We start from the raw sequence: 243,793 nt of genomic DNA on the forward strand, positions 1-243,793 counted from the left end.
TTATTCGTGGTATTTGATTTATTAAATTTCAATAACACATACCCAACACTTTTATTCATTATAGAACTGTAGACATGAAAATAAGGAATGACTTCTTCTGAAAGATAAATTCTTAACTCGAATAAGAATTGATAAAGCTTGTACATTGCAATGATTATTCATGAGTGGGGGGTTTAGATGTATTTTTTAAAGACCAGGTAGATGGTCGGTTACCGTGAAACGCGACCTTAGTGGGTCACACAGCAGGTCCATGTGTAAATGTGACACTTGGTATTTTAAATAACCCTCTCCCATTCTTATTGTCCGCCTCTTCATAATATTTCTCGTGCGTTTCACTGTACTTTAGTGCATCATGTATGTCTATATATAAATCTCTTGGGACCATATGCGTACATACAAGTCACCTTTCTCTCTTGCTCATTCTTCATTTCCTCTATGTTTACCCTACCAGCTAGTGTTCTGTTCCTTTACTACGCGGCAGTACTTGGCGTTAATTACGAGTGACTTCCGGCGATCTAGATTTCATTCTTTACCTTGCTTAGAGGCCTCTTGAGGGAAATGATAATAGGTACGTGACCCATGTGGTCAGTTCACACGAGAAATGAGACTTCGGGTACGGTGAGCGCGAACGTAACGTTCTCTAACTCGCCACAATGCGCCTTGTACTCTCCCACACTCGAGGACTCTCACGCCCTCACATCCTCTTTCGTTTCCAACACTCCTCGTCATTTGCTACGCAGTCTCTCTTCAAAATTTAATCACTATTACTCATCTTACGTCTATCAATTAATTGCTCCCAAAAACATCTCTAATATCATCTTACAATTTTACTTCTTCATGAGCTCCATATCGTTTAGGGGAAAGTTACTTAATCCAAGCCATCACTTGAATTAAATTACCTCGAAAAACGAGTAAATTATGACAAATATCGCATTAGATTGCATTTCATATTAACCCTTGTACATTCTTTATTACATCTATTATCAAATAAATGCTAGCTAATGTAGATGCTGCATTTCTATTGTTACTCTTTTTTTACATTTTGCAACTTACAAAGTTGAAACATTTTTTTAAATAACCTGTTTTATAACAAGTCAATTATATGTTTAATCTGAATCGAGAAAGTTACAACAAGCTGACAAGTACTGACATAAAATAAGAAATTATTAATAAATATTTTGTTTCTGGATTACTATATATATTTTAACTATTTTTTTCTCAATTATGTAAGAATAAATAAGAAAAAAGTATACAACAGTGAATTTATATTTATCTTTACATTCAATTAATTATAAAAAAAAGTAAATGACAATCTAGATGTCGAAAAAATAATTTTTAATTCATTAAAGTAAATTAAATTCATCAAAGAATGAACATTTTTATCCATGTTTTCTCACTGATGATTAATACATAATTCAACAACTACTTCACACGGAAAAAAAATGATATTTCTAATAATATAATTGGCAAAAATTTCCCTTAAACCACACTTTAACTAGATTCTCTTCGATTGCAGTGCTATTCAGTCTTCAGTTAAAATGTAATCGTATTACAGAGATGATGATCAAAATCCACTCGAACTCGTTTCTCTCAACATTCTTATCTAACTCTGCATCTTTCATCGATACTTTGAATTCTAAAACACAGGGCTATAGGTGTACTCTATTTCATTAACGTTAATTATCAAGCAAATTGCATGGATTCTATTCATGCCGGGTATTACTACTCGGAACAGTTATATTGTATTAAAGTCTCAATAGAGCTTTTTTTTTAAATTTCATTTACTAAAGTTTATTTTTAGTACAACAGCTTTTTATTTATTTTTTTCAAGCTCAATCTATTGAATAATTATCAAGTATTAAATCGATACCAAATTTGGTATTATTCAATTCGGGTGATTTCTCAGAATCCGGTAGAATTAAATGGAGAGCGCATACAAGCGATGAGAAATAAAGAGAGAAAAGTGCACCATTGAATCCTGCTCACATGATGACTCTAACGAGCTAAGACTAGAGCGTGGCTACGCGATTCCGTCGGCTCGGTTACTTTATTAAGGGCATTCCTGACCTCGTGGCACGACCTATACGAATACGAGCTCAGAGAAAAATATCTGCGACGTATAGAGAAAGTTGTGATGCCTCCTTGTGAGAAACACATGCTGGTCCTGATGCTTCTATTGCGGCCATGTTTCGCCTCATTACTAGAAGCGTCTCCTCCGCTTTCGACTCGTCTTCTCAATTTATTGGACAATACCATCATACATCTCTTTCTCTACTGCACAGAACACTTTGCAATCTAATACACTCGAATAAATTTTTTTAATTCGCTTTATGGCTGCTGGACTAGTCTTTTATCCTTTCAAGTTAATCGCTGCGTGTCATCGGTCTGGCGTGGACAGCCCTCATTTCACCCCGACCCGTCCGGTCTCTCGAGAGTATTGAAAAACCGCTCATCTGATAGCCTGGCTTTGTTTTAAAGTGGACCCGTTTATTGTCGAAAGCACGCGCAAGCTGACTAGCTCCTCTTGTCCCTCACTATTGTCACACTATACTACTAACTCATCCTATCCCTATATAATAGGGCGTGTGTAAGTACACAATACTTATTGTTAACCACCAACTGGTGTGACCAAATTTCAACCCAACCGATGGTGAGACTAATTTCGTACGTAAAAAAAATTTTATGTTGGAAATAAAACAAAATAAATGATACTAATACACATGTTATTCTACCTTTTTTTTAACTGTAAAAAATTAATTCATCATAAAAAAAAATTATTTTATCATTCAATTTTTTTCTTTTACTTTAAACAACACTTTTTTCTCTTCTTAATTCTCTGAAAAAGTGCATTTTTGTTATTTAAAATTCTTGAATAATTTTTTCATGTCACTACAAACGAAGCGGTTGGGAATAAAATCCCTGGTTGTGTATGCCATGAGATAGTGCTCGCAAATATCATAGAGATAAGAGCATCGAGGTCATCACACGTTAAGATGAGAGACGCAAGAAAACTGTAAACGGTGATTTTTCGCTTCCTTTCCCTTTTTTTATTCTATTCTTTCTTAAGCTTCGTCGTTCTCCTATAAGCTTTTTTATTCTTTAACCGCACATACGCACACACTCTGGACACCCTACCATCATCCCTCAGACTTAATACTTCCCCTTTCCCCTCAGATTCCGTTAGAACAGCGGCAGCCACCAGAAATTTTTTTTTTACCTTTCATTTTTACTTTAGACCCCGAAAAATTTTGTCTTGCTTGCACTCATTGATCGCATTTCTTTTCCTTCTTGATCTTTACGTACTCTTACTTGGGTAGGTATTCTCTGTACCGTTGATTCTCCTGGATTGAAACGAGATCTCTCTCGTCAAATACCGCGAGACCCGAACGTGTATCGAACAGTTAGGTTCATGGGAACTAGAAGAGTATATGGAACAACTCTCCACTCTTCTCCACTTTTCTCTTCTTGCTTGATTCTATCGGCTTATCCAGGTGTCAATCGCGTTGAATATCTAGAGCTGATTGACAATTCGCAAAACTTTACCTTTCTGTATAATATCCAATTAATATTCTCCCCTACTTTTTCTATTCAGCTTCATTAAAAATGACAGGAAATTCATCTTTCAATAGATAATGTATCCTCAACATGAATATGTTGTTATGAAAAATATAAAAATTGATTCTTCGACAATAAAGTTGGAGATTCTATTTCCTATTCATTTCCTCCGAGTTTTTAATATGTAAAAAATATAATAATAATGATTTTTGTTGTTGAATAGCTTATAATAGGCAAACTATGTTACTAAATTTCATGCAGATGATTTTTTAATAAATAAACCAATTTTTTTGCTAATACTCGACTTTTTTGTGTCAAGTATATCTCGTTATTTTTGAAGAATTAACTTATTTATAATAAACTCATTCCAATCCAAGATAACAATTATTTTATAAATTCCAATTATTGATGAAATGTATTTCTAATCGAATTTCTGATAACTTTAATTTTCTGTAAAAAATTGATAAAAATCATAAATATACATTTTAAAAAAGAAACCACTACTTTTGGGATTTAATTAACAGAATAGATCAGCATTTAATTAAATTTTTGAACATTAAAAAATCATGTGAATAATCTTCTTAGAACTTTCTAAAAATGTTATTTCATTTTACATTAAATTACAAACTTTATAAAAATATCCTAAAACCATCAGTATATTTGGCTTTACTATCCTTTATCCCAAGAGACTAGATATTAATACAATCGATCATCATCGTAAAATTAATCGAACATTTTCTGAAAAGGAATTTCCAAAATAAAAAAATTAACTTCGGTTTCTATTGAAATACTTCACAAAGATATTTTTACTGAATATATTACAATGATAATATGCATTTAATACATGATTCTTTGGGTGGTCCAGCTTGGGTGCGACCTAATCCTGAGTTGCATTATTTGTACCACGACTGTCTGGACTTAAGGTCCTCTTACTGTTTGACCATGTGTGTTTTGAGCCTATGTTACCTCTTCCAAGTTTTTCCTGAACGTGATGAGGCATATTATAGGCGTGAAACGACCCGTAATTCGTCAGGGTCCAGCTTAAAGATGTTTTCCGACACTTTTGAAGCGAATCTTCAAAAAGATCCAGCACCTTTGGCCTGATCATCTTCTTCTCCATCTACTTCTTTTTTCCTCACTCGTACCTCTGCTTTCGTATGTCTTATTGAGCAATTTTATTATGTATGTGCACTCAGTAGATTGATCGTCAGATGTGGATAATGCACAAGGTGTTTGGTGTAATCATTTTAAAGTGAGTAAGAATAATAGAGGCATTTTATTATTTATATCCAACGACTAACATTTGGTTTAAAAAGTATGTATGACATATCGGACTCCGAACGGATATGTCTTGTTTGTCCAGATAAGGGTACAGGTGGGGCCAGTGGACAGTGCAGTATTTCATCTTCCGCCAGAACGTCCGTTTTTACTTGAGTTTATTTTATGATAAAAGTGTCGAGACTACTAAAGACTCTACTGTTACAAAAAAAAATTATTTTTTGTTGTTTATTATCTACTTTCCTTTCGTTTTTGTTTGAGTTTGTAGTTTTCTTTAATATTTCGTAGCTTTTTAGATGATTATTTTGACGATAGAATAAATCGTCTGTCATTTTTAGGATCGTAATAATAAAGAACTGACCATGCCACTGGTTTCAGTGTCATCGTCGTGATAAGACGACGATCATTTGTTAGTCTGTCGAAGTATTGTTTCCCTGGGGAATACGATCGATACGTTCTCTTGTTTTCCACCCTTAAAAAAAGAGCACAAAGGGAAATAAGTATTATATAGATTTACTTGCATTCATCATTTCAGTCCTTTTATTCGGATGGCTATTCTACTAGTAATTAATTAGGACATCTTTGTTGATGGAATATTTGCGAGAAAATTTTAGAAATATATTTTTAGATTGAATCGTTAATAAAAAAAAGAGTTGTCATTACTAATGACAATGATTGATGAAGAATTATTCAAACCTAAAAAATTATGATGTATACATTTTTAAGTATTCCGTCATTTAATGGTTTCTTATTGTGGGTTTTTTTTTATTCCATGTAATTTTTTAATTTAAATAGACTTTGCAATATTGACTGTAGCTTTCAAGAACAAAGAGAAAAAATTCTATTACTAGAAAAAATATGATTTACCCGGAAATGGGTGTGTAAAAAAATATTTATGTAATTTGCGCGTTCATTACTTTACAATGAAACAAAAAGATTTTTTTTTTCTTCTTAGATTTTTACATTATTATTTATTACGAATAATTTTAATGTTAATTTAATAATTCAAATAAAGAAACGATTTTTAATTCTTGTTATAACAAAAAACAACATTGTTCTTATTAGAAAAAAGAAATTTTTGCATCAAAAGTGCAACAATAAATTTTGGATCAAGTCTAAGTTTATAAGAGTAAGATACGTGGCTTCGATTCCATATCATGGTCGAATCGAGTCGACTCTCCAGGTCCGTGTACACGACACGTCAGAGGCACAAAGTCGATAAGTCACGGAGCCAGGCCACGGGAGTACACAGCTAAACGTCGCGGTCTCTATATACTAGTGTGTACAAAGATGCAGCACAGAGAGCGTGGCACAGTGAAGCCTCGTGATCGGTGTGCCGGCCATATAGGCTAGAGAAGTACATGGGAAACATTCGCAAGAAAAAAAAAATCGCAGTGAGGCCAAAAAAATGAATTCGTGCGCATCCCGTGCCCACACATCTAACTTTCACTTCGCTAGATCGGGCAGCAAGCGCCGCACTAGCATAAGCCTAGCTCCTTCTTCAACTTGTATACCTCCTATATCTGGTCTTTCTTTTCCCTTTAATCTTCCTATGTGTCTATCCCAACATCAAACACTACTGGCATCGTTGCTTTATGGTACCACAGTAGCTTATTGTTTCATTTTCAATTCAGTCATCATCATAACCATTACGTTACTATTTTTTCTTTTTCAATTATTTCCCAACTTTTTTACTTTCTTTTTTATCTCATCCTTTTTCGTACCTATAAGAGTAGAGTTGTAGCAGAGTTACAAAGATTGAAAGTAATAATGGATCACCCGGATCTCTACTGCAGGAAGAGTTTCTGAAACGTCTAGCCGCGTGAAGAAAAGAAAATCGATACAATCGAAAATCCTGAGGTATTGGGTACAGGTATTGAGTGTATATATCAGTACTGAGATTAGCCGGTGAGAGTGAGAGCCGATCAGGCGAAGCACTCTGTAGACGGCAAAACGTTTTATCGCTCTGCACGTTAACAACACGAAAAATACGCGTATATATAATGTATACAAGCATGTATATGTTTGACTATTCTTTAGTAAGTACACACGCGAAACCGAGACATTTTCAAACACTCGTGATGTGTATTATACATTCATATTGAGATATGAATCTTGTCGGTTTCCTACTAGAAATCTATTCCTGCAGGCGAGAAGGACTCGAAATTTTTCACACCTTATTACGGATTTACAGTCAGTTATTAATGCTAATTTTCTTTTTATCTCTTTAAATTTTATTTTAAATAGTAAAAAGTGATTATCTAACTTACTTCTCAAACATTTTATCTTGACTATTGTAAAAAAATTTTAACGTCTAGTGCACTTCAGAGTCGATCAATTGTTCATATTTTATCACAACAATTTGCAGATACATCTTTGATAATATTAAAATCAGAAAAATTTTATCAAGGAAAATCGTCTAGACTTTTATCTTTGAAATCATGATTTATTATAAATAACATTATAATTATAAATAAAGAAATTATGATAAATTATTTTCAATGATGACTTATTTTTGTTCAACAGAATTAAATTTATTTAATTGATTGACACATTTAATTCTTCTCATTAAGCTCTAATTCAATTCAATTGATATAATTTAATATTTATCAATCCGAAACAAACTGAATTAATATCAATTTTAAACCATCAATAAGCATATTAAGATTAAATTCTCTAGAATTAAAAAAAAATCAAATTTTAAATCTAAGAATCAAAACAAATATAAATAAATAATAAAAGATGTTCCAGATTTTTTTCTAGAAACAGGTACCGAGTGTCTTTCAGAAAATATATACTCTTTTGTGTCGCCTAGAAGAAAGGAAAAATTGGTGGAAACCGCTAAGAGCGCAATCTGAATACCGCTTCGCCGCGTCACGATTTAGCAAGGCTCCGTCACACGAGTCCGAGGATTGAGATACGTCTGTGCTGCTTTCGTGCATCACTGTAGAACAAAATAGTAAACCTCAGGTGACGTTGGTTTACCGACTAGTTTCATTAAACATTGTCATTTCGACGTAATGTCCCTTCCGTAAATTTTTTCAGCCGACCACTCGATGACATTTTCCATTCTACTTATATATTTATTCCCGCCCAGCTAATGTCCGACAATCCACTGATCAAACCACAAAATTGTAAATTTTTTTAAAAAAATCATTTCTTATTTTTTCTGTGAGTCAATAATGATGGAATATCCTCCTAATTATATGTCTATAGATAGAAAATGGTAAGAGCCTCAATTCTGATAAATTTAAATACGAGTGTAATCACTTGAGTAATAAAGTTTCAAATACTTACTAAAATAAGTTCATGTCATTCTTCACCTTAACTTTCAAAAATAGTGGACAAAAACGATTCAAAATTTATATTAATACTCTACGAATAAGTTTATTCAATTAGTAAAAGAACATAGTTAATTTATTTAATATAATATTAAATCATTAAAATCCTCCTGAAGCCTTCCGAGACTATATCTAAATCTATTTCGTCCTGATTTCTCTTATATTTTACGTAACAGTAGTTTTTTTTAATATTAAAAAAAATTATTAATTCATTTTTCAACTTAAACTAATATTTTATCCTTTCATACCTATTTATTTTAAATAACCGATTAATCTTAATAATTGAATTGAATCATTTCAGATTAACTCAATTGTTTAATATACTCAACGTTTGTCTATAAATCCTTTTAAATCATAATACATAAATTCAATAATGAAACTTTTGAGAAGAATAACATTAAAACATATGTCTTTGAATTCCATAAATGAAAGTTTGATCTCCATGGATAAGTAAAATAGTAGAGATAAATAGGTTCATTAATAATGTAACCTTTGAAATAATTAATTGATAAATATTTTTGACTTAATTGCCCGAGGCTAAAACTGTCCTCAGAGCTGATAAAAAGATGAATCGTTGGTGGCGGCGTCCAAGTCTTGTGTTGGCAGTTGTATGCAGATGAATAGCACGCGGAAACCGTGAGACTACAGTTGCCCTATATATCGAAGTGGCCGTGCGCGAGTTACACTCACGAGAAGAGTGTATAGATACTTATATCCAAGCCTGTACTGCTCTTTCCGTAGTGGGTATGTGTATAGATTGATATTTATATGTTGGTGCTGTCTTTTAAACTCGACTTTAAGATTTAAATCCATGGAGATTCGTCCCGCGGTCATCCCCTCTAACCACGATTTCCAGTGTAGACGACAAGCCGACGAGAGCTGCAATACCATGAAGATGATCCAACGTTGTAAAAAGTCGTCCTGGTTAACCGTACCTATGAACTTTCGGGATGCTACCTCGAGTCATCTTTATGTTTGTGTGGGTGTACTCAATAGCTTTTACTCTGACTGGACGACGTCCACCTACACTAGTCAACTGAACTACAACCTATCCTTACAGACACGTCGCCATGCAATGACCAACATTCGAGCCCTGGTGACCTCAGCACAGGAGCAAGATCGTGCGAAACTCTATTCCATTGGCATAAACTTCTACGAGAATCTGATACCACATATATTTCGATAACCCATTTAGGTTATCGAGAGAGACAACGTTCAGATATTTAATATTTTCATGTAGATGAGTTAGATCTATGATTTTTCATGCTGCAACAGCAAACTTCGTTTCATTTATTTACCAGGTGGGAATTTATTTGAGAAACTATCACTTTTGGAGGGAATTTATTCTCAAGGAGATGAGAATTATTTTTGTTTGTGGAGCAGCACAGTTTCGTTCTTACGATTATTCTACATAACATCATTAATTTTAATTACTATTATTATTATTCAACACAACTTGTTCAGTTCAATCTTATTAAACTATTGATTTTTAAAATAAAATTATTCTTTTATTTTTTTTGTTTTTTTAGTAAAATAATGCTTTATTATTGTTCTTGATTAGAAAAAGATTTGCAACAAAACTAATTCGTATAATTTAAAAAAATAAGTAGGTCACCAGAAGTTCAAGAAAATAATCTAGACTAATTGTAATGCTTAAGAATAAATGGATTACTTTGATCTTTAAGTAAACGAATTTTTATTTCAAAAAATGTGGATACTATCAATAACCATAGATTGGTGGGTAGAACAAAATGAAGTTACTGACGTTTAAAAAAATTTTTTAACATATATCATATTTCATGTAAGCATGTCAATGCAGTAAATCTTATGCTAGTTAAATTTGACCGATGTTATAACTGTTTGTTAAAGTAAGATTTTAAGAACAGTATTGTTAAGAATATTCGAAAATTTTTAGAAATAATGCAGGAGGATAAATAAATTTTTATTACTTTCTTGATTATTTCATGACCATGTAATTATTACAGAAACAAATTGATAAATAAATACATCTCAATTCAATTTTTTCAAAGTAATTTCAGCAAAAAAATTAAACAATTATTGAGTTTAATGACACATATCACTCAACAAAGATAAATCTTTTACATAAATTATTTTATACAATTATTTAATTAATTTTAAAAATTATAACTGAAAGTAGGACTTATAATTATTCATCAAGATAACACATTGAATATTGTGTGTAATCCCTTTTACCGTTAAAAAATTAATAATGAATTTTTAAAATTCAAAAACTGTACAAAAAAATTCAAGGAAATATTAAAAATATCATAATTAGAAATTAATTATCATAAAAAATAATTGGCAACATTCCAAGAACACCTTCTTGGAGAACATTGAAAATTAATTCATCACCTGGTACCAATAAAGCATAATTGATGCTTTTAAAAAAAAATGAAGCGTAATATCAAAGAAGAAAAAAAGATCAAATAGAGACGATATGATTTTTGGAGTTCTCACATATATCACATTTTGGTAAGCACTTGGAATAAGAGTCAAAGTAACTGCTGGAGGGTTATTTGGCTGCGACCAGCGTGCCTAATCAATCAGCATTGGCGGTTTTTGCGCCACCCATCTGTCATGGTTTGTGCGAGATGAGAACATGCCACAGCATATAAACCACAGCTCCGGGCAGTGTCCATTCAAAATATATATGTCGTAGAAAATTTAGTGGGTGGCTATTTTGTTGCAGTCTTCCTTCATATTTCTATTGAATTTTTTGTTGTCAGTATACTGGCGACAATTCAAATGGTGACAGAGTTCGTTTCTCAAGTGTTTAATAGCTGTAATAAAAAACAATAATTGTATTTAGTATTCGTATATGTAATATATACACATGAGTCTGTTGAAAAAATGAAAGAGTAATAAAAATGACTTGCATTGAATTTTTCACTGGTAGTGTATTGCAAATTACATCAGATGAAGAGATCGCAGACCAGGCATCGTCGTGTCATGCAACAGTTTGGAATATGAAAAAGAATTACGTGGGTGCAGCGCACACTCACTGTCATGTGTTGAGCCTAGAAAGTGTCCCAGACCAAAAGGAAAAAAAGAGTCCGGGTCAGTTTGAATAATTTTGACCACACCTCTCGTCAAAGTAATACACGAGCGTATGAATACATACATTTAAATGTCGACAATGGTCGGAGAACTATTGTCTGAATTTTTCAGACGACACCAAAAAATTTTTAAGAGACAATCATCATGAATATTTGTCACGCAGCTCCATCATTTCTTTATATAAATACATCTTAAATAGATTCTCCTTTTTTTCCTGTTCCATATTATTGATTTCCATATCTAATTGCTCCATTTCCTGTCTCACACTTTCTGAAACCTAATGTATCAAAATAACTTTTTCATACGCTTGAATACCTGCCAGGTGGTATCGCACCTCATTTCATCTCTCGTGAATCAATGTCTTCATTCTGGTTTAGAAAATATTAGACAGTAATAAATACTTCATTTCGCGGTGTTCATTTAGTTAAGTAATGAAATTTATACTTTCTTCAATACTTTCTGGTGATTAAATTAATGCTTATCTATTGATTAAATAAGTAATGATACTTTTATCATCGCATTAAGAATGAAAAGTTCATAGTTGATTCACGAGTGTGGTATTGGATCGTGAAAGATCACACTCTTGTTACAGAGTCATTTACTAAGCTATTTAAAAATGTCTGAATGACTCGCATCAGTAGTTCTAATGATAATGCTAATTAGTTAACTAGAAGAATCATCACCACCTAAGTCATCGAGGACAAATGTTGCCTTTTCTCATTGTCCTAGAATTTCCTATGTATACACATAAATAATACTTATACAAGTACGTGCTTTATTCTTTTCATTTAAACATTCACATTGTTTCAAACAAAGAAATATGACCATCAATAACAGCAATTAATGATTTAATTTTTATTTCAATCCAAAAATAAACCTGAATTTTTATGATTAATTTTTTATTATAAACCAAATTCACGCCAGAGTTAAATAATGCTTTTTTACTAAAAATAATCTATGGATAAGTAAATAAATCATTTATCATCTGTTATTCAGAATTTTCCATGGTTGATTCACCATAATCATCTTATTTTATTTTTTTTTCTCAATTTCAAGAACCGAACAAAAAAAGTGAATGGTAATTAGAGCATCTTATGACGTATTTTGACTTGTTGCTGAGGAGAAACTTATGAATAGATGGGGTCTTGTCGTCGATCGTGTGCTGGACAAAACATGTTCCGGTCCGGTAGGATGACCCTATGCCGCGCCTTTTGTCGAGCGAAAGGCACTAGTCGACCTGGTCGTGTCTTTGTCATTATATAACGCCATTGTGGCCACACTTGCCCGTCTTGGAAGTCGACTATACCTTTGCATATTATTAAAATGACGATGATTGTCATTTTTGTTTCCTCCTCTCTCTATCTCCGTCTCGTGCATTCTCTTGACTCGACCAGACGACCCGCCTTCGCCACCACCTCTTCTTATACAGAAAAGTTAATGTAAAACGCCCGTCTCTAAAAGAGAGACCAGTAAAGAATTCGTTCGTCCTGTTTGTACCACAGCATCGTCACTGTCTTTTCTCCTTTGTTCACTCTGTTGTTTCCTCTATTCTATCAACTCCTACGCCTTCTTCAACAGCATCTTGATCGAAGCTCAAGTTGGATCTATGGTTTTCTATACTTATATATTACCGTTTTATTCATAGATGACATCGCAAAACCGTAAAACTAATTTTACATACGAAATGTCCGATTTATCGGAATGTATGAGACAGGATTATGACAGCTAAGGTGACTCTATGAAGCAGCATAAGTATCAATGTGTGTATATGTGCTCAGCTGATACTCTGTGTACTTTACGTCGCCCAATTTTACCATGTAGACATGCTCCGAAATATTCTTTCAAATAATCCATGAAAATCCAATTTAACCCATCGGTCTTTCAACCGATATTTCTTATTTTCCCCCCTTTTTACTTTAAAGACTGTTTTTTATTCATATTTTAATTTTTGGAGCTGAATGTATTTTTCTACCAAATACCATCGGTCATAAAGGCTAAAAAAAATATTAAGCATATTTTCATGATGCAATCGGCGCCGATTCTTGTCACCCACGGCTTCACCACACCTGTGTATCTATTGTTTTGACATGTGCCTTATTGTTTGGGGAATCCCTCAGTGACACATGTTTAAGACGAACGGACTCGTAGTATTAATCTATCAGAAATATAGCCCACGGTTACATATACGGTCACGCCTGTGTTACTTACTCGATATGCGGGCTAAACAGTTCATTGAAGATAACAAAAAAATGGCTGGCGAGTTTGTCACATGACATCATATACAATTATCAAAACTACAAGCTCACAAGAGTTACGTACCGATCCAATTTTCTGATATGACTTGAGTTTCCAATACTCAATTGTTGTTTGTGATGATCATGCTGCTATTTATATGCAGTATTATTCCATTTTTTATTGTTAACAAAATTTTAACATTATAATGTTCGAATCTATAAATATAAGATTAAATATGTTTCATAATTTCTCCATTTTTTCAAGAACATCATTTTATTTGTATTGTATTTATGTAGAATATAAATTCATGAGAAATTCCTAAAAAATTATTCAGTGTACTTTTTTTTCGTTAAAATAAAATATTTTAGTTTCATTGATAATTCAATTTTTAAGTAAAAAGATTATTGATTCCTACATATATATAAAAAAAATGTTTTTTTTATATTTTTGCTGTGAATCTGATGACAATCTCAACTATTTCCTGAAGAAGGTGAGTGTATTTCACACAGAAAAAAGTGTTGGTTTTATTTTTTTCGTAATCATATGACATGGGGGAACATATCGATGGTCAGTTGCTCTATCCTGACCCGCATTACACTGGGCAGGTGAGAGTCAAGAAGATAAATTCGATCTGACCCTCATATTGTTAGAATATGTATACGTATACACTTGTGTGTTTCAAATTATTTGTAATTATGCAAAGCAATACTTCAGTGCATACTATTTATAAACAACTTGAATAATAAGTTTTATACTACATTCGACCAAGGATAGGATAAAAATGATGGGTTATTATTTGTCATGCAAGACCCTATTTATTATTGAGCAAATTTTTGAACTTCATTTATTCATACAAATAATTTCTAAAAATATGTAAATTTTAATTTAAAAAAAATTATCCTTCAGAAAATATTAGAGCTTAAAAGAAAATATATCGATTTTTTTTATTTGTCGAGATCTGGATGAAGAATAAAAATATAAATAATGAACACGTTTATATACAACAACTTGGAGGTGTATACGGCCGGTGGAAGAACGAAGCAAGAAGCGGGCCAAGAATAGAGATCCTAATCTTCTGTGGTAGGCCTTCGGCCGAAAATTCAATTAAACTTTTGATACGGGCACAGACATGCGGCTGTGTAAACGAAAATTTCGCAAGCTTGACGTACTTTCCTTAGCCATAGTAAAGTCCGAGAGGGAGCGTAAAACGATTAGCCGTCTCGCGTCTTGTATTCAGTGGTCTTTAAAGGTATCCGGTTCTCTTATAACTAGATCCTCACCCCTCTGCCCTTTAAAATTTTTTTTCTCCATCAGGCGCCCCCGGGAAAATCTTGAAATTTATCTCAAACGATTTGTCGACACATCCCGGACAGGATTTTATATGAAGCTCGCCTGGAGCGCCGGACAGTACACAGGATATTGTCATATCTTGACTCACACCTTTTAATATGTTTTGTGCTTCATTTTATATATATAATATTGAAATTTTTTTTTCCTTCGTCTGACAATAATCAATTGATATAAAACATGACATTTAAGAAAGATAAATCTGTATTGCGATCAATTTTGCCCTCGAATGATTTTTTTCTTTTACTTCTTTCTTCATGGAAGAAAATTTTTTTGAGCAAACGGATCGTAGTCCAGATAAAAGAAAATTACTTAAGAGTGACGGAAAAGTTTTATTCAAAGGTGTGATGGACTAAGACTTTTTTGTAGTATATAATAGCATCGTCCAACAAAGTAAAGTCCGAGACACGATTGAACATAAATCGGTCGCAGCTAACCAAGCGGTCATAATCAGGTAATGTGAAAAGGTAACACAGAAAAGACACATCAGCATTGCAAAAATATGGTGCGCACCGCTCGTCACGAATGAATCAACTTTGAGGGAGTGAGGAAGATGGAAACGATTGGATATATATAAAGTGAATGAAATGCGTTCGTCATCCTAGATGTCTGTTTGTCACTGCAGTTGCGTGTTACGTCCCTTTTCGGCAAATCGTCAATCATAGGCAAATATGACATGCGGGCATCAGACCTCCCCTCCACAATAGCCCTGGTAAAGCGTGAAAAATCTCACTGAACTGACTCGGCGGATTCGGACATTTGGGATCGACAGCTATCGTAGGACACACCGTTTCTAAAGTCTTTTCCAGAAAAAAAGGCATTTAAAGTTTACTCTTATGATCAACATTATTATGAAACCACAAGGCTAAACGGACGCTGCACATATGTTTTAACAATGTGTTAAAAAAAACGTGTGAGTCGACAGAAATGTGAATTATAAAAAATTAATGTTCGTTAATTTGCGTTTAGGGTCACTGAAAACTCAATTTTTTTTATTTACAAAAAACATTGACGATATGAAGACATTTTCTTTGTTGAGAATTTCTTTTTTTTTCTTTTAATTTTAAAATAATTCAAACCAACTAAATCACGTATTTATTGAATTATTAACCATAGTAATTAATCGTAGTGCACTAAAATTACAAGCATTTAAACAAAATCTCTTAATTTATTCTAAAAATAATATTTCTAAACATCTTGAAATAGTTTCTGTAAATTCAATTGATTTATGATAATAATAATAAGGTTAGCTTATTTTAACTAATGAAATGATTAAAGTTTTATTAAATTCTAAATTCAAACATTTCGTTTTTTATTAAAACTACTGGAAATTGAGTTAATAATGAATAATCGAATTCTAATCTTGATAATCAAAATGATTGAATAATTATTAATAATGAACATGATTAATTTAAAACCAATTTAAATCAATAAATCTATCGTTTTCGTAACTCCTATAAATAGTGATTATTATCAATCTATTTCAATGCATTAATGGTTGTTTTTTTAGACTAAAGGGTTTGTTGGTTTTATTGATTTCCTAACAAAGCATGAAAACAATATAAACAGTATATATCAAGAGCGTGGAAAATCAGCCTCGCTGACAAGCAATTCCGTATAGTCGTGGTCTCTTTTCAATGCTTGATCCTTTACTTGGTGAGCCGGCGACCTGAAGACTTTCACTGCTCTCCGCGTGAACGTGCCTGAGAATGAGTCGTGATGTGGCATCCTTCTATTTCTCCTTAACTGCATGTAAGAGAGAGAAGGTCGTCAACGTCGCATCGCGGCCGCGGGAGCTCTTTTACTCCCGCTTGCATTCCCAAGCGGCTTCTCGTCTTCCTTTTAGCTTCTTATTATATTCGCCGCGAAGAAAAATGGGTAACAGCCAAGTGGGAGAGAAGGTCGCGCGCACTACTTGGACGATATCGTACGCGCGCGTGGCTGCTAGTCGTTGAATACCACCTTTGTATATATACATAAGTATAAATACTAACTCAACATGTCTATAAGTACTTTGGAAATTACTGAAAAAAAATTTTTTAAAATTATTTTTTACTCCCAAGATCATTTAAATGCACTCACACTATTTTTGGAGCCCCGGTGACTCGCTACTTGGAGTTACTGACCTCTGGCCAGTATATACTTGGCAGGAAACTATTTTTAAATCCTCAAAAAATCTCAATTACTGATGCATCTAAAGCTTAAATAAGTTTTAAAAGAAACAAAAGCTTGATTTTTAAAAATATATATATATTTTTTTTTCATCATCAATTTAGATTTTTTTTTCTGCTTCGTATTTTTTACTTGGACTTAAACAAAGCTTTTAATCCAATGAAAGTGATACTACTAGTATTTTAACACTTTAAAAACGATTATTGTAGTAATCTTGTAATTTTAAATAAATCCCTGTTAAAATTGGACCAAACATAATACTCCAAAACTGTGTAAACTATTGTTATTTAAAAAATGATTATTCAAATAAAATGAGAATTCTTTTAATACAGAATACTTATGTAGGTTTATCAGATTGTCTAATTAATAAAATAATTAGTTAAACATTAACATAAATCATGATAATATGAATAAAAATGATAAAGCAGATAATCTTAAAAATAATTATGACAACACTTGAAAAAAAATTTCTTACATCAGTGCAAACAAGAAAAATAATCGGAATAATAATGAAGAAAATAAGTATTGCATGACTTATAAATATGAAAGTATTGCACCTCTTATTTATCTATCTCTTACTACTTGCATAGTATACTCACGTTATTCCCCCATGTAACATTTGACTGGAAGGAAACGACTTAATCGCTCAGCATATTAATGTGGGAAGAAGTCAATGGGGGAAGAGAGACAATGGGACTAATTTCACGGCTTTCCGGAAACGCAGATTCCGGACCTTTGCCTTTTCCTTGTAAAAGGCAGTCCAGTAAGTCTCCAAGCCCCTCTCTCTGCTCGCTAATTTGAAAGCAATCTTCTTTAACAACTTCTCCACGTATTTATATCTATTCTATGGTCATCATGAGGGATAAAAGCAGGAATACATTAAGTAAAATGAGATGAAAAAATGGGCACAGAATAGCCGCTTCCCACGCTTTTGGTCAGCTGGTTTGCGTCTTAGAACCGACAAATGAGGGAAGTTCTCCCTTGCCTATTTCACCATTTAGTTCTTTTTTTTTTCTCAAGTGAATTTTGATTCTTTTACCTGAAGTCGAGGGTCAACGGGATTTATGTTAACAGTTAGACGAATAGATGGTTATTTTTTTGGTGTTAAATTAAACCTCAATCGAGATTACCTTTTTATTTGCAGCATGTGAGTGAAGATGTACCTGTGGATGAATTATTTCACTTAATCGGAGATAATACAACTACCTTTGGATTGATGAGGGGTAAATGAATGTTAGGGACATCATAATATGTATGTGAGTGAAGGTATCACGGTAAAATGTAAAAAGCATGCTAAAACGGTAAATTTTTATTCAATACTCGAAATACGATCAAGGATAGATCCTTGAGTTCATCATCAAAAGAGTGTATATGCGATATTCATCTTTTCTTTACTTTCTCTCTTTGCTCTATTACTGTATAATATAATAAAGAGGGAAACGTTTAAAGGAGGAGGAGTATATATGAGAGAAGAAAACACACGTGGTCCATCGAAGCGTCACTCGTATATGGGCCTTAGTCCCACACGTCCGTTCGTTTTTCAATCGCTTTTTATAAACCCCGTCTTTTTTTCATGCTTTCACGTTTTTTTCTTACCCCTTGGCTGGCCATCTGCCGCTATAGGGAACGACTCGAAGATGCATCCAGGGATATAAGAGTGTAAGTTAGAGTGCTATAGAGAGGGAGAAATGAGCTAAAATGGGTCAGGACTAACAATCTTAGCTATAGACACTATTAGAAAAAGATCTTGAGATTTTTTAAATTGCTTTTTTGACAGTTGGTTCCTTCTTCCTTTCCTGTTGTCAACTAAATTACTGCCCATTAAACTTGTGGAGTTAGTCAAGCAATAAATTTTTCTAATTAAAGTTAATTTATTTATTTCGGAAATCTTGTGGATTATCATTTTTTTTTCTTAAAGTTTTTAAAAAATAGAAAATTATTGATAGTTAATAAGTATTTTTTTTTACTCCAAAACAGTGTAGAAAAAAAAATTTTTCAATCAAAACATTTTTTCTGGTAATTTTTCTCAATAAGTAATTTTTCAAAAAGTAGTTGAACATAAACAAAAAAAATCGCGATATTGAAAATCATACTTTTTCAATACAAAAAAATTGTTCTAACGGTTTGAAAAATTAAAAAAATTTTTTCTATAATCATTATTATGATTATGATCATTTTTGTGAATACATCAATCAAAATTTTTTATCAAAAGTCCTCCTTTTCAGCTAATTTTTAACATACACTAAATCCATATCTAAATCTGAGAGATAAAATTTTTTATCCAACAAATGTCTCAAATTCTTCGGAAAAAATTCGCGTTCCCACAGTTGTTGCAATCGATTTTCCATCCAATAAAAAACTCCAAAAGTTAAAAAACGCAAATTCTCACGAATCGAGAGAATTTTTAGACGATTATCGGGGGAAAGCAGCAAGTAAGCTACTACACACAGTAACACTACTTTCTCCATCTCGCAACCCCTCAGTTGCTAACAACCTAGCAGTATTTTAGTTTTTTACATCTGCATCGGTATTTTTTATCCTGCACCTTCCGGTCGCAAGAGAATCTGTGCCACTCAAAATACCGTAAGCTTTTTTTCTTCCATTTCCCCTCCCGCTTTCCACAAGGTGTTTCCGTCCTTACAGTTCCGGCGCGGGGTGGTTTCCCTACCCTTCGATTTTTTTTCTACAGAGAGTTCGTTTGATAAAAAAACGTATCTTTTGGTCCCCAAGATGAGAGTTTTTACCTTTCTTTGCACATTATTTTTCACTTCAGTCTGGTGCAAAGGATGGAGCAATGCAACACCTAACATAACTCTACGCATTATTGGTATAAATCGGTAGGGGTCGATATGGCTTTGGGTGAACGATTTTTTCATCTCATTTTCCCCCTTAGTTTCTCTTTATCCGCTATATGTGTATCCACTAGGTGTATCCAGACTTTTTTATTCACACTTATCGCTCTAACCAAAGACCCCCCAGCAATTCAGAGCATCATGAACTCTCCTTAGCCGTGCGAAACTTTGATGAGAACTAAAAATTTTCAAAATCCTCCCTACATAAGTTTTTTAACAAAAAAAAAACTCCATAGCTGGACATGGGAAACAATTATAAAGAATCAAACGTCTAATAAAAAAGAAACCAGTGAAGCTGATGAGCAACATCATGCGCGTGAATCTGTCGTTGTTTATTTATAAACCAAGACTTGTCAGGGGCATCTGGAAGCAGAAGACCAAGCGGAAAAGGGCTGTGGAATTCGTGTAGGTCTCTGAGACGTATCTTCTTACTAATACGTTCTTTGGTATATGTGACTTATAGTAAGAACTGATGCAGTCCTCGCGTGGAACGAGTCGAGCTCTTGGTAATTAAAAGACGTTGAGCGAAGAGAAAAAATAGAAAAGTAAAGTAACGTCCAAACCTTCAAACACCCTTAGCAAGGGGTCTGTCCCCCGCGTTATATTTGGTATCTGTCTCTTCGTGTGCACACATGCCACAGTGGCGTAGCATCTCTTAATTCAGGTTATTTGGGTATTTGATACTTTTTTTTAGCTCCGTTTTGTAATGAGATTATTTTTGCTTTGTTGATTTCGAAAAAAATATTATGACTTTTAAGACATTTCTTTAACTGCTTTACAATAATGTTTGTCACGAACAATTATGTCGTGTTTAATTAGTCTGAAATAATGTAGGAATTATAATATTTGATGATAGATAAAAAAAGATATCGCAATGAATACTACTCAAGTTATTATCTTATCAATATTTTTGATATTATTAACTAGTCGAGAATATTACAGGTGTCTTCAATACATGCTTTCGAAAATAAATGCTACTTTGAATGAGGAATGTTTTTATTGTCAGAAGGTTGTTTAGTGTGAATTCATAACTATCAAGTGAAAAAGTCTGCTTCAATGTGCTGAGTTTGGAAAAAAAAATATTGGACTAAAGTACAGATAAAAATAGATAGATCAAGTAATTTTATTTTGGATAAAAAATTTTCAAAATCATTGATTTGTTTGAGATGTATTTTTTACTCAAGTTCGATGATATCTATTTCCAAAGCTCAATCTTCAGCTGCCGGTAGAAAAAAATGATTCAGTAAAAATTATTAATTTAAAGATTTATCTCTCGAAAATCTGCTGGACCCTTTTGAAGTTAAATAAATAAAGGTATGGTAAACAATGAAAATTTTTGATTCAACTATTAGATTGTGATGTTATAAAATCACCGGAGCATATGAACTGATTCTCGTACTTCCATATAGTTCCACTCTTATTTCCCAGGGTCACAGTCTTTTTTTATTTTACTTCCGCTTCATCTATTGGTTGTATATGATAGGATATTATTAAATCACCGGACTTAAGAAATGATAATTTTCCCAATAAATCAGTTTTAAATTTAAAATAGTACTAGAATAGAAAATAAAATTATTTTCTGAAGTTTTCAATATTTTTCCATTTAATTCAAGTGATAACAATCTTTCTAGAGTTCTAATCTGGTTTAAGTACTTGAAGATAATTCTAATATTCTTGAATAGAAGTAATGTTACAAACCATCACTTCTTCGGTTTCCAATTATGTTAAAGATATTCATGTAAATCACGTTAATAAGGTTGATTCAGTTGCAAAAATCAATAAAAAAAAGTACATTTTATGAAAAATAATATTTTTAAAATAAACATTGATTGAATATTCGATGTTGCTGAAGGGAAATGTATATAAGAATATTTTTTGTTATAGGTAAAAAGGGAAAAAATTCAAACTGCATTATAAGGAATGAATCCATCTATGAGTAAATAATTAATTTAAAAAAAATTAATATCTTTCTATTGAATATTCAACCTTAGAAATGCATGTTCATAAAACAATATTCTTAAGACCAATTTGCTGCCATAAATATATGATCACTCGAATGAACAATGAATGAATCATGTTTCCATGTAAAGATAGGAATTGATGAAAACGGTTTGTTTATATGCCGCGTGGCAATAATAAAATGCTGTGGTAGATGAAATGAGTGCAGTATATTTTTTGAAAAATAGTAAGTAAGGGTCAATGACAGAAGGCAGTTGTTTTGGTTCACTCAGCGGGTTATGCTCTCCAAAATGTTCTTCTGGACGGGACTCACACGCTGTAAAACTCCCACGACGAAGACGCACGACGCAAGTATGAGAAAGGAGAGGGCCGAATATCGCTGGACTTACCAGAGTACCAAGTACGATGCGTCGCACACATGTGCTCGTTTCGTAGTCGCCAGACAGATCTTTTTTGCCCTGAAGTAAAAATAATCTTTAAAACCCCGAACAGGATGCGTAGTTGGAGATGACGAAGAGAAGTTAGAGGAGGAGGAAGATGGAGAAATAAGAAAAAGGGAGCACGGGCATGATCGTCACCAAGATCGTCCGCTTCTATGTTTTTTCACCCTTTGGACGTTTGTCTCCCTGTAACGAGTGTCCAGAATTAACGCTCTCTGAAATCTGGTAAGTCGTTACGATGTCACGTGTTTCCGTTCTTCATTTTTTGCTTTACTCCACCTCCAAGATGATAGCTCACAGCTTTCAGTCCAAAATCATTCAACGTTATATCAAAAGACCGATAGAATGGGGTAAAGTAGACGTGTCGCCAAAGCACATCACATTCCTCAACAACTAATGGAAAAATCTAATTCCCAACAGAAAGCCACGAACTGACCGCGTCTGATGAGATTTTGTTGAGAGGAAAAAAGAGCAAGAAAGAAGACAAGAAATTGAGCGGGAATATCGCGTCAGAGTCGGCGTGATGGTGACGAAGGGGAGAGGGATGACTACTACTACTCAGTACTTGTGGAAATTTCAAAGTTTCCGCGCGAGCGTCGACCGTAAAGAATACAGATTAACCTCTGACCGCGAAAGACAGCGGTTTGATATAACTTTCCTAGTACTTACGAACAACAAATCATCAGCTTTTTGTTACTTGTTTTAAGCAAAAATTTACCAAGATTAAATTTATACGACAGACAAATAGTTGAGTAAACAGAGAAATTTTTCAATAAATCACTACCTACTTGAATGTACAAACGTATCAGAAACATTTTCCAGCTGTCTCGAAGAGATGTAGATAATTTTCAAGATTTGTCCTGACTCACTTCAACTTATAATACTAGTTCTTTTAGGATTCTTTAAGAGTTTCATCTTACTTAGGGGTCATCTAAGGGCTGGGAAATATTTTTAGCACCCTCAATAGATATAAGTAACAGTTCGGCTCTTTTTACTTAATTAAAGGGTACTTGAGAAGGATTAGGAAAAAGTATTTGGTTAAAAAATAAAATAGAGTAGATTTTGTTTCTAAAATCATAGAAACATTTTGATTACAAGTCACTTCTAAATGTACTTTTGATCGGCCTTTGTTTGACGTATTAAATTGTCATCTAATCTTATCAAAAACAAATTCTAGCTCGTTCATGATTTGCAATCTATATTTAACACATATCAAGGATTATGAAAATGAGTTTGTCGCATTTACAAATTGTCAAGAGTGAAATTGGAAAATTTATTATTCAACAATAGAACAGCTGTTAAAGTTGAATCTTATCCAATAAGACATTAAACACTTTTATTATTTATTTGAAAATATCAATAAAATAATTTTTTTTTAAAAATTGAATTTTTTTTATATTATTTTCTCATAAAACAATTGACTGAATTATGATTTATTTATAGTATTTTTCAATAATAAAATATTTATCAATAATACGGAAATAAAAAAGTAAATTAAAAATATGGCGGCGATAATTAAAAACATAATCATTAACACAACATTTGACTACACTTGTCGGTATCAAAGATGAAGTACTGATAATTATCCGTCTTATCTTTAAGAGTAGAATATATTTATTTTTTCCCTTTCAATATCACGTTTATATTGATTATTATCCACTTATACTGCATGTAATAAAAAAGTATCACAAAAAACCACTCAAAAAGTTAATCAATAAATTTCTGCTTGTATTGTTTCAGTTCATTTTCATCCATAAAAGTAGTGCACATGTATCTTGTTAAAATGATCCACTTGAATCAGTTGTGACATTTCAATTACATTACTCGTTTGTCAAAAATATAACAGTCATACTTTTATTAACAAAATATTTATAAAAAGAAAAAATATTAAATGATTCAAGTAACTCAAATTTGAAATTTGGATAAAAAATGTCTATTAGTAAATGTGTTGTTAAGTTAAAAATAAATACCGGAGATGACCAAAAATTTTCAAGTTTAGAATATATAATAATAGCTGTAGCTGAAATATACGATATTTATTTTATTCCAAGTAACTAAAATAATCGAATGATTTGAAAGCTCTAAGAAAAACAAAATGATTTACGTGCAAAAAAAAAAAGATATCGTTGAAACAAATAGAGAATCATAAAGAAATACGTGTAAATAAAATTTTTCTTAAAAACCATAAAAACATCATTTAGACTACGTGTCATATCCAAGTGTTTGGTCTTGGCGGGATTTGGTGATCTCCAATCTAAAAGTTAAAACGCGTGTAGTGCTCCCCACTATGATTCGCGGTCCACGGTTCATCTTCCCCACCCTTGTGTACGTCGCGCGGTCCTCGCGGCCTCCCTCCATAAGCAGCGGACGATATCCCCGTTCCCCTCGAGGTCACCCTCTCTCCTGGTTCACAGTCACGTTAGTTATCTCACTCCTCAGCTGCTTCTTCATGTTGGCGACTTGGCCCTCTCTCTTCAACTCATGTTGTCTTTCATGTTCGGTTGTTCTCGCATCCCGCATGCCCGCCTTTCCCTCTCTCTCTCCCTCTCAGTCCTTCTCACTCTCTCGTGTCTTTTCCTTGTCTCCTTTCTACTCTCTTTTCGTCACTATTTCCACAGCATCCCTTTCTCGCTCTCACAGGAATTGCTTCCCGATGCGCGAGCCGAGTTACCCCCACTCTGGGGGTGAAAACTACCCCAGGACGCGTGGGGTGTCCGGTCTGGCGCCGAGGCGAGCCGAGCGCGTCCGAAGCAGAGCGCAGTGCCCGACACCAGCTCCTGAACGCCACGACTAGGCGCACGTCCGGCACAGTCCACTCAGAGATACGACCCATGCCGGACCATCGCCGCTGGTCCACGCCGGAGCACCAGCATCCGACGTACCAGGACCACAAGTACCAGTGACGAATCATCTGCCTTACACGAAAGATTCGCGATTCAAAAACATTATTATTTCTTTTTAAATATATATTTTACATATTCTTGGAAATGTGCGTGGTACGATAATTACACCGTCCAATATATTTTTATTGTTTACCACGATATTATTTCGTTAATCGAACGATATTTTGCTTTCAAAATAGCCCTAACGGCTTCAAAAGTCTTTTTTAAATTCCTTGACAAGACCAAGAAATTATTGAAAAAAGAAAAATGATTAAAATTGTTTGTCAGTGTGGTGTGATTTTGCTATGGATTCATAACTATTTTTAAAATAATTATCTAAGTTGAAGAGTGATTGTCATTTCCAATAGTGTTTTATTTTTCTTCATTCTTTTGTTTGTTAAGGAAGAAGTTTGTTTTCTATTTATATATAAAATCCAAGACTTGTTGCAAGTGTTTTCGTGAATGGCAAGTTGTTGATTTTTTATGCCTAATTGGTGGATGTGAAAATTTTAATAATATACATAAGACAATGGAGATATCAACGGTAATGTCAAATAATACACATGTGACAGTTAGTTTAAATTGTCACGCTGTTTGACCGCGGCCTAAAACCCGCGAAGACGGTCATAAAACAGAATAAAGGACAGGATCCCACGAGCATGTGGCGCTCCTTCATCTGATGGTTCTCCTTCAACATCATATGCTCAAGAAAAAATAAAACAAGTATTATATGAAGAGTTGAATGTCATTTCATATTAATACGTGATATAATTTAAATATAATTATGTCGTAAAAAAATACCATAGAGACATTCAGTGAATTTATTGTTAAATGAATTTTCATCTATTTATTGGCTCCGTGAATGTCAATAAACGTTCGGAGAAACGAAAATAAAAAAAAGGAAAAATAGTGATCAATTTTCTAAGGAATCCTACAATCTGTTACTTCTCATCTTTCACAAGAGAAATACAAAGTCTACGTGAAGATTATATTATTCGACAATTCTAATTGTCCTCGTTTCAAAGTGATTGTCAAAAATCCAAAACGTCAACATGAGGATCAAAATGCCTGCAGTTCGTATCGCTCAAGGTAACTAATTTTTATCATTATCATTTATACTTATCTATTATTTATTTTACTCATAACTATTTCCTATTATTTATTTATAATTATTCAATCAAAAAAATCTAATAAAAATATTTTACATACTATTTACTTTGTGTAATTAATATCGTCACAGATATCTGAATATAGAAGAAAAGTAATATTTTATTAATTAAGTGATATTTAAATAATGAAACTCGTGTAAAATATTTTTATTAGAAAATACAAACTTTTTTCACTCTAGAATATATTCTTGTTATTTTAATTCGTTTTTAATAGCACGGATTCTTCAACATAAATGTATCTGTTGAAAGTTTGTCTAATCGTTTCAATTGTCTGCTAAATGAATATCATTAAATTTTTTTCTTCATTTTTTTAACATTAATTTCAATTTGATACTTGTACAATTGCTAACATCATTTATCATTTAAATTATCCTTGTTTGTAAAATGAATAAAATTGGATAAAATAATGAATATAATTTGGAAGAATATAGTAGATAAAAATATTAAAGAGAATAATGATAACTAATTATAAATATTCCTGAATACTTAGTAAGTGTTGAATCTGGAAGCGACGGATGTTAAATGAATAACGAAAAAAAAGTATTTATAAAAGTTTACAAACGATGTAATAATATGTATAACAAAGAATAACAAAAAGAAGCTAATTTGTTTGTTGGTTGCATAAAGAGAGTTAGAAAAAGAAAAAGAATGAAAGGGGTAAGACGCAACTTGTTGAAAGTATCGACGGTAGAATTTTTAATTAGTATCTCTTGAAATGCTCTGACTATTTATAAGAAAGAGAGAAATCAGTAGACTAAAAGCTACAGCGATAAAAGATTCTGTAGCGACATGATATTGTCATGCGCACGGTTTTTAGACTTTTCCACCCCCATCAAGTTGAAAGATCCCCTTCTTTGCTGAAAATTTCTCTTTCTTCTTCATCTACTTACTACTGCTCTTGTCTTGGTTTCTCTTTTTTTCTTCTCCTTCGCCTCAACGGCGGTAGCTTCGTTTTCTTAATTACACCAACGCGGTTCTTTAGTTTGCGCGACGATGCCGTGGAGAAAAGATGCAACATCTTGCACTCATTATCACTCAACTATTCCTCTATTTACTTATTAACGATGTATGAATCAATCGAAATAAAAATACAAAAATTCATTGATTCTTTGAACAAGTGATGAACTTGAATATTTGTCGAATTTGTCATCTTAGACATTTCTGGAATTTGTTAACTGGAAAAAACAAAGCTAAAAGATTTGTTTCTGATTCACAAAAGTTAGCAAATAAATAAGATTTAATTATTTACATTAATTTGCTTGTAGTCAATTAAAAAAAGTCTGTAAATTAAGTTGTAGTATTCCTATTCGATAAAAATAGATGTTTGGGTATTTTTTAAGTATATTAAGACATTAAAGCCCTTGACGAATCAATGATGAATATCATCCACTAATAAATGAGTATAATTAATCTCACATGCAATAGTGTAAAAAAAAAATATTTATGTATCTCGCAACAGCAATTGTGTCAGAGCTTTTAATGATAAATAAACGACGCAGGTGAGTAATAAGGAACACTTTGTCAAAGAGAAAATGTGTCTGCATTAAAATCATTTAGCACTCGAGATCAATTAGCCCGATGGTCCGAATATGCCCGCGAGTGCAAGATATTCCTCGGATGTTATTTAGCAAACAAAGTGCGTTTAACGCGCCCCTGTCGGCACGTGCGCGACATATGCCTAGTGTATCCGTTAAATATTGTCTTTGAAGCATCCCGGCTTCTAAACCCTTCTCTCTCCGCTTCATCTCTTTCTTCATCCGCAGCTTCCCCACTCTGTGTCTTTTTCTTCCTTGCGATGCTCGTAAACCCGACAAAAAACTACTTTGACTTGATTTCTCAGATTAACCTTCGGGCGTCGGGCGCGTGGCGTACCCCTTTTTTGTCTCTCATCCTCTTCGCTCGAGGGTTCAGCACGCGCGCAGGTAAAATCAACCAGAAACTCATTCTCGCCTGTTTTTTTTATTTTTTCATTCCTCTTTGCGTTTATCAATTTACTTAATGTATGCTCTATATTATTTATCTAGACTATTCCGGTATTTTAAATATCAGAAGACTGGAAATAATTGATAAAAAATTTATTTTCAAGAGTGGGAAACTTCAAACCTGTTCGTTGGTTGTTGCCCAGATGGCGTCACCTATCGATGACAGACAAGTCATTGATTAATTCACTGATTTTCAAATCGATTCATTATCTCATATTGACTTTTAATTTTTATAAAAAATATTCAGAAAAACATCATCATTAACTAAATAAAAATAATTGATTTATGTAAATTAAAAGCTTTGCTGTAATTAATTAATTAATCGTTAGTAATTAATAAATTTTCACGGAATAAGTTTTTTCTGTTTTTCGTTCTGGTGGGTTTATTCCCTTGACTCGATCCGAGTCTTTTCGACAGTATCGTGGCTGTATATCGTCTACCCAATCTGGCGGCCGGCAATTGCCCCCTGAATTACGATGTCATCGAGTCGCGAATTCTGTTGGGGATGGGTTATTGGCCCTTCCAGCAGTCAACTTCTTCCCATAAAAAGTAATAATATCAAAGCATTACAAGCTAAATGAGTAATTCAATAGAAGTAAATTTTTTAGATGCATAAAAAAAATGTAGTATTGATAATATTTAAAGTAGAGTAAAAATTAAATTGCGTATTATAACACTGTGCGTGTGTGAGGTAGAATGAATATATTCATCAGAAAATATCAAGAAGTTGTGAGAATAAGGAAAGAATACATATTTATGTTGTTTAGAGTCTCGGTTTCCCAAGCCCATTGTCCGCCATTGTCCGAGGGACCCTCCTTCTAAGGTGCGAACTGCCTTTCGAGTAATGATTTGGTCGTATTATACACGCTTTGTCGGTCGTTCACTTGTTCTGTAAAAAGGGGGACACCTCTGCTGTTATGTATCTCTGAACTACCTGACCAAGGGTCACTTCATCTCAGGATTTAAATCCAGGATGTAAAGTGTTTCCCCTACTCTCTTTATGCGATTATGCTCCATTACTGGACCCATTTCTCACCTTGTACCTGTTATTCTTTTTTTTTGCTGAGTACCTGCTACTGCCTTTAAAGTTAATCTTTTATTTTCTTCAAATTATCTATTTTTATATTATTAAACATTCATTTTTCTCATTTATTGACCTTTATCCTTCAACACATAAACCGTCACCGACTCATATTTTATTCCATGACACGTTTTTATTTACTACTCTGTCGAATGAAAAGAAAAAAATGACGCCGTAAATCGATGTCATCTGTGAATTATTATTTTCGATATTAGAAAGGGATGAGTCATAAATTAAATAATAATAATTTAAATTTTTAATTAAATTCAAAACATTTATTTAGTTATAAAACAATTCATAGTTTTTAATTAGAAGTTAGTAATTTAATTTAATATTGAAAATAAATCTCTAGATGTTAAAAGAAACTGCTAAATCAATAACAGAATTAGCGATGTTGAATGAATTTGTTATACCCAATAAATGAATTGATGTACTTTATTAATTGGAAAATATTCATATTTACTTCATTAACACCAATAAGAATCTTGATCAAATAAAATAATTATTGAATAAATATTTCTATCAGCAGAAGAATTATCAATGAAGCAATTAAATCAATCTTCCTACATGAAAGATTATTGTTTATATAATAATTAACAAATAGTATTTCGATCGATTAGTGTAGATATTTAGAGATCTTGTATAGTAGGTATATAAAAAAAGAAAACAATAGATATAAATGTGATTGGAATGAATGAAAAATTGCCTAAATAATCGTAAGTAGGTTAGAAGAGAAAATGAAGAAAATAGACAATTGAAACAATCAATGACTATTCTAATTGGTAATCCCACGCGGTGTTTTTTGGCTCAGTGTACTCATTTATAGATTGAAATGGCCGTAGGTGTAGGGCGTGTATGTAAATCAACTTCTGGTGTAAATACGAACCCTCGGACATCTATAAATACATTTTACAGTTGGAGACCAAGTTCAGGGGAACTCCGAGGTTACGAAGAGATGTTTTTAGATTTTCTCCCTGCTTGGGGATATACTATCTTCCTCTTAAAAACTTTTCTCTTAGCATTCACGTGCATATGACGCGTCCGCATGCTACATAACATACACACATACATTCCGCAACTTTGTATTATAAAGTATAGAAACAGAAACTGATCGTAAAGATCTCGCGTCCGTGGAAAATCTCTCCATACGCCAACACAACTGATGGGAACTCACACCGCCACCGGAAGCTCGTTATTTTAAAAAAGTTCATAAGATACAGTAGTGTACACTTGGCTTGGGGAAAAAACACGCGATACAGATGCCTTTAAAATCTTATGCTTGATTAATTATTATTTTCAGTAAACCTCACATGCATCCTGCTACATTATGTTCTTATTTTATCATATGTTTCTTTCCTTCATTAATTTATTCTTCTCTTATCAAATAAGACATTTTTTTAATTACTCGAAACCTTGCGAAATTCATTTTTTCATCTTCTGCTCAACTTTATGAAGTTTTTTTCATTAATTAATGTTTTAATCATTGCTTTAAGGTGTATATTTAAAAAATTATTCAGGAATGAAATACACGGACAATAATTAATCAAAAATTTTCAATTAATCATTAACGATAAAAAAATGCTTTAATAAATAAAACCATTATTCAGAATTTGCCGTACTTTAAATTAATTTACTTTGTTTGTAGCTTTCAATCAATCAATTCAATCCACTTCATATTATTGCTAATTTCAATTGTTTTTCACACCTCAGTTATTTACATTACATCCTATTACGTTATTAAATTATTATGAACGTTTTTGTTTAATATTAAAGGCTTTTAATTCCATTTTTTTCAATTTTCAAATGAAACTGGTTATCCAATAAAATATATGGACAATGAAAATGCAATAAGCAAATACATTCATTGGATTTACACTTTCGGCCATTGCAATTACACGATTGGCTCATATCTATTGAATAACACTGTTGGAAATATTTTTTGAAATAGTAACTCCACGTTACTATTGTACGAAATTGGACCAATGCCAGCCGTAGTAAGATTCTACAGGGGGTAATTTTCTAGAAGTAATGCAGACCTTTAACTTAAACAAAAAATAAAAAAAAAAATGTAGCGTGAGTTCCTGTTAGTTTATCGACATATTCTTAGTACATAAATCGATATACATTTATTAATACTTGTCTAATCTTGTCAAATTAAATTTTTTCGATGAATTTTGAACATTAATTATATTAATTTAATTAAATTATTCAACAAATTATTTTTTTTAAACAATTATACTCAGAATTTTGCATAGAAAGATGTAATTTGTAAAGATTTTTTTTTGTTTTTCTTAATTATATTAATCGCTTCTAGATAATTCATTTAATGTACCTATCATTCAAAAATAGAGGTCAGACTACTCTGAAAATTTCATTAAATTTATTATATCAATTTTTTTTCTTAATCTGTCAATTTTTCTTGAAATTTATAATTATTTTAAAGTTTTTATAATTTAAAAAAAAATTATTACAACAATCCGACCTTGATGTCACTCAAAATTTCCGGTATCGATAACACAATCCAAACTTGTAAACTAGTGATCTTTTTCATTTCATTCAACAAGAACCATACGCAAGATTCTAAGGAATAAGTCAAACGTGTCCAAGCATGACTCAGGCGAGCCTGGTACGACAAGCAGGTCTTGGTCAGAAGTGTTTTGGGTCACTGAGAAAGTATTCGTGAGGGTAAACATATCATTTTACAGTATAATTAGTACTTATTTAAACAAAAAAATTAAACTTTCTTGATTATACAAAGTCTTTTTCGTTAATAATCTAAAACCATGTATAGTATATAAATGTAATTATAAAAACAATAAGTATGAAATGTAAAACAGTTTGTTTTAGTGGACAAAATATTTTAGCATTTAAAATTCGTTAATTATCCCTTGCTTACATAGTGTGATGGTTGTCAGTGTGGAGGGGTTTATTAAAAGTTTACGCTGGATGTTTTGCAAATGCGTGGTTATTGCGCGCGAATTTTGTGTAGAAGGGAATGTTTTGAATGATGTAACGAGCGCTGGGATATATAGAAGCTTCTAATTAAGCAGCGCGAGTAACGGTGCTGGACAACACAATGTCCCAGAGTTTTGCGATTCGCTGCGTTCCAACCTCATTCTAGTGTACACAACACTATAACCGCTTTTATTCTGCACTTTTCATTGTCCTCAGGCATGGTTAAAATGAAGAAACACAATAAATTTCGAAACAAATATATTCAGCCAACGTTGATGTTCTAGTATGTCTGTACATAAACACGAAAGTACATGTGGTGATACGAAAATTAATATTGCGGGTGTACGGAAGTAAAAGTAAATCCGTGAGAACTGATTTTGGAAGGATTGAGTATAAGTATATAAGGTGAAAGCATCACAGTTGGAACACCTGGAAAGACCATAACTGTACCGCACATGATTTATTTTTGATCAAAAATCACGAAAGGGGTTTTTCAAAAGGGAATAATATCGTGAAGCTGTGCTGCACCTAAACGTCTTGAAAAGATCCCAAGGGGGGACAGGTCAGTTTCTAGGACCTGTTTTTACCAAGCGTACTCAATGGACAATGTCCTGCACGTCGTTGTCATACAAAAGACTCGTTCATGGCTAGATCCTCCCACGATACGCATATGGAGCGAAAACGTCCATTCAAAATCCGTGAGAACCAGAATTTATATTTTTCATAAGTAAGAAGTGAGTGGCATTTTCTTCAACTAAATCATTCTCGCCGTCTCACTGACTTATTTTATATCCGCTTGTTCATCTACCCGGGAAATTGTCCCATGCTTATTTCTAAAATGATCTCATTTACTATTCATATAATTATTCAGTGAGGATTAATTATTCCGATAATTTTAGTTCCATTGACTGATTAAGTGGAACCTGTAAGCATATTCATTCGTATGTGGGTGTCATGAGAAGGCCAATTTCAGGAAAGCTCTTTCATTCATTTAACCCTCATTTTATTCTTTTTTTTTTTGAGTAAAATAATTTTTCATTCTTTAATTATAACTTTTTATACAATACAACATTTTTGAAAAATGATTTTTTTCTTTTTTATTATATCATTTCTAATTTGACTATGTAGATTAATTATAATTTTCTAGGTATAAAATAAAATTCATTCATTTACTCTCACATAAAATTTTTTTTTGGACTGAATCATCCATCTGGTTCTAATATAAAAAAAAACTCAGCCAATAAAAAATATATAATTTAAATTGATTTGATTATTTTAAAAAACAATATAAAAAAATTAACATTCGATAAAAATGAATGCTTAAAGTAATAAAAATATTTTAAACAACTTAAGCGATCAGTTAAATGTTAAGTTATTCAAAAATTGGACCAGAAGATCTAACCAAGTGTTAGGAAGCAGAAATAATCCTTCGATAAAAAATCTCCCAGGGTACAGGTATACTTTTTATACGAATTCGCATCCTGATTCGGCCAACGTACTGCAGTTTTTGTCGTCGTTTTTGAGCATGTCTCACGTGGAGCTTGGGAAAAACGGCTGGGCAGCCATCGCATTTCTTTTGTTCATGCACGTTTTCGCGTCATGGTCGAGAAAGAAGAAGGCCTGACAACGCAAACCAAGAGAGGGTAGAGATGAAGTTGAGAAAAGGGGAACCGACGACGACGACGTTTATCGTAGAAAAAAAACCATCACCCCTGACGGAGAAAGGTCCGAGAGGGTTGAGAAGAGACACAGAGAAAGAGAGGAGAGATATCAACAAAAAAGTTGGAGAAAGGAGGTCGGTTTTCCTATATAAAAATTCATTCTCCCCCTATGTTACGAATCAAGAACTCTCTGGCACAAATGTGCGCGCGCGCTAGAAACTAACATATGAGGGTCCTTATTCTATTCTTCTGATATCCTACTTGGGGCCCAGCCCCCTTCCACTAAGTCCTCGCCAGTCAGCTTCCAAGCATGGACCAAACAAGACCCATGCCTTCAATCTAAGCGAATTTTCGGTTACGAAGGGGTCGATAAACATTTAAAAAACACGTCATGTAGTGATCCTTGTTTCTTTTCATTTTCGATTATTTATGTTCATTAATAATCGATTGTGTGTGAAAATTATAGTGCTAACACTGTGATTTATTTAATTGTCTTCATCATGGCGGCTAACAGATCCAGATACACCGGTTGGTATTTACGTCTTAGAATTTTTTACCAACATAAATATTTTACCAACCACATCTTACCATGTTTCAGTGGAAAAATTGATGATTGGTTGCTACCAATCACTAAATCAAATTAAATTATTGGATTTTTCTCTTTTTATTTATTTTTTTTTTTTATGCTTTCTTCAACGAGTAATTTCAATGAAGTATACCTTGATGTACGTGCACATGGCTGTATACTCTCGTCTCGTGAGGGTATCCCAGTCCTTGACTTGCGTTGGATGTATGACTGAAGGGGCAGGGAAACTTGGAGGAAATTGGTGCGACTCAATACTAATGGATAATAGAATTATTGGTTTCGACCGGGACGAGCCCCGGGGATGATCGTAATTCGATTGCTCAATGTGTCCTCTGGACGTTTTGACAGGACGAACGTCCTAACAAGCTCGATGCCTCAGGACATTTTCAAGATACCAGATCTTCTCTCACTTGAGCTTTTATTACCTCACATATATTCTATCTGTTATTTCGTATAACATTTTTTAACATTTTTAGATCCAAAGTCCAATAACTCTACTACTTTAATCATCTCTATTTTTTGATAAAATATTTCATTCACTAAAAGCTCAAATTCGAGAAAAAAATCCATCAATTATTGTATTTTCAATCAAATAAAAAATTGAAATATAGTTAATTGATGGTTGGAATAAAATTTTTTAAGCAGATCAACCATTTCTCAATAGTATGGCAAAGTATCCATGAAATTACAGAAATATAACATATCGATAGAAAATGATTGAAGTATATTACGAATGTATGGGCCAATTTGTAAGCAATCCAACTTATATTCGCTTGGCAATATTGTATATTATGTTGGGTTGTTCAAGACCAGAAGGCACATATTGGCGTTCGTTTTGTCCCCGTCGCTTCACTACTTTTTTGCTCTTGCTTCTCTATCTCAACAATAACGTTCCCTCTTGTCCATAACTATTTATACTCAGGATATGATTTCCCGTCGCTTCGGTAGCAAAGTACAGCCTCCATCTTCCGGCTGATTTTTATCTCCACTCCTTTCTCATCGAAGACATTAATCCTTGATATATCTTCATAGCATAAAATGTCTTCATTCACTACCAGTTCTCTGTTATTCTCTTCTTTCGCTACTTTTCCCACCTATTGTGAATTTTACGATTTTTCTTACATTTATTTGTCATCAATAATAATTATCGTCCATCATACCTTTAGGTTCATGATATATACCTGCAGGTATAAACGCGGATGTCTCTTCATTTGGAATTCGTATCGTCGCTACTGTGAAGAGAGGGTTAAAACCACTCGCTCGCGTGTGTCGTTCTTCTTAGCTCTTACCCTGTATTACGAAACTGTGTGTGTGTGTGTGTGTGTGTCTGAGGCCAACATCTGCCCCCGAAAAAACAAAAGCCTTTTGTCGTTAACGACCGGTCGCGCGTCTCTCATTTCTAACCGAGCGCTTTTGAATCGTAGGCGAGTATAACGGACCACAAGACTTTACTATTGAGTCCATCATCATCATCATCACATATTCTTTCTCTTATTTTCACATCCTTATTCTCTTCGACGAAGTTCTTTTTTTAGGAAGAAAATAAATGCACTATTTAAATCAGAAGATCCACATTCTGGTTTGTCGTTGTGGAGGTGTATGACAAGTTTGACATGTGGGGAAAAAAATTAAATGCAAAAGGTCCAAAAAGGAGTGGCTTCAAGTCCAACTTGCGCAATGGACTTTAAAGTCAATGATAAAGGCTCCGCCCAAAACAATCTGTCGACACTTGTCTATAAAAATATATTCAAAATTATGTAAAGAGGATAATGAATAATTAAGCATAACAAGATTTTCATGCTGAACTTTTTTATTTAAACTCAATAATAATTCACTCAAACTTTTATTAGTGAGAGATATAGTCTATCTTCATAACTTTTTATACAATTGTTGTTTAACAGATTTGTTTATTCAAATTATTTCTCACCATTCAGAAATAATTAAATTCACTTTGTAAATAAAAAGAATGATATTAGATATTTTATGAAAATATATGTAAAACAAAATATTCATTACATTTACATGCATACAAATATTCTTTTTCTGTATGATATTTTTCTATTCTGCCAACTTGTTCACATGAGAATGCTTGTGATGTGGGATGGAGATCGATATATGAACTTCTGCCAATCTCTATGTTAATACGTTTCTTCCCCATATATGTTGAGGATATAACGGACCACCAGGCTATACTACAACGCGCCTAGAGGGCCCCTAAAAGTGAATTGTTACGTCTGCGGGTGACCTCGGGACCTCTCTGCGGCCAAAGAGCTTCATAGTGAATTATATACATTCAGCTGAGAATCACAGCCGCTATGAGATAGCTCTTGGCTCAATTTTTATTACCCCTATTCTGACTTTTATTGCGCTAAATTAATTCTCTACTTTTCACTAAGAAATTAATTTACTTATTTATTTAATTGATAAATTCTATTAAAATGTCTTTTTTTCAGCGGAGCCATCGCAAGGAACAATAGCTCCAGACACTGTCCAGTGTGGTGGCTGTCGTGCATCTTACCCTCTCGGCGAAATAGTTCGCTTTATCGAGCATAAAGTCAACCACTGTCGGAGTAGTCTACAAGGGTGTCATAGTCCTCCTCCGATAACAGCTCACGAGGATTCAGACCCTGAAGATGCTCTCACGCTCAAGTCTACCGATCAAGAAAAACTCAATTCAGTTCCAAGCATATCTGCGCCGATAAACAAACGAGTTGGAAGGGTGGAAAGTCCACCCACGCCGCAAGGAAGTGCACCAGATACTGGAAGTCCGATTGAACTCAGAGCGAGTGCCAGTTCAACTCCTAAGAGACGTACTGAAGGTACTGAGGAAGACAAAGAAGAACCTAAGAAACCTAAGACCGAATCGGTCGATGCTGATACCAACACTGTCAATTCCGGTAAATAATTATCCCTTTTTCTTTCTTTTTACCTAAATGTGTGTTTTAAGTAAATGTATCAGTAAATGCCGAAACCTTTTTTTTTATATTCATTTTATTTAATGAAACATTTATTATTCAATTCGATAAATATTTGAAATTGAAAGATTATTTTCATTTATTAAAAAAAGAAAAAAAAAATCAGAATTAAAAATTGCAACTGTCAAAATAATTCTTGTTAAAATGATTTGTAAACTGGTACATTTACTTCAAACATAATATTGTTTATTATCGCAATAAAATAAATGATAAAGATATTATCAATAAGAGTATACATAACGGAGATTTACATCGACAAATTTGATAGTAAGAGATTACTTTTTACAACGAGAACATGCACGACACGTGTTCTTCATCAATAGAATCGCAACAGGGTAGTCTATATCCAATGGGAGAAACGAAAAAAAAAAATCGTGGAAAGTAATACAACAGCTTTCTGCTCACATGATCGCTTGATATGTGGTCCGATGGTCACGAACAATAGTACCGCAGATTCGATTTTTTGAATTTAAAGCGCTCAGGCCCAGGGGGGTGACACACTGGCCAGCAACAATCGCCCTTCATGTTCACGGGGGTTACATATTGTCATGTTGTCCAGGAACATGTGCGGGTGTCGAAAGAAATTTTTATGCCAATCTGTTGAATTGTTTTTACCAAAAATCACCAAAATTCCTCGTTGACATAAGATCTAGATAATCCCAATGCTGATATATGATTGAAATCAAGTGTTTTTTTATTGTAAGTTTAGCAAAAGTTTTTAAAAAATTTCATGACGATCAGCTTACTAAGTCTAACGACTTGTCACTCCTCCACCCCTTTTGCGACTCCCCTTCATCTCTTTTCTAGATTGAACAAGAGGATCCGGATTTAACCCTTTAACGATGAGACAGTCTGCTGGCGTGTTTCTGTCTTGTTCAACTCGTCCAAGCACAACTGACACCCTATTCTAATTCCTCGGACGTTTTTGTCCACTTTTTTTATGACCACGAATCGCCATCCAGATTCATCAGCCCAATTAGAGTCTTCCTATTGTTAGGACACGTGGTGTGCACGAGCCAGATTCTCTCGTAGTCTATCTTTATCTCTATAAAATGGTTAAACTATCAAACTCATCGTCACATAAAAACACCAATGAATACTTCGAAAATCAATGATTTGCTAAATATTTTTTAAACTTCATATTTAAATGGAAATTAATTTTTTATCAGTTTCGTCATACATTAGCATATAAATCTACAGATCCTTTTTTTCTAAATTATCTATCATTTATATCTTTATCTTCATTCATCTTTGATTGAATAAATTAATTTTTTTAATCTACCGAACAAAAGTTAATGTGTGAAATATTAAAATTTTTTAAAAGGTCAAATGATCGATTTTTAAGAATTAGAATCTTGATGATAAACGTTTGAAGCAAGCCCACGTTTAGATTTTTAATAAAATATTAGAATATACAAATAGTGTTTTGATAGATAAAAAGAAATATTTCCCTTAGATCAAATATGATTCCTATGTCAAATTTGCAACACTGTCAACCTTTAAGAAATACAGATTTGATATGTCTGTCACTTTTGTCTAGCTAGAATATTAATTCACGCCATTCAATATGACGTGAGTTGTGCGCAAGGGAAACGGCCAAGCGGTTTTCTCCCTATGTGTGCTTTTCCGCCTCTTTATCGTCACCCAAACCCTCAACCAAGATGTCCGGACTCCCTGGTAGCTGGAGGCGCTACTGAGAATTGCTCGCGAATTGCCTGTATCTCCGGACTTGTTCGTAGTTTATTTCTTTCTATCCTTCTTATATTATTTTTTTGCTCGTTTTTCTCAGCATGCCCTTGGCTTCCTCACACTCCACAACAAGATTTACACTAGACCAAATAAAAATAACACAAACAACATGAATTTTCTAACAAAAAATCAACTTACTCATTTATTTTTATTCTTTATTAGAAAGTGAATGTTGAATAGTTACATTACAAGTAAAAATACTGATTTTTTATGGTTAATTTTTTATTGTTCTACGACTTACCATTATGGAAAATATAATAGCTTTGGTTGGTTTAGTTCTCGTGGATTTTGCGGTTGACGAGAGAGAACATTATTCTTTCGATCCTTTTTACATGGTGGTGACGACTGTGACAAAAGAAGTGGTCACTTGGCAACATGAATCACATAATATGTTGGTGTTCAAATAAAAGTTATTCAATTCTTCAAAAGTAATAACGCACTCACCGCGTTAAATGAGAAAACGAATTCATTTTTTAATTATAAAAAAAATCTTTAACCGAAGTTATGTAGTGCAATTTCATGAGCAAATTAATCAAGAAATTACGGAAAAAAATTGCAAGTTATTCCATTGAGATACAGATGATGTATATCCCTATATCATATGTGCACCCTTGTATTGTGCATGGACAAAGTGCATACGTCGCATACGTTAGTCAATCGATATTTTAATATTGTTGACGAACGTTTGACATCAAATTACCTTTTGTCCATACGTGAAAATCGCCTGAAGCCAAGATTATTGCTGCTCTCTGCTTCTACTATCAGTTACATGTTTGAGTATACTTTTAAAATCGATTTTAAATCGGTATTTATGATTGCATGAGAAAGAAAATAGGTAAAGTAAAAATACTACAAGTTTTAAAAGTTTAGAAAAAGAAGCTTTTTGCAAGATGATTTTATATAGTTAAACAATGCCATTCCAAACGATTAACTCGTAAACGTCTCTCGAGCCAATTTGTCGAGCAATTTGGAGGGAAAATCACCCGGTCACCGCGGTAAAACTTTCATGATGCTATGAATAAAAAGTCCTTGAGTTTCGATTACTGTATCTCCTTCTTTTTCTCTCTACTTTTTTTCCATTCGTATTCAACATCATTTTATTATATTTCTATGTTTATAAACAACTATAAAAAATATTCACCAGCAAAATTAAATTACTTTATTCTTCTATAAAAAAAAAAACAAATCCTTAATATATTTATTTATTTACTTTTCCATTTTTCTTGTAGATAAAAAATTTTAAATTCATTGCTGGCCGCACTCTCTGATGCGTAGAATAATAAAGTAGTTAAGGGTTGGCAAAAGAAAAGAAAAGTGACGGAGAGAGAAATAATCCTGAAGGATGGCCACCCACAAAGTTTGCATATGAAAGCCTGCGAATCGATACACCTTTATAGTACTCGGATACTTGCTTATCTTCTTGACTCCGGTACTCTTTCGACAGTATTTCTTTTTTTTTCTCGAGGGAACATTTTTCAAATGGAATATGGCATTTTTTGACTTTCCCATTGAATTAAAAATATAACAAACCAACTATAAAGCAAACGGAGAATGTGATAACTTCTAGAGGAAAACAATAGACTCTATCACTCTTCTTCTGATTTGCCAAATCAATTCGATTTATATATTCCCCCTTACCGAACCACTCGAGAAATTACAATCAATCGGGATAGACTACTTTAAGACGGTCGTTTCGAGTCTCCCTGAAGCACAAAGATTATCCGATACGTCTGAAGAAATCCAAAAGAAGAGAGGAACGTTCCAATTAGGATCTCTTTATCTCGTCACCACCCTACCTCTCTTTCTCTTTTTATTCTTTATATCGGCTTCTTCTTTACCTTTATCCTTTTCTTCAACAACGAAACATTTGGATACTCCAGAAAAAAGCTTGATTCATAGTCAAAGACTTCTCTTTTTATCTTACCAACGTCTCTATAACTTAAATTAATTCATGGAAAGTTGAGATTAATAGATAAAAGAATAACAAATATTCAAAAAAAGACTGAAAGTATTATTTGTTAACTTTTATTGTCAAATAAAAAGAAGTAAGTAAATAAAAAAAAATTTTTAATTCTTGAAATATTTGAAATAGGATATATAGTAAACAATAATGTGGTCAGACAGCTGTTCAGTTAAATAATAATGCTTGGATGAAATGTAAAAATTAAAATCACTATTCAATGATAATTTTAATATAAGCCTTGGGGGTTTATCACATATTGGGTCCATTTCGCACTATCCGAGGGGTGATTGCTTGATGACACTCGCCTCAATGCCCTACGAAATAGTTATGGATTTTTAGGGGCGTGAAAAATGGCTGAAAATCTGATATTCTCGGATTAAAAACATTGAAATTCAAAACCCGTCTCATCGTGACTGTCTTTCGATGGTGAAAAACCCCTGATCTTAGCCGCAGTGCGGAACGAAACGTCGTTAAGGGTCAGTTTCACAACCCCCGACAATTTTCTATTCTTATCTCAGCATCGTTGATATTATTTTTAAGTTCGCCCTCATCTCAAATTTTTTCTTTTGCTCATATATAACACGATGCACATGTGAAGACGCAATTTGATACAGACGCGCGTTTTCTCTTAACTTAGGAATTCAATCGGCGAACAACAATTTTCACAAGAAAATTACTGGGGAAGTTATTGGTGACTCGAAATGATATTTTATGATATATTTTAGATAAATGGATTGTCACAAGAATAATAAAACTTTTGTTTCATTCTTTTGTTACAGAGCCAAGATGTCTTCAGTGTTCTCAATGCTCACGGCGTTTGAATTCAGCTTGGGAATTGATTCAACATGCACAAAGTGTACATGGAGCACGACTTTATGGAGCATCAAGTTCATCAGCAAATTCATCATCAAATACACCAGCTCCAAGTCCACCAACGCCAACACCTAGTCACTCTCATCACTTGAGTCCACCGAACCATTTAAATCTAAGTGGAAAATCATCAAGCTCATCAGCAGCCAATTCTTCTGGTGGGACCAGTTCTAGTGGTAGCAGTAGTCGTCAACTACAATCATCAGCATCATTGGTTGCAGATCCACTCCATAGCTTTTTAAGGCTTCCTCAACACTTAGAAAGAAGTTTTCCTCCAATGTTTAGGCCAGAATTTTTAGCATTAAACCCTTTAGCTGGTTATCGGGGACTCCAAGACCTTCAAACAGCTACAAGAAATCTTCAAAACCTCGGAGATCCGTTGCGAGCAATGGATGGTCTAAATCTAGGTGACTCGTTGGTTAGAAGTTCACTCGACACATTAAACAATGCAAGAAACCTTGCCAATCTGACTGAATTATCACATGGTCGATTAACTGGTCAAGGACATGCACCTCAACTTGAAGCGAACCTGGATTTTTATTCGGCGCGTCTAAGGAGCCTCGCTAACCCGTCCTTAGGCGCGGCTCCAACAAATCCCCCCTCCAATCCAACGCCAATTGTCTCTGGTATACAACAACAACAAACTCAACAGCATTCAGTCGATGTTGTCACAAGTCCAGCATCAACGAATCCAACAAATCTTACTGCTCACAGTCTAACCCAGAAGGAAAACTCTCCACCTTGCTACAACCAGAGTCCAGTTGGTCACAACAATAATAATTCAACGGACAGTGAAAAGGCTAGTCCACCAGTTGCGTCCACTCCAATTATCGCAGATACTTCCGAGACTGTTTATACTTGTGAAGTCTGCGATAAAAAATTTAGGTTCCAATCTAACCTTATTGTTCATCGCAGGTGTCATCAGGATAAGGAAAGACAGTTTCAAGAGTCGACTCAGGATGGTTCCGGCATCGCCAGGTGTGAAGTCTGTGAAGTCGAGCTTGCGAATTATTCTGAGCTTCGGAAGCATATGAGGAAAGAACATCAGGAGTCAATGAATCCAGCAAGTCCTCAAGGAAGTGTTGAAACAGTTCCTGATGATGGCTCTAGTTGTGATGAGAACATGGATCTTGATGAGGCAGAAGAAAATGAACAGAAAGTTCGTGCAGATGTTGAGGAAAATACTCCGGAAGATTTAAGTTGTACAACACAGGGGCAAAGCAGCGAAGAGAGTAGTGGAAGAGTAGAACAAAAACCTAGCTTAGTTGGTGACCTCATGGAGAAGTTTGGCCTCAACAATATTGCACAGTATTCAGAAGCTTACAGACAAGCGCTTCAGGAGAATCATCGAGGTGGTTTTCTGAAAACCGAATCTCCCTCGAACCTTACTAACTCACTGAACAACAACAAAGAGAAAGACAGTGCCCTCTCACCAACAAACTTCAATTCTTCAGCAACCGCAAATATTTTCTCTGGTCAGGGTTTTCCACGAGCTGGGCCGGATTTTGGCGGACTATGGCTGCCCAGTCCGCACTACCTCGAAAATAGTGAATTCCGCAAAGTTTCTAAAGCAGCAACATCAAGTTTATCTCTCCAAGGTCTACCAAGTCCTCTCTTAAAAAAGGAACGAAACGGTAGGAATGACACATGTGAATTCTGTGGTAAAGTATTCAAAAACTGCTCAAACTTAACAGTCCACAGGAGATCACACACAGGCGAAAAGCCATATAAATGTGAATTATGTTCCTACGCATGTGCACAGAGTTCCAAGCTCACGAGGCATATGAAAACACATGGAAGACATGGAAAAGATACTTACAAGTGTCGCTTTTGCGAAATGCCATTTTCTGTGCCCAGTACCTTAGAGAAGCACATGAGAAAGTGTGTTGTTGTTGTTCAACAAGGACCTAAATTAGGTCTCCCTTATCCTGGCAGTCAAGATGAAGATTCTTCGCTTAGTACTAAGGACACTTGATCCTGGAATGGCAGCTTGCCGCCGCCTATACCGCCACTGTGGCCGCATCGGCCTCCCTATACAGTTTACTGAAAAAATTTTAAGGATCTGTTATCAGAGGACTTACTAATCCTTTTCAGATCCTTTGTCAGTATGATGCGATAGTCGGGGTGATACCTGAAGCGCTATCCTTCATCTGTGAATAATCAATACCACATTAGGGCGATCAATACGTCCATATGAGCTCCGAGGATTGCAATGATACTTTCCTCATTGATTCTGGAGAAGCCAACGTGCAAATATGCCTCAGGCTCTTCTTTCCAGTATCGGATGAACATAAAAAAAAGAACCAAGTCAAATAAAATAATGAAATGACTACTCAAACGAATAATCAACGAGAACTGATGGTTACCACTGGTAAAGTTTTAGCCAGCTTTTAAAGAATTATATTAATTAATAATATAAATAATTATAAATATCTGAAAAACGAAGCGTATACATGTGAATATAAATATGAATATAAATGAAATAAATAAATCTATATAAATATATAAATACAGATATAAATTATATATACACAAAGACGTAAAAAAAACACGAAATAGCAAACTTTATTATCGCATTAAAGATTATTTATTTAATAATATATAAATATATATTGTATAACGGTAATATATTGTAACGAAGTGTGAGCGAATTAGTTAATGAGAGGAAAACGTTTTTTTCTTGTATAATAAATTCAAAACCGCATCCTGTTTAAAAAAAATAATTCTGCGGAATATGTAAAATGTATTATATTATTCTTATTAAGACAACAATAATTATCATGATACATTATTGATAGTATATTTAACTTATCAGCTTTTATTACGTTGCTTCCAAATGTCAGTGTGTCTTGATAACAATGGTCACGAGGCGCAACGCTACATTTATTTTATTTTCATATATATTTGATTATTAATTAATTCTTTAATTAGTTATTAATATTATTATACGATTCGAGAGATAAAGAAAATCGTTTTGTCTGAGAAGTTAGGAAGATGCCAAAGTTGTCTAGGTTTATTATCCGATCTTTAAATGATCGTCGAAGTGATCACGAGGTTTAAAAAAAGTAAGATCTTACTATGTATTTTTGAGCAATAATCAATTATATCAAAATTGATATCAGAATAATGACGATTAATTAATTGTAATTAATAATTTCCTCGAGTTCACTCCGTACTTGAAAAAAAATGAACGTTATTATTGGTACTATTATTATTCTTATGATTATTATGTTATTATTATGTTATTATTACTATTATTATTGCTATTATAATTATTACTATTGCTATTATTACCTTGATTATTTATTATTGTACTAAGTTCGTTGATAGTATTGCTGTCGTGCAGCAACAGCGTGCGATTCGCCTCGATTTTCGTAGTATTGATATGGAGCAAAATTAAAAAAAAAATTGCATCGATTCCTCGAAAACCGATATTAAACGCGTTTTACCCCCATCGTGTGTTTGTTTAAAAATTAATTTAAAAAATGTAAAAATGATTTAAAACACATTATAACTGCACGCAAGAGCAGCCGACGCAACTCTGTTTTTTATTTTCTCGCCGAAGACTGAGGTACATTGAGATAGCTGATTTTTTGCGTTGATATAATATTATTGCGAATGGGGGAGATATTTTTTTGTCGTTGTAGACGTTTTCAAAGAAAACTGTTCCTAAAAAATTTAGGCAATAAGGTGATTATTAAAATGAAATAAAAAATAAAACCCAGTGTAAGTGTGATTTAGAAATGAAATGACTGAATGATGATTTGAGTGTATGTTATTATAAATGACTGCTGAAATGTAATAAGAAAGAAAAAAAAATCACTCATATCACATAGTTTTTTCGATGTTAGACGTGTATGGTTCTAGATTTAAAGAAAAATAATACAAAAAGATACAACTGAATTCACTTAAATAAAATACACTATTCACACAATCTCGTTATCTAGTTGAGAGAATGAGAATTTATTAGATAAAATTCTGTAATACATACAAACCAGACCCTGTTTATAAAACCTGATAATGTATTGTAAATAATAGTACTGCCCCTAGAACACTTGTAATGTCTGATATGAAGGAGCGACATTAACAATTAGTCATATACTTACATATTTGAGCTTAATAAAACAGGAAAACAAAAAATAGTCCTGCACACATAAGTCGCTCTATGTTAATATTATTTCATTTTTCCATAATTTTTGAATAAACAATAAGAAAGAGATCACTATGGCTGGCAGTTTTAGCGTGTGTACTCGGAAAATAAACGTATGAAATAATCTATTGAATTCAAATTTTATTTTTATTTATTTCTTCAAAAATACACTTTACTCATTTATCTCTATGCACTAGAAATGAACAATGTTTTTTCATTATTACTTATAAAACTATTTATGAAACCAACAGAATCCTTCCTTCTTACCTTATTGTACCTTTAAATATATTACAAATATTTACAACGTCAGTGAAGCAGTATAGAACGAGATTATTTAACTGTCCAGTTACTTAGAAAAAATATCTATAAATTTTTTTTATCATTTTTTTACTTCAAAATATACTTTTTGAAACTCAGTTTATTTTTCAAAATGTGTAATTAATAATTTTTCTCGTTCTATCGTCTCCTGCGTATATTTATACAGGGTATCAGAATGAATCCAATGATAATTACTCCGAAAAATAAAATTAAAATAAGCATAGTAAAGAACCATGAAAAATAATTGAATTAAATAATAAATATAAAAAATAAGAATAAAAAAGAATGAAGAAATAAGGGGCAAATATTATTACTGAACAAATCGATGAAATAAAAGAATAGAAAAAAAAAATAAATCAATTATTGTAGACATAAAAATGATGGTATGATTGGACAGTAATAAAAAAAAATACTCACTTCAGGGTATTATATCTTGAGCTAGGTTTTTAGTAGAATTTTTAAACCTAGACTTTACTCTATTTGGTCAATAAAGAAAATACCTACGCACTATCAGTTCATTATTAACATCAACCCGATGCATTTAAGTATGACGTTGTTTTTGAGTCGAGTCCGAACAATTGGAAATTGAATTTAAACTTCCATCAGTCGTTTGGACTTTACTCGATCGACTTACAATTATATAGCAGATACGGTGTATGTCTTGTGCGACTCAAATAAACTAAACTGTTTTTAAAAAAATTAACTTGAAATACTTTTACCTTCATTCTGTCTTTAAACTCCTATTAATTAATTCCAAGTGTTATTACCATATTTAAATTTGAATAGTCCACAACTCGAATGACTAATGCTCCCTCTAGTAGAGAATTGTCCAAGTTTTACCGATTTGTACCCCTGCGTCGATCAAAGGGAACCCGAGGACGACTAAGGGGTACGTTTATTTACCCTCGTACCCCCGTATATTTTGGTCACCCCTGTTTATGTTCCACATTCCTCAAGAGATCCAACACAATATGCTAGAAATTAAAACTCAGTGACGTATATACTTTTATCCCTCAAAGTTGAATCAACCCTTAAAAGAATTTATCGCCTACAGGCAATCTCATTTTTAATTACCCCGTGTATTCATATCACTCGTTAATATTACATCGTAGAAAAAAACAGGATAAAAAAAATAATGAAGAAAAATATAAAAGCGTTAATTACAAAAAATCTATGTGTTCTTTAATACATTTTTTTCTATTGAAAATTTATGCTAATGAAATACGTATGTTTGGAACATTGATAAAAGCATCAACACTTAAATCACGTTTGTCTTTTGTTAATCTTTTCTATCATTAGTTTCGTATTTTTTTAATTATCCGTATTTTCTTTAACTCAATGAGAAATAGGATGAATTATCAGGAGAAGAAAATTATGATGATATTCACTATTCATGTAAATAATTTTTTTTAGAACAAAGAAAAATAATGATAAATAAAAGAATAAGTTGAAAAATCACTGAGTCACTTGTAATTATTTTTGTAATTTTTTGGGATAAATAAAAACTATATTTTGTTGATAGGTTTATTGATTTTTTTTTATTTGGCAATATCTTTTGAAAAAATTATAAAAAAGTATTTTAGAGTTTTACATAATGTGTAGGCACTTAAGTTGGTGTATGTAAAGTGAGAAAGATATGCAATAATTAATCTATACTGTGCTTGACTCGTAGAACTGAAGTCAAAGTTATAACAATGCCGTTAATTTTTGGCCAACGCTATTGTTCTATCCGCACATTCATCCGTCAAGGAGCTTCCGACATACTTCTGGTGCAGATAGATTGTAGAATTAGTTAAACGGGGAATTCATTGACAAAACAACTTCGAGTTAAATGCTACCCCTTTTCTCAATCAATTACTTCGGATAATCCGCTACATTCAACAATGCTAATTGTTACAATAAAAAAATACCTATAGAGAAAAAAATATATTTATCGAATGTTTATTATAATTATCGTTAATTATGATAACGACTATTTGATTAAAGTTATTTGTTGGTTGTCTATGTGCGGCACCAGTTGTGCATTACCCTTCTGGTCTGAATGCGTGTTAGCTGTGGTGACGTCATGACAATGGTGAACACTAATCTGCACGTCAGAAACAGAGATAAAGCTTAAACCAACTCTCTGTGGCCCTGATCTGTCGACTTTCCGGACAAAATATGTCAAACAGTATTTGTTCCAGCATTCAGCTCTAACATCATCATCGTCGAGCCATATATTGCTTGCTTTAACTCCATAATTAATGCTAGTTTTTACAAACCACAAACTTGTCTTCTACATCCTGCAATTGGTAGATTAGGTTCAAAAATATTCATTATTGCTTGCAAATTTATTTTTTAGTCATTATTATTATTAATTTTTTTTTCTCAACATTAATCGTATATTTCTTTTCTAATTTCTCATCATTTTAAAATAAAAATTAGCGCTTTAATTTTTTCCAATTCATTATTTAATCGTTATCAATATTGAATTTATTTACATTAAAATTCAATGATATCTAATGAATTGATGAAAAAAAAATCAATGGAACACAGATCAAAAAATAATTACATGCCCATTTATTTTTTAAATATTCTTACTGACACAAATTACACAACTCGAGAATCATAGTTTTCATTTGGACTTCTTTTATGAAATAATCCAATGAAATTTCGATATCAATATCTAAGATACCAATTTTTGGAATTTTTTTTATTAATTCAGAGCAAATGAGCACAAAGTTTAATTCGAACTGTAAATGGAGAGGATAAGAATGGCTGGAATGTGCCAAGTTTGTTAGAACAGAGAGAATTAGTCGGCTGTTAAGCCAGATAAGCGACCGACATAAATGAGAACAATTGGCAAAAGCTCTTGTTTTCAAGCATTAAATATTTGTGTTTAATTATTTGAGTAAATCTAATACACTATAATTATGTTTTTATGCATTTACATGGTATTATTATAATTTTCGTCATCATTATAACTATTATTTTTTAATATTAATCCATATTACTAATTGTTAATCTTGTAATAGATACTGACCAACTGATATTCAAGTTCCAGGAGCGCATATACACCCCTGAAGGGTCAGCATTCGTCACGTATAAGGGTGGGTTAGACCAATCAGAGGCGTAGGATGTCCACCCTAACTTACTGACCAATCCAAGCTCGAGATATCATACTTTCTCATTCGCACAATATCCAGCATCCTCCGTACATCTTCATGTAAGTGTAAACCAGATCATTTTGTACGTGCGGACTAATTTAGATAATTAACATTAATTATTGATGATAAGTTATAGCTAAGATTACTAATCGCATTAATTGTGTTAAGTGCTTTGAAAGGATATTTGAAAAAAAACGTTTTTTTAATATTCACTTAATTTTAATCATACAGTGCGAATAAAAAAAAACTATCTCATGCATCAGTGAAATAGTAATCTCTTTTTGACTCTCTGAATGCAAATTTCACGATAAATATAAATATTTTCATAATTTATTATCCTTGGAATTAAATTATTAATCCGCCCGCGGTATGGATACACGTGATGCAAATAATTCTAATGCTGGCCTTCTGCTGCATTATTATAACGTGTATTTTATAAAATAAGAAGAAATCACCTTGAAATTTCAAAAGAAAAATCTAATAAATTATACAATTTATCTCGATGTGCCGATGACAGGTGTTTCGTAGTTATTGCATAATTAAAATGACCCACTTATGTATTAAGTAATTATTTAATTAATAGAATCGATTACTATTCAATTATTTATACAACAAAGTATTTAACAGTTTAAATAAACCGACTCGAATAAAATGAAGAAAAGTAATTTTTGATAAAATGTAAAATTAAATATCATTATTCAAATTATAGTGTAAAAAAATACAGAAAATATTTTTCAACAAGTAAGTTCTGAAATAAATTTTATGGTGTATGAAATACTTGGAATGAATAGGCATAAAAGTAGTTTTGACGTCTTTAGAAACTCTCAGCACTCAGTACCTTTGACAAAGTCACCCTTTCTGTCGAAGGGGTGCGTGTGTAGGCGGCGTGCGTGGAGAGCCCACTGCAGCTCGCCGCTTTGCTCTCACCTAGCTAGATAATAACGGGCAAGTTCGGTGTCCGTAAAGTCGAGTGGATGGCGAGGACCGAGAGGGTTGTGGAAGCTTGAGGAAGAGGAGAAAGGCAACTCGGTACCGTCGAGAGAGTAGTAGAGGGTGAGTGAGCGAAACGGGTGGAAGAGCTTCAAGAAGAGGAGATGGAGAGTACGACGGACTGAGTATAGGTATGGGTTATACATTTGAGTACATAAATGTATGTAACTTTGAGTTGGTGTTGGGCTGTGCGTCGGCCATCTTGTCCGGTGGGTATTGACCGAAACGACCGCCAACGAGAGACATTCCATAGCTGACAAACTCGACTACTATTCAACCCTTTTATTCTTTACATGCAACATCAAAGGAGCTAATTGCTCTTATTGGTTCAATCTTAATGTTGCGCATAGAAATAAATCTCCAGAATAAAAGAAAAAAAAAACCGACAATCTCGAGGTCCCTCTATTGTATTCATCACTACATTTCTGCTTAGATTTTTCACTTTATTTTTATGCATACAAAGTTTCTCTTCTTTTTCGTGTTTAAAAGTCATTCTTCAAAACTTTCTGAAAATATTTGGAATCAGTATGACGGTCAAACAAAAAGACCCTGAAAGATAGAAACTTTGCTTCTTTCCTTTTTTTTCCTCCCATAGTCATGATAGCCAAATAACTTGGCTAAAAATAAAACTCTGAACAATTTTGATAATTTTTGGCAAATGAAAAAAGTAAATAGCTCGGTCATAAGGTCGTGTGAATTTTACACGCTTTTCCGCTGATATAATCCCCGAGAACATAGCTTTTACTCTTGAGGGGTTGAAGGGAAATTCTCGGACACCTGGGGCGTAAAAATTCCAGTCAGTCCAATGCCGAGCGCAATGTTTGTGGTAGAAAGCAGAGGAAGAAAATTTCACTGCATACTTAAGAGTATGTATGTAGGAAATAGAAAGTGGATCTCAAGTACTAAACATGCGTAGTGCATGTCTAGATATAAGCAATAGTAGTAACAGCAGTCAGAGTGTAGGAGTACTTCTGTAAGCTCGAAAATACCAGTCCCTAATTCACGGCCTGGTATTCTATGCGGTGTGTATTTTAAGGCTAGTGTTCGTTCTAAAATTCCACCCTTAGCTAAGAGAGTTCTCCGCTGACTCTGCTTCATCCCCTACGACTTACGCGTGCTCTCACTCTATCACTAATGCTTTCTCTCCTCTTCTCTTACCGCACGGTCGTTCTCTGTCATCGTCTCCTTCTCAAGAGTACAACTACTCTATCTCTCGACTCCTCTTTCTCCTTCAGCCAGCTGAGTTTCCTACAGATATATTTATATATAACGTCCAAACGTACATAGCTAGTAGCCTACTGTGTATCCCTCTCACTCAACTCTCTTCATGTCTGTCCCTCGAACTCGCGAGTAACCAAGGTACTCGGGATGGTCGGTTGGTATAGTGGCAGTAGTTGTAAAGGTTGTTCAACGATGAGAGCAAGCGAGACATTGCGAGCGAAAGGAAGACATCAAGAGGGTGGAATAAACGAGAGTAAGTCGAGGGAGTGAGAAAGATGAAGAATGAGAGCGAGAAAGAGATAAAGAGAAAGAGACGTCTACGACGACCACTGTCTTGGACTCGATGTAGCATAGTATAAGGATGCCTGCGACCCTTAAGGGGTTGTGGCTAGCGCCTGCCTCCTTCTAACCCCTTCCGGCGACCCTTACTTCCGACCGACCAACCGACCTCTCTCTTTCTCGCTCCGAATAGCTTGCTTCGCTTACTTCTAACCCCTTCAACCACCCTCACATCTCTCCTGCTCAGCAAAACTACCCTTTGCCGGCGGCCATTTTACTCTCCCTTTGCTTTTGGACTCACCAAATTGTAATCCAAGACTTGGAATTCCTCTGTAAACTCAAGAGTCCATCTAGCAACTTGAACAACTGCACTCTTCGTCTTCGATGTTTTTAGACTACCCTATTATCTACGTCAATTTGCATATTGTAGATAAATATTTGGAGAATTGTGGAAATAATGTCATGTCAGATATTATGTATGCATTTCATGTCATGTGAATCTGCAGTAATTAAGAGTTTTTTTATGAATCTTTTGATGTGCATTGCAACAAGTATTTATGATAAAATTTTGTTATTACCACCGGAATCCGTGGGAAAGTAAGTTCGAGTATTCTATATATTCATTACTAAATATTGTTATTATTCAATTCTTTTGTGGTGTTTGATTTGTAATTAATACTTTCCAATTAAAGAATATAAATTGTTAAAAAAAAAAATTTTTTTCTCTCATGAAATTGCAATGAATTATGAACATATTAATTATCATTTCCATAAAAATGTATGTAAATCAAATTAAGAAGCAGAAAGAATAATTTTAACCGATTAAAAAACTAACTTCTGTCTCGAAAGTGAAACAAAGCTTTTTTTAAAGACAAGAGCAAAGTTCAAATTTCTACAAAGTACTATAAAAATAAAAGAAACTCCATTTTTCATTCATAAAAACTTCTTCTCTCAACTAAATAAAAATTGTGACTGTTATATTTCCTATGAATACTTATCTTAAATCAATTTTAAATAAATCTTCAATATTGCACTATTGATAAAATGAAATCAATCCTAAAGGATTATAGTTTTTTGTTTAGAAAACTATTATTATGATTTTTATTTACTTGGAGTGATTAATTTAAAATATGAAAAGTTACGACTGATTCTCATATCAAATAAAACTACCACTTATGAATGATTGCTACGTTTTATTAGCTAAAATACCCCAATCCACTTACCAATAATCACATAAATTTTACCACATTCTGACGATGTGAATATCCGGGAAACTGATCAGAAGATTACACTCGAGAAATCATTACAAAGTTCTAATAAAACTTAAAGGAAGTCAAACAACAGGGAATGTGCGTCAATATGTGTAGGGGAGGAATGAGAAATAGGAGGAAGGGAAAATATTGGAGCTTGCAAGCTCGTTTATTCAAAGCATATCAAAACATAGAATTCTTTCTAATCTTTTGTTTTCATTTTACAAATATTTGTTTATCCATTTGAATGATGTGCTCCCAAAATCACTCCCATAATCATGATCTATTCGTTCAACATTATTCTTTGGTTAAAATTATATCAAATGCTGAAACAACTTAAATATTTTTTCTAAAAGTAAATTTATTGTCAAGTTATGATGTTATGAATTAATAGATCTTATCGTGTATACCCTATAATTTTGTTGACGTTAGTGTATTGTAAGTGGACACAAGGCATTTATCATCTGGACTGAGCGCGCGCCTCGTGTGTTGACAGGCTCACGGCCGTTTTTAGGGCAAAGTTCACATAAAAACCGGATATTGGGTTGTATAAACTGGATCAGCAACTCGAATAAACGAGTTGAATTCGCTCAGATTGACCACAATCGCCCATGTAGACAAATTCGCAGCAGTGGTAATCAATCTTGGCTTGTTCGTTTTAATATTTACCTCACGTTAATATTCCAACCCTTGAAATATTTACTACTGCACATGTGTAGAGAGTGTTCCGTGATGCAAGGTCAACCCACTAAAGGTTACAAGAGATTATAATTCTAAACTTTCATTGGAAACAGAATTTTTTATTTTCCGCTTTAAAATTCTATTTGATTCAAAAAGATTTGATTATTTAATTACAGTTACCTTTTTATCATTCATAAATTAAGTATTCGAAATTTTTTTTTTACGTTTGTCAGCGTAATTATACATTCACATGGCGAGTATACAATTACTCAAAAGAAAAAGCTTTTAAGTCTCATAATATTCGTAATCAAAAAAATTATCAACTTAAATAAACAAATGTTCTTTCGTGGAAGTTCTTTGAATGGTTTACATTCAAAGTGTAAATTAAACGGTAAGGCACGTACAAAAAGATAAGACGGTCTTCTCGGCGGTCTGCTATAAGGGTGAGAAGGAACCCGTCACTTGCGGGTAGTTGCATTGAATTTATTACGACGCACAGATTTCTCTGCGAGGTAAAAGAAGTTATGGAAAAGCGATGAATAATTTTTTGTTTATTATTTTTTTTCTTACAATGATAATATTCATTACATCAAAATATATTAATTAAAATGATGAACACCCTCTAATTAAATTATCGAGCATCAATGGTATTGAAATTTTTTTTTTTTGTAATTGAGTGAGGAAAATAGCTTGTGAACCAAACTTTTGTGTAATGGAAGGAATTTAATGATTGACGGAAATGAAAAAAATGGTTGAAAATTCATAGTTTCCAGAGCAGTGCGTCGCTATCGATTCGAGTTCCCGTGGGCGTTGCTACGAGATGGACCCTTGTACAGCTCGAGGAGACTTGAGTGTCGCCAAGCTACCCTGCTTGCTCTCTGTCTCGCACGTGCGCGCAACCCCACATCTTTCTCGCTCACCATCCGTGTTGCCTCCTCCTCCTCCTCTCACCTTCCTCGTTTTACCCTATCCATCCATCCCCCTAGCCCCGTTATTACTTCTACAAATATACAAGATATCATATGCCACGATCGAATACCAAACTTGAGAAAAATCGCCGGCTAATACTATTTCAAAGAGTAAAACTATTCCCATCGACTTTTGTTTTCTTTTTTTGTTAAGGATTCTTTAGTTTCATACTTCTTCATTCCTTCATTCCTATCTCATTGCACGCACGCACGCAATCCATCCCTTTCAAGAAACACTCGCTTGTGCATACTTTGTCTCTTTTGTTTACTCTCCTGTTTCGCTTGGATTCACCACGACGAGTAGACTATCTCTGAGACAATAAGTCCGTCACGGATCGACGATCGAAGAAATAGAAAATCTTACCAGCTTTTATTTTTAGATTCGCAGAATTCTGGATGCTCTGAACAATAGAAGCAAAATGAGAAAGTCGATGAGAAAGTAATAATACGAGAATTCGGTAATTACATACGGAAAAGAACTTTGATCAACAGTTTTATTATTATTTATTCATGATCGATGAAAATTTTGTTGGAGAAAATATCAAGATAAAATGGAAATTATTTATTCATTGATGAATTCTTAATAACCAGTATAATTAATTTTTTTCTTTTGTTAATCTAATTCACGAATTTTTTTAGACATAAATAGTAGCTATTTTTTTATAATAAAAAAAATAAAATTGTTTATTTTTATTTAGACTTAGAATAGAATTGAAATAAGAAAAATAATCATCCGTGATTTAATGGTGAATTAATTTGCTTTTTATAAAAAAAAACATCTCTGTTCATTGAAATAGCAAACAAATTACTGTTAACGAATTTTTCTTTTATTTACCATCCGAAAGAGTTCAACATGAAAACTTTTCAACGTAACTTGATTTTCATAAAATCTCAACTGGAAAATTGCTCGATAAAATTACCACACGTGCAGTTAAAATATTTACTAAAAACTTGATTCAAATTTTTCTGCTCATATTTAATGTGAGTTTAACTATAAGAGGGGACATTTCTACACTTGTCTCTTATTGTGCTAGAGTTCAGAGGTCCAGATGCTGTCCAGCATCCCTCAGGTGGAACTGCGTTAGGTCGAGACTTCTAGTTGGCAGATCAAGTTTTGGACCGGTATTTGGATGACCTGAGCACCTGAAACAAATGTAAATGCTCATAAATCTCTGTTTTGATACTAATAAAATTAACAAAAAAAAAAGGAAAATCTTGAATGCTTAAAGTTGAAATAACTCTATGGACGCTTCCACTTGAGTTTGTCGACAGCGAAGTACTTGGTACGCTCCCATGAATACTCGTTTTTGCGTTGATTTTATTCAAGAGCTTCATGAGTTCATGGGCAGCACATAGACTGGCTTAATTGGGTCCGCCATTTTCGGTGAGTCAAGCTCGACCGCCATCCACCCCTCTGTCTCCACACCACCTCCACCTCTACTTCGAAAGGGTTGTTCCCCCCTATCGTCTGTACAGCGATCCCGAATGCGGCTTTTGTTTTCGCCCTAGAGGATCCGCCATTTTGAATTTATGATACTGCTGTCCCGTGTTTCGGACACCGAAAAACTTTGGTCGTTAGTGAAAATTAAGGATAGCCCTTTGACTTCCTTATACCAAAGTCTCTTTCGTGCATGTCATTAATCGTACGTCGCTTTCGCACTTGCTTCACGCCAACACGAGAATTATTTTACTCTGAACAAGAGAAAACTATTAATATTTAGCATACAACGATTTTATGATCAGTTTTTATATCATTATTATTTCTCTTTGACAGCTTTGTTTATTGAGTTTTTCATAATAACACTAACGACAAATTTTAATTTACAAAAAGTTTTTCAATGAATCATGCTTGTAGGTAGAAAATAATTTAATTACACCCAAAAAAAAACAAAAAAAATATTAACAAAAGTTGGATAATTTTTTATTCTATTTTCAGGAAAAATTCTCAATTAAATCAATGACATAAATTTTAATTTAACAGTTGTATAGTAGAAAATCTTCTTAAGATAAAGAGGCAATTATCGTACTTATAAAGAAAATAGGATTACAAAAAATCAGTCGTCTTCAAAAAATTTTTGCTTTCAAATTTCATTAGAAATTGCATTTTTTTAATGATCTTACATTCATTGAAATCATGTCAAGTGAAAATTGTAATCCTTGAATCACCCAATAATTCTTTTTTTCTAACTGAAAAAGTTTCGTTAAATTAACTTTTGCTCTAAATTAATTATTTCAATAATAAAACAGTTATTTTTAATGAATAAAATACTTAATTTTTCAAAAAAATTATTATCAAAAAAATTCGATTAAATTACTGTAAATGTTTTAATGGAAAAAAATATATGTATATAAATTTGCAGCAAAAAAGTCTATAAAATATATCTTCCATCACTGCAAACCAAAGTGTTTAGTAACTAAACTCTTAAAGTGTTTGAAATGTGAAACATCATAAAAGAACTATGGCAATTGTGTAATCGACTTTTAAACGCTTTTTGCCTTCCACCAAAATGCTATAGTTCGTTCACGGTGTTCAACATTATAAACACTTAGGTGTTTAATTATTAAACACTATAAGCAAATTATCACTAAACACTTTAATTTTTCCGGATTTGCAGTGATTCGACAAAAATATAATTCATCATTGTACGAGGATTAGTAATGAAAAAACGTTTTAAAATATACACGCAGAGAAATGTATAGTAACAATTACCCTGAATTTGCTCTTTATTAGTATTTCAGTCTAATAATTTTTACAATCTACACAGTAATTTTTACAATGTATGTAGTAATTTTTACCCTCACTCTGCAGTGTCACCGAATTACTATAAAATTCAAGGTAATTTTTACTATGCATTTCTCTGCGTGTAAAATAAAATGATAAAGAAAAAGATTGTCAGTAGGATGATATTTATTTATTATATATAAAGCCATAAATGTGATTCGTGCCACAATAATTGATTGAATAATTTCCTGTGTACGAAATGAGAAACGCCCCAATCGGAGGTGTACGGTTGGTACAGAAAGCGCGAGTACATATGAGCACGTTTATGTGTATATTCTACGGTTATATACAGAAAGTTATTACCGATAACTCGATACCCAACGCCCAATAGTTTAGTTCAAATTCAATGTCCGGACTTGCCTCATGTCCCGGAGATGTCGACTTAAAACAATTGAGGCTCGCAAAGGTACGCAATATCCTGACTCCTCTAATTTAATTGGTAGACACGAGGCTTCTAACCCGTAAACCGTGGGATGTGGATAGCGAATAAGTTGTGACATTCACCAAGTAAACTAGTACACAGGTGATATAGCTATAATAAATACATGTACTCACTCACTCTGCACATCTTTATGTGTACACCTTCGAACTCGAAGAACGTTTAATTTGTTAAATTAATCAGTCCCAACGCGTCGAGTACCGCCCCTGGAGTTTTCAATGCAAAATGTCTGCGGTTGTACAAGTTTAACATCCTTTCCCTAATGACGACGACTGTCGTCTCTAAATAGTCCTTCGCTCTTTACTCCAAAGTTATTCTAAGATCTGCATAAGAATTGCTTCTTCTAATTTACTCCTATTTTTTTAATTTACTTTTTATCTTTTATGAGATACTTTCATCACTATGTAAGAGACAAGTTGCATCAAAAGGATACACATTGCAACCAACAAATTGTCTTCAAAATACTTTGACTAAAATGAACCATTTTTTTTATTCCTCAATAATAGTTTCTATAAAACTCCAGTATATCCTTATCTATTCAGCTTTAAAACAAATTTTTATTTTTAAAATTTTTTTTGCATTGTTATTTGCAATATTCAGTACTTATAATTGAGTGAAAAGATTATAAAAATTAATTTAGTGATGCTATAATTTAAAAAAAAAATAATCAAAAAAAAATAAAATATCTTTGTATCTAAATGTAAATAATCATATTTAACTCTGCAAAAAATTGATAGCATTATTTTTCTTGATCGTACCAACCCCTGGGACATAAAAATAAAAGTTTAAAACGTAATAAAATTCTTTACGAGACTGTCCACTTTAGATCCACCCTTTCTGTCGAAAGGGACAAACTAGCAATTCAACCCCTATTGATGGTGGACACCCCTGTTGTAATGTTATTCGATGATACTCTGTATTATCGACTCATCCAGCATGTAAATACAAGTTTGTATAGTAGTTAGTATTATAGTCAGTTTGTATCTGTTAGATGTCTCCAGTATCAGCTTATTCACTCTCTGCTGAAGCTCATCGTAAGCCCGACTTACACGAGGTAATTAGGTGAATTACTGAGTAGACTCTACAAACAATCCCAGCGTATTATGGAGACAAAACTTGATAGAAAAAATATTCAATAATTTTATCGAAGCAAACTCAAATACGTGGGAAGAAAAAAAATAACTAAAGTATTTTCGATGAAACTGTTTATGACAACCTAGGGTTTTTCTATTAAGCGTTTCTCAGCATGCAAAAATCTATCACTCCCCTATGAGAAAGGAAAGAGTGCTATTACGATTGTTGAGTTACTATCCCGGACGGAAATGTATATAAATACATAAATCTATTTAGCAGAATATGTTGCCGACACGTATTTCATGAAGCGAGAGATTGGTTTATTTAGAAAGTTTGACGTCAATTTATACAGTCTTTACACTAAATAAATTGTGTCAAGATAAAGTCGTTATACGACTTATTGAATTTGAAGTGTGTATGCAAGTTCTTATAAGGATCAAGAAGGGCAGGTTCCAATAAGCTCGCCTAAAGGCCAACGTTGGAATGTTCCGTGCGGCTTTCTTGCGTAAATACAGATTTCGCGCGATTCCCGTATAAACAGGGCGACGATCAAATACAGATGGAGTCCTCCAAAGGTGTTTACACTGATAATAAGAACGGCTAATTTTACTCGACGCATTTACGAAATAAAGACGTCGACTACTAATATCCTTTGTTTCATTTCTCACTTCATTTTTTTCTTCTAATAGAGCAATATTTTCAACTTATCTTAAGATAGTCTAATGATAATAAGAAATATCAAACCAAAAAGTATTTTTGACATTTGTAAAACTATAAAAAAAAACATGAGTTTACATTCAAGATTGATCATTTTTTGTTCAAGTTTTTTGAATTGTATTTATTTAAAAAAATTTTCTTTCATTTAATTAATACATTTTATTACTTTATTAAAGTTTTTAAGATTTAAAAATACTAGTTAAATCAAATATCGAATGATTTTCCAACACAGAAATTATGAATAAAAGAAATACAAAATTTAAGTAGAATAAGTAAACGATATGTTGCTATAATGTATTTTAGACGAATCTTTTTTCAGCTACAATACTTTTTTTAGACCTCTAATTTTTATTTTAATATTTAATCTATTTTATATCACTATTAACAATTAGTAACAATTTTTTTTCAATATTTCATGACAATGAATACATAGCTCAAAAAAAACTAAAATCATTTTTTACATGTAATTATACTTAACTATTTATAATCTTACTTAAAAAATTTACTCGTATTTTTTGTATTTTTTTATACCTCTATTACTCTTTTTTCAACAAAAACAAAAAATTAATTTACCTTAAAAGACAGTGAGAATGAAAAGAATAGGAAATTGAGCAAATTAAATATTTGTCTCAAACAATGAATTTTAATTAAATATTTTTTTACCTTTGTATAATATTTATCTCATAAAGAGCTTCATCTAACCCACAGTTAAAATAATATTACCAATAAAAGACCAATATTTCATAAAAGTAAGAAACTTTATCCGTTCATCTTTCTGATAATAAGACATTTACATGTGAAAAAGAAGAGAAAAAACAGAGTGGGTTATATACAAAGATTCATTTTTCAAGAAATCTGCGGGAAAATGCAAATGCGCGGGGCATCTGGCAACAATGGCCGTGGTCTTGCCCCTATTTTAAGGGTCGGTTTTCGGGGGTGGTCGTCTCGCCCTCGGCACCGCCGGGAAACGAGATGAGCGACGAAGCGGGGGATGCGGTAGTCGAAGCTTTGCCGGCCATGCAAAGCAGGGAGAAACCCACCGGGCGCTCGAGCTATATACGTCGTTCTAACCCCTGATAAGGGTGGACAGCCACGATCGATTAGAGGGCTACCTATCCCCTTTCTCTTGCTCTCTCTTAACTGCTTGTCCGAACCCTCCCATCTTTTATAACAAGATGCTACCCATATTTCTGCCTATTTTACAATTTTTGCGGCCTGCATTTTATTAGTGCTACTTCGATGATACTTTAAAACATAATTTGCTCATACTTTTTAGAAATAAGCTCGTTCGGAGTAAGCTAAATTTTTTTTGATCGTCAATATACTCTATCCATTATTTTCCTTTCATTAAATGAGAATAATTAAATGAAATTTAAAAAGAAAAAAACTATTAAGATAAATTTGATAAGTAAAAAAGTGAAAATAGAATAATGTGAAAAGAGTATTTTTAATTAAAGGAGTAAACCATCTACTAAATCATGTCTTAATGATCAAGTACTCAATGGTTTTATTACTTACACTCACAAAAGACTACCTCTTAGCATAATATGAATAATAAATCAAAATTCATGTGGTATTGTTTTGTTTATAAACATAACTTTTTAATATTCATATTAATTATAGTATGTGTATTTTGTCTAAAATTTGTTTTCATTATATTCTATTTCAAAGCTTTGTTATATGTTACTTCTTTCTGTTTCTCGGTTCATTACTCTATATTTTTTGAATTATTTAACCATATTAAAGTTTTACGAAAAAAAATATCAATGTAATTTATAAAAATGTTTTATTAAAATAGAATTAATAAGAGCATTCCAGAAGAATGAAAACTTTTTTTTTCATTCAATCTCTTTAAAGATACAATTTATTTGACGTATAACATGAGGAGTGAATAGCAAACTTGGAATCATAACACAATAAACCAATATCATTCGTAGACTGGCATTATATTGATACTTAAAGGGTAAATTCCAATTTAAGCATTGATTTTTCAGCCATTAAAAAAAGTATCTCTGACAATAACATCGTTTCTTTTTGTCCAACTAATCTACCATTGACTTTAAAACGACATTGCAAAATTGGAAATAAATCTAAAGGCTTTAAAAAAAATTGCCAATAAATTTCCTTGTTAGTCTAGTCCAGTGAGCACGTTCACCCTCTTACACATGATTCCACGTGCTTGGGGGTTATTTTAAAATTTTCTAATTCGCTAGAAACGGATATTGTCAGAAAATTCTCGACCTTATGTCCAAGGGTTGGTCGTCATGGTATAGAAGATGCTGTCGTATTACTTCTATCCAACAACACACATGGATGATTTCTCTCTCTCAAATATATACCCTTGCTTGGCTCCTCCCGTTATGTCCGATCACGTTGACGTATGCAAAACGAACGTTGGATTTGGGTTTAACTAGATGCTGAGCTGCTAGAAGGATCATCTTACACAAAGATTCTAATGTTCCGAGTTCCTTGCAGAATATAGAGAGGAGAATCAATATAAAGTAGAAGAGTTAGTGTTTGGTCTCTATTACTTTGGTCTTTGGCTTCGTCTTCAAGGATATATGACTTGCATATGGACCGCAAGACTCTTGGACATCCTCTCCGACAAACTTTAACGAGCTTTCAGCTTGTAATATCCGCAGACTCGTGTGGCGCTCAACTTTACGAGCGTAATAATCGTGCTTATCGTGCTCTAGTTAGATCTTAACTTATATCTTCAGCAATTGTAAGTTTATGGAAAAATTTTTTACGTCATGCCTATTACGCTCTTCTGTTTATCCTTTTATGAAAAATACTCGGTATTATTCGTTCTCAAGATGCCATATTATTTTGTCTGTATTAGAAATAAATTTCTGAGAAAGCTCTTAAAATATTTATTAAAAATATCTTTGAAACTGTTGAGTATTATTAAATGGAAAAGTTTGAAATATTATTTAGAAAAAAAGATTATTTTCTTTTGTTATTTATAATCAAATTGTTGACATAAAATTTCAATTCCCAGATACTTTGAATTTTTATGATAAATTGTTTCAAAAAAAAAAAAATGCATTAATTTACAACATTAACATTCAGAACCAATAAAAACTAGATAACATGATAAATCTAGACAAATTAAATCTCTGAAAAAAAAGAATTCTTGGAGGAAAGTGAAAGCTCATGATAGTGAGACCACGAGACGGGAAAATAGGAAGCAAAAAAAAAAATAACAGAGAAGATGAGGAAGCCGCCGTCTAAGGAATTTTCATATCGTCACAGAATGACAGATTTTTAATATTAAATTCTTCTTCTTTTTCTTTTTGTTATCCTCAAGTTGTCTTCCATCTGTCCGTCAATAACTCACAAATAAGATCTACCTTGCAAACAAAATACGTTGAGTTAGAAATTTAAACAAACATTCAATAAAGATCTATTCAGTAGAGAAAGAGTGAGTTGAACATTGATGTCAACGAATTGAAGATATATAATTGTGCAACCGATACACAACCAAGTATGGCAATAAATATCCAATGAATTTCTACCCGGGTGGCCCACGCGAACGCTCATTTTCCGGGAGCATCCCTATAAAAAATGACGTAAGAGTGAGAAGAAAAAGGAAAAGGTTTCGGAAGGGTGATCGAAACGGGTAACACAACAGCCAAGGGTGTATGGTCGCGCTACAAAACCCAAAACAGTTTGCTCGCATCTCGATTGTCATTTATTTCGTTATTTATTTTCCAAACGTGCGACAAAAAGAGAAAAAGTTCTCTAGTCCGTGGGATCGATGTCTCTCCTGTCTACAATTTTTTTTTCGTCGCAATTCTCCCTCCTTCTTTTTTAATGTATTGTAAAGAGTCGAGTGCGGATTCTTTAACCCTTAAAATTCAACGAAGGGTTGCACCAGCTTTTGGAGACGAGCCGTGAAGGGGCCAAAGGCCGTCAATATAAGGGTGACATACGGGATTGAAAGAGAAGCAAAAATGACGTCCCTTGAAAGCAAGGATTACATCAGGGATTTTGGTTTTCGCGTTTCATCTGGACCAAAGCCGATTTTCTGATTTTAGGAAAAAGCCTCATACAAGAACGAGTTGGAAGTAAAGAACATTTTTAAATTAGGTATCTATTGTGGAAAGTGACATGAGGTCAAAAGCCAAGTGTCATTCTCTTTTTATTTATTAAGAAGACTTCGTGATTGTGCATATTATTCTCTCGTTTCTCGACATGGGCACGCATTTTATCAATATTTTAACTCTCTCGTTAATTATTCTTACAAGTAATTTTATTTTTTAATGACTCGCTTTTCATAAAATAGGTCAGTAACCTAGTAAGAAGTAATGCTGGTCCATTCCTGACTCAACATTCGATCCTAGTTAACGTTGATCTCATGTCAAATGACAAATAGGTCAGCCTAACTTTTTACTAGACTTAAAAAAATACCATAAATGTGTTTATTCTGATAAATATTGGTGTAAAAAAAAATATAAAGAAGGAGAATGAATTTCAAGAGTACTCCAGCTAAAAAATAATGTATCAAAAGGTATGTTTGTTTGGACAACGGTTTTTTTCTCTCTATTTTGTCGTGGGAAAACTAAAAACTCATCCGAACACGTACATAAGTATCGATCAAAAATATATTAGTTTTCGATATGACAGTGCGGAGTGTTTTCTTTACATCAAATCCCGAGGGTTAGTAAAGAGGTGTGCAGTCACAGGATTGCTAAAGGGATGAAAAGCATTTTTCCTCTTCATTTTAAAAAAAAAAGGTAAATGCGTTCATACCTGCGTTAAAAAAAGAAACTTTTCGCTACCTGTGTCAAAAGGGGTTAAAAAATAAAGGGGTTGTTGAAATTAATGACTTGACACACCTTTCTTTATACTTGGACTGAAAAATTTTACGTTCATAAAAGTGTATCGTAGTCTCATTAGTTTCTCATTGAATCTTCAAATTCCTTTAACTTATAATCTCAGCGTGAAATAAATTTTTTATTGCATTCATTGTCACATGAATTTTTGTCAAATGACGAACCGACGTTAATATGTCACTTTATTTGTTGATGTTTCTAAAATGCTTGTCCTTCAATGGGGCTGTTACTTACTTATTTAAACTACGAATATATTTTGAAAAATAAAAAACAAACCCTCTAGTCGTTTGCTTGGTTTATCCTCCAGAGAAAACTTCAGAAGTCGTTGAAAAATTGAAGAAGATATAGCGAAGCCTTAAAACTGCATCCGAAGTGACCAAGGGTTGGCGATTTAACTCCCATGGGTGTACCAACCCCATCGAATTTGAATTTAAATTTGTCGATTTCTTTTTGCCCTCGTCTTCCTCTTGTTTTCCAACATTTCACATAACATGTAATCTTTTTATAATATTTTCAACTTAACGCGTGTTTCACATGAATTTTTTTTTTTTATTTTTTCGCTCTGAATAAATTGCTCCGTCATAATATATCATCATACCTGAAATGAGAGCGAAACATATGGCAAAACGAGTCACCAACAATTCCGGTCGTTATATACCTGGACCTCATAGACCTCCAACCCTTTTTTGCCAGCTTTCCATGCCAGTGAATTTCGCAATAATTTTTTTTTTCAGTCCAGCGCCTCAAAAAGTAAGAACAAATATTACTACTGAAAATCTGTCAGTTTATTTGATGTCAACTTCTCGACAACATTAACATTGAAAAGATAGATTTATCCAGCGTCTAAAAAATGTCTCCATTAGTCTGTTTATTTAAAGGACGTGGTTCCTAAGTGATATTTTGTGCTGACATAAGTAAAATACAAATGAAAGCACACATAAAAATACAGAAAATATTTTGAATCCCTTTCTGCGAATTTTTTTTATACAATTTGTCTTTTTCCTCCTATTCAAATATATATGTAACTTCATAGAAATATATTCTTTTAACGAGATGCTCTCGGCTATTTCCACAAGATACACATAAATTCGTGCATTCATCGTCCGCAGAGTCGCTCGAGATAACAAGGATAACAAGAGCATCTTTTTTGCATGAAAGCACATACGTATTTTTTACTTTGTTATTCTTTATTTCATTATCTGCGCCACTTTAAGTACACAAAATGGAAACCAGAATTGACTTAAGTGATGCTATAATAGCAATAAGAATATTTATAAAGACGCAATATAATGAAGAAAATTTTTTTAAAAATAATCGAGTATTCTTAAGATACTCCGTATACAACCCAATAACTCCACCCCTTCTTTCTTTCAGGATGGCCACGTGGTTAATAGACGTCAAAACTCGTTTTCAATTTCCTTTTCAAAGTTCTGGGCCGTTCCGGGTCATGACTAGACCCCTAAACTTGGCATACACTCGTGAGTCAAAAACCGGACAGTACAGCACACGCGACCGCCATAAAATTCATAAATATTCAAGCATTTTGACGATGTTTAACCAAATTAATAAAATATGCATTCAAAGTAATTGTGTTAAATAACATAATTTCTAAAATGAATTTTTTAACGTGATTTATCATTAAAATAATTAGTTTATAAAACATTTGATGAAAAAAAAATTATCATCGGAAATTTATTTTCATTATTTTGCCACATGAAAGTGAATATCAATCAGTCGCCATTTTATTCTACCCCCTCAACCAAACCCTCCCTCATTGCTTGTTGTATTGATAAAAAAATAACGTAACCCCATTGGATGTCTGGACTATGGGGAGACTTAACATTCTCCCCCACACTTTTGCTGACCAAGTATTGCTTGAATCACTTGTATTTAGAAGTTTTTATCAATTTATTCAGCATGTGCACTCATTTTCATCGCACAACCAGTCATTAAAATTTCCATTTATTCATTTCATCACTCATATCTGTAACTTTTGTTAAATGAAAATTGACCACAGACCTTCAATTTTATCTATGATCAACAATTACCACTATTAAAGATAAAAAAGGAGTAAAATAAAGTAAAATAGTATAATCTTACTTACTTTGTGATTAGAGTACGTGAACTCAAAGATAATACAGTGTTGATAATCGACGTGCCTTTTCCTGCTGGAGTTCTATGAGCGACTGGATGTGGTTAGAATTTAGAACTCTCAGAAGGTGTGATAGGACCCCTGAAATCTTACCTGAAAGATTTTGGTCTGGTGGGGGTCCAGGTAGAAAAGGGTTATATATAGTCTAAAAAGTCTGTAGAAATCCCTTTGGCCCCCACTAGGCGATATGAATTTTTTCTCTGCACTTCAGAACATTAATGAATGGATTGAGACCGTTGGGTATTCTCAACTGCTACCTGAATTGCATATGCTCATGGGACTTTGCATCATGTCTGTTATACAATTGGCAAAAGTGTTGCAAACGTATCCTTTTTGCCTTCCCCATTTTATTCTTTTTTATTTATTAAATCAACCTCAAAAATAAATTCTCATCGTAAAAGAAAAATATTTAAATATATTTAATACTCCATTAAATATTTTTTCAATATTTAAATTAATTTGTAGTTAATTTTCTGATGATTTTGATCAAGAAAAGCGATTAAAGAGGTAATAATTTTGATATGGTAACCTGATAACTGAAAATTGAAGCACCTGATGCTTCAAAATTTACCCCTATTTTCTGTTTTTTTTTTCTCTTTTGATGGAGGAGGGAGATTAGAAGTCAGTATAAATTCATGATGTACCTGCAGTGACCAACCTGTCCCTTTGCAATATAAAGTCAATGGTAGGCTTATTCGATTCACCCCATTGGGGTAGATTACGCGCTTTTCAGAAAATAAAGACGTCGACGAGGGCGAGGGACATGGAATGAGTACAAAAGGGTCGCGGCACTAGTTTTTGGTGAAAAAACGTCGAAAAACGACACCCATCTACCCAAAACAAGATATGGGGTTCGAAATTGGTTACATAGAATACAAATAAAAATATCGGATTCAGTTGGTATAACAGTCAATTTATCTATAAAGAGATTTGCCTGGCCAATAATAAAGTTTATTTTCATTTTATTGGCATTCACATTACTTAACACTTTTTGTACATTTGGACATAAAGGTCAAAGAGGTGCTTTTTAACTGTCTCTTGTAAATAACAAAGTTGCTGACAAAAAAAAATTTAGAATAGCTTTGAATAATATAAAAGCACTGAATATGTTTCATATCTTATAAGTACATCTTAAGAACCCTTGAATTCGCTCGGACGCGTTTGAAAATTATCCAAAATCTACAGGTCTAGCTCTTATGTCACCCCAGTATGTGAAATAGAGAGTCCTCATAACTGATTGAAATCTTCATCATTGATATTAATTCAAAGCATTTCAATTACAACACAAAAATCCTACTTGACTTTTGTTTGAATTAAATTTCAAACTTTAGTTACTTTGTAGAATTAAAAATGTTCTTTCTTTTGAATATTTTACCAGCAAAATTCTTTCAACGCTGATATCCATGAATGCTGTGGCATAAAGTTAAAACATCAGTTTGTCAAAAAATTTTCTACTGTTGTTATTCGTGTTCTATAAATTAGAACAAAAAATTTCAACTACAAATGACTGTGCTAGATGGTAACTACAAAGTATCAATTGTTTTGTATTTCATTTTTTAAAAGAAAGAAGGCTAATGTAATGTAACAGAAAATGAAAAATGTGGAAGATCGTGAATGGATCAATAATTCACCGCATCCCTAATCCTTTTCACAATTTTTTAACCCATCTGTCGTGCCCAGCGCATCCCTCTTGCAACAAAATTCGTGGCTGAATATACATATAGATACACAAGCACGTAGGTTTATTTTTATGCGGCGCGAAAGTGAGTATAGATTCAAACACGTACGGTTAGATGCATCTGGGCCACGCGTGACGCACCCATATTCAGGTAAATGATCCCATGCATACTATAACATTCGTAATATCGACCTACTTCCGCGAGGAAAATTCAAAAGGTTTGAAAGAGTGGCCTCCTGTTAACGGGGTACTTTTGCTGTCTATTGAGTATCCTATGCTTACCTGAAAGACTCCTTCCATACTAACAGGATAATCCATTAACATAATTTTACATGGAGAGGTTTTATTCGATGCGGGGGAAATATTATGTCGACGTAGCGATGCCAGATGCAAAAAAGGATTGATGAAAAAAATCGAGAGACAGAGAAAAGGGATTTCAGGTAGTCAGGACTTACAACTGAGGGATTAATTCAAATATTGAAGAATTTCCCCGCGAGATTTTTGCGTAACGGTTGCAACCCTTTCCCCACCTCTTTATTCAATCATTCTTATATACCTGGGATTGGTAACTCTAGCCCAGTGCCAAACCAACCCCTTGACTAAAAATGTCGAAAGGGTTATGAGCAACCGCGATCAATCTTCACGCTTCATCTATCTTATACTTGTGTACTTTTACATCAGGAGTAAAAATTATTTCTCATAAAATTTGAGAATCTCTTGACTCATAGAATAATATAAACAAAAAAATCTTAATCAAATATTTCACAAAAAAAAATCATTTGAGATATTAAATTATTATGCTTTTTATTGAAAATTGATTTAGTTGGTTTTACGAGTTTTTTATATAATAAAAAAAATTATTGTACATAAAATGAACGATTAATTGTCCCTTTGCAACAACATAAAAAGTCTAAGATCACATAAAAATGTGATTGTCCTCTCACAACTCTTGATTTACGAGATGTCTGACGGGCCATTCGTCCACGAACCCCTTGGACATCACCTACTTACATCATTCCCTCAATGTCTTATCATCGCGAAACAGCGGCCATTCGAAAGTCTTTTCTCATCCCATAACCTTTTCGTATTAAAAAAATTCCATTTCTCAAATTCCTATGCAAACTCCAGAACCCTCACCACATTTTCATTCAATGAAATTATTAATTTGTTTTTTATCATTGTTACTATTATACAATTTAATTCCGAGCTTTTCTTTTCGATTCAATGATAAAGTTGATAGAGTAAAAAAATACGATCAATGGTTTGGCTTTTTATCGCACAGCTATCCAACTCAACATAGGAAGTTGTGTGGATAAACCGGTCATATGTATTCTTATGGACCGCCCTTTTTATGGCGCTCAATTTATTTTGAAATCGAACGTAATGGTGGTCTGTTTACGCCTCCGCAAGTCTTTCGATTTCAACCCTCTTACTCTTTTTCTAACCTCACCCTCTTTATGGTTACGTATAAATGCATTAAAAATTCAAACAAATATAAAAATGGCACTGCCAACTTCGCATATGTATTGAGGAATTTTGTGTAAATACGTGACAAAGCAAAATGTTTCACAATACTTCAAATACATATATTTTCATTCAACAAATACTAGCATAAAATTCATACCTCGTTTGTATGTATTAATTTTTTTTTACATACCAGTAAAAATTCGTAGGGTCTGAATGATGAAATAATACACGATAAAGTAAATAAAAAAAATTAATATGAGATTGAATACATTATCTGTTATGATAGGATAATATCATGTATAATGCGAATTTTTGTGCAGCTTTCATGACACTTATTTAAAAAAAATATTTCATGGACGTGGAAAAGAGAATTTTCTGTGCTCTAGGTCCCGCTTTGAGATTATTTGAATACTGGAAAGAAGTAAGAGTTGCTCGTGCACAACATCAGGACTGAATTCTCAGTGGTTCCAACGTTTTCTTATATTTTTCTTTTTCGTTTTGTTCTTCTTATTCTCGTTCGTTTCTACTACCAACGGATAATTCGCTGGAGCATGATCCAAGGGATAAGAATGACTCTTTTTCCTTCTACCTTAGTAATCCTCGACGATTCATAGCAACATACACAAGTTACTTTTTACAAACTTTCACAATGTGGTGAATAATGCAAATGTAAATGTATGAAAAATCCAAGTATATAAAAAACACAATGAAAATTTTACAAAGCATACGACTAAAGACATATAGATACTTTATTTGAACAAAGTTTCATGTCTGTAATGATACTAATTCATTCATGAATAAAAATTTTAAAAATTCTTCAATGTTTATAGCAATTCCATTATAGTAATAATCTGTAGATTGACTTGTGTAAAATTAAGTTGGTAAATATGTTGATGATGAGGAATAGGCTTTAGCTTCATGTCTATCACCGACTAATCGGAAGTAAGCACTTTAATTAACTCACTTCCTTAGTTTAATCTTAGCTATCAAATAGAGAGTTGATTATATTTTTAATATTTGACGATTTACATTTATTTCTTGAAATAAAATTCTTCGGAAATAAAATTAAAGAATTAGAAATGTCCATGAAAGACTAGAAAATAAAATTCAAACAAAAGATAGATAGAATAAAAAAAAATTTCATAATTTTTCAACTACTGCTTGATTATCATGTGATTATTGTTGAATTTTTGTTATTTAGCCAAAAATTAGGCAAAAAATTCTTAAAATAATTCTAGCTAATACTCACATTATTAGATAAAGTAATCTCTTTGATAAAAAAATGTAATAATAATTAAAAAATATATATTCAATTGATACATATTGTCCTTTGTGAAATATTCCGCTTCTTCCATCTTCATATCAATGAAAATCTGTGATAGATCAGTCGAAAAGAAGCCTTGCATAAGAGATTCGATTTATATCGTAGCATCGCATCACGCGCTTTTTTACGCTTCTCCAGCTTTACTTTCTCGCGTATCATTTTTCGATCGCCAAAGATGACTCGTCGCGTTTTCCCCCGGCTACTCTGTTCAACGAGGATAAGGGAAGGGAATAGAAGTAAGCCTGCTCGACTATATCAAAATATCCCTTGCTTCAAAAGATATTCAAGGGACGCGGAAAAAATTTCAGCTTTACCAAAAAGCCACCTCCTATCCTCTACTTCACTCTTTACCAATATCCTCTACACCATCAAACTATACAGTCAATTTTTATCATATATTTGGAGTTTCACTGGGATTGGCTTCTGCCTGACCTATGCCCAATGGTCCAAGCGAATTCTCCCGCCCAAACCAGTCGTATCTCAAGTCCTTGGAGTCGCGTTCATGACACTCGTCTGCTATGAGAATCTAAACGACTTCTAGAGCGAAATCGATGCATATCCGCTATATACCTTCACATCCAGAGGCTTTATAACGATCGATTGCTATCTCTGATGTACATTCAAGGGGTAGAAATGGCCACATCTATTTTGTCAGGCAGAAAAGTTTTTTTTTGCTTTGCAAATATGAAAAGCATTGGCTCTATTTTTTTTGTTTAAATAAATGTTTATTTGCATTTGAAAAATATTTACTTGACAATTTTTTAAATTATCTATCATCAGTTGGACATATTTTCAACCAAGATGACTGTAAAAACAATTTGTCCGAGTCGAAATTACTTTTTTATTTAATTTATTAAATAAATGAATCATCGGGAAATGATTATAATAATATTATTGTAAATAACCATAAGAAGAAAATTGAGGTTTCATTAGCTTAAATTCATCACCAATTGAGAGTAGAGCGACGCATTGGACTGGAGGGGACATACCTGAATGCAGACACCTTTGGAAAAGTCACCCCTTTTTTCTAATGCTGCTGATCCTGACGAGCCAGTTTTGAAGTAGACTTGGCACGATTAGTGTCGTGTGCTAGATAAAATAACTTCTGTAATCATCAATGTTAGAATAAATAAATCAAATAATGTGTTTGAGTTTGATTTATATTTGAATAATAAAATTGGTTTCGTGACTTGTTGTTTTTCATGTCGTTCAGATAAAAAAAAGGATCCGGAAGTTTTTGCTGAGTTGCGAAAAAATATGCAGGATTCGTATAGCATTATTCCAAGTCTCAACTGGAAAAGAAGAAGAACAAAAAGATAGAAAGGTGTTATTGATTCACTTTGATATATTATAGAAGTAAGGTCCACCCTGGTAACGTTGTGGAGACTCTGAAAGATGTTTTTTATGTGTTTCTGTTGGTGTTCTCAGTGTTCAAATAAAAAGTAGACGCAAGTTGTGGCTGCTTTACTTCTTTTACACGCGTCAACGCGCCCCTGTGAGATAATGCTTGCTAGCCCTTGGCATAAATGTGAGATTCGTTGCTTCAAGATGACGCCACGACCTTTTCCCTTTTTCATCTCATTTTACATTGAATGAAAGCTAAAAAGCAAGAACGAAATCTTCAACGTACACTCCGGCGATATTAACTTGAATAATTGTTAGATAAAAAAAAGAAGAAAAAAATTTTTAGATTTTTTTTGTTTGATATTTGCACATAGAATAGTAATTGAGAAATTCCGTGGTAGTCTACAACTCTATGAGGCTGTGGAAAAAAATTCATAGGTCTCGGATACTGTAAGGCATTGTAATTTTCCAAGTGAATGAAAACATATGAAAATCTGCGAGGCAAACGACAAGCATTTGGGGGCGCCGAGTCAGGGCCAATAAAAGTCTCTTCTCTCCTTTCATCTTTTTTCTTCTCTTTTACTTCTTCTCCTTTTCTCAGTGACTTCTCTTGTTTCCTCTTATTTTCTTGTATTCTTTCTCTTAACGCTCACCCTTTTGTCCTCACATTGCTTTGCGTTACCCTCCTTGCCAAGCTACTTTCGTCTATTTTCAAATACGAGAACAGTAACTTGAATCTGCATATATTCTTACACAAAAGAGAAATACACATTAAATTAATTTCTACTGTCAAACAAAACTTTCTGTCCTTATAATTTAGCTACATCGGTGAACTAAGCAGAAATAGTTTTTTTATGAGAACATCATTTTATTTGTAATAAAAATAAAATTAAGATTATAAATAAAATATTACGAGTATCATTCTTAAATAAATAATAAATGTATATCCCCGAAGTGTTAATTAACCATTTTTTGCTTTGTGCTTTCAGCATTCCTACTGCTTTTTAACAATTGCAACAAGAAATCAATTGTAACTACGTTAATTGAACTCCAGTACAGTCTCAAAAATATTTTTACAAATTAATCTGTTGATAAGTAAAAAAGTTATAAAAAAAAATTTAATATTATTTAATATAAAATTTTATAATGATTAAAATGATCACGTTTTTTTTGTCATTATATAATCATTGAATAATTAGAACATTTTTTTTTGTTATCTAAATTGCTGTGTTTTCAGTAGAATGCATGATTTGTAAACTCATTTAAACACAGAAAGTTTGTATTCGTTAAATTAGCATGGATAATTGTTTTTAATGATTCAATTTAAATATTCATTCATGTTTAATTATTCATTTAAAATTATTTTTCAACTGTGAAACTGCAAAATCAATGATGGTAATAAAAAGCCCAAAAAAATATTTGAAAAATCATTTTAATAATCGAATCAATTCAATAACAAATATGAAAAAAAAATTTCAACAAGTTTATAAAATAATAGATTAAAATCTAAATGCGTCGAGTGTACTACTTTAGGATGCACATTGTGCTCAGGTCTTTTGCATATATTGTGAGCCATACAGTTCAACCTCCATCATATATATTACTCCAAGCAAGAGAAAAAAATTCTCAGATTTTCGTTTCTCGAAAAAAAGAAAATTTTACTGTGGCATAATAAAAATTAAAAAAAAAATATTGCTATTTTATTCATCTATCTATTCCTTCTGTTATTTATATCCATTTATTATTCCTTCCAGAAATCGCGTGGCTCAATGACGCATAAAGGACGAAGGTACAAGGATAAAAGCAAGTTACTTTGGTGCTATCAAAAAAACGTTATTTACGTAGGACAAGATCGGCCGACTGCGAAGCTTCGACCTTATTTACATGTGGTAAGTCTCCTACGAGACCAAATCCCGGACCGCGTTCAGAACCCTGATAATTCTTCCTTTGATCCAGCTCCCGTGGGTGAACCCTACTGTCCCTCGGGTTTCTTCGACCCGATAAGCTCGCCTATCCTGTACCTACTCCCGTTGGAAAGCAGACGAGTGCAGATCTCATGATAAAAAGAAGAAAAAAATAAAGAAAAATACAAAGCAGTTTCATCTTCGAAAAAAAACATTTTTTCAATATTTTTTTTTATTTTACAAATTTTTTTGTACTTATTTATGTCACAACTTACTTTGATAAAAAAAAACTCCAGCAGTATCTCTCGTTTCACTTTCTCTAAAACTAGATAGTGAAAATTAATCCAAATTAAACTGGAAGAAGTTGGTTTCCACTCTGTGGTGGATTTTCACTCCCTTCAATTGGCGTCGGACTCGACGTAATCTTGGAAGGGTGAATATAACGTTAAAGATAGTTATAAGGCAGACAGACCAACTCCCCATCACCCGCATCCGATCGAATTCTCGAAACTTTAAGGTGTCCTTAAGTTCAGGCTTGTTCTAAATTTTGGCAGAGTTTCAAGTTTCCATCTGCTTTAGCGTCACTTGAAATCAAACGAAAAGGAGACATAGTCGAGCCAGATATCATCTCAAAGTCACCTCATCAAGCGCTCCACGAGTAATCGGAAACTATTTCAATAATCTATCGATATTTAACTACTTTTATGATCTATCTTTAAATAATACGAATAATTCTTAGTAGATCAAGTTACTGCCTAACAAAAATTCCTCCCATGTTACTCTCAAATAATCATTCAATTTTATTTTCAGTTATATGCTCATCTTGGATAAATGATCTCGAGTTCCTTTAGAGGTCCATTAATTAAATTAGAGAAATAATGAAACAAAACAATGTCAGTATTCCATTTTAAAACAAGTAGCTCTATTTATTTATCTGATAAAAAAAAGTTGAAACTTTTACTTTTTCCTGACTTTCAAGATATTCTTTCTGCATTATATAAATATTGTTTCTCCCTATTTAAAATTTATCATAGCAGTTTTTGCTGTAAAATAAATTCAAAGAAATAAAGATTTCTTTACTCTAAAAATTCACTGTTAAAGTGATATTGAAAAAAAGCTTTAATAAAAAGAGTTAAAGCCTTTTTAAAGGTTAAAAAATAAAGGATAAAAAAGTTTTTAGAAAGTTTTAAGAAAAATGTGGGATCCTTTGCATAATCTATATACACTTCAACCAAGTTAGTTAGCAAGCAGACATGGTCCAGAGAGAATTTGAAGCTTAAGGCTATCTCAGCTTAGTAGAATATCTTTCACTAGAGTATTTGCCAATGGGGTGGTTGGTCATCATGACGAGTTAGTGGGGGTAGCTGGTCGACCATTGGTCAGTGAAACACCCGGGTTTGCTGCCAGTATTGAGCGAGCCGGTAGTACTGAGGGGTCGAAAAAACCGCCCCGAACTGACCTCAAACGTCCTACCCTCGTCTCACTGCTAACCCCAGTCTCAATGTTGCCGACTTGGAACACTTCGTCCTTCATCCCCTAGTCCGGACTCTTTTATATTTTTTTAACGCTCTCTCACTTCTGCATAGGACTCTAGACCCTGTAACCACCACATTGCCTACCATGAGCTCTTAAATATTTCGTCCCTCGAAAACTTTTTAACTAGTGTGTGTATTTTCTTTTACATATACATACCCATTACCCTATGCTTCTTTTTTAGTGCGACAGAACAGCAGTTCATAAAATTACTCGAGTTGTAAAACTAAACTTTTAGATAAACGAAAGTAAAAATAGACTTTTTGGTCAGACTTATTTGAAAGTGTGAACTTTAGGGTGGAAAGTTTGTTGATCATGTGTTCATGCAGCAACTTTTGACATAAAAGCAATCCCCTCATCTATTCGAGTAGAACTGTTTTTGTAATTAGAAGACAATAGCAATTATCCATCAGTAACTTCTGATTAAATGGCATTTAGAAAAATTAATTAATCATTGATATTCAGATCTTCTCCAACATAAAATACTTAATAGCAAATGACATTTTGCTTTATGATTAATTGAATCAAAAATGAACTTTCTAAATATCATGTGTAAGATTTAAAATGTATTATAGATAAAAACAATCATTAAAATCATTCAATTGATGAAAATACTATCTTCTTGGATCGTAAATTTAGAACTTGAATATCAGCACCATGAAACTCCAACTCAGAGTTCATCATTATAAAACTCAGGAGTAAATCTCAGTCTGTCAATAATCAGAGCTTTACTACTTCACAGTAGTTATGACTGATAAATATGACTATACCAACACCAATTTTTCTGCAGTCAACATGTTCAAACATGGAAATAAATCAAGAGATTTGAATAATATGTAAATTCTTGAAAAATTTTTCATGACTATCATGAGCTGTAAGTTTAGAAGCTGATGAGCATGATAAATAGAAGGTCTGGTATAGATGATCTATATTAGACAAATTTCTTCTAAGGGCTATAAGTTATAATAGATTATATTGTATATATTATACAATATCTAGCATCGTAAGTCTCCGTAGCCTCTAGGTGATTTACCTAATCTTTCATCCACCACCTTCTACATCCTAAGGACATTTTGGGATCACGGGAATTGGATTAGTAGTGGTTCTCCTGAGTAAGACTTGAACTATACTCAATTTGAACTAAGATCGAAACAGGAAACGGGAATTGCTAAATCACATTTTACGTGATCACCTATTCAGAAAGTTATTCCTTGTCACTTCCTCTTAATCCTTGAATTACAACAGAGAGTGTGACGGACGTATGCATCATTTGAATTAAATGCACAATTATCTTTTATTACTATATTAAATCATTTTTTACCGCTTAAACTTTTTGAATGAAAAGTCAACTAAAAAATGAGCATCTCACTCCAAGTAAACTGCATAAGAAATTGGTTTTAAAACCAGCTGTTTCGATAGCTCTGCTTTAAACACTTGGTGATGAGGAACTCTAGGTACACACTATAACGTCATAATTTCTTGTCTCGACCGAGAAAATTCAACCGTTAATTTTATCGACGAGAACTATCTGCTATTAATCTGTTACATTAAAGTTTTTCAATAGTAAATAAAATTAGAAAAAGACGCCGGCTTTTCAACTTGAAAGTTTTAATTTCCCAGTTACAATTTTAAACACGAATTTACAATGTTTAAAATGTTAAAAAATATAGGAATAACAATAAATTGAGTGTTTTTATTCAAAATTGTAAATTTGGAATACTCCATTTTGAAGTATTTTGTTATTTATCGACTCTTTCTAAATCAGATAAAAAGTATAATGTGTATTTATTCTATAAATCTACAAAATAAAACACCCTTTAGCGATAAAATGAGAAAAAAAGGTAGGGTCTAGTCAAAAATTCAGCGTAAAATGGCTGGTCTAGAGGTAGTGGAAAGTAGAGAAAAATGAGAAGACCCACGAAACGCAGTTAATTTAGCGAATGGGGCTGTCCTTTTATCCCTAACATAGCCACTACTACTGGTCTCTTTACTGCTCTTTCTCTATCTATATCTCCTCGGTTCTTTTTTTATTTTCTATCTACACATGTACACAAACGTATATATGTACCGGGTGATTCTCGATGGAGTCTAATAAAAAGCATCCCTGAGCCACGTCGAAGGATGGTGGGGTCAGAAGTCCATTCGGAAAATGGAGGGACTCGTTCGTCCAAGTAAATCTACCCCCGATGGAGAATTCCAATTGTCCAATTCTCCACTTTCTTTTTCCTATTTATCTTTAAAAAATGATGAAAATTAACAGAAATAATTTGGAAGAATTCTAGGTAATTTACAGAGGGTGTTGGAATGTTAAAATGAAAGTTGGCCGAGATGTAGGAGAATTTTTTCAAATTTTCATTTCGACAAGCTTGAAGACAAAATTTGTGCAGTCTGTTAGCAAGATGTATGGGAGGCGGCTAGTCCTGGCCAGGGTTCGACTCGACTTCCGACTTTCTCTGCAGAAAACATTGAGTCTGGAGGGTGCTGGTGGCCTCACCCACCCTACATACTCTTTCTCTCATCCCACTTCGGCGCGCAAAGACGCTATAAATTTTACTCCCCGACTCGCGAGTGCGATCGAAGCCAAGTAGAGGCGTCGATGCGAAAATTCTTCAAATTCGCCAAATATCTATGTGATCTAGTTTAAAAATTATTTATTGGTAAAATTTTGTCCCGCCAATATGTATATATATATAAGAATACTATGTGAATTATTTCTATAGGACTGACAGAGACTCGGATATTAAAGAAAATAAAATATTTTACTTAGATATATATATTTATATTTATATGTATGTGTGTAATAGAAGATGATAAACCATCAAATTGTGCCCACAAGCGTCGGCTGGTTCCGTTCCGGAAATCTTGGCCCCGCGGCCCGACCAATCGAATCTCACAGAAAATTTAACACCCCTTCGGTTTAAAGGAAAAGCAAAAAAATATCAGCGAATGCCTATTTCCAATTCCATCGAATCTCCGGCCGTCGAGACATTTTTATAACAAACATGATCCATTTAATTTTCCACGAGAGTAAATCACAGTAAATTAAATAATAGTTTAATAAGGTTATTTAACAGGGGAGAGAAACTTTCAATTATTAACTAAAAAAATAGTATCAACTTTATAAAATCAGCTCATCAAGAAAATACATTAAAGACATTTTCTTTGTTTTTGATTTTTTAACTTTCATAATTCGAATTTTTTTTTATGTTTACGAAAAATTTATAACAAATAATATATTCATAATTATTCATTGATCATGAATTATTTATGATTGTTACTATTTATTATAACACTGATCAATGATGGAAACTGCTTTACATTGTGAAGCTAATTTTAATACCGAGATTAGGCTTAATAGAATGCAAATACAAAGCAGTCTGAAAATTTTCATGTATTTATCACGATCAGACAAAGAGATTGTAACCATGAAGAACGAAAAAGAATCGACCCCATTGGAAAGTCGTAAAGGCGCAGGCGATCCAACTCATAAATTAGGATCGCGACAAAGCACCCACCGGACTGACTTCCCCAAATAGTTTTTCTTATCCAGCCGGACTTGAATGACAAGATAATCAGAACAAAATAGTATCTCTAGATATACATCAAATAAAATAAAAAGACTCATAAAAATAAAAGACCTAATGGAGTTATTTTAGATTGTCATATATGAAGCAGCCATTAGAAAGCTTGGAGATTTTTACGATGTGCAAGACATTCGAAAGGTCGTGGTTAGGACACATTCGCCAGTCAGCTATACACCATTTACTAGTGAAGCTATAGCCCAACATACAATGTACAGCATAACAAGGGTGGTATGATTTCAAGAATGCCGAGCACGTACCCAACCAATGCCAGTGGAGGTAGTAAAACAAATACTCTCGTGCAAGCTAGCAAAGCCAACGTCCTGCCTCCATGGATATCTCGTAATGCTCGCTCAGGCTCTCTCGTTACTGATTCCGTCAAAACGAGCAACTTAAAGCCTACCCCATTGTACCATATTTTTTTTTTACATCTTTTTCATGATCGTACCTATAAAGCTGTGATTCGCTGCCTATGGATCGTCATATAAATTGCAGATTTTATCACTGAAATTTCCAAACGTTAATCCATCAAAGTCGTCTAGCATGCAGAGATGATTTCTGTACTAGAAGCATTAAAAAAATTCTGTCGTCACATTATAAAAACATTTTTTATAGCTATGAATGTCAATATCTTTTCATGCCTTCAAGATAAAAAAAGTTTTATTATTCAGTTGACAAAATAATTTACTATTTTTTTTAGATTAAAGTATTGATATTGATTCAACTTTAATAAGTTTCACTATTTACAATTTTTATAAATAAATCAATCGTCTAGTTAATTTACGTTTTAATAAATGCATTATAAATGTAGTTTTAGTTTTTTTTTTCATTCAGAAACACTGCTGATATATTTTTAATCCAAGTTTTAATCTCTGTTTAATTTCATCTCCGATCAAGTTATAATTAGAGCTGGTAAATTTTGTCCTCACTCTTTATCATATCATACCTCAAGATCTAATTCAATTAAAAGTATTATTATTTAAAGAAGTTTGTGATAAAAGAATTACATTGGTTTAGCATACTTGATAATATTTATATTTATGTTTATCTTGTTCATCAACAGGTAAAGAAATTAGTAAAATATATTAAAAAATCTCATCATGTATAAAAAAAACTGTATGAAGAATAAAAAAAAAGTGTATACAAATAATCAGAAGAATTTTTTCAGATGTATTACATTATTTATAGGAAATATTGAAATTTTATTAGACTAATAACCTTGTCAATAAAAGATATTGAAATAAAAATAATCATATTATAAACAGACCTTAAAAAATGAAGTGAAGTATTTTTATTTCAACAAATAAAAACCTTGCTTTTATTTGTAATAAAACAAGAGATGAATTGAAGTTCATTTGAACGTTAATGATTGTCGTGTAAGGGTTGAAATGCAAGTAAATGTCGTCCGAGATAAAATGTCATGGTCTTTCAAGGAGCGAGTGATGGACGTATGAAAGAAGTGGCCAATATGGGCCGGTTCCGGCATCTCATGTGACACACACGTCAGTCTCAGCTTTGTTTTCATCATCCCTTTTGATTGAATACACAGCTTCTTTGTTCTTGCCTTTTACATCTCTCTTTACTTCCAACTCTGTCAATCCACCTTTTTCTTTCACCCACCTTTCTTTTCCTCCATGTCTCCAACATAGCTCCAAAAGCTGAAGCAAGTCTTCTGAGATATTTAAAAAAAAAAAAAAACCCTTGAATGAGATGTAAAACCACTACTAACTTTTATTCCTGCAAGAATTGTCTCTTTTGCAGGAACGATAGCTAACAGGTGTCTCGTTAATTGGTTCAAGGACTTGGAGGTGCGCTAGTAGAAGATACCAGTAAGTAAGAGGAAGTAGTCAATTGTTCGCTAAAAGTCATTGTTGAATAAATAATTTTAGTATTACTACTTTAAACTAATTACTTTAAATAAAATTTATTCCACCCACTTCACTGTATCATTTTTTTTTAGCAATCACTTTTTTCTTTACATAAAACAAATTATCTTGAAAAAATATTTATTCAACAGTTTTATACTACTTCATTATTTAAGTTTTTTTTTATTAAACCATGATCTTTAACCTTCTTATTTAGCTGTAAGTTGAATTGAGATGACCTTTGTATTCTACTTTCTGCATCATCATCATTATCATCTCCAGTTTTGAATCACCAATGAAATGGACCAGTTTCCACCTGATCTAGATCACTCCCTTTTAGAAGGGTCTAGTTGACTTTCATCACTTATATTTTTCCAAACCTGCTGGCTCGCGTGCCAAGGTCCAGAGTTCAGAGATATATTCCAAGACTGGTCCACAATAGGATGCTGAATTTACCACTCATCATCCTGTTATACAGAGTGACCGGTGTCCAGTTTAGAATCTCTCATTGTTCCCTACCGCAAAATGATCACGGTTAACCCTTTGACTTGTATCTCGTTTGGGTGAATGATCACCCCTTGAATACGAAATGCTGCTAAGTATAATTATCTGTAGAGAACCCCTTCGAAATCCATTTCACGATTACTCTATTTCAATGAAGGAATGAAATATCTGTGTAACTGAATGAAGAATAAAATCAATGAAGGTAATTTTATTTTTCCAATAATAGGTAAAAAATCAGTAATTAAACTATTGGAAAAGATGTTTTTAATATATTTCCATTCAATATTATTATGATGACTAGAATTTTGATTTAAAATAAAAAATGATAATTTATTCAAAATAATAAATTGATTGAATAACATAAAAATTCCTGAAGATGAGAAATTATCCTTAAAAAATGTAATAAAAAAATTGATTGAGCTTTAAACTAATTTAGAAGTTACATTAAAGTAATCAAAGTAATCTGTTACAATCGGAGTTGAATGAATAATTCATTACAAATATAATCTTACTTTTAATTGAAAAACTAAATCAATAAGAAGAGAAATTATTAAGCTGTTGATTTTTGTTGTCTTTTTGTGTTCCTAGGCAACGAATATTATCACGTACTCAAGTTTAGAACTCTGTAGACACTATAATAGATTTCTTTAAGTATAAATATAAATAATCATTACAGAAAGTTAATAAATTTGAGTTCAAAACTCAATTCTATCTGAAAGGTTAGCTGTTAATGATGCCCAGTAATCAAGATCATGAAATATCAAATGAAGACAAAGAAAAGTTACGAAAAATAAAGGAACTTACAGCAATGATTAAGGTAATTTGTGATTTTATCAAATCAAAAAAAGTGATTATTGAAAAAATGACAATTTTTTTAAAACATAAATTCAATTTATTTTTATCATTTATCAAGGAAACAGATCAAAATTTGACAGCTTGCGAAGAATTATTAAGAACTTACATTCAAAATCGATTGAGGGTATGTTGCTGATATTTTTCACAATTAAAATGTATTTTATCACTTAAAAACTTTACCATTCTCTCACAGTCATTTATTTCCACAATCAACAAATAAACAAGGCACAGAAAAAGTATTATTTATTATTTAATATTGAAGAACATCATTTTCAGACATTTTGTCTAATACTTTAGTTGTTACCAGCAAATATTTTTCGCAATAAGTCAATTTAGCACATTAGTCTCTGCAGTCTTATTCTGAAGTAACATGAAAGTAAAATAGAAAACGTTGTTCTCGGTAAATGGGCTTTTACCCACAGTAGAAACTCCCTTCAAGACCTAGCTTTCTGTATTTTCTACCATTTCCAACCATGAATACACAGTTTGTTGAAGTTAATCACTCAAGACCAAGTAGGATGTCAGTTTGAATACAATCCAGAGTGCAAAACTTTTTTAACTCCAGCTGGAACTTGATAAGAAAATTTTTACAAAAATCATTGGATAAATTTATTGATTACATGATTAATAAGTTGATTAAAGTACAATCTCTTGATTACTCGCATTTATTACACTCATAAGTATTTAAATCTTACATTTTTACTTAATTTTCAACCACTGGCATCACAAATTTATTAATTATCTACTTCTATTCTAAAACAAACATTATAAAACAATAATTGTACATTATAAACAAATATGTTAGATTTTTTATTTTCATAACAATTTTCAATTTGAAAAACTAAAAATCGATTAAACCATTTAATCAATTTATCGACTTGTTATTATAATTATCAACGATGTAGAAATTCCTTTCACTTAATTCTTTGACCAAAGAAATTCACCGGAAGCTGAAAGACTATCAAATTAGTATTATAATGATTACACTGCATTTAATACTCATTACAAACAAATTCCTATGGTAGTAGATATGTATATCTATTGATATAACTTGTGATCCATCAAGCATACTTATATTAAGCTACTACATTATTTTTCTTCTTACACAATCTGCTGAAATAAAAATAAAATTATAATGACTTTAATTATTGAGCATTTACTTAAGATCACTACAGTTCTTTATTATATTTTACATAATAGAAAAACAAAAATTACCAAAATTTGTTTTATAAACTTGTTCCGAAGAGTCAATATTTGAATAAAGTTAATTGATAAAAAGTTTTTTATCATTTGATAGAATACTTTTTAGAAAAGTGATAATTTATTTTTAAAAGAATCGCTTCGATTATCTGCGTTCCAAGTCACTACACTTTGAGTTTTTTTTTTGAAGGATTAACGCGATAACTTTTTCTTTGTCCCTCGCGGTTATGGTTTGCTTCTCGCATCACTTGACATCAAATCAACGGGTTTACGTCAAGTGTCCCTCCCCCGCAACTTGTCTGTCAGCACTTTAACTTCCATGCAATTCAAGTGAAATTTTCTGACGTTTCTTTCCGGCGTTATGCAAAAACTCAGTCTCACGATTGATCGACTATTGTTTATTGGCATTTGTAACGTACTTTACACTGTCTCAGTTTATATTCAGTGTTCAAACTTGAAAGACTTTCCTAAGTTAACTCTCTTGTCATATTATTTCTATAATCAGTTTTTTTTAATTCATTAAAATAAAAAATCATGAAATAAAATAGTCAACAAGTGTTATGAATTACTCATCATGTCATCTAGACTTTTTTTTCTCTTTTTAAATTGTTATATTCTTTTAAAATTTAATACTCAAATAGTATCAAGTCAAAATGTAAACACAAACTCAAATTCAAAAAATATATCGGACGTAGAATTTTTCGAAACAATAAATAACTCAAGTTTGTCAATTAAAGTTGATCCTCATGAAAGTGCAAGGAATAAACGAGCTCTGGGAATATTCCTCCAAGGTTTAGTCCAAGCTCTAGGATACAATACAACTCCAATACAACTTGCAACCTTGCCGAATCCAAATAACAATGGAATACCTTCTGGTTCTGTGGGTATTGACGTAAGAAGTATTCCTAGTCCAGCTCCTCCGCCTTCTCATGCTCCTAGTCAGAGTCCAATGCCCATGCCAACGACTACAATGACTCCTCGTCAACGAGAAACTTTGAGATTCACTGGAGTTGTTAATTTTGGTAATAATTCTGATATCGTTGGACATTTACGTCAGTATGAGAGACTATTTCATGGTTCATCAACAGCTGCCCCAACTTCTTCTACTTCAAAACCGCCACCAACTTCATCAGCAGCTTCACCATCTTCATCCCAAGCACCCTTACTTCAGCCATACTTCGTGAAGATTCCCCTTCCTTTAGCAGAAAGTCTAAGATATCCTAGACCACTTATTACACTGGTAACTACTCCAGCTAGCCCTGTGTCAGTCGATGATGCAAACACTGAAGGAGTTGATCAGCGAAAAGTACCCAAACAAGCAACTACTAACAATGAAGAAAGGGAGAATAATGAAAAGACTAATAATACAAACCCTCATGTCTCCTGTTCGTTGGAAGAGAAGGTAAAAGGGCATAATGGTGGAGAAAAAGACAATTATGGAGAAGGAGAAAGGGAAGAGGTATCAGGAGAGTATGACGACCATAAAGCTACGAGTAACGATGAAGGATCTGAGGAAGAGTATTCTTACGAGGATAAACGGGAGGAAGAACCGGAACAACATCCTTTACGTGAGGAAGAAAAAGAAGAAGTGGCCGATGGAGGGGAGGAAGGCGAAGAATTAGATGATGAAGAAGAAGAGAAAGAAAAAGGAACACCAGAAAATTATTCTAAAGGACCTTTATATACGTATGAAAGTCCTGAATTTATTCCTAAAAGAATGCCTACAGGAACTATTGATAACTTTGGTATGAAATTACCCATTGAGATTAAACCTTTCCAAGGACAATTTATGAATAGTTATGGACAGAGTTTGGAGCATGGTGGGAAAATTGATGAAAGCGTCGCTGATTATTTTGCAAGATTTAAAAATCCACATTCAGGAATTTTTGATCCTCTAAGTACTATTGCTTTTGAAGGTCAAAGGAGAAAACTTGTCAGTGGTGAAATAAATGGTGATTCAGTAGAACAAATTCGAGGATTTGTTGCACCACAATTTAGATATGAAGAATACGATATAGAAAATGATAGAGTTAGTCGTGCCAACACCCAGAATATCAGAGCAGAAGAAGCTGAAGGAGAAGTTGTTGATGATCAAGATAGAGTTAACGATGCCAATAATCAAAATAAACAATATTTACCGAAAAAATCTCTGCAAAGTCTTCCAAGACATGAGAATAAAGCTCTAGTATCTGAAAATCATCAAAAAATTGAAAGTTTAAAAGAGCAAGATCCAAATAAAACATTTGTTGTAAATCCAATTGATTTAATTCATTATCAACCTTATTATAAACCTGTTCAATATTATTATTCTCCAGAATTTAGATATGATAAATATGTGGATTTTAAAAATGAACAAGTAAATGAAGAGAAAAGTGCGAGTTTGAGAAAAGAAATACCTGCAGAAGCTATTACAGCTGAGAGAAATATCAAAAGACATAAGAATGTTCGTCAAAAAAATGAACAAGAAATACCATTAGAAGCTATAGAAAAACATAAGGAGAAATTACCAAGTGAAAAATCTGACCAAATTGAAGTTAATGATGAGAAGACTATTGAAAAAAGACCATTTATTCCTGAACCTTTTGACTTTGTACGTTATCAACCTTATTATAAACCAGTACAGTATTATTATAGTCCAGAATCTCTTGAAGAAACAGTTCAACGCGTCACTTCTCACCTAGATACAAAAAATAGAAGAAACCCTAAGGATGAAACTGAACATGTTAGTAATGAGCACTCCCGGGAATTCAGAAAACCGGAGCTGGTTACATCCAGCCAAATAACAGGGAGATTAACAACAGAGAAGGGTAGAATGAAAAAAAATCAAGAGAAAAGTTCAGAGATTGTTCGAACAAATTCCGAACAAGTAGAAACTTCTGTAACTAATAGACCTAGAAATTTAAAGCGGAGAAAAGTTAATAGGAATCGAAATAATTCATATAATTCTTTCAATGAAAAGAAAGAAGACAGACAGATTGGAGAACAGCCCGTGACAAAAGAGTCTCGCAATCCTATTCCAACTCGTAAAATTCGTCCATCGTCATCTAAATAACATAAACATAATAAAAATAAATTAACATTTTCAATTATTTGTTTAAGTAACAAATTAAAGTTTCTTTTTAATTTATGATGTATAAAATAAATAAAAAAATGAACGCTAGTATAATATTAACTTTTAATTTTAAAATCTTAACAAGAATAAAATGGATTTGTATATAAATAAAAGAAAATTTATCAATATGATGCTGAGAATTTTATTTAATAAAATAATATTTACTATTTTCGAAAATGATATCCATTTTTTTAGTATTATCATTCCTTGCTTTCTACAATCTACTTGAAATTATTTTTATTTAGATAATTAAAACTTAGAATAATTAGCTCATTATTGTAATAAAAGTTTATTAATTTCAGAAACAAAAAGAAGAACAACGACGGCATCACCACTTGGAAAATCGAATGACAGAAATCTTAGATAATTTGAAAAGTCGTTTGTTGATAGAATAAATATCAATGATTATTTATGATGAATATAAACATTTATTTATAATTAACATCACTAACTTGTTCACTTTCTACGATTGCTTAATAAACAATGTACGATACAAAAATTGTTATTTTTTATTTACTATGATGGTAACTTTTATAGTTCTATTGTCTTTCGAATATCTAGTAAAACTGATGTTAAATTGAAAATAATATAATCATAAAAGGAAGAATTTTTACTTTAATAATATTATATTTATGAGGATGAAAGTATTAGTTCCATAGTTTCATAAATTTGATATAACAATTTATTCCATAATTATTTAAATAACTGTAATGAGTTCAATTTTTTTATTTACCTATCATTAATCAATGTAGTAATCCTTTTTGTAATACAGCATAAAATGCTTAATTCTATTTGACATTTAAATATTATCATGAGGATTCACTGAATGTTATTAATCTTTAATAAAATACAATAAACACAATTTATTTAATTGACTATGTCCTATTTTTTTACCCTACGTTTCCTTAAGTAAAATGAATAATAACATATTACTCAATGTTCACTAACATTTATACCTTTATCATACTTTAGTACCCTATAATTGTTTTTCCTTATCAAAAGTGGTAAAATCCAGTGAGTGATTAATATCTAAAATTATCATGTATCAAGTATTTCATTTATAAATTATTTAATTACCGAAAAAAAAATAATAATAATAGTAATTTATACACTTCCACTTAAATTGTGCTTGAAATTACTTCATACTACGTGTAGTACTATGTTAGGGTAGTACCCTAACATTAACTGAAAAATCGTTATAAATAATTAAAAGTAATTATTATAGCTGGATTTTAAGAAAGTCAATTCATAGTGAAGGATAGCGGTTAAAAAGGTTCAAAAGTAATATCTAAAAAAATGAAGTTTAAACCAAAAACTATTTTAAATTGTGTCATTAAAATAGGGAAATTATTTTGCTTATGGCCACTAGATACAAATGCAAAATTTATTACTAGATCAACCCATGAATTAACACGTTTTATTTTTATTTTGAATGAAATCATGTTTGTTGTTCCTCTTTTTCTGAGTGCGTATCATCACGTTCTGGATGATCCTCAAGAAGCTATCAAAGCATTTGGAAATTCAGGATCTCACTTCGAAGATATTTTTAATCTGATTTTATGGAAAACTCAACAAAATCAATTACGGGTATGAATAAAAAAAGTATTTCTCATAATATATTGATTGGCTTACAAAAACTAACTATTCAATTAATTTTCAGGGTGTATTGTCAGAAGCTGTTGATTACATTCAAAAAATAAACGATAAAAAAGAACATATCTTAGAGAAATATCTCATCGGTTATTTAAAATTTCACATGTTTACAGTAATTTGTTGTATGATAACATTTTCATGTTACACCATCAGTCCTTTATTTCTACCTCAAATTTTGCCTGATACTACATGGTATCCATTTGAAATTGAAATATTTACTTTAAGATATTATTATATTTATTTTTCACAAGTTATAGCCATGTTTCAAAATGTTATAATACCAATGCTTGGTCTACTAATTATCATAATAATGTTGTCAACTGTAACAACAAAATTGCATATTTTGTCACTCAAAATTGAGAAAACTAAAAATGAAAATGATTTAAAAAAACATTTTCGGAAACATCAAAAAATCATAGAGTGAGATAATGAATTAAATAAAATAATATTTAAACTAACAAATTACGTATTTATTTTGGTTTTAAAAATGATTATTTCTTAGGTATGCAGAAAAATTAAACTGTACCATGCGTTTTATCATACTTAAATCATATGTAACTATAGCTGTGTCAACAATTTTTTCTGCAATTCAAATATTCTTTGTAAGATATGCATCTTATTGTTAAACCGAAATTTAATGCTTACCAGTATTGATTTTTTTCTTCTCTTATTTCCAGTCAAATAATTTTTTTAATGTTATTGAGGCTACTCTTTATATAACGACATGTTTGTTTGGAGCTTTCACATTTGCCTGGGCAGCTGATGACATGCATCAAGCAGTAATATTTACATTTAAATTATATTATGATTTGTTTATGATTATATTTAATCATACTTTAATCTTTTCTTGTAACATTACCTGATGATAAATTTTCAGAGTATGGACATACAACTAGCAATTTATAATTCAAATTGGATTGAATGTACACCAGAGATGCGAAAAGTTATGATAATTATGATGTGTCGTGCACAAAAATCTCTGAATATATCTATAGATGGAATTCTTCCAGCGTTAACATTGGAATTTTTTGCTAACGTGAGTCTGTTTTTGTTTTAATCATACTCAATGTGCATTTTTTACAAGGCAATGAAAAAATTTTAATATTTTTTTGAATTTTGTTTCAGTTTTTGATGTTTATTATATCATACTTTATGATGTTACGTGCATTGATAAAATAAAACTAAGATTTCAATTAAATGACCCTTAAAAAGGGTATTTAACTTAGTTAATGGCTTTTTACTTTACTGCACTGATTTTTTAATCCTCTAATCATGATGTAGACTGTAAGCAACATATCGTTCAACCTACTACTAAATTTATATGATTCGTTTTTTGACATTATATTGCCTCCCAGGCAACACTCCCTGTTTTTCTATTTTTTTTGGAAACTAATTGAATAAATAAAAACCTACGAAACACGTCTAATCTTATTTTGTCTTAATTACCCGTAAACAGCATAAAATTAAAAATTCATATTCTTGAGTTATAGAGGATTAAAGTAATATTCGAAACATCACGAACTCATTGAATCTTCAATTACTACAAATTACAGGATCATTTTAATATCTGTTTATCGTGTAAAGTAGTAATTAGAATTGAATTAAATCAGAAAATCAAAATTTAATTCAAATTACTACAATCATTATAAAAATTTGTAACATTTATGATTGAATTGTGATTGAAAAATAAAATATTTTAAAAACAGTTACAGTAATAACTTTTAGTTTAGAATCAAACGTTGTATTCGAGAATTGTCTTCAAAAATATGAAGTTCAAATCAACAACAGTATTAAACCTAACAATGAAAATTGGAATATTTTGTTGTATATGGCCGTTGAATCCAAATACTAAATTTGTTTTGAAGTTGTTTCATGAAATAAGACGATGTTTATTCATAATCAATGAATTCGCTTTTATTTTTCCTTTTATGTTCAGTGCTTACCATAATTTTGAAAATGATTCACCAAAAGCAATTAAAGCGTTAGGTGATTCAGCACCTCATGGAAATAATTTTTTAAATCTTCTCTTATGGTGCACTGATAGAAGTATTTCTTTGTATCTAACATAATTTATTAGCAGCTAATAAATATGTTATTTGAAAGAGAAATCGAATGAACATTTGTTAACAGTTAAGAAATTATTTATTAGAGTAGACTGATTTGGCTCAATAAATGATTTCTTAGCTGCAAACAAATATTTATTTCTCATCTAAATACTATGATTGAGCTCGATGGTAAAGTAGAATGACGGTAAAGCATAATCAAATGTTAGGTTATATTATGAAATAACTTTGATTTATTGAAAATTTTTAAATAAAAAATAACAGTTTCGTAATAATTAAAATTAATATTTTCTTTTAAACAATAGCTCGACGAGCAATTACATTATAACCATTTAATTTCGTGTGAATTTTTAATGGTTTTATAAATATAATAATATCAGACAGCTAAGCAAAGAAGATTAATTACCTACAAATAAATCTTTATTTGTATCAAATAAATGCTGAAAAATAATTTTAATGAATTCGTTTAGTCCCACCAAATATATTCTTCTATCAGTGTGGTTGCAGCAAAAACAATTACAGGTATCGATAAAAATCTCTAAGTAATTGTAGTTTTGTACCAAGCATGGAATTAAAAAATGGTTTAATTACTTACCACTGATTTTCAGCTGTTATTGAATGAAGCGTCAAAATACATAATAAATTTGAAAAATGACCAAAAACATATTCTAGAATTATATTTGAACCGCTATTTTAGCTTGCTTGTCTTTACATCTATATCTTGCATCGGAACTATCATCATATATGCTTTTAGTCCACTAGTGTTACCACAAATTTTCGTCACTGACTCCGTAGAGTATCCTTTTAAAATTTAAACATTATCAATCCTTCATCTGACCATTTATTTTGGGCAAGTCATAGCAGCTTTTCAATGTGGAATTGTGTCTATGCTCATAATAGCTATTAACACGATATTAGCGACTATTGTCACTACAAAATTACAAGCTTTAGCAATTAAAATTCAAAAAGCAAGAAACGAAGACCAATTCAAAAATTGTATTCGAAAACATCAGAATATAATAAGGTGTTCAACAAATAAGTTATTTTAAATATATCTTTATAAATACAAAACCTGCATAATTTATTTTGATTTCAGATACGCCAAAAAAATAGACCATGTGATGCGTTTTATTATTCTTAAAACTTATATTTTTATAGCAATGACAGGAATTTTTGCTGCAATTCAAATTTTCTTTGTAAGCCATTGAAGAGTTGTTTCTCTGATATAATGCTAATATATTCTTATGATAAATTATATTTTTAGCCGAGAAATATCTTTCATGTACTTGGAGCTCTTCTTTACATTACAACTTGTCTAATAGGAGTTTACATATTTGCTTGGGCAGCTGATGATATGTAAGACGCTGTAAGTAAGATTTTAACGTTTTCCGAAGCAAAATAAATTTTTTATTTACATTTAAAGTTATTTGGAATTTTTCAGAGCATAAACATAAGTTGGGCAGTCTATAATTTAAACTGGACAAATTGTTCTCCAAAAATGCGAAAGTTAATGGTCATCATGATGTCTCGAGCAAAAAAACCTTTAGATATTTCTGTTAATGGAATTCTTCCTGCATTGACATTAGAATTTTTCGCTAAAGTAAGTTGGCTTCATCTTTTTTTTTTATAAACATAACACTAAATTTTTTAAATCCAATGTTTTTTGTTTTTAGTTTATACTATTCATAATTTCATATTTCATGACATTACGTGCATTAGTAATTCGTACGTAATCTATCTCAATTATTCAAATATGAAGACAGGGAAATTTGCAGCGTACAGAATTTTTTATCACCATAAGCACTATGCTACAATAATTGAGCATTAATTTGAGAATCAAATATATTTTTTTTTAGTATAAAAATAAAATTTAATTGTCTTTATTTATGTATATATATATATACATAATATATATTGATATGTAAAAAATATACAATATATAATACATATTATATATGTGAACAAATTAACAATCATTGGTAACACAGGCAACCTAGTGCAATCACACAACAGAAAGCAATCTATCGGCACTATAAACTTAACATTAAGAACAATTCGCTGTAAAATAGATAATTTTGTACATAAATACTTCTGTTTTAATATTCTCGACTACAATAAGATTATTTTGGATCTTTTTTGTTTAATTTTAATAGATGGAATGTAAAAAAATTATTTTTCACTGTTTATTTTGTATACAATAATAATGTTCTCAGCTAATAAATGCTAAATAGACATTACAAAAAGTAAGGAATGACCAGTACGGTTTTTTACATTTATTTTATATCATACTTTATATATAACAGAATACGAAATCATTTATACTACACAATATTTATACAATAATTATTCATAGTTTATAACTACTAGTATAAATATTTAGTAAAACCAACAATAAAATATATTTTTTATTTTGTACTTACATCTCTACAAAATATGATTTGATCAAAATTGTTTTATTTGCAAAATGCGGTGTTAAAATAATTGTAATCTTTGAGGTCACACACGACTCTTTCGTTGAGTAAAATTGTAAATTAATACTGTAACTGATAATTTAAAAAATCAGAATATTCATTGATGAATAATCATAAATTCACAGAATCATTTTATTCACGAAATTATTCATGATTATAGTACTCAATAATTTTATTCTTCGAATTAATGACGCTATCAATCAGATATTTTTTGCCAAACATTGATAAAAATATCAATTATCGAAAGAAATTGGTTCTTTAAACATTTTTTTCAATTTTGACCGACATTCCTCTTGATAAGATCTCAAAGTTTTATTGAAAAAAAATAAATAAATAAATTATGATAATTAGAACCTGAGATTTAATAATCGAAAGTTTCAATAAACTTTTTGTGCATAAGTGAACTTTGAATCAAGTGCTTTTATGTATGACCTCAAAGGGTTCAAAAAAGTGATTCTTATTATTAAAAAATTATATAAAAAGTAGATTTAAGCATTTAGCTTTATGACTATAACTAGCAATTACGATTTAATTATTATTTAATCTATGATGTACGTAAACTGAAAGCAAATTTATGATACTTTTATTCGATCCGAGTATACCAAAGTCAAAGATCCAATTAGAGAAACTAAGGTACGATCTAGCCAAGTTATGGGATTAGGATATAGCAGTCCACCTTCATAAAAGCCAAGATGACCGCCATGAGCTACTTGTATATATAAAGTATTGCTATGACTTGCTGTAAAGTATTTCAAAAAATTTTTATAATCTTTTTCAAAAAAACATTTTTAAATTTAAGCGTTAATCAATTATTGGATGAATAATAACATACCAGTATATTTTTTTATAGGTTCTAATAATACTTCAGGAACAATTGGATCATCAAATGCATTGATAAATACAATTGGTGTTTTAATATTATGTAAATAATTAATAGAGCTACTCCATTTATACAATTCTGTCACGGATCTAAAATTGTGCACCTATAATGAAATTTGTACTATTAGTAAATTGAAATTATTGGTGGTAGATGTCTAAGTACAAAATTTAACTCACTCTTCGTGTATAGGCTTCATCTAATTCTGGTAGTGTAGCTGCAGAAATAATTTCCCTTTCATTCAAGTTATACTTTTGTTTCACATCATCCGAAAGCAAGACATTTTTATGTTTAAGAATAATATTTTTTACAGATTCTGTCATTATATAAAGATAAAAACGACGGAAATTCTGCCAATTGAGTAAATATTTCGTTCCTCTGAAATAATTAACCCATGTAATTATTGATTAAAACTAAGTTTTAATAGATGAAATATTTTTTTAACATACTCAATTGCATCATAGCCTTGACAGATAGAAATACCACCAATAATACAGGAAGGTTTAGATATTGTTCGTTGTTCACCTAAGTATTTAGTTACAAGATTTCCACCCAAGCTGAATCCAACACAAACTATTTTTGTACTGGGATGTTTGTCGAGCAAGCTCAACAGCATAACGTGATAATCATCTGTATTTCCTTTAGTCGTAAAAATAACGTCGATTAACGTTTTCTAATTACTCTACAAAATTGATATTTTTTTATAAGCTTACCATAAGAAAATATTCTAGGAGCAGTAACTTTAACACTTGAAAGTGCACCAACGTGGTTTAATACTGCACATCTGTATCCATGGCATTGTGCAAAATGTACAAATGTTCTAATATAAACACTCTCTGAGCTGTTTCCAATTCCCGGAGCAATAGCAACAGTTACATCATCTGCAATTCACACATTGATAAAAGAATTTTTATTAAATACTATTAACACATATTCATAATCTCTACAAATTAATGTATTATTTTTTTTATTAGATAATGAATAATCAAGTGACCTTCATAACCATTGCTCAATGGTTGGTATAAATCATAAGTCAAAGTTGTTCCATCAGTCAAACTCATATAAATTCGATCTCCAATTGGCCATGGACACCGTACGCGACCAATTATGCTGTGTACAATAGTTTGTACATGTCCACTGAATCCCCATAATCTGGTTGGCTTATAACTGTAATAACAATTTCATTACAACAAATGTCAGTTTAATATTATCAATTATATAATCCTATAAATTCAATTAAATACATACGGTTCAGCAATAACTGGAGCAATTTTAAGAATTGTTGATAAAAAAGCAACATCTTGGCATACTAATACCGGTTTTTGAGGTGCACTGCTGACATTTAATATTCTAAATAGGATACAGAGTATCACAGCCACAACAGCTAATAACGCTGTTGACATTTTATGTATAATTTTGCTTTCGTATTGACTAAATAATATCAATTATCAATTTTAGAGCTAAAAGCTTGTCGAATGAAGAATATGACTAATAAACCATTTCCCTTATGTCGTATTTCTACACATACATAAATATTAACAATTATGTGTAATATTTGTTATCACTATATTATTCATTATATATTTATATTTTTGTAAAAGTTTATATTTTTAATTACTTTATGGGTCAAGTTTGTGTAGTAATTGTATTCGAAATACTATATCGATTCACTATATAAATATTTTCTACTGATAATTCATCAATCGATTAAGATAATCTCATGTTCTAGAATGTACATCCATAGACGATGGATATTGTACAGGTTATTCATGTACGGAACACTAATTTACTAATGTTTTTTATCGTTTAAAAGCGCTTAAATTGAAAGATACTTTGACTAGATTTTTGAGTACACCTAAATGTACCGTTATTAAGTCGTAAATTTGTATGTTATTTAACAAAAATTAAAATATATATTATCCCGGCAAACTTTAATCAATATGTGTTAGCTCTGTGCTCGAGTTGAATTGTTTTAACGTTGTGAGTTGATCGATTATATATGTAAGTCAAATCAAAAAATATATGGCCTCGAACAGACGACCAGTCCCATTGTAAACAGCGACAACTATTAACTAGTTACAGAAGCTGTTCTAATCATGGACAAAAAATACTCTGTCTTACCTAGAAGCCCAGAAATGGCTCTTTCGTGTCGCCAAGAATTTTTAGTTGGTACTCTGATTCCAAGATGTCTGTAGTATACAATTCGTTAGTTTGTTACATTTTTAAAATTAGATTTGTATATCTTCGTTCCAAAGAAAACTAAGTTTTTTTTTTAGTTTTGTCTATTTTGGAGTACCTTTACGTGATTTTGAAAATTTTTAGAGGAAAAACTAGTTTTCTTTGGAACGAAGATGTACAAATCTAATTTTAAAAATGTAACAAACTAACGAATTGTATATTACAGACATCTTGGAATCAGAGTACCAACTAAAAATTCTTGGCGATACGAAAAAATCCGGGCATCATAGAATTTGATTGACAATCAGTAAGATTATACATTTAAAAATTTTAATTTAAAAGATTGTAAAAATGCCTTTGACTGACATCTTATTAGGGACGGTAAGACAGTATTCTTTGTCATGGATTTTTATACAACCGTTGGTATCAAAATTTTTGGATACATTTATCGGCGCATTATAAAGAATCAAGTAGCGACATCACATTATTGGAGTACTAACTTAAAATTGGATAATCCGAATCTGACTCTTTTGGAGTTCTTTGTGCCTCAATATTCTTTGCTTCGGCTCTCTTAATTTCATATCAGCAGAAATGACAAAAGTGTAATCAACGAATACATGCGTAGATATAATAAAATTTGTATGAAAAGAAACATCATTGATCATTCACAATGACAATTAAATGTTATCAGTGAATTAAAACAAAAGTCCCTTATCAGGGAATTAAAAAGTGTGCAATAAAGTTTACTACATTAAATGTACGCGTTTTAAAAATTATTTAGTAAACAATTTTGAATTTTATTTTTTTACTTAACCTCTTTCATTTTTTATTAGCTCATATTGTTGTCATAGAATTATAAAATAAGTGCAATAAATACTTTTCTTTATCGAAGTAATGACTATTCAGTTATTTTTCAGTCGGAAATTGTGATGATATGATGCGACACAATGTACGAGTGCATCGCACTTTTGTTTGTATTTTTAGGATTATTCAACAATTTACAAAGTAAGAATTTTTTTGTTTTAAACTTTCAAAAATGTTGGACATTTTGATAATAGACAACTAAGTTATAATTTTTCTTAAGAATTAAAAAGAATTTTTAAAATTTAGGTACTAAACTAAATGGAACCGAATTGTCTTTGCCATTCGGCCCTAAAGCTAAATTGTCAATTGAACCACCATTTATGGCTGGTATAGAAAATAAAGTAATAATAAAAAAAACCAATGAATCTTTGAATTTAACATGCACCGTAGTACAACAGAATGGAGAAAAAAATGATACCTTGTTTGATTATACTGTTGACTGGAAATTACCTTCTTTAAATGATAATTTCACTTCGTAAGTAGTTTTTCGTATTAACATCAAATTTTTGATATCAATACTATTTTTAATAAATCTAAAATGTTTGTGTTAAAATTTATGATTCTAGGAACTTTAATAGAGGTAATTATAAAAATATGGCTTGGTTATGGTTTGATAGATTATCAGAAAGAGACTCTGGTAATTATACGTGCCATGCAGTCACCTCAGAAGGAATTCGCCAGCCCCATATTTCTGTCAATATTTTTTTATCCGTGAAAAGTGTAAAAACAAGTTAGTATAATTGTAAACTAAAAAAATTTCCTATTAAGAAAGTTCGAGCATTTCTATAGTTAAATTACCACACTATTTTCAATCGCATTAATGAATGTTTCTTCAAAATTTTATTAATTAACTTGGCTCCTAATTTAACCATAGAAACGCTCGAACTACCTTAATAGAAAATAAAAAAGTAATTTTTTTTTTAATTGTAGTGCCTTCATTTTGTGGCTCTCAATGGTTCAAATGTCGATCAACAAATTGTATAATGGCAAGGTATGTCTGTGATGGAAAAAAAGATTGTGAAGAAGGTGAAGATGAAAGTGCAGCAGCTGGATGTGAATCTGATCCTTGCTTTGGAAAAATATTTTGTGGAGAGCGATGTATTCCTCCTGAATGGTGTTGTGATTATAGAAATTGTAGTACAACTTATGGATTACGGCCTTGGCCACCAGAAACTCATGAAATTAGTTATGTACAAACAGCTTTCTATACAGTCATTGGTAAATATGCTACAAAATCTTTAAGTTTTGTCATTTACATAATAAATAGTTCTTATTGAAAAAAACTTATCTTACGCAGGATGTGCAATGGCATTTATGTTCATTGTAACAATATTAGTGATAGCAATTTGTCGCGTGCAAATAAAAAGAGCTATGAATAGTAGGTGGAATCAAAGAAGTAGAGATATTTATCGTCGTCAACCACGTTCAGTATCACTAAATATGCCAATTTATGACGTTGATGTGTATTTAAATAGAGCAGCTGATAATTATCCACCAGGTAATTTTCAAAAAAATATATATATTATGTGAAATTATTATTAATGCAAAGTAATTAATCTGATAATTCGAAATTATAATTTTTAATTTAATTTAGGTGTAAATATTATGTATAATATAAATAGTGGTGTTCAATTTGTTGGTCAACCAGTAGAACCACCACCATATTCTGAAGTTATAGTTACACCACCAAGGGAAGGACCACCTCCCCCTTATGTATCGTGTGAGAATCTTGTAGATCGAACTACAATTTCAAGAATGATAACTGATGCCTCACACACTTGTGAAAATATCATAATGCCACCGATTCCGAATTTTCATTCAGTTCAAGGTCCTTTAGATATTTTAAATCCTCAAGATATTTCTTACAATCATCATTTAGCACGAACATCTGATATTTCAAGTACTCAAATATTAGAATCAAGTACATCTACGACAATAGTTGCTCGTGACGAACCTGATCTAAGCTTAAGACCTTACGCATCTCAAGCTTTTGACCTAGAATATGTTGAGACAGATGCACTTTTATCAGAAAACTCGAAAAATGATAAAATTCAGAATTCAAAAGATATAATTTCCAAATCAAACATTCGACAAAAAGTTGTTAAGAGTAAACGATTACCTCAGGAATTTAGTAATAAAGCGAATGATAGGACACGTATCTCTTGCCAAACAGACGAAGATTCATCAAATTTGCTTGTTGTGCAAGGAAAAGAACTACCTTCAAGAGATGTTGAAAATGAAGGAATATTTTTAGAAACTGATCAACAAAATGCATGTTCTACGTCGACAATTATTTCATCCCAAACTAATTCTTCGATTCTATCATCAACGAAAAGCTTGAATAACTTAAAACCAGGTCCGAGTTCTTTTAAGAACAAGGGTAACGAAAATATAGAGTTACCTACCCATAATATAATTCCTAAACCAAGAGATGAAGTAAAAAGTTATCCGAAAACTTCAGATAATATTTGTCATGATAAAAATTCCTCTTTGCATCCTAGTCAAGCTCAAAATAGTGAAAATTTAAAACGAGGAAATACACTGATTTATGATAATGAACAGTCCAACAAGTCGAATGAGTCTTCCAATATGTCAACCAGTGTTGTTGCTTCCGATAATGTCCGAGATGTAGATAATGATTCTAATAATGAATTACAAGCTTCTGAACCATTGATTTTACCTCTTCGTGAGTCTTTTATAGGTGTACAAAAAGGTAATTAGATTCTTACTCATTAATCTATTTTCGAAACTTGAAAAAAATTTTGGAATACAATGTTCAAATAGAATTATTTTTGAACTCTTCGCAATTTTTGATGAACTTAAAAATATATACAATTTATTCTTTTTAATTGATACTATCATTTTAATTGCAATGGGGTAATTGTCATTCATATTAAAATTATGAAAAATAGCATTATTCAAATAATAATTGGAATATTAATCTAAATAGATTTATTTTAAGATAAATTATTTGCAATATTTAGATATTATTCAAAGTATAAAAATGTTAAATATAATCTAATCAAATTTTAAACTCTGAATCTTATCGTAAAAAGGAAATTGATTTTTCTTCATTAAAAGAGTTTTAACAACTTTAATGTAAATATCACATGAATGTTGAAAACAACAATATTTGTTCTATTCAATGAAATCTATTAATAGTATTTAAAATGTATTTTTATCACTATTTAGATCATGTTAATAAGTACTTCAATGTTCGTGTACTTAATTTTAATGCAAACTTTGTAAAAAAACTTTAATCCAGTTGAATTACTCATGTAGGAAATTTTATGTGTTCTGATTTTAAATCAACGGGACCAAAAATTATGTTTGAAAAATGAAATTGAAATTATTTCATTGGTGTGGTCCAATACTTTGTTTAGTTTATAAATTATTTTTGAAAGTATTTTTTATTAAATTAGCTCTCTATTAAATTGAAAATCATTTGTAAGTAATGTAAAATAATTATGAAATGTAATTTCAATAGAATAATTTTCTTTAGGGCTTCGATATATCATACATTTGATTTTGTGCTTCCAAAGATTACCGATAAATTAGTTAATTCAGGTAGTCAAAGTCGTTTGTTACTATTTTTTTAGGAGAACATCGATATCAAATTGAAACTTTAAATTTTGTAACTATTGATCATTTTAAATAATTATTTGAATCTTATATCGTCAATTAATATCATGATATCATATAGATTCCCAAACTTATATTTTCAATATTAAAATATGCTCGACAAAATCGAGATACTATTTCATAATTAAAGGGAAGTATATTTTTAAAAATCCTGATAAAATACATATATCTATTTTTGTGGCCTAATGCATATATTGATGACTAAAACTTTGAGTAGAAATACAATATATCATGATAGATTATAATTATTAATGAATGCCAGCTATATTTTTCAATTATAAGAATCATTATTTTTCTGAATAAAAATATAATGCATAGAAATTGTAATTCATTTGTAATTAATGAAATATTTTTGAACATTTGTTCTATGTACTAGGTATTTAGACTTAATAAGACTTATTTATTTTTAAAATAATTTTAATACATTTACGATGCACTTATTCAAAGAATTGTATCTATGAGAATAATTGTGTAAGCCTTTTTTAGGCTAGATGCCTTATTTCATTCACAAGATGAATTCTGAGTAACGACAATTTCGATATTTGTAAAAATTATGTTTTTCATAATCTCTCAGTTACTCGACTGTATACACATATTAAGATCCACTTGAAGAAAGTCGAATAATCTTTCGATATAATGCTTGTATTAATTAATGTCGCACAATTAAACGAGATTATTTTCATTCAATTAATTATACAATTTTTTATTATCTTACAATCTATTTCGAGCTAATAACATAAATCATAATGACTTCACATGCCATATAAATTTTTTATTACATTGATACTTATCAACTCATTATTTTATACATAATATAAAATAAGTAATATTAAATAAACAAATTAAAAACTACTTCAAAAAATAACAGCTATCAATGAAGAAAACTATTCATTTAGTGATTGTCAATCGCTGCGTAAATCTTTTGAATTTATTGTGCATCATGAAATGGTTGAATTAATCAATCAAAACTTATTCTCTTTCTTATATTTTATAGTGTTAAGTAGTATGCTGTGTTAAAAAACAATTATATATAAAAAATATATTTTTTTTTGTTATTAATTCTGTTAAGAAAACATCTTAATATTTTAGTACCGTAGTTGAGGTAGAATACTTCAAGACCAGAATTAGTAATGTAAATATAAAAAAATTATTTACTGCCAGTACTTTGTAATGAGTGATAAGGTTCTTGATTAGCTTGACTACCACGTCGGATGGGAACCCTCCAACCTTTGCGATACAAAAATAAAAAGAATATTGAAATAGCAACTAGTGCTATAATAGTTGCAATTTGCAGGGTAGAAATCATTCTAGAAGTTGTTTCTACATCTCTAGAAAATATTCGTATATAAATCCCACAAGTAAGAAGATCTTTTACTGGATTAGAATCTAAAGATGCTGTTATGTGTACTTTATTATCATCAAAATATTCTTTGTAGGTCCAGTTGACTAATGGAAGAAGGTCCACATCAACGGAACTCGGTAAAATGATCATGTCTGCATAGTCAATAAATGTAGCATTGATTTGAATATAATTGAAAGTTGTCTGAGAATTCGAACGAAGTCCACAAGATGTTATTGAATCATTAGCACACTGAACCACTGCACATGTTTGAATTCCAACTGTTCTACGTTCTGCTATAAATGTTCTTATTCCATCATATGCCACCAACTTATAGATAGAATTAGAATCAGTATAAGAAATGTCCACATCAAAATCACAACAGAAATTACCATCACATAGGGTGTGTTGTAATGAAGAATTCAAGGGTATAGATTTAAATAGACTTAAATCATCATGATATAATTGTATATCTGAAATTTCCCTCTTTCTCAATTCATCGTGAACATGTTCGATTTCTTGAGCATTCTTCCGGTTTTCATGTAATCTTATTGCTGCTTCATCAATAGCTATTAAATCTATGTTACGATTTTTTTTAGGAACGTTGCAAATTATTAACTCATTACCAGCTGAAAGCTCTTTTGTTTTACAAATCCCGTTACGACCTACGAATTATATTTACGTCATTTTTAATTTTCGAACTTTGAAGAATTTTATCTATAAATTAAAAAATCGATACAATTTTTTTACCTAAATAAATTCCACTACCACCATTGCCGAATTCTACTCGATTGTATCCAGAAGCTAAAAAGTTAACATCTTCAGCATAAGACCATCCGTATTGGGTTTGAATAGCTGCAAGAATTTTCAGTTATTTAAAAATGTATCTTTAATTTCTAAAAATGATCAACAATATAATCATTATTACCGGACAAAAAGGGAAGTTCTGAAAACCACGCAGTAGAATAGACAATGTCCGTAATATTTAATTTTCTAGTGAGTGTTATTCCAGGTTCCTTGAATAATATATCAAAACATATAAAAGTGCCAAATGTTACTCCAAAATCAGTTTGAAATGTAACAATCTCAGGTTCTGGTGTTACATTAAACTGTGGTTCAGAGAATAAATTGGTTTTCCTATATTTGGCAATAATTTTTCCATCTCGATCAAATACAACTTGACAATTGTAATAAAGTACTTTGTCTCTAGGACAATTTTCTACATTGCATGGAAGTTTTTCTGCAATATTAACAACTACATAAATCTGAGCTTCTACTGCTGCACAAGATAATAAACTTAGAACTTTGTGGACTTGAATTGTTGTTTGATTACAAGGAGTATAATTAAGAGGAACTAATGTAGCCCAGGTGTCCATTTGATCTCGGTCTGGTAAATTAACAGATGTCAATCCATCTTCTGGAAATACTATTATATCAGCATCCTATAAGTTATAATTAAAGATTTAATTTTAACAGTTCTATTTGAATTTGCAAAAAATTTTTTAAAAAATTATACATGTTTTCCAGCTTCTTCAATGTACGATCTATAAATTTCACCATTTTTTTCAACTGGTGAATCTTGAGGATTTGTTGGATCTAGAGCACCATACTCAACAACCGTAGCAGTGTAATATTGAGACTCTAGACTTGATTTCTAAAATATTAGATCATTTTAAAGTGGATAATTAAAAAACTACCATTAATAATTTTATGCCTAAAATATAACCTACCTGATATGATAAATGAAAGATGGACAACAAAATAAAAAACAATGAGTTCATTATATGTTTATATATAAATATAAGAACAAAAATCAATTTAAAGCATCTATATCGAAATATTTATAATAATTTCTGCCAAATTCGATGAAATAAAATATAAATAAATTTATTATAGGTTAAATCTAGATTTTCAATCGTTTATTTAACTTTTCCTTAATAAAATATCAAATTTTTATATTTCGTTAGTATTAGTAGTAAATAGTACAAGAAACTTGATCACATTGAATTGTTTGAATTAATTTCACTAAACATAATGTTTTTCATGTTTCTAGTTCTTTGTCTTACTTTACATACTAAATTAATACTAGCTTTAACGTAATTATTGATTTCGAACTTTGAATTATGACGTATTGAATTGTAAATATGATCAGAGCTTTGTTTATAAATAAACATAGAATTATCAACTAAAGATGATAAATACTTGGTGATAAAATTTTACGAATTAAAATATTTGCGAATTTTTTTTACTGCATGCAATTGATCTATTCATAATTATGTTTTAATTTATCATCATATCTTATTTATAAAAACAAAAAATATACTATTTTTGATACTAGTACTTAATTAATTAATCTTTAAATTCGTTTGATGCTCGAACCGCCTTAACTTCATCTCTGATAGACAAGAGTTAAACTTTTTTTGGGGATCAATAATCATTTAGTCAATAGATGGAAAAAATTGAAAAAAATAAAGTGACAAATCATCAATAACAAAAGAAAATTGGTACACATTTTCCAACTGAACACTTTGTAAACAAAAAGTTGGAAGATCTTATTTTTACCTTTGATCGGTTAAATTGCAATTTTAATTTTCTACATTTTCTATTGAGTAAAATGAAATCAAAGATGGCGACACATAAAAAAGACTTTAGTGAAATTTTCATTTGTACATCTGTCGCTAGTTTCACAACGGTCTATTTTACCGCATACATTTTAGAGTACTTTTTTGAAGTAAAATGTACAAATATTTTTCGTGCTGCATTACTATTTACTCAACAAATTCATTAATCATTATCCAGAGTAAGTTTTCGAATATTATTATTTATTTTAACTCAATAGATAACGCATTAAATCATCTGCTTTTTGTACATTGATTTATTCTTTCGATGAACCAAGCTTAAAATGACAAGAAAATGACCATTGTTTGACGGTAGTTTTACACGTGACATTTCAAAGAATCAACGCTACACGTCAGTTCAGTCGGTTCAATGGAAACTAACTGTTTATTGAGGTTTCCTCATGTATTAAATGCATGAACTGTACACTCTAAAGGCGTTGGCGATTTCAGCAAGTGTGGTTACATTATCGTTATCATTTATAACAATTAAACATTTAATAAATTTTCATATAAATGATTATTAAAACTCAATATGTGAAAATGACGAAGATATAATATTTTTATACCATTTCTCAAATAATAATTATTTTACTTGTGACCGGTAGTATATATTTTATGAGAATTAGTGATAGACAATGTAAAAACGTAACTTTAAAAAACTTCATATTATGAATTTGTAGTTGACAAGAAAGTAATAATCTCCTATTGTCAATTAATTGTTAACTTGTAGTTCTAACTAAGAAGAATGTGAAGTGTATTTAAATGTTTAGATGCTCCGAAAACTGTGTCAATTATTCCATTAAAGCTAATTGTCAAATATCCTTCCAGGTATCTTAATAATTACATTATCACTACAATATTTAGATCATTATAGTTATTCATTTTTTATTTACTCTCATATTTTTTATCAAATTTTTCAACACTAGTTTCATTTCATGTATTTACAACGTAAAAAAAAAAAAAACCTAAGTTTATCTTAACCCAATAATTTTATTATTATTCAGACTTTTGTTTAAATTCCATTCAAATTTAATATTCAAATAAATAAGGTGAATAGGGGTATGGCCTCTCAGTGTAGTTCATAGTGTTCCATTGGGAAATTTTCCATGAGAGTATGAAGAAGAATAAATAATCGGAAGATGAGGATTTATATGAAGGTGGTGGAAAAGGAGGAGGGAGTGAGGACAGACTAATATGTAGTAGTCCTCCACCGGCCTACTCTTGTTCTCTTGCTTCAACAAGTCTTTTTTTTCAAACAAGAACTATTTCAAAAAAACTCATTTCGCTCTATATCTAATTGTTAATTAAATAGTCTTACTCATTTTTTTCTTTATCTATCTTTTTAATTAAAATTTATTAATCTTATAACATATATGCAATCATTGTTACAAACCTTTCTTGCTAAAATAATTGCTTAATAAATTATGTGTAAATTTTATTTACGTTGCAGATGGACTCAATGTCTTAAAAAAATCATCACTTGTTTAATAATTGATCTCATCGTCATCAATTAAAAGATGCATATGATAAAGGTATGATAATTTGTTTACATTTTGTTTTCAGATTAAAACGAATATACTTTTATTTTACAATATTATATAATTGATAATTTTTTTATTTTAACATAATTGGAATAATTTTTATTTCATTTATTTTTTAGCCGGACAGTGATAGATTGGGAAAAAAAGCTCCATCAGGCATGTCAAATAATCAGCTCGTCGACTCGTGTCTGTAAGTAATGAATGTATACTCAATTTACTTTTCTTTCAATTTCTTTCTGTCGTTTATGATTAAAGAGATTTTAACACTTTTTTGATGGGTTTCACAGATAAATCTCAAGTTTTTTCTATCAATTAACAATATTCCACTAACTCACATTGAATATTACTCATCATAGCACGATATCTGTTTTATTTGGTTTATTCTGAGTAAATAGCACGGGGAAAAATATTGAAAATGTATGTTCTATTTGTACAAGTTATCTAAAATTAACCCACATAAGCTGAAAGTTCAACACCTAAATTAAGATAGTCTTAAGGTATTCTGGTTTCCAAGTTAATAATACCTGGACGACAAAACATACAACTATAGTATGTATTTGTAAGTTGATAGTTAAAAAAATGATTTCGAAATTAATCAGAGCTTTTCATTATCATTAAAAAACTATCAATTATTTGTCAATCATTTAAAATTAATTTTCATTTATTTAATGAATTTCAGTTGATAAAAAACTTACAGACCTATTTTTAAATTATGATTGTTAAAATATCATTTATAAAAATAATTTTAAAATAATATAAAATTGTTTCACAGAAATTATTTTTCTATAGCTGATTGTGTTACTGAACTTGTGTGGGTTAAAGTTATTTTATTTTTTTACTATTAATGGAGAATTAAAAATAAAAATACTACAATTCTATAACAAAGGTTGGTAAATCGAAGAGTAGAGCAGAGGCAAGAGCACAACATAACCCGTATTGAAATAAAACAAAGGTGACTAAATCCCTACTAATATTAAATGTTTTAATGTCTGCATGAGCAAATGTTCTAACACTATTCTTTCTACTAATGTTATTTAGTAAAAGTTAATTAGTAACGAATAATAATAAGTAGTATATTATTAATTAAACGAAAATAGTTGTCACAAAAATAAATGATTGTCAATCTGTTGAATTGTCAATCATTTACTTGATGAATAAATTATCATTGCATTGTCATTTTCATCCATTAAATCCATACTTTTCATTTAATTTAAGTGGTCCAAGTGAAACAGATTATCACAGTAGCAATGGACAACCGGAAACGCATTCCGTGCATTCATCTCAATTGTCTGTACAAGATGATCCTTTACTCGTGCGGGCGCATAATCAACAAACATCACAACAAGTATGAATAATTTGTGAAGAGTATTCAAAAAATGTTATATAATTCATCACACAGAGCATTGAAAAATTAACAATACAATGAATTATTTTCTCATCTGAAAATTTAAATAGAAACAAATGTTTTAATATGTCATATAAATTACATTATGAAACAAATAATTCTTTTGTTTGTTAATTTACGATATTGTACAAAAAAAACTGGTAGGAAAATTCTTTTTAATTATGTCAATAAATTTTTACGTCTTTCATTACATATATTTATTTTTGATTTAAGTCATGTCGCTAGGCTTTTATCATTCAAATTATTTATTACTGAAATACCACCTGATTTACATATTTGTGTTGCATATTTACAGCTAAAATATAAGCTATTGTCTTCACTTTTTCCACTCACATTAATTTTATTCCGGTAAAATATCAAATGTGTTGATTTATATTTTTGAGTTTTCAAAAATTCACATCACATGTGCTTAGTCATAAAAATTATCATTATAATAGTAGCAATTTTTTTGATGTAAAAGCACTTAAAAAAAGTATGTAAACAATCATAATACTGCTATTTTTACTTGCATTAAGTTTTATAAATTATTGAGCTGAAGATACCATCATATAAGAATACTAAATATCTTTAAATTATACTCAAACAAAAAAAAATACTTTACAAATTTTACGATTATAATAATAGTAATGATGATGGTGGAAATTGGAGACTTTATTAAAAATGAAATATTTTCTTTCAGATGACATCAGTAACCAAAGTAATTCGTGAAGTATCCCACGTAGAATCTGAAGCAGGAGCAGTTAATTATATTCCGGTACCAATGATGTCACAAGAATATCCTCACGCTGACCCGTGTTATGCGGCAGATCCGTATATGGTCAATTTTGATCATTATGACTCTTATGTGGGGTATGCAACTCAGCCAGACTATCCTCCACCACATAGTGCATATGCACCAGACTCACGTTCACCCCACAGTCCACACAGCCCATCAGAGCACAGCCGTACAACACCACCTCATGGTATGTAATCAATTGATTATTCTGTTTGTCTGGCAAATTTACTAATTCAATACTAATTAATTATTTTTCTATATTTCTGCTTACAGAATATCTTCGAAAAGGACCTTCGTATGTTGACGGAGGATATAATGACATGGGATCGGTGCTGAATCCTGCATTGCAAGATCATTATCGAATAACTCCAAGCCCTGGAGGCCCTGGCGATCAATATGGTAAACAATTCTTTTTTGTTTTCTGCTCAAACAAGATTTTCTTAAACAAACTAGCAAATATTTTTGTAACATTTTTCATAAAGAGTTTTATCAAGTTTTTTTACTTTTCTTAAGCATTTACTTCTTTTTCATTTGATGTATTTTATGAATATTATTTATTTGCACTTTTATTTGTTTTTGTTTGTTACATTGTTTTCCTTTATAAATTAATAATATGAATTTACTTTTAATTTATGTAATAATAAAAAAAGGATTTTATAAAAATTTATGCTGCAAAATTAAGGGTTTTCGGGTCTAGTGTCTGGGTTTCAGAAATATTTCCTGGTACTTTGGTCACGATTATTTCATTGAATAATTATATTTCATTTATATATTCGCTTAGCGTTTATTTTATTTTTTCATTTTCTTACAAATTATCCCTTTCTATAGATCCAATGACTGCTACGTGGAATATAGACGATTCAGAAGTACCTACCCAGCATTATAATGGTAATATGGTCTTGAGTCGTCTCAATATATTCATCATTTAAATCACACTCGTTGAATAAATCAATTCCGGATAAATATGTATTTCTATTTCAAGACTTAAAATTTATTGAAATTATTTATACATTATATTAGACCTTCTTAAGGTTATCTGATGGAATAATTTATTGAAAAGAGCTAATTGTTTTCTAATTACTTCTAACGTATAAAAATAAAATCATATAAATACAAAACTATCATAAATATTTATAGGGTTATTAATTATCATTTACAGATGAAGGCAAAGTGGCGTATGGCTACGTTTCCCCATCACCATACGGTCCGGTATCTTATGGGCCAAATATAGGAGTAGTACCAGTACCATTGGCGAATGAAGGACCATCCTACGACGAGTCTCATCCAGTTACTCTTGCTGGAAATCTAGCCCCAGGAATGTTTGAAGATGATGTTCATCTACAACGATTGCAAACTCGACATTCAGTTCCGGGAATGGTTAGTCCACTCGGGGATGATCCAAAATCAATGCGATGGAGAGATCCAAATCTTTCAGAAGTAATTGGCTTCCTTACTAATCCAAACAACATAATAAAAGCAAATGCTGCAGCATATTTACAACATCTTTGCTACATGGATGATCCTAATAAGCAAAAAACTCGAAGTTTAGGAGGAATTCCACCATTAGTGCAGCTACTGGATAACGAGAGTCCGGATGTATACAGAAATGCATGTGGAGCATTGAGAAACCTTTCATACGGTCGACAAAATGATGAAAATAAGCGAGCAATTAAAAATGCTGGAGGTGTACCGGCATTAATTAGTTTATTACGTAGAACATCGGATGCTGATGTTAAGGAGTTAGTGACAGGAGTATTATGGAATTTATCATCATGCGAGGATTTGAAAAAAGCTATTATTGATGATGGTGTTACTTTAATTGTTAACAACATAATTATCCCTCATAGTGGATGGGATCCCAGTGCTTCCAATGGTGAAACTTGTTGGTCAACTGTGTTTAGAAATGCATCTGGTGTATTGAGAAATGTATCAAGCGCTGGTGAATACGCTCGGAAAAAATTACGTGAATGCGACGGTCTTGTTGATGCACTTTTATATGTCGTGAGATCAGCTATAGAAAAATCTAATATTGGAAATAAAATTGTTGAGAATTGCGTTTGTATCTTAAGGAACTTGAGCTATAGATGTCAAGAAGTAGAAGATCCTAATTACGATAAGCATCCCATTCAATCTGTTGTGCAAAATCGCATCGCAACTCCCGTCAAAGGTAAAAAGAACGTATATTTAATTCTATATATTCAATAATGCACTCGATTTAGAAATAGTCAATGTGTTATAAAAATTTTATAGTATGCAGTGCATGAAAAGAAGAGTAAATTGAATTTTTTTAGAGTAATTGAAAAATTTATTAAATAATGAAAAAGAATTAATTTATAAGTTTAATTTATGTTAAATAATTTATTTATATTTTAGGAGAAAATTTGGGATGTTTTGGTGGTAGTAAACGACGAAAAGATGGACAGCCACCACAAAAAGAAGTAACAGCATCAAAAACTGTAACTACCAGGACAGAACCTGTGAAAGGAATGGAACTTTTATGGCAACCTGAAGTAGTCCAATGTTATCTGAGCCTTTTACAAACTTGTTCAAATCCAGAAACACTCGAAGCAGCAGCAGGTGCCTTACAGAATCTTGCTGCTTGTTATTGGCAACCGAGCATTGAAATACGTGCGGCCGTGAGAAAAGAAAAAGGCCTACCGATTTTAGTTGAATTGTTACGAATGGAGGTATTTTATTTTTACCTCTTAACATATAAATGAATAATGCTCATGTATTGACAATCAATAATCCTTATGCATTGACAATTTCGAAATATTTCTAGGTCGATCGGGTAGTTTGCGCAGTAGCTACAGCTCTTAGAAATCTAGCAATTGATCAACGCAATAAAGAGCTTATTGGAAAATATGCTATGAGAGATTTAATTCAAAAACTACCATCTGGCAATAATCAGCACGACCAAGGCACCAGTGATGATACTATCGCTGCTGTACTTGCAACTTTAAATGAAGTTATTAAACGGAATGCAGAGTTTTCAAGGTCTTTGCTGGATGCTGGAGGCGTTGAAAGATTGATGAATATTACTAAACAACGTCAGAAATATACAGCTCGTGTTCTCAAGTTTGCTGGTGAGTAATACGATTTATATCATGTTAGATCTGCAATTTGTATAATTACAATTTTAATTAGTCTTGGAGATCTAAAGAAAATTTTTTTTTATTCTTGTAGGACAAGTACTCTTTACGATGTGGCAGCACACAGAATTACGAGAAGTTTACAAGAAACATGGATGGAAAGAGGCTGATTTTGTAACTAAAACTGTGGCAGCACGAAACTCGGGAATGAATTCACCAAATAATGCAAACAGGTAAATAAGTAAATACCAATAACTAACATTTGAACAGCTATAAATATTTATTATTGTTAATTGCGGTAATTCAAATAACAAACCATATGATATAGTTATGATTTCAGCACGTTAAACAGGCCAATGGCAAGCCAGGGGAGTACCAGATATGAAGACCGAACGATGCAGAGGACCAATATGAATTCCAATAATGTAGGATGGAAAGCTACTTATCAACCTGTGAGTAATTCATTGCTTATTGGTTAATAGATATTTTTATTGCATGATTAATTACTTGATATCACTATGTACATCTCTACATAATCAATCAACATTTCTGCATTACATCCTTAACAAATTTTCCTTAAACATGACTTTACTACTTATGGCAAGTCTTAATAACTTTGTCAGAACTTTTTAGGGTTTCGTGGGTTACAATAATATGATTTTTATCTTTTACATATTGTCGCGATGTAATTTCAAAGCAGTCAAGATAAAGTTTAATTTGATTCTTAATGTATTCAACATTTTTTCAACTACCAGTATTGAATAATGGCAAAGAAAAAACAAATTAAGAATGAATTATTTTCTAAAATAAATTTATGATTTTTTAAATTCAATTTAATACTAGTATTTCGAGAATAAATTTCATGATTGATAAAAATAATTAATTTTGCATAAAATTTATATAAATAGAAAATTTTTTTTCAAAACTTATAACGAAAAATGTTTCTTTGAAACTTTAAATTCAGCTAACGTACGAAACCTGTTACAAATCTCATCTAACTTTTAGTTTACTGGAATATTGCACAAAAGAATTTGTTTTATAGCAAAGTGACGATATGACTATGGGTGATATGCAATATCCAAAAACAGGAACACGTGCACCGACTACTGGAGACGTTTGTATATTCCCCACTAATTCTGTAAGTCATCAAGGTTGCACGGTCACTCTAACACCTGTTCGATCATTTCATTTTTCACTTTCTTTGCTATTTAATAAAGAAATTTTTCTCGTCCTTTGAACTTATGTATGGCATAATTAAGCATGATTGAGAAATAAAATTATTTTACAATAATCAATTATATCTATATTAATTATAATAATTATATTAAAAATATTTTTTCAGGGCTAATTATCTAGATCATGCTTACAAACGGCGATAATAACGTGAAATTCTCCACAATAAAAATGATTATATATATACATAAGGAGATGCTCAACGTTACATCAATAAAACATGGACTGATCGATAAAATTAATTAATGGCAGCCGAAATATGAATTACGGTAATCTAATTAGAATTTTTTTATCAACATCAATAATGATTATGACATAAATTTATTATATCATTATTATTATTATTGATGATTATTATTATTAATTATTAATAATACTGTTAAAAGAGATAAAGTAGGAAGGAAACATCTTATTCCATAAACGATAATCATGGTAATGACTTTTATTAATTAATTAATTAATTAAATTATTGATTCATAAACAATTTTAACATTATACATTTAGAGATTAATACAACACAATGTTAATTGAAAAGAGATCTTTATGACAAAGTCAAATAAAAGTAAAAAAAGTTTGATATGAAATCATAAGCATTGTATAAAAATATTCATTAACATATAGAATACATTTCTAAACGTCCTGATAGCAATTATATATCTCTAGACGATAGAGCATAGAATCTATATAAATAATGTAAACACATACTATGCTATAAATGCAATTATTATTTATTGTGGTAACAGTAAATAATAAAAATGGCAACAACAGAGCAGCTCTCATGAGTATACAAAAATAGAAAATATACTCTTCTTCCTAATTTGTTGCTGACAAGTATTACTTTATACCGACTGGTTAAAATAACCCCAATAATTTATAATAAATGAACGAAAGTACTCGATAATCATGAATGTTTCGAATGATTAACAAAAAAAATATATAACAAAAAAAAAACCAAAAAAAATTTCTTAATATAATATTATTACAGAAAATCATGCGCTGTTTTATATCTTCGATATTGAAAGACACAAAAAAGTAAAAAAAAAAAAAAATATATCTAACGTCTCCTTTTAAAAATTCAAGAGCTTATATTAAGACAAAACCGTTAGGCAACTATTAACTAATCAATCATGTAACATTGTAAAGACTCATATAATATTAATTAGAGTCAAAAAATGCATTGTAAAAGTCATGTAACTCGATAATTTTTGCTTTTTAAAAAAATTTACGATAGAGTACATAAGTATTCGAATGTTTTGTTTCATTAAATCACGGCACTGAGCTAGAAATTCACGGAGTTAGTAATCTATGTATGGCTGTAAAGCAATAACTTAAATATACATTACGCGAAATTAAATTTAAAAAACATGTGTAGAACTTGAATTTCATTTAAATCATATGTATATTACATGGTTATAACATGATTCTTTTAATTACCAGGTATAATTAATGACTACTTAACGTGAATGATTAATATGAATAATTATAAATCAATTAGTTTAGAATATTGTATAAAATAAGTAAAAATAATGTATTAATATTATTTACATTTTAATATCAATTTTTTTTAAAACCATTTATTGTTAAAGAAGTAAACGAGAAAGTGTATTGAGACAATGGAAACAATTGATGCAAAAAATAAATAGCACATCTTTCGTTCTATTTCTCAAGTCATTTGAACTTTTATAAACATTTAAGTATGGAAGATTTAATTTTTTTTTTTAACTCAATTCATAAAATACAATACATTGTAAGAGTGAGTATGTTGGTGATCATTATGTGTTGCTCCGTTTATGAACATGAACACCTGTTCAGGTAAATGGGGAGGCTATCCCCCCTTTTCTGTCCACTTCCTGAGTGTCTGAGCTCTCTGTTTGTAATAGAGACTCGAAAGCAGACCATTTTACGGCCCTCCGGTCAGTCTCACCGGACATTCACGCTATCTTTTGTGACGTTACTCAAAAAAAAATCATTGAAAAATCAAATTTATTGTTTGTACTCATAATTAATTTGTAAAACAGTTATCTGTGTACTTTTTTTAACGGTCGTAAGTTGATTATTGCATTTAAAAATGATAATTTTGTTATTGTTTTAGTTTTATTCAGTATTATGAATAATTGTTCTGTTATTGTTGCATTTATTTGTTGTTAGAATTGTGCGGTAAAATTATTATTCGTGGTGAGTGAATTTTTATTATCATTTTTTTTTATTCAAAATATTTTTGTAACCGACAAATAAGGCTTATTGCTAATTCGGTTGAATTTTTTGTTATGTAAATTTTGGTAGATGGTGCAGGAAATGAGTAACTGGATTCGCAAGTATTTTAGACAGATATGGAAAATATAATGTTTAAAATTTCATTCATCTTTTTATTTTTTATCCATTCAAATTGTGGTCAAAGTAAGTATTTCCTTTCTTTTATGAAGATTTTTTCATTCAAACCAATTATTTTCCATTCAATTCCCAAATTCAATATTTCATACCTTGAATTTATACAAAAAATGATTATGACATCCCATAGAATAAATAATTCAACATTCATACATAGTAGCTAGTAACGCAATTAATTGATTTGTTTACGTATGGACTAATAATTGTTTACGAGGTTTCACAAACAAATTAATATTAATTACGGTTGTTATTGTTATCTATTTATTATTAAAAAGATACAAAAATATTTATTAAAGTTATCAGAGATACACGATGTTTTTTGGAAAATGGAGCAACAGCGTCTCATCTTTTTGTGAGCGAAGACAAAAAAGTAGGGGATACAATTGGAGTACTTGGTGTAATAGGAGATCCTAGCATCGATGGAGACATTGAGTTGAGGTTACAAGAAAGGGACAGTCCTGTAACAATTTTACCTCACTCGCGAAATTTAACTCTCGTAAAAGTCCTTGATAAAGAAGGTATTGATGGCCCAGCTAGTGTTTACATTAATGTTATATGTGAAAGACGACATACCCTAGATCCAGTAAGTTAATAATTGATTTTTATATCTCCTCTTTGCTCTGATGATTGATTCTAAAATTTCCGTGATGCTAATTAAAAGTAAATTAATTATTTATCTCTAACTATTATTTAAGACACTTCATTATTAAAGGATTCAATTGTCCGATGTAATATGGAGACTTTCTACTACTTTCTAAACCCGGCAATACTTAAATCTAACGCATTTTCGTTGAGCATCGAAAAGTACATGCTAATTATTAAGTTAACATGCAATTTTTTATGTAATTCATTAATAATTGTAATTCTTGAATGTACATGTTTCCTTTAATTTCATTTTTTTCTAATGAATAAAGTTATTCCATATAGTATCATGAACTAAATGAATATTTATTTCTTTTTCAGGGCTTTGTAATTCCTGTAAATATTCGAGTTACGGATGCTAATGATAATGCACCACTATTTGTTAATGCTCCTTATATTTTAAATATTTCTGAGGTAAGCATAAAAATATATCTGCACAATTATAATTAAGTACATAAATGAATGAACAATGTATCCAAATAAATGAATAAGGTAAGAAATAAATTTACTCGAGAAATCTTTTTTGTTCAAAGAAATAAACTATTGAATACAGAGTTATTGTTATTAATCTGATGACTGGTCATCTAGATATTCAAATTAATTCATGAACATCCAGATTAATTATACAGTTTAGAAAAAAATTTCAAACATTACATAAATATAACAATTAGATTTCAATTTTCTTTCTAATGTTCATGAATGTCGCTTTCATATTGACTATCTTCTCAATAATTATATTCATATGAAACAATTGAAATCAAATGAATAAAAACAAAAAAAATCACATGTCTATAAAATTTCTTTGGAGGAGTTTAAATATAATTGTATGGAGTACCTTTGCAACTTTCGTTGTTGAGCCATTAATGCATGAAATGCAGCAAAGCGTAACTTGAACGACCGACAAAGAAGGGGTACAAATGTATAAACCTGAGTAACGATAGCGCGCATCCGCTGTGTTAGTGTGGCAGTGACCAGAGTTGGTCCCTGCAACTACGCGTAACGCTACTGAACGCTACGCTGATGATGCGACCCCGAGGAGAAGCCAGCTAAGCACACACCGTTACAATAGTCTTCCTTTTCGGACTTTACTTGAATAAATCACTGAACCAAACACAAACTTTTATGTCTAACGATCTACTGAAAGATGACCTGATAATTCTTTCTTTCAAAACCTTATTCTACTTATAACAGATGATAAAATAGAATGAAAACTATTATTACATCACTACATTGTTATTTATTTACTCTATATTTATCGTGCTAATGTATGTAAACAATTCCATTCCTTTTTATTAAGGTCACCGTTGTGGGTACTAGAGTGTTACAAGGAGTAAGAGCTGTGGATTTAGATCAACCTGGTCCTTACTCCACTGTCCAGTATGCCGTTTTATCAGGCCCACATTCGGTAATTTATACATCCTTTATGCAACTTTACATCATTCTATGCTTCTTTTTTGTTCTACATAATTTTATTCTACTTCAGGACTACTTTACATTCATCAATGCTTTGGAAGGAACACTTGTTCTTAAGAAACCTTTGGATTATGAAACTCTTAAGAATTTTTCTGTTAATATTCGTGCCCAGGTAAATTAAAAAGAATTTCATGCTTGACAGTATTTCATAAAATCAACTCTAGTTTGGTATAATAAAATAATTTTTATTTCTTAGGATCAAGGTGTGCCACCCCAGTCATCAATTACAACGCTAACAGTGAATGTAATTGATGCTGATGACCAAAATCCTGCATTCTTACACGATCAGTACAAAATAATTATTCCTGATGGAATTATAAATGTAAATGATTATTCAATTAGAATTTTTATTATTGTTATACAGTTACTTTAATGCAATTATTTATAATTATGTAGAAAAAGATAATTTTGCCAGTGACTCCAGCTCCAATAAAAGCTGTTGATCAAGATGTTGGGATTAATGCGCCAATTAGATATACAACTCAAAATAGGATTCTGCCATTTTTGCATTTAGATCCTCATTCTGCGGAAATTTCTTTAATACGTAATTTAATGAATCACGAATTACTGACTCCAACCACAATCGTAATAAAAGTAAGTAATAGATCAAGATGTTTTTTTTCATTTGATTGGTACTTATGAAAATAAATTATTAGCTGATAGAATATTTTATAAAACGTTTATTTTATTGGGTTTTTTCTGCAATTTAAGGCTACTCAAGTTGATAATCCAGATCGATATAGCTTGGCCACTGTTGTGGTTTCGCGAGAGAGTGGTTTCAATACAATGCCTACCGCAGGTATCTATTATTGAATATTAAATTTTTTTTCAACGAAAATGTTATTGTTTTATCACAATAAAAATAAATTATGTCTTCTCGTGAAATAGGTGGAAAATTGCCTGTAAAATTTATTTTAAAAGATTTTACTATAAATGTTCCTGAAAATACACCACCTGGAAGTATTATTCTATCAACAGGATTGAATAAAGTTGATTCAGTAAGTATTTATTGAATGACATTTATATTTGCAAATTAAACGAATATTTCTTCATTATAATTGACATTTTTTAGAACACACAATTCTGGTTAGATGGTGCAGAAGAAGAATTAGCAAAGTTTTCTGTTAATAGTGCTGGTGAACTTGTACTTAGAGCTCCTTTGGATTATGAGAAAAAAGTATTACATACTTTTTTAGTTCACGTTTCTGATGGCAACAATGTGCGTACCGTATAAAGCCATAACTAGTCTCCTAATAATAATAAATAAAAAAAAAGTTTCTAATGCATCTATTTTCTCAATAATAGAACGATACTGCACGAGTTAACGTTGCAGTAGAAGACATCAATGAATGGGAACCAAGGTTTCGTCATCCACGGTATGAATTTCATGCACGAACGCTTCGTGAGGGAACAATTGTAGGTCAGTGTATCCTATCACTTTATTAATATTATAATAGAAACAGCATCATTTGATTTTACAAATACATGTATATATAAATATTACAAGGAGAAAATTCAAAAAAATATTTATTTTATAGGAAGATTAGAGGCTGCTGATGGTGATAGAGGTGATAGAGTTTCTTTATCATTACGAGGACCTGATGCACAGTATGTATTATTATTCTGTACTCTTAGATGAATGTTATTATTATGTAATAAAATAAAAATATTAAATTTAGGTCATTTATGTTGAGAGATAATGGTGAACTCATTTTAATATCACCAGGACCATTTAATAGTACATTAGCTCGTTTAGTAGCAGTCGCAACAGATTCTGGAAAACCACCACGGTAATATTATTTTCACCTATCATAGAAAAATAATAATAACAATAATTACTATTATAATTATGGCCATAAGTAATTGTGATTATAAATAATGACTTAATAGTGGATAAGATTATTTAATTGTTATAGGACCAGTATGATTCCCTTAATTGTCCATTTACCCAACGCACGAGCCCCAATTGCAGCTCGTGCAGCTCCAAGTTGGCTCAGTGGGAGTGTCTTTCTAGTTGCTGTCTTTGGAGTAGTTCTTGGACTACTTGGTGTTGTAATTTTAATTCTTATTTTATATATTTATAAGCAGTGAGTAAAATTTTTCTATTTTGTTATTTGGATCAAATAATTTAATCATGAATTCTAACTATTATGATTAATTTTAGAAAACGACCGAAAAATGATGGTTCTGTACATTCAATTGGAACAGGATATCGAGGAAAATCTCCCGTTCCATCGGCACTAAATCCTAGTCCACAAATTCTGGGTGCTAATTCTTTACACGATACATCAGAAAGTATTGGTAAAAAGCGAAGTCGAATGAAAGACATGAGTAACCCAGTTTTTGGAGAAGATAATGAAAATTCATTTAATACTGCAGGAAAAAGTAAGTTAAATTATTCGCATTTGTGTCCATAAAATTTATTATTACTCATCTAAGTACTTTCAAATCTATGTTTTGAATTTTTTACATTGATTTAAAGTTTAAACGACAACAAATATTTATCACATATTGAAGTTTATCATTATTCGAGCATGAAATTTCAAAAAATTCCATGCTTGAGGTAGTTTTACGCAGTTCTAAATATAAATGTATCTGCAATACAGAAATATATTATTAATCCAGGTTTGCTTGGAAATTATGCAAGAACCGTTAGAACAAATAGATTAGAGATAGTTTAGAGAAAACTTATACCATCAAATGATTCATAATTATTTATAAAACGATTATTTCGCTTCTGCATGATTTAACACGACCAATTTACTCGATAAATTAGTCGTGCTATAATACGATTTGCATTAAAAGTTGAATTTATCACCAAAACCAAGCTTTCAACAACGGTAAAAGGTCATTGACTTTATTTCCCTCAATTATACGCTTTAGAAAATCTCATGGAATGGTTATTCAATTTTTTTATCCGTTTATTTATATTTAATGTGATCAATTATTTACTGTAAAAATATGCAAAAAGGTCACTCATAAAGTTTATTTATATTTTTTTAAAGGTGCAACATCAACACGACATTTATCTGCATATGCCAATCGTCATAAAGTGGCTCCTTTACCCGTTCCACCAGCTCTATCAGCTACTTCTAATATTCCAAATATCGGAGGCTTGGTACAGAATATGAATGATTTAAGTTCAAGAATGAATCTTGATACAATTTCCCAAAACTCGTCGAATTATTCTGTTGATCCTCCAGATTCACTTGCTCCTTCCTGGCCCGGAAATGAAGCATCTAGACATGTGAAAAAATTATCGTGGAATGATGATAGAGTAAGTGTTTATATTAAATTAGAAAATATTTAGATTATTATTGTAAGCTTTTTTAGGTTACAGGTAGTATTGACGGAAGTATAGAAGCAAGGAATGAGAATAACCAAGGACCTGAAAAATTGAATCTTACTGTATATTTTTAATTAAGAAAGTCATTTTGAAGTAATATAAGTTAATGTTGTCTAATGATAAAATAATAGTTAGTAAAAGTGATGAATCAATAAAAAATTGAAATTAATAAACTGAAGTGTCAATAATTTTATTTATATAAGTGAAAATAAAAAAGATACATTTAGGAAATTTTTAATGAAAGAAAATAAAGAAAATGTCTTATTGTGACATCTCTATTGAACAATAAGTATACAAATCGAAAATGTTATTCTAGATCAATTATCATTAATTCTGGTAATTCACTTGTGCTACTAATAGCACTATGGCTGGATTGGCTTTTCTTCAATGAACCAGTTGTATTATTTTTATTATTAGAGTTTTTATACTGATTAGAACTTTCTTGTTCTTCTTGTTCTTCTTCGTCACTCGATATCAAATCGATTACCAACGCACTTTTCTTTTCAGGCGTTGAAGCTACCGGATTCGTTTCATCTAAAGTAAAAATTGATTAATTAGTTATTAATTGTTAAATAAATAAATCATTTTCATTCAATTATAAGAATATTCTCAATAAAATTTGAACTACCTAAATCAACAGTATCTACATCAACTTTTGCTTTCGACTTTAAGTCTGATTTGCTGTCTTTTCTGTCTTTATCTCTTTCTTTTTTAGAGACTAAATTCTCCCAAGAACCATCTTGCAGCAATTGAATTTCATTAACACCAGGTAATAATTTATCTGACTGCAAAACATCTTGAAAATAACCATCTATATCAAGATTATCATAGAGAGCAGGTTTATCACAAACAGGACAACTCCAAGTCGGTTTACGTTCATTCATTTGTAAAAATAAAGAAGCATCGAAACATTGTAAATGTGAACAAGTCGATGCTCGACAAGGTGTTGTCATCCTCATTTTTCCAAGTGGACACGCTAGAGATACTCGCAACGACGTTGTTGCTATTTCACTATCCGCATCTTCACTTAATTTTTCCTTGACTATAAAAAATTATATTGCAATAAGAAGTAAATTTCTTTCAAAAAATATGATTCCCAACAAAAAATTATGCTCACTTAGTCCTCTAGTATAATCAGATTGTCTAGCTCCTTTAGCTTTCAATCTGCTCAACAATTCTGAGCTAGTTAACTTCCGAACAAGATAAACTGCTATGGCATATCTTCTTCCGTAATCAGCAGACCAAGTTATTTGAATATGATTGGCAACTGTTGGAGATATTTTTACTAAGGGGCTTATGTTCACCGGCCGTGGCGGTCGTTTAGGTTCGACTCCTGTTTTATTAGTTGGTATTGGATTCTAAATAATTTTTATTAATGTTAATTCATTAATGACCCTTATAAAATAAATAAAAAATTAGGTAAAAAAATCATACCGGTAATGGACATGGTTTTCCATTAACTTTAACTCCTACACTTGGTGGAAAATAGTCTTCCTGTTCACAAGAGGTTTCTTGTAAACAAAAACGCATTTGTACTTGAACAGCATAGTCCATTCTATTGCCTGGTCGACAATCTCGTGAGCTGGCAAGATCATCAGCTTGTTGTGGTGTCAGATGAAATTGGAATGTGTTTTCTTGCAGTCTCATAGAGCCTTGAGGCATTAAACTTGACGGTTTCAATAACTCGCCAAGCAAATCATAGAATGGCAGCTTTTTTAGTCTCACATCTGGATGAACAGGGTACTGATTTGGCTGTTGGATTTGGAGTGGCGAAGGAAGTACCTTTGAATATGCATAATGTGGATAAACACTTGAAGTTGAGCGCTGTAGAATATAGATCATGTAAATTAATAATATTAATTGTTCGATTTTAATGGTTAGAATATTATTTTTCACGATATAGCATCTGGAAGAGTGTCATTGATATTTCCATAAAGAGCACATTAAAAATCAGTTTTATTATTAATCATATAATTAAGTTATAAGTAACTGTTAATTAACATGGAATTTAACTTACTTGTGATGTAATATTAGGATAAGTTGATTGTTGTTGATATACCGGAGTTCTAGCAACTTGAGATTGAGGTAAAGAAGCTTGATGCGCAGGTGGTAAATCTTTGGATGGAGCAGCTGATGTAGGAGGTTGTTGTGGCTGAGGTTGACCAGGTACTCGACGTGTTACGCGATTCCATGTTGCTTGCATATGTCCTGACCTAAATACCAAGTGTTTAAACAATTTTTTTAAATATATAATCATTTTGGCGAAATTTCAGTGAGGTTGAGCAACAAGATTAATCAGCATTGAACGAACAATACCTCAACTCATCGTTTCGCTGATGAATATTCTGGTCAATGGGTGGCTCATTACCGGTACCTGACTGCCCGTACATTTGATGAGCTGCAAGTTGATCAGCTCTGCCAAAGAATAATAGAAATTTATTATAATTATAAAAATATAATTATATTTATATATATTTATGTACATATTTATTAATTATAACACTTACTGAATTGTTTTATAAAGTTCTCGGATTTTGAGTTGAACTGGATGAGATCTCAATTTCAAAAGTTCTAATGCACGTGTTTGTAATTCGTTTTTACGACCAGATTTATTTCTGCCTGCGAAACCTAAAAGCATCTGAAGCTCAGATACCCGAAAACTCAATACCATATTCTGAAACACAGGAACACGTTAGTAAACAAAATTATCTCTATCTTAGATTAAAAGTCTCAAATTGTTTTCTTTTGAGGTAATATCAAGTGACAGTTTACTTATACATTTCCACTCGATTGATCCTAACCAAAAATTATCAACAGATATCTGAACTAGTTGACGCAGATAAGTTTCAAATTCATATCCTCATAGTACTATTTTAAATTAAAACTTTTAACAAATTAACTTTTAACTATAAAATATTCAAAAATAGTTTGTACATTGATTATTGTTTTATATTTATCTTCACAATTAATCAGAAAACGCCACTTTCACTATCAGTATAAAAAACCACAACATAGATTATTCTAAAGATAATCCTAAAATATCTAATTGCCGATGATTACTTTTCGTCATCAATGACTGACGAGTTTGAGAAATTTAATAGAAAAATGTATAACATTGCATAGACACTTACGAACAGAAAAAACACAATATAGTAATACTTGCCTCCAATTCATCAGTATCGGCCATCCTCGAAGATTGCTTTTTTCGGGATGCCGTTTCCCTGGATTCCCAATAAAATTAATTCTTTATAAGATAGATATTCAATTACTAACAGAGTAGAACATAAAAATTCTCAAAACTATAAATATACCGTAAGAGCGGCACGATGTAAGTGGAGATATACAATCAGAAGGCAGAAGTATTTTTTCCTTGATGTTTTGTACACGAATTCTTTAAGCACTTTACTGTAAAGTTGAAAAAGAAATTTTCATTATAAGCGTTCTAACCATAATTGGCATGAAAAACGGTCCCTTTGCAGTAATTTTTTTGAATTACCTAGATGGCGTTTTTAAATTACCGTAATAATACTGAAATTTTTAATTGTTATAAACAAATTCTCAAACTTGAATAGTATCTCATTCAAAGATGATTTTAAATGATCAACTAATGGAATCCGTAATTTATGAATATTCAGTTATCAGCATATTATAAAAGAATATAATGATAATGATTAACTACTAATAAAAAAAAATTACTATAAAAAATATTAAATAATAAGGAATCATTCAACGTACCGATGAAATGTTTTTATATAATCATCTTTACATTTGAAGTGTATGTATTACCACAACATCAGGATATTAATAAAAATTAATAAAAATTTATTGATATATCAAATTTTATTCTCTCATCAATCAATAGGGCCCCTTAAATTACCGTCATAATTACGGAAATTACTGTTGCGAGCGTGTATCAATTGAGGGCGCTGTAAAGTAACTAGATGAAAAATGAATAGTTTTTTTATAAAATAGACTTCTAATTGATTTAGAAATACAATTTTTAATATTTCAATTATTAATCTAAATAAAAAATTACGTGAATAGTTTATTTCATGTAAAAAGTTTTTAAAAATTAATCAACAACAATTCTAATTGAGGTTAGACCATGTGGTACACAATGATGCACATACAGTACTAAACATAAATACTGTGTGATTTTCTGTAGGAGGGTATAGGGAAGTCGCATGTATCACCTTCAAAAAATTAAACAGAATTTATGTCTTGTACTGTATATATAGTTGAACCAAGAAAAGAGTAGTCTCGATTTGGTGTCTAATGTCATGTTCCCATAAGATTTTATTAGGAGGCGGGAGATTAGACACCAAATTGAGACTATTCTTATTCTTTTCTTGCTTTGACTATACTATAGATGCACAGTATATATGTATATGTATGCACATATTATGGATTATACAGTACCGGACATAAATGCTGTGTGATTTTCTATAGGGGGGTATAGAGAAATCGCATGTATAACCTTCGAAAAATTAAACAGCATTTATGTCCGGTACTGTATATAGTTGTCAAAAAAATTTCAAATGTATAATGTTTTTATCATAATAAAACGTGGAATATAAGACTAGTAATAAAATGCACAAAACATTTCGATATTGTGATATTTTTTTATTTTTTTACTGTTTATATTTCATAGTAAACTATTATTAAGATTAGATTGTTATAATCTTATGAAATAAATAATCCTAATTTGCTTTATACGAATAATTTATGAACTAACCTCTAAATTACAAGTAAACAATTGATTATTGTAAAATTAAGTTGATTGTAGATTTTTATTCATAAAAATCATAAAGTTGATAATTATTATAAAATTTATATGTTAAGATTTTTATAAATAATTATTAATTTTCGATGGCATTTCCATTGAATGATCAAGTATATACAAAATCATTTACGCCAAGAGAATATCAAGTAAGATTCAGTATATTGTTAAAAATTCTTTTTTTTCTACTAATTAGATTGTTGATTTTTCTACTAATTAGATTGTTGATTTTTCTACTAATTGGATTGTTTTACAGGTTGAATTGCTCTATACTGCAAAATGTAAAAATATAATCATTTGTTTAGGCAAATATACCGAACAGACTTTCGTTACAACAAAATTAATTCAAGAATATGCAACAGGAAATAGAAAGTAATATTTATTTTATATGTTTTTCGTTAGGAGTAATGTTTTTCTTATTTTAATTCAGTTATACTTAGTAAACTTGACTTATCAAATAATCCAAAGATATATTTGTCTTGACTTTGGAAACAACACATATCAATTGATTGTTTATTTTTATATATTTATGAGTTTAATTTATTATTTTTTAGCTTGAAGATTGATGGAAATGAAAAGATTGTATGTATTCTTGAAAATCATGAATCTTGTTTGGTTAAAGCTCAATACATTGAACAATTAACAGACTTGAAAGTTTGTATTGCAGAATCAAATACCGATAATGATGAATTTTTTGATAAAATTATCAAAGCTCACGTAAGAACTGTCTTTAAATAATCTAAATTTCAATTATATCTTTTGAAGTGTATCATATAAGGGATATTTAATACTTTTATATTTAGATTTTGGTTGCGACTAGCAAATCACTCTGGAAGATACTCCAAAAAGAAAAGTCAAAAGTACCTCAAATAAATTTAATTATCGTTGAAAAATGTCAACTATTAGTAGAAGATAATGAACTTAACAAAGTTTTAAATTTATTTAAATCAACGAAGAATAATAAATCATGTAGATTAATAGGATTGGCAATACCTCTTTTTGGGGTGACTGAAAAACCTGGACTATTAGGCTTAGAGATTGAAAGACTTGAAAATACTTTTCAATGTGATGTTGAAACAACTAGTGATATATTATCTATATTAAGGTGAGATATCTATCTATCATTAGAATATTAAATCATTTTAATCAATTTACTGAATTCTCTTATTTTTTAGATATAGTTCAAAACCAAAAGAATATATTATAGAATATAAAACAGGAGTGAAAAGTAAATTACAAGAAAAACTAGAAGAACATGTATCCGATGCAATGAATTTTTTAAATGATCATCGATATGATCCAACTGAAATTTATCAAGATGAGTTTTTAGAAGATATTCAAAAAATTCCAGATCCAACACAAAAGCCACGAGAAATGTTACAGGACTTTCTAACAATATTAGAAACACTAGGACCTTGGTCAGCTGATCGAGCAGCGTTATCGCTTTTAATTTTAACAGAAAAACTTAAAATTAAAACGCCATATGAAAGACATTATCTTTTGTTAAATATGGTGGCATCAGTGATGATAAAAGTTCGTGCGATTTGTGATTATGAATTTCAAAACATTCCTGAAAAACAAAAAATATGGGAGTACTCAACTCCTAAAGTACATCGACTGTTACAAACTTTGAAAACATATACTCCATTTTACGAGAAGGGAAATAAAAAAACCAATAACTCTAAATCTGTGCCATGTAAGATTTTATAAGTGTACCAATTGTTGTCCACATTTTTTAGTTGTTTATTTTGAGATTATTTATTTTTCAGATAATCGTGATAAAAATCCAAATAATAAAATTCAAGATCAAAATGGAATAAAAATCAATCCAATGCCATTATTCAAATCAGGAGATAGACCTAAAAATCCAAAATTTATACGATCTCATAGAAATATAACTGATCCTGATCTTCTTTGTGGCATAATTTTTGTAGATACAGGATTCACTGCAAAAATTCTTTACTATTTATTGCATGTAAGAAATTATGTTTATAAAAGTTAGTGAGAATAATGCAGAAATTATTTTAGAATTATTTTCATTCTAGGAAGTCGGAAAGTGTGATGAAGACTTGAATTTTTTATCACCCCTGTATACAACTGAACGTATTAATGATGATGCTAGTTATTCTCGTGATTATGAAGCAGAGCATAGAAAACAAGAAGAGGTTTTAAAGAGATTTAGAATTCATGAGTGCAATTTATTAATTGCTACTGCAATATTAGAAGAAGGTACATGAATAAATCATAATAATTCATTATTGTTTTTTTAAAAAAATTTATTTACTAATGAATTCTTTATAGGTATTGAAATTCCAAAATGTAATTTTGTTATGCGTTATGATTTTCCGAAAACTTATCGCTCATATGTACAATGTAAAAGTAGAGCACGAGCTTCTGATGCTTTACATGTCCTTTTAGTACAATCAATTGTATCCAAAGAATGCATCTGGCAATTAGCCCAGTATCATTATATAGAAAAGGTACAAAAATATATTTGTTATTAAATAATAATTAAATAACTACATTTTTTTATTACTCTCAGATTTTATTGCAAAAATGTTCAAATAATGAACCCACTGAAGAAGAAGAGCTCGAAGCTGATTTATATTCAAGTTTAATTCCTAGCTATCAACCATTACACGGTGAAAATGGTGCAATGGTTTCCTTTAATTCTGCAATATCATTAGTTAACAGGTATGTGCTCAAATTTATTAATTCTAATGATTTATTAAATCATCTTAATAACTTGATATCTTTATTACTTGCTAAGGTATTGTGCCAAATTGCCTAGTGATACATTTACGAGACTGACACCAGAATGGTTTATAAACGAAGAAACTGTAAATGGTCAGAAGAAATATACATGTTCTTTACGTTTACCCATAAATTCTCCTTTAAAATATGTTATAAAATCTCATCCAATGCCTAATAGAGCTATGGCCAGACGATTAGCAGCTTTACAGTTATGCATTAAACTTCACAAAGAAAATGAAATTGATGATAATCTTCTACCTATTGGGAAAGAAAATTTCAAAGCGAGGCCCGAAGATGTTGAAGTACCAGCGTTACCTGATGAAAGTAAATCCGATTATTCAGAAGCACGTCCAGGTACTACAAAACGTCGTCAATATTATTACAAAAAAGTAAGTAAAATATTAGATTACATCAATTAAAGTTTAAAGACAAGAAAATTAATGAATCTTTATTATTTATAAACTAAATATAGACAGCTGAATCATTGACTGATTGTCGACCGATCGTTGGTGTTCCTGCATATTTATATCACATTAAGATGGTACTTAGTTGTCCGCTTCCTGAAGAACAAAATACTAGAGGACGGAAAATTTATCCTCCTGAAGAATCAGATATTGGTTTTGGTATACTTACTTTAAAGAAAATTCCAAAACTATGCCCATTTCCCATTTACACTAGGTCTGGCGAAGTTCAAGTAGAGCTGAAACTCAGTAAAAATACTGTAACATTGGATTCAATTCAGATTGAAAGGATTGCTACTTTTATAAATTATACATTCACCAATGTTTTAAGACTACAAAAGTATTTAATGATTTTTGATCCAAATGCTTCAGAAAATTCTTACGCAATTATTCCTGTGAAAAAATGTAAATTAAATATTTTTTTTACATATATAAATTTGAGAAATTGAACTATTAACATATGAATAATTTTTTTAGGTTGGGTAAATGGATGTGATGATGTTAATGTTGATTGGAACTTTTTAAGTATTATTTACGAAAATCGTTATACAATTCCAAGCAAAATAAAAGAAAAAGATCGAGTAAATTTCACATTCGATCCTTCAAGATATCATGATGCAGTAATTATGCCTTGGTATCGAAACCAAGATCAACCTCAATATTTTTATGTAGCTGAAATTTGTAAAAATCTAAGTCCTAAATCATCATTTCCTGGTGATGGATACAGTACTTTTGAAGAGTATTATTTAAAGAAGTATGACATTAAAATTCAGAATACAGAACAACCACTCCTAGACGTAGATCATACATCAGCACGATTGAATTTTCTTACTCCACGGTATGTGAATAGAAAAGGAGTGGCTTTGCCGACAAGCAGTGAAGAAACAAAACGAGCAAAACGAGAGAATTTGGAACAAAAACAAATTTTAGTCGGTGAATTATGTGCAATACACCCATTTCCAGCATCTTTATGGAGACAAGCAGTTTGTTTACCTTGCATTCTATATAGAATTAATGCCTTACTACTTGCAAATCAAATTAGATACCAAGTAGCAGAGATGATGAATCTTGGACAACAAGATTTAGATTCGGATTTCGAATGGCCTCCATTAAACTTCGGATGGAGTTTAGCAGAAGTTTTAAAAAAATCTAAAGAATCTGATAAGAATTCTAACAAAGAACATGGTAAATTTCTCAACGATAGTGGAATAAATTCAGAGCCTTCCGTTATAATGAATAATGACGTGAATAATAAAAATGAGAAAGAAAAAGAAACAAAAAATAGCAATACAATGAACAAAATCAATAACTGGGGTGAACTTGATGATCAAGTTGATTCTTCAAAAAAAGATGATGAATTAGAAATTGGTACTTGGAGTAATGATATGGCTTTAAATTCAATAAGTATAGATACAAATTTTCAATCTCTACCAAACAATGTAACGGTTTTAAAACCAAATTTTTCTTGGAATGACATACGGTGTGGATCACCAACTTATGAACCAGAAATGATTGGTTATTATTCTGATGATTCATATAGTGATGATGGATTTATTGAATCTTCAGATGAAAGTGATGATGAAAATCGGGGATTAAAAATATCTTATACTGGTGAAAATACTGCAGAGGCTGTTGAAGATGAATCAAAAATGTCAAAACATGAAATAAATACTAAAATAATGAATTTATTTAACCCTGATAACAAATTGGAAAGTATTTTTCTACCTTACGATGAAAATCAAGAAAATAAATTAGCCTTAGCAGAACATGAACGCATACATTACGAATTTGCAAAGTTCCGAGAAAAAGAGATGATGATGGATGGTTCTTTTATTTCAAGTGATCAAGAAATCTCTCTGAACATGAAAAAATTAAATCAGCAAGTAAACAATAATATTACTAATAATTTTAGTCGAAATTCAGAACACGTTGAATATATCAATAGCGTAGCTGAGCATATAAAAAAAGATATAGCTTCTGAAAAATTATGTGATTTCAATTATAAAAAGAATTGTAATGATATTCCGGTATCTCCAGTTTTCAATACTGGGCTATCATTCAGTTTCGATTATCAACCAGAATTATCGGGACATCCAGGTCCAAGTCCTAGTTTAATTTTACAAGCATTAACAATGTCAAATGCAAATGATGGAATAAATCTAGAACGCTTAGAAACTATTGGAGATTCATTTTTAAAATATGCTATAACTACGTATTTATATTGTACATATGACGTAATTCATGAAGGAAAGTTAAGCCACTTAAGATCAAAGCAAGTGAGTAATTTAAATTTATATAGATTAGGAAGACAAAAGATGTTGGGAGAAAGCATGATAACAACGAAATTCGAACCTCATGATAATTGGTTGCCACCTTGTTATTATGTTCCAAAAGAACTTGAACAAGTTTTTATTGAATCTGGAGTACCATCAGTTCTATGGAATCAAGCTGATATTCCATCACTTCAAGCGATTAATAAAAATGAGATCACACAAGTAATTGAAGAAACGGAACACAAGCTTGGAATGATGAGAATTGAACTCGATCAGAATGAACATAAAGATGATGAATTTGATGGTTTCCAATGTTCTATCCCTTATAATTTAATTACTCAACACAGCATCCCCGATAAAAGTATAGCAGATTGTGTGGAGGCATTAATTGGAGCTTATTTAATTGCGTGTGGACCAAGAGGAGCTCTTTTATTCATGGCTTGGTTGGGAATACATGTTTTACCAACGACTGAAGTAACACTCGTACAAGAAGAAGAGCCTTTAGATAAACTTCCGGGAAGTAGTCCTTTTATAAAAAGAGTTAATGAAAAAGGAAAGACGACATGGACTCAAATTCGTTATGGAACTTTGGAAGAACCTAGAAATCCTTTATTACGATACGTATCAAATCCGGAAAAAGAGCTGGAAATGATGCTCGATGGATATGATAAATTAGAAGAAAGTATTAATTATAAATTTAAAGATATTAGTTATCTTCTTCAAGCATTCACGCATGCTTCGTATCAGCCAAATAAATTGACCGACTGCTATCAACGTTTAGAGTTTTTAGGAGATGCAGTTTTAGATTATTTAATTACTAGACATTTGTATGAAGATTTAAGGCAACATTCACCCGGTGCTCTTACTGACTTGAGATCAGCACTAGTGAATAATACAATATTTGCATCTTTAGCAGTAAGATGTGGATTTCATAAATACTTTAGACATCTTTCTCCAGGATTGAATGTTGTCATTGATCGTTTTGTCAGGATTCAAGAAGAAAATGGTCATTCAATTAGTGAAGAGGTAATCAATTCAAAAAATTTTATAATTGTCAAATATTAACCTTAAAAAAGTATGAAGATGTAAATAACACTTAAATTATTTTACAGTATTATTTAATTGGAGAGGAGGACAGTGAAGAAGCTGAAGATGTTGAAGTACCAAAAGCACTTGGAGATGTTTTTGAGTCATTAGCAGGAGCTATTTATCTTGATAGTGGAATGTCTCTGGATGCTGTTTGGAGTGTTTATTACAATATAATGAAGTCAGAGATAGGTATGTAAATTTATAGTTGCTAATTTTTAACTCACCTATAGAGTCCTACTTGTTTTTATTTGTTGATTTAATGGATAACCTAATTAATAATCTTATCTTGCATGATATATGATAAAAATTTATTGACGATAAAATATTCTACTTATTTATCATGAAAATATGCGATTAATTTTTACAGAGCAATTTAGCACAAATGTTCCTAAGTCACCAATAAGAGAGCTATTAGAATTGGAACCAGAAACTGCGAAGTTTGGTAAACCCGAAAAATTAGCAGATGGTCGACGAGTTCGCGTGACAGTTGATGTTTTTGGCAAAGGTTCATTCAAGGGCATTGGAAGAAATTATAGAATTGCAAAATGTACGGCGGCCAAATGTGCATTAAAAAAATTAAAAAAAATGCAATCCTCTCACAGACAAAAAATTTGATATTTTGAAATAAAAAAATGTTCCATATCAGAAAACAGATTCTTTATTTCACGGTTGAAATTTCAAGTTTTTATTAAGATCCTGGTATATGTTTATATATAAGTTGCAGTATATCTTATTATTTATTTATTTAAAAACTATTATTTTATTTGGAGTAGATGGAGTGTATAAAAAAATTACAATGAAAGGAATTGGTTTACACTAAATTTATGTATATATATTTATATATAAATATATATATATATATATGTATGTATATAGTCTGCAGTCCTATTGAGAAAATGTTCTTTAGTCAACGTTGTCTTGAAATATTAATTTCACGTATCCGGGAGATCCTTCCAATGCAACTGCACAGAATGGGCATATCGCAATGTATCCGTTTGTACCGTGCGGGATAGCGACTTTTTCCCAATATCTAAAATGATAATCGATTTGTTAAATTTAGAAACAAATGAATTTATCATTAATAAACTACTTTTATGGATAAAAAAATATGAATTCTGAATCAGGAGCTAATAGGAGAAATGATTTTTTTTCCACATGAAAAATTTACTAATACTTGCTTTACTGTTTTCTCGGTTGCCATGTGACCACAAGGATTGAATGCATAAGTCGGAGGACCTCTATCCACGTAAAAAGCAGGTTCAATACCCATACACAGTTTCACAATAGGTCCTACGACTAAGCACATAGGACAACGTCTTGTAGCTTTATCCTTTTCTTGACCCCAGTCATGGTAGCCTTGAACATGACCGCACTTGAGATAAACGTAAGGTTGTTGTTGGGCTGAATCTGTTACGGCTTTTCTTGGTATTACGAGAGTATTCAAACCAACGGGACACTGAGGTCTTCCAGCATTTATGGCGTCTACTAATTCTTCTAAGTCATGTTTTGTCTATGAAAAAAAGAAGAAAAAAAAACCAAATTTCACTAGCATCCGTAGTTCTGTGACAGATCATTTTTCAAAAATTATTTATGTACCGGTGATTTTGCTAATCCTTCGGCAGATCTCCATAGCAACGTTGCCCCGCACAGATCAATTAAAGTGCCGTCCTTGAGGATATTGTCTTCATCTTCGACGACGTTGCCTTTTTGCTGAGCGCTTCTGCTTTCACGGAGAGAAAATACACCACCACCTACGCTTATTTCCCTCCATGAACCACATTGAGCTTCACCACCGCAAAATTGACCTCGTGGATGCATGATCAAAATCCCATTAGTCGTCAGGCCATCGATCTCACGATTTTCTTGCCACTTGGTCGCTTTCTCCTGGGCGTAAGTACAACGCGTGTAACATATTTTATGGAGGATGCAATTCATAGAAAATAATTTTTTTTAGTTTGTTTAAAATACTACACACCCCCAAGAATATATTTCTCGAACTGTCAAATCCCGCGGCGTAGATCCTTGTAATGGCAGGATTAGCACGGTCTGTTAAAATTCGACAAGCAAATCTACTTATCGTACTTTGAGCCATTCGAGTTTCGTTTCCAGGACCACTTTCTGTCGCTGGGTATGTGTCCATTACTACAAAGTCTATCGGTGGTTCAGATGATCGTCCAATCTAATGCAAAAATTACATTCTAATTTTAATCCTTAAATTAATTAGTCTGAAAATCGTTAATCCGAATGGAAATATTTCTTTAATTAGAGAGTTAATTAAAATTGTGATATTTTGGAGCAAAAAAAATTATTTGCTCCATTGAAGAGCATCTAATTATTTAACAAAAATTTAAACGGTATCTACTTAAAAACGGTAACAAGTAAATTACTTTAATTATTTCTTGACAATTAATATGGAAATTTGTGATCTGAATTCATGGATATTTTTTATTCTTCATCTGTTACTTTTTAAAATGCTCTATTTATTCCAAAGAAAAAGTGATTCATGTGAAAAAAGAATTTTTACAGCTATTTAAAATTAAGAGAAATCTACAGTCAATAAGGAACTAATGACGCACAAGTACCGTTAAAAAATTAAACAAAAAAACAAAGGTATCTAAAAAAAAAAAGAATGTCTTTCAACTAACTTGGAACATGTCGGTGGTATCATCTTCAGTATATTCTACAATGACTGCTTGCGTTCTGGAGAGTGTGTACGAGATTGAATGCTGTTTAACATTCAAAACAGCTTGCGAATTATGTGGTGTCTTCACTACATAATGTTTACTCCGTTTTACTCCGTTTGCAACCGGCCTTTTATACAATACAAATTTGCTGCGACGTCTTCCACGATCGCCGGGTGGTAAAAATCCATTATATCTATAGCGTAAAAGTTATCATATAATATCTTAATGGTATAATGGAAATTAGTTATCGAAAATCGATATTTTTGGAATGGATTAAAACTTTACCCTAAAATGACTAATTCTCCGTATTTCGTAGGGGCTTTAGATTTATCGTGATGATGACTATGGCTTCCATGAGGGTTGATATAGGGACGGCTGTGGTTATGTTTACTGTTTGGGCTATGGGGAGAGTCAGCTGTGTCAGTTTCTTCTACTAATGGACTTTCAGTACCGTCTCCATCGGATCTGAAATAAGCAAAGTAATAAGATTATTGAGAAATATGAAATGCGTAGATAAAAAAAATTCCTCAAAGCAACGAATATTATTTAGCAGAAAAACATAAAGTCACAATGAATGAAATATGTAATTAAACAAAATTATTTATTATTATCTGAAAGAAAATTTACCGAATCACCATCCTGCGCGTATCTTCTACAATCTTCATCAAGTGAATTTTTCTTTGAATTTTGTCGGAATCAATGATTACTGAGAATTATTTAATACTTATTTCTAATAAGAAATAAAAACATGTATTTGTTAATTACTAATAGTTTTATAAATTAAAAACACTGCACATAACGAACAAATGATATATTTTTAATTGAAAAAATTTAATTTTTATAAATATTTCCTTAATAATTGATACTATTATAATATATTTCTTTCCTATTGCTCCGATAGAATTGCAAACATTGTCATGACTTCTTAAGATACCAAGAATAATTTGATCATATAATCAATAAGTAGAAATTAATTTACATTCATACACAATGTACTAATATTTACTTTATTCAAACGCACTAATTTGAATTACTTTAAAGTTTATATACAGTTTATAAATATAATATTTATGTTAGATAGGAGCTAGATGTTTGATGTGCTTTCAATAACAAACGATAAACTGTCCAAGAGTTTCTCAGATGATCACTCAAACTTTGTCTGCGTTGCTGACACATTTTTTGTTTTATATTGCGCTGGACAAATTTTATCGTCCATCAATAAATATTTATAATAGAATTATATATTTAATTGAATTATTGATTAAAAGTTCATTTAATGCGTCACTTTGAAAGGTTATTGGCTGAGTGAGACAAGATTAATGCCGTTTTTTTTTGGAGCACAACACCAAACAATCAACAACCATCACTTGCCATCACTCTCCTACTTCTTATTTTTCTTCTTCTGCTTTACTATTCGTCTGTATTGTTTCCAATCGTCTGTATTGGTCAGTTTACAAGCAGATAAGAGAGATGAAGCCAACAAGCAACGACTTGTATATTCTCATAAAGGTCGAAGATGCGAACTCAAGAGTGAGACTTCCGTTGGTTATCTCTATCTCATTCATCATTTTCAACAGCCAATGAATGAACAGGTTTATCCTTTTACACGTCACTTCCGATGCACTAGAAAATCCATTCACATTCGCACAGCATTTGTTGGTATTACAGAGAGAAATTCAATACAAAGTACATTTCAAGTGGCGCTTTTTGTCAGAATGCGTGAGTGAGCAGTAGACAAATGGCGTCTAATCACATCTGATTATGAATGTGTGTGCTAAAAAGTATAAATTATTATAATTTATCGAATTCTTCTCTTCTAAAAGTATTCTAAGGTAATATTAGTTTATTCTTTATAATTTTCACTAATATAATTTGTACGTTATTAAAGATGTGATAGATTATTTTTTAGGCTAAAAATGCAACGTAACGCGCACACGCCTATGAAAAATCACCGCCAAAATTTAAACTATACTGTTTTTCTTTGTTTTTTTCTTAAATAGAAAATAGTAAACTGTCCTACTTTTCACACTCATTTACTACGAGGTTATTTAAATGAGCAGTAGAGTGACTTTAATTGTTTATTATCGAATGTGTTGCATTTAAAAAAGTTTTATATGACAAAAATGACATTCGAGTGAAAAAAAGATATTGAAAGTACTGATATTTCTCCAATACGTTGAAGATATGAAGTGGGCCAGTAGAACTTTAATTAACGTTAATAGAAATTGTAATGTTAGAAATGGAACAATGAACATTTATGACAGTACAAAATAAACTTTCTACTTATCATTTACCGACTGATAAACTTTCAATAAGTGAATAAAAATATCCTACACGAAGAGAATATTTTTACTAAATGTAAGTACAAAAAGTAACAAGTCCACGTTTCGAAGTTCAGAAATAAAAATATTTCTGTTTAACAGTGAATTTTCGATTGTCGTAAGTAATTAATTTGCTAAGACAACTCTTAAGTATCAAGTTAACTTATATGAACTCAAAATTTACTATCGAATAGAAATTTTTTTACTTCTAAACTTTAAAACATGGACTTACCACTTTTTGTACTTCCATTCAGTAAAAAAATTCTCTCTGTGTAGTAATAATAGCAATATATTCATTTATGTTATTCATTTTTAATGTAAGCTTCATGTTAATTTTTTCAGATAATCTATTGAAGAAGTAGAAGGAAATATTAAGTCTTAACAATGGTTAAGTTATTTGCATTGTCTATATTATATAAAACTGACACATCTGCAGTGTTATTGAAAAGCGCATATGAAGTAGAATCATTTTCATACTTTCAACGAGGAAGTGTCAAAGAATTCATGGCATTTGTCAGTAAAACGATCACCGAAAGAACACAAATTGCAGCCAGACAAAGTGTAAAAGAAGGTGATTACATGTGTCATGTCTACGTCAGAGGTGATAGCTTAGCAGGTGTGCTTATATCAGATCATGAATATCCTAATAGAGTTTGTCATACTCTAATTACCAAAGTATTGGATGAATTTGCATTAAAGTATCCACGTGATTCATGGGCAACATTACAAGAAGCAACTTGTGCTTTCCCACAAATAAATACATACCTAGCAAAATATCAGAATCCCCAAGAAGCTGATGCTTTAACTAAAATGCAAAATGACTTGGATGAAACAAAGATTATTCTTCACAATACCCTTGAAGCAGTATTACAAAGAGGTGAAAAATTAGATGATTTAATTTCTAAATCGGAAGGATTAAGTATACAATCTAAAGCATTCTATAAGACTGCTCGAAAAAATAATTCGTGTTGCAGTTTAACCGTTTGAATGTTTACATCTATATTCATTGCAATATAACTTGTTTATGAATGAAATGAAATCATTAAATAAAATTTATTCGAAGATGTATGGTAAATGTCATTTATGTGCTTTATTTTTTATAATAATATTCGAAAAAGATAATCTTTGTTATTTGCATAAAATTACAGATAATATAAAATGGATGAATTAAATTCACACAAATATTTATATAAAAGAACTTCAATAATTAATATTCACACGATATTACATCAATAATTTTAGTCATCTTTCTTTTAACGAAATGATATTTATAATATGTGTTATATATCAACCAATAAAATGACCAAATTAAACTAATTAAAATAATAAATTTATTTTATAATTACATAGTTAGATAGAAATATATTCTATGGATGAATTATTTTACTTTTTCGAAAACTTTTTTTTAAGTTTCTTGGTATTGGTTTTTCTGATAAACTATTTTCAATATTATCATCCGTATTTTCAACGTGATTATTATCAGTATCTGTAACGTTACATATTTTCTGAGACGTTAGATCCTGAAGCATTGCTTTAGTTGCATCAGGATTATCTCTTGGTACCTATGAAATTAAGAAAAATGTCAAAATGAATGTTAATGCTTGTAATAAGTGGAATAAAATGTTTTAACATAATATATACCATATGCCCAGCTCGATTGATCCAATACATTTTCAAATTCTCATACTCTTTAACATATCCTTCAATTGTATGATTAACATTAACAGAATATCTAGGAGAATCACGCCATTTAGCAGCACCTTTCCATTGTAATTTTTCTACCCAAGCAAGTGTACCAGGAGTTGCAACAATTAAATCCAATTGTCCGGAGAATACAAACACTTGCAAACTAGTTTCATTTAATAATCGTTCGACTATAAAATAAAAATAATCGAAAAATGAAAAGTTTATAAAGCAATAAATATACCAAATATATACCTATATTTGTAACTGGTCGCATGAAGTCTTCCATAAGTTCATAAAAAACATTTGACTGTTGATCGCCCCAAGTAACGTTTAAACCAAGAGTTTTTTTAACTTCACCATTCATCAAGTCTGCTAATTTTACATCATCATCTATTAACGGTTCTAAAGATTGTGGAATACTGAAACACTTTTCCAATTTGCTGGTAGGATTAACTTTTTTCAAAATATTATAAAAATCGATATTGTCTGTAACAGTGAATATGACCACTTCTGTCATACCCCAAAGTTCAGTAGCAAGAGTCCAATTTCCTGATAAGATAGCTTGTTGAGTGGCTTCTGCAGATTTATGAATGGTTTTGAAGCCTGCAGTATCTATCATACCCTACTCAAAAATAAGTAGAGTGAAAAGGTATGTATATATTATATTACATTATTGAAAGTATTATGAAAGTTAATATGAGGCGTATCATATCTTTCATCACGTAATACCGTGTGCAGTAGATATGGAGCCCAAGAAAGTACTGAATCGACAGGTGAAATCCATGAATCACCGAGAGCAACACCTTTCAACTGGCTTACTATTTCACCCTTATTTTGAGCCTAAAATCAGGAATCAATCAATTAATGGTACAAGTAAAATGAATCATTAATGATAATCTAATAAATATTTACTTGATACCAAAGAAGAGCAAATTCAGCTGCCATCTTTCCCCCATAAGACTCTGATGTAATATACGTAGAGACATTTTTGAATTCAGGAATGACTTCCAAAAATTGCTTAATACAAACTACTAAATCTTGAGCTATTTGTAAATTATTTTTTACGTATGCTGAATCATCCTCAACATAACTGAACCCAGAACCTACTGGATTGTCAATAAATAAAACATTGTAATCGTTAACCCAGGTATTATTTCTTTGGTTAAGATCAATATCGAGAGGGCCAAGTTCTTCAAAGTTTCCATATCCTGTTGAAGAAGCTCCTGGACCGCCTTGCAGCCAGATAATTAAAGGTTTGGAAAAGACATTAAAATCTTTAGATTGATCTAGTGGATTTACGTAATAAAGCCACCAAAACATATGAGCATTCTCTCTCACTGTTACATATCCCCATTCTTGTTCTCCTCGCCCGAAACCTTTTTTCGACTCTACTTCCGTCACTTGACCTATTGGTTAATAAGAATAGAATTATTAAATTAGCTTAATAAAATTATTATTACAGCAATGTCAGAAATTCTTTTATTATTAGCTTATTCAATGTATTACCTTACCATTTAGAAAGTATATCAGAAAAACTAGGATCCACGTAGACATTGTATTGACAATTGAACTTTTCTCAATGCTTGATCAAACTGAGTTGAATAGTAGTCAGTGATAAATGATTGATTATATGCGAGAAGATTTCTGATAAAGAGTATAACATCCATTGAGGAAAATATCTATGCGAGAAGTCAGTTGGATATTGTCAATGCTGATTAGATAAACCCCGACATTTAACATGATTTTTTATTTTTCATATACTAAATATTGTAATCTTTAACTTTGCTTGACTAAGCATGATTATTATCTTTTATCATATTTTTCAATTAAATAACATTATTTTATGTTTTTACTGTCATAATATTTTTCTTAAATAATACTTGAAACTATCAAGAAAATTGATTACTAAAAAATTCCAGAATTGAATAGTTTGTTAATTTTCTTATTATAATTATATAACATAAATTTGTTTTCAATTACGAATATTTGAATGGTCAAAAAACAATTACCTGAATTAATAGTATAGAAGAAAATTAATATTTCATAATTCACATAATGATATTAGGAAATTTTCTAATAGATACATAAAATATTTTGTTTAATGAGACAATTGATTTTAACTGATTCATTTTACTTTCACCTGTTCATTTGAAGGCTATCATTTTTACCTTCACTTTAGGACAGACGAAAGTAACATTCCAGTCTATAATCGATCACATTTATTACCTTTAATTGTATTGAATACCTTATATAAATAATTAAAAAAACACTTACTCAACTTAAAGCAAATAAAAAATAATTGATATCGTTAATCAAACATATTTTAACCACAAGTGGAGCTTATCATATGGGAAATTCAAGTTTAAAAAGATATTTACAAAGTCATTGATCTTATAATTAGATAAAAAATATCTAACTTTTGTATTTCATTCTTTTATAGATAATCAATAAAGATGAAAATAGAAAAAGATATCTACTTTTTCACTGTATATTTCACACACATAGTACTTCAACATGTCGTAAATAATACTTTTACATTTCATGTCATAAAAGAAAATGCAAACACTATTTAGTTTTTATGTACATCGAGTAGCGAGAGATTTACAACTTAATTTGCTTCTGTCATAGCTTGGAGAATAGCTAAAACAGCGTGAGGATTATCTTTCGGCACCTGTAACAAATAAATATTTAAATTTATGTTAAAACTTAATTAAGTTGTCTTAAGTTCGTTTACCGTCGTGTAAATCGAATGGAATCATTTGAAAGTGATAAAGAGGATTTACCAGGTGTCCAGCGCGAATGATCCAATACATTTTTAAATTCCTATAGCTTTTAACATATCCTTGAACTATTCCATCTACTTTGAATGGAGTTCTCAATTGATCAAACCATTCTGATGAATATCTCCAATTGAGATTTTCCAACCACGTGAGAGTACTATGTATTGGAACAAGCATATCTAAGTGACCGTGATATACGACGATTTCAAGATTAGTTTGATTTAAGAGATCTTCAACTGTGATTAGAAAAAAAAATTATATAATAATAAATATTTTGAGACGTTCAATAGAGATATAAATTATTGAATTTTGAGAAGGTTGTAATTTGCACACAGACATAAATAAACACTTGAGTATTTCATCACTATTGTTTGCAAACGTAGAATCGTAATTTTTATCACAGTATATTATTCTGACTTACCAGTATGTGTAACAGGTTTTAAAAAATCTCGAATGTATGAATTATATACTTCTCTGCAGAAAACCTCCCAATTTTTATGCGTGATACCAAGAGCAGATGTTACATTGTTATTTATTATACGTTTTAATAGGTTAGTAAGTATTTCAATATTTGTTTCTTCAATACTACTTAGATTCCTATTATGTGAACAGCTCTTTGATTTTTGTTCTATTAAAATATTGTATATGTTAGCATCATAAGTAAGTGTATAAATAACATCTATTGCATTGTCCATTGATTTTTTTGCTAAGATCCACTTTTTGCCATCTACAGCTGATACAATTTTCCGCACATGATCTTCTATTGTTGTGAAACCCACAGTATCTATCATACCCTGAATAAAACAGATATTTTTCTGTTCAAAAGATACAGAGTTCAGTAGAATGAATGCAATAAATAGCATAAAAGAATAAACTTTAGTATTTTTAATTTTAATTAGCTATTAAATAACAATAACAAATAATTGATGGTGAATATTAATTGGTTACATTCTACGATATTGATCCCACGTAATTCTTTCATTCATGATAAAGAACTATGCAATTTGAAAGCTAATAAATCAATGAAACTCATATTACCATTTCCAATAAATATGGTGCCCACGAACGAATTGAATCCATTGGTGAAATCCATGCATTGCCTAAAGCGATTCCTTTTAGATTACTTTTAATCCATCCGGAGTTCTGTTTCTATTTTGAAAAAAATAAGAAATAATATAGTCGTTTTGATGATTAAAAATGACAGTAATAAAAAAATTACCTGATACCACATCTGAGCTAATTTAACTACCACTCTCCCTCCATAAGATTCACCTATAATATATGTAGGAATTGTTTCAAATTCTTTGAATCTTTTCCATATTTTTTTGATACAATTAAAAATATCTCGAACATTTTGTAAAGGGAATATTCTGTTTGATGAATCGTTTGCTCGTGAATCCACGTAACTAAATCCAGTTCCCACTGGTTGATCAATGAATAAAATATTGTAATAATGAACCCAAGTGGAATTTCTTGGATTGAAATGAACATCAAGTGGTCCGATTTCTTCGAAATTTCCAAATCCTGTTGAAGAAACTCCAGGACCTCCTTGTAGCCAAATAAGCAATGGTTTTTGGAATACATTAAAGTCTTTTGATTTTATTGGAGGGTTGAAATAAAAAAGCCACCAAAACATGTGAGCCTTCTTTCTTACTGTTACATATCCCCAGTCTTGATCTCCAGGTCCAAATCCCTGTCTACCTGCTATAAATAATAAATTTATTATAATTAAAATTACATAATAAAGTTTATTTTAAGATCATTACAAAATAATTTAAATGATTGCTCATAAAATATAAATTATTATACAAGCCAATGAAATGGACAGCCAAAATGTTAGAAACAAAATCCAATTCATCTTCGTTCACATTGACTGGTACAATGAGAAATCATGATCATGAATATCGAAAACGAACCAATCCATGTCATTTTAGTACTTTGATATAAATAGTGTACTCCAACTATGTTCTGATAATATTAATATTTGAACAGTATTTATTACACCTGTATAATCATTTACATGTTATTTCTTATTAGAATGATAACATACAAATTAATTTTCAATTATTTATTACTAAGAATTTAGGATAACTCCGATTTTGTCATAGCTATTTTCGTAAAATTGATGCTCCCTGTCTCTTCTTCTACTAAATTAAGAAGATGAAAAGATTCAGGTCTGTTAGTTACATAAGAATATCAGTTTATTTGCGATTTCTCATCATGTGAAATCGATGAGAAAGATAAAAATGAGACCAGAAAAAAGATGAAACGAAATTTTTACTCGTGAAATCGAACGTTCCAAAAATTTCAGACATGCTATATCTTGTTGAAAGTCTCTCGAAGGTCAAGTTTGCCTTAGTAAAATTCACAGGTGAATGTAAAAACAGCAAACACAGCTTTTCATAGATGAAAACGTATGAGAAAGCATTCGTAAAAGGAGTCACGCAAATAATAATTGAATAATTATCATGACGATAATATTTAAATGCCACTGAACGATAAATTTTACGTTCAATACATCTGAATTATATCATACTCAAATGGACAATTTTGCATTTTTTTTCAATAACACGTGAATTAAACACACATTCACTTTCAAGATGTATCGTCGTCCAGGCAAAACGATAGTTGAAAAATTTCATTCTCATTTATTCGCCATGAAATTGGAGTTTTATTATTTGCAACATATAAATAAATTATTATGTGCAATATATTACAGAAGATAATGAGCTAATAATTAAATGAAGATGACGAAAAGCAGTTAAATAAAAATTGACAGTAGTAATTATAAAACACAATCTAGATATGAAATTTATTTTATTAAATAATTAAATGGTGAGAGCTATTATTGAAAGACATCACCATAAGTATTCTTCAATGAGTTAGAAAGTCCACATCTTTTATTTGAATGAAGACGAATTCCGATTTCATATACGTCTTTAATTCTTCATTATAATGTGTCTAAATAGAAAATGTAATTGAATAATTTATTAATTCACTTTTAATTTAATTAATAATTCGATTGATAAAAATAATTCAAGAAAAATTAATTGCCTGATTAAAGTAATTTTTATCTTGAAGAAGGAAGCTATTACCAGAAATATATATTTTAGTTTAGAACATGTACTTAGCATACATAAATATTCATTTAAATGGAGATCATGTCTTTTACATTTTTTGCGTAAAAATTATTATTATTATTATTATTATTATTATTATTTTTTTAAGTGTTATTTTACTAATATTTATAATTAATTATTCAGAAATGATACTGTTAGTAAAAATAATGACTTTAATAAACACATTGAAAAAATTTTCTCACCAAACTTAATTTACAGCTAATTAAAAATTATAATAATGCAAAAACTAGACGATTGTAGATAATCAAAAGTAGAGAAAGTGTTAGCATAGCATCTTCCTAAGTACTAAATTGACTATTAGATTATGTGTTAACTCCACTTGATGTGTAAAAATAATTTGGCTAAGAAAGTTTAACTTATCATTCAAAAGCGTTACATTAAAAAAACTTGTCTTCCGTCATAAAGAAAATAATTTCAAAAATTCAGTATTTTCAGGTATGATGTTCGAGTAACGGATTCATCAGACTTTCTACTATTGCTAAATTATTTATATTTTAATATTTATTTGACTCGAATCTTCAGCGAAATCATAAGATAGTTTTAAAGACGTTTTTTTATCTCTTTAATCTGTATCTTATTTTATAAACTCTACTATCAATTTCTCCATTTTTTTATTGATTCGAAATAACAGCTCAATTATGCAACAAGTCTGGCTAGCATAACTACTACCCACATGATGCTTTCTGTATATTATTTCCTCGGAATTCATTTCCTATTGTCACCTAAGTTATTATTAATCAACATTTACGTACCCGCAGTTTGTGTAGCAAAAGCGTCGGAATAATTCTTTTAATTGCATATATAGCCTTCTTTGTCGTGCACGCTTCGCATCCAACTTTCTCTAAGCATCAAGTGACAATTGAAGACTCCAGAAGGCCGAATCCTCCATCGGAAATTAGCTTGATTGCTCTTGCTTCCTTATTTTCTTTATTTAGATTAATTTCCAATTACGGAAATATGATTGCATGAACCATAGCATGACTATGGACATTTTTCCACCATGTCAAATCAATTAAATGACCTCTATTACATTAGGATACTTGTTGAGACTCTCTTTCAATGCTCATAACTCTATACATACCGGACCTAGGCTGGTGTATAATATCCCTACCTCACCTAGAAAGAAGTGTTCATCACCTAGCCCGCGGGTCTCATAGAGAATAGGCCCTCCTTTCAGAGATTCAACGTGCATGTCCAAATGCCTAGTCCCACCTCGCTATAAAAGCGGTGTCAGAGCCAACGAAATTTACCAGAACAGGGTTCACAGATTTAAAGAGAGGACGTAAACGCGTTGACCATTTTTCCGTGAATGGATTTTTTTTTCTTTCATGATTAAATAGTTTTATTTTTTTCTAGTTCATTAACGAAGATTATAACATCGTCAACCATGCGTTGCCTTAGTCTGGTTAGTGTTGTGATAATTAATTAGTGATATACTGTCTAGCTAATTTTATATGCGAGGTTTTGATAACATGTCTAGTCTGTAAAAGGATTAAATTATCATTCACTGAGATTAATAATAATAATAATAAGATTAGGTGCATAATAATATAGTAATCGTGCGTGGGCACACTCACTCGTGTCGTGAAAGTGTGATGATTTTTTCATTCTCATTTTTTTTGCTATTATATTATAGTTATCGAAACATCGTAAGCTGGTGCCACATATTCGAGTCGTGATTGTCGTAGTAATTCGTAAACAATAATATTACAGGTGAACTATTCTTCTTGTGATTTCAGGTGGTGTTGCAGTGTTTGCTGCTTTTCGCTCAATCAACGTTAGCCGGTCCTGTTGAAAAGAGAGAGTGAGTAATTAAATTATCTTTCTGAAATTTTCACCTCAATTTCTTTTCCATGATTTTTTTTCTACTTTAAACTAGGCTTTTAAATACTTGTTTTTATATCTCATACTTCAATAAAAACTTGGAATGTAAGAAAAAAAATTTTAATCATTAAATAATTATTGATTAATATTACTTTTCTAGAGCTCCGCTTCCCGATATTGGTTTACCACCTCCTCCTCTACCGGCAGCGTATCAAGATCCTCCATCTGGCCATGGATCAAGTGTGCCATCATCATCATATGGTGCTCCATCACCTACTTATGGAGCTCCATCACCTTCTTATGGGGCTCCAGCTCCCTCATATGGAGCACCAGCACCTGTGCCTGCTCCATCCTATGGACCTCCTGTGCCTGCTCCTTCATACGGACCTCCAGCTCCTCAATATGGACCACCACCATCTGCTCCTGCTCCAGTATATGGTCCACCAGCTTCAGCACCGGCTCCCTCTTATGGACCACCACCACCGCCTCCACCTCCAGTCTATGGACCCCCAGCTCCTTCCTACGGTCCTCCCCCAGCCGTGAAAGATGAAGGATATAGTTATCCAGCTCCTGCCCCTGCACCCAGCGGTGAATGGAAGAAGAAATTAACTTGGAAGGAGGAATGGAAGCAAGTTTGGAAAACAGAAAAAAAATTAGAATGGAAACAGGAATGGAAAAAGGTCCAGGTACCCGCTTGGAAAGAAGTACAAGTTCCTATTTGGAAAGAAGTACAGGTTGAAGCATGGAAAACTGTAAAGAAACCCGTGTGGAAAGAGGTACAGACTCCAGCGTTCAAGGAAGTTCAAGTTCCAGCATGGAAAAAAGTCTGGAAACCTGTGTGGAATGTCGTACAAGTACCAGTTTGGAAAGAAGTCCAAGTCCCTGAATGGAAACAAGTTTGGGTACCAGAGTGGGTGGAAACTCCGGGAATTCCAGCTCCAGTTTATGGACCGCCTTCGCACAGTTACGGACCACCATCAGACAGTTATGGTCCACCATCTCATAGCTATGGACCTCCAGCCAAAGATGATGGATACCATTATGATGCTCCAGCTCCCGCATCTAGCAAAAAATTAGTATGGAAATCAGTGTGGAAAAAAGTCTGGAAAACTGAAAAGAAACAAGCGTGGGAGTCGCAAAAGAAGATGGAATGGAAAGCTGAATGGAAAAAAATTTGGAAAACTGTAAAGAAACAAATTTGGCAGACAGATAAGAAGCTTGTTTGGGTTGAAGAAAATGTCAAAGTTTGGGTGCCGTCGAAAAAACAAGTATGGATCTCACAGAAAGTAAAGATATGGAAGGATGAGTGGAAGAGTAAGACTGTACCCGTATGGAAAAATGTACAGGTGCCGGCGTGGAAGAAAGTCTGGAAGCCAGTGTGGGAGAAAGTTTGGGTACCAGCAGAGTCACATCATGAAGAGGAACATCCTGGTTATCGGCGATAAAGTGTTGGAAATCTCCATCTCTTTTTTGCACTCATGATGCCTCATGTGACGGAGGAAGACATTTACTTTTCCCTTAGTCATTTTTTAATTACCTGTAAATAAAATCTTACTTTAGAATGTAAACATAGTTTTTTTTAACAATGTTTTAATAACATTTATTTTTTTACTGCTTATTGAAAAAAAATGTTTTTTGTATAAATAAAATGTTTGACTGTTGATTACCGGAAGTATTTCTTGGTATAATTGATCAAAGCGGTAATACATAAGAGATAGAGAGAGAAAAGCGATAAAAAAGACATGAGAGGTCTTGGAGGTCGCAAAACTAACCCACGGCCTTTAATGCGATACTTTCTCTAGAGTCAAGGTGGGAGAGTTGAGACTTTCCCACTCGGAAGTTGTTCGCAAACACGTGGTTATCATCTGCCTTTTAGAATTTTTATTTTAACTCCAGCTCAACTTCTACATCAACACAATCATGAATTAATACCCTTATTCAATCATCCATTACATGCATCATGAACGAAAAAAAGGTAATGGTGAGTTAAATCGGATGATATTACTTCCTCATATAAAGGACACGCATAAGCTTGGAGTGAAAAATTGCCGGAGGACTTCCTCAAGAGAAGAGTGAAAGTTTGTTCAAGGCTATGAGAATTACTAGGTCTTCCTTCTGTTAAAATATTTTTTTATATTTCACTCTCTTCTCATTCTTGCGTATTGCTAAACAATCGAAATTAGAGACGAAAGTGGATCGACAGCGAGAGTGTGTATGATTATGCAGGCACGTCGAAGAGCTTCTACATAGGCGTGTTCAGCATGTTGAGCATTAATCTCACGTAACTGAAGGACTGCGTGTTCTTTTACTTGTATACACAATACTTTTGCTTTTATTCTTTCAATGATAACAATGATGTTTATTATGCGATCATTTAAATTATATAATACCCTTACAGTTTTCACGCAATCTCCAGGACTTTTCTTTCTACCATCAATTGAAAAAATTTGTGTGCTTTAACCGTGAAAATAATATCGTACGAATTAACAATCCACATGGTTGGTTATAATTTTTCTATCCTTGACAAATATTAGATAAAAGAAAGTATTCGTTACAGTTTCATTATTTACAATTGTTTTATAATTAAACATAATAAAATCTAATTAAACATTACAAAAAATATTAAATCATTATACCGTTATATCATATTCTTAAAATGTTGAAATTTCAAACTAAAATTGATGGTATTACTCGAAATACTTTATTTGACTTTAATAAACTGCCATAACAATTTTAAGGGGTATTACAAAATCATGTTGGAATTTTTTTTAATAAATAATTCATAGATCTTGGATCATTATTAGCATCATGGGAATTTCCGCAAGCGTCTTAGGCTATTCATATAAGTGTTGAATAATAAAACAGCAAACATGGTCTTTAAGATTGAAAATGATAGTGCATATAAGTAAACTAGTTAATATATCAATTAATTCACTCTTCTCTTATCAAGATAATTCTTTGGAAAGTGCCATTGACACTGTATATATTACAAAACTGACGTATCATTTAATTTAAAGATACGCTGGCAAAAAACCATAATTTTCAGTGCACTTAGCACAATGTCGTTCACCATAAATTTCTTACATGACTGAATGCACGTTTCACTTTTTCCTGGGATTCATATCAAGCCCTTGACACTCTCTCTCTCGATGTCAAACTTGTTTATCGATGTGGTTACATACAGTAACTTGCATTTAAAAAAATACCAATCGTCGTACAAGTCATGTTGCTAGACAAGACTAGCGACTTTCTCGTATCAATCTACTGTAAATGGATTCTGTTTGCATTTTCATTTTTTTCCGGATCATTCTACTTGTTTGATAAACTCTCATTAATATTACTCATCAGGTAGACTTGCAGTTGTTTACTTGTCCACTTAACAAATAGTTTCCTTTTGTTTATAACGATTTCTTCTTATTTCATCATATAATGCTATTTTTTTTACTCCAAACTTTTTACTTGTTCATATGAACGTTGTATAATTTTTTTTAGTTTATCATTTAGTAGACAATTAAATTTTGAAACATATGAAATTTTTTTTAATAAAAAATATATTATTATGAAATACTTTGCCTTAAAAAAATTTATTATTTCCTTCAGAAAAAGTCATTCCGTCAATTTAATTCTTTTTTTACTTTTTATAAGTAGAGTCCATTTAGAATGAATTTTATAGCACATCGTCTTTTTATACCAGCTGATTTATGACAAATAAAAGTCAACTACTATGATTATTAGAAATAAAATTTTGGAATTATTTTTTTTTAACTTTTTTATAGATCGAAATTTGAAACTCATAAAGGCAAGTAGTTAAATCTGAAAATAACAACAAGACATGAAATCTAGAACTTTCGTTTGAATGCTCACGAATAGAGTGGTAATAAATAACGACAGTTTCACGGATAAACTCTTTAATGTGGCTCTGACCTGTCTTACCTCGAAGAATATCATTTCTCTCACGACCAAGAGACTTTATTCCTTTACTTTGTTAACAGGAAAATAAATGTGACTTCTTACCTATTCTATCGTATAATTGTATAAAACAAAATAATCCAAGTCTTGTGCATTTGAGTATGTACACACTCGCTTTCTTTTCTCATTCCATGATTGGCCTACGTACATTATATATGATCATGTTCAGTGCCTAGCATTGCGTATTTCGTTGGCAAGTGCGAACGACGAATATCAATAACGATTTCGATTTCGCCCATAATAGTTTGCTGAAATCCAATGGAATTTTTTGTTAATATTCAAAAAATATTCCAATTATTTTTCCATGCTATCTCTCATTTTATCCTTCGAGTATTTATTAAAACAATATTTTTTATATCCATTTCTTGGTCCAGTTGGGCTTGATACTTTCTCGACATTCCTCCAGGCAATTGGATAGCCATTATTTTTATTCGAAATTAGATTGATGGGTGGATTATTCATCAAATTATATAGAAAAATCACTTTCTGAAAGAAAAAGTTTATTTTGTGTAAATAATTTTACTATCCGATAATTTTTCCAATTATTACTTGTTTAAATTCTATTTATTAACTACCTGTTTATTATCATGTTGTGAATAATTAATGCATGCTATACAATATTCAACAATTAAGATATAGATTATACATATGGATTTTAATGATACTTGTAAAAAATTATACTGACATATTAAGAGTAAAACATAATCAACATTAAATATTTGAATGTTATAATTAAAGTAATACAATGTTTTTTGTAAAATTTTTTTACATACATAAATAAAAAGTAATCTTACATGAGTAACAGGAATGGACAATTTCTTCCGGCTCTCTTCGTTCCTTTCTCATGCTCCGATGATGCAAGAAGGTGATCACGATGAGGCGAAAAAAGGTCCAATGAGTATAATCATACTGGTGAACAAAAGAAGTCAAGACAAGAAAGTAGAACATTATACTGACCGATTCTCACAACTGTAATTGACTTCTGTGATGTAATAAGAATCATAAGACATTGATAATCATTTTCACCGTGTCATTGTTTTATATTTTCGATTGCTGTTTATTATAAATATTTTAAATATATAAAAGAGCAAAAAATCGATAAAATTTTGCATAAGTTACTAATTATAGGTGTGTTAATGTAGCTTTTTAAACCAATTCATCAAAGTTTTTATTCAAGACTTATGATGAAATTTTTCTCAAGCCATTGGATCAAAAAAAAAGTTTAACCAAAATTTAAAAACAAAAATAATTTGATGAGTTTTGAAAGCTTACTATCTTATGAATTATCTCGCCCCCAGGAATTCACTTTCATCTTTCTTCCATAATCTTGAAGTCAGTCGTTTCTATAGAGAGTTTGATATAAGCAATGACATACTACTGGAAACTGCAAATAAAAGGCAAAAATTATGTGAATGATGAAGTCTAGGAATCTAGAGCACAAAGACTATAACCTTGCCACGTAACCTTGCTGTCGGCCACCAAAGTCACGTTCTAGAAGAGTAAACATAATCATGAAGACAAGTTAAGAGAGCAGATTTAGCGGGTTTGTGGTTGGTGGTAGCTTGGAAATGGATAGTGGGAAAGAAGTGCGTCGATCACTTTCTCTTGCAAAGTTGGAAAAAGACACAGTGTGTCTGCACATGACAGAGAATGAGAAAACAATTGCTGCCTTCTTTCTTCCTTCCTTCTGGTCTTCCTCAGGATCTTTCTACCTTTCTTCCACCACTATATCAAAGCCCCCGCCAATGTTGCAACTGCTCTCTTTCAGCGATTCCGATTCGCTTCGAGTTTGCCCAGGTACGAATTTACCTTCATGGGGGAGGATACGTACCTATATAACCACGGCGTTCCGCTTATTGGACCGAGTTAAAGAAGTTTTCCTACAACAAGGGAACGTAAGCTTGCGCCCGGTTCCGTAGCGGGCGGAATTACAAAGTCATGAAGATCCGCCTAAGATGTGCGGTGAGTTTTGTGACTTTTTATTTATATTTGTTTATTATCACCACTGTGATAGTTGATATTCAATTTAAATGTAATAATTTCCTTTGGAATTATTACAGATCGTCTTAGCAGCGCTACTGCTCCAAGTAGCTCTTGTCAGCAGTAAAGCGTTAGACCAAAATGCTGTTGCTCCACAGAATCAATGGCAGATTCCTTTTCAGCCAGGGTAAAGTGTTTTTAAAGAAGAAATCAAAAAAATTGCTCATTTCAATAGTGATATTTATTTCTGTGGATTTATAGTTTAAACAAAAAAAAAAAGAAAAATAATTCAGTTTATTACTCCTTTTTTTTGTTATAAAAATAGATATAAATTGGAATAAATTTAAAAGTATTTTATTGTTATTAAAAATAAATATGTGATATTAAAAATGGAAAATCATTTTTCAGAAATAATCAGGAAATTCAGAAAAGATATGATCCTGGATCAGATGGTGGACATGATGACCATCATGAACATGGGTACTGGAAGAAAAAATTAATTTGGAAGCCAGGTTGGAAAAAGATATGGAAACCAGCACAAAAGCAAATCTGGAAGCCAGCGTGGAAGAAAATTTGGAAGCCAGTGTGGGAACCAACACAAAAAGCAGTGTGGAGGGAAATTCAAGTACCAGACTGGAAAAAAATTTGGAAGCCAGTTTGGAAGGAAATTCAAGTGCCAGCATGGAAAGAAATTCAAGTGCCTGCTTGGAAAAAAGTTTGGAAACCTGTGTGGAAACCAATAAAAGTCCCAGCTTGGAAAGAAATACAAGTACCTGACTGGAAGAAAGTGTGGAAGCCAGTTTGGAGAGAAATCCAAGTACCTGCATGGAAAGAGATTCAAGTTCCTGCTTGGAAAAAAATATGGATCCCTGAGTGGATAAAGGTTGGAATACCTGGAGAACATTTTCATGGTACCGATAAACATGGATGGCAATACACAAGTCATGATTTATGGAAAAAGAAACTTATTTGGAAACCACTTTGGAAGAAATATTGGAAACCAGCAAAGAAACAAATTTGGGTCCCAGATAAGAAACTTGAGTGGAAAGAAGAGTGGAAGCAAATTTGGAAGCCAGCCAAAAAACAAATTTGGGTGGACGACAAAAAGCTAGTATGGAAAGAGGATTGGAAGCAGATTTGGAAACCAGCCAAGAAACAGATTTGGGTACCTGACAAGAAATTAGAATGGAAAGAGGCTTGGAAACAAGTCTGGAGAACGGAAAAGAAACAAGAATGGATTCCGGACAAAAAATTAGTATGGAAAGAAGCATGGAAAGAAATTTGGGTACCAGCATGGAAAGAGATTTGGGTTCCAGCTTGGAAGAAAATATGGAAACCAGTTTGGATCTCCGAATGGTTCCCAGCTGAAGATCATCATCATCATGGCGGTGGTGGAGGGTGGCAGGATCGTAAAGATGACTTATCAGTAGATCAAAGTCAAAAAGTAGTCAGGCCGAATCAGCCTCAACAGCAAACCTTCCCTGCTCCACAACCACAAGTCCAACAAATTCAACCACAGCCACAGCAAGGATCTAGAGCTTTCGATTCAATTACGACAGACTTAGTTCCACCACCTTCAAACCAGCAGGAAACCTGGAAATTTCCAAGTCGTTAATGACGCAGTCTTATGAAGCTTGTACAAAAAGTCTTCCTTCCTCATGCAGGATTTGTAAAATAAGCCAATGTACATATAATCATTGACATTAGGTAGCTAGAGTTAAGTGATTAATCAAGAAGCTACACAGTTTCCTTCACTTTTTCCGAATCATTATTATTATTTTTACGAATATCTTTATTTTTATAATAATTATTATTAGTTTTTTACTATTTTTGTTTATAATTATACATGTTATGTTACTTGTTATCATGATTGTTAATTAATTAATTTTTGTTGCGAATAAATTTAAACAATATTTTGTTAACTATTTGTTTCATTACCTGGTTCATTTCCTGTTTCTTTAATTCACAAAATATTATCATAATGTTTGTTAAATTTATTTAAACTCTTCTTTCTTATCAAATGTTATCTATCTTCAACTTTCTTCTGAATATTCATAAAAATGATGTCTTTTACTTTCAACACTCTAAATAATGTTTATTTATTCGAATAACTTTTATTTCGTAGATGAACTCGTTATTTCTCGTTATATGATGTTAAGTTGTTAAATAAGATGTGATGTTTAAGTCTAAGTTATACTGTAGAGAAATATGTATGAAAAATAAAAGTAATCTTATCTCATGATGTATTATTTCTTTTAGCATTATGTGATAATTATTGATTAAAATAAATTGATAGAAAATAGACTATGAAGAAAGGAGAAAGTGCAATGCATTCATACAATGCATGCTTCTACATGAATGTAAAGTAACAAGAAAAGGATAAAGAAGGAGGAGTTAAGAGAGAAAGTATTCAAGCATGTGACCACCCACACGAGCTATCATTTATTTAACATATAATAAACTAAAGTCATATGTCATATATATGCTACTGTTTATCATATCTTCTTTATAGCAATAAAGGTATTTATCCAGAGTCCAGTCAATAAAAGTTATTGTAGATATCTGTCTGTTGAACATAACATAAAATAAAAAGGTCAGCTAATAGATAAGTAATTAACAGGAAAGAGTGAAAATAATTTTATTACACACTTGAAATGCAATTCATAACTACAGAGTATAACGTCAATTAAAATTTTCTCGTGTCGTCGAACTAAAAAGTCTTTCTTTGCGGAAATGAACTTGAATAATACATAAACTTCTATTCTGCGTCACTTTCCAGTCGCCTGATTTTTTCTTTTTTCAACTAACAAGCCGTTTGTATAACAAGCATAATCACACCATTGCTTGACACGTTGTATGCACATTTTTGTAGTCCATTTATAAACATATATGGACGAGTATTATTTTATTGTCTATTTTAGAAGTATTTGACCGAAATAATACTGAAATTATGAATAAAGATAATATTTGCTAATACCTCAGCTATAACAAGATATCTTTAGATATGTCTATCAATATCTCAGGTACCACAAGTAAGATAATTTTATGAGAATACTAATAATTATTGTAAATGTATTATAAGTGTAAAATATTCCATAAACATTTTAATATTTTCTTCTGACAAGAAATTTCATAAATTACTAATTTAAAAAATGTCTATGGATTACAACTAGAATTATTGATGATTATCAATATGAAAAACATCCAGCTTATTGATAGAAAGTGAAGTAACATTTTTTACTGAATAATTATATTAGTGTCTACTTAAATTAATAAATAAATAAAAGTTTTCTCAAGCTAAATCTTTTCTGAGTTTTTTACTAATTGATTCTTGTCTCGATACCAGGTAGAATAAGACGTAACATAATACTTATAACAAAAAAAAGTTTGCAAATTTTTTGCTGACGGGTATTTTTATTCAGGTCGTTTAGGTCCCGAGTGTATCCAGAGATCATCGGACTGACTATTCTTGAAGTTGTTCATGACTCTTTTAACATACTTTCAATCACATAGCTGCATTCATAATAAATGTACTTACTGCTATATAAGGAGAGAGAAGAAGGAAAATACCAAGTAATAAAGTATTAGAATACTGAGAAAGTACTGGTATCTATGAAGTATTTTCATCATTATAAAAAATGTTTTAAGTTTGATAATGGTTTTTTTTAAAACTAGTTTTGAATTTGCCAAGTAAAAATAAAAGTTATGCCTGGTGTTTAGTTTACAAAATTGACAGTGAGAAGTAAAATTTATTTTAAAAAAACTTTCAGAGCAGTGAAATGTAATTATCAAGTATGTTTATAATACTTTTACTTTTTTTCACACTTATTACGTGTATTGTTTGCTATAAAGAGTGTAGGAAACCCCGAAAATTTCCTCCAGGTAACAAAAAACTTTTTCCAACTATATAATATTAACTATTATTATTAAAATAATCAATTTAATAAGTAAACAATTTTTCATAATTAATAATGATTATCTAACTGTCATATAATATAATAGGCCCACGATGGTTACCACTGGTTGGATGTTTTCTAACGTTCCAAAGGATGAAGGCAAAAATGGGCTACCTTTATCTTGTTTTTCACCAATTATCTAAGCAATATGGAACTGTGTTAGGAGTAAAACTCGGCCGGCAAAAGATCGTGATTGTGTCAGGAAATAATTTAATAAAGAAAGTACTCATGAAGCAAGAATTTAATGGAAGGCCTGATGGTTTTTTCTTCCGTGTGCGATCTTTTGGTAAAAGGAAAGGTATTTTATTTACTGACGGCCCTTCTTGGTATCAAACCAAACGAATGACTATGAAATATCTATCTAATTGTGGTTTTGGACATGAACTAATGGACCGATGTTTAAAATATGAAGCAGAAATGCTAGTTTCTTTTTTCAAAGATGAAATTGCCAGAGGACGAGAATCATTTTCTGTCGAAGAAGCTTTCAATACAGCAGTGCTAAATACTCTCTGGACTATGATTGCTGGATATCGATTTACTTATGGTGATTTTAAGCTTCAACCCGTCTTATCTGCTGTCCGTGAAGCCTTCGAGTAATATAAAAATTTTTAAAAATCATTCAAAGACTATATTTTTTTCCATATTTTTTTAAATATAATTGACTTGCATCTCAATAAAACTGTAATTCAAAAACCACATCTGCATTAAATATTGAAAATTATTCATACATGAACAATAAATTTTACCATTTCTAATAAACGTTTAAGTCTAAAAATTATTACCTCATTAAACATAATTTATTTAGAATTGCATACAATAAACTTTGAACATCAATAGATAATTATTAATATTCATGTTGTCGTTTTCACTCTTGAAAGTATGATGGTGGTGATCATATATCATTATTCATTAATTGTTTTGTAGATCTAATGATACATTAGGAGGGATAATTTCACAACTTCCATTTCTTCGTCACATTATTCCCGAATCATCGGGATATAATAATTTAATGAAAGTTCTTCATACACTATGGTGTTTCATTGAAGATGAAATCGACAATCATGTGAAGGCACAGAGGTTCGATCAGTCTCCAAGTAATTTTATTGACGCTTATCTTGTTGGATCTTGCAATGGAGAAACTAAGAATTTTTCATTTGACCGTAAGATCTTTATTTTCTTATTACATCTTGTTCCTTTCTTCTTCATGTTATTATTATTGTTATAACTGTTGTTAACATGTAGATTATTATTTTTATTTCCAGGAGAAGAGTTAATAGTTATTTGTTTAGATTTATTCTTAGCTGGATCAAAAACAACTACTGATTCACTGACAGCTATTTTTGCTCTTCTTCTTCATTATCCAAATTGGATGAAAGCTTTACAAAAAGATATTGATACAGTTGTAGGTTCCATCGATTCTCCAAGTCAAGAACATATGCAGTTATTACCAAGAGTCGAAGCTTTCTTAGCTGAGGTAATAATTGAATAAATTAGCAGTTGAATTAGTAAAAAAAAGTTTCAAATGACAATGAATAATCTGTTGTTCATTGTAATGATATAGGCACACAGAACTCTAATTCTCACGCCTCTCGGCGTCCCTCATAGGACAATAGAAGACGTTTCACTAGAAGGTTATCACATTCCGAAGGTAAAATATATTAAATTAATTCTAGAAAAGAAATGAAGAAGAAACGTATAATTCTCATCAGCTGTAACATTTACTACTCACATGTCACATTGTTTTCTAGGATACGGTAATTCTCTTAAATTTTCACAGTGCGAATACTGATGAGTCTTGTTGGGAGAAGCCACAGGAATTTCATCCAGAACGATTTCTTGATGAAAGTGGACAGTATCGTCGTAGAAATGAATTTATAATCTTTGGATTAGGTCAGTACTATATTTAAATATGCAATAAATTATTTTTACTACGATGTTTACCTTAATTCCAACAAATAAAAATATTTTTACTTAATTTAAAAATTAAATGCTCAATAAATATAGATTCTGATACATCAATAATTAATGTTGAGTAATAATTATTTTATTTAACAGGAAAACGACGATGTTTGGGAGAACAATTAGCAAAACCATCTTTATTTCTTTTTTTCACGCACATTCTTCATAATTTTGATTTAACAGTCCCTCAAGGAAGTGAACTACCAAGACTAGATGGAATTGATGGCTTCACTGTATCCCCGAGACCTTATTTAATTAAGTTAATACCTAGGAAATAATTAAAAGCATGAAAAAGTAAGAAATAAATTATGTTGAATAATAACAAATGGATATATAAATGATTTACTGTAATTATTTGAGGTAAAATTGACGTTATTGAATCTTAATTAAATTATGTTGATCGTTCAACAAGTAAAACTTCATATGGTTTAGGAGAAATAGTTAAACCAGGTAATGGATCAGTGTCTGGTAAATTACATCCCGGTAGTGGAAGTAATTTATATCGTTTCATAATTCCAGCAAATAACAAGAACGTTGCAGATTTGGCGACAATTTCGCCAGGGCATCGTCTGTGACCTAAAAAATAGAAAAATTGTCTTCCATTAAAGTCTACATATGATTTATGATTACACATTGAGATTAGAAAGTAAATAGGTTTACCCCCGCCAAAAAATATCAACTTCTTGTTCGGAATATAAATACCATCCTTTAGAAATCTTTCTGGTTTAAAGCACTCCGGATCGTCGAAATTTTTAGGATCCATATGAATACTGTTGATATTTATGAGGATACACGTGTTCTTTAAAATTCTATAGCCATCGAGATACGTTTCCTGCAATACTCGTCGAGGCCCGATTATCGGTACTACCAATCGAAGTCTCTGTGATTCTGACATTATTGCCTCGGTAAATGGTAGCCTGCAGTTATATAAAATAAATTCAAACGATATAAAAAACATTGAGTAATAGATAATTTGAATTAATTAAAATATTATAACATACTTGATAGAATTGACTATAATACAAATTCTTTCGATTCTATCTGACTTACATTGCTCTGTCTGACAACTGAGGAAATCGGTAACCATCAATCACTGAGTCTAGTTCATGGTGAAGTTTAGTTTGAATATCTTGGTACACTGTCATGTGTAAGAAGAGAAAGTCAAGAGTAATTGCAGTCGTTTGCAGTCCCGCGATGAAAAGATCAATAAGTATCATCAGCAATTGATCTTCTGCGGAAATGAATTCAAAGGTATGAGGAAGACATTCGTTATGCATAATGAAAAAATAAATATAAATATTTATCAATTATTTGATCATCTTTCAAATAATTTATTACCAGTGAAACCAGCTTCTGGACCTTTTCCATGATACATTTCAGCTAAAAACATATCAATCAGATCCACTTCTTTGCCTTCGACGTAATTCTTTTTATGCTCTTCAATACTTTTCATCAATAATTCTTTCAATTCTTCATTCAGTGTAATCAATAATTCATAACCCGAGAGTTTTGGTGCAAAGTGACGAATCCATGGAAAGATAGAGAGCATTCCTCCAGCAATATCGAAAGCTTTCGCTCGTTTTTCCATAAGATTGAGAAAGTACTGTAATCTGTTGACAATAAAATAAACACTAAAATGCATATTTATATACTTCATGAAAGTTAATTTTCAATGTTAATGTCTTCGATAATTACCTAGCTTCTTCGTCAATTCGTTTCCCAACAGCAATACTCCAAATTACATTTATAACTGCAGGAGCTATTATAGGCCTCATGCATACAGCTTTATCACCGTGAGACTTTAATTTATCTAGAATTATCTTTAGCTCGTCTATTATTTTACTTGTCATTGCTTCATGACCAAAGCCTAAGCTCTTCAAACATCTAATTAACCATCCACGCATTTCCTTCCATTCGGGACCATCAGTCATTGTAATACCTTTTATGAAATTTTTTTATTAATCAATTACATTAAACATTCTCTGTTTGTCTAATTTCTATAATTTTTATTCAAATTATGAAGTAAAAAAATAATTCTTTTAACGCTCTATAGAATTTAAAGAGTAATTGTATTCATTATATTTGTTATCAACTGAATCACTGATAATCTATTATTTAACAAGTATTAAGTTGATGAATTATTTTTTTTAATGAGAAAAATACAAACCTTTTTTTAATCCCATATTTCTAATTTTTGCAAACTCAGTCCAAGGTCTACCATCGAATTCTTCATTACGTAATATTTGTTGAACGGCTTCATAACCAGATACAATATTAACATAAGAATTTCCTAGATAAAGACGAATAACATTGCTTCCATACATTTTTGAAAGCTCTGTAAAGGCTTTGTGCTGCCCACCTAGTTCTCTACACAATTTTTTTAATAACTTTAAATTTCCAACAACTGGCCATGGAAAAGGACCTATAAGTAAATATAAATTATTATTCATATGTCTATTGTAAAAATTCTTCTTATTTATGCATTCTTCAAATAATCTTGTAAATTACACAGAAATATTTAAGTCAAACTATATGGTATCCATATTATAAAAATAATAAAATAACAGTATATCAGCAAAATTTACGAAATACTTGATGTTATATTGTAATTTAGAAAATCATCAGTTGACGCTTAGTATGAGTAATCATAATGTAAAATAAATAATTCCAGCGTGACATGCTGTTAATTCGATCAAGTGAGAGATAAAAGATAGCTTGATAGCAGAAGGAATGATAGTTGTTAGTAGGGATTTAAGAAAGAGAGCTGAGTGAATAAAAAACATGCTAGCGCTATTGGCTACCATCCAATTTTTAGGATCTATAATTGATTACCTGTTAAGATAAATTAAACCATAAAAGCTTAATATACCTGGTGGGATATCTTTTGGTCTTCGAAAATATATTATAGTAATAATGAAACATATTACAAATATAAGTAATAAATTAACAAACATAATGTAAATAATTAGAAACCGTAAAAAAGAATTGAGTTTAAAAAGATTTTATAGACGAGTCTGCTCGAAATACCCTGATAGAACTAGTACAATGAGTCTCTGTTATCCCTCGTTTTCTTGCTCATCTTCGTTTCCCTCCTCTTCCTACTTCTATATCCCTACTTATTTCCTTTGTACACGTGGTCATAAATAATTTCAAACCATAACTAGTTTATGTATTTGACATCATCATATTCAAACGTTTATATAAACTCTTTTTTATTGGAATTAATTTTTTTTACAAATCAACTACAATAATATGTACATAAATTAACAACATTCGCAGACTTATATAAGATCAAAATCTCCTTCAGTTTTTCGCTTTTTCACGCCAAACTTTTTTCCACGTATTTGGGAATTTTTCCTTTTCTTTGCTTCTCTTTTTCGTTGCTGTCTAATTATTTTCTTCTTGGCTGCAAACTCTGGATCTGTAATTACCTGTAATACAAAATCACATGGATCAATATTAAAAATACATGATTTTCAAATTTTGTTATAAAAATTATTTCTTATAAGAAAAATAATTCAATAGATTATTTACCCTTTGTGTTTGAGTCTTTCTTCTTTCAGCTTTCTTAGTATCAATTTTTTCTTGAACCTTCATCAATAATCTCACGTATTCTTCATCCCCAATTTTTTTCTTGATCATTTTAGCAACGTCTTTGGCTAACTGTTTTAGTGATGGATTAGGTTCCACTGCAATCATCATTTCTCTGACAAGCGGTGATATCATTTGAAAAAGAATAGGCTCTAAAAATGGCTTAACAGGAATCGTTGCGACAACTCCAGCAATCCATTTAAATACTGCTGTTCTCTGCAAAAAAAATTGCGACATCATTTGTAGTGACGAGAACTTGAATACATTACATTTTTTCAATAGAAAGTTATTCAAAGATCTCTTTATTAAGCCTGAAAGCTACTGTGACATCTCTCTTTTTTTCTTTTTATTTAACTATTTATAAAATCTATATTCATAAATCACGACCCACACATTAAATATTTGACTCTAGAGCACATTATGCCAAATAGTTAAATTTACATGAAATAAAAAATTATAAAATAATAAAAATGAATGAAATACATTATAGAAGTATATGAAATTGAACATAAACAAGAGAAAGGTACATTATGGAGTAAATTTCTTTTCTTTTAGCCATTTAAAGATAAGTTAATTTTTTCTAGATACTTGGCTATGCTTTCAGTGTTCGTTAATGAACACAAAAACTTGATGGTATCGATTACACCAGATGAATAAATGGAATAAGAAATGAAAAAAAAAATAGTTCGTAAACTATCTAGTAAAATACTCACCACATTGATTGATTTAGAGTTCTGCACTATTTCAATATTTATACATTTACGTAGCCACTTCATCATCCAAAAATTTGAAATTCCAGAATGGAATTCATTTTTATTTTCATTTAAACTGGTTTTATTCCAAGATAATGTTTTAATCACTCTTGATATAAAAACAAGATTCTTCACAACTTGGTCAAAAAACTCTTCCACTTCTATTCCTGGTTGTAATTGAGCGATTAAATCCAAACTTAGACTTTTTAAAGTCTTTAAAGGACTTGAATAAATATATCCTTTAACTTTTTCTTCATCTTCTCCTATATTGTTATCTTCTGACGAATTCGCTTTTAACTCCGTAGCTTGAATGAGCTTAATTAATTTGTCTTCATTAATCGTTGCTAAAATGAATCCTATTTGTTGTGCTGCTGCAAGTCTAACCCACAAATGAGGATGTGCTAGATATTCTTGTGATCGTTCAGCAATGAACTGGATAGAATCAACATATTTATCTGATTTTAAAAATATGGGACAGTTTGAAGAAATTTTTAATGTCAATTGAAGAACTTGGAAAGCATGGTGATCTTTTATTCTTTCTTCATCTTCAATACTAAATTCTTCAACTTTATGTTCCCTTTTCCTTTTCTTCCGTCTTACAAACTTTCCAGGTTCATCGTCATTTTTTTGTTCATCATCATTAGTGAACTGTTGGATAATTAATGGTAGAACAGACTCTAATCTAGTTTCAAAACTATTTTTCTCAGTGGTAACAAAAATTCCACATAATTGCGCAGCCAGGCGCCGATGCATGATTATGGTGTCTTGAAACCAAGCTAAAATAATATCGAATAGTTTGGAACGTTGGTTATGAGGAACTCTAGTTATAATTTGTTTAATACATTGAGCAGCATGTTTACGACAAGTAGGGTCATCGTCGTTAACCAATCTAACACTAATCATTATAAAAAGTATCTCAGATTTATCTACAAGAACAGTTGAAGGAAAGCCAATTATGATACTGTGAAGCATTTCTAAAGCACTGAGTCTTCCACTTTGTACTTCATAATCCATTTGTGTTAAATAAAATCTTAAATGTTTGTCCAATTTTTCTCCTAATGGATATTCCATTAAAAATTGATAAAATACTGCTCTACACTGTTGTCGAACATTTTCAGAATCCGAAGTAATACTTAGAACAGCAACTTTTTTCATAACTCGATGAATTTGAAACACATTCAACCGTCTTCCAATAATTGCTCGCAATAGATTGAATGCTGTAGCTTGTTTTTCGTAATCATGAAGATCCTGTTCTGCGTATAAAACAAGAACCTTGACCTCATCATAAGTCATTTCGAAATCTTTAAGATCTCGAATAATAACTGACATTGTTTTGAATGCAGCCATAACCAGGTCGAAGTTATCACCTTTTTTAAGACCAGCAACACCATATTTGTGTAAAATCTTGAAAATTAAGGAACAAATTTCTTTAATATTAGTATGAACAGCTTCTAAATCCATTTTTAAAACCCAATTAAGACACTGTAGAGCTAGTGTACTCAATTTCACATGTTGAGATGTTAAGCAGTCAGATAAAATTGTTACAAATGGATTCAAATAAGACTCGAAAGCATCACCAGCTACTTTTTCTCTTTTCAATAAAATATGTAAAAGTTTCAAACCAAATTCCAGCATAATATGATCATTTGTGGAGCCGGTAGTTTTAGCAGATGCTTTAATACCAGATCTGCTTTTAGGCTCTGGAGGAATAATGTAACAATCTGGTTTTTCAATTGGAGATTTTGAAGATTTTTCATTTTCTTTGTCTTTCTTTTTATTTGGATTGAAACTAGGAATACTTTTCGAAACAATTCCATAAAGAAAAATAAGCATTTTGTCACTCGGTATAAATGTATTGTCTGCTAAACCTAAAACAGTATGTCTTAGACACTCCGTGACTTTTCTGACAGTTTTATGACTCCGCGTTTCATTTAAAACATCGCTGAGAGGTTGAACAAGATCCACAAGACATGATTCGTTGATAAATTGACTAAGGATATGAAATATATCAAAACTTTTAGTTGATTTTGCTTCAGATACATTTTTTGTTATTGCCGTTACTTCTTTTTCTTCTGCGCTGAGACCAAAAAGATCAACTTTGCATACTTGAAGAATACTCTGAAGATTATCATTCATGTGAGTAGGCGTCAAGAATGGTTTTAATGAAGTTAGAACAGCTTGAATAGTATAGGCTAACACATGAATTTGAAATCCTTTAGTCAATAGAGAATTCGTTTCTCTTAGAAGATAGTGTAAATAATTAGGACCTAGAGTAATCATTATTTTTTGAAGAATTTCTCTTGTGGCACGTCTTACTGAGTCAAGTCTTGATTTTAAGAATGTACAAAGTTTCATGAATATTCCTGGAAGATTTCTTTCAATTAAATTTTCTGGAAGTTTTTGGAGTAATTTAACAAGAGCGAGAGCTATTGGTACTCTCATTAATTCTTCTTCTTCTTTATCTATTCCATGTTGTTTTCTATTTAATTTATGACTCATTTCATGTTGAGTTCGTGCAAGAATTGAACGATTAAGCTGTGGTAAAAATGTATGAGTAATTTCAAATACTAATTTTTTAGCTTCAGACGGAGAAAGAATTGTTTGCTTCTCCATAATCAATTCTTCAACTTCCAATTCTGGTTCTTTATCAACTGATTTTTCATTTTCTTCTTCACTTTCTTCTTCAATTTCTTCTTCATCTTCATTTTCTTGTGCTAACTTTTCCTCTAACAATTCTTCAGCAGTAATTGTTATTTGATGATCAACTTTTTCGTCATTTTGATCAACCTCATCTTTTTTTTCAGTACTTTGTTCAATTAAGTCTGTAGAATCTACTTTCTCCTGTTCCGATGTCATCTCAACATTAGTTGATTTTTCAGAATCTTGCACTTCTTCTTTCTGATTCTTTTTAGGTTCATTTAAATTTTTAATATCTTGTATTTCTTCTTTCTCTCCAATTAGACTTTCATTGAGAGTCTTAAGTTTTGATAGATCGTAATGAAAAGCATCTAAGATAGCAACAATCACTCGCACAATTTGCTTCCTGAATTCACTTTGAGTTCTTAATTTACTTAAATAAATCTTTAAAATCAGTGAATAATGATACCAGGGTAATAACCTGCAGACAGTTCCCACGGTTTCTATGGCAGAATCAACAATACTATTTTTCCCAGTAAAAGATTCATTGCATAGATAAAATGAAGCTACAGGAAAAATGAATTGCGTTAATGTTTTGGTATTTGGAGGTTTTTTTAAAGTCTTTGAAACTGAGCAAAATTTTAGTAATGCTCTCACTTTTTTGTGCAACTGTAGATGTAGCAGATTTTCAAAAAAATCTCCATCAGGATCATTCTTATTTGTCAATAAATGTAAATCTTGAAAAACTGGATGATCATCTGAACATTCCATGGCCATGACACCCAGAAAAGAAATAGATTGAAATCGAACAGCATTATTTCTGTTTTTCATTCCATCTTTAATCAAATTTAATATTGTATCATCAATTAAATATTTTCGATCACTAGGATTATTTTTACAGATTTTAACCAATTTTGGTCCTAAAGCATTTAAACACTGTCCTGATGAATCTTTCATAGCCAAATCACTTTCATTATAAAGGAAATAAAAACAATTATATAAAACAGCAACACCAAATTCTACATTTAAACTATGACTCTTCTCATCCTCTCCAGATATCATAGCATTAATTTCACTAAAAGCATCAATTCTTTTATCATAGTCTGGATGTTCAAGCCATTTTTCATTTACTGCGTTCAAATTTTTTAAGACACTAATATTTTTAATCATAATTTCTTTAGAAAGTGATTCTGATGAATTTGAAACATTATTTGCGATTGCCTCAAGCAACGTCAAAAGTAATCTTCTAGGCGGCGCAGAAGATATGTTTAATAACAGTGGCAAAATAGCTCTTATATGAATCTCAGGTTTTGTTACAGTCTTCATAAGATTAGCAATTGTAGTCAGCAAATCTATTATTGTATCTTCAGATTCTCCTCTTGATGCTTTTTTTACTAAAATCGGTAACAATAAAGACAATAAAATATTTGATGAATCGGAATCTAAATTTAATTCCGAGATTCTCGAAAGAACTGTAGTTTCCACTTTATTTACATTCATTTTAAACCTTTTAAGTTTACGTTTTATGTAATTTAAAATATCAGAAACATAAGGAAATAAAATTGCAGATCCATAGTTGAGTGTTGATCCTGGCAAAACAGCATTAGGATCAATTTCAATAACATTTCTTGGATATATTGGAATTTTTGGCAAAGCATCATCAACTTCCATAGCATTTTCAGACACTGACTCATAATCTGCTAGTGTTAATAACTTTTCAATCATTTCTAAAATAACATTGGCCACTCCTGGATGTATTTTTTCATTTAAAAGAAGCTTCATGATGAAAGGAAGAGGTGAGAAATTTTTGTTGTTATTTTTATGTTTGACAAGAAGACAAAAATATCTTGAATTATGACACCAAGTTGAAAGAAGTTTCAGAAAAGCTGTAGGACTGTAAATACCTTCAAAAGGAAGTTTTTCTAACCAAGGAAACACTGCAACATCGAATACAGCATCCAATTCTGATGGAGACCAAGGATATGTTTCAAAATGTGCAAAAAATCTCGTTAAAATTCCAAAACAACTTGTTCTGAGTTCTTTAATTGTTGATAAAAATCCTAAAAGGACGTTTTCTGATTTTTCTAAAATGCTTTTTATCTCAGCAAATACGCATATGAGCATTGCAAGAAGCTTTGGTAATAAATTATTGGACATTTTTGCTCCAAATTCTTCAATAACAATTCCTAATAAATTTACTGCACTTCTCAATCGTGCTGGAGGAATAACATTCGATAAACTGAGTTTCTCTGATATTAATGTTGTTAATTGTGTTAAATCCTCTATTTTATTATCAGAAGAAAGATCAATATTATACCGTTCAAGGGGTTTAAAAGCCATTTTAGCAAAGAGAATCATTTCTTCTTCTTTTACACCCATCAAAAATCGCAAAATAATTTTTCTTCTAGCAAGACCTCCAGCTGCACCAGCAGCTCTTCCAGATCCTCTTGTTACTAATTTGGCATAAATTATTCTCATTAAAATTGGCATCAAAAATTCTCGATGCTCTGGTTGAATCGTATCTTCCGTTTCTTCATCATCAGCTATTTTAAAGCGTGCTAACTCATTTCTTAAATTTTTTTCATCAATAAGACCATACAAATGATCTTTGTAGGGCAATAAATTCTTCCGTTTGTAGGCGAATATACAATCTAAGACGCTTTTTTGCAGCTCTGGACTTTTAAACGTTAATAATGTCATGTAGATCTCATTTAGCTCTGCTTCTTTATATAAAACTCTAGGATTCTGCATTAATGAAAGTAATTTCAACTGAGCCAATAATATTTTAAAAATTGGCTTTCCTGTTTTTCTCAATTTTTGATTCTTCGAATTTTTATCTGGCTTTTCTTTATTTACTTTTTCTTTTTGTTCATCTTCTTTTTCATTACTCTCTTCATCTTCCTCTTCTTCATCTGATTCTTCAGCTTTTTCAAGCAACGTGTCATCTATTTCTTGCCTTTTTTCAATACTATAAGCTTTAATAGTATCAGAATTAGCTTTAAAATAATTACGTTCAATTAATTCAATAAATAAAACTGTAAAATCACGATTTCTACTTTCACAATATCCTGGAAATTCACTCAAACATTTCCAAAGAAGATATTTATAGTTGTCGAAATCAGGTTTATCATTTATCTCCAATCGTTTAGATAGATTTTGCAAACTGTTGCATTCAAATATATCACAAATGTTAGTAACATTATTAGCATGAAGCTTTTCATTGTCTTGTTTTAATTCCTCCATTAAAATTGGCCAAAATTGTGCACACTGTTCATCAGCATAAGAAGCGATAGCTTTGATAACTGGATTCCATAGAAGAGAAAAATTGATGTATAAATTCCCTAATAAATATCTAAGTGAACACTCATAATATTTTGGATTTAGATTTGTAACACCTCGAGTTTCAAACGATAATGCTTCTAGATGAATTAATCGATTCCGATAAGTTTGAACGGTCACTTCAACATTTTCTGCCATAAATAAATGTTTTAATACATTACTATCTTCTTCTTTTTCTGTAACAAATATTTCTTTAACATTTGCAAAAAGACTGTAGAGATGACAGACGGTCGATCGTATTCGTGAAAATGGTGATCCAAGTTGTTTTACTAAATTTTCATTTAACTTATCGAAGGTTTCTTTATTTAAATATTTTTTGTTATATTCACTTTTTGAAATATAAGTATAAAAAAGATCTAGACTGTTTAGAATATTTTGATCGTTATAATACCTTTCAATTAATTTTAGAAAATCGATTCTATGTTCTTCTAAGAATTCCTCAAATGTTTTTTCATTCATTATACGAATCATAGTGTGAAGAATGAGTAAAAATGCAAAACTTTTTCTGCCAATGTTACTCTCACAATTTTCATTCATTAAAGTTTCATATACTGAAACAAAAATATTTTTCAATTCTTTAATTAAGTCCTCATTTATTGGAATAATGTGCGGTAAAATAACAACAACTTTCAAAGAATCTTCATTGATAAGATTCGTTTCATAATTAACATGTTTCCAATTCTCTAATTTATCTTTAAACAATCCTCGAATTTTTACGGGAAAAGTTCGTAAATCTAAATTTAATTTTCTCCAAGAATCTTTTTCATATCCATTGAGACTTGGAGGTACTTTTGAAGTAATTATTTCGGTAAAGAGGTCTAATTCTTCATCAGTGAGCTCTTCTCTGAGTATACTTCTTTGTAATGTCATGGGAAGAACTAGAGTTTCAAAAGATGAATGATTAATTAATTTTTTTATTGCATAAATAAGCATTTTTCTGTTGCTAATTGACATTAATTTTGAAACTAGTTCATTACATGTCTCTTGACTCAATTTGATACCTTCTGCAAGCAATATTGTAGCAGATAAATCAATCATCTCAATCAAAATATTTTCACTCTGAGTTTCATAGATTGAAATTCCTTTAATAATTCTGGAAATTAGAACTGATGGATTTTGAAGTATTTTTCCATATTTGTATTCTACAACAGGAATAATTAACTTTATCAAAGCCATTAACATTTCGTTTTTCTTCTCATTACTTCCTGCAGTCAATAAAATATCATCCAATTTTTTCACAACTACCTCCCAAAAAATTGCATTGTGTTTGAAATTGATTTGAGTTGCAATACATGTAAATACTTGATGTAAAACATCAAAAGCTAATTTTTGATCAATACAATCATTAATTAAAGCATCTAAATAAAGATTAAGCATTGATTCAGCACAAGAATGAAATTGTCCAGATATACCAGAAATTACTTCAAATAAAAGTTTTCCACATCCAACAACTCCATTTGGAGTTTCTTCTAAAATTGTAAATAAGAGCTTCAAAAATGCTTCTCGATCTCGCACTTTTCTAGCAACAAAAGCAAAGCTTTCTGCAGCAAAATTATTGATGTAAGATGGCTTAGAATCCACTAATAAAGGCAATAAAAGCTTGAAAGTTTTATCGATATTTTTGACTAAGTATCTCCAGAGAAACTTGAATAAATAAGCCAGTGTTGTAAAGGCATACTCAACAATTTCAGGATCTTTCATGTTCAAGAGATCAATAATAAGAGTGAGAAAGTGTGGAAAGTATTCATAAAAATCAATCTGAAGGTCTTTTGCCGTTGCTATAACCATCTCTAAAATAGGTTGAAGAAATGCTACATTCTTCATTTCTAGATACTTTGTCAATGATGCAATTACTTCCTCTTTATGGTTTATTAATTGCGGAAGAGTAATTACATGTTTCACTTCGTTTTTAAAACTCGTATACCCTTCTGTGAGATTTAAATCGTTCCATTTTGTTAATGTTTTGTAAAAGTTTGATTCTAAAGATTCTTCATCGGCATCATTTTCCTCATTTCTATGAGCTACTCGATGAAATACATCAACATCGATTTCAGATATTCGATCAGCAAATCTTTTGAACTATATTTGAAAAATATGAATTAAAATCATTAATAAACATATCAATAATAAGTATCAGCAATGTAACTAAAGAGGTTATTTTACCTTAAAAGTATTTGTTTCTTTATGCCGAACAGGTTTATTCTTCATTTTGATATTCCACTATTTACCACTGTATTACAAAATTAATAAATTAATTATGGTTTAGAACAAATAAATTATTTTCCACAAATAAACTTGTTTTGAGTAACAAGTTTATATAACAATACTACATACAAAACACGTGTTTCTAACCTATAAATCGAAAGAACAAAAAGGCGTGTATAAATTTGAACACAATCGCGATGAATAATCTCAGTTACGCCATCTAGTGTATTTGTTTTGTAAGATCGGTAAAGAAAATAACTATTTCTCTATATATATAGCATCTATAGAGCATTTTCCATGCTATAGAGTATACTGTTGATATGAAAGATCCTGACCATATTTTCCGTAAACACATGTGTGTGAATAAATCTAACCTAAAATTGGTTTGTTGTCATTGTAAAAAATTGTTTATTTACGTTTTAATTGTGAATAAGTATGCATTTTATTGTGATTTAACAATTTTATAGAATAAATGGAGGAAAATTCGCGAAATAATTCTCGGAAGGAGAAAAAACATAAATTAGATAGTTCAACTGAGCAATATTCTCATTTAAATGCCACCACGTCTGAGGATACTTCATTTACAAAAATTAAAAAGAAAAGAAAAAGAGAAAAAGGTATTTTCAATATATTTTCTCCTGAAAATTTTCATTATTTTCGATCATGATTTTTTTATAACTTTTACATACAAATATTAATAAAACATATAATTTATTATTTTCAAAATATTTCAGATCATAGCTTAGAAAGAGAAGCTACAGAGCAAATTGAAGTAGATGATAATAATTCTGATGCAAATGAAGTAACGCACAAATATTCGAAGATTAAATCTTCAGATGATGTTGATAGTAGAAAAAGAAAAAAAGTAAAAACAGAATCAGGCATTGAAAATAATAACAACTATAATGATAATCATGCATCTGATCTCTCTAGTGATGATAGATATAAAAAGAAAAACAAGAAAAAACATAAAAAAGTTGAAACTTCAGAAGTGTCTCTTAATGAAAATTTTAATGGTGTTGAAGCTATTAGTGCCGATAATGAAAAAGTTAAAATAGAAAGTGATATGGAGACCGATCATGCGATAAAATATCTTGAAAATAATGATTTCCATATCAATTGTGAATTAGATACCCTCAGTATTAAAAAGAAGAAAAAGAAGAAAAAGAAAGAAAGAATTGACGAATCGAATATACATACAAATCAGGGCCTAGAAGATATTAAAGTTGAAGATCAATTGCAATATACAAATAGTCAATTATTAGGTTTTAATTACTTAACTGATAATATTGATACTAGTGTTAAAAAAAAGAAAAAGAAAAAACATAAGGATGTAAAAATCGAAAACGCTCTCTTAGATAATCAATCTGAATCAAAAACTGAAGTAAAAGTACAAGTTGAAAATGGAGTAACGGATTCTGATACAAAGGTAAAAAATGAAACTAATCAAGAATCATCCATCTACTCATCAACTGAGATACATATTAGCATAAACATTCAGAATGTGATGAAGTTAATTATTGCTTAAATGATTCAAGTATTAAAACTGAAAAAGAAAAGGAAGTAGAAATTGAAGATGAAAACAATATTGATGAAAATCATAAAAAAAGTAAAAAAAATAAGCACAAACAAGAAACGAATAATGAAACAGTAGAAATAGATTCGTTGATAAAAGAAAACGATTGTATTGAAGAAAAAGATGGTCTGGAATCATCCCAAAAAGAAAAAAGTAAAAAGAAAAAGAGTAAAAAGCATAGTAATGAAATAGATGTTATTGAAGAAGAAATCGATACAAAACATATTGAACTTATTGAATCTCAGCATAAAAAGAAAAAAAAGAAAAAACATATAAAGGAATTAGTAGAAGAAGAATCAGAACCTGTGCATCTAGATTTAGATTATGAGACTTCTAATCAAATTAAAATTGATGAAGAACACGTGTCTATTCGCAATTGTAAGAAAAAAAAAAAGAAACATTCGACAGATTCGGAACCTGTACATCTAGACTTGGATTATGTGGCTTCTGATCAAGATAAAATTCAAAAAGATTATTGCGATCGTTACAATAATAAGAAAAAAGATTCAGAAGACTCGGAACCTGTACATCTAGACTTAGATTACATAGCTTCTGATCAAGAAACCAAAAGAAAAGACCAGATTGATAGTCTCAGTTATAAGAAAAAAAAGAAAAAACATAAACACCATAAGGAAGCGAGAGCATTTGAAAACGAAACAGACTGCGATTCACCAAAGACAAGATATGAAAAAATGGAAAAAATCCTTCAAGAAGAAAGTTCCATAAAGGATACATCAAATAAACAGCCTGAAGAAAGTAGTGGTTTTGAATCAGAAGAAGGCGATTATAGTGAAAGTGAAAGGATTCCTAGAATGAGCAAAACAAAACCATCAATTTTTATTAAGTATCCCAAATTAGCTAGGATTATGCAAGATTCAGAAAGTGATGACAATTATCCACATCTACAGCACCGAAAACTAACTTTATCTGAGGCTCTGGTAATTATTAAAAATTATACTGAATATTTTTCAAATTCGTTTACTTAAATACTTTTTTCTTATTCCATAGAAACTGTCAGAACTTGAAATTCAATTACGGCATGAACCACCACCACAGCATCAAATAGAAAAGTATCCAGGTACTTGTACTTTGACTGTAGAAGAAAAAAAAAAGTTTATGGAACATTGCGAATTAAAGAGTGGTAGATTTACTTATGAAGAAGATCAAAGAATAGTTCATAATTGGAAAAAATTCTGCAAAGTATGTATTTATTTATTTTGGATTATAATTTAGTTACTGTAACTAAACTGTTTTATTATTGTAGACGCATGGATGGAGAAGATCATTAATTTATCCATTCTTACATCAAACAAAGAAAGGATTCTTTTATATTGCTTCAGTCGAAGGAAGAAAGAAATTCGTTCAATTCTTAGCAAAAGGTTTGCTCAACAGAAGTCTGTACAGTGTTTATAATCGTTTTAGAAATTTATATGGTACTCATAAAAAAACTAGGTAATTAATAAATTGTATGACTAGAAGAAAGTAAAAAATTAAGCATAAAAAATATAAAATTTCTTTTGATATTTCTAGGTATACAAAAGAAGAAGATGAACTACTAATGAAAGAAGTTAAAGATCCGTATGGTCGTAATAGATTTTCATTGATTGGAAGAAAATTGAACAGAACAAGAGCATCTGTATGGCGACGTTATAAATTGTTGCTTGCAAAGAAAAAAGAAAACTCAGATACTGAAGATGAAGTAACAAATAAATCAACCAATAAATAAATTTAGGGAAACATTTCTTTTAAATCTCGATCTAAATGCGACCGAAATTTTTATTTCTCATAGAAATAATTAGTGTAATTTATGAATGGCAAAATTGAATTAGGTTGAAATGTGAAGATATGTCAAATTTTGCGATTCATAAAACCAGAGCCATTACACTTCCCACTGAGAAGTTAGTTAAATTGTAAATAAAAAAACTAGGTTATAAGAATTATTTAAGCATATTTATAGAAAAAAGAGTACATTGATAACTTTTAGTATCAAAGAACCTATTTTTAATACATGATTATATAACATTCGTTCAATACATCTTTTATCAAGCATTCATCAATAAAAAAATTACTACAATTTAGAATCTAAAAAAACTATTATGCATTACTAAGAATTATAAACTTTTTGTACAGATGTCAACATGTATTTTACCATCAATACATAAATGTGTAATTGATCATTCTATTGTCGAAATTTAGAGTGGTTAATGAGTTTATCAAGATAGAAAACTACTACTTAAAGCCATCATCATTTAATGTGAGTAAAAAATAATACTCTAATCGATTTAACATCATTATAGCATTGATGAGGCAGCGATTCGGTAATTTTTAATTTTAAATTTTAAAATAATAACGATTATGATAATTTTCATTATTATCATCATTATTAATGTTATTATTGTTAGAATAATTCAGTCTCCTTTTGATGACACAATATCACTGCTCAAATTATTGAGAAATGGAGAACATTTTTTATCTACATTTTAATTATTTCAATTAGTTGTTATGTTCTCAAAACATATTTAAATATTTTGAATATATTGTTATATTATTCACAGTTTTTCGTCTTTTATTTGACGGTTTGCTTTAAAATGTTGGACCAATGAAGGCCATAGGCCTTACAGGCGATTCTACATTAATATGAATATGATGAGTAACATGAGAAAGAGGATCATCTTGTAAAATTTCACCATATTGCGCTTTACAACGCTTCTGATGAGCGAATAAACTTCCACTGTGACTGTAGGCAGCACCACATGTTTTACAAACATACGGTTTCTCTCCAGAGTGCGTGTAAGTATGTTCCTTTAAAGTACTCAGCCTTTTGAATGCTTTGCCGCAGGTTTTACAAAGATAATTGGCTTCGCCAGTGTGACGGGTTAAGTGACGCCGGAAAGCAGAACTGACGGCAAATGCAGCGCTACAAACATGGCAAACGAAAGGTTTATCACCAGTGTGAATACGAATGTGATTAGCAAGACTCGTAGTAGTCGTAAAACCACTGTTGCATGTTTTACAGACGTGAGGCTTCACTCCTGAGTGTGTTCTCATGTGATACGTCAAAGAAGAATTGCTTGGATAAACTTTGCTGCAGATATGACAAAGATACTCACGAGGAACTTTTTCTTTTGGCTTATTGTGAGTTTTCTGATGAAGAACAAGACGTGCTTGACTTGCACAAACCTTTTTACAAATCTCACACGTCACAGGCTCAGCTTTTGGCTTATGCATCGAAACGTGTCTTCTTAAACCTGTTTTCGTTGCCATTATTTTATCACAATGCTGACATTTATACTTGCCTGATCCATCTTCATCACTCTCCTCTTTCTTAGTTTGATCATTAGATGTCATATTACTATTGGAAGTACGATTAAAGCTTTCATCATCTGACTCATACAATTTATTTTCATCAGCCAAATTATCTAAAAGTCCGTGTCCGTGTTTCTCTGCATGTTTCTTCAAAGTATCGGGTCGGAAGAACCATTTTTTACACACCGTGCAAGAATATTTCTTTTCTCCGTGAACTAGTGCGTGTCTTTTAAGATTTTTTAAAGTTGAACAAAATTGATTACACATTCCACACTTGTACAACCCTGGCGCACTGTTGAATTCATCTTGTTCATTTGTCTGATTGCAATCCTGGCCCAACTCATCATCATCTGACTCATTTTCATGCTTCATGTCTTTCTTATTGTCACTGACATTACTATTAATATTATTATTATTTCCTTGTGTATTATCTGTCTTTTCTGAATGAGTGTTTAGATGTCTTGCTAAACTCTGTGGCTTAGCAAAACAAGCATGGCATAATTGACAAGCGTGTGGTTTCGATTCATGAATTTTCTGATGTTTTTCTAAGTTTTCGATTTTATAAAATGATTTTAAACACGTAGAACATTTGTGTACTTTGTGATGAACTAGTGAATGATTTTGTAAACCTTTATGAGTGCTATAACGTTTAGAACACATTTTACATTTAAATTTTTGTTTTTCATGACCATCATCGTCCTCATCCATCATCTCATCTATACTATAAGATTTTCCAGTAGGTTTCGCTTTACGTGTTGGTCTTTTAGGAGGTTCATCTTCCGTAACCTTTTCCCATTTATTTTCATTTTCTCCAGGCTGTATTTGCGATTCTGTTTTTTCTTCTTGTTCTATATCTTCCTCCTCATCTTCTTCATCTTCATCTAAGATTCCTTCATCACCTAGAATCTCTCCTTCTTCTTCCTCAGCTAACGCTTCTTCTTCATCAGCACTTGCTGACGTTAATAGATGTTCATTAATATACTCTTCTGTTGATACGTTTTTCATCTCACTTATTATTGTAACGTTTTGATTCTCTTGTAAGTTTTGATCTGTCTCTATTGCATTACTTATTGCCACTTCGGTAGCATCAGCTTGTTGAGAATCTTCATGCGTTTCTATTATTACAGTTCCTTTCTCTATTTCTTTAGCTCCATCAAATTGAATATTGCAAAGAAATAATTTATCTTCAGCTGCCATATGATTTCCATCGATTACTTCAGTTGTCATATGATTTCCGTCTACATCAATTGTTTCAGTCGTTTCATAGACTTCTATTGTATTTGATAAATCTTGATTTAATGCTTGAATTTCTTGTTTTACAAAATAATTAGGTTGAGAATTGATTGTTTTTGTCACAATAATATTTGTCTGTAGCTCCGTTTGAGTACTCGAATCCTAAAATTATTAGAAATATTTTATTTTAATTAAGTGTTATTTTAACGTTAAATTTAGTTGATTTGTAAACGAGCTTTTTTGTTCGTTATGTCATTCACAAGTCAAAAAAAATTAGTGACACTATTTTTATACTTAAATACTCACTATAAAATTAGATCGAGCAGGTTTATTATAATACAACCGAAGTCGAGCATCGGAATGCTGACATTGTTGACGAAATTCATGTGCCACATTAGCTTTGTAGATGCAAACATCACAGATCAATGAAGGCAGACCATCTCTTTCATGAATTTCAATTGCACCACATGTTTGGATTCTTTGTGAGAGTTCAGAAGTTTCTCCTGATTCTTGATTTAAGCTAAATATTGATGATAAATTATTACATTCAGAAAGACATAATCTACAAACCCTGTCCATATGAGGAGGCATTTCAAAATAATTTACGCTCATTGTTTCGGCTTAATTAAAGACTTGTTTTTTTCTGAAATAAATGATTATATTTAGCCGCAAAAAATATAAAAAATAATCATAATGATAAGCAGAAGTCACTTACTAAATTTGATTAAATTATTTTGCATGTGTTATTGTAACAAATTTAAATAAGTGATAAGAAAAACAATTAAAATAACTGGTGCTCAACTTTAATTGGTGAATAAACTCTTGAGATCATGCCACGATTGTTGAATCTCGATTCTAATTTTTGAAGTTCAGTGAATCATCTCGTTGTTCTTAATTTACTACTTGATTGTCTACATTATTATACAATATCACATTATTTCACGTTAAACAATTCCAACAAGTAGATTTCATTGTTTTTTCACGTTCGAAAACTTAACTTTCTTCTTTGTTCAATGGCTTCCAAAAACTCTTCCTTTTCGTTGAGCAACCACAAACTAAACACGATCGAACTGAAGATAGAAACCGAGACAAGTTGAGAACAATTATTTTCTCATTGAAAAGACAAGATGGTAGAGAAGAAATTTTTTACGTAAATTAGTTTGGCGTCATCGAAGTAATTTTGGAGTTTTATCGACAGTCGATACTGAGGACGCCATATCGTAGTTCTTTACCATTGATTATGAATGGTGATAATGAATTAATTATTATTTATTATAATTGTTTAATAATATTTATTAAATTATAGATAAATACATAAATTTTTCGTCCATTGTTTTGAATATATTTATAGCTCCAAATCTAAATTTAATTGTAACATTATAATAAATTTCTTGTATGTATCAAAAAAATACATAAACTCATAATAAACATTTTTATTTTCAAAATTTTCATTATAGATACAGATTATAAGAATAAATAAACAAAACAAAAATAATTATTGTTCTAACCTAACCTTTGCGAATATTTATCAATTGCAGAGGACGCCATGTTTTGATTCCTCGATTAATAACAGTTTATTAACACAGGACACCAACGTTTATTTAATAAAATTTTTAAAACTAACAACAGAATATAATATGAATGACATTACATCCTAGACATGCAGTTAAAAAAATTATACTGAATAATAATAATCACAAAACTTTTATTGAACTTAAAATAAATCAATCTGCTTATGAGGTGCACAGCCATGCGGTCATAATTGTGGTGTAATGAATCAATTGGCATTTTAATGTGTAATGTCCACTGTCAATAAGCTGATTGCATACCAAACGAGTTATATTTGATACCTATATTGGCACGAAGAGGCGCTGTGAAGTTTAATAAAATTCTTTGGTATGTAAAAGGCCTTCAGTCAACATCTATCAGAAGTCAGTGTGCTGTCAAAAGTCGCACAAATACTTTTACTCCATTCCTCATCATATAAATTAATATTATCACTTTTTTATCTTTTAAATTCAAGTATTTCATCGTTAGTCAAAGTATAATCATCGGGGTAAAACAAATTAAAAATGGATTTGCAACAACAGATTGCTGAACTTCGACAAAAATTTTTCAAAAAAATTGATGAAGAAGGTGCTTCAGGTACAATTTTCGATCGTTTATAATTCATATATTTCATAAAATTATTTTATTTTATTTTATTATCAGTTATTCCTAAATCGATGATAAGCAAATTACTACTATTCTTAAAGATAGAAAATTTTAATTGGTTTAGAAAATTAATTGGATTAGTGATTTACATGATATTTTTTGCCCTTTGAACAGATGAGCTCAAAGGTCAATGTGTACAAGTAGTTGAACAATACCCTTGACTTTACTAATTAATTTTTTATATGATTTATTACATATTTCTACATCTTTTTTATGATTATAGAATTATTACTAAGTAAACTCCTCAATGAAACTAAAGTTTACTTTATTTTTTATGTAGCTAATTTTCATCCAAATGATTTGAACAGAGCAAAAACTCAAGATGACTGGTTACAAAGATTTCTAGTTCATTCGGAGTACAAAATTAATGAAGCTGTGAATATGATGTGGACCAGTTGTGAATGGAGAAAAAATGTTGGTGCCAATGGTAAGAAATGTCTTACATTGAATGCTTATTATAGAGCCATTTATTTATATAATTATTTTAGACATAACTGAAGAGAATGTTAAACAAGAAATTCTTGAGGAAGGAATTTTTTTCCCATATGGTAAAGATAAAGATGGCAAAACACTATTTGTCATCAAGTGTAAATTGTATGTAAAAGGTGTCAGAGATACTGCAGAACTTCAAAGATGTGTCATTTATTGGCTTGAGAGACTTGAAAGGTGCTCTTTTTTACTTATATTTTATCACCTTGAACTATCAATATTGAATGAATATACATTAATTCTTTTATATCATTCTTTTTAATATATTTTAGAGAAGGAAATGGTGATCAAATAACGATATTTTTTGATCTAACTGATTCTGGTTTATCGAATTTGGATACAGATTTTATAAGATACATAGTCAATCTCTTGAAAAATTATTATCCTAATTTTTTGAACAATATTATTCTACTTGAGCTTCCATGGGTGTTAAATGCAATATTAAAGATAATTAAAACCTGGTTGCCACCTCAAGCAATACCAAAGATCAAACAAGTCAATAAAGCCGGTTTAAAAGAATTTGTAGATTCAGATGTTGCCTTAAAAAGCTGGGGAGGAACAAGCGATTTTGTTTTTAAATTTACTCCAGAAATTCGTAATAATACTATTGATAATGAAAATGGAAAACTAGATAATAAAAAAGTACACTTTGCTGAAGGATCTCCTCTGAATGAACAAGCTCCTTCTAATTTTGGAGAACAAAGTTTTGAAGAGACAAGTATATCAATTAGACTATAAAATTTTCAAAAAGCTTTTACTTTATTATTCTTACATTTATTATCTTATTGTTTTGCAGTGCTTTCCATTATTCCAGAAGTAATCTCATTTAATAAAGAAGGCCAAGAAGTTGTAGGGACTCTTCAATTAAAAAATCAAACTACAGACAAGTGTCTTTCGTATAAAGTAAAACAAAATTTTCAAAAATATTAACTTGCTAAATAGAATCTATTCTCTAATGTTGATTTCAACTAATTGACGTTACAGATAAAAACAACAGCACCAGAAAAATTCAGAGTACGTAAAAGTAATGGTGTTCTCCTCCCAGGGCAGCAAATTACGGTTACTGTTTCACTCCAACCTGGCTTTAATCTACGTAGTTTATTGCACAATAAATTCTTAGTTATGTGTCTCCCTATGAAAGACTCTAAAATGACAGCTGAAGATTTGACAGAATTTTGGAAGGTACAAAACATATATCAATTTTATTCACTAATGAAACTATTCTATTAAAATTTATCGTGTTGACGTTTATTGATCTTTTTACTGACAGTGTATTTTTAAAGAGATCAATAAGAATTATACAGATTGAAAATTTCAAATGCTATTGAATATTCACGAACATCAATAAATAAATATTTTCAAAATTTAATTTTTAACTTTCAATGAGAAATATCAAAATTTTATTCTTATTATAGATAATAACTTTAATTTGTTTTTAGACAAATGGAAATTCAGCTGAACAACATAGAGTATGGTGTCGCGAAGGCGGAACTGAAACAGGTTCAATTTTATCATCGTCAACAATAAGCAATGATCGTGTCAGTGATAATCTATATGCTAAGGTAATATAACATATTTAATGAAAATAATTTGGAGTGCTGAAGATATTATCAATAAGATATAAATATATCAATATTAGTCCATTAAATGAGAATGTCATTTATCAATCATTTTAGATAGCACACTTAGAAGAGTGTCATACGAAATTACACAAAGATCTACGAACTTTGAAGCATGTAATGATAGTATCAATTATTTGGACAGTCATAGCAGCTATCACTATAATTTATATCCTTCGTTCAGACATTGAAAATGTTTTGGGGAGTGAGCAAAGCTGCCACATGCATCGAGAATAATACTGGGCTTAGTGATAGACGCTTATAATTTGTATAATTATTGATTAGAAGAAAAGCTTAGCCTACATGTATTTATAAAACTTCGAAAATTCCTGTGCTACTAAGACTACCAAGGAGTGACTTGGACTGTGTAAATAATTTATCAGCATTTTTATTCATTCCTAAATTGTACTTGCAAATGTTTTTTTAGTCTCTTCTTCAAGAATGAACTTCACTTATAGTGAAAAGTAACCTCATATACTGCATAAATGATATTGAAGAAGAGAGAAATATTTTTGTAAGCTTTTATACTAATATTTATACGAATCTGTGAGTGTGAGCAATCATGATACAATGAAAATTTTGAATACAGTGATATTATACGCGCAAGTTTTCTTATATTTCTTACGTATAATCAGAAAAGAGAGACTTATCCTCTCTAAGAGACGGCTCTCTTTTTTGGTATAATTCAACTGAGATCTATTAATTTAACCAACTGAAAATATTTAATGCACATTAATAAAGTTAAAAAATTGTTATTATTATTATAAATACTGTAAGGATAAGGAGTATACATATATATATATATATACATATATTTTATAAAATATAAATCTAAAATTTATTAAATTAAAAGAAAAATTGTTTACTATAAAACTTCGTGATCTAAATGATGTTATGATAAGAATAAAATGATTTGTAAAGAATATTTACTTTCCAAACAAAATTTGCAATTACTGTACTAATACTATATAATTATTGAAAAAAGATAATTTAACAAATTATTATTATTCCACAATTCATCGGTTGTTTTCGTCAATGACGACAATTGACGAAATTTCAAGTGGTGGGGATAATTGTCTGCAAGAGATTTCTCCTACTCTTGACCCACAGAAGTCACTCGGCTATGAGTTTCCCGCCCTTTTCATGTAGCGTCCATTTTCGTCCGTCCGCTGGCGTTAGTAGTCGAGTTTGGTGCGTCCTCTGCATTAAGCGCGCGCGTTATCGTCTCAAAATAATATTTGAGTGCATAAATTCATCAATCAATAATCATCATTAGTTGAAAATCAATTTCTACTACTTGATTTGGCACAAAACATTAAAGAACGAAGCGTAATAAGTCAAAACAATTCAACGTCGACATGGCGTAGAACGGAAAGACTTTGCGAACAAATAAAATGTCTGAGGATCGCTTAGTGTGAACAGATCCCCTCTCTCTGTCTCTCTTTCAAGTGTGCAGTGAATGACGCTTGAGTTCAGTGCGCAGGAGAATTTGCGCAGCATTTGAACGCGACTGCTTGGTGTGTTCGATCGGCCATATTGGGTCTCTTTCGTCTCTTACACAACGCCCTCACACGTATGAACGAGGTAAGTGGATATTTCTACACAACGTTTGAGGCCCGAAGGCTTTCGTGGCGCCGCACGTTTTTTCTTTCTGAGTCTCGATGCGAATAACGTAGCCATTACGGATCGAATACGGTTAATTGTTGTTAAAACAAAAGAAAACGACGTGGGAGTAACCTCGTCGTGGGTCTTCTAGCGAGTCTGGTGAGTAGCGTAGATATTTTTTACGAAAACGAAACAGCGCGGCTCCTTTTCTCTACTTGCGTCCGCCGTCCATATTGATGACAGCGCCGACAGTGATAATTTTGTGAAATTTTTGTTCGTTAATGCCCCCTGTCTCCTGGAATCGAAAGCACCCTTGGTGTTGGTGTTTCTCAAAAGCTCCACCGACAGAATGCGCGGTTCCTAAATCACCAAAACCTCATTTACAAGGCATTTCCAACTTCCTGGGAGTCAGGGTCACCAAACCCATACGAGGTCTTATGCTCGCGTCGGCCCACACACCTATTGCTTTACCTCCAGGATCTTCCTTGATCCCATCACCATGGCGTCCTTGCTTCTAAACTACTTTATTACCTCCAAATTTGCCTGCTTACATCTATCTATTAGATAACGATTAATTACACACTTGAATTCGTTTAATAAGCTTATATCGATCTCTACTATACACTAAAACTACGTCATATGGTACGCTTTTATCAATACTCAGTCAGCCTATTTCATATGTATTTCATAACTATGATGATAATTTACATTTAAACAATCACTTTCAGATCTTGGAATTGAATTAATGATCCTACAATGACCACTAACGTGGCTACGATAAAACTAGAAGAGGGTCAGGAGTCTGTTACGGAAATCCAGACCTACCTTGAAACTTTTAATAAAGAAATTGAAGGTGGTCAGGGAGAACAACTGCAACATGTGCAACGTTAGTTTTGTTTTCCAATTTTTACAATAATGTTTTTTTAGTTGATTTAATTATATTAATAATTCTTGTCTTTTCATACATAACAGTTCAACAAGTTGAAGGACTATCCGGTGGAGAAGAGGGAGGAACATATTTTGTTGATCAGAGTGGTCAATATTATTATCAAGCAAACAGTGATGAAGCTCCGGTGATGACTCAAGTTCAAATTCAAGAAGTAGAAGAAGTTGAACAAAGTGAAGAAGGCGTTCAGGAAGAACAATATCATGAAGTTGAAGAGTTAGAAAATGTTGAGACTGAAGATGGTGATGGACAGTCTAATAATGCTGGAGAAAATGTTGTTCTTAATTCAGGTGATGCATATCAGACAGTAACAATTGTTCCTTCAGATACAAATCCGGGTGAAGTAAGCTATGTTTTGATCGTTCAACAACCAGAAGATGAAGAAAAAGAACGTGTGGATGGTGCTGAAGGCGAAGAAGGCGAACAAGATCTAACAGTATACGATTTTGAAGACAATGAAGATAACGATGCGGGAACAGAATATGAAGCTGATGATGATAAAGCAAAAATAATCAAGTACCTGCCGAAAAAATCGCAGACAGTAACTCAAGCTCACATGTGTAACTATTGTAATTACACGAGTCCTAAACGTTATTTATTATCACGGCACATGAAATCTCATTCTGAAGAACGACCTCATAAATGTAGTGTCTGTGAAAGAGGTTTCAAAACTCTTGCATCGTTACAAAATCATGTCAATACCCATACAGGAACCAAACCACATCACTGCAAATTCTGCGACAGTGCATTTACTACGTCAGGTAAGATTTCATAGTTATTTAGTCTACTTTTTAACACTTTTCTTATTTCTTATTGACCCTTTTTTGTTAACATTTCAGGCGAGCTTGTCAGGCACGTACGGTACCGCCATACTCATGAGAAACCACATAAATGTCACGAATGTGATTATGCTTCTGTTGAGTTATCAAAACTTAAGCGTCACATAAGGTGTCACACTGGTGAACGTCCTTATCAGTGCCCGCACTGTACATATGCAAGTCCTGATACATTCAAGCTCAAACGTCATTTGCGTATTCATACAGGTGAAAAACCGTATGAGTGTGATATCTGTCAAGCTCGATTTACACAATCTAATAGCTTGAAGGCTCACAAACTTGTTCATAATGGTGAGTTTTAGAAAAAAACGGTTACTATTTTTTTACGATTATAGATATCTTCATTTATCAGTAATTTATTACTAAATTATTAAAATAAAGTTTTGTATTTAATTACCAACACCTGGTACTACTGATTACATAAAAAAATAAATTAATAATATTCATATCGTTAACTTATAGTTATTATTTTATTTTGATTTCTTTTTATGAAAGTAGTTGTTGCTATGAAAGTAGTAATTCTAATTTTAAGTTAAATTAATAAAAATGAAATGCACTAATTCATAATCACTTCTACTATTTTTTTTTCATCGTTTCCATTCGTATGGTGATTTTCAGTGGGAGACAAACCGGTATTCCAATGCGAACTCTGTCCAACGACTTGTGGTCGTAAAACAGACTTAAGGATCCATGTGCAGAAATTACACACATCTGATAAACCACTCAAGTGTAAACGTTGTGGAAAAACATTCCCAGATAGATACAGTTATAAGCTTCATAGTAAAACACATGAAGGAGAAAAATGTTATAAATGTGATCTATGTCCCTACGCATCGATATCAGCACGTCACCTTGAAAGCCATATGCTTATACATACAGATCAAAAGCCATATCAATGTGATCACTGTTATCAGTCGTTCCGACAGAAGCAGTTGTTGAAGAGGCATTGTAATCTTTATCATAATCCTTCTTATGTACCGCCACAACCGCAGGAAAAGACACATCAATGCCCAGAATGTGAAAGGGCCTTTAGGCACAAAGGAAATCTTATCAGACACATGGCAGTGCATGATCCTGAATCTTCTCTCCAAGAAAAACAACAAGCTTTAAAAATTGGGCGACAAAAGAAGATTCAAATAATTGATGGTCAAAGAGTGGAAGTAATGACAGGTAATATAGAGCTTATTTCAGCATTTAGTTTAAGAACAAGGTCCTGGATGTTTACGATATGATCAAGGTCATTGACTAATCTCCATGCATTGTTAATGTAATACAGGTGACTTAGCTTCTAAACTTAAAGGTTACGAAGAAGAAGAAGAAGAGGAAGAAGAGGAAGAAGATGTGATGGCTGTTGAAGGAAGTGATGGTCAACAATATGTGGTATTAGAAGTCATTCAATTGGCTGATAATCAAGGAAGTGATCAGGTAATTAATAATTACATATTTATAATTTTTTATCTGAGGAAATAAATGATTTTCTCTATTAAATAATTTTTTATTTTGGTTAGATGGCCGTAGTTGCCAATGAAGACGGTGATATAATGATGCAAGATCCTCTCAGCTCAGACGGAGGAATAGTTACCACATCTAATGAAGCCAATGAGGCTGAAGAAGAAGTGGATATTTCACAACTTAAAGAATCAATGTCGAATAAGAAGACTACGGTTCAAAAAGAACAAACAGATAATAAACTCCGGAAAGAAATGGAAAACTGCTTTGGTTTTGATGAGGTGAGTTAATAAAAATTGTGGAAAAAAAAATTTACATACCCCGTTTCATAAAGATTATAATGAATAAATATTCATTCATAGGAGGAAGAGGAAGAAGGGGAAAGCGAAATGCATCTACTAGATACAATTTCGTAATGACGATGAGCCTATTAATGGCATCAATGTACCTACTTAGTAGTTAAATGTTTTTTGTTCATTTTTTCGCAGTAAGTTGGGACTCATTGTAAGTCATTGGAAAGCACACATACGCACGGAGTACATTGCAGAAATTGTATTATGCAGTGTAATATAGGTACATATTATTATAATTCTTATCAATATTATTATTATTATTTATATGCGTTAATAATTAGTCGTAACACTTAACTAAATAATGGACAGAAAAGATATTGTACAACAATACGATTTTTCTTTAGTTGTAATGAATTGTCATATAAAATCATATTTGTTTGAAAAATAAACTGGGATCAAGTTTTATTAATGGAAATTTTATTACTTGATGAAAATGAAGATAGCATGACAGTCGAATATGTAATCTAAAAGAATTAATTTTTGGTCTGCGGTAAAACGAGCGTTGTGAGGCTGCCATGTACATAAATGTTCCTTAAATATTCTGTATTTGATAAATTAATTGTTAAATAACTAAGTATTTAGTTTAAATTAAAACTATTCATTATTGTAAGATTAAATCACGGATTCATAGTCCTAGAAAAGGACTTGGATATTCTTTTGAATAAATCAATATTTGATGTAAGAAAGGTATTATAAATAATTTGAGACTAAATAGTCAAAAACAATGCATCGTCAGCAACCAGTGTTTTTTCACAGAAAGTAAAAATTATTTTACTTTAATGATTAAAAAATAATTTTACCTTGGCACTTTTAACTTTTTCTCACAATAAACCATATACTCTAAAAAAAAAATGTGACGAGATATGATCTAAGAAATGGTTTAATTATATATTAATATAATAACATAATGCAATCGACTTCTTTTAATTGATTTATAAATATAAATAATTTTTTAGCTTCATTTTAAAAAATAAATAATACAGATATTAACTTACTTCTTGAGTAGTTGATGTCAAATAATGACTTTTTCACTCTTGTCTGGCGCAATTATATATTTTTCAAGTAATGGAAAATATAAATATATAAATATTACATATAAATATAATAATACTAGATGTATCTGTACTAGGTAATAAGTATAAAGTTGCATCGTATTTATTAAGGCAATGTGTCCTTTCGATAAAATTCTCCCTATTGTCTTTATAATGTCAACCAAAAGAAAAAAAAAATTATTGAATATAATTTTTTTCAAATTAATCTGTGAAATTTGTCATGATAAATTACTAAATGAAATAAATCTTGAAACAAAACAATTAATAAATGAAAAATAATGAATTAATTATAAAGAAAATTTTTTATATAATTATATTGTACAATTGTAATTTAGTCTTTGATCAATACTGTTAACATACGCTGTCAACATTAAGTAATAATAATTACACAAAAACAATAGTAATAATAACATTAATTGATTAATAATGATACTGATAGAATATACGAATAAAAAAAATCATATTTCAATCAATGTTTTAAATTTATTTCAAGATTGTGTATTATTAATTTTCTAATAAACATTAATTTTAAAAGAGAATGGAGCAGAGAAAAAAATAAAAACCTTATCTATAATATGAGACATCAGTTAAGTGATTTTTTAATGTGAATGAGTGAGAATTGCACATGGAGAAGGGCAAACATTGACTTCCCATGAGCTTACTTTCGCCCCTCAAGTTGATTAGTATGATGGGGGAGTAGAGGGGAGTGTAAGCCGCACCCAGGTGGAGGTTCCGTTGTGGTCGTCAACCCCGTTCACCATAGATTGGTATTTATAGACAACTATCACGATATAGATTAAATTTGGGAGTGTCCTTGCAGATCGAATGGCGTATAATTGATTACTAATGCAAGGAAAGGAATAAAAGAAAAAGAGAAAGAATGAATACTCAAGCGAGGTAATTTGAAGTAATGTTGAGAAATGTAAGTTTTGAACAAACAGTTTTGTATTCTTCAAAAGTTTTTTTCTCTATTGTAGGGTACAGGCTACTCTACAGGGACAAATGGACGTGACATGGTGTACAAGAGGTGGCCCACGCGAGAGCTCGACTTGCCGTTGCCTCCCACGAGTCTTCTTCTGCGAACGGGAACGAGGGAGAGTTAAAGAAGGCGCACAGCAATACATACAAGTATGGAGTAATATAAGAAAGCAGAGAAAGAGCCGTAGAGAGATGAGAATAAGAACGTCAGCGGGTCTGTGGTACTTGTGAAAGGCCCCTGAGGCTTTTCTTTGGTAATAAAATGATAACGTCCATTATACAGTTTATACATTCCGGTTCGCGATCCTGGGGTCAAAGTCGATAGACTGATATAGCTGGAGGCATGTCAAGTGTCCTATTGTCATTTATATCAAGTGTTAATGGAAAAAAGAATGAAAACATTGGATGAATGCATTCACACTTGTGAGGAAAAAATACCTAATACAAGGGAACAACAAATTCAAGAGAGTCTTAGGCTCCAGGCCAACTTGGAAAAGTGATCGTCATGGAGTAGATTGTTCGACGATGCCTGGGATCCGTCGATTAACCCGGATAACCCTGTGACGGGACTGGTGAGGCCCAGGATATCGTGATAATACCACGATAGGAGTTGTATAGTCTCCAACAGTGTAGACTAACCGTTATTGGCCGACAGACACACACCGTTGTTGTGGCACTCACCTCTCTAGATATTGCCCAAGAACAATGATTCACGATTCGCGTTAGACCGACGCGACGCCCTACGATTTCCGTGTTATGCGCGACTCGAGCGCAACAGGCTTTTATGCACTCTCTCGTGACTTCCCCCTGTGTGTCCGTATTATCGCCTTCAGCTAAGGTATGCCCTGGTGAGTCTTACGACTGCTTACGACACCCTCCGCATTTTTTGCTATGCGATTTGTGTCGACAGCCAATTCATTCCATTAAATACTCTACATTTCATCTTCCTATTTTTCGCAATCGTTCCACTTAATGCATTTCTAAATTCACTTTTATACCGCTATACCTTCTCTCTCTCTTCAATCTGAGCAGTCAGCTTTGACATAAAATTATATGCCTACAGGAGAAACATGATTAATACGATCAAGAAAAATTTTTGCAATGATGTCATTGTTTAGAAATAAAGATTTTTATGATCAAGTTCTAAAGAGTGGATATGAAATAGCATTTATCCGGTAACTGTATCAATTATTAATGTAATTATTGGATTATTATTTCAGTAGTTATCGTAAAATTATTATCAGCAATCAAGAAGTTTATCAATAATTATAGTTTTGTAGTAAGAATCAAAGAAAATGTTGATACAATGAATTATGACCACCAATGAAAAAATTTCAGCTGATCATTAACGTGAGTTATTAATAAAACATTAGTTGTAAAGATTATAATTGAATTATTAAAGAGGTTAGTAGAATTATTTAAAGGTCATTCATGTTTTATAAAGATATCTCTTTACAACCATCTTCCAGTAATCAATCAATTAATCTGTTTTTTGTCTTTCTATTAATGAAATAATTTAACCCTAAGGGTAATTAGATTTTTAGAGTAAAAAATATTTATCTATTTTACGCTAACAAATAAATAAAAATAAAGAAACTTCATTAACTAAAATATAATTACTATCAGGTCATTTTAAACTGTTGTCTTTACATCGTCATACAGGCGTGTAATTAATTATTCATTATATTCCGATTAAAAAGGTGTACATTTAGTAATAGAATTTTTACAACTAGATCATTGAACAATCGACTTGATTAAAACTTCTTGAAAGTAATAAAGAAAAATACTGAAATTATGCTTAAAATGAACAGTTAACGAGTGAATTAAAATGAATTTATGAAAATATATTCAATTTAAAAGTTAATTATTAATGTAAATATGAAAGATTGATTAATTAATAATAAATTATATACATTATTGAAAGAAATAGATAAATTTGATGTAAATAAAATCAGAATAGTACTAAAAAAGATATTCCCAGTGTACATTGCAATTAAGCGTCCGTCCAATTTGTGGCCTTCTGACACGGCGCACCCTCACCAATTTATATTGTTTGACGTGGTAAGAAAATTAGTGCTGTAATATCTCTATACCGCTACACGTAATAATTGCCGGACTTAATTCAACTGTATGTATCCATGTATTGTACGTGTAAGACATACTTGCTCCAATTGTAAATGATGCTATCAACTTTAATAGATTGTTAATCTATCTGCTTTCTTTATTAACGTTAATGAATAAAAACCATGAGATACTTGAATTATTTCATTTGATGAATCAGTGTATATACCAACTGGTAAATTAACGTGTGTTCATTTGATTGTCTCGCGCGACTAGGCGGCGGCGGAACTAAGAATGACGAAGAGAGAAAACCGCGCGTAACGCGTGTGCTTCTATATACTGTCTACCAAGCGTTGAGCTTCTCTCTACCTACGTCAGTTATATCCTGGCTGCGATAGACGTTAGCCACGCGATCTCTTTCGTCGAAACATTTAAATAATATTATTCACTTGGTTTATATCATTATTTATATTACGGTAGATTTTAATGAATTTTGCAAATTTTATTGTCAGCATAATTACAACTTTTTTTTTGTTTGAAGGAGTTGATGATGATAATGATGATTGTAATGATTATGTTTACAAGTGGTTTTAGTGAACACCATGTGAATTGGTGGATTTAAATGACTGGTAATTTGATTTAAAGACACTTTAAAAGTTACAAAACTCACTGGTGCTCGAAAGGATAATCTTTGTTCTCTCGTGGAGGGCGTTACATATCCGACATTTCGCGAATGTGTAATTATTTTCAAGCTGCATGATACACGTATGTATATCTTGTACGAAAATTGCATAATCACACGAGTCACGCGGCTTGAGAATAATCAAGAGACTGTTGTAAAAGATTTTTTAGTGGTTTTTCAAGTGGAAATAAATTTAATGTAACAGAGGGAGAAGCTGCTCAACGTACAGAGGAAACAGAGTCGACAATTTTCATGGAAATGACGCAACGAGACATGCATCGTAATGGGCTGATCATCGTTGGACGCAATCCACGATCTCACAAGGATCGAACTGGAAAAAATAAATTAAAAAACTCCAATGTTATGTGAAGACTTTTTGCTACTTTTTTTTATTATGGCTTACGTTTTGTGGAGAGTATTCACCAAGAAATACACCAAGGTGCGGCTTGGTATCGCGAGTTTAGCTGTGAGTTATCTTTTTTTTTTCTTCTCTCAATTATCTCTTAACTTTGAAATTTTTTTACACTTTTGTTAACCACCTTTTCTATTTTTTTTTTTTTCTTTTTTTGAATGCCTTTTTGCTGCTATTAAATGATTATTTGTGTGGATTTATTTTATATCAGACAAGAAGCCTTGATTAATATAATCTGCATCGATGAATGAATCGATTTATTTTCCTATCATAGCTCGAATCTTGTAACCAGTCACTGGCGATTCTCGATCAGTTTGAAGCTGGAGTTTGTGATGCTCCTCCCGCGTGACCGTGAACTCTGAATCGCCAAGCCAAAGAACACGCAACTGAAGAAGAGAGTCTGCTTGAGAGTCTCTCTCGCTGCGTCATCCTTTTCAGTATGCACCAGGCAAAAGAGATTCCAGAATTAAAAATAAAAAATATCCAGGATGAGAAATAAAATAAGACGATAAAAAGAGATAAATATTTCACCTAAAAGAAAATTTTTACATGAAAGATTCTCATGATGATGAAATTTTTCGTTTATTATTATTATTATTTGAGTAATTAAATAAAATTATTTTCTGCGTATACTAGTGAGTGATAATTATTTTTTAATAATCCTGAAGATTTGAAAAATAATTATGTAATTACGATGTTTACTCTTATCATAAAATTAAATCAACATTATAAAATAAAAAGTAAAATTTACACAAACAGCTATACATAAATATTGTTTCTCATTAATTACAATGTTTATTAAGAATTTATTATTAATATGTATGAAAAGTTTTCACTTCTTTATATACATTATTATACATCCAATAAAAAAACAATATTATTTTCTGTATAAAGCTATTTTTCATATTGTTTTCTGTAGCCAATGGTTCAATATATTGGATATATTGCAATTTTCATTCACAAAACTCTAGGGAAATAAGATAATAATCTACTCTGAAGATAAAATATCTTTGTTATAGTAATATTTATAGATTTAAATTAAATAGTTAAGCTAAATCCACCTGTTATAACAACTTGATAATAAAAATTGAATGATAAACAATGATGAATCATTACGTACACGAAAGAATTCAATCAACTTGTATGCTAATACAGTTATTTGAATCTACACAATCAGCTAAATATGTAATGAATAAAAAATATCGTGGCAAAAGTATTCTCAAGGGTGAAGAAATGGAATTCCATCATATAAAAATGAATTGACATTTACAGGTATTCCTGAGGAATTCTTTGAGAGATTCAAAAATAGGAATAGAGAATAAAAGAATATAAAATCGACAAAACAAATTAAAACCAAATAAAAAAATATATATTCAAGGCCTTAATATGCCTTTGTACATACCCAATTACTAGTTTCTTTCATCAAGAATACGTATAAGAATAATAATTGACTATTGTAACATAAAATTTTTCTCGTCATCGCTTTCTTCATATTTGCCCTAAAAGCGTTGAGTCAAACGTCTTATTAAACGTCTATGTGAAATCTTGCTCGTCCGCCGGATGAAGCCTTAAAAAACTTAAATAGTAATTAAACGAATTTCACGTCAGTGGTATGACTATTGTTTTGAATAAATATATGTACATGAAGAAATTAAAAATACGTCCGCACGAGCCCAAGACTTTCGCGCATTTCCAAGTATCAAATTTAACTCATCTTTTTCTGCTCCTTCCACTTGACTCTGTAATATCTCATACTGAAGATTCTCAAGGTGTGCTGCCGTGTGAAAACGATTCGATGCAATCTCATCGATCAATTTATATTATCTACCATCAATGAATAATATCAAGATCTTGCCTCCCAATGTGTTCGATTTGTCATCCAGCTGTTATTCATTTTATTCTATTTATTAAAACGCACAACACCGTTAAGTCTATTTAATAATACATTGAAAGAGGGTGAAAGAAAATTAAATGCATTATTTAATAATGAATAAAAGACGAAGACAGCAACAGATATGTGTATGTAAATGAAACACTTTATTCGCGTGTGCGGATACTTTAATTCTCCCTATTCTTTTCATATGTCGCACTGTTAATACAATAATAATTTTTTCCCTCGACTTTGTACCTATATACATATACGAGATACGAGAGCGTGAGACTCTGTTATTTTCTTTCTCATCTCCAATTATCCCGCTATTTTTTTCTTGATTTACTATTCATTTTTTGACAAATATATTACTAGTAAAAAATTTTTAATTGCGTATTTATAATAACAGACAAGTGTATTATAAATATTTTATTTTATTCAAGTCATTTATTTGATTCACTGTTTTCACTATTCTCATCATTATTGGAGTGATATATACGAAATTAGCAACGGCTTTTAAATTTATTGCTCATATGTTATGAAATAAAATCTATGTATTATTGTAGATGAGTGTTATTGTTGATAATAAAAAGTGAAAATTGTTGAATTTTAATTTAGTAAGAACGATATTTATTTCATGCTCCAAAAATTTGAGAGTAGACAATTGTGTATTGTATTTCATATATTTGAAAATAAGAGTTTTTAATTAAAATTTTTTTAATAAAATTAATAAAAAACATTTTGTTTTTAAATCATTAATAAATTTAATTTGATCATTTTTTTTTCTCTTTAAATGAAAATAAAATTAATTGATAACTATTAAATTAATTAAGGAACAATTTGTTTTTCTGTTTCCTGGTATCAAGAGTGATTAAAAACAATACAAGCAGCATCTTAAAAAATGTTTACTGTTGCTTCGTGTAATTATATGGATGTTCATATAAGTATAATAATGTGAATAATAATATAATACAAGAAATGAATATAAAAATTTTTTTCGGTTACTTTTATCATGTACAAACGACGTCGGCGGTCGGTTGATACGTATCTTTATTTATTGCGTTATTAAAGTCGACGCTCACACGAGTGAGATAACTGTTTATAAAAGGAGAAGCGCATACAGAATGGTATGAGAGCTGCGGTAGAACGAGAATCGTGAAGGCAATAAATTGAAACGCTTCGCTCCTTAGTTGGCTCCTGCATTTGCTCAAGCTCCTTTACTCCTCCGCAAATCGTACGCGTACATGCCAACCAACTTTTTCGTGCACTTGACACCCTTTTCGGACTCTATACGAACATTTGTTCAATGTATCAAAGAAATTAACAGAACATTAGGCATGTAAGCTATGCAAATAGTTTGATAACAAAATCTATGAGGCTGACTTAATTGATCGTTACGTGATTCTATTGTATTATTCAAAACTTGAGAGGATTATTTTTGCTTATTATTTGCAAGACGAATTATCTTCCCAAGGAAATGAAATTCGCCAATAGTCGACGTTTATTTCCACAGATGCCGCCACCTGGTTCTCGCGCTCCTTCGTAAATAAGTTTAAAGGATCAAAAGAATGATTTTTAGTTGAATTAGATAGTAATTAGATTGTAAGGATATGCTTAATTGAACAAACTGATCTGAATAAGCAGGAAAATAATAAGTTTGAAGGATGTAGATATTGTAGTTTAATGTGAAATTAATAAAGGGGCGAGAATCTCGCGCATGCCCACCTTCCACTGGAACTAGTTCATGACCTGGAGCTTGAGTCGACCACTGATATCGTACATATCCGTTCCTTTGACGCAACACGCCCTGAATCCCAAGTGTTTTCAATTAATCCTTGTCTAATTAAAATAAAATACCTAACAATGTAGCCTAAAGAGCAAGTATTGGTATCGGATTTACTTGATAGTCAGATGGATCTTATATGGGGGAATGACTTGGAATTCTCGTGAGTGATACACGAGAGATGAAAATATAATCCAAGTTGAAATATACATTGGATATTGTGCGTGAAAATTAAATGAAATGGAGACTGATCAATATTTGTCATGTTCAAGACAATTATCCGACTTGTCCTTGTTGTTGAAGAAAATGAAAAAGAAGTTGGCTGGATGTGCTTGTTGTCGTCCTCTCAAGTGCGTGCTTGGGACCCGTTGGGAAGATGAACAAACATTTAATCTGAGAGCATTACTCACATATACAGTGAACAAGTGAGTGCGGGTCGATTCTCGTGATTTTCTTGAACACTCATTTTTTTTTATTTTTCAATCGCGAGAGTGAGGAATTATTTAAAAGGAGAAAAAGAAGAAGATGAGTCACTTTGACTGGAAGCTATTGCGTCGTAAGAAGGTACACACAGCTTTTTGCTTCTGTTTACACTCGATCGAGGATAGAAAATGGTTTTGTGTATAGCGAGATAGAATACATGTGTAGGAGAAATATAAGAGGGGAAGTGAGACGAAGAAGAGGGTTTATAAAGTCGATAAATCCATCGTTATAAAAGGTGAAATAGTCTCATGGATAGGACGCGCATGCCTCACTGCTTTTATTTGCCCGTCATCTAGAAGTTCATTCAGCATAAACTTGATGTCACATTTTGCAAAAAGAATCTTGAGTAGAGAATGAAAGTTATACTACATTGAAGGGGTCGAACTGAAGGAAAAAAAGTTAGATAGATGGCTAGAGGGATTCGTGGCAAACAACTTTCCCTCTTTGGTTAGTGAGCTGCACGAAAGAGTATAAAAGCGGGCAGTTGATGGTTAGGTATAGGACGAATGTTGAACGACTTGAGCAGCTCCTTCGACCTCTCTTTTCATTCCCTCCCACTAGCAAGTTTGTTCACTTTAATCGCTTATCTTTGATGGCACCTCTCGCTCCCACACCTTTTACTAGGCTTTTCTCTTGCTTACATTTACTTAACTGATGATGAATATAATGCATACAGACAACATTCAACTTATTATGTTTCAGGTAATCCCAGCTGAACGACGTGTTGCACCAGGCAAAGAACTTGAAACATGGACTTTGGCTCCTGACTGTCCAAGTGATGATATTCCAAAGCCTAAAGAGTCAGAAAGTATCATTAAAGATGACCAAGTCCCGACTGAAGACTCCTTGGAACCCGTCAAGATTAATCGTGAACATGAGAGCCGCAAAAGTCGAGCTAAAAAAGTGAAAAACTATCTACGCAAATGCAAAGGTGCTTTGTCGTCTACTAAAGATGATTCCAATACTTCGCATCAAGCAAATAATCACAGTGGTAGAAGTAGTAGTAGACGGTCTGCTTCATCATCCTGGTACTTGGAAGACTCTTCATTGTCCAACTCCACTGAGAATCGCTCCAAAGAATCTAAAGAAAGTTCTCATAATATTCTACCAGCACGAACTACTTCTTTGACGCGTTCTTATGAATCTCATACCACTACACCCCCTTCACCACGAAGATTTGGCTCAGAGAGTCTTCTTGATTCTACTGATAGGTTTGAAGATGCTGTTGACTTTGATTTAAATAAAAATGAGCACAGTTTGAATGTTGAAGATAACAGTAATAATGATCAAGTTGAAACTGATGCTGATGAGAGTCAATTACTCGCTGGATGTTCTTTATTATTTGGGGTAAGTTGAGACTTTTCATATACCTTTAATTTATATCATTTGTTTAACTTCATTTTTTTTTATCGTTTAAAATACAGTTCTCTTTAGGTCACGCTATGTTTATCTATCTCTGTTACAAAGTCCTCGGTTATTTTTATTTTTAACTTAACATCAATTATTTTTTTATGATAAAAGAAATGAGAAAAATAATAAGTTTGTTTGAAATAGCAAATATTATTATAATAATAATGAAATATTACTGTTTTAAGTAATGTAGAGGAAGAATGATTTTTTATGAATTCAGATCATGCATGTGCATGCTCTACTTTTAAGCGCAATTACGAGATCTTTTATCGACGAGGAATTTTTCATGATATAAAAAATGTGTGAGGAACACATTATTCAAACTAAAAAGAAAATTATTAAAGTAATTTTTTAAAATAATGATCTGAATTTTGTTTTTTTTTTCGAAAAAAAATATTTATATAAATTTTTTAAAGGTTGTTAACATCTGGTAGTTGTTAAAAAGTAATTGAGTAAAGTAAATTGATAAAAATGTTTTTAAATATATATCAATTGTTTTGATTCAATTTACTACGAAATAGTTTTGTTTCAACTGAAAGCCAATTTTTCTCGGTAAAAACAATTTCAATTTACTCTTGTCGACTATTCGCCTGACCCAAATATGGAAAAAAAGATATTCTTTCATTTTCCTATTTTTATTCATTTCATTTTCGCAACTGTTTGTAACTGATGAATGGCCTTGCAAATAATTTGAAAACTTTCTCTCCCACTTAGACCTTCTCATTTTCCAAAGGCTCCATGCACTCGGGGGTTCTTTCTCCCAATCATCAGTTTGTAATCGGCATTTTATGTAACAAAATTACTATATCATTCTTAAATTTATCATTATGATCTCTCAACATATCCGTCATCACTAGGTGAGTCTCACCTCTCTGTGGCTTTCGCCTGTCTCGTGACGATAACTCATTCACATTACATACATGTGTTATTGTATATTATTCTTACAGTTAATAATATATATTATTTTAATTTCCGCACATATACTTATAGTTGTTTCATCTCCATAAATTTATGATTTATTTTTTAATTAGTAAAATCATAGTCAATTTCATAGAAACGTTTTAAGAAATTTAAATATGTATTTACCTTTAAGAGATTTATATTTTTTTTTACCATTTAATGAACTTTCTAATTTTTCTTTCAATCACGTTTTTATAACTCTATAAAAATGAATAAGGGTTGAAATATATCTTTAATTTAACTGGAAAAATGCAGGAAATGTTTGAAGTGAAAGGCGTCTAGCATATTTTTTCAAATAAAATAAATACCAGTAACGTTAGTATATAGTAGTTACCGTCAAACTTAATCTATAAATTGTCGGTGTATGTATATTTTTCTAGTTTAAAGGAGAATCATCAAGAGTATCTGCATATCTTGGTGTTTCAATTTCCAAAGTATTCAGTCTCAGTATTGCAGAATATAAATTAAGAGAGCGAGAAAGACGATTATTTCTTTACGCTCTTCCATCACCGACAAGTTTCTCAACGGGGCGCCCATCATCGAGCTTTGAAAAACGACTTCTCAAAAATCTCCTCACATCACCTCTCTTCTTTCTTCTTTCACTTGATCTTTTTCATTTTATTACACTTTTTTTCTTTTAATATTAATGTTCTTTTATCTCACCGCTTAAACGTCGTTGAAGGAGTGAAAGAAAAATTACAAAATTGCTTAAAAGGCTTGCGATTTTACGAGAACGTTACACTTGGCCCCCAGCGGGGTATAAATCATGTAGAATTAACGCTTTGAATGAGGATGATGTTCAAGTAAATAAATCAACTTGAAACGATGCACGTGGGGCACAGTTATATTGTATTCATGTGAGGTTTTTTTTTTGAACGCACAACATATCGCTGTGGTTGATCATGGTTTTAAACACTCCCGTTGTCCCCTTCGGGAGAGATACCACATCCTGCTCTTCAACACATGTCCTTTGTTGATTGTGCTAACGTGCAAACTCTCCAAATATTGACGCGGGGATATATATACTCAGTATATAATGTCCCCTGCTGTTTCATTTGTGCCCACGCGTGCGCGCAAATCCGACCAAGTTCCCACGTGTTATGACAATCTGCCCGCAGGCTTCTTATCCTTCCGGCCCGCACCACTTGTATCTTCAATAAATTTTGCTTCAGTACTCTTCTCTATTCTCTTTTCAATTTGTTTTGCAGGGCCGTGGAGATGTTGCATCACTCGTCCGGTGCCTTCTTGGTCCTATCTACGGTGAAAATGTACTCGATCCACTGACCAGACAAGCTCGAGACATTCTCGTGTGTGCTTATCACGGAAATCTTGAGAGCTTCGTTGAATCCTACCTCGTGCCTGCGTCTCAACTACTTGCTAAAGTCAAAAGTATCGTGTCTGACACGGTAAGTCAATTTACTTACTATTTTCATATTTTAAGTCGTTTTGTTTCTTTTTTATCTCTAATCGGTTATAGTTATGTTGTCGTCCATTTGCCTGTCGTCGGGTTTATCATAACATTTGTATGTATCTTGGTGTATATTTTATGCTAAAACTCCAGAGTAATTCAAGCGTTTTATGATTTAAAAAGTTTTTTTTTTTTGTTTCTGAAAAGAATATCAAGTGATCTATACAACTTTTACACACTTTGATTACTAAATGAATTTTTGTGTTAAAAATGTAAATAAAAAAGTTTCGCAATATGTGATATTTTTTATCGTGAGAAATTTTATAATAAATGTTTTAAAATAAAATAGTGTCGTATCATATTTCATTTCATTAATTAACGACAATTTAATGCACCAAAAAAGTGATGTTAATTATTATTTCAGTTGATTATTATTAATTTGTTGTAATATTTATCTTAAAGTTTTTTGGAGCACTTGTGAGCATGAAATGTAACATGTAATGAAATAAGCTATAAATTAAGAGATTGAAGGTTCATTTAAACAATTTAACACAGTGAAAATTGATAAATTTGCTTTCACGAAAGACGAAAGTATTACGCATAATCGTGGTGTGTAAGTAGAATGATCGACTTTCCACTGAACTGATTGACCACTAATTCAATGATCGCAAGGGGCGATTATTATACCAGTGTTTAATTCGTTATCCAGGATTCTTGTTCCTCCATTCGCCATAATAAGCACGTTGTCCAGCTACTCAATCATATAAACTCTAACGCACATTTAACCAATTTTTTTATTTCTCTCTTCTGTAACCACCACCGGAGGAAGATATATATAAGATTGAGGAATAACCTGAGATTAAGTTACACTTTCTTCTGGACATCTAGAGCGAGATTGGGAGAAAGTTTCGCGAATCGATACTCTTATCGAATCAACGAAACTTGATGACGAGTTAAATTTCGACGTAAATAGAGTAGAGTTGCAATCATTGGGCCAATCCTTTCATTAGATCATCATGAAAGAAACTTGTGGCAATTTTTATCTTTTCTCTTAGAAATTATTGAATAACCATCATATTTTCTTTCGTAAAATTATTCAAATATTCCATTGAAAGAAAAATGTTTAAAAGTTTTAATAGATAAAATTTGAAGTAAAATATTTATTTAATTGTAAAAATGTGATGTTTAAAATGATTCGTTTTTTGTAATCAGACTTTCTGAAGTATTGATTTTCTGAATGAAGTGGTCCAATGATAGTAACATTCCCCCTTAGCTAGTTTAGAATAAAGCAATACAAACGTTAATTTCTTTTTTCTTGGGCGTCGAAAAAGTTTGCCAAAGATAAGAATAATGTTTTTTTTTAGTTTCTTACACTTCGCACAGACTTTTAATTGCACACCCGGGTTGATTTAGCATTAGAATGCCCCCTGAGAATGTGGTAAGAGATAAGAGAGGCGGAGTTTTGCCTCGAGGTTTTGCACGAAGAGCGTCCGAGTGTAAATACATTGACTCACAAGTTTTGTTTCTCGGATTGTTAAATAACCGAGACGATCGTACAATAGATTAATCCATTACTTATAGTACATTTTAATCTTTATATAGATTTACGTGTGTGACGTAACAATCGAGTCGGGCTTCCGTCAACTGTTGGTTATGGGAGCAAGGACGAAAGGGAGCGTTCAATGGTTAAATAGGTTAACCACAGTGTCCTTCAATAGTTTCCACCCGAGCGGATTGCATGCACCGAGAGCAAATCTATCATCAGCTGACTCTTGTTATTCAAGCCACACGGCACTTTTATTTGCTCAGTTACTGAGTTCGTTGGCATTTCTTCTTCATGCTAAAGATTTACCGGTTCTCCAGGATTCCCGCGCAACGCACACACTAGCGACATACTGTGGCCAAAAGACCAAATACATGCAGTTGTCTTATAGGAGAAGCGAGCGCGCGAGAATATGAAAAGAGGGGATGGTGAAAAAGACAAACGAGTGGGGAGAAGAATAACGCGAACGGGTTTGGCATCGCGAGTGCTAAAAGCACCGTCACGGGGGCATTGCCGTCCCTGTCGCGGTAGTCGCCGGTTCGATCGGTCGCGAGTCTGCAAATCAAACTCTTTGTCATTGCAATTGATGCTGGAGCAACTTGACGTGTGTTTATGTGACCGTTAGAGCTGTTCAACCGCATGAAGAAGGGGATAGTACTTGTATGAATACCACGATGGCCAAGGAGCTAAGCCGCAGTGGATTTATAGTGCGACATAATTAATTATATCAAGTGATAACGTGGGTGGAGAGTCGCGTGTCATTGCGAGAAAGTTGGGACCACTGGAACACATGAGATTTGTTGGGGTGAACGAATCGTCGTCGTAGGTCAGTTACCGCTCGCTCGCGCCTGGCGTCTCGTCGTCGTGAATGGTGTTGTGGTTCCCGTTTCCCCCCCGGACCTGCTGCTGTCGAGTTGACCTTCGATCACTTTATTTTTCTTCTCTTTCTCTTTCTTCCTCTTGTCTTTTGCCCACGACTGTATACGGATCAGGATAAAGAAGAGACTCCAAGACAGTCAAGGCATTTTTTATCCTTTTTTCGACTCCAGAATACAACATAAGAGGATCGTGAGCTGGTGAGTTTATTCCTGAGTCTTTCTCAAAGTCACACCGAGAGCTGTAAAGTTTATCGTGTGGCTTAGTCGACGAGACCACCCACAGGCGGTTCCAGAGCGTCTCTAAAATTTATCTTTTGCCCTTTCAACTGAAGCTAACATATATTTACTACGACAGGCATGAAAAAAAAAAATTGAAAAATATTTTTTTTACACTAGACAGGTAATTCAGCGAAAAATTTACGGTGGGAGCGCTCGAAAAATGAATTTTTTATGAGCTAAGTATCCGAATTCGTGCTTGAATATTTTAACTGAAAATCATTCAATTTAAATTTTTAAATTAATTATTGACAACAAAAATTATTTGAAGTCATTTTGTTGCTTAAAAAAAAAAAAGAAGTACAGTAAAATTACACTAATCTGGCACTGTTAAAACGATTTAATTTAATATTTTAAAGCTACCTTAAAAGTTATTACAATCCAAAAAAGTGGAATATTTAATAATTTACATAACAAGTCTCATTTTTAAAAAATAAAAAATCATTATTTTTACACGATAAATAAAAATCCGTAAAAATTACAAGCTTGTACATTTCCAAAGTTCGTTGAGTTGTTTTACAGATAGTAATTACAGAGCTGAATAATTTTTTACGTTGTTGTAAGTAGTACGAAAGAGTTAACTTTACGAGCTCATCTCGTTCTTGCAATATGATGATAGCACGAAAGAGAGCATATATCCAAGAGTTTTATGAGTTGTGTCGATCAAAGCGGCACCGGTTTTGGCACGAATAAATCGATTCATGCTTATTTAAGTCCTTTAAACTTAACAGTTTCTTCTCCTCTCTTTCATGTCCCTATTCGTCTTATCATAAATATCGTGACGATTGACGCAATGTACTTGCTATCGGCGCAACGATAATACTCGTGATAATGACAAGATGAATTTATGTACTTATTATGCGGGTACAAACGTACACACTTGGAATGAATATATCTCGTGTGTCCAGTGCATTCCGTAGCACACACAACCCACACGCCTGTTGGCATGCTTATGTCTTTTATTTTTTTTTTCTTTCTTCTTTGCCTCTGCACCCTCTATCCATGCTCAGGTATACAAGAAGTCAATGGCGCGAATCTCGTAATCGAAAGCCATGACGCTACGTGGGCGTTCATTCCACTCGTTTTCTACACCCTAAATACCTTTCATACACTCAAATTCATTCTAAACCTGTTGCGTTTCATTTTTATTTTCATTCGTTAGTTCACTGTGTGTGCATTTGAGTGCAATTGATACATTTTCATTTTTTCTCATGATTAATCACCGAGTATGAAACAGGATCAATGCAATCGTTGATACACTCATTCAGGAGGTGAAAAAATACTTTCGAATCTAAAGTAGGTAGTGATATCATTTTTTCGTGTATATTTAATGGAAAAAAAATTTTTGATTTAATTAAACAGTTTATTTATAGGCTACTATAATTTCGTTATGACTCAATTAACTGTCTAAATTTTGTATGCTAAATTTAATATTATTTTTTTTTTTTATTATTTTACTCCAAAAAAATTGGAGCAGAAGAAATTAATTTTATAAATAATGAACTTTGTAGGGTCATATTTTATTTTTGATCATCTGAATCATTATGCTGTTTACAGTGTGATAAACGAAATTGAATATCAACCGTAGTGCAGATAAAATCTAAATTCTTTATACGTTAAAAATAATTATAAACAAATACTTGTATTAATCATGTTGGACATTTTAATTAAAAATAATCCCGCATTATTTTGCACGTTTACTGTCCTAGATACCATGCATGTAATACTTGGAATTGTGTCGCAATACATACATTTGTTTCTAAAAAACCAACTCGATCGAGTTAACCACAACAAAGAAAAGCGGAAGCAGCAAATCAATTACGACAAAACAAAGATTTAACTTTTGATTATTGTTTTTCGATTAAATTCAAAAAAACAATAGATATTTCAAGTTTTTATTTACCTTATATTAGTGATTAATGAGCACATTGATATAAAATATCTATTAAAAAATGTCTCAAAAAATTATTTATCAAAGAAATAATTATTATTCAATCTCTTTGACTAGATAATAAATGAATTTGACTAAAAAGAAAAAAAACAAAATTAAAACAGAATCTGATAATTTTCGTATTTAACTACAATAGCTCATGGCAATTTGTAATATTTATTCTTCCCTTTCTTTCGCTATTTAATCTTCCGCTTCCGTTCCTCTTTGTTCATTGACTTGATCAGGTCGCAGGTCATCATCACGAGAAGGGGAGTTGGAAGATTACGATATGGGGTCAGTAACTGGGAAATCGTTTCTAAGAATCTCAAACTGATTGATGAACACTCATTAACTCAAGCTTTATTGCATCAACTAATAAATGATGCGAAATTCGTGGTTTTACCAAAGTTTGTATAAGTAAACACAAACACAAGAGGGTAGCAAGAAATTAAAGGGACAAGAAACACGTCTTGATGATGTTTTGCAACCGGCAATTACCCGAATGCCAGCGCGAGCGAGTCTGTAAATGGGTAGCAACATCGAAAGTAACTTTTTTAACTTCTCACGGTACATAACGAACGTGTGGCGTTGCATATTCTCTATGGGCACGGCGTCGGCGGTGGTATGGTCATGTGCTGTGACGTGCGACGAGCCGGAAAGCGATAGTGAGGTAGACTAGATCGCAACTCTCTGATCGGAAGAAAATAAAGTCAACATAAAGAGTGAAAAAGTACTGTTGAATGAGAAAAAAAAGGTCAAGTTGTAAACTGGATAACTGGAGGAATTCAGTAAATAAACGAATTCAATACAAGTTGGATTCCAAGTTTATTTATTTCAACAACGGTGACTCGTTGACCGTGGGACATCGTGATCTTGCCGATAATTGAGACGTTGTCGGTATAGTGTGAAGTTAATTAGTGTAAAAGTCGATCTCCTGACTTATCTCCTGCTTTAAAATAAACGAGACAATTTAAATCTTGAGCTCACTGATATTCTTGTTGGAAAAGCAACCGCTAAGACCGGAAATTTCTGTATCATGATGACGTGAATTCCTTCGAGATACTTTTTCTTGTAGGTAGATAATGTTTTTCTGCCATAAATTATCCATTGAATGGAATTATTTATTATTTTATTAATATCAATGGAACTGAGCTAATAATAAAAATAAATTTTATCAAATTATAAAGCTGGAATAAAATAACAGTTTGTATGTGATAAATAAATATTATCGATAAATTTTATTACTATTAATTAGTTGAATTTAAATAGATAATTTATTCATTTTTTACGGTTAACTTTCAAGATATAATTATTTTTTATTCAGAGCAGCTTTATGTGGTAGAAAAATTATCATACAAAGTTCTATAATTCTTATCGAAGCTTTTCTGGTGAGATAAGTGTATCGTTGAACCTACGCACTAATTAAATGCACATTCATTTTTCTATTGTTTTTTTCACCTTTTTGTGTTTCACACAGGATGAAAATTATTTCTTAAAAACGAAATAACGATGTTATTTATAATAAAATCTAGTATAAATACAGATAACAAGAATTTCTCGGTATAAGTTATGTCATACCTTTTGAAAAATTATTTTTTCTTGTTTGCATAAGAAAATAGAGTATATTTAACTTGTAAAGCCTGATGTATACAAATATATATGTATTATGTATATATGTGTATAGATACATAATACATATAAGCATCTTGGACATTACTATATGAGGAAGCTCAGGTGTCTAACGGAATTACGTGTAGCGGGATGCTCGCAGGTGTGGTCTAGGCTTTTTTGTGCGGGATTGAGCTTTGTGCGAATTTGATAAAGTGGATTAAATTGAGCGTTGAGTCGTGTATGTACTCTCTAAAATCGAAACAAGGAAAAATGTTATTCAATAGAGTAATTACGTCCATTGTTTTCTCGAGGAATTTTTTTTTATCGTGATTTTTTAAATAAATGACAATAAATTGAACAATCTAAACAATTACTGGATTTTAAAATTTATCTAACAAAAACTATTCATCATTTTTTTGATTTTTTTATATTTTACTTCATTATATAATATTTACTTTAATAATACATTAATTTCTCAAAAACATTTAGTAACATTAATTATCCCGCATGACAAGTGGTCAGTTTTTATCTCAAAATAACTATAAAATAATTAAATTAACAATTTGTACTGTCAAAAAATATTTTTCCTTTCAATAAATATCAACAAGCATAAAATGTCTGAACAAAATCAAGGTTTTTCACTTAGAAATTATTTATGTATTTAAAGATATGGCAAAAAGGAAACAAAAAGTAAGATATTTATTATTTAGATTCTAGAAAGTACACATCATTAACAGAAGAATTGATTCCGTGCAAATATCAATAACTATCATAAAAATATAAAAAATATTTATTTCTAAAGAATGAAGATCGATAAAAATGTCAGATATATAATTGGAATATTATGAAAGGAATTCTTTTATCAGCATACCGAGGATTATTCAAATGGTGAGTTGACTTGCTCTCGTTATTGCTTTCTGGGCATATAGCAGCATCGTAATTACCTTGTAGGTATAATTTTCGTGGAATCCTGTGTAAAAAAATGACTTCATTACCTGAGGGAGGCATATACGTACGTATCAGACCGGTTAGTTTACCTACCTCTGGTCGTTTCATGTGGAAGACTGCTTGGTGCGTTGCACGAGCTTCTTCGTGACGCTCTGAAGGTTCATCTCAATCCTCATGTTCACTTAACATCGTAATAACAAGTCACACGCAAGCATATATTCGACAGTATGTGGATTAAAATTGAAGCAAATGAGGGAAAAAGGAAGTGAAATTGTTGTTGAAATTGACTAGTATAACTATAAGACACGCACGTGGATTTATTTAAACGAATAGAGAAGGTTAATGAGATGGTGACAAGAGAGTTTTGCAACGCGTGGCTGCTTCTGGCGCTCGTGACTACCGCGAGTTACTTGAAAATTTTATTTCATTTATTTGCCCAGTTTGGTATAAACAACTAAGTAAGCCTCTTTGACTACGCCATTGTGTGTGATGCCAAGTGAGTACTTTGTACTGTACCCCATAGGGGGAATAGAACTCGAGAGAAGAGCGTGGTTGAGGTGCAGGAATGGCCCGATCGAACCCGGAAGACAGAGAAACCCACTGTGCCCTCGTAGGACAAGCTCTCTCGCACGCCACACATATAATACTCTTCGCCAATCACGAATATTTATCTCTAAATCACTTTCAACTCGTCTTGAGATTCTAATTCAATATTTTCACCTTCAATCAGTTTGAGTCTAGTTCTTTTTTTCATGCCACTTTTCCATTTACTTTAACAGCTAAATTGCAATCAATGCTAATAATTAACTAGATTATAAAAATCTTTTTTTATATTTCAATAATTTATTTTAATATTGTGAAATATTGACTGCTAAGATTAATCATTTAATTTTATATACTAATGAGTTCATTGGCTACATCTTGGTCTTTTTAGTTGGAATGTTAATTGCTAAAAAAATATTGTATTGTGGTGAAAAAAAAGACTGTCATCCAGTGAAAAAATCAGTGGAGTATGCGAATAAATTTTCTACAACATTGTTGTGATGAACTTTGTCTAGACAATTATTCCCATAATTGTGTGAAGCAGCACTTACACTTCCAATCTCAATCTCGAAAAAATAATAATTACGTGATATTTATTTAAACTAACGTCTGTTTTCTTTGCCTGTCATTCTTCAGTCTACTGTGACACGTCCTTTCTCGGTAGACTCATACATTTTTATACTGTGTGTACCGATGAGGATACCATACGCACAAAGTATACATGGAGCTCTTTTTACTGATAGATTTCATAGAATTCTATTGAAATCAATTAATCTATACAAATAAAAACTTTCAAGTCAAGAAAAATAGTCAAAGTAAAACGTTATTAAAATAAATCAAACTTCTGCTACTTGAATTGATAATTAAATAAAAATAAAATTTATTTTCAACTCACTGAAATTTTTCGTTGAATAACTCAAGTATTTCTAAGAGTATTTCAACAGGAATTAACTACTTGGTAAATTAGATAAATCAAGAAGCTCTAAAAAAAGCTCGCCAATTTCAAAATAATTCCCTAATATTTTTATTGAATAAAAAAGTAATTTGTATGTAAGATGTAAAATCATCGTTTATTTTCTTTATTTGCCTTTTTTGATGAACAGAATGACAAATCTTTGGTACCTGATGGCTGGCCGTTGACTCTGGCTGGCACTGGGTTGGTACTTCAACTTGGTGAGCTCGGGGCTTCCGCTTTGAGACACGGGGAATGTTATCTCTGCGTGCGAAGCAGCCGGCAAAGCGGTGGGGACACAAGCAGTGTCGTCAGCAACGAGGCGACTACCAAGAATAACGAGGGACAGCTGGAAAGGATCATCGATATCGTTGAGGTTGCACATGGCTTCACGTTTCATTTATTTTATACAATTAAATACTTTGTTTCAATTATCTTTTAATTTAAAAAAAAAACATTCGATATTCCTACATAATTCATCATTTTAATCAATTGCAGATTGCTCTCATTTGGAGATCGTCAATGCGTTCACCAGGAATTCTTGCTTGGGAGCGTGAAGACGATTTTATGGATTGGAGAGAAACTTCAGCATTGAAGGACCATCAGCAATCAACAAATCTGTCACCTACATCTACTCGTCGAAGACGAATTAAATCCAAGGAAGATCATCAAAGTTCAAGAAACCAAGACATTTCTCCGTCCTCATCTTCAAATAGTCAGCACCATTCTAATGTACCTTCACCTCTTCGAGTCTCTTCGGAGAACTCTAATACTTCTGGAGTCGATGACAATTTACCCAAGTTACCTGCGATGAGGTTGGATCAGCGACAAAGTGGTCGACAAAAAGAAGAAACTAAAATCCAGATCGAGGACTTAAAGAGACCAAGTTGTCTTGAATCTGTTATTAATAACCGACATCAAAAAGATTGTCCAGAAAATTTAAGTGAACAAATTAATTATGATGAACTCACAAGCCTTATTGGAACACTTTTGGTTACGGTCGAGCGTAAAATTGAACGTGTAAACCTGGATGACTTGGTATTTCCATGCCCTGCATGTCGAAACATTGACACTGATGATCCCCTTCTTGGTTGTAAGTGTTCTGGAGCTGAAGAGTGCAGTAATGAACATGGCAGTGACACGTGCGATTGTGGTATTGTAACAGAAAATTGCAGAAGCTTTGAAGTAGCAGGAATTAAACATATTGACAGTGATGATGAAGAAGAAGTACGAATGGGCTTTGGTGAGTTTGATGTATACTTGGAAAATAGTTGACTTGTACATGAGGATCATGAGAATATCCTAATCGCAATAACAATGGGGCGGAAGTAACGAGTTTCCTGTTGTGAGTCTTTTAAGCTTGCTTGACTTGACTATTTTTCAGTTCTCTTTTAGACTCACTGTGTTTACAATACACAGCAACTTACTTTTTTTACTTCCATTTAAAGCTTATTTTATTACAACGATTATTTTTATTTCTCTTAAAATGTTTTTACTCAAGTAATTTACAATCAAGGCTACTTTTAATGAGCTATTTTAGGTAACAATTAGCATAATAATCAATTAGTTAATTATCTCGTTTTCATTTCTTATCTACATATTATTATTCAATTCCACTCATTTTATTAATTGAATGTTGATTTTTCATTAATTCTCATAGACATTTCTAGTATTAGATTTAAAATGGAACAAAAAAAAATTGTTTCTACTAAATTACTCCATAAGGTATCATTTATTAATTTGAATTTCATCATTTATTTTTTGAATGAGTATTTAATTGGACATGATAATATATAATAATTATATTAGATATAAAGTAGCGAAATTGTGCAACATGAAAAGTCAAAATTTGATTGAAAAATGAGTGAGTAGACGATAAAGAGGTATCGATTGAAGAGTCGCGTGTGCTTCTTAGGTTGTTTTAAATGCACATAGTCTTGTATGGTTGTTGAAATTGTCGGTGGGAACGCCCCGGCAATTACGCGGATCGCGTTTCTTAAGAGAAAGAGAAAGAGTAGATCGACTACACTGTCTGGTTGCCGACGATTGCCATTCGACGGGTGGTCCTCTCTCAAGTTCTCTCTTTTTCTCTCTTCCCTTTCCTTCGTTTTCTGTCAAGGTAGAGATTGGAATACATGCGTGTAGAATACCAACACAGTTAGATACAGCTGGTTTCCACTTGTCAGTTTCCAGTTTCCATTTGAGAGTTTAATCACTTCCGCCCTTCGGGCTACGCTTTACCCTCATTCTTCAATTTATTCTCGATTATTCAGATTATTATCATTAAAATATTAAAAGTTTATTATTAAATTTCATTTCTAATATTATTTCTAATGTTTTCTTTTTCGTTTCAAGGATCCAAGAGAAAAATCGAGGAGGAAGTACCATCACCACGAAGCATCCACGACCTTCCTGAACGTGTTCTCCACTGTGGTCTTCGTCTACAAGGTAAATTTTCAGTCGCGATGAAAGGACGATTCATGCATTACTACTCTGTAATTCAAAGTAAATTCGCACGTGCGAGCTATGTACTTCTCACTGTATCTCTCTGGCCGTTGGGTTTACCTACTTACCGCAATCGTGATCTTACTCATGTGGACGTATATACGCGCCTTCAAGAGACCAAGAAGAGAGTAACCAAGGCGGCGTGTCAATAAAGTCGAATTCAGGATATGACCCGGATCCCATAGACTTGAGAGTCTATACTTCACTCAGTATTTTTTACGTTCATCGATAATGTATTTACTTATATTTACGATTAGACCAAGACAATCTTGATACTTTGACTTTCTGCATTCACTGAAAAATTTATAGTATTCATTTTTTCTCTATGCTGCATTTATCATTGGCTTTATGGTAAACTTGGCTTGCAAAATAGTATATTTTACTATTCTCTAGTATTCGCCTAGTCATTCTAATGAGATTTCAACGGATATTCAATGTTTTTTGGTTTAAATTATGATAGATTGTTTATTTGTATTTATAGAAATATTTTATATTTTAATGAGGGTAAAAGAGCCAAGAAAAAATTTTAAAAAATAATTATGTGTTATTGAGGAAGTTATAAACACTTAATAAAGCTAATTTATTGGAAAAGGTATCCCTTTTGCACTCTAGTTAAAACTCTTTTAAAATTAATGCAAATTATACTGAGATTCATTACACTTGACTTTTTCATTCATTTCAAAACACTAATAATCATTACGAAAAAAATCATGTAAAATTCCCTACAGCTTATTTTTATTTTTCATTTCCAGGATACGCTGACGATCTTTCAGGGAGACTTGTTCTAGAGTTTGATAATACCTCTGTTCAAGAAACGAAGATTTGTCCGAGGGAAATTGCGTCGTATCTTCTTTATCTCTCTAGACTTCACAGGTAGTTAAACATACAATTTTAATTTTTATCATTTAGCTGTTGCTACTTTAAGTATATCTACTTTAATAAAATTGCAAATTACTTAATTCATTTTAATAAAAAGTATTCACCACTTTTAAATTAAATTGAAGCATTACTTTTTTTTTGCTGTACTGGTGTTGCAACATTATTTTACAGATTAATTTCCAATTTGAAAATTATTAACAGAAGAACATCGAATTTCACTTCTTGTAAAGTAAGAAAAATGAATTGGAATACGAATAAAAAGAAAATAATTAAAGTTTGTGAAAAAAATTTAGTGAAGGTTAAGATGTATCGTATAATTTTCAGAATTTTAAATTGAGCCGTATAATTTGATAAAAAAAAAAATTTAATTAAATATCAGTGAATTTTTTTCAAATAAATAATGTGCTATAAATATTTTGTAAAAACGTTTTACAAATTATCAGTTAATTTAATATTTTCTGTAGAAAAAAATTCCAAATTACAGAGCTTGAATAATTCATTAATCATGATACCTTAATGAAATTTAATTATTATCCCTTAAAAGATCATGAACAGTCATTTAAAATAGCTATTAATTGATAAATTCCATAAGAGTTTATGATAATAAATTTAATTGAATATTATAAACTAAAAAAAAATCATTTTAATTTAAAGCTCCGATCGCACGAAGAACGGATGGACGCTAGTGATTCGAAGAGGAACCTCTGATGACTTTGATACCCTAGACCGTGCTCTAGTGTTAGTTCAAGGAAGAGTAAATGTTCGGCAGGCTTTTTTGCTGCGAAATTCAGATAGTCCAGAGCCATCAACGAACTCCCAATTTCCCCGCAGTCGTGTCAAGGTAATAAAAAGCAATTGATAAAGAAGTTGGGTTACAAAGAACGTGAGTAAATTGATGTAAATAATGAGTCATTATTGAACAAAAACATGCCGAGGATAATAGGGCTTTCTATTGTGAATTTCTCTGGGTATTCAATAGACTCAGTATTTCCATTTGTTTCCCCTCTTCTTATACACTCTCAATTACCAACCGCCCCATTCTTGTAACTCGTACATATGAAGCATGTAAACGGACTTCTCAAATGAGAGAAGAGACCAATAAAGCTATCGTGTGCAGGCTTTAATTCGAATCGATGGAGCAGCGAGTAGTCGATAAATTGATAAAATAATTGATCCTCTTATTTGTTCCACAGATAACGAGCATTGATGACGCAACCTTAAGCCGGCGCATCCCTCGATTGAAAGACGGAGATTATAATCATGAAGAATGGATTGCCTTTTATAAGGTAAGTACTATTGAGATTAAATCATTTCAAATAAAATCAATCAACTGTAAAAATTCTTATTATCATTCAATTATTCAAGGAATATGACAGCTTGATGACCGAGTGGCAGAATTATGGAAGACAACTCGTAATGGAGATGTCAGAGCTAAAAGATTCTACGAATATTGGTAGTTCTCTAACACCTCTAAGTCGTTTGTTAACTGAACCAGAGTCAAGAAGAACATTGAGAGAAGCATCAGAATGTCTAGCTTCCTTGGAGGAACGTGCAGAAACTCTATCACACCTGGATTATGTTTCAAGTGCAGTTCAACGTGCCAGGAGGCTCATGGAGGAAGTTGGAAATGCAGCAACGCGATTAGAAAATAGTTTTGAGTCTCGTCGAGCAACGATAAGGAACTTTGCTGTGCTGCGGACCATCGAGGAGCAAGCCAGAGAGGTAAAGATGGGATGAGAATTCTAGGGAGATATGGTGAATAAAAGCTATCGGGTGAGAAAGCCCTCGCTCTCTTTGTCCTCTTAGCGATTCTGAGAGAACGTGTCTAGGAGTATGGAAGCTAAACAGGCGAATGGACTGTTGGAAAGCAGAGTCAACGAGCCTACCTAGCTGTACCTTGATACTATTGTTGTACTGAACGTTCATGCAAATAAGCGCGGAGTCTCTTTGCCGGCGTCATGACGCCTTATAGGTAGCAGAGAGAGGTCTTTTGCTCTTGCCGTTAACATCTCTGGTCCCATGACTACCTCTTGTCCTCTGTGTGCTGGCAGCAAATGTGCGCGGAAAAAGCACGACGCAAAGTAGTCACGTATGAATGCACACATTGTCTATTAATTGGATGATAGAATTCATAGAGATTGAAGATTGTGTATCTAGATGACGAGAAAAATGTTCATTTTATCATTTGGCGTAGTAAATTAATGTGTTGTGCTCCGCAATAATTAACTGGACATTTTTATTTTCTATGAGGATTGAATAAAAGTTAAGTCCATTGTCGTGGAGATAAGACGTTTGGAATCACGAGTCTGGGTACATTATATTCATTGTTACTCGTGGACGTTGTGTACTCGACAAAGAGACAAGAGTACAAAGAAAGAGATTGGCTGCTGGAGAGGTGGTCTCGCAATTCCTAAACCGATATTGCATATAAATAAGCCGGTCACACGACGGCTGTTGCGAAAGTATAAACGCGACTCTCTGTCTACCAAGGGGTGACTTTATTACCATGTTGCTTCTTTCAAGACACGATTCTGTGTATGGATTGTAGTGAGATCAAACTAAAGATCCGGCTTGATATTTTTTCCCGATTTTTTTTCTTCCTTTTATTTCAAATAAATCATTAATTATGAGAACGGTGGGACAGGTCCACCTCGGCATGCCCCAGAAACCGAATAACCCTCTTGTCGAATTTCATTTTACTCAAGACTTTGGAATAACCCTCAGGGCTTGGCCTCAAACAAACACGCTGAAGATGATTTTTTCGGGGTCGTGATCCAATTGCTGAAGCGAAAACGAGAAAACGAGAGCGTAGACTTCCCTACCAAGTGAATGAAGAAAAATTGAATCCAATCCAATTTTTTTTCCTTGGCACTTGACGCTAAATCTTCTTTTTTCTCCTTTCATTCTTATTTTCATTCTTTTTCTTAACTTTCCTTTTTCCATTACAGGTACTCTCGTGGCTCTGCAAGAAGGGAGAGGACATTCTCAATAAGCACGCAAGACACGCAGCCACAACCCTCACCACTGCACGACTTCATGAACGAGACTTTGAAAAATTCTATTTTTCATCCATGGTAAGTCAAATTATCATATTTAAAATACAAACAAATTAATTCACTATTTAACAAGTAACTAATCTACCCAACCATAACAAATCATTTCATTTTAAATTCAAACACAGACTTCTATTTTACCATAAGTTGGATTGAAAACCCGATACAATCCTTCACTACCGACACTAGTTTTCATTCATCAGCTTACATAAGAAAAAATTTCCATTGATTCAAATGCAGAGACTTTCTAAGAATTCAAATGCCCTTTGTAATTACACTTGAATAAAGTACAAAGAGCGTGTGAATAATGCAAGTTTTTCATTATCGGAGTAGGGAGCGGGAATGAATAAAAAAACAACATAATATAATGAAAGAAAAAAAAAACCTTGAGTAATTGCAATTTTAAATTGTACATTAAAACTCTTTGAACTTACAAATTGAAAACTGTAGAGTGGCTAAAAGTATAATAGTTATTGTTGGACGATTTGAATCAAAGGTGAAAGGTATTAAAGACTAGAGTTAAGTTTGGGTAATTGCTAACTCTGGGACTGATGGGTACGTACTTGTACCAGTTGTGCAAAATGATCGATCAAAGCTAGGTCGGTCGTTCCCCAGTCTTCTTTATAACAGTTTAGGCAAACAGTTTGTCCGTATGCTCTAATTACAGTATTTATTTTCTACTTTTACTTCACAATGGAAATAAAAGGATTGTTCTTTATAGATATAAATAACGATAAACAAACATTAATAATACCAGAAGCTTAACTCATAATTCTTGAGTCACTAAGAGTTTCGTTATTTATTGTACATTGCATAAACTAGAAGATTTAGAACCTAACGAAAATGTTTGCGTGTCCTGAGACGTTTAAGACCTCCATGACGACCGGATTACGTTCGTTCTGGTGACCCTATTACGCGTTAGCACGTCCAACGCGTCGTGGGTGTGTCATTACATGCCGCGAGAGTAAAAGACTTCATTATACATTTTTCCTCATTGTTTATTAAATTAAATACTTAAACAAATGCGCAGGTAAACGATCTAGATACCAACGAACACAAGATAAACTAGTAATTTTCTTAATTATTTTTAATTGACTCGTTAAAGTTGTAAAAAAACAACAATTTTATGTTTGTGAAAATTATTATTATTATCATTATTTAATTTTCATATAGATTCTTGTTTATTTAGTCTGAATAATTTAAGTTGGCATGAATAATTTCTTAATTATTTATAATTGTCCACAGTTAGAAATTTCATTATTGCAGTATTTATTCAAATTATTGTTTATCAATTCTAAAGATTATAAAACATTTTTTTTAGCATAGAAACATTACTTATTATTAAAGTTGATGAATGTAATTAAATAATATGAGTCTGTTGATTTATAATTTATGACTTTTATTTATCGAGAAAAAATTATTTGTTACGAGGGAATAAAAATTCTAAGAGCCATAATAAATGAAATTAATTTAATAGCGTGTTTTTAATTTGATGAGAAATTAAAGTGATGTATGAAAAGGGTGTAAATATACATACTGAAGGGAGAGAAAAAAAGTTTCTAATAAAAGATGGAAATAAAAAAGTGTGACACTAATCAAGTTTTCTCTCACTTAAAATTAAAATGTTGTCAAAATAGGACAAACAGGATAAACATGAATTGGCGTTGTTAACAAGATCTTTCTTAATCGCAAAAAGCTTTCCTCTGTTAACTTTTAACCTTCTAAAAGTAATTAACTGTTAACTGCGATCTTGACTTATCTCTCGGGTGATAACAATTGACTGGTTTTTCCACTTAAGTCAAATGTCTATTTATGTAGTGAATGAATTTCCGGAGGGTTTCGTAGAAGACATGATTTTTTTTTTTATTTTTTATTACGATATTTTTGATCTTTGATTCTCGCATTATGAGACCAGAAAAAAGTGGCGATAAATTAATATTCGTTAAGTGGAACTAAAGAACTCAGTCGAGACACACAAGTTGAGTGAGAAAAGAAGTCATTGAAGCGCGTTCTTGCACGCACGTATTACGAACTCGTCCTGCGTACAAATCAGTGGAAAGGCTAACTGTATTATTCCCAACAACGTTTTGTCGTTTTATTATCGTGTCAAATGTTGAAAATCTTGTTACACTCAAATCAAAAATTTATATATCGTTGCTGGAATATTATTATGACGATACGTAGTTAAGTTTTCATGATATCTCTGATCTAAGACTGTTCCCACGTTTCTGTAAATTTATGTTATGTCTAATACTTGATGTAAAAAATATCAAACTATGCTGCTATCCATGAAGTCGGTCTTGCTTGACTGATATACCTCTAGTGGAGCAATCTGCAGCCTTCAGTCTCGAGTAATTAATGAAAGGGAGTGCCTTTCGAGTAATCGGTACATGCGTTCACTCATTTTTCACGCCTACCGATCTCGCTAAATTGACACGTGATGCCACGTGACCGCTGTACGTTACTTTGAAATACTCAAGTAATCCTATTTGGAAATTAATCCTCGCTACTTTGAGGTAATTAATTAATTATTTTAACAATTTATTTAACTTTTACTTGATTTATTGATACTGTTGTCGGTTGGTAATTCACTGGTGAAATTACAATGCAATTTTATTATATAAGAATTTATGAATTAATATATAAATGTTCACGGAAGGAGTGATTTAAAAAAATTAACATGAAATTCTCATGGAATTAACAATTCTGAGAAGAATTGGGGAAATTAATTGTAATTAATGATCTGAAAACTGAGAACAATCAATGAATCCGGATGAGTTTTAATACTGAATGAAATTTATTTAAATATCTTGAGGAGAAAAAGATTACTCCGAAAGCTAAGTAATTCCCCATTAATTAATTTCTTATTAAAATAGAAATTGTTGGAATAAATTTATAAGAAATATTTATATCTTGCAAATAAATATCATAAAAAATTTATTAAAAAAATCTAATAGTAATTTAGTTTATTTATTTTTCTGAAAATAAAGATTAATCTCAGTTGTTCAGCCTACGCAAAAAAAACAAGATTAAATTATTTCCAGTATGAATGATTTTATCTAAGAATCATAAAATTTTTAGAGAAATCACAAGCTCATTTACTCCCACTGGGTTGAACCTGTTACATTAAATAGCTGTCTTCATCAAGTCCTGATAGATATATATCGTTCGAAAGTATCGTATAGATCAACTGAATAGATATTATTTATAATTGTACAGTTTGATTAATTAATTGCACTGTTTATATAACGTACATTAGCATTAACTTGACTTTACCTACTATAATATAATTTTAATAATAATCATAATAATTTATGTATTTTGCATTAACGATAGATCTTGATAATAAATCGATATATTTATTCTTCGTCAATATTCTGATAAAATCTTCAAACAATCATATTTCTATTCAATTCAATGTATACAAAATTTCGCATAATTATTTTCATTGAATTGGAGTAAGATTATATCACTAGTAAATAATTTCAATCAGCCAACTATTATCCACAGCTACTTATAGGAATCTCATTTCCGATTTAATGAATATATTAACCCAAAGTCATTTTATGAAATCTCCATTTTAATCAATAACTTCAAGTATGAACAGATAAAAAAGTTCGGGAATTTATTTATGTTCATAATCTCTTATCAGTTTAATATCAAGACACTTTCGTGCTCGATTTACATTCCAATGCCGGGTAAAAGGACAAACTTAATTGGCTTTTTTTCTAAACTACTCCAGAGCACTACGTTCGATTACAACTTTTTCTTCAATGTGGGAAAATGAGCACATTATAGAAATCTATTCGAAAAAATAATTCGCATTTATGTTAGAAAATACTTTCGTCAATAAACATCATTTTAAGTAGATGCTAATAAACGAGTATATATCGCGGTATTTTAATGAATTTTATGAATATTCCACTGACCCACTTGGGTGGTAAGCCGAGTAAAATGCTCTGAAGATACCGCGCTTTTATGCAACGTTTAGAGCATCATCATCACCGTCGTTCAACTAGTGATAATGAAAAAAATAAAGCAGAGAAACGTGTACGGCAAATCTTCTAAGGAAAGCGATCAACATTCTTGATACGTTAGAAGCTAAGATTTTAACGACAGACTGAGAGAGAAAGGGTGAAGGGGTAGAGAGTTAGAGTTGCGGACAGTCGAATCGAACGAATCGACTTGCAAGCGGGGAACGCACGGCATTAGGAGACGGCAGTGAAGCCTCGCTGCGATACACGGCAGTAGGCCAACAGCGTTCGTGCCGTACTCTTCGTATTTTCGCGTCTAAGTTCATCTCATTACTCGTTTTTTGATCGTCAAACCAGTTGGAAAATATTTGGATTAAAAAAAAAAAATTTTTTCCTGATGTGATTGTGAAGTTTTTAAGTTCTGTTTATTGGCTTTCTAATTTCATTTTTAAATTGAGTAATTATTTGAAATTATTACCAAGTTATTGACAAAAATAAATATTACGTCAGAAAATTTTTGAAATTTTCGGCGCGAACGTAAAAATTCCTTGACCTGTTCCGATCGATGACTTTCCAAAGGGAGAAGTGTACTTTCACTTTCTTACGAGTGTTGTTGTTGAGGATTCACGATGAGGAAGATACTTTGAATGCTATTGGATGAAATAAGAGAAACATAATAATAACATAAGAAATATGAGATTACTCGAATGTTAATATCAGAGGAAGAAACTGAAAAAAACGGCGGCTGCCGTTTGCTTTCATTCCGCCGCAAGTCAGAGGTCAGTGAAGATGCATCAAGTCACGTGGAAGAAGTGTCGATGCGTTTTGTTGAGGTTTCCTCAAGTTTCGAGAGAAATTCGAGACCGAGGAAAAAAATTCATTTAAAAAGATCACCAAGAGCTGCATCAATTGGATCACCTTTAGATGTTAGAAATTCCATTTTTATCAGATTTTTTCCTGAGAGATTAAAAAAAGTCTTATCAACTTCGCCCTGTTCTCTTGATCAACCTCTTGTTCTTCAAATTACCTCAAGATCTTTTGATGAAACCAATGATATAGTTGACGGTATCGTTCCGATTAGATATTATAAAGTAACTGACTTAGATGAAGTAGAAAAGCAATCGGATAAAAATAATGTAGAGTTCAAGCATGAGAAAAATTGGCGGCGTAAGAAAAAGGCGGATAAAGATGTTGAAAAAGTAAATAACGATGAGAGGGACGCTTGCGTCCTTCTTGGTCTTCGACCCCTCGAGGTTGATGCACCGAGTCTTGTCACGGTGACCCCGAACGAGTCGACGCCCCCGCCAATTCCTCCACCACGCAGGACCAATGCAAGATGCACAAGAAGAGACAGAGAACGCGCTAGAATTCTCAAAAGACGCAAAATCAATCTCAGGTCCTCATCTGAACCAGTGAGTCTTTTTCCAAACTGTTTAGCTTTTTTTTCTAAACTTTTTTCTATTCTTATTAGACTCGAATGTTTGTTTGAGAATAATAACAAAATTGTTTCAATCTTTAAATAATTTCCTTCTATTAAAAAGCAAAAAACTATTTTTAGTTCAGATTTTTTTATTCGGCAAAATTCGAAAAGCTTCATTTGTTACTTATTAAGTTACTTGTTACATGACAAGCAATTTATTGGATTTAGAAATTTATTGCTTTATTAATGGAAAAAAACTCAGTTACATAAAAGCACTTTTAAGGTACTCGACCTGGATTTAAAGCAGATTCGTGCATTCTGTGAGACAATTATTTTTTTTTAATTACACGCAGTAACTGAAGAAAAGTACAAGATAATAAAGACTAGAGTGTCTTCCATACTCGGTAGTTTTGCTCACAGGCATGACGACGCATACGTTTGTATTTCCTTTTTTAACAACATATTGCACCACTTTGTGTGCTAACATCAAACATTTCATTTCTCTTTTTATTTGTCTAACATGAAATAATATCTACCTATCTATATCTATCAAGAATACACATGATTATCTGCTAAAAATATCGCTCGAAGAATTTTTAACTTTCAAGGGCTAACGAAAGACAGGTTTTTTTTGTACATTCTTAACAAATCATAGAGCAAGAAAAAACATCTTTGTGTGTAAGATTTGTAGTTAATTTTATTTATGATGAAAAAAAAAATTATTAAAAATTTTAAAAAATAACTGCGGCCTGGATTTGAACCAGGAATCTTCGGGTAAACAAATAGATTTGAACCATCAGTCTTATCATAATCAGCTTTATTATGAATACTTATAAGTAAATATATAAATCTGATAAATATATATATATATATCTCTCTCTAGGTATTAAACTTACATTGCTAATATATGATCTCGCTTATTCATTAGGTATTGCACCATATATTATGTAATAATTGCTGCACTGTTTTCAATCATTGAAGGGCCCATTTTGTCGTATTTAGCTCAAATCATATTTACTGTCCCGATGCGTTACCATTTACGCTACCGCAGGTACAACGACTACTTTAATTTGTATTCTTATGTAAATTGAATTTAAATACGAACGAGGATTTACATTGGATCAGTATAAGCTGATCACATTGATACGAATAATACGATAAAGAACGCGATGTCTACAATTTAAAAGATGTTTTGTTCGAATGTATTTTTAGAAAAAAAAAAAATAAATAATTAAAAAAAATCCTGCAGCCTGGATTCGAACCAGGAGACCTCAGATTAACAATTTAGGACCAAACTACTAAGAATCGAAAGTTACTATGCTAAGTTCTAGCCTATGATAAGTCTAAACCTTATGATGTAATGATTACATATACCTTGCAACTAGTTCCTTAAAATTATCATAGTTACGCTTGCCACTGTGATTTAGTGCTATAAGGTAAAACCCCAAAGCTATCATCAGCACTTAATATTAATGAATTTAATAATAACTAATAACTATAAAGCTTACAAGCTACTAATAACCAACGAATATTACCGCAATGGCCGGTCTCATTCGTACCGGAATTCGTCGACTATTAGATGTACAACTGAAACATTTGGTAGATCCGTTCATTTAAATCCTAAATTTTTGTTCTGACGCGTTACCACTTACGCTACCGCAGGATTGATATGAAGAAGATTTTAATTTCACTTTTATATTGTACAGCAAGCAGAAATTCCTAGGAAGTAATGTGGGGATAGACTGAAGAACCAGCATTAGTTAGAATTAGACGTAAGGGACGCGTGTTTACATGGACTTTTAAATTTAAAAGACGAAAAATACCACAATTCACTTCTGAATAAGTAGTCTCCGACAAAATAAAAACTACAAGTACTGCACTTCAACTGTTGAGTTTTTGTCGAAGACAAAATTAAAATAATAAAAGCTAAAGATTGGAACGTTTTTCAAAGAACCTGTCTATCATCAGCTATTGGCAGTATTTGTTCGAATGTATTTTTAGAAAAAAAAAAAAATAAATAATTAAAAAAAATCCTGCAGCCTGGATTCGAACCAGGAGATCTCAGATTAACAATTTAGGACCAAACTACTAAGAATCGAAAGTTACTATGCTAAGTTCTAGCCTATGATAAGTCTAAACCTTATTATGTATAATGTATAATGTATAATATTATGTATAATGATTACATGTACCTTGCAACAAGTTCCTTAAAATTATCATAGTTACGGTTTCTACTGTGATTTAGTGCTATAAGGTAAAACCCCAAAGCTATCATCACCACTTAATATTAATGAATTTAATAATAACTAATAACTATAAAGCTTACAAGCTACTAATAACCAACGAATATTACCGCAATGGCCGGTCCCATTCGTACCGGAATTCGTCGCCTATTAGATGTAGTACGGTCGTTCGTGTGTATGATCGGTTCATTTGAATCCTAAATTTTTGTTCTGACGCGTTACCACTTACGCTACCGCAGGATTGATATGAAGAAGATTTTAATTTCACTTTTATATTGTATAGCAAGCAGAAATTCCTACGAAGTAATGTGGGGATAGACTGAAGAACCAGCATTAGCTAGAATTAGACGTAAGGGACGCGTGTTTACATACTCGACCGCACGCATTCACTTGCTACTACACACACACATTGTAGACATATTTTAACTCAAAACAAATTATGAAAATTAAGTCAGTGTCAAGTAGCCTCGTAAAGACACACAAAACAACTTTCAATATATTCTGGACTTTTAAATTTAAAAGACGAAAAATACCACAATTCACTTCTGAATAAGTAGTCTCCGACAAAAAAAAAAACCACAAGTACTGCACTTCAATTGTTGAGTTTTCGTCGAAGACAAAATTAAAATAACAAAAGCTAAAGATTGGAATGTTTTTTAAAGAACCTGTCTATCGTCAGTATTTGCTTTTATGAAAGATTTGAGATAAAAAATTCATTTTTGATTATGTAAATATTTTTCATGATAATATCAAAATTTGCTTAAAGCGTATAATCTTTAATGCATCAAAAATTATGCGAAATTCATTAGAGGAATGTGAAGATTGAATAAAGAAGACAGAAAGAAAGTGAACGTAGGACGTAAGGGAAGAACCATGTTTACATTCGCCATGCACACATTTAAATTACAGCAGAGAATAATAAGAATCAGATGACTACCAAGTTATTTTCTATTCCTCAATCTACATCCGCATATGGAAATTTTTCTTGTAAATATTCTTACATGACTTGTAAACTATTATAACTCATTACATAATGAGAATTATATGCTCTGCTTGTCGACGTGTTTATTATTTTTTCTAACCAACTAGTTACTTGGGTTTTATATACGAAGAATGAAATGTTAAAGAAAATATTTCTTCAAGTATAATATTAAGGCGTTTGGCATGCGCATATTTCAGTTCTTCCAGTATACGACTGGCGTTTAGCTATTTCAAGGTAACGGCGTTGGCGCCGCGGGTTCACGCCCTCATGCGTTTATGCGAGTGTAAGAATATAAAAGGATGAAGAAAAACCAAGAGAGAAGAGAGACGACAGATGCCATATACACGGCAAGTGAGCGCATGAATTGTTTTGCCAGTGAATGGCATAAATCCTGTAAGCACCATTTGGGTCGTCTGCTCTTTGATTAATCTTGGACAAAATAGTCATCAGACTAGTGCAATTTTCGCTAGCTAACATTACACTAGTGTTCATTAGAGAATAACTGCAGCCTCGAGTCAAGCGTATATGAATGTATGAACTAAGAAATAAATGAATCAAAATGAAAGCATAAGTGTAAGCATAGTAAGAGTTCAACTTTCCTGGCTCGCATTCCGTTCTGGTCAGCAACCTGGCTCTCGTCCACCTCCACCTTTGGCTCAGAATTGCAATCTCGGTTCGCACGCGAGTGTCCAAGTGCTGAGGAACCGACGATGAAAGTTAGAACAGGTTTATAGGGAAAAGAACGGTTAAGTCAGTGAGAAAGCCATGTAGCGGAAGATCAATGACGAATCAAGCATGTAATGACCTATCCAATAGTTCCTGATGTCCATCCCTTTCATTTCACGGCTTTCTGCCACTTATTCCATTGTTCTGATTTGATGTTTAATGCTTTCAGCGCCATCTGGACAAGGGAAGTGATCTGGCAGAAGCAGCAGGGACCAGTGGTCTCAACGACTTGGCCCTTTCGCTTCGTGAACATCTTCGAGATTTTGGTTTACGGTTAGAAGATCGAAGAGAGTACCTGGAAGATACTTCAAGATGTTGTTTGCTTCAAGACCAAGCTCAAGAGTGGATGAAAGAAGCAAGAGCTGCAGATTGCAGCGAAGGTTCTCAAAGGTTCCAATCATCAAGACGTGTTCCCTTGCCAGCTGAACATCTTGAAGAAATGATGAATCTTGCGGAAAAACTAGGCAATGAAGCTCTAATTGAGCAGTGCAGAGTCATTAGGAATAAATGTCTAGAGTTAGTAGAACTAACAAAAAGTAATTCTGCTCCTCAAAGTCCTTCTGGTCTAAGAAGATCATTTGCTAGATCAGAATCAGCTGCAGAATATAATTCTTGGGATGATGATAGTAATGCTGGATCATGTCCGATTAAGAATGGTACCAGTGCTACTGAAGAGTCTCAGTCTGCTACGGATAATATTGTTGAGCTTGGAGAAACTCGACAGCAAGATAATCTTGATTCTCCACCAAGAAGCCCTGCCACTAGAAGACTCGTTAAACCACCAGTTAATTCTCACCTACAAAGGTCACCTAGTATTGCTCCAGCTGGAATGAAAGCAAAAAAGTATGTAACTAATATTTTCCTATATCCATTCATCTACTTTGTATCATATTATATAACACTAATCATTCTTATCATACTTTTTTCAAGGACTATTCTGCTTATTATGAGAGAGATGATTCAAACTGAAAGAGATTACGTGAAATCATTGGAGTACATCATCGAGGTATAATGAAATTCCATTGTATTTGTTATTTAATTCAGTAAAAATTAGTATGATGATTAATTTTTTAATGGTTCATCATTCAATAGAATTTAATTCAAATTTAAACAAAATGGTAGATAATTTAAATAATGTTATTTGTAAAACTGCTTCAAGTAAAAAAGTTCACGCAAAGAATTACAAAACAGAGATAAAACTTCCCAATGATAAAAAAATATAGTAATTCTGTCGAGGATAAAGATTTTATCATGGCTTAATATATTTTATTGACAACAAAAGATTTGACATATTTTTTTAAAAATAATAACATGAAATTTTTTATTTTTTAAGAATTATATTCCTGAACTCGTACGAGAAGATATTCCCCAAGCTTTAAGAGGTCAACGAAACGTAATCTTTGGAAACGTCGAAAAAATTTATGAATTCCATAGTCAGCATTTTCTACGTGAGTTGGAACAATGTGAACATAGCCCCATGATGGTTGGTCAGTGCTTTTTGCGACACGTAAGTTGTTTATCAAAATTTATGAAGATTTAAAAATATTAAATGAAAGTGAGCCAATAATAAATTCACAATTTTATGTATACTGTTTGTTAAGAGTTTTTTGTTTCTGCAGGAGAACAAGTTTTATCTCTACGCTTTATACAATAAAAATAAACCAAATTCAGATTCACTGATGGCAGAGTATGGTTCATCGTTTTTTAAAGCAAAACAACTAGAACTTGGAGATAAAATGGATTTAGCAAGTTATTTATTGAAGCCTGTTCAGCGAATGGGAAAATACGCACTTCTACTTCAACAATTGGTGAAAGCAGGTACTGATTTATCGGAGCAACTGGCGGGTAAAAATGACAAAGAGTCGAAGGAGCAGGATATTAGCAATGTTAAACCAATTGTTGAGGGAGAAGCTGAATTAAGAGCTGCTGAGCAGATGGTTCGTTTTCAATTACGACATGGAAATGACCTTCTGGCAATGGATTCATTACGTGATTGCGATGTAAATGTTAAAGAACAGGGACGACTTTTAAGGCAAAATGAATTTCTTGTATGGCAAGGAAAAGGAAAAAAATGTTTGAGACAAGTATTCCTCTTTGAAGATCTAATTCTCTTCAGCAAAGCTCGAAGATTTCCCGATAGAAAGGTAACTTTTTTTCTAATAATAAAAATATTGATAAATATTTAATTTTTTAATTGATAAATAATCAATGTGACATTTCTATTGTTTATGGTTAAAATACTTTGTCTTTTGTTAGCCAATCTATTAGATAAAATTATATTACATCAATTTTTCCTTTCCTGACTAATTGAAGTTAAATATCCATTAAATATAATTGCTCTTTTATATCCATAAAAAGTAAAGTATTGATCATTACATAGCTATACCATATATGGATTATAAGAAATGTTGATATAATTGATTGATGTCATAAGTAATGATTTTTTTACTTTTCAGAACCTTGATATTTATATATACAAGCACAGCATAAAAACAACGGATATCGGTTTAACAGCAGTGATTGCAGACTCTCCAACGAAATTTGAGATCTGGTTCAGAAAAAGGAAGCCTGGAGATACATATACATTGCAATGTGCTAGTGAGGAAATAAAAAAAGCTTGGACAGAAGAATTGAGCAATCTCCTTTGGAAGCAGGCGCTTCGTAACAGAGGTAATCAATTCATTATTAACCACTCATCCTTTTAAAGAACTATGGAAAAAAAAAGAAAAAAAAAACTAATTACTACTTGAATTTACTTTGTAGAAGTGCGCCTGGCAGAAATGTCAAGTATGGGAATAGGAAATAAACCTTGTCTCGACATTAGACCTAGTGCAGATCAAATAAATGACAGATCTATTAGCGTCGCTCAGCTTTCAAAAAGTAATTAAAAAAAACTCTATTATTTTACTTTACATATTCATGTCAAACTAAACAATTCCAGTCTAAAGTTGGTTAATCTGACATAGATTGTCTTATTGATTAATTTGAAAGATCTACTGTAACTGATAATATTTCTAATGCATGTGAATTTTATTTTATAAAAGCTCCAAGATTTAGGAATTCAATTGCAGTCTCAATATCAGATGACTCCAATCGCTGTAGTCGTAGACCTCATAGCGTAATTTCTGTGAGCTCATCATCAAGTAGTGGAGGAAGCAGTGGAGTCCCTCAAACCACTTTGCATCTAGGTTTAGATGCTAGTCCCCGGCTCCATCACCGTAGTACTACACTTAATAGCCAATGTAGTGTTGGTGAGTAGATTTAAATGTTATTTGTAGTTAATTCATTAGCTAAGCAATTTATTGGAACTACATTCATTAATTATATTAAATTATATTTGTAGAGAGCGGAATAATTGCTGACATTTCAATTGTTTCGGATGATGGTGTGGATGGTGGAGACAGAAGTCATTGGAAACAAACTCTAGAAAGCCCTACATCATCACATCCGCCAAATACATCAACACCTCTCCAATCTCCTACAAGTTCTCATACAGCACCAGTGCCAGCTTCAACATCTTCCACAGACGTTAATTTAACGTCTCCCTATGATCAAGACATGTCTATAAACTTGTAAACTAATCTTAAAAATTGAATGTAGATGAAAGTACTTTTCATTTTGTTAATGTAGAGCTCTTTAAAATTAGATCTAACACTGGCCTGTAAGTGCAAAAGCCAAATATTTTTTATTCCTGAATATTGTTAATTATTTGGAATATTATTTAAGGCACTCGTGTGAATTGTTTTAGAATGGCTTGAACGTTAGTTTAATAACGATTATATTAAGCCAATCTTAAGACTTACACACATGACTTGCAGGGAGTTGCGATTATTGAACAAATACTTGTCTATAAATTTCTCAATTGTCACATTGTTCCTAGTAAGTCAACTAAATCATTCTCATTCGGTTCTCTGCCAAGATATTGTTAGGAATATCGGTTGGACAGTAACCGGCACGTTATTATTATGTTGTGACAGTTTTTATAAGACTTCATTTATTAATTTTTATAAAAAAAACTAAAAATGATCGAAAATAATGAAATATTTATAATTCTCATTGGAATTTAACTTCATAAGTACCTCTTTTTTTGAGAGCACAAATCATAGATGTGGTACTTATGGCTAAATTTCCCTATTTTCAAAAAGTATTACCAACAAAAGTTGTCTAAAAAATAGTTTACATGAGTTTGGTTTTGTTTTTCTAAATGAGAATTTCTTTTGAAAATATTGGTTCTACTTTTGCAAGACCAGGGATCTTTTGCCATAAATTGTACCTAACTATTACACGTTTGTAACAGTCCAGTCATATATTATTCTCTTAGATATTTATTAATATATTTTTTAAGTATGTACAAGCAGCCGTGTTACAGTCCCATTTTATATCAAAGTACTTAAAATTTAACAATCATTCAAGTGTATATATTATATTAAATTGATAATGATTATTTCAGTATTGTACTTGCATCTAACACTGATGTATTTTACTACTTATATCAAATATATTATATTGGGTGCCTTTTTTAGCGAAATAAACAATTAGTGTTAATTTACATTAATCCTCTTATACTAAATGAATAAATTATCTTGAGCAATCATTATACAGGTAAGAATGACTGCTTAAGAAAACTGAATTTAAAGTCAGAAACTCAGTTTGAATTTTTAAATGAGATAATTATTCATTACAAAGATACTGAAGTTGAAGGAAACATTTTAAGACAGTGACTTTTAGTCAAAGTTCTCTAGAGTAAGTCAAGAAATAAATTACTATTTGAAAAATCTAAAAATGAAAAAGTGTTGAAGATTAAAAGTTTATTCTTAAGAAGTACTTAACATAAGTATGATTTACATACTTAGTTCATTGTCATATTTGATTCGGCTAATAAGTAAGAATGATGATTAATAAACCCACTTTTATAAGAATAGATTCATGTTACAGTTGAAGTTTTTATATAAATTTTATATACTGGTAGTTTTTTTAATCATTTTATATATATTTTAAAATGTAACACTTACCAAGTAGAAGTTCTCGAAGGCTCCAACTGGTATTCCAATTAATCCATTATTTTAGGAAATTTGTCATGATTCATTGAAAATTTAATTACACTTTATTTACATATTTATTCACTATCACATTATTATTAACACGAGAAATACTTAATTTTTTATGCAAAATTTGACGAACGATGAATAAATTTTTTTCTCTATTTAATTATATTCATCACTGATCACTTGTCAACACTAAAAAACTATTTACATCTAAAAACATCATTCATATACTTTGTTAAATTAAAAAAAAAAGAAAACAATATAAAAATATTTTAAAAAATGTTAAGAATGTATACAAACTTCTTGATGAACGTGACAGATACAACTTAGCGTCTTTTTTACTCCAAAATAATTCCTATAGTAATTTTATATTTTGTTGGTTATCATTAGTAAGAAGTTATACTTTTTACGAATCTCATCATAAATATGTGAGTATTTATCAAATTAACTAAAATAAAGATACGATTTATTTTAAAAATAACAGAGCTAAAAATCATCTACGTTCCAATGCCACTTGTTGCAAAGCCTCGTGAAAACTAAAACGAACGCTGTGATTGGCTGAAACAAATGAGTGAGAACAACAAAAAACTTATAGACGCCAATGCTACATTTCAGCGCCACCCCACTTTGCTTTAGTCGATCGTTGGCGGTAAGACAACAAACGTTTGCTCGAAAAATAGAACTCAACGTTTCGATCTAGTGTGATTATGACAGTTTTAATATTTTTACAGTGAAAGAATAAAACGACTGTATGTTAAATGATTATAATATTTGAGTATCTAAATATTCGAGAAAGAAAAAAAAGTAATCGAGTGGAGTATAATTCTATTGGGGTTAGCTCAATTTTTTTTAATCGGTCGGAGTTCCTGGAATTGAACTAAACATCGAGTGCTTGCATTTTTGTTTTGTTTCGCTCAGCCTTATTTATTGTGTACGCTTACAAGTACATTAATGAAATGTATTAATGAAAAAATCAAAGAGTAATATAAAGAATAACTATTTGTAGTGACACTGTTGTGATTGTAAGAGTAAAAAATAAAATTATTTAAACAATGAGTAAATTATGCCATCAAAAGAAAAATGGTGATAAAAATTTATTGCTAAATAAATTCCATTGCTGCATATATGGTGAGTGTCCATTTATTTACATTATTATCTATGGATAATTGTTTTTTTTACAAACTGATAAAAATGCAATATTTGGACATGTAATGTTCATAAATATAAATATCTCTATCATTTGTACATACATTTTTATTAATAAATTCGAATTTGACAAATTCAAAAATTACCGCTTTTAAGTTTAGTGCGTAAAACATCTGGCAGATGGCTTAATTAAGCAGTTCAGAAACTGCAAAGAATAATAATGAGAGATAACAATGAATCCCTAATAAAAAAATTCATTGTAAAAATTTAAATTTATCAACAAAGTGATTGTATTGATTTTATATTTTTTTTATGATATAATCATTTGATAAGGTAACAGTTCTTTATAAGAATAAAAAAATCTATCAAAAAAATTGTGCTCCAAAATCTTGACAGTGAATTTGTTTATCTCACTTTGCGAGGAAAATTGATAAATCAAAGGAAATACAAGAATTATAACATAAATATCAATTAAAGTCCAGGTAAGGAATATTTTATTCAATCAATTTCAAAAATTAAATTGAAATTAGGTTAGCTTTTAATTATCAATTAGTACAATAGTAATCTTAATTTAATGTGAGTTTTCTTCTTTATCTTCTTTACAGTTGATTTTTATTTTAACAACAGTAGATGAAGAGAATCAAGTGGACGTGAAATCCAAAGAAACTAATAAGAACTTACTAAGCCAAGAAAAAAGTGAGAGACAATTTTAGAATTGCGTCAACAATCGTGTTGTAATCTCCCACCCTCATTTTTCAATATCTCCAACAAGCATAACGAGTATATAATTAGCCGCCTACGAGTGCAACACGGCCCACAAATCGTAGATTTCAGCTACTTCACCATAAAGTAACTTCGAATAAAAATTGTTTCACAACAACCAAAAGTGTGGAATGTCACAAGTGTCGTTGAGTTTCAAGGAAATTTCGTGTATCAAGCTGTGGTCATCTGTTTACCTCAATTTGCCTTCATGGAATATAGTTATATTTAGTGCATGACGACTAGCCAGGGAAGCTGGTGACTATTTATCTATCTCTCATCACATCTTCATCAAATTAAAGTAATTAATTGTTAAAAATTCACCTATAACCATGGAAGATATATTTCAATGGTGTCGAGAAGGAAACGCCTTACAAGTGCGAGTGTGGCTTGATGATACTGAACACGACATGAATCAAGGGTATGTGAATTCTCCTTATATGGAAGTCGCGTTTTTCATTCACAGCATTTTATATTTTAATGACTTTTATTGCCATACTCAAATCCAATTTACATGTAACAATAGCTTACGCATCACTGACTTTAGATTTTTGTAGCTCAACTTGAAAATTTAATTAAAGAAACAAATTTATTAGCAGTTAAACCAAATCTGTAATCCAAAAATAGAAAAAGAACAGTAGTTGAAGTAAATAAAATAAATTTGAGAATTTCTTATCAATTGAAATTAATTACTCTAGACAATTAGTGAAACTCATGAAATCTTTGATGAATTTACTATTCTCAAGTGTTTGAAGAGTACTTGTAACATGAACATAATTAGCAGATATTATTCTGTCCAGAGTTTGGAACAATTCCAAAATTAAATAAGCATAAATAGATGTTAATTCAAAAGCTTCTATTATAATTAGGAGTAAGAGATCAAAGAAAATGAATTTGAATACCGTAACATAATGGTAATAATTTCCAGAGTAATGTTTCCGTATCATTTTGAATATTACTCCAATATTGATAGTCATATTTCAGAATGTATATACAGACATATTTTAGTTCTAATGAAATCCCATAATGGATCTATAATTTTTAGTGATGATCACGGCTTCAGTCCTCTTCACTGGTGCGCGAAAGAAGGACACTCAAAACTTGCTGAATTGCTTGTCAGTCGAGGAGCTAGAATCAATGCAACCAATAGAGGTGATGATACTCCACTGCATTTGGCGTCTGCTCATGGTCATAAAGAGATAGTACAATTGGTAAGACGATCAATATATTCAATGAATGCTTCAGAAGATGATAATATTAAAAAATGATTTATTTCAATAGCTACTTCGTAATAAAGCTGATGTTAATGTTACAAACGAACATGGTAACACGGCCTTACACTATGCTTGCTTTTGGGGAGATCAAGCAGTTGCAGAAGAACTTGTTACTGCGGGAGCTTTAGTTTCTATTGCTAATAAAGATGGGGATACGCCATTAGATAAAGCCCGAGGACCTTTGGCCAAACGTTTGCATGGTAAAAATCATATAAATGCTGTCAAAGTATCAACATATTATTTTTTATTTTCTCATATTCTTGTAATTTTATAGATCTTGCGGTTGAATTTGGACAGGATTTCAAAAAAATACAATTTAAAGACCAAAGTTGGCTAGGATTGAAGACTCGTAGTCGTTAGTATACTTGAACTCGAATTATTTTTGATAAAAATAAGAGAAAAATTCAATTTTTTTGTTTCTTTTTAGGTGATGCCACACTCTCCAGACATAAAGGTATTAACATGAATGAATTGTCTCTTATGACTCACTTAGCGAGCACTCCCAGTGGAGAAACATGGCGTGGAAAATGGCAAAACAATCACATAGTAGCTAAAATCCTTAATGTACGAGATTGTACAGCTCGTATATCTCGAGATTTCAATGAAGAGTTTCCAAAACTCAGAATTTTCTCTCATCCTAATGTATTGCCAGTTCTTGGTTGTGTAAATCAACCCCCACAGCTTGTGACTGTCTCACAGTACATGTCACGAGGGAGCTTACATCGACTTCTTCATAGCGAGACGGGAATAGTTGTCGATACTGCTAGAGCTTTACGTTTAGCGTTGGACGTAGCGAGAGCAATGGCATTTTTGCACGGACTAGAACGACAAAATCGATGTCGTTTTCATTTGAATAGCAAACATGTCATGGTAAATAAAACTCATTCTTCTTTTGGCAATGATTTATACGATATTTTACCAAGATATACTTTTCAAATGAGATTTATTAATAAATATCAAATGGAAACCAATGTGAATTATTTTTTATGGAAATTTTAGATTGACGAAGATTTAACTGCTCGTGTTAACATGGCAGATTCAAAGTTCTCATTCCAAGAAGTAGGCCGCATTTATGAGCCTGCATGGATGTCACCGGAGGCACTAAGTAAACGGCCTGTGGATATAAATTTAGAAGCAAGTGATATGTGGAGTTTTGCTGTTTTACTGTGGGAGCTTGCTACAAGAGAGGTTCCTTTTGCTGATTTATCTCCTATGGAATGTGGAATGAAGGTTAATTATCTTTCTTTTTCCAATCAAAAAAAGACTGCTTTGTTCTGAAAGTATTTGCTTTAATCTAAAAAAAATGTTGATTTTGTAGATTGCGTTGGAAGATCTTCGTGTAACTATTCCACGAGGAATCTCACCCCACCTGGCAAAACTCATAAAAATATGTATGAATGAAGATCCTGGCAAGCGTCCTTCATTTGATATGGTCGTGCCAATTCTTGATAAAATGAAACGCTGAAGAAGTGGATTTTCTAATAAGCTCAAATTCTCCTAGAAGAAGAGCCAGAAATTAATGTTCACTAGACGTAACTGATTAATTCACGAGCCTGTTTAAAGTCAATAGTTACTGAATAACCTGACTGATTTCCACGAATCAAATACGCAAATATGCAGACACAACTCATGAATCTCCATTGCTGGTGCTAACAAGTATATCACAAAGAATATCTATAAATATGCATTATAAATTCTCACACAATATTTTTTTATGTAATGTTGAAATAACTCAACTGTCACTGTGCCTTAATTAGTTAATTTTATCTTTAGATGGATATTCTATTTTTAAAAATAATATTTTATAATTAGTTTTTTGCCAAAAATTTTAATGGCATTTTAGTATTTTTTATTTAATTGATTAATATAAAATAGAATGAAAAATAAAGAAAATATTTATGTATTTTAAATAACGTGGTTTATATATATTTAATAAATTGTAGCATTTGTTGACTGATATTAAAAATAACGAATAAATAATTTTATACCAACTTCAATTCAGGAATGTCAAAGTAATTACAAAGACCGAATTTAATTTATATATAACATCCTTTGGTCTGAGAAGTGGATAAAAAGAAGAATAATATTTCATAAAAGAGTTTACGTTTAAATAGTTATAAAAAAATATATAAAAGCAAAACGCTACTTTATAATTTATATATTAATATTGGTGAAAGAATTTTAATATTGTAATTTAAAAATATTTTTATACAATAGTTGATAAAAATGACTTTTTTATCGCTGTTGCAGTAATGATTTCCACTTTTACGAATGATATTATAACAATTTGATAGCTACTTGACATTTAAAATGGATGGATATAACATTTAATCGCATTGTTAATATATTTTCTACAGTTGTAATTGTATTTTAATATAAATAATTAATTTTCCATTTTAATTATTAATCAAAGCTTTTTTTGTTATGAAAGCTACGGTCTATTAAAACCTGTCAATTTTCATTACTCAATTAAAATAAAAAATAAAAAACTCTACCTTTTGAACTGCACGTTATTTAATTAAGGTCGTTATACCGTGTCCATATAAGTCAATGCTTTACGGTCATCGATTTAGATAAAAAACGTCATATGAAGCGACAGATAATTCCATTAATTAATTTAGTATTCAAATACTTGTGCTGTTCTCCTATCTAATTAATATTGAACGACTTTAATATACACTTTATTTTTGAGTTGAAAGTTCCTTTGAATTCAAATAAAAATCTCTTATGGATGTTGTCTCTTAACATTTTAAAGATACTTGTTAATTTTATTATGCATCAAAGTCTAATTGCACTGTAGGCTATATTTTTTTTTCTTTATGAAACCGGATATGAAGAAACAACTCTTTGAAGATTCTTTTTAGTCCATAATTCAAATGTAGATTGCAATTTCGATACGCTTTGAGTTGGGTCAATACTAAATTTGGTCGATGTTCATTCTGTAAAAGTAAAAAAAAAAAATGAACATGTAATCGAAAAGTTAAGCTGAATTTTATATTACCGATTAATATCAATAAATAAATTGGGCCCTGGTAAGGTTATTTTTGAATGTAATATTTATTCTAATAGGAGTGTAAGCGAATCAATAGTAATTAAATGGTTAATTTGAGAAGATAAAAGCATCAAAGCTATAATAAGTATTATAAATTAAATGAAAATGATTGGGTTTTGAAGCTTTAAAAGTTTCTATATCAGTAACTACATTTGATTGAAAGTTCAATGTGACGACTGATATGATTGTCGCCTCAACTAAATTTTATTTTTATTGTATCATCATAATATAAATTGATTTCTTCATTTATCTATATTATTATTTATTATCATTCATTATAAATAATAGACATTTATCGTGGTGATTCTTATTATGATAGAAATCCGATGATTATTATTTCATTATAATAAGCCAACATGATAGAGAGTATAAATCGATGAAAAATTTAATATCAAGCAGGTTTTATTTGCTTCAAGCTCTAGACCATGTACTATTAGATGTAATAAAAATAATAGTATTGTATAGTGTCCGAAAAAACATACATGAACTTTATTACCATCATAAAATGTGAAAACCATACTATATAGAAGACTGGCTTGGTTATTAAGTTTTAATGATTTATCATGAGTGCAAATACAAATGTGGAAATAAAAAAATCCTTAATGCATAGAGGAAAAATTCTAATAATTTTAACTGGTTTTAAAGTAAAAATAGGGTTCACTCCACCAAGTCTGATAAAATTGACTGTAATTCTCGTTCTATTTGTAGCAATTTCAGTACATATATTCAACTTCACATAAAGTTACTCTGAATAGTTTGTAGAGTTTTCCATGATTAATTTTCTTCCTATTCTTATCACGTCAATAATAGTTATACAAATTAGTGTCAATTGATTTTTAAAAAAATTATTAAAAATTTTAGTTAACATTTTCATGAATATTTTTTACAGTTTAATAAAATGTATAATGTCATCCTCTGGTGTGAAAATACAATATAATATTGACTCTGCTAATAGTCTCCTATAAAAATTTTTTTTCAAGCGGAAAAATGATGAACTATTATTTGGTTAAGATAAATAGCACGCGGCGAACTGAAAAAACTTTTTTCGTGCAGAAAATTTGTTCACACGTGAAAGGAATTTTCTAAAAATATATCTCTAGTAATTTTTTATTTTATTTTATTTTATCAACAATCATAGAAAATAGAAATAAAATCTACTATTCATAAAGACAACTTAATGCATTGTTTATTATTCATTAATGAAATTTTTTCACAAACTTTATTCTTTAAATTTTTTTTTTCAAGTGATAAATATTCATATTTCCAACACATGCAGAGGAGGCATGATTTAAGAGCCAAGAAATAAAATAAAGAATTTCGCAGTTGGACTGTTCAGCTTTCATATATGCAACGGGGGATTTGATTATATATGTCCATATATTTTGTACTTAAACGAAATATATTGAAATGATTGAACAGTCCAACCAAATAGTAACAGAGACATGTTTATAATAAAATATTCATGTGACTTCTTTTCTCAATAAATAAGAATAAAATTCCAATAGTATAAAAGATTCCAAAGAAAGAGAGGAGCATTTGAAAAATTGGCTGCACAAATAGCTATAATTAAAATTGATGACTCGAAAATTATAGGACAGTTTATGTCACTATAAATAAAATGTTCAATCAATTTCGCACAGGATGTTTATTATCAGTATCTTCATCTAATTAAGTGTAAACGCGTGAGCAAATCAAACTAGACATCAATGGCTGTAACATGAAACTCTTCCTCATTATGATATTCAATAACAAACAATAGAAGCAAATAAAAAATGTGACACAATAAAATACTTAGTATCAACGATAAAAGATCAGTTTAAAAAGCAAAATATTTTCTAAAATAATTATTTTGTTTCAATTTTATATAAAAACAAAATTTTCCAATTGAATTTTATTCTGTTTTTAGAAGAAAAGCAATTTTAATTACATTCTTCCGTCCTGTTGTCACACCTAAATATTTCATAATATTCATACACATTTATGCTGATGAAATAATTCAACTATACAAACCTAAAATAATAAACTCGTTTCAAACTTTAAATTATCCAGCCAAGTAAACCATAAATTAATCAACAACGCTTGATGCCTTAATTTTTCATCAGCTGCTTTTTTCTCTATTTAATGCAACTTATGTTGATACAATGTAATCTCAGTAATTATCATCAAAGCCGAATGAAACTTTTCTCTAAATGAAAATCATTCACATGTAATACTTCCTACTATAAACTCCATTTTCAGCAGTTTTAATACCAGATCAGGTTGAAATTCATTCAACAATTCTATCAACATACCACATTCTCTTTATCCTAGAAGTGTGAGATACAGTCTGACTCATCCGGGATAATAATGGTATTATTCTCAAATACTTCTTGATCCTTTATATTTTCGTGTATAAAATGGTAGCTGGATATATTTTTCTCATTTCAGGTAATCCATAGGTCAGTCATAAGAGTTCTATGGAATTTTTTAATTGATATGTCAACTCGATAACCTGACTTATTTCTACAGATTTTTAGCCGCAGAATCCAAATGCGTCGGTTATTTTTTTTTAACAACACCGGTTCGAAAGTTATAAACAATTGAATATTTTAACTCATTTTTTGGCCAAACTATTATATAAATATTGATTTTATTAATTAAAAATTAGTTTTTTATAAACAGTCTAGCATTGAAATCAATGTGTCGACCCGCAGCGTTAGGACCTTTGAAATGGATTTTTTTATTTTGAGACAAGTAGTGAAATTTTTCAGTCCCACTGCAGTTAGTTAACTAGTCCGTTATTTTTGAAGACACGTAATAATAATACACATTGATCTCAATGCTAGACTGTCCATAGAAAATTAATTAAAAAATTGCATACAGCTCTTATGGCTGGTCTATGTCTGTGTGAATCAAGGAGTTTTTAAGCCATTCTAAAGTGTTTATATTTTTTCTAACAACTGAAACTGTTTAAAACTTGAATAGATTATCATTAAACATTGCTTGTATTATCAAGAAGTAAATGAAGATAATGTTGAAAAATATTCTGAGAGATAGAGCGTTGATAGCTATAGTAATTTCTGAATTAATGATCAATTGAAGAATATCGAATGCTGCATAAGAAGTATTTTTGTCTGTCTTAAACTGTACAGCCATGAAAGTGACTGTTTGAATGATCAGTCGTAATATCAAGGTTCATATTCCATAAGAAAACGAGATTTACTTAAGTGGAGTTCTCAAGACGCTTTTAAGAAGAAAAAATAGAAAAATCTCCATGTTAAATTGGAAAGGAAATATCTGTACTTGCTTTTTCTATTTCAAGATACACAGGATTAAGGATTACATCAACCGCTATATTCGCAATCATATAGTTGTACATGAATAGTACTATTACTGTTGTTTACTTTGATCAGAAAAAAATTTCTTACGTATACCATGAATTTAATGGTCAGAAGTTCTTTCCAATATTTTACGTTGTCTTTTTCAAATAGAGGGAAGTCGTGTTCTATGTCTTCGATGTTATATATTTCGAATTCAGTAGTAATTTTCCTCCTGTTAGTTCGAGTATATACTGACATCAAGGATAATGTATATGTTATTTGTTAGAGCCTTCCGGTTGAAGGAAAACCCGTGACATGTGTTGGCTGCAGTCAAACATAAAAAATTATTTTAGGGTCAGTGATAGCTTTGGTTTGGTTGAATAATTTTGAAGGAACTAAAAATTAAACGATGATATGAAGTTTTTTAAAAATAAAACTGACTATTTATTTTTATTCTTTAAATAAAAGAAAAATAAAATACAAAATTTTTTTCAAAAATAAGTATTTTCCATAAATTTCCAAAAGCTTTTCAGATATATTTACTACTGTATTTTTTTTATACCCTCAGGACCAATATTGTATACATTGAGAAAAATTGTAGTTTTTATATATAGAAAATAATTCTCTTTGTGTTTCAACAATTTATTATTGAGGGAAAGATTTTTATATTATTGTAATATTTTACCAAGCGTAACGATTGAAGTTTTGTCTGTTAAAATTTATTCAAGTAAAAAGTAATTATTCTCTTTTAATTATATAATTGAAAATTTATTTGATTAATTTAATTGAAAGTAATTACAATTGGTAATTACATTTTTATGTACTTTTAATTTTAAAAATAATACTCTTGTCAAAAGGACATTTGTAGAGTGTCCAATCATTAAATTGGACAGACTGTTGGTCAATCAATTCCCAATGCGATGGTCCAACATCTCCATAGAGATCATGTAGACACACATTACAAGTTCTATTTGAATTTTCTAATAAACATAATAAACTATAAAAAAATGGAATTTTATAATAAACATTAGGGTGTTATCAATGATCCTACAGCTATGATGGGGCAATAAAACTATGACATTATAATTGTAGAATTTACGTTGCTTTGTCAATCGTAAACTACACGATTGAGTAAGTTCTGCTAATTTTCACTAATATCAATAATTAATATAATTCCACCTACTAAAACATTTTCCAAAGGAGTCTTTACGTCAGCAATCTCTGGTTTTGACTTGAGCGAAACCACAGTTGCTGGTTGCAAAATTGACAAAGCTTTGATCATGCACAAATTGGTGTTATTGTCATTGTCATAGACGATAATATTTTCAAGCTTGAGATTTCATTAGCTGAGTAATGAAATCTACAAGAAGCACACAATCAATTCCTAACGATCATTACTTACAGTTGAAGTACCTTGTTATTAGTAATAATAGTATACCATACAGAAAATCCATTTAATTCCTGATTAATAATCATAAACGAGTTGGACAATAAGTTAAATGGCTAATTATATTTATGAAATGAGAGTAACTACTATGTAGAGTAGATATTTTTACTGGCAAAAAATAATTATTGACATCCAGATACTCTACAAGTCCATGATGTTCTAGTTCACTTAACGGTAGACAAGTTTTTTTAATTTTTCCAGTAGATGAAATTAGATCAGCTTGTGAAGATAGGAAAATATTTTTTTATACAGTTTTAGTTTCATGTTACATACCAATTACTTAACGATTTAATATTAACATGCATGTAAATAATTGCAACTGGTTATTTAAATCAAGATTAATGCAACGATAGATTAAAAATGGTAATCAAATTTATAAGTCTTATTTCGCAGTTTAACCTAAATATTGAAAAGCAATAACATGTGATTTTTTGTTGATGATCTTTTTAAACAGATAATTATTTTCCTTAAAACTGGAAATAAAAAATATAAAAGCAAATTTGAAATGGCTTAAGTGATTTTTGAGAGATATTCAAGTGTGAACAGCAAGTACACCTGGTGGCCTGCAGGACAGATCACGATATAAATTGTACACCAGACCGTATGGGATGTCAAAATGAGTTAATTTTTTTTACAACTGAAATATTTCCAATTTATTTTTTTTCTTGTTGATTTTTCTCTCCAGAAGATGTACAACCTTGGTGCATGCAACCGATGGAAGAAAACCAATTATAAGGAACAGAGTGTCATACTGTTGTTGAAAGAAGAAGACTCAATATGTGCTAAATCGACAAATAAGAGCTACCCTTTAAGTCTATACTCATAAAAAACATTTGGCATCAAAAGCTTCCGTCAAGCTAGAAAAGGTTACAGGGGCGTGACTTTATTCATATTCTAGTAATTTCTAAAAAAGCTGTCTACAATGAGAAAAGAGCTTCTTAAATCAACTAAGATTTGGTTATAGTTAATAAATCTCATACTTGAATACGGCGAAATAAATATTTATTTACTGAAAATAAATTATATGTTTGAGCCTTCTGGTTCAGGCAAATTTATATTTGGTTATAGTTACTAAATCACTAAACTAAATACTTGGTTGCATGAAAAAGATTATTAGTTTGATTAAATAATTTTTCATTCTAAGGACCATAATATAAATTCATTATAATATGAGCAAGATTTGATTGAAGTAAATTTTCAATTGAGAAAATGCATTGTTCAGTTGAAATAATTATTAATGAAAAAGAATGAAATAAATTTCCAGTTGAAACAAGTTTATAGTTAGTTCCTTCAACTTGCTGAAAAATTAATTCAAACAATAATTGATTATCGTCTAATCAATGATAATTTGGGAGAAATACTAAAATTAGTTTATTTGAATTAATTGTCAATTTGGATTAATTTATGTATTAATTGTACGAATTTATTAAAATAAAGGCATAATTAGAAAATCTGTTGATTAAAATAGATTATGTTTTTTTTTTAACTAAGAAAATAATGTTCATAAAAGTCTAGAATAGTATACATACATAAATACACAATTTATTATAACAAACCCAATTGTTGAACAGTTTTTATATATAAAAAAACATCATTTTTGCTAATTATACTTGTAATGACTCCAAAACAAGGATCACTTAAACGATCATTACTAAGATAGCTTACATAACTAAGCTTGAAGTAAGACCTATTAATTTTAACCCATGAAACAGCGCAAGTATCATCATCGAAGTAAGATGAAAATTGTAATTTATTATTATTTGTTATGTTTAAAGATCTATCATACCCGACTGTTGTTCGTACGCTTCTTTGGCTTAAAAATATATCACTAAGGTATAACTAGTAATACTTCGTTCAAATCACTCGAACCAATGTTATTTAAAAAATCTTCAATTTTTTGTATTTTTTATTACAATTTCTGCACTTCAATGAACTTTTGATGCACTTTAACAAAACAGAATGAGTTCTCTCGCAATGCCGGTTGGAAATGACGCCTCGTGCGTTATCTGACCGACTTTTAATCAATTAAATCAATATGTGGTTAGGCAAACTAAGATTTAGTAACTATAACCAAATAATATGTTATAGCAATACTTTTATTTCTATCAACTGTATATTATTTACAATTATCTAAATCTATAATTACTACAACTAAAAAATTTATTTAATGACTATGAATTACATATTGTTGGTGGGATTGTAATAATTAATTATGTGAACTAAATACACCCAAATAAATCAATTGGTTCATTCAATTGATAATACTTATACTTTTTAACTATGCGTTTATTATTTTTTATTTTATTTTTTATTACTAATTATAAACTATTTTTTATTTAATTTAATATTAATTATTTATTAATAACATTTATTAATAATTACCAAATACTTGGATAAATCTTTCAACTAAATCCGTTTAGCTATTATAACTAAACTCTTCTCTCAGTGTACTCCAAAAGTATATACATCAAAATATTTTAATACATCATACTTTTTCATTTTACATAATACGGAATTTTTGCTTACACAAAAGTTTGGCAAATTTCTGCCCAGTTGAAAAAATTAGTTTTTTTATCGTTTGGCAAACGCAAACCACATTTATTCGGGCTTTGGATTACTTGCACATAGAGTATTTATGCCGTTTGATAAATATTCCGGGTTTTTAACAAAATCTTGGCTTCATAAACTGACAATCGTACCAGCTGAGATTTCTATCACTTTTGGAAATTGATGCATAAAATGATGATGATGTATGATTAATTCTCTAAAGCAGTCTATCTTAACAAGTTTCACTTTACAGCATCAAATAATGCAATTCATTAAGCATGAAACTTGCCTATCACTTTGACAATTCATCAAGCTTTTGGAGAATGCCTACCATCGATCTATTTACTCTGAGCTACCCTTCATTGTGATATTTAGCAATGACATTAAATAATGCTACGGCATTCTAGTCTCTGAATGACATACCCTGAAGGAGCTGTTTATAAGACTATGACTTGTTTAATGTAACGTACAAACACGTCTTTCAAAGCTGTCTTCAGTAGGAGACAATGCTTCAAAATCACCTGGTACATTTTATTAATATATAACAGCTTCTCTAGTGTTGCTTGCTTGCAAAGAGACTTTTTTAAGTCACTTTATGCCATTTAACTAGACGTGTGTAAAGCAGATGCTTTGTCAAACCATTACTAGAAAATTATAATTATAATTAAATGCAAAACGACTGAAGCCAGCTAATGAACAAGTTATTAGATAATTTTTGAAATGCTGAAACTTACTTCAAAGTAAGCTACATTAA

General features: G+C 31.3%; 24 protein-coding genes and 1 long non-coding RNA gene across 47 annotated transcripts; 16 read left to right on the forward strand and 9 right to left on the reverse strand.

Moving 5' to 3' along the window:
- Positions 1-25,602: 25,602 nt before the first annotated feature.
- Cph (Chronophage) lies at positions 25,603-45,326 on the forward strand. The gene is made up of 3 exons (XM_035085956.1): positions 25,603-26,228; positions 37,027-37,470; positions 42,040-45,326. The coding sequence occupies exons 1-3, from the start codon at positions 26,192-26,194 to the stop codon at positions 44,103-44,105; spliced, it is 2,547 nt and encodes an 848-aa protein (XP_034941847.1). The 5' UTR covers positions 25,603-26,191; the 3' UTR covers positions 44,106-45,326.
- Positions 45,327-82,997: 37,671 nt separating this feature from the next.
- On the forward strand, positions 82,998-87,897 carry LOC118068492 (uncharacterized). Its single transcript, XM_035085939.1, has 3 exons — positions 82,998-83,152; positions 83,249-83,314; positions 87,805-87,897. The coding sequence occupies exons 1-3, from the start codon at positions 83,066-83,068 to the stop codon at positions 87,895-87,897; spliced, it is 246 nt and encodes an 81-aa protein (XP_034941830.1). The 5' UTR covers positions 82,998-83,065.
- A 3,493-nt stretch (positions 87,898-91,390) lies between these two features.
- On the forward strand, positions 91,391-93,598 carry LOC118068508 (uncharacterized). The gene is made up of 6 exons (XR_004690519.1): positions 91,391-91,740; positions 91,827-92,242; positions 92,315-92,414; positions 92,483-92,584; positions 92,660-92,818; positions 92,892-93,598. It is a non-coding gene; the product is annotated as an uncharacterized lncRNA (long non-coding RNA).
- A 28-nt stretch (positions 93,599-93,626) lies between these two features.
- Hydr2 (abhydrolase domain-containing protein 2) lies at positions 93,627-96,579 on the reverse strand. Of its 2 annotated transcripts, XM_035085958.1 has the most exons (8): positions 96,185-96,579; positions 95,815-96,084; positions 95,561-95,733; positions 95,280-95,447; positions 95,016-95,205; positions 94,746-94,944; positions 94,522-94,672; positions 93,627-94,428 (listed from the first exon to the last, which is right to left on the reverse strand). In XM_035085958.1, the coding sequence occupies exons 2-8, from the start codon at positions 95,967-95,969 to the stop codon at positions 94,262-94,264; spliced, it is 1,203 nt and encodes a 400-aa protein (XP_034941849.1). In that variant the 5' UTR covers positions 95,970-96,084; positions 96,185-96,579; the 3' UTR covers positions 93,627-94,261. The 2 variants fall into 2 exon arrangements, with proteins under 2 accessions (XP_034941849.1, XP_034941848.1); XM_035085957.1 differs by having other exon boundaries at positions 95,815-96,579.
- Positions 96,580-97,275: 696 nt separating this feature from the next.
- Positions 97,276-100,512, forward strand: LOC118068399 (uncharacterized). Of its 2 annotated transcripts, none has more exons than XM_035085769.1 (7): positions 97,276-97,501; positions 97,651-97,749; positions 97,855-98,083; positions 98,175-98,338; positions 98,539-98,826; positions 98,906-99,106; positions 99,203-100,512. In XM_035085769.1, exons 2-7 carry the CDS (start codon positions 97,692-97,694, stop codon positions 100,327-100,329), a joined length of 2,067 nt encoding a protein of 688 aa, XP_034941660.1. In that variant the 5' UTR covers positions 97,276-97,501; positions 97,651-97,691; the 3' UTR covers positions 100,330-100,512. The 2 variants fall into 2 exon arrangements, with proteins under 2 accessions (XP_034941660.1, XP_034941659.1); XM_035085768.1 differs by having other exon boundaries at positions 97,662-97,749.
- Positions 100,513-101,629: 1,117 nt separating this feature from the next.
- Positions 101,630-105,103, reverse strand: LOC118068400 (vanin-like protein 2). The gene is made up of 5 exons (XM_035085770.1): positions 104,320-105,103; positions 104,106-104,243; positions 103,518-104,031; positions 103,340-103,444; positions 101,630-103,254 (listed from the first exon to the last, which is right to left on the reverse strand). Exons 1-5 carry the CDS (start codon positions 104,368-104,370, stop codon positions 102,398-102,400), a joined length of 1,665 nt encoding a protein of 554 aa, XP_034941661.1. The 5' UTR covers positions 104,371-105,103; the 3' UTR covers positions 101,630-102,397.
- Positions 105,104-105,265: 162 nt separating this feature from the next.
- p120ctn (adherens junction protein p120) lies at positions 105,266-114,912 on the forward strand. 8 transcript variants are annotated; one of them, XM_035085714.1, is made up of 14 exons: positions 105,266-105,389; positions 106,658-106,739; positions 106,868-106,938; positions 107,964-108,093; positions 108,833-109,115; positions 109,202-109,327; positions 109,757-109,816; positions 110,088-111,095; positions 111,302-111,615; positions 111,711-112,014; positions 112,115-112,253; positions 112,349-112,472; positions 113,063-113,158; positions 113,363-114,912. In XM_035085714.1, exons 2-14 carry the CDS (start codon positions 106,725-106,727, stop codon positions 113,366-113,368), a joined length of 2,676 nt encoding a protein of 891 aa, XP_034941605.1. In that variant the 5' UTR covers positions 105,266-105,389; positions 106,658-106,724; the 3' UTR covers positions 113,369-114,912. The 8 variants fall into 8 exon arrangements, with proteins under 8 accessions (XP_034941605.1, XP_034941607.1, XP_034941610.1 ...); XM_035085716.1 differs by having other exon boundaries at positions 112,361-112,472; XM_035085715.1 differs by lacking the exon at positions 105,266-105,389 and adding an exon at positions 105,603-106,035.
- Positions 114,913-115,104: 192 nt separating this feature from the next.
- Positions 115,105-121,229, forward strand: Cad96Cb (protocadherin Fat 4-like Cad96Ca). Of its 3 annotated transcripts, XM_035085723.1 has the most exons (18): positions 115,105-115,428; positions 115,537-115,650; positions 115,938-116,224; positions 116,605-116,697; positions 117,581-117,688; positions 117,767-117,868; positions 117,953-118,078; positions 118,153-118,350; positions 118,468-118,555; positions 118,645-118,754; positions 118,829-118,975; positions 119,062-119,176; positions 119,295-119,364; positions 119,436-119,546; positions 119,673-119,843; positions 119,921-120,141; positions 120,762-121,033; positions 121,090-121,229. In XM_035085723.1, exons 2-18 carry the CDS (start codon positions 115,584-115,586, stop codon positions 121,174-121,176), a joined length of 2,373 nt encoding a protein of 790 aa, XP_034941614.1. In that variant the 5' UTR covers positions 115,105-115,428; positions 115,537-115,583; the 3' UTR covers positions 121,177-121,229. The 3 variants fall into 3 exon arrangements, with proteins under 3 accessions (XP_034941614.1, XP_034941613.1, XP_034941615.1); XM_035085722.1 differs by having other exon boundaries at positions 115,105-115,650; XM_035085724.1 differs by having other exon boundaries at positions 115,105-115,650; positions 121,081-121,187.
- Positions 121,230-121,276: 47 nt separating this feature from the next.
- On the reverse strand, positions 121,277-124,562 carry Su(var)2-10 (E3 SUMO-protein ligase Su(var)2-10). 4 transcript variants are annotated; one of them, XM_035085997.1, is made up of 9 exons: positions 124,414-124,562; positions 124,266-124,323; positions 123,610-123,776; positions 123,419-123,517; positions 123,120-123,315; positions 122,537-122,884; positions 122,220-122,460; positions 121,731-122,144; positions 121,277-121,636 (listed from the first exon to the last, which is right to left on the reverse strand). In XM_035085997.1, the coding sequence occupies exons 2-9, from the start codon at positions 124,287-124,289 to the stop codon at positions 121,410-121,412; spliced, it is 1,716 nt and encodes a 571-aa protein (XP_034941888.1). In that variant the 5' UTR covers positions 124,290-124,323; positions 124,414-124,562; the 3' UTR covers positions 121,277-121,409. The 4 variants fall into 4 exon arrangements, with proteins under 4 accessions (XP_034941888.1, XP_034941885.1, XP_034941886.1 ...); XM_035085994.1 differs by having other exon boundaries at positions 122,537-122,926; XM_035085995.1 differs by having other exon boundaries at positions 122,537-122,926; positions 124,266-124,346.
- A 1,234-nt stretch (positions 124,563-125,796) lies between these two features.
- Dcr-1 (Endoribonuclease Dcr-1) lies at positions 125,797-133,109 on the forward strand. Its single transcript, XM_035086029.1, has 14 exons — positions 125,797-126,031; positions 126,139-126,254; positions 126,437-126,599; positions 126,686-126,987; positions 127,058-127,578; positions 127,652-127,857; positions 127,928-128,111; positions 128,184-128,362; positions 128,425-128,576; positions 128,653-129,025; positions 129,109-129,502; positions 129,575-132,396; positions 132,483-132,648; positions 132,827-133,109. Exons 1-14 carry the CDS (start codon positions 125,972-125,974, stop codon positions 133,072-133,074), a joined length of 5,886 nt encoding a protein of 1,961 aa, XP_034941920.1. The 5' UTR covers positions 125,797-125,971; the 3' UTR covers positions 133,075-133,109.
- Positions 133,110-133,212: 103 nt separating this feature from the next.
- Pli (E3 ubiquitin-protein ligase pellino) lies at positions 133,213-136,652 on the reverse strand. The gene is made up of 7 exons (XM_035086035.1): positions 135,771-136,652; positions 135,429-135,608; positions 135,105-135,336; positions 134,435-134,638; positions 134,056-134,343; positions 133,638-133,969; positions 133,213-133,489 (listed from the first exon to the last, which is right to left on the reverse strand). Exons 1-7 carry the CDS (start codon positions 135,806-135,808, stop codon positions 133,363-133,365), a joined length of 1,401 nt encoding a protein of 466 aa, XP_034941926.1. The 5' UTR covers positions 135,809-136,652; the 3' UTR covers positions 133,213-133,362.
- Positions 136,653-136,827: 175 nt separating this feature from the next.
- Positions 136,828-138,762, forward strand: Ykt6 (YKT6 v-SNARE). Its single transcript, XM_035086037.1, has 2 exons — positions 136,828-136,975; positions 137,807-138,762. The coding sequence occupies exon 2, from the start codon at positions 137,849-137,851 to the stop codon at positions 138,449-138,451; it is 603 nt and encodes a 200-aa protein (XP_034941928.1). The 5' UTR covers positions 136,828-136,975; positions 137,807-137,848; the 3' UTR covers positions 138,452-138,762.
- A 35-nt stretch (positions 138,763-138,797) lies between these two features.
- LOC118068556 (retinoid-inducible serine carboxypeptidase-like) lies at positions 138,798-140,841 on the reverse strand. The gene is made up of 6 exons (XM_035086034.1): positions 140,662-140,841; positions 140,063-140,556; positions 139,880-139,990; positions 139,403-139,772; positions 139,106-139,338; positions 138,798-139,026 (listed from the first exon to the last, which is right to left on the reverse strand). The coding sequence occupies exons 1-6, from the start codon at positions 140,702-140,704 to the stop codon at positions 138,832-138,834; spliced, it is 1,446 nt and encodes a 481-aa protein (XP_034941925.1). The 5' UTR covers positions 140,705-140,841; the 3' UTR covers positions 138,798-138,831.
- A 1,224-nt stretch (positions 140,842-142,065) lies between these two features.
- On the reverse strand, positions 142,066-143,859 carry LOC118068300 (retinoid-inducible serine carboxypeptidase-like; the record flags this gene model as incomplete). Its single annotated transcript, XM_035085600.1, has 5 exons — positions 143,847-143,859; positions 143,150-143,634; positions 142,969-143,079; positions 142,352-142,724; positions 142,066-142,166 (listed from the first exon to the last, which is right to left on the reverse strand). Coding segments are annotated over exons 1-5 (1,083 nt in total), but the record flags the coding sequence as incomplete, so codon positions are not given.
- Positions 143,860-146,420: 2,561 nt separating this feature from the next.
- On the forward strand, positions 146,421-148,421 carry LOC118068561 (pollen-specific leucine-rich repeat extensin-like protein 2). Its single transcript, XM_035086038.1, has 4 exons — positions 146,421-146,475; positions 146,810-146,874; positions 147,055-147,299; positions 147,378-148,421. Exons 1-4 carry the CDS (start codon positions 146,458-146,460, stop codon positions 148,337-148,339), a joined length of 1,290 nt encoding a protein of 429 aa, XP_034941929.1. The 5' UTR covers positions 146,421-146,457; the 3' UTR covers positions 148,340-148,421.
- Positions 148,422-152,737: 4,316 nt separating this feature from the next.
- Positions 152,738-154,599, forward strand: LOC118068558 (uncharacterized). Its single transcript, XM_035086036.1, has 3 exons — positions 152,738-152,825; positions 152,924-153,030; positions 153,252-154,599. Exons 1-3 carry the CDS (start codon positions 152,802-152,804, stop codon positions 154,456-154,458), a joined length of 1,338 nt encoding a protein of 445 aa, XP_034941927.1. The 5' UTR covers positions 152,738-152,801; the 3' UTR covers positions 154,459-154,599.
- A 1,727-nt stretch (positions 154,600-156,326) lies between these two features.
- On the forward strand, positions 156,327-159,036 carry LOC118068554 (methyl farnesoate epoxidase-like). Its single transcript, XM_035086031.1, has 7 exons — positions 156,327-156,725; positions 156,846-157,392; positions 157,724-157,959; positions 158,062-158,273; positions 158,361-158,447; positions 158,548-158,689; positions 158,855-159,036. The coding sequence occupies exons 1-7, from the start codon at positions 156,638-156,640 to the stop codon at positions 159,034-159,036; spliced, it is 1,494 nt and encodes a 497-aa protein (XP_034941922.1). The 5' UTR covers positions 156,327-156,637.
- On the reverse strand, positions 158,828-161,780 carry LOC118068555 (probable cytochrome P450 305a1). Of its 2 annotated transcripts, none has more exons than XM_035086032.1 (8): positions 161,628-161,780; positions 160,926-161,180; positions 160,454-160,697; positions 160,097-160,368; positions 159,809-159,989; positions 159,419-159,675; positions 159,105-159,334; positions 158,828-159,025 (listed from the first exon to the last, which is right to left on the reverse strand). In XM_035086032.1, exons 1-7 carry the CDS (start codon positions 161,710-161,712, stop codon positions 159,150-159,152), a joined length of 1,479 nt encoding a protein of 492 aa, XP_034941923.1. In that variant the 5' UTR covers positions 161,713-161,780; the 3' UTR covers positions 158,828-159,025; positions 159,105-159,149. The 2 variants fall into 2 exon arrangements, with proteins under 2 accessions (XP_034941923.1, XP_034941924.1); XM_035086033.1 differs by having other exon boundaries at positions 161,591-161,733.
- A 173-nt stretch (positions 161,781-161,953) lies between these two features.
- On the reverse strand, positions 161,954-171,419 carry LOC118068413 (small subunit processome component 20 homolog). The gene is made up of 4 exons (XM_035085797.1): positions 171,241-171,419; positions 163,063-171,156; positions 162,293-162,565; positions 161,954-162,189 (listed from the first exon to the last, which is right to left on the reverse strand). The coding sequence occupies exons 1-4, from the start codon at positions 171,283-171,285 to the stop codon at positions 162,040-162,042; spliced, it is 8,562 nt and encodes a 2,853-aa protein (XP_034941688.1). The 5' UTR covers positions 171,286-171,419; the 3' UTR covers positions 161,954-162,039.
- A 183-nt stretch (positions 171,420-171,602) lies between these two features.
- On the forward strand, positions 171,603-174,928 carry LOC118068301 (uncharacterized protein PFB0145c-like). Its single transcript, XM_035085601.1, has 6 exons — positions 171,603-171,627; positions 172,017-172,711; positions 172,771-173,796; positions 173,867-174,058; positions 174,123-174,310; positions 174,389-174,928. The coding sequence occupies exons 1-6, from the start codon at positions 171,603-171,605 to the stop codon at positions 174,582-174,584; spliced, it is 2,322 nt and encodes a 773-aa protein (XP_034941492.1). The 3' UTR covers positions 174,585-174,928.
- Positions 174,929-174,977: 49 nt separating this feature from the next.
- On the reverse strand, positions 174,978-178,495 carry LOC118068649 (zinc finger protein 699-like). Of its 2 annotated transcripts, none has more exons than XM_035086205.1 (3): positions 178,200-178,495; positions 177,704-178,040; positions 174,978-177,559 (listed from the first exon to the last, which is right to left on the reverse strand). In XM_035086205.1, exons 2-3 carry the CDS (start codon positions 178,007-178,009, stop codon positions 175,442-175,444), a joined length of 2,424 nt encoding a protein of 807 aa, XP_034942096.1. In that variant the 5' UTR covers positions 178,010-178,040; positions 178,200-178,495; the 3' UTR covers positions 174,978-175,441. The 2 variants fall into 2 exon arrangements, with proteins under 2 accessions (XP_034942096.1, XP_034942095.1); XM_035086204.1 differs by having other exon boundaries at positions 178,113-178,495.
- Positions 178,496-179,011: 516 nt separating this feature from the next.
- On the forward strand, positions 179,012-182,526 carry LOC118068651 (motile sperm domain-containing protein 2-like). Its single transcript, XM_035086211.1, has 9 exons — positions 179,012-179,293; positions 179,421-179,542; positions 179,892-180,038; positions 180,100-180,277; positions 180,373-180,818; positions 180,897-181,003; positions 181,085-181,282; positions 181,540-181,662; positions 181,777-182,526. Exons 2-9 carry the CDS (start codon positions 179,470-179,472, stop codon positions 181,954-181,956), a joined length of 1,452 nt encoding a protein of 483 aa, XP_034942102.1. The 5' UTR covers positions 179,012-179,293; positions 179,421-179,469; the 3' UTR covers positions 181,957-182,526.
- A 357-nt stretch (positions 182,527-182,883) lies between these two features.
- CTCF lies at positions 182,884-188,298 on the forward strand. 4 transcript variants are annotated; one of them, XM_035086206.1, is made up of 8 exons: positions 182,884-183,303; positions 184,053-184,210; positions 184,297-185,031; positions 185,110-185,397; positions 185,725-186,276; positions 186,383-186,531; positions 186,615-186,836; positions 186,918-188,298. In XM_035086206.1, the coding sequence occupies exons 2-8, from the start codon at positions 184,081-184,083 to the stop codon at positions 186,969-186,971; spliced, it is 2,130 nt and encodes a 709-aa protein (XP_034942097.1). In that variant the 5' UTR covers positions 182,884-183,303; positions 184,053-184,080; the 3' UTR covers positions 186,972-188,298. The 4 variants fall into 4 exon arrangements, with proteins under 4 accessions (XP_034942097.1, XP_034942101.1, XP_034942098.1 ...); XM_035086210.1 differs by having other exon boundaries at positions 186,407-186,531; positions 186,918-188,296; XM_035086207.1 differs by lacking the exon at positions 182,884-183,303 and adding an exon at positions 183,310-183,483.
- Positions 188,299-191,400: 3,102 nt separating this feature from the next.
- On the forward strand, positions 191,401-228,135 carry LOC118068271 (puratrophin-1-like). Of its 4 annotated transcripts, none has more exons than XM_035085551.1 (20): positions 191,401-191,764; positions 191,887-192,147; positions 196,932-197,576; positions 199,808-200,005; positions 208,840-209,064; positions 209,187-209,931; positions 211,044-211,136; positions 211,946-212,066; positions 212,727-212,913; positions 213,266-213,358; positions 213,438-213,794; positions 215,021-215,146; positions 224,640-225,313; positions 225,401-225,476; positions 225,804-225,977; positions 226,090-226,614; positions 226,927-227,140; positions 227,234-227,350; positions 227,515-227,721; positions 227,814-228,135. In XM_035085551.1, exons 2-20 carry the CDS (start codon positions 192,040-192,042, stop codon positions 228,044-228,046), a joined length of 5,118 nt encoding a protein of 1,705 aa, XP_034941442.1. In that variant the 5' UTR covers positions 191,401-191,764; positions 191,887-192,039; the 3' UTR covers positions 228,047-228,135. The 4 variants fall into 4 exon arrangements, with proteins under 4 accessions (XP_034941442.1, XP_034941445.1, XP_034941443.1 ...); XM_035085554.1 differs by having other exon boundaries at positions 191,401-191,628; XM_035085552.1 differs by having other exon boundaries at positions 191,401-192,147.
- Positions 228,136-230,676: 2,541 nt separating this feature from the next.
- Positions 230,677-234,496, forward strand: Ilk (integrin linked kinase). The gene is made up of 8 exons (XM_035086000.1): positions 230,677-231,143; positions 231,267-231,841; positions 232,466-232,631; positions 232,702-232,894; positions 232,969-233,049; positions 233,122-233,564; positions 233,694-233,924; positions 234,013-234,496. The coding sequence occupies exons 2-8, from the start codon at positions 231,753-231,755 to the stop codon at positions 234,157-234,159; spliced, it is 1,350 nt and encodes a 449-aa protein (XP_034941891.1). The 5' UTR covers positions 230,677-231,143; positions 231,267-231,752; the 3' UTR covers positions 234,160-234,496.
- The last annotated feature ends 9,297 nt before the right edge of the window (positions 234,497-243,793 follow it).

This window comes from Chelonus insularis, unplaced genomic scaffold, assembly GCF_013357705.1.
Source record: "Chelonus insularis isolate UGA/USDA-ARS -01 unplaced genomic scaffold, ASM1335770v1 contig_3_pilon, whole genome shotgun sequence".
NCBI lineage: Eukaryota > Metazoa > Arthropoda > Insecta > Hymenoptera > Braconidae > Chelonus > Chelonus insularis.

Coding starts and splice junctions, on each gene's coding strand:
- Cph (XM_035085956.1), top strand. CDS start 26,192: ATGAGGATCAAAATGCCTGCAGTTCGTATCGCTCAAG. Junction 26,229..37,026: donor TGCAGTTCGTATCGCTCAAG/GTAACTAATTTT, acceptor TCTTTTTTTCAG/CGGAGCCATCGCAAGGAACA. Junction 37,471..42,039: donor TACCAACACTGTCAATTCCG/GTAAATAATTAT, acceptor CTTTTGTTACAG/AGCCAAGATGTCTTCAGTGT.
- LOC118068492 (XM_035085939.1), top strand. CDS start 83,066: ATGATGCCCAGTAATCAAGATCATGAAATATCAAATGAAGACAAAGAA. Junction 83,153..83,248: donor AACTTACAGCAATGATTAAG/GTAATTTGTGAT, acceptor TCATTTATCAAG/GAAACAGATCAAAATTTGAC. Junction 83,315..87,804: donor ACATTCAAAATCGATTGAGG/GTATGTTGCTGA, acceptor TATTAATTTCAG/AAACAAAAAGAAGAACAACG.
- Hydr2 (XM_035085958.1), bottom strand. CDS start 95,969: ATGTCAACAGCGTTATTAGCTGTTGTGGCTGTGATACTCTGTATCCTA. Junction 95,734..95,814: donor GCTCCAGTTATTGCTGAACC/GTATGTATTTAA, acceptor TTGTTATTACAG/TTATAAGCCAACCAGATTAT. Junction 94,429..94,521: donor ACCTATAAAAAAATATACTG/GTATGTTATTAT, acceptor AATACTTTACAG/CAAGTCATAGCAATACTTTA.
- LOC118068399 (XM_035085769.1), top strand. CDS start 97,692: ATGTACGAGTGCATCGCACTTTTGTTTGTATTTTTAGGATTATTCAAC. Junction 98,084..98,174: donor TTAAATGATAATTTCACTTC/GTAAGTAGTTTT, acceptor TTATGATTCTAG/GAACTTTAATAGAGGTAATT. Junction 99,107..99,202: donor AGCTGATAATTATCCACCAG/GTAATTTTCAAA, acceptor AATTTAATTTAG/GTGTAAATATTATGTATAAT.
- LOC118068400 (XM_035085770.1), bottom strand. CDS start 104,370: ATGAACTCATTGTTTTTTATTTTGTTGTCCATCTTTCATTTATCATAT. Junction 103,445..103,517: donor AGAACTTCCCTTTTTGTCCG/GTAATAATGATT, acceptor AAATTCTTGCAG/CTATTCAAACCCAATACGGA. Junction 103,255..103,339: donor TGGTAGTGGAATTTATTTAG/GTAAAAAAATTG, acceptor TATAATTCGTAG/GTCGTAACGGGATTTGTAAA.
- p120ctn (XM_035085714.1), top strand. Junction 112,015..112,114: donor TCGTGTTCTCAAGTTTGCTG/GTGAGTAATACG, acceptor TTATTCTTGTAG/GACAAGTACTCTTTACGATG. Junction 112,473..113,062: donor GGAAAGCTACTTATCAACCT/GTGAGTAATTCA, acceptor TTTGTTTTATAG/CAAAGTGACGATATGACTAT.
- Cad96Cb (XM_035085722.1), top strand. CDS start 115,584: ATGGAAAATATAATGTTTAAAATTTCATTCATCTTTTTATTTTTTATC. Junction 118,755..118,828: donor GATTGAATAAAGTTGATTCA/GTAAGTATTTAT, acceptor GACATTTTTTAG/AACACACAATTCTGGTTAGA. Junction 118,976..119,061: donor ACGTTTCTGATGGCAACAAT/GTGCGTACCGTA, acceptor TCTCAATAATAG/AACGATACTGCACGAGTTAA.
- Dcr-1 (XM_035086029.1), top strand. CDS start 125,972: ATGGCATTTCCATTGAATGATCAAGTATATACAAAATCATTTACGCCA. Junction 132,397..132,482: donor GTCATTCAATTAGTGAAGAG/GTAATCAATTCA, acceptor ATTATTTTACAG/TATTATTTAATTGGAGAGGA. Junction 132,649..132,826: donor TATAATGAAGTCAGAGATAG/GTATGTAAATTT, acceptor TAATTTTTACAG/AGCAATTTAGCACAAATGTT.
- Pli (XM_035086035.1), bottom strand. CDS start 135,808: ATGAAGATTGTAGAAGATACGCGCAGGATGGTGATTCG. Junction 135,609..135,770: donor ACGCGCAGGATGGTGATTCG/GTAAATTTTCTT, acceptor TGCTTATTTCAG/ATCCGATGGAGACGGTACTG. Junction 134,344..134,434: donor CGAGAAATATATTCTTGGGG/GTGTGTAGTATT, acceptor ACTTACGCCCAG/GAGAAAGCGACCAAGTGGCA.
- Ykt6 (XM_035086037.1), top strand. CDS start 137,849: ATGGTTAAGTTATTTGCATTGTCTATATTATATAAAACTGACACATCT.
- LOC118068556 (XM_035086034.1), bottom strand. CDS start 140,704: ATGTCTACGTGGATCCTAGTTTTTCTGATATACTTTCTAAATG. Junction 139,991..140,062: donor TTGCTCTTCTTTGGTATCAA/GTAAATATTTAT, acceptor TCCTGATTTTAG/GCTCAAAATAAGGGTGAAAT. Junction 139,773..139,879: donor CTCCATATCTACTGCACACG/GTATTACGTGAT, acceptor ATTTTTGAGTAG/GGTATGATAGATACTGCAGG.
- LOC118068561 (XM_035086038.1), top strand. Junction 146,875..147,054: donor GGTCCTGTTGAAAAGAGAGA/GTGAGTAATTAA, acceptor TTACTTTTCTAG/AGCTCCGCTTCCCGATATTG. Junction 147,300..147,377: donor ACCTCCAGCTCCTCAATATG/GACCACCACCAT, acceptor GACCACCACCAC/CGCCTCCACCTCCAGTCTAT.
- LOC118068558 (XM_035086036.1), top strand. CDS start 152,802: ATGAAGATCCGCCTAAGATGTGCG. Junction 152,826..152,923: donor AGATCCGCCTAAGATGTGCG/GTGAGTTTTGTG, acceptor GAATTATTACAG/ATCGTCTTAGCAGCGCTACT. Junction 153,031..153,251: donor CAGATTCCTTTTCAGCCAGG/GTAAAGTGTTTT, acceptor ATCATTTTTCAG/AAATAATCAGGAAATTCAGA.
- LOC118068554 (XM_035086031.1), top strand. CDS start 156,638: ATGTTTATAATACTTTTACTTTTTTTCACACTTATTACGTGTATTGTT. Junction 156,726..156,845: donor ACCCCGAAAATTTCCTCCAG/GTAACAAAAAAC, acceptor ATAATATAATAG/GCCCACGATGGTTACCACTG. Junction 157,393..157,723: donor GCTGTCCGTGAAGCCTTCGA/GTAATATAAAAA, acceptor ATTGTTTTGTAG/ATCTAATGATACATTAGGAG.
- LOC118068555 (XM_035086032.1), bottom strand. CDS start 161,712: ATGTTTGTTAATTTATTACTTATATTTGTAATATGTTTCATTATTACT. Junction 160,698..160,925: donor AAATATGGGATTAAAAAAAG/GTTTGTATTTTT, acceptor ATTTCATAAAAG/GTATTACAATGACTGATGGT. Junction 159,335..159,418: donor GTTGATATTTTTTGGCGGGG/GTAAACCTATTT, acceptor TCTATTTTTTAG/GTCACAGACGATGCCCTGGC.
- LOC118068413 (XM_035085797.1), bottom strand. CDS start 171,285: ATGAAGAATAAACCTGTTCGGCATAAAGAAACAAATACTTTTAAG. Junction 162,566..163,062: donor ACTCTAAATCAATCAATGTG/GTGAGTATTTTA, acceptor TTTTTTTTGCAG/AGAACAGCAGTATTTAAATG. Junction 162,190..162,292: donor GAAAGACTCAAACACAAAGG/GTAAATAATCTA, acceptor TTTGTATTACAG/GTAATTACAGATCCAGAGTT.
- LOC118068301 (XM_035085601.1), top strand. CDS start 171,603: ATGAAAGATCCTGACCATATTTTCC. Junction 171,628..172,016: donor AGATCCTGACCATATTTTCC/GTAAACACATGT, acceptor AAAATATTTCAG/ATCATAGCTTAGAAAGAGAA. Junction 174,059..174,122: donor ATTGGAAAAAATTCTGCAAA/GTATGTATTTAT, acceptor TTATTATTGTAG/ACGCATGGATGGAGAAGATC.
- LOC118068649 (XM_035086205.1), bottom strand. CDS start 178,009: ATGAGCGTAAATTATTTTGAAATGCCTCCTCATATGGACAGGGTTTGT. Junction 177,560..177,703: donor CTGCTCGATCTAATTTTATA/GTGAGTATTTAA, acceptor TAATAATTTTAG/GATTCGAGTACTCAAACGGA.
- LOC118068651 (XM_035086211.1), top strand. CDS start 179,470: ATGGATTTGCAACAACAGATTGCTGAACTTCGACAAAAATTTTTCAAA. Junction 179,543..179,891: donor TGATGAAGAAGGTGCTTCAG/GTACAATTTTCG, acceptor TTTTTTATGTAG/CTAATTTTCATCCAAATGAT. Junction 180,278..180,372: donor TGGCTTGAGAGACTTGAAAG/GTGCTCTTTTTT, acceptor AATATATTTTAG/AGAAGGAAATGGTGATCAAA.
- CTCF (XM_035086206.1), top strand. CDS start 184,081: ATGACCACTAACGTGGCTACGATAAAACTAGAAGAGGGTCAGGAGTCT. Junction 185,032..185,109: donor CAGTGCATTTACTACGTCAG/GTAAGATTTCAT, acceptor TTAACATTTCAG/GCGAGCTTGTCAGGCACGTA. Junction 186,837..186,917: donor ACTGCTTTGGTTTTGATGAG/GTGAGTTAATAA, acceptor ATTCATTCATAG/GAGGAAGAGGAAGAAGGGGA.
- LOC118068271 (XM_035085552.1), top strand. CDS start 192,040: ATGTTATGTGAAGACTTTTTGCTACTTTTTTTTATTATGGCTTACGTT. Junction 200,006..208,839: donor AAAGTATCGTGTCTGACACG/GTAAGTCAATTT, acceptor TTTGATGAACAG/AATGACAAATCTTTGGTACC. Junction 226,615..226,926: donor GAAGATTTCCCGATAGAAAG/GTAACTTTTTTT, acceptor TTTACTTTTCAG/AACCTTGATATTTATATATA.
- Ilk (XM_035086000.1), top strand. CDS start 231,753: ATGGAAGATATATTTCAATGGTGTCGAGAAGGAAACGCCTTACAAGTG. Junction 232,632..232,701: donor ATAAAGAGATAGTACAATTG/GTAAGACGATCA, acceptor TTATTTCAATAG/CTACTTCGTAATAAAGCTGA. Junction 233,925..234,012: donor CTATGGAATGTGGAATGAAG/GTTAATTATCTT, acceptor TTGATTTTGTAG/ATTGCGTTGGAAGATCTTCG.